The 286,081-nt window shown below is 44.3% G+C and overlaps 2 protein-coding genes across 3 annotated transcripts; one reads left to right on the top strand and one right to left on the bottom strand.

Moving 5' to 3' along the window:
* The first annotated feature begins 90,463 nt into the window (after positions 1-90,463).
* On the top strand, positions 90,464-185,288 carry TMEM266 (transmembrane protein 266). The gene is made up of 10 exons (XM_036769535.1): positions 90,464-90,480; positions 93,096-93,284; positions 111,945-112,099; positions 118,080-118,153; positions 139,327-139,383; positions 142,789-142,927; positions 145,760-145,875; positions 166,592-166,781; positions 179,575-179,637; positions 184,684-185,288. Exons 1-10 carry the CDS (start codon positions 90,467-90,469, stop codon positions 185,286-185,288), a joined length of 1,602 nt encoding a protein of 533 aa, XP_036625430.1. The 5' UTR covers positions 90,464-90,466.
* A 17,660-nt stretch (positions 185,289-202,948) lies between these two features.
* ETFA (electron transfer flavoprotein subunit alpha) lies at positions 202,949-280,237 on the bottom strand. 2 transcript variants are annotated; one of them, XM_036734629.1, is made up of 12 exons: positions 280,042-280,234; positions 251,835-251,981; positions 249,560-249,641; positions 249,345-249,427; positions 244,918-245,017; positions 242,863-242,973; positions 242,032-242,133; positions 240,859-240,927; positions 237,820-237,902; positions 213,873-213,938; positions 208,320-208,400; positions 202,949-203,224 (listed from the first exon to the last, which is right to left on the bottom strand). In XM_036734629.1, exons 1-12 carry the CDS (start codon positions 280,087-280,089, stop codon positions 203,186-203,188), a joined length of 1,011 nt encoding a protein of 336 aa, XP_036590524.1. In that variant the 5' UTR covers positions 280,090-280,234; the 3' UTR covers positions 202,949-203,185. The 2 variants fall into 2 exon arrangements, with proteins under 2 accessions (XP_036590524.1, XP_036590525.1); XM_036734630.1 differs by lacking the exon at positions 213,873-213,938 and having other exon boundaries at positions 280,042-280,237.
* Between the last annotated feature and the right edge of the window lie 5,844 nt (positions 280,238-286,081).

The raw sequence follows: 286,081 nt of genomic DNA, 5'->3' as shown, positions 1-286,081 counted from the left end.
GTTTTACAGACGAAGAAACTGAAGCCCGAAAGGTGACTTGCCCAGGGTCATACAGATAGTGTTTGAGGCAGAACTTAAACCCAGGTCTCCCCAACACCAACTCCAACAGTCAGTCAGTAAGCGTTTATTATGTGCCTGCTATGTGCCCAGGGCTAGAGAAACGGAGAAAGGCAAAAAATAGTCCCTGCTCTCAAGGAGCTCACAATTTAATGGGGAAGACAACGTGCAATTATATCTGTCACTGTCACTTTATAATTTTTTTTTTTTTACAAATTTTACAACTGAGACTCAGGAAAATTGACTTGCCTAATGAGGAATAACATAAAGTATGGTGTATCAGTGACTTACAGCGTCATTAAAAAGGACAAATGGGAATTAAACAAGCGTGTCTTAAGTATGTGTTCGACGCTCTGCTAGGTACCGGCGTGACGACACAAACGAAATAGTCTTTGCCCTCAGGAGGCTTACGTTCTATGGGGGAAACGACATCTACACCTATTGGATAGAAAACATAAAGAGAGTAACTACCGGGTCATTTGGGAAAGGGAGGGGGTGCAGGTAAGAAAAGTCCGACATCGGTGGTGGAGCTTTGAAAGAAGCGAGGCATTAGAAAGGGCCGAGGTGAGATGGAAGAGCATCACGGGACTGGGGGATAGACGGAGCTAAGGCAGAGACAGGAATACAAAGGGATACCAAAAGGTTCGGAGTGCAGCCAAGTGACACCAACAGCCTCGAAAGAATGACACACGTGTAGATGATGGCTTTCAAAGGAGAAAACTAAATAAAAAATATCAAGAAAGGCAACGATATTTGTAAAAACCCAAATGGATTTGGAAGGAGAAAATCTATTATTTATAGTCATTATAATGTGAAAATTGATATTATTTGACAGTTTAAATCAGAAAGTAAACTTTGAATTTTATGATTTTATTTGGAAATTTACTCTAGATTTTGCTGTCTTATATGTTTATTTATGTAAAGGGGCCCAGCCCCGAGAGTGCGTGGTCACTCCGCGATCTTGTTTCTGGGCATACACGACACTGGCCCCCACTTTACTGTGGAGCATGTGTGGTTATTCTAGCACTCAGCTGAACTCCTCCTTTCTGCAAGAGGACTGTGCCAATTGCCCTCACTGCTCCTCCCCTCCCTCTGAAATAATTTCCCATTTACATTGTAACTGTATCTTCCATGTACAAAATTGTCTCCCCCTTTAGAATTGAGTTCCTTGAGGTCAGGGGCTGAGTTTTCCCCCTTCTTTGTACTCCTAGTGTATGCTTAGGACATAATAACGGTTTCATAAATCTTTTTTGACTGACTGGATTCCCTGGTTCTCATCTTCTTGGGCTGAGTGTGCCCATGTTCCCTGGTGGTGATTGAGGCAGGGGCTTGTGTAAGCCTCTAGGTGGGAAGAGAGGCAGCAGTAGTGAGGGTAGCAGTCACCTGGGCTATGAGACTTCCAAAGGACTGAAGTCCATACCAGAGTTTGCTGCTGTTCCTTGGACCAATGCCCCAGTGAATTTCTGTGTTTCTGCAAATAAGGAAGTGACTTTGTCCATCAGCTACACCAATGTTCAGGAGTAACCTTGGTGGGGAGGAAAGGAATGCTATGTAGGAAACTCTTTTAAGTTTGAGCCTACCCAGGGCAGCTAGGTGGCACAGTGGATGTCCCTGGAGTTAGGAGGACCTGAATTCAAATCCTGCCTCAGACACTAGCTGTGTGACCCTGGGCAAGTCACTTAACCCTGGTTGCCTCAGTTTCTTCATCTGTAAAATGAGCTGGAGAAGGAAATGGCAAAACTAAGCCAGTATCTCTGCCAAGAAAACCCCAAATGGGGTCATGAAGAGTGGAATACAACTGAAATGACTGAACAACAAAAACTTCATGTTTGATTCCACTGGACTCTGCCTGTGCCTATGGACAGTGCTGGAGAATCAGCTTGTCGTGGCCTGGACATGAAAGGAGGCATCAGGGAAGGAATCCTGAACAACTTTTCACTTGAACTCTGGTTGGTCTGGCTGCAGGCAGGCAGAGGGGTTTTCCCTCACATAATGTCAGGTATGCAAAGCATCCCGATGGCTATCTCTTCTAAAACTAGGCAGAACAATTGGCTGCGGTAGGTAAGAGAGATAACCACCATATGCCTGGGGGAACTCCTAAAAGCTAATGTTAGACCCTGCTTAGCAGCCCCAGCCTTCAAAAATTTCAAGACTTTGTAAAACAACAAAAGATGCTCTTTCTCTTGTAAAAAAAAAAAACAACCTTCCAAACTGTGCATTAATGACAACAGCTTGGGAGTCAGTGTTATTTTAATGAGGTCATGTAGAGCAAATCAGAGAACCCCATAAGGGGCATCTGACAATAATACAGGGTGTCCCAAAAGTCTTGGTGCAGCTGTAAGCTATGAAAGTTTTCTAAATTATTAATGTTGGTGCTTATTGAAGCATTGACATCAAGGCTTTTGGGACACCTCATGTAGTTGGCTATTTAATTATCCATTTGCATAACTGAATGGGAAAGGAGTGCCGGACCTGGCATCCCGAGAGACTTGGGTTCAAATCCTCACTTTGCTATCTGCTACCTTAGACAAGTCACTTGACCTCTGAACTTTAACTCTTTCTCTATCAAATGAAGAGATTGGACTAAATAGCTTCTAAATCCTTTCCAGAAGTAGTTCTATGATAGGATCCTATTCACCATCTGTAAAATGGGAGCAATGCTGTCAATCACTTATTAAACATTTATTAAGCACCTACTATGTGCCAGGCACTGTCCACAGTACTATCTCACGGGATTGTTCTATGGATCGAAAGTGATAATGGAGAGCTTTGCAAACTTAAAAGTGCTATATAAATGTCTGCTATTTAATCCAATTAAACAATCATTTATTAAGTGCCAACTATGTGCCAGTTATGCTCTAGGGATTGGGCATATAAGGACAAGAAGACAAAAAAGAAAAGGTCCCTGCCTTCAAGGACAAGACATTCTATTGGAAAGGGAGGCTTGTGGTGGTGGCAACATTGACACAGAAAATTAAACATGAAATATATTTAAAAAGTCAGGCGAGGGCACCAGCCACTGAGGTAGGGATTCGCAGGGGCTTCCCAGAGGACACGCACCTGAGTTGAGCTTTAAAGAAAGCTCAGGATTGATTATGAGAGTGGAAGGTGATGAGGGAGTACATTCCCGGGGGGGGGGGGGACAGAGGAGCAGCAACGGCACACGAAACACCATGTACCCAGAAGAGTATGTGGGCCAGTTTGGCTCAAATGCAGAGTGCATGACAGAGAGTGACATGGAGGCAGGCTGTGGAGGGCTTCAAAGCCCAAACAAGAATCTGCAGGTAAACCTAGAGGCAAATGGGAGCCATTGGGGTTTCTTAGGCAGGGCAGAGATGAGGTCAGATTTGAACTTTAGGAAGGTGAATTTGTCAGGTGTGTGGAGGATAGAGAGACTGGAGGCAGAGAGGCCTTTGAAGGGAGGCTAGTCCAATGGCGCAGGAAAAGAAGAGGAAAGAGCCTCAACTCAGGTGGGAGTCATATGAGTGGAGAGAATAGACAGATGGGAGGGAAATGGTGGAGCTGCCAAGACAAGCATTGGCAACTTATTGGAGGTGATGGTGGAGGAAAAGGAGAGTCAAAGATGAATGAGTTTGAGAACCTGGGTGATTGGAAACATGATGGTGCCCTCAACAACAATAGAGAAGTTAAGAAGAGGGGATGAAGTTGGTCTGCACATGTTTCAGTTAAGGTGCCTATAGGAGATCCAGCTAGAGCCACTCAGGTGGCTGTTGGTGATGTGGGCTTGCAGATCAGTGGACAGATTGGATCTAGATGGTTGAACCCATTATGGCTAAAGAAACAAGAGACAGAGACAGATCCAGAGAGACAGACAGAGACACAGAGAAACAGAGAGACAAAGAGAGAGAGAAACAGAGAGAGACAGAGACATAGAGAAAGGAGAGAGTGACAGAGCAAGAGAGAGAAGGAGGAGGAGGAGAAAGAAAAGGGAGGGGAGGGGAGAGGAGGGGAGGGGAAGGGGGACAGGATGAGAAGACCCAGGAGAGCCTTCTGGCACACCCACTAACAGCGATAAGACAAAGACAACAATCCTATAAAGCAGACTTAGGAGGATAAGCGTGTAGTTTACTTAATCATAACTTATATTTCTGTAGGTTATGAGGGTTACACAGCATTTTTCTCACAATAAGCCTGTGATGTAGGTCCTGCAGTATAACTAGTCTCTTTTTACAAATGCAGATAAAGACACTCTGTGAAGTGATGTGCTCAGGGTGACACAGCTACCAAGTTTCACCGGGGACACCAGCCCAGGTCTTCTAATCCCAAATCCCCTTTGAATGACTCCAGGCTGCCTTTCCTTTCTAGCAACCATTTCAGGTGATATAAGAGAAAATAAGTGACACGTAGGAATTGTTTTCTATCTTACTTAGAAGGTATGAACATGGCAAGAATTTATTTAGATCAGCAGTTCTTGAAGTATGGTCTTCAGATGCCTGGGGGTCCCTGAGACCATTTCAAGGGGTCTATGAGGTCAAAACTGTTTTCATAATAATACTAAGGTATTCTAACATCTAATATGATAAGTACATATATATCCCACCTAAACAAAGCTTTTGGAGGAGTCCTCAATAATTTTTAAGACTGTAAAGGGGTCCCGAGACCAAAAAGTTTGAGAACTCCTGATTTAGGTAGATATAATCTATGATCAGCCCACTCTGTCTCTCAGAGAGACTACAGTTTCTACCTTTGTGAGGAGCAAGAAGAGGCCCAGGAATGAGTTTTCATTCCTTTACTCTCACTTATGAGAGAGTAATTGGGCCAAAATGATATCCATCCACTACACATGGGATCCTTGCAGTCTACTGGTATGATGCTCTTTTTGTGAGGTTCGGAATAAAATTCACTTTACCTTGTCCTCTGGGAGAGAAATCTTTCCACCCAAAATTGGAAGGATAACAGTTGGCTTATTCTCGGCCATCTTAGCCTCTCTCCCACCAGAGACTTACTGCACAAAAGACCATCACGGAGAGCAGACAAACATTGATCAGAGGAAATGGGTTAAGTTATATACAGTTTGGATCAGACAACAGGATACACAAGAGTCAGGGAACCCTGTGACTCAGGAACAAGATGAAATCCCAACTCAACCTAGGAGAGAATAATCTCACCCTCTTATCAGTTTCTAGGGGTGCAGGTACTGGGAACAGAGGCATACATTGGGGTGCCAGCTTTCCCCACATGCCAGTCTCCTTGAACTCAGCTTCTCTCTTTCTCAAATCTTTCCACCACTCTGAAGTCACATTTCCCTTACAGTATACAACTTCAGTGAACTGCCTAAGCCTACCTGGATGGCCTGTTATATCTAATGTATTGATATTCAAGATTTACTTAATAAAAGAACCATTATAATCATGAGCTTAGACACCTTATTTTTTCCAATAGGCAATCAACTTTGGCTGCCAGGTCAGGAAACCCTACTGCAAAATGACCACGATGATGATGATGATGACTATGACGACAATGATGGTGATAATGATGGTGATGACGATGGTGATGATGATGACAATGATAGTAGTTGACATTTAGATAATACTCTGCAAAGTGCCTTACAGGTTTTATCTCACTTAATCCTCACCACCACCCCATAAGGGAGGGACTATTATCATCCCCACTTTGGAGAGGAGTCTCCCAATGCATCCTGGGCCATCTCCAGTCATCTTGGTGAATATCTGGCCACTGGACCCAGACGGCCCTGGAGGAGAAAGTAAGGCTGGTGACCTTGCACAGCCCTCCCTCATTCAAATCAAAGTCAACTACAAATCATGTCATCATTTCCCTGATGTCGTGGTCCTCTTCAAGAATGAAGGACAAACACAACAACAAGAGAGGAGGAAATTGCGGTCAAAAAAGGTTAAGTGGCTCGTCCAAGATTACACAGTTAGTAAATGTCTGAGGCAGGATTGGAACTCAGGTCTTCCTGACTCCAAGTCCAATGTTTGGTCCCCTACTATGCTCCTCACTGCCTGGAATGATAAATACTTGTTGAATGAATAGCTTTTATCATGTGTTCAAAGGCAATAAGAACATAATTCCACAGGCCACGTGGCTCTCTTATTCTGTTGTGTTCGTGATAAGCACTTGAAAAAAAGATTACCATGGAGATAATTGCAGCTCGTGTACCAAAATCTGTTGCAAAAACTAGGGAGGTAGAAAATCCTATGAGGACCCAATAAGATCCTCTAAATTAAGTCAACATGCACTTATTTTAACAATCAGTGATTTTGTTGGAAAAGTAAGCATAGAGGAAGAGGAAGAAGATAGAAATCTATTTAAAAGGTGATGAGAATCTGCACTTGGATGGCGAGAGGTGGGGTGAGCAGGTAATAAGGCTGCTGAGGGAGGTTGGAGATTTTAGATGCCAAACAAAGGAATCTGTATTTGAGCCTACGTGTTAAGAAGTCGCTAGAACTTATTGAGTGGCCAAGTGACATGGACCTGAGATTTAAGAAAATTATGTGGCATCTGTGTAGTAGATGGCTTGGAGAAGGAAGACCATTTGGGAGACTCACAGTAGTTCAAGCAGGAGATGGCCAGGACCAGAATGAGGGTGGTGGGCGTATGAATAGGGAGGATGGATTTTTGAGAGATGTTGTAGAGGCAGAAACCCCAACAGCTGATTGGATGGGTGAGGTGAGGGGAAGTGAGGAGACAAAGGTGATGCCAAGGGTAAGGACCCACATGACTAGAAGCATGGCAGTGCCCTCAACAGAGGCGATATAAAGTTGTGGAGGAAAGATTGGGAGTTCTGTTCTGGACAGATTAAATTATGATGCAGGATGTCTTGCTGGAGATGTCCAAGTGGCAATTTTAATAGAGAATGGGAGCTCAGGAGACATGGTAGGGTTGGATAGTTGGTTTGGGAGTCACCTGCATAGAGGTCAGGATACCCCTGAAAGTTGATGAGATCACCTAAGAGAGTGGGTATAAAAAGAAAGCCTAGGACAGAGCCTTGGGCACAGGATACCATGATAATCCAACCACAGGGTCCAATTAGGAGATAACAGGCAGGTAAGAGGAAGACTCAAGAAAGAGAGGGAAACTACTAGGAGGGGTGGTCAGTAGTTTCAAATGCTGCAGAGAGGTTAATAAGGATGAGGACTAAGAAATTCTCTTCTTTTTCTTGAAGATAAAACATTTGTTCTTCTGCAGTCACACAAAACCTCTCCTATTGTCCAATCACCCATAAGAGCTCACCAACTCTTTCAGGCCTCTGGGATATCTACAATTCATGTAGCCTGGTCACTTCAACTCATCAAGGGTAGCTAAGTACTTTTTTGGTTATCAAGGGTAAAGGATCTACCTTGTCTGTGTTTTTTGTTATGGGCGCCCCATCCATGCTGGGCAATGGTCCCATCCCTTCTTTGATCCTCCTCTTTTCTTCAATATAGGTTTAAACCATCCCTCCCCCGTGCCTACACACACACACACACACACACACACACACACACACACAAAACCCAACAACAAAACATCATTTTTGGTGACTTTCACTTGTATCAGCTCAGGCTAGTTTCTCTTTGAGTCAAGTTGACTGTACTGGACCAGATGTTGATGACAGTGTTGCTTTTGTTCTTTATATACATATACTCCAGGTTCCATGGTTTTCTCCTGCATTCTTTCACACTTGTGTATCTTTTTTTTATGTATCTATGTATCTACACTACTCTGCCATACCATCCTCCCCAGTCTTGTTCCATTGAATTAGGTAGGTCATTCAGATCCCTACTCCAGTTCTGGGTCTCATCTTACCAAGTCTCAATGATACCTATGAGGTTTATTCTTTCTTGCTCCCTATTTATACATAAACATCTTAGGCCATGAGTTTTATTTTTAGCTCCATTCTCAGATTCCGTCTCCTTTAAATTTCTGGATGGATAGTTCTCCATAGCTATTCTTCCTACATTTTAGCCTCTCTCCATGGTATCTGCTTTGGAGGATATGCATATAGCAGGCAGTTTCCCCTCCCCCTCCCCAATTCCTTTTCCCATTTAAATCCCTTTTAATTAGATCTGCAAGATTCCAGGCAAATCCATTAAAAATTTTTACTGATATCTTTGGTTTTTATATGACCTTCATTTCCAGATATATCCCTCTCCTTTCTAACTCAGTGAACCATCCCTTAAAATAATGAGTAAAAAAATAGTCAGGGAGGAAGCTTTTCAGCAAAACTAACCAATACTTCAGCCTAGCGTGACAGTCTATGCAATGTTCCACACCTATGTTTCTCCACCTCTGGAAAAAAAAAGAACAGGTAGCTATATTTTCTTGGCATTTTTTTTTCTGGGGCTAAGCAAGGTCATTATAATTATACAGTATTCAGTTTCACTTTTTTATAGTTTCTATTTACATTGTTATAGTCATTATGCATGTTATTTTTTTGGTTCTTCCTTTTTCACTCTACATTGATTTGTATATATTCACCATACTTCTCTTAATTCTCCATTATTTCTTAAGGCACAGTAATGTTTCATTACATCAACAGATCACAATTTATTCAATTATTCCCCAATAAATGGAAAACTAATTGTTTCTAGTTCTGGCAACCCATCTTAGGAGTCACTCAATAAATATTTATTAAGCACCTACTATGTGCCAGACAATATGCTTTAAGTGCTAGGGATACAAAAAGAGGAAAAAGAGTCCTGACCCTCAAGGAGCTCACAATTGAATGGAGGAGACCACAGGCTTACAGATACGCACAAATTAGCTACATACAGGATAAATAGGAGATAATTAACAGTGAGACGGCACTAGAATTAAGAGAACTTGGGAAAGTCTTACTAGATCTTGCTGGGTACACCCCATCCCTGACCCGAAACTTATTGTTTCTATATTTTAGGTCATGGTGCAGAAATCTAAACTCTATTTTCAGATACTGTCTTCCTAATTAAGGGCTCACTTCCCAAACCTGCCTTTCTCTTCTGAAGCCCTTATGCATCTTTAGTTTTCTGGTCCAAGCAATGCTTCCTAAATTCCTTCTGGTCATATTATTGGTGCCCATGTTTATCGCCATCCAGTGTGACAAGTCTTTTAAAATTCTCTGTCTGGTCCTGACCATGTGCCTTGGGAAGACAGCAAGCACACCTCTTTATTATTGTTATCAGCTAACAAAGAGCTTCCTCAGTGTCCCTTAGCCAGAAGTCCCCACAATGCATCTCTTCTTCTTACTGGATGTTCTTTTACCTGATGGCAGCTGTTGATCATCAACAAACATCTATTAAACACCTAGTGTGTGCCAGGCATCATGCTAAGCATAGGTCATCCAAAGACAAAAATGCCAAAACAATCTCTACTCCTGAGAAGCTCATGCTCTATCATTGCTCCTTAGTATAACTGCCCCTGCTTCCTTCTTGGAGGGTCCAGGCCTCTTCTCTCCTTAAAGGCCCTTATATCTGTTACCTAGCACCAAGTGCTCAGGAAGGCATCCTTTTCGCCTTTCTCTTCTGGGTCACATTCTTCTACCCTCTAGTCTCGTGTCGCAGGTCAGGGACTTGCCTCTACCTCTTCAGATCCTATTTCTTTATTTTCACTTTAACAACCTCTTTTTTTTTTCAGCACTCCATTATCCCACTCGGATTGCCCCAATGTGACCTTGACATTGACAATGCTTAATCTATCTTGGGCTATTCCATGGGCTTCTCATCAATTGCTTTGGGGCTGGAAGCCTGCAGCATTGGTGTTAGCATAAGTAGCATGGTGCTCTTAGATGTTAAGGTTGCCCAATAAAAAGTCAACTGGATCCAAGAGCAAGGGCGTATTACTTGCTGACATGTTCCTTGGCTTAAAATGAAAGATGAAACGACTCATCATTTCAATTGCCGATCCAGTCGGTATACAACTGATTCAGTCGGATGTTTCAACATGCAACCACAATCAAATAATCACATCACATCCCTCAACCTGTTTCTTCCTCTATAAAACGGATAATAATACTTTCACAACTTTCCTCCCGGGTTTGTTGTGAGGAAATTACTTTGTAAACAATAAAGTGCTATTAAAATGGGAGCTTAATTATCTAATATTTTTAAAATGTTCAATTTTAATCATCCAGTTAAGTACCTCTGAGAGAGAAAGAGACTGAGACAGAGAGATTGAGATAAAGTAAGAGATATTGGGCAAGACAGAGAGAGAAAGAAAATAAGAGATTGAGAAAGCTAGGGAGATTTAGAGGACACAGAGAGAATAAGAGCAATTGAGAGTAAGAGAGAGAGAGAGAAAGAGAGAGAGAGAGAGAGAGAGAGAGAGAGAGAGAGAGAGAGACTGATTTAAAATGAATAATTATACAGTCTCAGTTTCAATAACATGGGTCATGAAAATTATCCCAACTTTTCTGTATGGAAGAGTTGAACATTCTCATTTTGTTTCTACATTTAATAATGAGTAAAGAATTAACATTTGATTTGAAAGCAGTTCCCGTACTACATATAGTGTGAGATGGGGAAAAGAGAATCCTAGAATCAGAAGTCCTGGGTTGAAATTCTGCCTTTCACACTTGCTTCTGTGGCCTTGGGCAAGTTGTTTGGTCTCCATGGGCCTCAGTTTCCTCTACTGTAGATAGACTATTTCATGGACTCTGAGGTCACTCCAATGCTAGGTCTACGGTCAGATTTGGAGCTAAAAGAGACTTTGGAGACCATCTTTGCAGGCGAGGAATCTGGGAGGGGACAAGAAGGGCACAGCAGCTCATGTGTGGTTCATGCTATTTTCTTGTTCTCCAATGTTATTATTTTATCCTTTCCCATTAAAGATAAAAGTAAAAATACACCACAAAACATGTAGTTAAATGGGCAGGAATTTTTCATTTCTAGGTATTTGAATGAGAAGCATTTTTACCTGGAAATATCCAATAGTACATGAGGATCTTATTCAGAAGGCTGCTACTTCAAAAAAAATAAAAAAAAATTTTTTTTGACTTGTTTTTGATTCTATTCCAGGGTATTTCCCAACATTTCTTCAGGAATTTGCTAAGGTGCCCCTCTACTCAGAAAGAGCTAAGATTTGGAATGCAGTTGTTAAGCCAGAAGAGAAAATGGAAATGCCTGATCATTGGACGGCAATTATGCCACATTGGTTTTCTCTGCTACATTGGTTCATCTGTATGAACCATTGGGGCAACTATGTGCAGTGTGAAATCTGGTCACTATGTAAGCCATAGTTGCCTATTTGGTTTTGAAATCATGTAGGTTAATTGAGCTGATAATCCACATGGAAGACCAGCACCATAAAAAATGAATGCCTTCACTTATCTAATATCTAACCCTCATCTCCAGGTTCCTTCTCTCCTACCTTCCTTCCTTCCTTCTCCTTTTCTTCTTCCTCTTCCTCCTCCTCTTCTTCCTCCTCCTTCTCCTTCCTTTCTCTCTCTGTCTATCTCTGTCTCTGTCTCTCTCTCTCTGTCTCTCTCTCTCTCTGTCTCTCTCTCTCTCTCTCTCTCTCTCTCCATTTAATCTCATTTCCATTCCTTTAATACTAAGCAAGGATGAGATATAAGCTGCCTACCTATCCCAATACCACCAAAAGAAATGACATGGTACAGTGGGAAAAGCATTTGGCTCTGGAGCCAGGGGACCTGGTCAAATCCCACCTCTGATATTCTCTATCCATGCAACTTTAGGTAAGTCATTTAATCTCTGTGGCTCTGTTTTCTCACCTATATAATGAGGGGTGATAGATTTGTGATCATGAGGCAACCTGAGAGAGGGAAGTCATGGGCTGTCCTAAGCAGCATAACATTTTCCAGATCTTCCCACCTTGCCAGTCCCAAGGCTAGTCAGTCCCACAGCCGGTCCTCAGGTGCACAGCCCAAGGATTCTGGAGGCATGGCAAAGGTTCCATGTATATGTTACCTACTTGACTATACCATAAGCTGCAGAGAATATTTCTTAGACTCTTTCTTATACGTGTCAACCTCAAGCACATAGTAGGTGCTCAGTAAGGACAGTCATAACTCTTTCTTGTACAGGACTTTTGGCTTTGAAAACCAGTTTCCTTACAACAGTCCTGAAGGGGGAGGGGGAGCATTGCCATCCCATGATGCAGCTAGTAGCCTAAGATCAGAGACTTGCCCCCCAGGACAGCTACAGAGCATTGGAGCAAGGACCCGAATCCAGCTCGGCTGCCTCTGAATCCGGTTCTGTTTTCAATACTGCTATCGTTGCCGGAATCTGTTGGATTTGTCCATTTCTGTATTTCACTATAAGCAAGAGCCCTTGCTTGACTGTGAAGGACGTTTTTCTTTTAAAAAAGAATTGCCAGTATTTCCATACATTTTCATTTCATTTGTGAATTAATCAAGGGCAAAGTGTAAGGATCATCGCCACACAGTTCTGTAAGTATAAATGACCCTTTTAAAAATACCAATAAGATAATGTTCTTTATTTAGCACAAGCTTTCCTAAGCATATGCTAAATTAAAAGGATGGTTTCATGCCTCACACAAACACTCAAAAATCTTGTATGGAATGAACAAAGAACCATGCCGAGAAAACGTCAGTCACTGACACTCCTACTGGCCTCCCTTGTACAGGTCCTACAGGTTCTTCTGGTTCATGCTGGCTGCTACCAGCCTTCTATCTTATGTCAAAAGGGTAAAGTTCAGCAAGAGAAACCTTTTTGAAGCCTCATATTACAAGGGAAAGCCATACCCTTGCCTTTTTCCGTATTTAGTATAGGGAACTACCAACAAGAAAGACTCTGGGAAAACTAATGTCGAATCTAAGAGAGATTGGCTGAGAAGGAGGTCAGCGCCACTTTCCATCCATTTCAGTCCTGGGAAGATGGAGGTCAATCTAGGCTTCCACACTGGTCCTTCAGTGTCCACTCATTCTTTCTACAATTCTCAGGGTTCTGGGATGTAGTCATGCCCTCCTGGCATTTAGCAGTGCCTGGGATATAGAAAGCACTTAATACTTATTAAATGAATGAATCAGAGACAAGCCCAGGAAGAGATTTTTTAAAACATCCTGCACCAAAGCTTGGAGATTATCTTCTCGCTGTTCCCCACTCCAAGTTTCCTGTTTTTATGAAGTCCCCTTCTTTTTTTCCCCAGCTCTGCGTGTATGTCACAACATGATAATGACAATGCTGAAAACACATTTTTCAATTATACAATTCAATCCTATACATATTCATTAGGCACTTGCTATGTGTTACAGACTGCACTAAACCCTAGGCAAAGACAAGGATAAATGAGATATAGCTATTGTCTTCAAATAGCTTATACTCTAGTAGGGAGTCATGGGATGGATAGATAGATAGATAGGCAGGCAGATAGATAGATCCTATGAATGGATGGATGGATGGATGTATAGATAGACAGACCGACAGATAGCTAGATGGATGGATGGATGGATGGATGGATGGATGGATGGATGGAGAGACAGACAGACAAATAGGTGGATGAATAGATAGATACAAAGACAGACAGATAGGCGGATAGACAGATAGATACAAAGAAACAAATTAGAATACAAAACCTAGGGGCAGCTAGGTGGCGCAGTGAGTAGAGCACTGGCCCTGGTGTCAGGAGGACTGAGTTCAAATGCAGCCTCAGACACTTGACACACTTACTAGCTGTGCGACCTTGGGCAAGTCACCTTCCCTCCTTCCCCCCTGCAAAACATACAAACAAACATAATATAAAACCTAAGACTGCAAGATGCTGTGAGATCTTTTGGCACTGTGGATCTGTTATTATTCAGATAATTGTTCCTTAATTAATCAATAACAACCAATAAGCAAACATTTACCAAGTAGCTGCTTTGTACAGAGCAATGAAGTATCTGTCAAAGCTGTATCAGTTGATGGAGTGTGGCTAGTTAGACCAATCACTTTGCACATTTGTACTCAGCGCAAAGATTTGATAAAATTGGTATCATATTACCTGGGAAGAGGAGTATTTAGAGAACCTCTCCATCACCCAGCAAGCCAACAAGATAAAAAACATTTATTAAGTGCTTACTATGTCCCCGGTATGGTGTTAAATGCTAGCGGTACAAATACCAGCCAAAACAAAAAAGGACAGCCTCTGCCCACCAGAAACTCACATTCTGATGAGGAAAGACAACATATAAAAGGGTGCTGAAAAGGGGAGGTTATCAAAAGTGTTCTAGTAAATGTTTAACAACGAGCTGTGGGGGGGAGGGTAATATACAAATCACTTTAATGTGCATTATTAACATTTTCTCCAATTCTTTCTTATATCGAGACAATCAACAACAAAAATGAATGAATGAATGAATGAATAGAGCACTGATGTATATGTAGTGTTTCTGGATTTCAAAGATGTAAAGGATCATACTGGAAATTTAACAACTAGCTTTCTCTAGCCAATGCAAGCTGACTGTAGCACAACTCTGAATCTCACCTCTGGAAGGAATCCACGTTGGGGTGTGGTATCGAAATCCAAAGAGTCCAAAGCAGAGCTGAAAGGAGAATGAACAGTAGCCAGCCTGGGCCCCAAAACAGAGAGAGCAAAAAGTATATAGTGTGTATATATATATATATATATATATATATATATATATATACACACACACACACACATATATACATATATATACACACACATATACATATATAAAAATATATAATATACATGTATATATGTGTATATATGTATGTATGTATATATATATATACATACATACATACACACACACACACACACACACACACACACTATATACTGCCATTGTACTTGGGTGTGGGGAAGTCTCCATTCACCATTTCCTACTGATGAAATCATAGGTTCTTTAAGTAATGTTTTTAAATGGTGATTTTCATGTAGAAATTTAAAATATCAATGAATATTGGGAGGGAACGACTCACCAATGGGAAAAAGAGGCTAGCATAGTGGAGGCATGTTCCAAGCTGAGATGGCAGCCAGAGCATGCAGGCAAAGTCCAGAGTGTCAGAAGGAAAACCTCATTTGTTTGGACTTTCTGCAGGGTTCTTTCCAAGCCAGTGGCAAATGTACATATCTTCCTGTTTAATATAGGAATCTGAGAAATTTCAACTTTCTGAAAACACTCAATCACCAGGACATCACTATAACATTATTTATTATAAAGCCAAATTTGATATCACATGATTCTATCTCAGATCACGTTCAAGAGAGTTTTGTCACTGACTACCAAAAAAACCTAAGTATAAGGTGGTCTGATTTACAAGATACTCCCCAGGAGAGAGCCTAAGATTCCTTAAAGTAGGCTTCAGCATAACCGAAGGGACCATATTTATTTAGCCCGGTGCCTAGAACATAGTAGGTGCTTAATAAGTGTTTATTGATTAATTGATGATATGCATCAGTGTTGAAAGGGTAAAATATGAGTCAGGCAAAGAGCGAGAGTCCCCGGGTATTTTATATTGCTTGTTATTTGTGTTAGAATATTATCTGAAATCGCAGTATGCTAATTTTAGCAACTCTTAAAATTTGTCTCATGAACACGGCAAAGAGATGTTTCCTATCTTAAATTTTTTTCTGCCTAGAAACAGGTAATGTGGATGGGATTTTTCCCTTCAATATTACACCCACCATGGCTGCTTAATAATTTTGATTTTATTAAGCTATTCTGCATGACCAACCATTAAGTCTAGAATTTTCTAGAATGTAAAGAATTTTCAGATCTGAGTCTCTTGATTTCTTATTTGAACATATTCAACACAATTCTGTTTTTAGGATTTGAAGAAGTTAATTTCTTCTTATTCCTGGCTGCCCTGAAGGGGCAAAGGGCAAACTAGCTGATAGAGTTCTATTTTTAAAAAAATATCAGATCATAGGCAGGGCTATTATTTTGATGGAGTATCACCCTTGACCGATGTTCAATTCTAACTTTTAGACTGTGGAATACTTCCTATGAAGGCATTTGTTTTGTTTGTGATCTGGACAAGATCTGGGACAAGACTTAGGAGTGATGGAGGGGACGCAAATTAAAACATGTCTATTATAGTCACTCTTATTTTTAAAGACCTTTAAAAGTACCTAATAGATTCCAGAATTCTAAATATTATTATTTTTACTCATTGATATTTTAAATTTCTACATGAAAATTACCATTTAAAATATTACTTAAAGAACCTATGATTTCATCGATAGGAAATGGTGAATAGGGACTTCCCCACACTCAAGTACAATAGTAGAATTAATGTATCATGGCTGGAACTGCAGGTAAAGACGGGGAGAAAAGGTTATCCAGTTGGAAACATGGCTGGGACTCTGCCTGAAATGGTGGTCTGGTAGAGGCAGTCACCAATCAAGACAGCACGAACCCCAGGGTGAAAGCTTTAGGATGGTAAGGCAGTCTGGAAGACGGAGAAGATCCTTCTTTCACTCACCCATCAACAGTACTTGTGAAACACTTGCTGTGGGTCAGATATTGAGCTGGGTTCTGGGGATACAGATACATTGAATGAACAGCCCCTACCTACAAGGGGTTTACATCCTAACTAGGGAGAGAATAAGGTCATGGATAAGTTTTTGTAGAATAAATATAAATAATACAAGGTCAGTAACTACAAAGCATGAGTATCTGGGGGGGCCGAAAAGGCCTTTGTACGTGTCTGTGGAGGGGTACTCAAGTGGTATCTCCAAGGAAGAAAGTGATTCTCTGAGGCGGAGATAGGGAGGGGGAGCATTCATGCTGTTTGTAGTCACTCTATAACTTGGCAAATGGTCTCAGAAAGCTGGCCTGGCCAACAAGTTCCTCTTATGAAGGCCAACTTTTAAAAATCTTAGCAAAGATCAAAAGCTCTTCTCTTTTGATGGTGCATTTCAGTTGAATGCTAATTTTTTTTCAGGTTACATGCCTCACTTCAACCTCTGCACATCCAGGATCTCATCAGTTGGGTGTTCTTTCCAACAGTACAAAATGCAACCCATCTAAGCCTTTTTCTCTTGTGTGATGTCTGTACTCCACAGAAGAAAGGAAGGAAGGAAACAAACATGTATTATGCATCTACTATGTGTTGGGCATTACACTAAGAGCTGCACAAATTTATCTCATTTGATTCTTACAACAACCCTGGGTGATAGGTGCTGTTATTATCCCCATCTTACAGATCAAGAAACTGAGGCCAATAGAGGTTAGAGGGATGGATGGAACAAGTATTATTTTTAAGTGCCTAGTGCTTTACAAACATCTCCTAGTGAAGTAACTTGCTCAGGGTTACACAGCTGATAAGTATCAGAGATCAAATTTGAACTCAGGTCTTCCTGACTCCAGACCTAGCACTCCGTCTCCTATAGAGGACCTACCCAAAGTGCCAGAAGATCCCTCAAGATTGTTTACCATTTCATGAAAACCGTGGCCAGTCTATCCTTTCTCCCTCATCTCCCTCTATGCTCAGCCCACTTCTTTGTGCAATCATACATTTCCTGGAAGATCATTTTTATGTCACTTTGGGTGAGCAATTATGTACTCTATATAGCTAAATATTAGGAATTTGAAAAGTCAAACAAAAGTCTATCATTTAAATTTCATAGTAAGTGATTTGCTGCAGCAGCACACAAATGAAGAGTAACTCAACCTTAGTGGCTAGACCCAGGTAATCATAGAATGTTAGTAGCTGGAGGAGACTTCAGGAATCGTCTGATGCAAATTCTTCATCTCACAGAAGGGGAAACTGATGCTCACAGCACTTAAGTGATTAATATCAGCAACCATGGCCATGAAATTAATTCCAAGTCCATTCCACACAATGAAGCAACTATAACATTATATAATAAATTCAAATACTCTACAATGTGCTAAGAATAAATTCAAAGCTTGTTCAATTTAATAGTAAGCTCATTATATCCAATGAAAAAAGAGTTTTTGGATGATAACACCTTATAGATAACTAACAGACAGACTAGTCATGGCCATGAAGGGCACATATTAATGGCAGTGTAAAATGATCTAAGGGGGGGCGGTCTGTCACTTGGGTAGATCTTCTATGGAGTTGATGACAATAAAGTAATCTCTGTGATGGGGCTAAATTTTAAAAAAAGGTTTTTTTTTCAGCTCTATGCAGGGGATTCATTCTCACTATTATTTTAATTTATCCCCATCATCAACTGGGTTGAATCTACAGTGCTCATCTTTTTTTAATTAAATAAATTTAAACCTGAATAAATTTCTGTTGGTATCTTTTGCATATTTCACATACTCACCCACAAAAAAAGAAAGCCCATCAAAATCAACCTACACATCAAAGAAGTCTGTTGTCTGGAGGGTCCCACACCCATTTTCTCCTGCCTCTTCAAAGAGGGTGGGAGATATCTTCTCACACCTCTTCTTTGGGTCCAACCTTGGTCAAAATAATTACATTGTTCAGTTTTGATTTTTTTTTAACATTGATCACTTTTCATAAAGTCTCAGCATGCAAAGGAAGCCAAGCGACCATCTAGTCTGCTCTCTACAGACAAGAGCCATACCATTGCGACATCACTGAAAATTACCCAGTTATCCCTCCTTCTGCTCGAGGATCTCCAGTGAGGGGGAACTGAGTTCATCTGCTCCACTGGCGGATAGCTTTAATTGTTGGGAAGAATTTCCAAAAATGAAGCCCAAATCTGCCCCTCTGATTGCAGAGACTGCTCCTAGTTTAGCCTAACTGTAAGTCTGCAGAGACCCATCACTGAGTTGTAGGAGGTCATGACACCGGAGACAGCTGATGCTCTGGAAAGTCGAGGTCATCACCATGGACAAGCAAGTCATCCAAGATGGTGACAGGGATTGGGGTAGACAGGGGTTGGGGAAGTTACTGAGGAAGAAGGAAGAGTGCCTGGAGGTCAGTAGACAAAAGCAGCCCAGAATCTGGACGAGGAGGTCTGGTCAGATGGTATGAACCTCCAAGGAAGAGCTGTTGCTGAGTGATAGAGGCAGAGGGAGGATCTGAATGAAGCAATGGGCAGCAAGAAGTAGGGGGAATTCTCTTTCTGATTTTATGCATAGTGACATGAAAGGAGTGACAAGTACCAGAGGAGAAGCCAAGAGATGTGTCTTTGGGAGAAAGAAAGTCAGGTTTTAATTAGGATGAACATAGAGTATAAGAGGTCAAGGAAGAAAATGAACTTGTCACCAATAGAACTGGGCATGAATGGATACAAAGGTCACCTCTAGAAAAACATTAAATACAATTTTCTCCAAAATTAATCCAGAGAAATGTATTGACTTTTTATGACTCCATACCATCCTTAGGTGGTGATCGAGAATGTATGTCTAGATGATATAAGGTGCTGGGTCTGCAGGCAGTTACTGCTGCCCCATGAAAACTTCCAAGAAGCAGAGAAATGGTTTTCTCTCCATTTTTAACCAATAATATTTAAGGAAGGATTTTTGATGAAAGGAACAAAAGCATTTAGAATGATAATCAGAGGACAAAGCAACGTGGTTCCAAGAAGGCAGCGCGCGGCACACAGAGTAAAACCATAACTCTGAGTCTAACACAAGTCTACTATCTCCCAATGAGTATGAGCTAAAAGATTATTCTGTACCAACGCTGAGACTGAGGATTGAATCGATTCCACTGGAGTCAGCAGATCTCAGCTGAAGCCCTTTTTATTTGGTGGCAACAAGTCTGAATATTGCCTCCTATAAAGCAGAACATGGGAAACCCATTTTAGAAGGTGTTGGGTGATTATATTAGAAATGTAATGCTGAGCCATGCTGATGATCTTTGCCAAAGAGTGAACAGGGCCAGGTCCTGAGGAAATGCCTGCCAACAGGAACCCCGTCAAGGACAGGACTGACTCCCTCTCCATCTCTCTCTGTCTCTCTCTGTCTCTATCTCTCTCTGTCTCTCTGTGTCTCTCCTCCCTCTCTCCCCTCACCCCTTCTCTCTCTCTGTCTCTCTCTCCCCCACCCCCACCACGGGCATCTGACTACAGTGAACAGATTCTTTTCATCTTTTCCTTACTGGACACAAGCATGACGTGCCAGCTGCTAGGTACGCTTTCACCTGATACCAAAGAAAAGTGTCCCTGACACTGCAAGATTCAAATGAGATGCAAATACCCCATGCAACACCAACAGCCAGCATTTATAGAGCGCTTTAGGGTTTGCAAAACACTTTACAGATATAGTCTTGTTTGATCTTCACCACAACCTTGGGAGGTAGACGCTATCACCATTGCCATTATTACAGAGTGAGGAGTTCAGAGGTTACGTGACTTTCCAGGGTCATACTCCTAGTAAGTATCTGAGGAAGGATTTGAACTCAGATCTTCCTTACTCCAAATTCAGCACTCTGTTCACCGTACCTCTTAGCTGCCCCATCAGAATCTGTGCTTGCTTCCCAACTCAAGCTGGGTGAAATTTATTTTATTCTAGCACAGGGGCTGGCATACAGTAGGCATTAATTCTGATTATTAGAACTAAAGTGCAAGATTTGGGGTCAGCTCCTCCCTCTCTGCCTGACTACACCGGCCAGAAGAAGAGCCAAGCTAGTCCACTTTCCCATGATGATGATAATGGTGATAAAGATAACTGACATTTAGACTATTTTTAATGGTTGCAAAGCATTTTTCACTATCACAGTGGATTCTCATAACATCCCAGAGAAGCTACAGGTATTATCTTCCCCACCTCACAGATGAAGAAACCGAGCTTCAGGTTAGGTGACCAGGCCAAGATCACACATCAATTAAGTGTTAGAGGAGAATTTGAACTCAGGCCTTACTGACTACTTTATCCACTATACCTCTCACTCCTGTCACCATGATGCTATCCCAGAGTACCCACCCCAAAGGGCTGAGCAGATACAATTGGGTAACAAGTCAAGTGGAGGAACAGAGTAGTGGGCATGCTGGATGCAGGGGATGGAGCCCATAAAAACAAGGAGCTGGGAGCGCCTGCGACAAGCCAGCAGCTGAAGAACAGGGGATGACGAGGATGGTAGCAAATGGTCGGGGGCCAAGAGAAAGAGGGCTCTCTCCGGGGCAAAGGGAGCCAGCGAGAAGGGGGCTAATATCCTTCTCATTCCATTCAGACTTTGCATCGAGTTCACACACCTTGATAGCCTGGTTCCCTGGAGGAAGAAAACTGAATTTCATCAGCTGAGAACCAACATGAGCCGGATTCTAATGTTCCCAGAGGGACTGCTAGGTCGGGGTAAACAAACTACAAACTCATTATGAGGTGCCTCCCCTATGAGGGGTCCGAAGTTTTGATTCCAGGGCCACAGATTATAGAATCACAAACTTTTTTAAAGCTCGCCTAAGCAATCCACAGCAGTAATAGCAACGGTGAAAGTTCTCGCAAAAAGCAAAGTTGCTAAGCTTGAAAATACCCCGGGAAGGCAGCAGCGGTGCCAGAATCGGGTAGCGTCTCTACAACTCGGTTCATCCCTCACTGGGGCCAAACAGCCTATAAACGCGCATCAAGTTGGCTTTTCGATGTGTGCAATCATGAGTGGGTCTGAGGAGTTTAGAGAACCCAAGCTGACATTTATCAAGAGAGCCCAAGCTGACATTTAGGTCACACTTTCTTTGCAAAGCACTTTACACACCTGACGGCGTGCATGAGCTTTGAAACAACCCTGAGAACCCGACAAGCAAGGCTGTGCTGGAGCCAGCCTCCAGGAACTCATTATTAAATTTTTAATGTGAGCATTTATACGGCGGAAGCTGGCAAAGGGCTCGGTTTATTGTTTTGTCGATGATCTAGACTCAAGAAAGGGATGGAGAGAATGTTATTAAGCAGCTTGAACTTATAAGTGTGTTGTACATCCTTTTTTTTTTCTGGAGAGATGGTTGTTGCCCATTCACTAGTGCGTCCTGCCCCGGGTTACAACAGCCCTCTGGGGTAGGTACCACAGGAACTATGTCGGCATTTAAAGATGGGAAGCGACCTCAGCCACGACATTGTTCAGCCCGTACTCAAGAAAGACCAGCCATGACTGCAGAACTACTAAAAGGTTGTTCAGCCTCTGTTTGACGAACCCCCCCCCCCAGAGGGAATCCCCTCTGTCCTGGGAACCGGTTCATCACACTTGTGGCCAGTTCTGTTAAAGGATTCCTACTGACAAGAAGTCTAAATTCGCCTCTTTGCAATGGAGCCTTGTTGTTCCCAGTTCTGCCCTCTTCGGTCAAACCAAACAAGTCATCCACATAGTAGCCATTCAAGAGCTAGACCACGGTTAGCTTTCCCCCCCTCAGATATTCTTCCAACCTAAAATAAATAAATAAACCCTCTAGTAAAGGGGTGAATGGACTGGCAACGCATATGAAGAAGGCATACCTGTTTGAGGAAATCTAGGAAGTTAGGTGGCACTGCAGTGGATAGAATGCCAAGCCTGGAGTCGGAAAGACTCATCTTCCTGAGTTCAAATTCAGCCTGTGACATTTACTAGCTGTATGACCCTGGGCAAGTCACTTAACCCTGTTTGCCTCAGTTTCCTCATCTGTAAAAATGAGCTAGAAAAGAAAATGGCAAACTACGCCAGTATCTTTGCCAAGAAAGCCCCAAATGGGGTCACGAAGAGTCAGACATGACTGAACAACAAGGAAGGAGATGCAAGGCAGGAAGGGAATAAACCTTTATTAAGCACCTACTATGTGCCAGGCACTGAACTAAGTGGTTTCCACATATCTCACTTGATCCTCCCAAAAATTCTGGGAGGTAGGTGCGATTATTATCCCCATTTTATAGCTGAAGAAACTGAGGCAGACAGAAATTTAATGACTTGCTTACAGTCACAAATTAGTAATTATCTGAGGCTGCATTTGAACTCAAGTCTTCCTAATCCCAGACCTAGCATTTGGGTGAAGAGTGATGGAGAAAGAAAAAAAAATTTGTCAACATTGCATTACAGACCAAGTTGACAATATTGATTAAATCAAGCATGTGTTAAGTACCTGCCAGGTGCCAGGCACTGTGCCTCACACTAAGGATAAAAGGAAAGGAGGGGGGCCCAGATAGAAAAAGGAAGCACATGAGACGTTTGGGAAACAAATGAAATGAAAATGTCCCATGTGACTTCAATTATAAAGATGTTTGTTGGTGGGCTCTTCTGGCCAAAAACAGAGCAGCTAAACTTTCTTGACTTGCTTTAACTTTGTCCCTCAAAAGGTGAAGAAATCATTAAGAGGAAATTCTATGCTGGATTATCACTGATGGGAAAGAACTGGGCACTGGGGTAGAAATGATGTGAACTTTTGGGGGAAGTGACCCTTAACTTCCTACAGCTTAAGACAGAGAAGAGGAAAGCCAGGCAGAATCTGACATAAAGCCTAAATTTTAGGAAGGCAGATTTCGAAAGTGTTCAGAGGGAAGATGATTAGAATGTGATGGACTAAAATTCTACAGGGGGAATCAGCCCCAAGAAAGAATTTCATTTGTAGGGTGGAAAAATGGGAGTTGGGTAAAGAGTCCGATGTGGGTACATAGCGAACTCTCCACCAACTTTGATTTTTAAAAGATAGAAGGGGATCCAATGGAGCAAGAGTAACAGAGAATGAATACAAGAGTATGTTAGGATTCTGTCAAAACAGTGTCAGGAATTCTAATGAGCAGAATGGCCCGAGGCTGGAAAAGGTAAATTGAGGACAATGAAAAGGGTTGGGTTTTTTTTAGACCTGATTTTGGGGAAAGAAGAGGTTCACCAAATGGATGGGACTGATGCTTGGGGAGGATGGGACGATTATAACTAACAAAAGAGAAGGTCCAGAGATGCCCAGTTAATGTTTTCTCTGCCAAGGAAAATGACCTTTGCATTGGAAATGGTAGCACAAAAATAGCTGACAGAGAAGTTAATACCCAACCTAAGGAGGGCAATAGAAAGAAAGCACCTAGTTGGCCTTAATGAATTAAAGCCTAGATTAACTACAGCCTTGAGTACTGAGAAAATTGGAGCACATGATTGTTGAGTCACCAAACTACCAATCAATGATACGTGAAAGAACATAGCTGAATTTGGCATAGGAATATAATGGATGCTATCATGCTGTGAGAAATGATGAAAGGGATGCTTTCGAGAAACCTCGGAAGACTTGGCATGAACTGATGCAGACACTAGGAGACCAAGTTCTATAATAACAATAGTATTGCAAAAAAAATCACCTTATAGGACTGATCAATGCAACGCCCAACCATGGTGCCCAAGGACCAATGATAGAGAGTGCTACCTATTTTCTGACAAGAAGAAGATGGACTCAGGATGAAGAGTGAGACATGCAAATTTTGCACAAAGCCAACATGGTAATTTTTTTTGCTTGATGACACGTATTTGTTACAAGGGTTTTGTAGGAGGCAGAAAAAATAAGTGCTTATTAACTGAAAACAAAATTAAGGTCATGGAAAATTGGAGAGGTGCTACAGAACCGGAGAAGGCATATGTCCTAATTTTTTTTAATGGAAGAGGTTAATGAAACAGGTTAAAGTCTGAAAATTATAGGCCAATGAGCTTCACTTTGGTTTCTAGAAAAGTTCTATGATGGATCATTAAAAAGATGATCAGGACAGGGCATGCAAGGTTATCCTTGTTTTCTTTTTTGGGGTGGTTATTAAAACCGGAAGATGAATGCAATGGATGTAATTTAGATTAATTTAGATTTTAACAAAGCATTTGAAAAAAGTATTTCATACTCTTCTTATTGACTGTTTCCCTTTCACAAAGTTGGCACTTAACAAATTGATTCATTGATAATAAAAAGACTGAGAGATGTGGTGTAGACAGCCATGCAATGAGATCGATTCAAAACTTGATGATTTGATATGAACTTGAACTTGGCAGGAGGTCTCCAGCGGAGTGCCCCAAGGATTGGTGGTTAGCCCTGAACTGTTTACCATGATCATTCTTAGCAATGGTTTCATTAAGGAAAGAGATGGCATGCTTACGAAATGTGGGGCTGACACAAATCAAGGAAGGCTAGCTAGCACAACAGATGGTAGAATCAGTACCCAAACACTGGGAAGAATCTAAATTCAATAGGAATTTTTAAAGTCTTATACTTGGGTTCCAAAACCAACTTTACGAACACAAGATGGGGGAGGCACGGATAGACAGCAGTTTCTTTGAGAAGCAATGGGGGGATGGGGCAGGTAGGTGGAACACTGAGTGGAGCATCAGCCCTGGAGTCAGAAGGACCTAAGTTCAAATCCGGCCTCAGACACTTGACACACTTACTAGCTGTGTGACCTTGGGCAAGTCACTTAACCCCAATTGCCCTGCCTCCCCCCCTCCAAAAAAAAGGATAAAAAAAGAAAAGAAAAGCAATCAGGGTTTTTTGGTGGACTGACAGTTCATTATGAGTGAAGAGTGTGATATGGCAACTAAGAATGCTAATGCAATTTTGGGCTGTACTAAGAAGGGCACAGATTTCAGGAATAAGGACATGGTTTTTCCTTCTGACCTAATCAAACCATATCTAGAATATCATGTTCAGCTCTGACTACCCCAGTTTAAGAGAGACATTGATAAGCTGAGGAGTAAGCATCAAGATGGCAACCAGACTTAATCAGAGATCTGCAAATAAGGCTGGATGGCCATTTCCTGGTATGTTAGAGCAGACCGTGGATTAGACGTGGTGGCCATTGAGGATCTTGCGAACACTAAAATCCTGTGATTATGAAATGGAGGGTTAGGAAACAACAATGGGGAGTGGGAGGATATGTGGAGCCTTGAAGAGATTATTCTTCCTGTTTCACAGACCCAGAAACCAAGGCTGGGGAAAGTTAAGTAACTTGCCAGAGGTCACATAGTTAAGATATATCAGAGGCAGGCACTGGATCCCACTGTTTCCTTTCCACGTTCAGAGTAGAAAGAGTTGTCTAAGCCCTGTTCCTTAGAGCAGATTCTGAGTTGGACACAGAGAGTGGAGTCACAGAGCCAGCGGAGGGGCAGGTGAAGTTAGAAAGATTACAGGCCCTGGGTCCCAGTGCTGACCACCAAGGTAGTCATCAGGACTTTGGAGGCTGTGATAACAAAGCAAATATAAATATTTCATTAGTGTAGATCTGAGCCCCCATGCACTTTCTACACTCAAGAGAAAGCCAACAATCTAAATGCGATCAGAGTTCATGGCAAATTTGGATGTGAATGTAACTTGTGGCCAATGGAAAGTGCTTGTGAATGTGCGTGTGCGTGTGCGTGTGCATGTGTGTGTGTGTGTGTGTGTCTGGATCACAGTTATGGGTTCCTTATCTTTACTCTTATTCTGCAGGACTCAGACCAGAAGAACAGAGTTGAGGCTTCCTGCCACCAGTTGACCAGAGAAGAAGGTCCGCCATTACCAATGGGACAATCTTGAAATGAACTCTGGTGTTCTACATTTTATTGCTCTTGGGATTCAAACTGTGTGAGCCTGGACAAATCATTTTATCTCTGCTTCCTCATTTGCAAAACAGGAGTGCAAATACACTACTTCCTTCACAGAGCTATTGTGAGGAAAGCCTTTTTAAGACTAAAACGACAATATGAGTTATTAATTATTATTACTCTGGAGGTAGAAATTCAAAGAAGGGATCCTAAAATAAATGCCTTTTGATTGATTTCTTCAATGCTTTGAAAGATCTGCAATTTTATTAGCCCTCCCTCCACCCATTCTCATAATTGCAAAACAACCTTATGGGCAAGAAAGCATGTATAGGCAATCCCCAACTTATGAACAGGTCGTGTTCCAAAAGTTTGTTGGCAAACTTGGAACTTGGAAGCATTTTTTTTTCCATAGAAACAATGATGTTTGGCATCCTAGGCTGGCCCACAAAAGTCTTTTTTAACCTTTAATGGAGCTGAATTATCATATCGATTGTACAAATCTCAGGTCACACTGTACAGAAGATTTTTTTTAAAGGGTAGTGAATTTCTTCCTCCTTTCCTGGAACAGGGCCCAGCCAGGACAAAATTTTTAAATAGGTTGTTTGTCTTTAGCTTTCTCCTACCCTCCTTTCTGCCCTGGCTTCTTGTATCTGGGACCTCAGGTACCCAATTCTGCTTAGGTCTTTACTGGACAAACTTACCTATACCCATAGCCTACCTCTCGAAATATTCCATGTGCCAAAATTACCTTTCATCCCCTCCTCCATAAAACTTACCATTCCCTCAGCACAAACATTTTCAGTTAGATGTCAGAAAGAGAACTCTCAATGGACTAATTTATACTACTATGTGAGTAGAAAGCTCTAAATTTTAGAGGCAAAAGCTTAGCAATCCAAAGCAAGCTCTAATTAGTGGAATTTCAAATAATCACAAAAATTCTGAAGTAGGGAAAAAAGTTCAGGCAGAAAGGTAATGTATTTGGCTAGGTCAACCCAGCCTCTGAGTTTCTACCCCGATAACCGAAACTTTAACCCAATTGGCTTCCCAGAGCTGTTCCTATTTTTCATAGTAAGACAGGTAGCAAGTTAGTCGAAAAATGTTTATTAAGCACTTTCTATGTGCGAGGTGCACAGAAAATACAGAAAAAGGCAAAAATACAGTCAGTGCCCCCATGGAGCTAAAAGTCTAATTGATGAGACAACATGCAAACAACTATGTACAGACAAGAAATATATAGATATAGATGTAGATGTATGTATATATGTGTATGTGTATATGTATATACATATACACATACACACATATACAAACACACGTATATTTATATACATATATCTATATCTATCTATCTAGTGTAAATGGGAGGTCATCTCAGAAGAAAGGCATTAGCTGATAGGGGGACCAAGAAAAACTTGTTGAAGGAGGTGGGATTCTTGCTGAGTTCCGAGGGAAGTTGAGGAATCCAGGAGGCAAGGACAAGGAGAGAGAACATTCCAGGCATGTGGAACAGCTAATGAACAGGCCCGGTATGTCTGGCCTAGGCCCATCCCCAAAATGGAGGTCCCCCCTCCCCAAGGAACTCACCAAAGGGAGAAGGCTGCTATGGTGGAGGGATATTCCAAGTGAGAGTATCCCAGGCCTAAAGGGCAGTTTCAGGGTGAGAGGCAGTTGAGTCATGGGGTAGAAGCCTGGAAAGTCAGAAGTACAGCAAGGAAGAGAATGGTTCTGAGGGTGGGAGGAGCTAATAATCTACATTATCAGCAGGAATTAGTGACAAAATATTGGAGGAAGTTCGGAAATCAATAATCTTGCCCTGAATATCCAGGAATATTCAATGAAGCGACAAACGAATTTGTCTTCCAGGGAGCTTCCCACCAAAGCCATTCTATAAGGATCATCTATAGAATCCATAGTCTCCTTTGTTATTATCATTCATCCTTCTCCTCAACAAACATCTGTGACCTACCGTGTACCCATTTAGGGGAGACACAATGAACAAGGAGCTCTCAGGATGCTTAGAGCAGTACTGTGAACTCTCAGTCCCATTTTAACTTAGATGGACTCTTTCTTTTTTTTCCAGCCACCATTTTAAACTTTTTTTTGGGCAGGGCAATTGGGGTTAAGTGACTTGCCCAAAGTCACACAGCTAGTACCCGTCTCAAGTGTCTGAGGCCGGATTTGAACTCAGGTCCTCCTGACTCCAGGGCCAGTGCTGCCCCCCTTTTAAACTTTTGATTGACATCTTTTGGGTTTGCATCATCTTTATATCCAAACATATCCCTTCCCTCTTCCCTACCAAGTAAACCATCCTTCATAACAAAAATTTTAAAAAGAAAATTTTCCCAATTATTATTGTGCCATGAGCTATAAAAAAAATCATAGCTTACGTTAGCAAAACAGCCAAATTTATTAAGCACCTACTGTTTGCCAGTCACTGCATACAAAGAAAAGCAAAAATATTCCCTGCCCTCAAGAAACTCACAATTTAATGGAAGAGATAATACAGCTATGACCAAACAAGACACATGCAGGATAAAGTGAAGAGAAACAGAGGGAAGCTAATAAGCTTTCTAATTATTCCTATTGCACACGTAAGCATCAACAACAGGTAATGAAAATGAGTCAGAAATAAATTTCACTTCTGCTTTTGCTCCTCTAGAAAATCCCTTCCCCAAAAGTGAAAGTATCAATCCTGAGCTTTTTAACTTTTGCTGAACATTTCCTTCTCTCTTCTTTACTCTCTTCAGTATTTCTAGATTCAGCCATCCTTCCTTGTGAGCTAGAGTCAGCTCCTAACTCAGAAAAAGCTGATTGTTAGATTTTCCGGAGTGAGCATTTACCTCTAGGAAATCAGCAAATCAGAGCTTGATGTGTTGTTTCATTGATTGTCTAAACTTAAGAAAGTGATAGACCAAATGGTAATAATGCAGGAAAGCTTAAAAGTGGGCCCTGAGTACACCCCCCACCGCCCGAAGAGCTGGTTGTTAAACATTTACCTGCCCACCCCTATATCTTGGCCAACCTTCATGTAAATATTACATTTCTAACTTTTTAAGTCTACATCATGATTCTTCTACATTTAAGTTTTTTTTTTTTTGGTAGTTCAGCCTTGACGATTACTTAACCATCTTCCTTCTACACTAAGGGGGGGAAAATTCAGTCATCTCTTTGAACCACTGAAAGTCACACAGGCCCCCTTTCTGACCTCTCTCTACACAGTACAAGAAAAAGGCGGGCCTATCTTTGCCCTAAAGGTGATCACAGCTTTCCACTCGTTAGTGCTTCATTTATAATGGCAGATTTTCTTGAACAGATCTGGCCATGGACATCATTTCCAACTCAAGGCTCCTGGAAGATACAGTCAAGCATTAACTCACACTTTGAGCTACATAAACCTTCTTACGTAAAGGTTTTTAGCTTAAGATGGTGGCACCAAGATAAATAGACTGACCTTCAGAGGGTGCCAGTAAGAAGGTTCATGGCCAGGTTGGCTGAAAGCTGATGAGTTTTCAGTCATCGTAGCTCTCAAAGACCAATCACTAAGGTAACTGGTGGGCTGCAATCTGCCTCAGTGGAGGAAACAACCACACCAGGGAAATGACTGATCCTTGGAGTTATCAATAAGCATTATATAAATCAACAGGACTAATACTATACAGAAAGCAAGACATCAGCAGTTGTCTGAAGGAGATGATAATGTAAATTTTAATGTAAAATATTAAAGAGGGGGACTTACGCAGGGGCACACCAGACTCGCAATTTCATTAGTATACAGAATATTTCTGCCAATAAAGGCTGGCTTGGCTCTGTGACTCGTAGAGGGTTCATATAATTCTAGAACCAGAGCCTCAAAGGGCATTGAGTCTGAGCCTCTTATCTTACAGATAGGGAAACTGAAGCCCAGGGAGGTCTAATGACCTTCCCAAGGTCACACAGGTAGTGTCAGAAGTGGCCTGGATCACCAGGCCCAGGGTCACCCAGCTACAATATGTCAGAGGCTGGTCTTGAACTTAGGTCCTTCTTCTCATCCATCATGTCACACTGCCCTTCTAATAAAATAACTAAGAAAATATTTGTGCTATTTTAATTTTTATGCTTTTCTGCTACACATTCATTCATGCATTCATTCAATCAATCAATAAAGATTTATTGAGCTCCTACTATGTGTGAGGCACTGTGCTAAGTGCTGGGGATACAAAAAGGGGCACAAGATAATGCTGCCCTCAAGAGCCTACAGTCTAATCCATCAAGCATTTATTGAACAACAGCTGTGAACAGAACACCGTGCTCGGTGCCAAGGCTAAAAACAAAATATGAGACTTAGTGTCTGCCCTGAAGAAATGATGCAAAGGAGTTGTGGGATCATGGAATGTGATCTGTATTTCATAAGGATCCTTTTTCCCCCTTTTCCTCTGAAAATCCAGGTGTCAGGTCATTGGTGCCCCCTTCAGGTTCCTGGCTACAACTGCTCCCTAATTGGAATTCCCTAACCTCCAGATTTCTTGCAAGGGTGATTCCCCACTTTTCTCCCCATTCCCAAATAATAACCCTCAAACCTTCTCAAAGGGGATTTGCTTGAAACACTATCAAGGAACATAGTAGGATCATAGTCTCAGAGATAGAAGGTCAGAGCTCAGAGGGCATCTACCCCAACAGTCTCATTTTACAGAGGAAAACAGATCCAGGGAAGAAACAGGACTTGCCCAAGGTCACACAGCTAGTATGCAGCAGACCCAGGCTTTGAACCCAAGTCTACAACAACAAATCCAGAAAAGCGTTTGGCTATTTAAAATCAATAGATTAAAAAGGTTAGCAAGATTGGAGTCACATCTCCTCACAAGTTAATCAATAGGTATTTATTAAGCACCTACTCCACATGCCAGCAGTAGAGAATACAAGTAAAAGAATGAAATTGTCTCCTTTGATTCTTGTGTAAGGGTATGGTGTGTGCCATGTTGTGGTTTTCGCCTGTGTAGATTATGTATGTCCAGATATGGTTTGCAGGGAGACAAGAGTAGACATTTCTAGCATTTCCTCCCTCACACTTCTCCAAGGGAGACTGATTCCTGCCAGGAGAAAAAGCAGGCGGTTGGAACTCGGGTTGGCTGCTCTGCTGCCCTCAGAGACAAGGGGCGTGAATACTGAATTCCATCTATCTGTTGCCTTATCCGTCTAGGAGAAGTCATTTTTAGGTTCAGGCTAAACTCCTGATCACTGTTGTTTAATAGGAAAGGGTGTCAAGGGGAGCTCTATATCCAAGAAAGGCTTGACTCACTTCCCATCAGATGCCACGATGAATACATGTAGCAAAGAGCAAATAAATTCATTTATCCAAGTTGATAGAAAAACAGAAATCAGAGAAAGTATCCATAAGAGAATATGTACTGGACAATATGGATCGAACGAGCTTTCCCTTTGGAAGTGAGATAATTAAGCTCAACTAAGATAGAGTGTCCCAGATTCTCCAAAGTCTGTAGTGCAGCAAGCTAAGGATGGGGATGTGATAGATGTTGCCCCTCTACATGCTGGCTTCTGGTCTTTCTCTCCCTTCAGGTTGAAGAGAGGTTGGAATGATGTATCTTCTCTCTTGAATCTGGAAGCCAAAAGAGCCAGGATTTCCCTTCTCTCCGACTCTCACCAACTCTACCTGCCCCGCCCCCCCCACTTGGGCCCAAGGCATGGAGTCATCAGTCTCCACCAATGAGGAAAGAGGCTCCTGGATTTGGCCCTTTGAACCAACCTTGAGAGGTAGGTGCTAGTATCATTCTCATTTTACTAAGAAAACAGGCTAAAAGAGGTGACTTGCTAAGGGTGATACAACTAAGTCTGAGGCCAGATTTGAACTCAGGCCTTCTTTCAAGTCCATTCCTCTATCCATTGTACCATCTTTTAAATGGGAGAAGCAATCGATGGTTTCACTCTCTTAGGGCCAGATCTGTTACATCACTACCATTCTCCCATCCCAGTGTTCAGTTTGGGATATCTTCTTTCTCTGTCATACGTTCAGGCTCCCACTAGCTATGTTTCCCATATTTTAGCAGCCAGTGACTAGGACCCCCATACCATTTAACCCTAAACTTACATACTTCAAAAAATATAGCAAGAACAAATGTATTAAGCTTTGCTTCTATTGTGATAGACAACATTCTCAGCCCACTGGAATCTCCTCTAGTCCTCAATGCAATTTGGCAGTGTAGGACTTGGGCAAGGACCTTCCTCCTACTGGGAGGATTCCCCCCATCATGGAAGACCTCACCTTCAACCTACTGGTTATGGTCGGAGAAAGCTTGTCTCCTCCATTCCAATTCCCCCCTCCCCTTCACTGTAGCAGCCACTCCAGGCGAGATTATTCCTTGCACTGATACAGACTGCAGTTCCTCAGACTCTCTGGCATAGCTTTCCAAATTTCAGGGTCACCTCCATGACACAATAGATCATCAGAGAAGGACTTTGGTGGAAGAAAAACTACTTCATTATTCATTCTGAATTCTTCAAAGGAAAGATGTTTTTTTGTTCATCATTCTTTGAAACTTATTTTGTTCCTTTAAGCTATGAAGGTTCAAAGTAGGGATCAATGAGATGACAGATTTCTGTTACTAGGATAACTTTTTTCTTTATTTGAATTTTCTTTTGTATTATTCCAAATCTGACAAACATCTACAACATGAATAATTCCTCCTATAAAGGACAGGAAAAAGAGTTTTGTATACTATGCTATGAAATTCTGTCAGCTGTTATTTCAAGTATATAAAAAATTTAACAGTATTTCCAATACCTCCCTGCTTGGTTTTGTCCCCTTCTAAACTTCTTTCTCTTCTCTTCTGTGTATTTTTAAATGTTTTGTTAATTCTTTTTTTTTAATTTCTTCTTTTTGTATCATTGCCAATATGCATATGGTGTGACATGTCGGTCTGAACCCAATTTCTGCCAGACGGCTTTCCAGTTTTCTCAGCAGTTTTTGTCTAATAGTAAGTCCTGACCACAGTAGTTGGAGATGTTGAGTTTATCAAACACAATGCTAATGTGTTCAATTGTTTTTGTGTTCTTAATCTGTCCTACTGATCAAATTTTTATTTTTTAAACCAAAATTTTTTTATCATTGCTGCCTTGTAATATAGTTAGAGATCTGGTACTACTATGCTTTTATCCCCATCTTACAACCGGCTCTCTGAAGCTGATGTTTGTTCTACTTGTTATTAATTATTCTTTCTCCAAATCTGCCCTCCCTCTTAAGCCCCTTTCTTTTCCCTGTCCCTACTTATTTCCTTTTTTAAATGTATTTTTACAACAAATTCTGTGTATGTGTGCATGAGTGTGTATACATATATATATATATATGTATATATATATGGGATAGTGTGTGTGGGTTCGACACTTTTCTGTCTGTTCAGGTAAGAAGATCATGAGGTGCCCCTTCCACACACCCTTTCCTTCCTATTTATAGCCTCTTTATTGCATACCCCAGTTATCCTAAATAAGTTCATTCCTGTTCTGAGCCAGGCATACTTTGAGTCATTGTTGTGATTCAGGATCCAGATTAGAATTCAATGGACGCTTGGAAGTCATAAAAATAAATTCACTCACAATAGTATTTTTAAAAGTACAATTTAATGAGTCATGTGGTACTCTACTCCATCTCCACATTTGCCAGGGTACCAATACAAGGTCAGAAGCATGCTCCATAGAGCCAACACTGTGTTGGAGCCAGTTTGTTCCAGTTCACAAGAGCTGATCGTTAAATGTTTAGTATTAACATTTATACCTCAAAAATTGGCAAACGCTAAAAATCGGGGCTTGATTTATTGCCTTGTTGATTGTGTAGACTTAAGAAAGCTGTGGAGAAAGTGTTAATAATGGAAATTAAACTTATGCAGATTAAATGGGCAAACATTGAGGGTAGAGGGAAAGCTGGGTGTTAAAAAACATTTATGAGCACATTCTTGTATAGGGAAGTAGAAACCTTAGGAACACCAATTCACCCTAGGCTGGGCTTCTTCTGCCCTTAAATGATCCAGACCAAAAAATACGATTCTGTAGGAGGAGATCTGGCTCACCTGCACTGGCAAAACTGCATGAAGCTTTCAACAATCCTGCCCAGCTCTGTGCTGGGAAAGCTCATCTCTTGAACACCAGTATTCTCCCAGTGATGTTAAATGGCTGTGAATCACAGAACATTACGAACTTGGAAGAATTAAATTATAAATAATCCAAAGGCAACACATAGGTACAAGGTGAGTATAACTTTTACGCAAGAAGCTGTATCAAGACCATTATCAAGGACATGGATGATCAGGGAAAGGAGACAGGTTGGTAATGCTCCAAGAATATGTAACTACAAGAAGAGGGACAGCCCAAGCGGTAAACTGATGCTCCTGAGATACTGAAAACACAAGAAAAAGGTCTCGTTCGGCATCGGCAGATCTTATGTGTAGGATTTATAAGAAAACATGCGCAAGAGTGGCACACTAGGGGAAGGCATGGGAAGAGAGCCCACATAGATCAATTATGGATTCACCTAAGTATCAAAGTCCTGTCTTTGTGATGAGCCTGTAAGGTAGGTGGGATAGGAAGTATTCTCCCTATTTTATAGAAGAGGAGATAGGACAAAATTAAATGACTTATCCAAGGTCATAAAGTTAGAGAATGTCAGAATCAAAGTGAATCCAGATCTCCTGCCTTCTAGCCCTCAACTTTTTCCATTAGACCCCACTGTATCTTGAACCACTTTTGTTGATTTAGGAGCATGTAAGTAGAAAGCAGATGGCTAGTAGTCTCAATATACCTAGGTTTATAATTAGGAAAACCAGAGGTAAGGCACTTTCTTTGGAGATGGAATTATTTAGAAGATCCTAGTGAATAAAATGGTATGGCTATTACTTTTGAAATTGGCTTCTGCATACTTTATTAATGAACATTGGGCTTTTGTGGCTAAGTACTCTTTTAGAGGGGCAGCTAGGGCTCAGTGGACAGAGCGCTAGGCTTGGAATCAAGAAGACTTACTTCCTGAGGTCGAATCTGGCCTTAGACACTTGCTAGCTGTGTGACCCTGGGGAAGTCACTTGGCCCTGTTTGCCTCAGTTTCCTCATCTGTCAAATGAGCTGGAGAAGGAAACGGCAAACCACTTCAGTATCTCTGTCAAGAAAACCCCAAATGGGATCACTAAGAGTCAGACACGACTCAACAACATCAACTCTTTTGGAAAAGCCTAATACACGCCTCTGTGAAAACACCTTTCCTCTGCCACCTCTCCCCACAATCTCCTCCCAATCCACTTTGTCTTATCAGTCCCATTCTTGATATTCCTTGGACCATCCCTTTTCCTTGGTTGGAATTTTTGTCCTATTATTAACAAATTCTGCTTCATGCAGCATTCCTTTTACCTTTCAACACCAGGTAGACAGAATTCCCTAAAGATATCACATCCCTTGATGGTCAATTCAATGCTGGCCCTTCCAGTTTCTTTATTCTGTCCTCCATTCTCCCCAGTATTTCATATCTGTCCTGGCTTCAACATCTTATCTTCACAATCAGCCATTTAAATACTGTTTCCATCTTTGAATTCCCATCCCCTTCTTATTCAGCTGTTCCTGCTCTGCTAACTCCCACCCTAGTAGGCCTCAGCCTTGACCTTTTTTGTTCCTATTTCTCAAGCCATACTAAGAAGATAGGAGAAGGTACAAAACCAAGTCCTTTGGGTCCACTACAAATCCACATTATCCAATCTCAGCTGGGTTCACACCCATGCACAGTACTCTTTTTATTCATCTCCAACTGATTCTCTGTCATGGTTCCCACAGCAGCTATCCCAAACTTCTTCTCTTCTCAGTCTGATCATCTCTCTAAGCAAATTAACTCTATTGCCAAGATGGAGGTCAAGATGAGCTCCTCCCATCCCTTCCTTTAAAAAATTATTTATTCGTTTTTAATTTTCAACATTCACTTTTAGAAGATTTTGAGTTCTAAATTTCCCCCCTCCCCAAGACGGCAAGCAATCTGATATAGGCTATACGTGTATTATCATATTAAACATATTATCACATTAGTCATGTTGTGAAAGAAGAATCAGAACAAAAGGGAAAAACCATGAGAAAAAAAAACAACCAAAAAAAAGAGAAAATAGTATGCTTCAATCTGCATTCAGACTCTGTAGCTCTTTCTCTGCCATCCTTTCCTTTATTCAAAACTCACTCATGAGCCCTCATCAATGAGTTTATTTTACCAGCCAACCAGAGCATACATTAGTTCAAAATAAAAGATATTTAATTAAACAACGTAGTAAATAATATAACAAAAAAAGAGCTTCCCATTCACATATGAAATGCACTCTCTCACAGGTTAGCAAACCATTGATAGGAAAAGTTACACACAGAAGATATTTGTGACCAGGTAACATAAATAATAAAAATGCACAAAGGGACAGACACCAGGAGCCTGTGAGGACAGGATGTATATATGGAGGGCACATGTCAGGAACCCTGTGGCACACACTTGGGTCACGTCTGGTAGCCAGGGCATCCAGGTGGCCGAGGAACTGGAGGAGTTGGGAATGTTTAGCCTGGAGAAGGGAAGAGCTGGAGTGCAGGGAACTCAATAGTACCTGAAGGGGTTTTGATATGTTGTCCTAGGTCCCAGTGGGCAGTACTAGGGTCAAAGGAGGAAAGTTGTAGCGATACAGATCTGGACTAGATAAGCTTCTTAACCCTTGGAGATGCCCAACAGTAAAATAAGCTGCTTCACTCGAAGTTCACAAGTGAAGGGTGGCTGTTGGAGAAAGAATTCCTATTCAAATATGGGTTGGGCTAAAAGGTCTGCACACAATGTCACTTCCACCTCTAGGATTCTATGATTCTCTGGTGCTTTTTGCAATTCCTATTTATCCTGTAAGAGTCTTGTCTGTATCTTTCCAAAGATTCTCCAAGGGGGATGGACTGAATTCAGAGGCTTTCCCTTGCTGGCCTCAAAGTCAGCTGAAATCCTGACTACTTCTACACCTTTTCCCCAGCAGCCTAATCCCACTGGCAAAGCTTCCACTTGAGCATTCTCCTCCAACAATCGGAGAGCTCTTCCCCAGAAAAGCTTCTTTTTGAGGAAGTGCTCAGGCCCACCATGTTCCTCACTTCTAGCCCAGCTCCACTCCCTTCTCTCACTAGAATTCCCCAGTACCCTCCCCACCAACTCCACTTTACATGTTGTATTTTCCCCTTTAGAAGGGGAGGGAGACTGTTTGGAACTTAAAATGTAACCAAAAAAGAATGTAAGTTCCTTGAGGGCAGGGACATCTTGTTTGTATTTGTACTCCCAGCCCTTAGCACTGTTTCTGGAGTATAGGAATGAATGTTTTATTTAATCTAATCTATGTGTATTTCGGTGTGATTTTCAACATTCTGTGAATGTTTTCATCTCTCTGGATCTACCAAACGGTCATCTCTTCTGAATCCATCCTTCCCTCTCTATTCACATCCTTGATGTTTTATACACAGTGGCATGGGGGCATGTCATTACTGGCAATAAGCTTCAGACTACTTTACCTGCCATGTGTCTTTCCATTATTCTTGGAGGTGTGTGTGTGTGTGTGTGTGTGTGTGTGTGCGCGCGCGTGTGTGTTCACATGCCATTATGATTTTTCTGAGTGGGACATTCCATGAAGACGACATCATAGCGCACCCCTGCGAGAATATTGGTTTTAAAACAAAGGGCTTTTGCAGCAGCAATCAAAAGTTCTGTGTAGCTTTCTAAATGTGAACCAGCCCAACCCTCTCCCCATATTGAAATCCTGTATATTGTGTATCTTCTGCTCTCTTCTGAACTTAATGGGCTGCTCATCTACCTTCATACCATACTTTGGATAATCATCATTAAACATCCAATTATATATTTTCTTATACTCTGCACTAATTGTTTCTCCATCCCCAACTATATTGTAAATTGGAGAAGAGGGACTGTGTTTTATATTTCTGTATTCTACATAGGAACACATTCATAAAGAAACAACAAATATTGACTGGTTAAACTTTCAATTCTTCAGCTGTAATATAATATGTAGCAAATGAGGAACTTCTAAGGAGAACAGTAATTAAGGATAGAGAAAGATGGGGTGGTCAGGCACATGGCCAGGGCAAGAGATGACAAGGGGATGGATAGCTGTGGTGTTCCGCTGGGACCGTTGAGATGCCAAGAGAATTTGGGAACCTCTTAGAAAAGAGTTTCTTCACTGCCCCTTGGGAAGTCTGGTTGGAAGCCTAGGAATCCCTTCTGAGGATGATGTCTTGAAATGCTTTCAAAGAAAATAGTGAGAATTACAAAGGAAACCACTCGAAAGGAAATAGTTATCAAAATATATTTTTAAAAAACACAAGTTATCTGTAAGGACTAACTTTGATAGACTTGATTCCTCTCATCAATATGAGGTTCAAAGACAGCTCCAAAAGACTCATGAAGGAAAAAGCTATGCACATCTAGAGAAAAAATTTTGGAGTCTGAATGCAGATTGAGGCAAACTTTTTGCTCTCTCTTTTTTTTCCTTTTTTGATTTCATTTCTCCTTTCTCATGATTCATTCCATTGGTTACAATTCTTCCTTATAACTGGACTATTATGTAAATAAGTTCAGCATGAAAGTATATGTAGAACCTACCTTGTATTACATGCCATCTTGGTGGGGGGAGAAGATGGAGGGAGAGAAAATTTAGAACCCCAAAACTTGTAGAATTGAGTGCTATAAACTAAAATAAAAATAAATTTATTATTTAAAAATTTAAAAAAAAAACACAAGTTCACAGACCCCAAAATTAGATGGAAAAAATGGAAAACTTAGGGGAGCGTATAGGCAAGAGTCAAAAACAATGAGCAGACATGGACATCTTGCAATCTTCATTGTTGGAGGGAACACTGAAATTAAAATCACAGATCTACTTTAAGCACATGAAACTGATGAAAAGACTTCCAAATTTATTTATTACATGTTCATCAACAAAGAAGATTATTTATTATTAAGTAATTATTCTTATTCAGTAATTCAGGAGCTTAATACATGAATTCATAAAATTATGAATAAAACATATGAATAACTCATCTATAAGACTTGGATTTCTCACTTTTGGATAAAACATTTAGAGTTATACTCTGTAAAAATTAACACATGCTATTAATAAAAAATTTCCCAGGAGATCTACTATTGTAAGACTAATGGTGTGCTAGTAAAATGTCTAATAATTGGCTCTCCAGGAAAAAAAATATACGCACAACACACTTTGATTTTTAATCTACATTATTAACATTTTCTCCATCACTTTCTTAAGTCTAGACAATCAATAAAATAATAAGTCAATCCCGGATTTGGAGTGTTTGCAGATTTCTGAGGCATAAATGCTGACACAGAAAATTTAATAATCAGCTTTCCTGAGGTGGTTAGAGCTGACTCCAGCATACCCCTGCTTAAGATGGAAATTTTTCAAATATGCTATTCCTTGAAAATATATTGTATGACTAATACGGAAATGTTTTACATGATTGCTCATGTATCAACTATATTGGATTGCTTATTGTCTCAGGGAAGGGAGGGAGGAAGGAATAGAATTTGGAACTCAAAACTTTTCAAATTTTTTTAAAATTGTTTTAATATAATTGGGGGAAAATAAAATATGACAAAAAAGAAAATACATTGTAGATCATGGTCTGGAAGAATCTTGAAAAGTTAATCTAGTTCTTACATGAACCATTCCAGGTAGTACTCTATTTTTTAAATCCTCTAATCAACCAACAAGCATTTATTAAGCACTTGCTATATACCAGGTATCGTGCTAAGTACTGAGATCACAACAAAATGAAGATTCCCCAACATCCCAAAAGTAATTCATTCCAGTGTTAAGAACTCTATGGTTGAGAAGATCTTTCAGCTACTTATCTGATAGAAATCTCTCACGTTGCCATTTAAATACATTTCTTCTTATTCAGTTCCCCATATGAATCTGGGAACAGAGATGGTGACCAGCTTCAGTATAATAACACCGAACTACTTGAAAGCCATTACTGTAACCCTTCAGCCTTCTTTTTTCCAGGCTGGGGAATCTTAGTTCCTTAATATTTCATCCTGGGTTTTATTGACCATTCCTACCTTTGTTAATCCTCCTCCAAATTCTTCCAAAATTCCCATATTACTTGATGTGGCTAAACCCAAAGTTCAACATATTCTTGTGAAACTGATTGGTTCCTGGTAATGTAAGTAGCACATTCTGTGGTTCTTGTATGTCATACAAATACCTGTGTTGTCCTTATTGTTGTTATAATAATCTAGGATGGTTCTGCTACTACAGCTTCAAGGACATTAGAATTTTGAAATGTTTGATATCTTTTATTTTTATATCTTCTTCACTTACAAATATACTTCTTTTCTCTGTCACATCCAGACACATCCCTTAGAACAGAGGGAAAAAAAGGCAGATCGGGAAGCTAATCGATACATCAGCTACATGGTTTTCTACCAGTAACCCCTCACCTCTGCAGAGAAAGGATGGGGCTGCATTCTCATACCTCTTCTTCCAAATCAGGTCCTCATGACTACATAGCATTCAAGTTTCTATTTTTGTTGCCATTCTCCCCTTTTGTTGTAGTCATTGCATAGTCATCCATCCACCCTGATATATTGGGACGTCTTGTCATTTGCGTTGGCACTGCCCTACTCCAGAACCCTGGCACTGCCCCATCTCAACCTGGAACAGCATCTTCTCTGTCTGGGTGAGTTAACCCAATCACTCAGCATTGGAAATCCGCCCTGAGGCTGAGCTCAACTGAAGAGTCAGTGATCAGCAAATGAATTGATGAGTAATCTCACCTAATACGCTCGCCCAGGTTGTGGGACTTCACCAGTCCCCCAGATATCTTAGACATCTTGCCATCTGCACCATCACCTTTTTCCATCTCTTGCTCTGGGACAACAATCAAGTCAACACATCCAATACTTCAATCAATCAATAAACATGTATTAAGCACCTGCTATATGCTAGGCACCAAGGACACAAAAAGTGGAAAAAGACAGAACCTGCCCTCGAGGAACTTACAATCTAATGGATGAGACAACAAAGGGGAGGGCTTAAAATGCTGGGGTGAAGATTATACAAGGAAGCTATATACGAGATAAATAGGAAATAATTAACAGAGAGAAGGCACTGGAATTAAGAGGGGCTAGGGAAGGCTTCCCGTAGAAAGTGGGATTTTAGTTTGGCCAAAGGAAGCCAGAGAGTCAGTAGTCAGAGCAGAGGAAGGAGAGTGTTCCAGGCATGGGGGACTGCCAGAGAGAATGCCTGGAGCTGAAAGAAAATCAACTTCCCTTTGGTTCCACTCACCATACCTCTGACTTTCCAGTCCAAAATTCCCATTCCTGGCTACCACTCCTCTCTAAATGTCAGATAGAATCTATTTAAAATGCCTTTTCATTCATTCATTGTTCATATTATTTGATGACATTAGAATTAAGCCCTGGGGCTGAGTAAAACGAAGACCCTACTGGTTATAGATCTTTTGTTAAACTAGACTAAGATTAATGGCAAGCAGGGTTACTCCTACGTCCCCCCAAATATTAAAGGAAAAAGCAAAGAATATTTATGTGCTTAACTTGTATTTTGGCAGATGAGAGTTCCTCTGCAGAGAGTAGAGCTCTCTCCATCTTTCTCTTACTTTTTTTTTTACTTTAATGGAAATCACTAGTCACATAAAGGGGAAATTAATAGAACATATTTTGCATAACAATTTTTGTGTTCCTGTAAGAGGAAGAGGATAAATGTTTCCAGTGATACCTGTTCGTAAATTCCAAATGAATGTTTATTTTGCCCAATGGATTAAGAATTTGTAATTCAGAAGAATTCCTGGGGGAAATTTTTTTAAAAATCCAGAAGCTGAAGCTGTATTTCTGAGCTTATTTTCCTTCCTTTCTTGAAAACCCAGTGCTGTTTTGTTAAGCTTAGAATGGCTCTATTTGGCTCACACCTTTAACTATAACCAGCCACTCAGTTGAGAAGTAACAGAATGCTACCAAAACATTACTGGGCTAAGAATAAGCCTTTTAGGGGAAGATACAACCATCATGCCCTCTGCAGATACAAATGAAAATCAAGTCACGTCTCATCCTACCCAGGGGTTAGGTTATAAAAACAGTGGAAAAGGGAAGATAAAAATTGCATAAAGTCAAAATTATCCTAGAAAATTCCTTAAATCCCTCATCCAATTTCCCATACAGAGGCCAGTTTCTTTCACCAGTTGTATCCAGAAAGGCAGTAGGGTAGCTTTAAAAGAAGGCAGACTGTATCAGAAAGAGGATGGATCTAAGATGGTTGTTATGGAAACAATTGAATGCAAATTTTATTTTTCATTACTCTTAGCTATTTGATCAGAGAGAGGCAGGAAGTAGGACATCCACCTCAATAGAAAACAAAAAAAAGTAAATAACAACTCAATGATGGAAAAAAAACTATAATTAGGGGAGAAATGCTTTTGAAAGGGCTTCATACAGAAGTCTGATTATATTAGAGGGTTGATCACACCACCTTATAAACATTTCTTGGCCAGGAAGCAAGAGACCTAAGGAGGTCAAAGGGAAGAGTGTTGTCTAGCCAGGTCTACCACCTAAGCAGAATGAATAGGCTGTAGGTATGATGAAGAGGGGACTTAGGGTCACAGTCAGCTGCTGTTTGCACTTTTAAGGGTTATTGAAAAAATGGAGATTGACCATGAGGAACAGGAGATTCACATCTGCCATCTCACATACGCTGAGCAGCAGGGAAACATTAACTCTAAAAAAAAATAAACAAAATCTTCACCCCAGCATTTAAAGCCCTCCCCAAACTAGTTCCCACCTACCACTCTGTTCTTACTTCATGTCACACTCCCTTTCACACCCTCTTGGTTCCCATCAACCCAGTCTACAAGTGATTGGCTGTATTTGATATTCCATTTTCCCACCTCCTTGTCTTTCCAGAGGCAGACCACTAACGTCTGCGATACACTTGCTCTTCACATCTACCTCTTAGAATCCTCAGCTTCCTTCTGAGGCAGGAGGGAGGGAATAAGCATTCCTATAGCACCTACCAAAAGCTAGACACTGTGCTAAATGCTTACATATCTCATTTGATCCTCTCAACAAACCTGGGAGGTAGATGCTGTTGTTATCTCCCTTTCACAGATGAGGAAACCGAGGCAAATTAGGTTTAAGTCACTTGCCCATGGTCATCATGGTCATACAGCTATAAGTGTCTGAGGGTGGATTTGCACTCAGGTCTTCCTGACTCCAGGCAGAGCACTGAGCCTGAGCCACCTGGCTGCCTCCAAGCATAGTCCATGTGCCCCCTGTCACAAGGAGCCTTGCCCTTTGGATATGACTGTAATAATTTGGTTCACAGGTTACACTGCCCCTGCCCCGTAGACTGCAAATTCCTAGAGGGCAGGGTCAGTTTCATTTTTGCCTTTGGATCCTGATGCCTAACCGTGCCACACACACACACACACACACACACACACACACACACACACACACAGTAAATACTTAATAAATGATTGCTGAATTTTATTGAATTGAGATCCCTCAAAATATGTAAGCCCATTGTGTAACGGTTTGAAAAGGAAATTAAACAGATTATAAAAAGTGATAAGCCTGATAAAGAGGATCCTGACAATAGCTCATGAGACTTCTAAGAGGTGTCCCAAAAGTCTCAGTGCAGGTTAAGCTTTTTGTGTGTGTGTGCTTTAATAAGCTTAAAGCTATACAGGATACCCTCTATAAAAGTACTGCCTATTGAAAAGTTGTTACGAATTTTTACATCTACCCAATTATTTTACTAAACAAATGAATTTCTCAAAAACTCCATGTCTTTTTATAGTCATATTGGCACAGTGGATAGAGTACCAGACCTGGAGTCAGGAAGACTCATCTTCCTGAGTTCAAATCTGGCCTCAGACACTTCTAACTGTGTGACCTTAGACAAGCCATTTAACTCATTTTGCCTCAGTTTCCTTATCTGTAAAATGAGCTGGAGAGGGAAACAGCAAATCACTCCAGTATCTTTCCCAAGAAAACTCCAGCATAGGGTCAGAAAGAGTCAGACATGACTGAAAAACGACTGAACCACAACAAAACAATTAACAGGTAACATTTACTTCTTCCTCATTTTGAAATGACAAAATATTCAAATGTATCAATCTTCATCCATACCATGCCTAAACATTCTTTAGTTTGTTTAAAAAAGTGGGGAGAAATCATGCTTTCTTCTTCTTGAATGAAATATATTTCCAAAGGCATACCTGAGTAAAACTAATATTTTACTAACCTCCTGGAGTTTAGCGGTGATGTAGTGACAGTTTGGATTCTAAAATCATCTGAAATCATGCTGATGATTTCACTTGATACATATTTCTCCTTCTTTTCCTTATGAACATGAGTGGGAGCCCAGTGGGATGGAAAGAGTGTTGGACTCTGTGTTAGGAAAGGGCTGGGTTTGAATCCTGCCTTGGACACCAGGGGCATGGCCTTCCTTTCCTTATCTATATTAGAGCTTGGTCAGGCATGGAAGACGTCAAGTGTATCCCCAGCCATTGAGAGTTGTCTTGACTTTTGTCTTGTACCACTTGACTTCGATGACTCAGGAAGAATGAGGCTAACGACTTTGCATCACTTAAATCCAACTCACACAGAAGTCAAGACATGACCCATGACGTTAAATACCAGATCATCATCTTCATCATCATCATCGTCATCGTCATCATATCATCAACAACCATCTCCCTAACGGGACTGAAGTGAGAGTCAAACAGGGCACCGTAGGGAAAGGCCTCTTGGAAATCATTCAGAATTTGTGATCATTTGACCCGAATGGACCGGAAATTTACATCTTTGTATGCCCTCCCCTTAGTGCCTAGTACTGAGGCCCTCAATAGGTGTTTGCTGAATGAATGTCAAAAGATTGTTCACTAGAGCTTAAATAAAGGCAGGAAGTACTTTCTCCTACTTCGGAGGATAAATTGGTCTTAAGGACTTTGGCCAGACAAATCAACAAATATTTATTCAGCCTAAGGTGCTGGGTTCACAACTTCCTTTTGTATGTCAGCTATAGTATGAAAATGAATTCTGCTATTTACAAATTCATTAAGACTAAAAAAGACTTGTACTTAGAAACATTTTAATCGACAGATTATTGTAAAGATATATATAACCTCACATAGCAAAACTGCATTTCTTTTTAAGACAGTCCCTATTTCAAATTTTTCATTAACTCAGATTGGCTTTCTCCTCGACTTGGTCCACAATGAAGTTTCATTTTAATTCACTGTTCTGAGCAATACGGATAAGGGCTGGAACTGAATTCACTGGCACAGGGAACACACCAGTGAGGAAACTCCCTGTACTAACATGGGTCCCACCCCTGGTCTGCAATTTATAGTCTTTGAGAATCACCCCTAGGGCACTGAGAGATTAAGTGATTTGTTCATATAGCCAGTCCAGTGTCAGAAGTTGTTATTCAGTTGTGAATAACTCTCCACGTCCCCTATTTGGGGTTTTCTTGGCAAAGATATCAGAGTGGTTCACCATTTCCTTCTCCAGCTCATTTGACAGCTGAGGAAACTGAGGCAAACAGAGTGAAGTGACTTGCCCAGGGTTACACAGCTAGTAAGTGTCTGAGGCCAGATTTGAACTCAGGAAGATGAATCTTCCTGACTCCAGGTCTGGCACTCTATCCACTGGCACCACCTACCTGCCCCTGAAAACTTGAGTTCAAATCTGGCCTCAGATACTATCTGTGTAAGTGACTAGCAAGTTACTTAACCTCTGTCAGCCTCATTTTCCTCATCTGTAAAATAGTGCCCGTATAATAGCACCAACCACCCAGGGCTGTTGTGAGGATGAGAGAATAATTATAAAGCACTTAGCAGTGTCTGGTACACAGTAGGTGCTACATAAATGTAAGTTGTTATTGTTATTGGTAGGACTTGAACCCATGGTCTCCTGGCTTCCAGGCCAGCTCTCTCTCCACTACAACTTACTGCCCCTCATAATTTGCTGTTTGGAGGGCCCTTAACCATGTAAACACATTATGGAAGAGTTAAAAATAGTTTATTTCAATCAGTTTCATGCAGGTTTTAAATGTTATTTTAGCTTTCGCCAGCCAGGTTTCACTGGGTTTATTTATTCTATTTACACCAATGGTTTGCCCCTAGAAAATGGGTATTCTTTAGCTTTGATGGTGTAATCTTCTCAAGACAGGATGCAGACAAACATAATCTCTCATCTGCCATCCCATAATCTTGCAGCTAGTGAAAAGTCAGTGCTTATAACAATTTAAGATGAAAACAGCCTCTCCAACAAAGGATGTTTCAGTCTGGGAGACTAGAGCCAGAGCGGCCACACTAGGATGCTGACCAGTGGAGGGACAGTGAGAGACACGGAGCCTGAATTCAGGCATTGTTGCATTCCCATTTTTACTTACATTACCTTGTGGCTTTATCTCCTTCACCCACCAGGACGTCTTGGAATCAGTCACCTGCTGCCTGTTGAGGCAGCACCTGGACTATTTATAGCCCTACACCAGGGCTAAAGAGGTGATTTTTTGCTCCTCTGGACCAGCTGCATTGCTTCCAAGGCTAAATTTGGAGCCAGGATGCAAAGTGATGGTGGTGGTTGTTGTGGGGGGGGTGGTGGTGGGCAGGGAGGGGACTGGGGTATCTGAGAGTGGGGCTGTGCACTGCTGATGCTCATCCCACTCCTCCCTCTAGTGTGGGGGCTCTTGGATACCATTCCACACCTTTTGGAAAGTGGTGGGGTGGGGAGGGTTTTAATGAGAGGGAGGAGTGGGGGAGGAATGTGTGCAGCCTGACATCACTAGGGGTCAGCACAAGGCTGCTCCACACTCTATACAAACATTATACACCTCTGAGGACTTTCTCAAGGGCATGTCTAGCATACAGTAAGTGTGTAATAAATGGTCTCTCTTCATCCTGTTGAATCTTTAAGACCACTACATATAATTTTTGTACCTAAGATCTCCATGATATTAAAAAGGTACCATGTTTAAAAAGGAAGGTGAAGGAAACCAATCGTTTAACTGAATGAACCATCCCAATTGTAATCCGCAGGAGCTATAGTCTCTGTGTTTTTGCAGTTTTCAATTTCATCTTTTCAAGGTGGTTCCTGGGGAAAACGAGACTTCGCTTTAGTCCAAACAGAAGACTACAGAGATATCAAAGTGAATGGGTCTGATCTTGATTTCCCTTCCTTAGCAGATCCCAGGACACCTTTACCCCACTCAGGTTAGCATCCAACTAAGATCAGAGATTCAGAACTGGAAGGGAAGCGAGAGGCCATCTAATCCAACCCTCTTATTTTAGAGATCAGTAGCTAAGGCCTAGAGAGGGGAAGGAATTTGTCCTACATCAAAAAGCTGCAATTTGAACCCAGGTCCCCTGATTCCAGAGCCCTGGAGCTTTCTTCTATCTTACACTGCTTCTCATGGCAACAAAAAGATTTGGGGTTTGTTTTAATCAAACTAGTATTTAGCTCCCTACTCACACCTTCCTCCCACCACACAAATCCTGGTAAAGCCCAGACCAAGGACCACCGGGAAAAAAGCAAAGTATTGACCAGAACACATTGCCTGGCACACAGGAGGCATTTAATAAATGTTTGTTGATTGAACATCAGAAACTGCTGGTTTTTCAATGAAAACATTTTAAAAGTTACATTATCGTCTGTTTTGGGCCTTTCCATCTGACTTGCAGAAGAAAACTTATTTTAGAATATGAGTGCCTTGAAATTAGGGATTGTCTTGCTTTTTGGTAGAATTTATCACAATGCTTTGTACATAGTAAATTTTTAATAAATAATAATCATTCATTGATTCAAAGTCGGTACATGTCACAAAGTGAGAGGCATTGTGGGACATTGAGGAACCCATTGGACCTGGAATAAAAAAAAATCAGGAATTAGATTCCATTCCTTCTTCTAAGGCTTCCTAGCTGTGTGGCCCTGGGCAAGTCCCCAACCTCTGGGGACCATATCTATGGTACTCATGGTACTACACAAATGTCACTTATTATTACTTGATATAGCTGCTCTTTTGTGCATTCGACATCCCTTGAGTTCAATGTTTATATTTAAGTATCAGACTCATACCGTGTACACCGATGAGCCTTTTGCCTCGTTCAAGATCAGCTCATATCCGACATTCTACAAGAAGTCTTTTCTGATTCCATGGGTGGGACTTGATAGTTCTCCCACCTGCCCCCTCGGCTCTGTTACTCAGTATATATTTTGTATTTCCTAATCTGTGGGAGCGTAGACTGTAAACTCCTTGAGGACAGGGACTGTTCTTTTGTTGTTTTCTCTTTGAATCTAGGAAACCTAAATCGTTGGCATTAAGAAGTATTTAATAAATGCTTGTTCAATTATCTGGTCAGTGCCTTGACAATTATGACTGCTAAGTAAGAAAACACCAGGCCAGGAGTCAGGAAGACTCCTCTTCCTGAGTTTGAATCTGGCCTCGGACACTTACTAAGTTGTGTGACCCTGGGCAAGTCACTTCACCCTTTTGCCTCAATTTCCTCTTTTGTCAAATGAGCTGGAGAAGGAAATGGCAAACCACTCCAGGATCTCTGCCAAGAAAACCCCAAATAGGGTCAGGGAAAGACTGAACAGCAACAAAACAGGGAAGAAGCCTGGCATATTAGGGAGACTAGAGTACAAATCCCCCCTTGTGATTATAGACTAGCTGAGAGATCTCTCAGTACCTCGGGCAGGAGCTGCTGATCTACATCAGAGGAAGGAGTTTTCATACTAGGACTTTCCAGCTTTCCTTTCCCCGCCCCCAACCTCAAAAAGAAAAAAAGAGGCTGGAAGTTTATAAAGAGCAGAGCTCAGACTCTGTTCAGGTAAGGTAATGGGGTGGGAAGTCTTGGGCAGTTGGGATGGGGGCAGTTCCCCACCTAAGATTAGGTCGTGAGGGGAAAGATGCAGAAAGGGAAGGTGAGAAAGCACCAAACGCCTACTTCGCAGACTGGCCCAGGGTTTCCGTCTACGTATTTCTGCTCTGCCGGGCAAACAGCCTTCCCTAGAGCACCAAAATGGAAGCTTAGATCTCCACGGGCTGTAGGAGGTGCACGACCACCGGCCAGTCTTGGCGGCTGTACAGGGCCGGTTCTGGGGAAAGCGCTCGGAAACCTGCAAGGGCTATAGAACTGTAAGTTACCATTGTCAGGTCAATTCACCTCTCTGGGCCTCAGTTTCCTCATTTGTAAAAAGTGGATCATACTCCATACTCTCTGCCTCATAGGGTGATGGGGGGAAGCGCTCTGGATCGCTTAACGAGATACAGAAAAAGCGAGCCGTTAGAAAGCCACACTTACCCCCTCCGAGCCTCAGTCTTGTCATCTGTGGAATAGGCGGGGGGCCTGCCCCGGGTCCCCGCTGCTCTTCTTCGTGTTATGCTCAGCGTCGTCCTACGTCAGAGGCCTCCCCAGCACGTGACGCGCCCTCCCCCCACCCACGCTCCGCGGTCCAGCCCGGCCGGGGCGCCCCCTCCCCCGCCGCCGCCGTGCCCGCGCCCACCCGCGCCCCTCCCCCCGCGCGCCCCCGAGCCCTCACCGGCGCGGCCCCGCGGAGGAGCTAGCTGGCGAGCGTGCCCGTGCCACGCGCGAAGTGGGCGGAGGGACGAGTGCCCCCGGGGGGAGGGGGGCGGGGGAGAGGGGAGCCCCGGTAGCCCGAGCCCGAGCCGCTGCTGGCTGGCTGTCATCGCCGCAGACCCGGGCGGGAGGAGCAGCACCCTAGCCAGCATCCCCAGCTTCAGCATCCCCAGCTTCAGCATCCCCAGCAGCAGCAGGTATGTCTGTGCCTTTAAACCCGGCCGCGAGCCCCCGGCATCCCGGGCTTCCCTGGCCGCCCGGCCCGGGCCCCTTGGCCGGGGGGAGGTGAAGGTGGGCAGGGCGCGTGCAGGGCAGCGGTGGGCTCTCAGCGCTGACCTTCACCTCTGCGGGCCCGGGGGGAGGGGGAGGCAATGCTCAGGGCAACCACCCGGGCAGCCAGCCTGCCGGCCGGGCACCTGCTCTTCCTTGCCTGCACCTTCCTTTCTTTGCATCGCCTGTGCTCGGGGTCCAGCTGCAGATGCCTTTCCTTCCATTATTTGCCACCCTGTGCCATCTTGCATTTATTAATAAAACATGCAAAGTAGAATGGGGAAGAAGAAGAGGGGGGCTTTGGGAAATCCCGTTGCGGTGCATCCTCCCAACAGCAGCAGCAACCCCGGCAGCAGATGGGCTCGCGTTCTCTATCCTCAAATGTGGTGGTGAAGTTTAAATCCCCCGTACTTGGGATTTGCGGTTTGGTTCTGAGATTGGGTCCGTCGTGACCACTTCCCCTTTTTGTTTGAGAAATGGAAAAGAGACAGAAATACTATGACCCGCTGCTGATGTGTGTGTGGGAGTGAAGGATGGAGGGCTTCCCCCTCATCAGGCCAGAGTCCAATTCAGCTGCCAGGTGTAGGCACAGACAAATGTTTCTCCCCATTCCCCTATTTGTCAAGGAACCTTCGACCTAGAAAAAAAAATTGCTTTCAATTTTGGCTTGAGAGGCCTTTGAACAAAATCATTGAGACTTTCTGTTAGGAAATAAATACTCAGAAACTCATTAGAGGGCTTTGCATCCTGGCGATGACTAAGATTCCACCTGTTGGAAGTCCAACCCCAGGAAGATTCTGTAACCCAGCTCATCCCTGCCCACCCTAGAGGGACTGAGGGGATTCCCAGGATCTGCCCCTGTTTACAGGGCTGGGCAGCCTCGTCCTGAATGAAATCCACCTCTTTGGGGATCCTCTGGGATCATGGCATTGAAGTTCTCTTTGCACCGGCTCCCAGTGTTATCAATGATGTCACATCGTACAGCCCTACAGTCTTCTTTATAAGGCCCTGGCTTCCTCATTTTCCTGATGCTACAAGCGACAGTTTGGAAGGTTTGGGAGGAGGAGGAGAGGAATGGCAGCAATGGCTTATCTTTTTCCCCTTAACACAGTTCTCTCTCTTCTCCCTAGTTTCGTGGTTGCAAATAGCCTGGAATGCTTATTGCACTCTCTCAGGGCATGCTCCTGTGGATTTTTATACCGTTTTCTTGTAAGATTTTCAGAGCACAGCTCACAGAACTGTCATTGAATGGGAAAGGAGCAGGGCTAAGGTGAGGCTAGTGTCAGAGACCTTGGGTTCAAATTCTGTTGCTTTCACTCCCTTTCTGACCTTGGGCAAAGCACTTAATTTCTCTAGGCTGCAGTTTCTCATCTGTCAAAAGAGGAGGTTGTACTAGATGGCCCCCAAAATCCCTTCCAGCTCAAAATCTCTCATCTTCTGCTCCCTTTTGCTCTCTCCATGACATAGAGGGAAGCCTGGGATCTCAAAGGCTGTGCCAGGGGAGTGAAATCTTTGGCAGGTCCTACTGAGATGTAAAGCTTTGTGTATGTTCTCATCAAAGGGCAGCCAGAGAGAGTCAGAGGAGTGACCGGAATAGTGAAAGGCCTAGAGACCCTGCCCCATGAGGATCTGTGTAAGAATATGGGGACATTTCAAACCCATCAATAGATTCCTTCCCTATTGACTTCAAACATGTCCAGGTCTCCCCAACCTTATAAAAATCCAAACAAAAAACCTACACTAGACCCTACCATCTCCTCAAGTGAGCATCCTTTATCTCTCTTCCCTTTCTCAGTCAGACACCTTGAAAAAACTGTCTACACTCACTGCCTCCCTTCCTTCCCTTTCATTTACTTCCTGACCACTTGCAGTCTGCCTTCCAAACTTATCAACTGAAACAATTATCTCCAAAGTTACCAATGGTGGCTTCATTGCCCAATCTGCTGGGCTCTTCTCAGTCCTCATCTTTTCCTACCTAGCTGCTACATTTGACGTTGACCACCCCTATTCAGGATAATCTGTCATCTCTGGCTTTTCATGGCACTGCTCTTTCCTGGTTTGCCTCCTACCTGTCCAACTGTTCTTTCTTTTTTGAGTTCCCTTTCTTAGCTCATCATCCTGATGGAGGCCCCTAACCATCTGGGAAAGGCTTGGTCCTCAGCCCTCTGTTCTTTCTTTACACCCTCTCTTGGTATCTTCCCATGGATTTGACCGTCATGTCTATGTAGATGACTGCCTCATCTATGCAGTAAGCCCCAATCTCTCTCCAAGCCTCAGCTTTACATCAATTGCCTATTGGACATTTTAAATTAGATGGCCAGAGACATCTTAAAATCAACACATCTAAAATGGAATAAATTCTCTCTCCCAACTCTCCCAAGCTTCCCTATTCTTATCAAAGGGACTACCATCCTTCTTGTCTCCCAGTTTTGTGGTTCCAGTATTGTCTTCGGCTCCTCCCTCTCCCTCACCCCACACATTTGATCTGTTGCCAAATCTTATTGTTTCTACCATAACAATGTGTTTAGCACCAAACTCCTCTCCACTCACACAGCTACCATCTTAGTTCAGGCCCTTCTGTCCTCTCACTTGGATTATTACAGTAATTGGTCTTCCTGACTCAAGCCTCTCCCCATTCCAGTCCACCCAACACACTGCTACCAAAATAATTTTCCTTAAACAAAGATCTGACCACGTGATTCCCCTGCTTAATCAATTCCTGTGGCTTTCTATAAAATATAGTATAAAATATAGACCCTTCTGTTTGGCTTTTAAAGCCCTACATGATCTTGCCCAAACCTACCTTTCAGCCTCACGGGGCATGATTTCCCTTCTTGTACTCAGTGGCCCGGCCAAACCGGTCTTTTCTCTGTTTCTGACACACAACATTTACCTCCCATCTCCACGTCTTTGTCCTTGCTGTCCCACATGCATGGACTGCCCTCCTTCCTCCCCTCTGCCTCATAGAATTCCCCTCTCTTCCTTCTAGATACAATTTGGGAACCACCTTCTTCATGAATCCTTTCCTATTATCCTCCCTCCCCCAAATGCTAGTGGCCTCCCTCTAAAAAGACTTTTTATTTCACTATTTGGTAAAGCCTTCACAAATTTTGTTTGTATCCAAAGCCATCCATAATGAATCTTAGCTAAGGTGAGCAGTGGTTGTAATCTGCCGTGATGAAAAGAGTGCTCACGCTGATATAATCAGATCCTTCAGGTCCCCATTTCATGGATTAAGAAACTGAGAATCAGTAAGGAGAACAAATGCAAAGTGGTGGAGCTGAGATACAAGATTTTAGGTCTAGAGCTAGAAAGGACCTTGGAGGCCAATCCAGTGTCCTCATTTTACAGATGTGGAAACTGAGGCTCAGGACGTTAAGTGACTGCCTATGGTTATACAGATTGTCACGTGAGGGCCTTTACTAGCTAGTCTAATATTTGCTTCAGTTTTCACTTAGCTTCACAACTTGCCACAAGTATCACTTCTACTACTACCCCCACTTTCGAGACAGAAAAACTTAGCACCCAAGAGGTCAGAGCCTTGCCCCAAGATACATAGGCTAAGTGTCAGAAAGTGTGAAACACCGAAGCCAGCCTTTACTGATTTCCAGCAAATAAAAATGGAGTTCTAAAATGGGGCAGCACAGGATCTGTGTTACCACTCTGTGTTTCCATCAAATGGGGCATAAGATATGCCCCATAAGATATCTACTCCCTCCAACAAGTAATTAAGTCTGCCTGTTTCAGAGGTAATTTGATTCCCCCGTTCGCAGTTAAGCGTCCCAGATATGGGTAAGAAAGTGAGAGATGGCGCCAAATGAATCATCTGCTGCTTTCCCTTGCCAGCCCCTCTTCACCTCCCAGACCTCTTCTCTCCCTGCCCAGTCCTCTGACTGCACATAAGTCCAGAGCTGCCTTTCATGGGCTGGTATGTGCTGAAAATATTATCAAAGGAGGAAAAAAAAACCCATATCACAGCCTTCAACCATAATGCAGTTTGTCCGAGGGCACGATGGCAAATCATTCATGTGCAACTTTATGTTTGACATATCCAGCCAAGAGGGGGGCATTTCCATCTTCTTCCAGATGTCTTGTAATTTAGGTGTTGAACTGTGCTCCTATATTCCAGGGCTTTTCTTCAGAGAATCACAGAATCTGAGCTGGAAAGGACCCAAGAGGTCAGTGACTCCAACCTATCCCAGAGCAGGAATCCTCTTGACACCATCCCTGTCCAAATGGTTACTCGGTATTTAAAGCCTTAGGACAATGAAGTGATACCATAGCACACAGAGCACTAGCAGACCCAAGTTCAAATCCAGCCTCAGACATTTATAAGCTGTGTGACCATGGGCAAGTCATTTCATCTCTGTTTGCTTCAGTTTCCCCAGTTGTAAAATTCAGATAATAAGAGTATCTACCTCACGGTGTCGTGAGGATCAAATGAGAAAATTTGCAAGGTGCTAAGCACAGTGCCTGGCACATAGTAGGTACTATATAAATGCTTCTTTCTTTCCTTTCTCCCCCTTCATAACCTAACCCTAAACTCTTTCCAGCCTAATTGCATGTCACTACCCAGCTGGTGTTACTGTTCCCTATTCATGCTATCCCACCTCCCATCTCCAAGCTTTCGTGTCCCCAATACCTGGAATATATGCCTTCCTCACCTTTGCCTTAGAACCTCTAGTTTTCTTGAAGGCTCAATCACGTGTTGCCTTTGCCCCAAAGCCTTTCCAGATACTCCCAGCTGCCAGCACCTTTTCCCCTCAAAATTACCTTGCACTTATTTTTTAAAACTCTATTTTGTGTATAACTCTATTTGTACATGTCTTCCTCGATAGAATGTAAGTTCCTGAAGGGCAGGGACTAGCTCACTTTTATCTTTGTATCTCCAGTACCTAATACAGTGAATGGCACACAGTGAATGCGTAATTAATTCTTATTGCTCTACTCAAACACATCCAGTGGTGGCAAACTCACTACTTTCTAAAGCAGCCCACTCGATTTTTGTAGTTCGGTCAAGTGAACAAACTTTTATTAAGCCCTTACTGTGTGCCAAGCCTCGGGCTAAATGCTGGGGATACAGATACAAGTGAAAAGAAAGACAGTTCCTGCCCTAGAGGAGCTTACATTCTTATGGAGGAAAATGACACAAAAAAGAGAGCTGAAAAGCTGGGGTGGGGGTGGGGAGGAGGTACCTGGACAACTCTGTTCAGGAAGATTTTCCTAACGGTAAGTGTTGAAATCTGCCTTTCTACCACCTTCAACTCCTGTACACTGGTTCAGTCCCGCTGGGCAAATCAAAACAACTCTAACCCTTCTCCTCCTCTATTGCTGCCTTCACCTCCCCTCTGAGTTTTCTCTTCTCTAGGCTGATAGGTCCAATTCCTTGATACCCATATGCCCAACATACTATAGATGTGATCCAGTACTTAATTTAGAACTTGGTGCTTAATAAATGCTAGTTGATTGACTGACTGAATCACCTGACAATGGCAAAATACTTATATTTGCATGCTAGTAAACATGCTAGTAGAGTGTAAGTTTCTTGAGGACAGGAGCTGTTTTCTGCTTTGTTTCTCTATTCTCAACACTTAGCACAATGCCTCGCACATAGTAAGTGCTTAATAAATGCTAGTTGGATTGGATTGGTATTATTAGCCCTCCCCTTTATTTTAAGTGCCATACTTCTGTTCGTGTAGTCTAAGATTGCATTGAGCTTCATGTGATACTACTGGCTCATTTTGAGCTTGGAGTCCACTTAAAACCCCAGGTCTTTTTCACGTTAACTATTGTCTAACCAAATGTGGATCTTTACATTTAATCAAGGTGAAGGTTAGGATTTCTATCTTTACCTTAATTAACATAATCACAACAGACCCCGTTACTTCAATGTATTCAATTAATCAATAGTTTAAAGAAAAGACATAAAGGATTTTCTTACAATCCTATCATAATGTGTAAATCATTCATTAATTAACTTGAAAGAATGGGAAGGTTTTGGCCATTGGATGGGTGCAAATGATGACACACCAGAAACATCAAATGTCATAATATGGGTCAAGTGCTTCGCAAGCTTTAAAGCGCTATATGAATGCTAGTTCTTCTTCTACTTCTTCTTCTTCTTCCCCTTCTTCTTCCCCTCCTCCTTTTTCTTCTTCTCCTCTTCCTCCTTCTCTTTCTTCTCCTTCTTCTTCTCCTTCTTCTTCTTCTTCTTCTCCTCCCTCTTCTTCTCCTTCTTCTTTTTCTTCTTCTCCTTCTTCTTCTCCTCCTCCTCCTCCTCCTCTTCCTCCTTCTTCTTTTTCTTCTTCTTCTTCTTCTCCTCCTCCTCCTCCTCCTCCTTCTCCTTCTCCTTCTTCTGCTTCTGCTTCTTCTTCGTCTCCCTGCTGCCGTTGCTATTGTTCTTGCTGGTTGAAATAATCAGATATACCTCTGGACCTATGTATTAAAATGGTAGTCAGTACAGGAGCAGACCAGTCTTCAGTATTCTGGAGTCTAAGATTCCAGAGGTGCAGCCAGGCCCCAGAGAAGGAAGCACTTTTAGAGGAAGGACAAAGTTTCTGTCTCTCATTTCTTCCTCGCTGCCCCCTACCTCCCTATCCACTCTTGACCATGTTGTTAGGGAGATTAGACGAGAAGCAGACAATGCATCCAGCTGGGATCAGAGACACTGGACTGACCGGGACACAATAAGGATAAACAGATATGAAAAGGCAGTCTCTTGAGGAGGGAGGCAGCTTTAAGGAGCGCAAGCCTGACTCACATCAGAGAAAACTGCCAGCTATGCCCTCAAGGGATTTACAGGATTTTAGAGTTACCCCTTTGCTATATGTGTATTCTACACATATGCCTTCTTATCAAAGGACTTCAAGTTTGAGACTGCTCTTCTCATGGCCCCACGTGTATTTGTGGGAGAGTGTGAGAATGTGCTCCAGGCTTTTGTTCTTACTATGCTGTCTTTATAATTACATTTGCTAATAGCCAATTGGCTAGTTAATGGGAACCATACCAGTGGGGGCTCAGGAGTATTGAATTAGGAACACAGACCCTCAAAGTCACCCCTAGAACCTAGAGTAAGGAGGAGTCAAGCAAGTCTGGGGGCCCCAAATCAGAAGTGCAAATCTGAATTTGAAGGGTGGCCCCAGAGGGGGTGCTAAATTTCATCTTAGGCGACTCGTCTCTTCCTTCCAGCCTCTTAGGATCTTTTGGGATCGTGACTTTGCCATCCAGGGTGTTAGTTATACCTCCCAGAATTGTGCCTCCACAAATTTGATTAATGTGCCTTAGTCCAAGTCAATGATAAAAATGGGGAACAGAATAACCCGAAGATCATATCAGTAGAAGACCACCCGCAAGTTGACACTGATGCATTAGTGGCCTTGGGTCTGGTTCATTCAAACTAGTTCCAAACCCATCCGAGCGTGCCATCGCCCAGCTCACATTTTACCCATCAGATATCTTGCTGCAGTCCACCTCTGCTTGCAAATAGCAACCCCTGACCTAGTTCTCTCTTTACCATGCAGCGAACAGGAATCAGGAAATATGTAGAAGATGGTGTTTGAGTCAAGCCTTGCAGGAAACTAGAGGGAGGGAGGACAGTCTAGGCACAGGAGGACAGTGACTACAAAGGTGTGGAGACAGGAATGTCCTGGAAGAGGCTCAGCAAGGTTGGGTTGGAGAGACCATAGTAGAGTGAATGAAGGAAAGGAATACATAACAAGATTGAAAAGGTACAGGGGAGGCAGATCATGAAGGGCTTCAACTGCCAATGGGAGAAATTTGTCTTGATTCTAGAGGTCCTAGGGAGAGAGTCATGTGTAAAACTCATGACTTTTACTTTGGCAGTTGAGTAGAGGATAGGCTGCAGTAGGTAAAGACTTGAGACAAGGACATCGATTAGCAGACTATTGCAATGGTCCAAGGGAGACTTTGAAGCTTTGGAGTATTAGGCATCACTTTCTGGTTCTGTCCTGGCTGGTCTTGTAGACAGAAAAGCTATTTGTACAGCAATTTTAAGTCACTTAAACCAATCCTGGGATGTCTGAAAAGAGTACATTCCCTAACCAGTCTGGACAGGCTGAGATGAACTCTTTTCTCCTCTGTGGCTTTTTTTTTTGGCTCTCATTCTGTTATCAGCTAAACTCTAGTTAGAAAATTTATACCATTGGGAATGGTGCAAGAACACCCTTAGTCCTAAAAACACCTCCTTCCACCCTCCTATTCCTCCCAGCCACAGCTTCCCCTTACCTCTTCCCCTTCCCAGCCAAACTCCTGAAAAAATTGTCTACATTTGCTCACTGTGCATTTTTTCTGGCATCCTGGGCATCTTGGTTTCTACCTCACCACTCCCCTGAAACTGCTGCCTTCAACTAATCCATCAACAAGCATTTATCAAGCATCCTCTATACGCTCGGCACTATGCTAAATGTGGGGACACAGACAGAAGTGAAATAGTCCCCACCCTCAAGGGACATCCATTACCCTAGAGGGATATTCCATGTTTTCCAAGACCACTAGTGGCATCCTCATCCCTAAACTGAAAGGAGTTTTTCCCCCTCGTTTTTATCTTCCTTGATTTTTCTGCAGTGTTGGTCACAGTTGATCTTTTGTATCAAGGCTTCCTGTGACTTGCTACAAACCATGTTATCTTGGTTTTCCTTCTGCTTTTTTGAATGATGTCTTCTCTGTCTCCCCATCTCATTTCTTGACTGGGGTCCCTTTCTAAATCAGAGATTATATTGTTATGTGATCCTTCTCAATCCCTTAAGATGGGTGTTCTTCAAGCTTCCATCCCCACCTCTGTCCCATCCTGGTTCTCCTCCCATCTGTGTGACTGGCCCTCACTCTCTTTTCTGGATCTTCATCTGGGTCATGCCCAATAACCATGAATGTATCCCAAAAATCTGTCATAGGTAGCATTCTTCTCTTCTCCCCGATACTACCACCTTAAACTTGGAGATTTCATTAGCTCATTGCAAATGATTCCCAGATCTCTTTATCTAACCCTAACCTCTCTCCTGAGCTCATCTCAAATCATCAGCTGCTCCAATTCATCCTCCATTCAGCTGCCGAAATGATTTTCCCAAAGTGCCCATATGATCGTGTCTTTCTCCTGTTGCTCATTGAATTCTTCTGGCTCCCTATTGCCTTCAGGACAAATATAAAACCCTCTGTTTGGCATTTTAAAACTTTCACAACCTTGCTCCTTTCAGCCTTCCCAGGCTTCTTACACTTTATTCCCCTTCGCATCCTCTAAGACACAGGCAGTGGTTAGCTACACTCCCAAGTGTGGCCCAAACCAGATTAAAATGTAATTGGGAAATATTAAACAAAATAAATAAAACATGGATAATATTAATTTATGGTTTTCTAAGTCAATATGTACCCAAAGGGTGCAGTTTATCACCCTGTTTCCATTTGAGTTTGACCCCACTGCTCATGACCTTGTTCTTCCTGACACACAGCACACCGTATCCCAGCTCCCCATTTCACTGGCAGCCCCCCATACTTCCTCCACTCGCTTCTACCTGCTGGTGTCCCCGGTTTCTTTCAATGCTCAGCCCAAATTCCACCTTCTTTGGGAGGCCTTTCTCAAGTGCCCCTGCTGCTATTGCCTTCCCTCTGAGGTTTTCTCCCATCCATACTACATATGTCTCACGTGTTCATGTTCCCCCATCAGACTGTGAGCCCCATCCAGCCACGTTTTGTCATTTAGCATAATGCTTGGTACACAGTAAGTACTAAATAAATGCCTGTTGACTGACTGACTGACCGACTATCCGCAGACTAGTAGTCAGAACTATGCCGTTACTATCACCGCTACAAAAATAACTGCCAGAATCATCTCTTCTCTTTTGGCCTCTCTCACAAGCGCCTGATGTGAGACACCAATAATAACAATGATGACGATAATGACTGTTGTGTCACACCTTAAGGCTGACAAAGGGCTTTGTAGCCATTATTTCATTTTATCCTCACAACGACCCTGGGATTCAGGCATGGCAGATAATCATCTTCATCTTCATCCTCATCCTCATCCCCCTCATCCTTTTCTTCATCTTTCTCATTCTCCTCCTCCTCTTCATCCTCACCCTCATCTTCATCCTCATCCTCTTTGTCATCTTTCGCATTCTCCTCCTCCTCTTCATCCTCACCCTCATCTTCATCCTCATCCTCTTCATCATCTTTCTCATTCTCCTCCTCCTCTTCATCCTCATCCTCATCTTCCTCCTCATTCTCCTCATCATCTTCATCTTCCTCTTCTTCATCCTTATTTTCATCCTCATCTTCCTCAACATCCTCACGATCATCCTGACTTTGCGGTTTGGGAAACAAAGTCAGACAGTTTAAGTAACCTGTCCATGGTCACTTGATGACTGGCAGAAGCAGGATTTGAACTCGTGTGTCTCCTGAGTCCAAGGCCAATATTTTTTCCAATTATACCTTGCAGCTTCAATCTCCAGCTACCTTGAGGGCATCTCCATGTTGATGTTCCAGCAGCACAGTAGCTCAAAAGAGAGTTTATTCTCTTTCCCCTTAAACCTTCTCCTTCTGACGTCACTCTCCCTGTCAGTGGCCATGCCATTCATCTTTCTCTCATGATTAAAACTATAGCATTATCACCTGAGACCGCTCTCTCTTTGCCCCTCTCCCGTCAGTCCACCTGAGCCAAGCCTTATTTATTCTCACCTCTCCACCCTCTCTCCAGACGGTCCGCTCCTCTTTATTCCCATTGCTACTCTGGATCTTCACCACCACCAGCCTGAGCTATTACAACAGGCTCCCAAATGTCTTCCCACTTCTGTCTCCCCTTTCATCCCCCATCTCTAATATGCCTTCCGTCCCTCTGGCAGACTCACATTACTCCCCTGACCCAGACTTTTCAGTGCCCCTTTATGGCCGACCAACCACAGGTCAAATGCCTTGTCATCATTCAGGACATCCCTCAATCTGACCCCCTCTGCCTTTCTGGCTTCTCATACCAGTCCCTTCAATAAGGTCATAGATCTATCCCTGGAAGGGACCTCGGAGACCCTGGGAACCATCAAAGTTAAAGCCATCATTTTACTGACAAGGAAAAGGAGACTGGGGGCAGGAAAGGGACTTGCCAAGGGTCACACAAGCATTATGTATCAGAAATGGAATATGAACCTGACTTCTGGCTCCAGAGCCAATGCTTTTTCCAATGGACCACATGCTACCTCCATGTACTCTTTGACCTAGTCAAACTTGACGTACCTTCTGCCTCTACACCTTTGTTTAAGCTGTTCCTTGTGCTTGGAATGGCCTATTCTCACCCACTTTTCTATTTGTCTGTTCTTTAAAACACAACCCAAATACCCCCTCTTCCATGAAGCCCTCCCTGATCCTCTATCTTGTGAGGAGCTTCCCCCTTCAGACCTGACAATGCACTCTGCTAGTGTCTCTCTTAGGAACTTGCTTGGCAGAATTTTGTGCTGTTATGAATATGTGCTCTTCTTCTCCACTGGATGCCTCCAGGGACCCTGGGCTCTGGGACACTATCCCTGGGAAGCATAAGCAATTGCACTGCCTCAGTCTGTCAGATGGAGACCAGTTTAGCCAAGTTCGGAGAGGGCTATCAGATCATATGTCAAGAGCTAGAAGGGACCTTTGAGTCCATGGGATTCATCCTATCCATTTTACAGATGAGGAAACTGAGGTTCAGGATGGGAAAGTAGAAGTGTGTGTAGAGGGGTGGGATTTGAGTCCAGGTCCTCGACTCTAGAACCTGTACCCTTTCTGCTGCACTAGCCATCCACAGGGTGGCAACAGGATAATGAATTTTTGGCCTCAGTTGATTCTTCTGTCTCTCTCTCCATCTCTGTCTGTCCATCTGTCTGTCTGTCTCTCTCTCTCTCTCTTTCTCTCTCTCTGTCTCTGTCGCTCTGTCTCTTTGTCTCTCTCTCTCCCTCTCTCTCTCTCTCTCTCTCTCTCTCTCTCTCTCTCACACACACACACACACACACACACACACACACACACACACACAATTTTCTGGTTTTATTATAAAGTTATCAAACGTTAATATACATCAACATTTCCATATATGAAAAACAGAAAGGATTGTATGTGAAACCACACATCTCTATTATGTGCAAAATTGTATTTTAAAAGTAGATACTGACTACTGAGTCATAAAGTCATTGCAGTTAGTGGAAGGTGTGCTTACAACAACAAAATCAGAGGTCTTTGAAGTTGAAATCTTTTTTGCCTCATAGACAGTAGGCTCTGGGAGGGCAGGGATTATGTAATACTTCAACTTTGTAGTTCCCCTAGTCCAGAGCTCTACAGACAGTGTTTTAAAAAAACAAAAACAAATGGTTGAATTTTAATTGATTTGAAGCAGAGAGGCTCTTTCTTCCTTTCTTTTTACAGAATGAATAGAGATTTGTATCAACACTACCACCTTCTTTAATTGGGAAAATCATGGCCTTGTATCAAATTTGAGAAATGGTCCAATCTATTCCCCTCTTTCTGCAGTAGATGGAGTGTCAGTCTTGAAGTCAGAAAAACCTCATTTCAAATCCAGCCTCAATAGCTATGTGACCCTGGGCCAGTCACTTAATGTCTGTTTGCCTCTGTTTCCTCATCTGTAAAATGGAGATAAAAATAACCCCACCTCTCAGGATTGTTGTGAGGATCAAGTGAGATCATTATTGTAAAGTACTTAGCATAGCAGGCACTATTTAAATGTTAGCCATTATTTCCAGTAGGATTTTATCCAACTCATCTCAGGCAGATGATAGCAGATGATCTGGCAGATGATCTCAGGTCATTGATAGCATACTCAAAAACCGCCATAAGAGAATCCAATAATTCCTGTCCATCATCTCACCAGGAAGGAAAATAGAGGAACACCTCTGGAAGTTCTCAACAGTGTCTGGCAGTTGGTCCAGGCTCCACACCACTGATCCCAACGTGTCACACCTCTTAGATGAGAACATTCCATGTTGGCGTCTTCGTTCCATGAGAGTTGGCATCAGAGTTCAATTCAGTGCTAAGTTCACTTATAAAGTAGCTTCCATAGAATCTGGCCATCCTTTACATTACTGTTTGAGAAGTGGTCAACATTAAACATTCACAGGCAGAGGTACAGTCCTGGAATGACTGAAATTAGCTCTTTCAATCAAAATGGCCCCAAACTCCCAAGCACATTCCATTCACTTGTTATTTTCAGGAAGCAGTTTTGGGTCAGGGCTAAACTAGGGGTAGAGAGTAGAGTGATTTGGATGATTCTTAATCCTGGGATACTAAGAGATACAGCCAGTATGTATCCAAGGCAGGACTTGAACCCAACTCTTCCTCACTCCAAGGCTAGCCCTTTAGCCATCAGGACATATCTCTATTAACTTGTCTGTTGCTCTTCAGAAGGGGAATGGCCCCTTTCTGAAACTGCCTTTGATTTTTATTGGAAATTGAGCAAAAAGTGGGGAAGAACTGGGGCAAACCCCAGCCCCCAGATCTCATTAAAGCAAAGTACTTCCAGAACTATTTTTGGTCTTGGAATAGCCTCTCCCTTCTGGCACAAGTTGGAGTTCTGAGATCTGACAGCTCGGAAGTGTATTTCCGATCTCCAAGCTCAGCCCTAACATAAACCTCCTGCAGGTGCCCCAACTTAGACAAAAGCTCTCATGTCTCTGCCCTCCTTTTCTTTATTCTCACTCTCTCTCTCTCTCTCTCTCTCTCTCTCTCTCTTGCTCTCTCTGTCTCTGTCTCTCTGTCTCTCTCTTTCTGTCTGTCTGTCTCTCTCTCTTTGTCTCTCTCTGAGAGACACAATTTTCTGGGCTTATTATGAAGTTATCAAATATTAAAATACATCAACATTTCCATATATGAAAAACAGAAAGGATTGCATTATAACCACACATCTCTATTATGTGCGAAATTGTATTTTAAAAGCAGATACTAAATTTAACACAAGTTAAATAAGTTTATGAATAGGTTCCTTCTGAACTTCTTTCTGCTGTATTCTGCCTGTTTTTGAATATGTTTCATTGGCGCTCTTATTTAGTCCTTCTTTTTCCATCACTGTGACTTTCCAAGGGGGCAGCTAGGTGGCTCAGTGGAGAGTGCCAGGCCTAAAGTCAGGAATACCTGGATTCAAATCCAACCTCAGATTCTTGCTAGCTGTGTGACCCTGGGAAAGTCACTTAACTCTGTTTACCTCAGTTTCCTCATCCACCAAATGAGCTGAAGGAAAAAATGGAAAACCACTCCAGGATCTTGGCCAAGAAAACTCCAAAAGGAGTTAAACATGAACAATTAGACACGGCTGAAAATGACTAAACAATAAATTACTCTCCACATGTAAAAGGCCTCCTTTCCAACATATAAATGGAGCAAAGAAGAAAAAACAATTCCCACATTGGCTTTATCTAAAAACGTATGTCTCACTCCGGATCCAAGTCCATCCCAGGCTTTATCAGGAGGAGGTGGCAGGCTTTATCATTAATCTTTGGAATCATGCTTGCTCATTGCGTTGAAAAGAATAATTTAATCAATCAAAGGTTGTTTTTCTTTTGTTATTCAGTTGTTTTAATTGTGTCCAAATCTGAGTCGAGATTTGAACTCAGGAAGATGAGTCTTCCTGATTCCCAGCCCAGCGCTCTACACGCTATAGTGCCACCTAGCTTCCCATTACAGTATGGTAGTCATATAAATTGGTCCCTCCATTCTGCTCACCTCATTCTGCCTTAATTTATACAAATCTTGCCCAGTTTTTCTGAGGCCATCTCCTTCATCATTTCTTATTGTAAAATAGGTCGAGACGAGTCGACAAGCATGTATGAACCACCTACTATGTATCAGGTAGTGTTACAAAGAATCGGATGCAACTGAAATGGCTGAACAGCAACAATGTATCAGGCACTAGGGGTGTAAAGAAAGGTGAAAGACAATCCCTGCCCTCAAGGAGCTCACCGTTTAAGGGGAATACGCATTTATATTGCACCTACTATGCTTCAGGCACTGTGCTAAGCACCTTACAAGTATCTCATTTGATCCTTACAACTACCCTGCAAGATAGCTGTTATTATTTTGCAATTAAGGAAACTGAGGCAAACAGAGGTTAAGTGACTTGCCCAGGGTCATACAGCAAGGAAGTTTCTTAGGCTGGATTTGAACTCAGGTCTTCCTAACTCCAAGTTCAGCACTCTCTCCACTCTGCCATCTTGTTGCCCCTTTCTACATATTAGAAACCTAATAAATAAATGTTTGAAAGGTTAGAGTTAAAATTTCCCCAATATGCCACCTATATTTTTGGCCTCAGGCTCCATCTAAAATCAACAAATAAAATTAATTATAGTCACCCTTCTCCTTCATGTTACTTTTTCATGGAAAATATAGATCTTTTAACCTTATGATACCCTAATTCGGTATGTTTAAACACTGAGCAATTTCTTTGGTAATTAAGTTGCTAAAACTCATTTGTCTTACTCGTGGGATCTGATGAAACTGACACCTGTCCCCCCTTCAAAAATATTTTGGGTGATTGATCTATATGACATTATGTGTATATATAGGAAAGCTAGGAAAGCTCTCTCCTTTTCCCTTCCCAGCTTCTCAAAGGAGCGGTCAATATCTAGGCTTCTATTTCTTTTCTTCCTCCTCCTTCCTTAAAGTTCTACAATCTGGCTTCAGTCCCTCCACACTACTGAAATTGTACCCTCGAAGGTCAACCATGACCTCCCTATTACCAAATTATTCAGTGGATTTATTCAATGGCTTTTCCCCATTTTCATTTCCTCTCATCTTGTTTCAATATTCGATTCTTGGACATCCTTCTTTCTTAAAGCAATGCTCTCCCTCGGTGTCCGTGCCTGGTATCCTGGCTGTCCTCCCACCTCCTGGGCTATCTCTTCTCATCTTTCACAGGTTCCATTTTCTGCTCCCTCCTCCCCAACATGGCCATTGGCCAAGTTCAGACCTTGTCCTTTTCTTTCTGCTCTTTTCTTCCTTGAAAATCTCATCCTCCGCTCATCTGAGATATGGGAAGGGAGTTGCAGAGTTTAGGTTCTTGCCTAAGGCATATAGTGAGTGAGGGGCCTTATCTAGGGGCTCTAGGCCAGGCTCTCATCAGCCCAAGATTGCACTGTTCTCTGGTCTGGTTTCCCCATCTCCAGTCTCTCCAGTCCCTCAATGCCACAGTAACCTTCTTCAAACAGCTGCCAAGTTCTGACACTTCCCAGGTCTGTGACTTAGATGAATTATTTAACCTTTAGGGGGGTTAGTTGCCTCATCTGCATTAGAGGGGGATAGGGCTTCCTTGAAACGTAAGCTAGAAGGTGCCTAATGCCTGAAGGCCTCCCTCTCCCAAATGATCACCTGTCCTTTAGAGCAGCAGCAGGGAAAGTGAACCAGCCCTCAGCAGCTAAACGCAGCAGGGTCACACACTGCCTGCCTTCCCTGGGGAGGACGTGCTTTGGTGACACATCTTATCTGACTCGTTTAAATGTCTTCAGGGAGAAAGAACACACGCAGCAGACCACGAGATATTTCGACACGAGCAGTCTGGCATTTGGGGACCAAGACAGAGCTCGAACCTCAGGACTCACCTCGTCCAAATACCACACAACTGAATTCATATTTATTAGGCTTCTGCCATGTGTAAGGCAGTATGTTAGAGAAGAAACAAAAATCATTCTCACCTTCAAGGGGATTATAAAACTTGAGATCATTAATCCAGATTTGGAAAGTCACCCATGATCATAGATGTAGAGTTGGCAGAGATTTTAAAGGTCATCTGCTTCAACCACCCATTTTATAGATGAGAAAACCAAGTCCAGTGAGATGAAGTGTCTAGCCCAAAGTCACCCAGTTAATAAGGGACAGAATCAGGATTCAAACTCAGATTCCGGGACACTGGATTCATCACTACAAGTTCAGTATTTTTTCCAGTGTGACACATTTGTATATAGCTGTGTACGTGTGTGTGTGTGTGTGTGTGTGTTGGGGACAAGTACAACATGTACACAGAGAAATATCAGGCAAAGTAATTTGAGGAGAGAAAAAGCATTAACAGTTGAGGGGTTTAGAGAAGGTTTCTTGGAAGAGAAGACCTCAGACCTGAGTCTTGAGGGAAGAGAAGGATACTGAGACATAGAGATAATCATGTTGTTGTTCAGTCATTTCAGTCGTGCCTGACTCTTCTTGACCCCTATTGGGGTTTTCTCGGCAAAGATACTGGAGTGGTTTGCCATTTCCTTCTCCAGCTCATTTTACAGTTGAGGAAACTGAAGCAAACAGGGTGAAGTGACTTGCCCAGGGTCACATAGTAAGAAGTGTCTGAGGCTGGGTTTGAACTCAGGTCTTCCTGACTCCAGGTCTGGTGCTCTATCCACTGCACCACCTGGCTGCCCCCAGAGATAATCATAGTAGCACACGATTGGTCACTGCTTTACGGGTTGTAAGGCTGTTTGTGTACCTTATCTTTTTGGATCTTCACAACAACCCTGAGAGGTAGGCGCTATTTTTAACCCATTTCACAAATGAGGAAAAAGAGGCTCAGAGAGGTTCCCTAATCTGCCTAGAGTCACACAGCTGGTTGATGTCAGAGGCAAGATTTGCACCCAGCACTCTATCCACTTTCCAATACCACCAATGCAGAGCATGGCTCTCAGTGCTTTGGGTATTTGTAAGATGGAAAATTTGTACCCCTGTCTTCAGGGAGTGTATAGTCTAGAGGAGAGCCTCAAACTCATAGAATGCCTGAGCTCAAAGGGGCTTAGAGATCGTCCTTGCCACTATCATCATTTTGTAGATAGCAGAAGCTGAGTTCCAGAGAGATTTGGTTTCTTGCTTGGATCTTACAGTTAGTTGGGGGTTGTCTTACGGATAGTTGAGTTGCTGCCATAGCTCCTGCCCTACAGCCTGTTGGCATTTCTAGTGAGAGGACCAAGATGTATCCAGAGGCCCCTTTCTGGTTCCCGTGCCCTTCATCTCCTGATCTGTCATCGACAGCCCTGCCTCCTGCCTGCCTGATTTCAAGCTTCAGGGAGATATGATCTATCTCTTCCTTAGGAGAGGGTTGAGGACCTCTGTCCCAGAAGTGACATTCTGAATGAGAACTAGGCTGGAATTCAAGGTGGTGTTGTCAAAAGAACCCTGACCTGGAGACAGGAAACCCAGGTTCTAATTGGGTTCTGCCACTAATTCCTTATATCACCATTGCATTTCTGGACCTCTGTTTCCCTGTCTCACAGGGACTAATGATAACTGACATTTACATAACATTTAAGTTTTGAAGCCCATTCCTCATTGATCTCTTAGTCTGCAACTCCATAAGGTAGGTCCTAAATTTATTCTCCTACAGATGAGGAAATCAAGGCTCAGACGAGTTGAATGATTTGAACCCAGGTCTTCCTGACCCCGAGGCCAGTGCTCTATCCTCTGCTCCACTCTGGAGGAGGGTAGAAAGACCATCAGTAAGGGTCCTTCTGATGCTAAAAGTCCAAGGTTCCATTCCACTTGAAGCCATCAGGAATATATTTTCCTGTTGTTCTAAACCACAAAGTATCTTCCTTAAAACAGCAGGACCAAATCATTCACATGCTAAACAGGCTTTGATTTACAAATCATACTTAAGTCAGGTTCCTTGGAAGAGTGAAGCCAGGATGAACAGCATTTGGCAGGAGGAAAACCTTGTACATCTGAAACCCTTAATTAGACCCTGTAGGCAGCTGTCTCGGTGTCAAAAGGCACCACGTTATCAAATGACACAGCCGAGAAACATGAAAGATGCTTCCAAAGGCACTATCGTTTGGTGAGTGATTCGGCTGCGTGTCACACAGGGAGCATCTGCATCAGTGACAGGGGCTGGGCGCATTGCTCCAGTTTAGATCGAGCCTTTCTTGTTGGCCGGGGGCCTGGGAAGGCTGGAGGGGGCTACATTTTGATGGGTTTGTTTGGAGCAAGGCAGAATGAGTCGTGTGTGGTGGATTTCCAGATGTTTGTACAAATATTAGCAACTCTCATATGTAGAGGGTGTGTGTATTTCTGTATAACATCTAGCAACAAATCTGACAGGGACCTCAGAACATGCAACACGGAACCCCAGACCCAGCAAGGAGTTTAGACATGGAACATAGAACCTCAAAGCCATCAGGGACCTCAGAACATAGAATATAAGAATCAGTAGGGACCATAGAACAGAGAATGCCAGAGCTGGCAGAGACCTGAGAACATAGAATATAAGAGTCAATAGGAACCTTAGAACAGAAAATGCCAGAGCCAGCAGGGACCTTAGAACATAGAATGTAAGGGTCAATACAGACCTTAGAACAGAGAATGCCAGAGCCAGCAGGGACTTGAGAACATAGCATGTCAGAGCCAGCAAGAACCCTAGAACAGAAAATGCCAGAGCTAGCAGGAACCTGAGAACATACAACCTAAGAGTCAATAGGAACCTTGAACAGAAAATGCCAGAGCCAGGAGGAACCTTAGAACAGAGAACATAGCATGTCAGAGCCAGCAGAGATCCTGGAACAGAGAATGTAAGAGTCAATAGGGACCTTAGAACAGAGAATGCCAGAGCCAGCAGAGACCTTAGAACATAGAATGTCAGGGTCAATACAGACCTTAGAACAGAGAATGCCAGAGCCAGTAAAGATCTGAGAACATAGCATGTCAGAGCCAGCAAGAACCCTAGAACAGAGAATGCCAGAGCCAGTAAAGATCTGAGAACATAGCATGTCAGAGCCAGCAGGGACCTGAGAACGCAGAATATGAGAGCTGGAGAAATCATAGATTCCAAGCTGAGAGGGACATTACCATAGATCTCTCTTCACACCTGCTTCTCCATCTGTTTTTTGAGTGATGGGCACCTGGCTCGCAGAAGATAGCTTGGGCTTTAGAAAAAGAGACCGGGGTTTGCTTTCTGACTCTGCTGCTGACTTAGATGGGTGGAATGACCTCTGACTACGGAGTCAGAGGACCATGGTTCATTCCTATCTGGGCTCTGACTCTTACTTCCTGAGAAACCTTGGGTAAAATCACTTGAATTCCTTGGGACTCAGTTTCCTCATCTGTAAAACAGGCATGATGATGCATGCATTAGGTACCTTACAGGGCTATTGAGGGCGAGTTCTTTGGAAACCTCAAGACCTATTACATAATGTGGCTTGTTATTCCCTAATCTAGGCTGCTCCCCACCTGCTGTGTCTGCAATTATGCACAAGCTTCCTTTGGAGTGATTGCATCAGCTCCCCATTCTCTGCCCCTCACTAATCCCAAGTAAAAGCTGCCCAGCCCCACAGGGGAGGGTGGAAGAACCCTGGGATGTAACAGAAAGGTCCATATGCCAAAGAGGTAATTCCCCAGTCCCTGGACTCTGGCCCAGGAGGCAGCATGTCCTCCTGCAGAGACCAGCTCTTTCAGGATGGAACACACAGACCCAGGGACAGGTCCAAGCATGGGAATGGTAACAGACCGCATTGCCCAACCTGGGGAGAGAATGATTCTCGCAGACAGGATCCAACAAGCTCCATCATAAGAATACCAACTGGTATTTCTCTAGGCCCCCAGGTTTGCAAAATGTTTTATATGTGTGGTCCCCACTGGTCCTTACAATGACCCTGGGAAGTCGTTTCTATTGATATAATTGTCCCCATTTTACAGATGTAAAAATGGAGGCCCAGAAAAGTAAAGTGACTCACTTATAGCATAGCTAGGAAGTGTCTGATGGGACTCAAACTCTGAATCAAAGTCTCCACTGACCCTTAGTGTAGCTTTTTCTGTGTGAGGCTGCCTTTAATCACCTGACCCATTCTCATACTAGCATCAGTAATAATGCAGGGCAGGTTTTCCCAGCACAATGTTTGAGAAGTGTCATCAAGCATACATGATCTTGTTTTATCCTCATAATTTGGGAGGCTTTATCACCCGATAGCCTTTCCTCAGTCTTTGTCCTTCTCAACCTCCAGGCAGCCTTTGACACTATCAATCATGCCCTCCTCTACGATCCTTTCTTCTCTGGGTTTTTGTGTCACCTCCCTTTCCTGGTCTGCCTCCTGTCTGCCTGACCGCTCCTTCTCTGGCTCCTGGGCTGGGTGTTCATCCCCAACTAACCTTGGATGGCCCTCAAGGCTCTATCCTGGTCCCTCTTCTCTTCTCCCTCTATATTGTTTTCCTTGGTGATCTCTTCAGTTCCCATGGATTCAATCAACATCTCTGTGCAAATGATTCTCAGATCTATTTATCCAGCCTTCACCTCTCCTGGAGCAATCCATTCTTGAATCTCCAAAAGCCAAGCCCATTCCTCCTCCTAATTTGGCCATTTCTGTTGAGGGCACCATCATCCTCCCAGTTTCCCTGGTTTGCCCCTTGGTGCCATCCGTAGCTCCTCACTCTTACTCTCCATTTCCAATCTATTGAATTTACAACATGTCTTATACATGCCCCCTTCTTTCCTCTGACACTGACACCACCATACAGGTCCTTATCTCTTCATGCCTGGGTTATTAAATAACCTGCTGGTTGACCTCCCCACCGCCCACTCCAGGCCACCCTCCTCTCAGCTATTAAAGTGACCTTTCTAAATCATAGGCTTGACCATATCACCACTTTCTTTAATAAATTTATGTGGCTCCCTATCACCTCCAGGATCAAATGTAAAAATCTTCTGCTAGGCTCTTAAAACCCTCCATAACTCACCCCTTCCTGCCTTTCCAGTCTTCTTATACTTTATACCCCCCAGCCTCTTTCCCCTCAATGTACTCTGCAATCCAATAACACTGGCCTCCATCTCCTGATGGCCAATTCTTCACTGACTGTCCCCGTGTCTGGAACACTCTGACTCTTCATCTCTGCCTCTTGGAGTTTTTTTTCAAAAGAGTTTGCTTTCTTTTATTTGTACTTGTACAGAACCAGGCTCTTGCTCCCAGTGAAAGGTCAAAGGAAGGCTTGGGGTGGGTCTGTCTGCTTCATGCCTGGAGTCCTCCTTGGAGAATCAGATATTCAGCTCAAGCTTGAAGAATAGCTCCTTTCAAGCTTCAGTTCAAATTCCATCCTCTGCAAGAAGCTGTTCCTAGCCCTCTCTGATCCCTGTGCCTTCCCCAAGAAGGTAACTCTCCCCCTCATATGTCCTGTCTATATATAGAAGGTGTGAGAGAGGAGGATCACAGGTCCTGGTAGGCCTTACCTGCCAAGAAAGGTGTCAAGCATCCAGTGACAAATGTGTCTGCTGTGCAGAACTCGATCGGTCAAGTGCACAGGGGCTCTCACCTAATCAACGAGTATTGCTAAGCATCTACCATGAGTGTGGGCACGCTATGATGATAGGCTCTGAAGACAGAAGACAAAGAATCTGATGCATTCCATGCCCTCATTGAGCTTACATCCAAATATATATATATATATATATATATATATATATATATATGTATGTATGTATATATATATGTGTGTGTGTATGTGTATATATATATGTATGTGTGTATGTATATATGTATATGTACATATGTATATATGTGTATATATGTATATGAAAGATTTTTAAATATACAAATAATGTATATATTAAAGTACATGGTAATTTAAATGGGGAAGACACTACCAGTTGGGCAGGTCAAGAAAAGTCTCATGGAGGAGAAGGTGCTGGAGCTCCTAAAAGGGGAGATAAGGATACAGTGAATACCAGGCATGGCGAACAGAAGGTAGAAGATGGAATTTGATGTATGAGAAACAGCAGGGAGGACAGTATGGCTAGATCATAGAAAGGGTGTGATGTGAAATTACCCTGAAAAGATAGGGTAAGGCCAAATATAAAGCCCTCTAGAAGGGTTTTGTATCTGTCAAGGAGAGGAGTTTATGTCTGTTTATAAAAGATAATGGGGAGCTATTTGAGATCCTTGAGTGAAGGAGTGACATGGCCACTAGTTTTTATCTTGTTTTCATCCAGAGCAACTCATGACACCATCTATTGGACAATGGAAGGGTTGCAATTTGCACTGGTAAAGGGAATGCTCTTATCTGTGAAATCACAGAATTTTGGATGCCAAATGTTGAAGTGCTTATCGTTACAGGTTACTTTGCATAATTATCAAAAGACGTTTACCCAGAGCTTAACATGTACCCAACCCTGTGCCAGGCACTGTGGGTAAAGAGATGGTGAGAGGCAAGGGAGTACATAACACCATGCCTGCCCTCAAATAGCTTGCAGTCTTGTTGGAAAGTCAAAATCACTACCTCTAGTATCTAACAGTCCTCTAGCAGGTTCATAGTGCCTACTGAGCATGGCAGAACCTTAGAAGACCTCTACACCAATCTCCTACCAGTGTCAGATTTCTCTTTACAGCATTTGTAATAGACAGACATCCAAGCTCTGTGTGAATACCTCCAGTGGCAGGGAACTCAATACCTCACAAGGCAGCTTATTTTCACAAAACTTCAATGGATACAGTATTCTTCCTCTTGCTGAGCCCAAAGCTACCTCCCTGTACCTTCCATTGATTGATTCTAATTTCCCTAAAGATTCAAGCAAAATAAATCTAGCACTTCTTCCATATGACAGACCTTTGGATATTTGACAACACCTAATCATGTGCCCTGTAGATTTTCTCTTCTCCAGGTTAAACATACTCAGTTCCTTCACCCATTTGTTACAAGACATGGTTCCTAAGTTTTTCACAATCCTAGTCATCCTCCTCTTGGTAAGTTCTAGCCATCAGTCTCCCTCTTATAATGTGGAGCCCAGCACTGGACTCAGTATTCCAGCTGTGTTCTGGCCAGGGCAGAGGGCATCAGGACTACCACCTTCATTAGTCCAGACACATTTATTATTGTCATTATTATTATTACTTTTATACATACATTAGAAGAGTTAGGAAGTGAGCTAGAAAGAACACTATACCTGGAGTCAGGAAGACCAATATCAAATCCAGCCTCAGATACTTACTAGCTATCTAGTATTACTAGCTTACTAGCTAGACACTACTCTGTTTCAGTTTTCTCATCTGGAAAATGAGAATAATTAAAAGCACTAACCTCACAGAGTTCTTGTAAGTAGAATAATATAATATCTATGAAGCACATTGCAAACCGTAAGGCACTACATGAATGCCAGCTATTAGTAGTAGTAATAGTAGCAGTAGAAGGAGAAGTAGTAGTAGTGGTGGTGGTGGTGGTGGTGGTAGTAGTGGTAGTAATTTAACACTTTAAGGTTTCCAAAATGCTTTATAGACACTTAAGCCTTAAAGCCTTTCACTTAAGCCTTAAAGCAACCCTATGAGATAGGTACCATTAATGCCATTTTACAAATGAGAAAATTTAGGAACAGAGAGGTTAAATCACTTGGCCAGGGGCGCATAGCTAGTAAGTGTCTGAGGTGGGATTTGAATCTAAATCTTTTTAACTCAAAGTCCAGTGCTCTCTCCACCATACCAGCCTATCTCTTAAAGCCCCCTAAATGTTCAGCCTCCACTAAAGTCCCATTTCAGCTTTAGTCATCCTAGCCCAAATGCCAAGAGATTCATGGAAACCTATCACTGAAGTTGGCCACTGTGGGATGATTTTTTTGCCACTGCAACCCATGAACACCATTTATTAAGATGCTCAAACAACCCATCCTTGAAATATTGAGTCATCACTAGAGCTGAGATTGCCTATCACAACGTACTTCAATTCTTTGATATTTATTGGGCAATTTCCTACGTGCAAGATACTGGCTGGGTTCTAAGCAGACAAAAACAGACCTATCCTTGTCCTCAACTAGCTTACATTCTTCATGGGGGCTGCAACATGTACACAAATAAATAAATAAAAGGTATATACATTCCATCTCCCCTTTATATGTTGTTTCTCCCCATTAGGATGTGAGTTTCTTGAGAGCAGAGACTATTTTGTTTACTCGAATTTGTAGTTCAAGCCTTGAGCATAGTGCCTGGAGCATAATAAGTGCTTAATGATTGCTCAATATCTCTATCTATCTATAAATGTGTAGAAGGAAAGAATTGGTCTTTGACCACTTGATTTGCCTCTCCCACCAGTGAAGATAATGAGGTTAATATCCAGAATGAAATTTGAAGATAATGAGGTGTTAATGTGTTAACATAATGTTAACACTTTAGAAAATGTGAAACCTTTAGTTGAATTACAAGGGCAACTTCCCATTGGCTGGCAGAAGATGGGCACATTCCTGGGTGGCCCTAAAAGTTAGTAGATTAGACAGTCAGCCCTTCAATATTTGGAGAGAGTAGAGACAATTTGAGAGATCATATGAGTTGAATAGAAAACCAGAAGTCAGGAAAAACCAGTTGTACCTTTAGGGGGAAAGAGAGAGGTGGGAATTTTCTCTCCTTGACTCTCTTGACCATGACTCAATCAATAGATGAGAAACTTCTTCTGTTATTTGGAGAGTTCCAGGCATAATTGAGGGAGCAGAGGTACACAGTCTAGATAGACATGAATACAGAGAGTTGGTTACTCCAGCCTGGAAGTAGCTTCAAGAAACATAATCCCTAGCAGCAGAGATGAAAACTAGCTATAGTCTCAAAAGAGCAAGTCCTCTGGAGAGTAGAACCTGGAAGCCCAACTATGCAACGCACTCAACAAGAGCTACTTCATAAGGACTCTGTTAAGAAAGAAAGGCCCAGTTCTTCCATAGTTGTAAACTTGGCCACATGTTTCATACACATGTTCCTCATTGCCATTGTATTTTAAGTTGATGTTCATTATTTCCATGGATGCTGCGTATATTTGTGCATTGCAGGTTTATAGGAAGAGTGTTTCATAGTTACTTTTTGCTGTGCCATCTCAGTAAGCGCCTTTGCTAAGAGTTAGCTATGTCTGTTGCCTGATTGATAATAAGGAACACACTAGTGGGGGCTTATGGACTATAGTGTTGGGAGCCCAGACCATTGCATCCTAGAAACTATGGGAACTGTTGGGGTCTCTAAGGACCTAACTCACAAGTATAAGTGTGATTTGAGGGAGTATCCCCAAGATAGTGCTACATACAAAGTAATTCAAAATAATTTCAAAAGGTAAAAATACTAATAACTGGAGTGGAGAGGTAAGGGGAAATTGGTAGGGAAAGAACAGGAAAACAGAGATTTTGCAGACTACCAGAGGAGGACATTAGGATTTTTGACTTCCACACTATACTGTTCTTCATCTTTATTACACAGATGATCAACCCCAGGAAGCCATGGAAACTATAGAATACATACATAAATACATTCATACGTACATACATACATACATGTGTGTGAAGTATTGCCCATTATATATACATATATATGTTACAGACAACACTTCACAGCATCAGAACTTTTGGTGATAGGCAGCTCAGTACCTCACATAGCAGCCCATTTTTAGACAGAGGCAATGTAGTGTTATGGAAAGAGCACTAGCTCTGGAGTCAGAGAACCTGAGTTTGAATCCCGCCTATAATGCTTATTACCTGGTGACTTTGGACAAGTCACTTAAATTCCCTTGACCTCAGTTTCCTCATCTGCAAAATGGGGCAGTCATAATCAGTGACCTCTGGGGCCCCTTCCAGTTCTAGACCCTTGGTCCTAAATGTAGAGCATGTATGTTCTTAGGCAGAGGTTAAATGACTTGCCTGACACTAGATTGGAAGTCGAGGCTTCCTGATTTGGTGTCTAGTACTCTAGTGCCCCACCCCCACCTGCTTCCAGCACAGAGAGCTGGATTTGAAGTTAGGATGACCAGGATTCAAATTCTTCTTCTGATACTAACCAGCTGTTTGACCTTAAGTAGATAATTTCTCCTGGTTTTGCCTCAGTTTTCTCTTCTGTAAACTGGGCCAATAACACTTGTAACAATTCTCATTGCTCTGACGCTCAAACGAGATCATTTAGGAAAAGAACTTTGCAAACTTTAAAGCACCATGTAAATATTCGTCATTATTGTCCAAGCTTTACATCTCCACCCCCCACCCTCCACCTTCAAACACATTGCTCTGCACACAGGAGGCATTTAATAAATATTTCGTGAATTGACTTTGCTGAACTTGACCCTGAGCAAGCCCCTGGACTGCCCTAGCTTCAGCCTCTCGAGCCGTGAAATGGGTTCAGTCAGAGCCACCTCCTTCCCTCGTAGGGTGGTCATAAGAGCGAATGAGATGATGTACTTGAAAGTCCTCTGTAAAGTACAAAGCTATGAAAATACTTGTATTACTCAGCCAGAAACACATCTCAAGAATGATCTACCAATCCGGGCTGCCCCTAAGAGATCCTCAGCATATCCCATGGGTCAGAGAATTCCCAAGTCTTCCCATTGTAGGACACACTTTCCTCTAAGTGCAGAAATGTAATCCTAGCCTCCAAGGAAAGACAAGTTGCTGACTAAGTGGTCCTGGGAATTCTCTCTTTGGAGCAGATGTGACCTTGCACATTCATCGTTAGGAGTGCTGCCAGTGGGAGGACAGCTCTGACCTCCTCGGGGACACCCTTTGGCTTTGGTGACAAAGTCAAGGCTAATTTCTCAATTGCAAGAGAAGCGTGAACTTGGCCCTTCTCTATCTCTTGGGCCCAGCTCACAAAAAGGCACTCCAGTCTGACAAGTGTGAGGCACTGGGACGTTTTCAGCTCGGGACATTGAGGTGTTATGAAAAGGTTGACTCTGTTCATTTATGAAAAACCCTAACCCTTCTCACGTACTTATACAGACTTTAGACTGAATGAAGCACTTTTCTGGCCATGACCTGATCTGGGACCCTGCCTCCTCTGGACTCTTTCTGCCCTCTGGCCGGCAAGTCCCAGAACCTCAGAATCTCAGAGGCAGAAGCGACCGAGAGGGGCCAACTTATACCTCGACACTTAGCCAAGTGTCCCCCAGATTCCAACTGAACTCCTTCAGGGAGATGGAAGTTTGGACTTCTCAAGGCAGGCTACTTTATCTTTGGATAGTTCTGATGGTTGGCAGGTTTTTCTTTACATCAAGCCTTAATATGGCTCCCTGAAAATTCCACCCATTTCTCCTAATTCTGGCCTCTGGGGTCCAGCAGAACCAGCCTAACTCTTGTTCTAGGTGAGAGCCCTTCAGATCCCTGGAGGGAATCGTGTCCCCCTTCCCCTTCCCCCACCACATCTTCTCTGGGCTAAACACACCGGTTCCTGCTGTCCTTCTTTTGCCATTCTGGTTGCCCTCCAGCTTATCAATGTTCTTCCTAAAATGTGGTGCTCCCAACAGAACACAATTCTCACTCCAAATGTCTTCTGACCAGATCAAGGACAGTGGTCTTCTCATCTCCCTAGTCTAGGATGCAGAGCCTTTCTTAATGCTACCTACGATTGTATTAGATGACTTATCCAACAGTTATCCCATACTGAGCTTGTAGCCCACTGAGACCTCCCAATTTTTTTTCAGGTAGGCTGCTGTCAAGCCATGCCTTGCCCATATTGTTTTTTATTTGAACCTAAATTCAGGTCAAATGAAGACTCTGAAACCCACTTCAAACACATATGACCCTAGGCAAATCATTTAATTTCTCTTGTTGGGGCAGCTGGGGGGCGCAGTGAGTAGAGCACCAGCCCTGGGGTCAGGAGGACCTCAGTTCAAATCCGGCCTCAGATACTTGACACACTTACTAGCTGTGTGACCTTGGGCAAGTCACTTAACCCCAATTGTCCTTCCTTCCCCCCTCCAAAAAAAATTCTCTTGTCCTCAGTTTCCTCATCTGTAAAATCAGGATAACAGCATTCACTTCACAGGGTTATTGTGAAGATCAGATGAGATGAGATTCACAAGACACTTAACATACATTAAAGTACCATAGAAATATTCAGAAAGGCCTTATTGTTAGGAAGACCTGTATTCAAATCCTGCCTCTGACACATACTGGCTGGGTGACCTTGAACTTAACCCCTCAGTACCATGGACAGCTCCCTAAAGTTATAAAGTGCTGCTCCCCCCACCTGCCTTGTACTTATTTGGAGTGTGTTTATTCAGTATATTCTTGTCTTTGTACTTGTGTTGCCCCAAAAAGAACATCAGCTCCTTGGAAGTTGGGATTGTTTTATTTCTTGTGTCTCTGTCCCCAGCGTCCAGGACTCTGTGCCTAGCATAGGATAGGTCTCTCCTAAATACTTGTTAGTTGATTGATTGAGTGCCACATGGATAGTATTCTCTCTGAAAGTTCCCTGCAGTGACCATCATCATTATTATTTAGTAGATGATCCCAAAGGCCTCATGTCTTATTTTAATCACTAATCATTTAAGCAGAAAACACAGTACCACATTATGATGTTACCTTGCCACATAAGGCAGTTAAGAACAGTCATGGGTCCCCCTCCCTGCCTCATTCTTGATTGTGAGACCTCTGAGAGTGGAGACCCAATTTTAGTGCAGTAGGTGCCCTGCCCCACTCTGCCCACCTTGGCACTTCCCTCTTTCACTATGGGCTCTCTTACCCCCAATTCCATTCATTCTGGCAGGTTGGAGTTTTCCAGAGGGGCTGGCTACTACAACTACTCCCAGAGTTCTAGGGACAATTCTCAGGGACAGAAGGGTTACACTCTTACTCCTGTCATTCATGAGCCCCCACTGGTGTGCTTCATATTAGGAAATCAGTCAGATGACTCAATTAACTCTTGACAAATGCATTTATTCAAAAGGCAGAAAAATGAATAATAATTTTATATCATTCAGGAGAGCTATTTGGAACTATGCCCAAAGGGCACCCAAAGTGTACATACCCTTTCATCCAGCAATATCACCACTAGGTTTGTTGCCCAAAGAGATCATAAAAAAGGGAAAAGGACCTACATGTGCAAAAATATTTATAGCAGCCCTTTCTGTGGCGGCAAAAATACTGGAAATTGAAGGGATGCTCATCAGTTAGGGAATGGCCGACCAAGCCTGTGGTATATAAATGTAATGGAATGCTATTGTGCAATAAGAAATGATGGATAGGCAGGCTTCAGAAAAACCTGGAAAGGCTTGTACAAAGTGATGCAAAATGAAATGAGCAGAACCAGGAAAACATTGTACGCAGTATCAGCAACATCATGAGATCGTCAACTATGAATGACTCAGCTCTTCTCAGCAATACAGTGATCCAAGACAAATACCAAGGACTAATGAAGGAAAACGCTATCCACACTCCAGATAAAGAACCGATGGACTCTGAATGCAGATCAAAGCACTTTTTTCACTTATTTTATGCTTTCTCCTGTTTTTTTTTTCTTTTTGGTCTGTTTCTTCTTCCACAACTGTGACTAATATGGAAATATTTTACATGATAGTATATGTATAAACTATATCAAACTACCTACCATTTTCAGAAGAGGGGAGAAGAGGAAGAAACGGAAGAAAAATTTGGAACTTAAAATCCTGTAAAAATGAATTCTAAAAATGTTCTTGATATGTAACTGGGGGAATAAAATACTGTTAAACTTTCAAAAATAAAATTATAAAACATTGCACTCATAAATCTAGGGCAGGCCTCCCTACCAAGGCAAATGATATCTGTGGGGGAGAGTGGGCGCAAGTTTAAAGTACCATAAGAAACACACACATGTGGATAGGACACCTCATAACTCTGGAATTGTAAATCTTTGATGTCCTTTCTCTTTCTTAGGGCCAGCCCTCACAAACTTTAATGATGGGCAAGGATCCTTTGCTAAGCTGACCTGCTGGCCTCTTTACTGCCAGGGGGTCTTATGTACAGATTAGTGGGCTCCATTTCTGCTTGGGTTTGATACAACTGTCTTATGGCACAATAGTATTTTATTTTATATACATGCACACATATATAAATATATATACATACAAATGTATATATGTATGCATGTATACACATATATAAGCATATATATAAGTATATAAATATAAATATATGTATGTGTCTATATATATATATACCATAATTTGTTTAGCTATTTCCTAATTGATAAGCATCACTTTATTTTCTTGTCACCACAAAAAGCTATAAATGCTGTTGTGCCTCTATTACTTTTTCCTCTTCCTTTGATCTCCTTGAGGTCTATGCCTAGTAGTGGTATTGTTGGGTCAAATGTATACACAATTTAGCAATTTTTTGAGGATAGTTCCAAATAGCTTTCCAGAATGGATGCGCCAATTCCAAAGTCTACCATCCATACATTAACATTCCTGTTTTCCTGTAGCTCCTACAATATTTTTTGTAAACTTTACTACTCACAGTGGTATGAGGTAGCACCTCAGAGTTGCTTCAATTTACATTTCTCTAATTATTAGTGATTCGGAATATTTTTTTCATGTGGTTGTCATGTGGTTTGAGTTTCTTCCCTTAAGAACTATCATACATTCATATCTTTGACCATTTATCAATTGGAAAGTGGCTCTTATAAATTTGAATCAGTTCCTCATGTATGTTGGAAATAAGATTTATATCAGAAAAACTTGCTGCAAAGATTTTTTCCCAGTTAACTATTTCCCTCCTAATCTTAGCTTCATTGGATTTCTTTGTACAAGAACTTTCTAGTTTTATGCAATCAAAATTGTCCATTTTGATTATATTGTGTGATCCTCTCTATCCCTTTTTTTGGCCATGAACTCTTCCTTTTTCTATAGATCTGAAAGGTAATTTCTTCCTCATTTCTCCCATTTGTTTATGGTATAACCTTTTTATGTCTAGGTCACATACCCATTTGGAGCATACCTTGGTAAATGACATGATGAGTTGGTCTAAACCTAATTTCTACCTTGATGCTGTGCAACTTTCTCATCAATTTTTTATAAAACAGTGAGAACTTACGCAGTATCTGGGGTCTTTGGGTTTGTCAAACACTAGGCTTTGGTACTAACGTAATCTTTTACTGCTCCAAGGGAGGAGAAAGAGTTTTCAGCATTAGGGAGGTGATAGTCCTACTGTCCTAGGCCTCAGCCAAAATTTATCTAGAGTGTTATGATCTGTTTTGGTGCCAAACTTTGGGAAGGACATAACAAGATGGAGGGTGATCAGGTTGAAAAGGGGAATAGAAATCATGCCCTGTGGGAATCGATTCAATGAACCTGGGGGATTAAGTCTGGAGAAGAAAAGACTCAAGAGGGACATGTTCGATTTTTTCATGCACCCGGAGGCCTGTCACCTGGGAGAGGGAATAGACTTGTCCAGCATGTTCCCGGAAAGGACAAGCTGCATGGGTGGAGACTGAAAAGAGGACGTTTCTGGCTCAATAGAAGGAAAAAAAAAACATTTCCTAACAATCAGAACTATCAGGCAGTGAAATGGGCTGCCCTAGTGGGTATTCAATGCTGTATCACCAGAGCCTTCAAGTGGCTGCTGGATTATCACACTTTGGGGACATTGAAGAAGGGATGAAATCACCTATGAAGTTCCCTTCCTGCTCTGAGATTCTATAAATAATGAGAGGTGAATTGTCAAGACTTTTGACTTGACTTCCTCTCCATTTTTCTCTTTTCTCATAGAATTACTGGCAACTGAGCTAGCTAGCATCCTTCCATCAAAAATGGGATGGATCCTTTGGCTCTTTCTTTGATTTCAACAGATGTAGGCAGAGTCACATGGGGACAGCACCATGTTGGGAGACCTTCAAGAACCCCTGGGTTCTGCAGAGCAAGGGTGGCTGAGTCAGCCTATGGCACTCATCCCTGACTCCTGACTGAGCCAGTGCCCCTCAGGGTGCCAGGGGGCACTGTGCCATAAGAAGTGCCAGTGTTTAGATGAGACACAAGGCCAGCATCTTGACTACTTGTAGCCATTGATCCTGTGGCTGTTTGGGAGAGACTAATTTCCAGGGAAATGGGGGAAATGAGAGGCCAGGTGGATGCTTGTACGTGAAAGAGACCCCTCTGAGGACCTTAATGCCCTGATATCCCACATTACCTCCCACCATAGCCTGCTTTCTCCACAGGTGGGAGCCATAATTCATCATCAGGTGGGAGATTTGGGACTGAAAGGGAACTCGGAGGTTCTGCTCATCTCCAGTCATTGGCACTTCCTTTGTGTTTAGCCCAGGCTGCTCCACCCTACCCCAGGTATCAAATGTAAGAGGCCCATTTAGACACCCTGAGGTTGGAGCCACAACCTCCCTTTCTGTCTCCATTTCCTTTTTTTCCCTCCTCATGTTAGCTACTCTTTAGTCAAATGGAGCCACTCCTCTTCCTTATCTCATCCTGCCGCCTCCTTGCCAGGGCTCCATGACCACTGATTGACTGCCCGGGTCTCAGTGTCTCTCACTTAGAGAATAGGGAAGAGCTTGAAGGAGCTGTCCTGGAGGACATCCTTGAGAACGCAGCTGCCACTGACCCTGTGACATAGCCATCCTGCGCAGAATTCTGGCAGACTCCGCTTGTAGCCTAATTTACAAATACCTCTCTGGAGACACATACAACACAAAAGAATACCCCACAGAGAGAGAGAGAGAGACCCAGGGGAAAAGCTGGCCAAATAATCAGGCTGCCCACAACAGTTCTCCCCTGCCACAAAGTGGCCTCTCCTGGTTCTCTCCCTCTCCCTTGCACAGCCAGCACATCTGTTTATAACAACCTAATATAATGGGGCCAGCCTCAGCCCCAGGCCAGAGGCCAAGGATACTGCTGCCTTTTATCTATTTTCTACAGGCTGGAGTGTGAGAGAGACTAGAGCCCTCATTATGGCTTTGGCAGCAGCTGCCCTCTCCATGCCCCACAAATCAACTGCCCTGCTGCTCTGACTGTGTCTCCTACCTGGGCACTTAACTTGTCACTGGACCTTACCCCACCCCCAACAGCTTGCTTCCAGGCCCAATTTCTGTGGCACTTTCCCCACAAAGCCTTCCCTGGAGCCTGTTCACCAGTGAAAATTATCTCAGCCCCTCCCCTCAATTTCTCATTGCTCCTTCTTTGGTGTGGCACATCTACCTTTGCGATATTTATTTTGTGACCATTCTTATACTCCCACTGGATTGTAAGTTCCTTGAGGGTAGGGTCTATCACATATCTTTAATATCCCTGGTGCCCATAATGGTAGGTTGAATGCAGTAGGCACTTAATACTTACTCAAATGAACTCAATTGATCAGATTTGGGGCCCAAAAGAAAAGTTTGGAGCTGGTATGAGTATGGTAGCAAATACAAGCTTATTACCAGGGCCAAATTCCCTGAGGTTCAGGGCACCCTCAGTTAGGACATATGTCCTAGTATGGAGCCAGCTGCTTATAATGAGGAACAGCTCCATCCTCTAGACAGTCAGATAGATAGATAGACAGACTGACAAACAGATAGGATTAGTGGATAGATAGATGGATAGATATAGATGCATATTGTGTGTGTATATATACACATATGTATATGTATAGAGATACAGATTTATATAACGTGTGTGTGTGTGTATTCACATGACATCATTCTAACTACAGTTACCTGTCAAATAAGCAAGGTCTTACTTTCTGATTTTTTTTAAGGAAAAATGCTGGCTTTGGAGTCAGAGGCAATTTGGTGTAGGGTGCTGGATGTGGAGTCAGGGGACCATGCCATGTACTAGCTGTGTGATCTTGGGCAAGTCACAGCCTTCCTGGGTCATGATTTCCTCATCTGCAAAATAAGGCTGTTGGGATCAGTGGCCTCTCAGGCTCCTTCCAGCTCTAAATCAATGATGCTCTGGTCTCAGATTCAGGGCCAGAGTGTCCTAAGACAATCGTTCACCTCACCTTGAAAGCACGGGATGGCACAAAGAGCTCTGGACTTGGAGTCAGGAGAAACTTGAATACAGATTGACTCTCTGAGACAGTTACACAATCATAGCTGTGTGACTATTGGCAGCTCACCTAACTTCTCTGCTTTGGTTTTCTCAGCAGCTAAATGGGGATAATTAACCATGTAGCACCTACCTTGTGGGATTGTTGCAAGGAATCACATAAGATAATGTATTTCAACTGTTGTATAATTCTAGCATTCAGCACGGTGCCTTATACATGTTGTTGTTCAGTTGTTTCAGTCATGCCCAACTTTCCGTGATCCCATTTGGGGTTTTCTTAGCAAAGATATTGCAGTGTCTTGCCATTTCCTTCTCCAGATCATTTTACAGATGAGGAAACTGAGGCAAACAGGGTTAAGTGACTTGCCCAGGGTCACACAGCTAGTAAGTATCTGAGGCCAGATTTGAATTCAGGAAGATGAATCTTCCTGATTCCAGGCCCAGCACTCTATGCACTGTACCACCTATTTGCCCCTTTGCAGGTATTTTAAGGTGGCCAGGGCGCCAGAGAATGGCATACCTCTTCCTGTCTCAGTTTTATTTGGCAGGCTCTAGGCTAGTAAACCACCCCTGCATCCACTTCCCCAACACCTCCCAAGACACTGAAGACATTTCTTGGTGGAGTGACCTCTCTCAATTCGGAGTCATGTACACTGCCTGCTGGGCTCCCAGATCTCATTTAATAACAGCTAGTTGACTGACGACGCCTGCCAATTGATCGGAGCTGATTCTCCCACCTCTGTGAATTGAGGCTGTCTTGAACAATCAATCCCTCCTTTCCATCCGTCATGAGCAGTGGCAGGTGAGGACCATGAGGGTTTGGCTTCAGAGTTCAGGTGAACCTGTCTGAACACTCCAAAGGTGGAGTGGGAGGGGATCCTGGATGGACTCTTTTTTAACCATTCCATCAGCCTAGTAAGTTCCTGGTGAAGAATCTCCCAACGCAGAGGGGATCTTTTCAGCAATTTACTCTCTCAGAGATTCCTTGGCTAGACAGAGGATGAGCCAGGTCCACAATATCCCTCCCATCCATCACGGCTTCCCCAGCCATCATCTTCACCCAGGCCCTTGCCACCTCTCTCCTGGACTGTTGCCCTAAGACCCTCCTCACTCCGGGGCATTCTCCACCCAGCTACCAAAGACTTAGTCTTGAGCACAGGGCTGACCTTCATTTTTCTACTCAGAAAACAGCTGTGGTTCCCCATGATCTTGAGAGTCCAATATAAACTCCTCTGCCCTTCCCAGCCTGGCTCCCACCTGTCTTTCCAGCCTCTTATCCCCACCCCCACTCTACAGACAGCCTAGCCACACTGGCCTCTTCGTCCAGAGTGCTCCATCTCCCCATGCTCTGAAGGCAATCACTCCTCACTTCCACTTTGTGAAATCCCTTAATTCCTTAAGGCTCGGTTCAAGCACCACCTTCCACAGGAAACCTCTCCCGATTTCCCCAACTATACTTGCTTCCCTGATCCAAACTGCCTCGGGTTGATTTGGTATTGGTTCTGTGCAGACTTACATACTTCCTTACACATTGTCTCCTCCAGTGGAGTACAAGTTTCTTGAGGGCAAGGACTGTTTCATTTCTGTGTTTGTACCTCCTATCCCTCCACAGTGGCAGGCACTGTGTTGGTTGACTGATTCAAGAAGCCTACAGTCCTTTTTGCTTCCAAAAAAGGTCTAAAGATACGTGGATTAAAGGGGACAGCCGGGCTTGGTCCCCCGTGTTCCAGGGCACCCTGGGGATGCAAAGGCCATCTGTCCCATTGGCCGACAGCTTTGGCTATTCATCAGGTACAGTCACTGCAAATCAGCCAGAGCAGCCTGTGACCCCTTGTCTTGTCTCCTCCTTGGCAGTGAAAGCTGCGGCAGAATAGAGTGAGCGTAGAAATAACATTAACAACTCATGTTTTTATGGGATTTAAAAATTTGCAAAGCCCATTTCTCGCAATGACCCTGCAAGCTAGGTCATGTTCTTATCCCCATTTTACTGACAAGAAACTGAGGTTCAAAGAAATTCCATGACCACCGTGGGGTGGTCAGGAGCAGATCTGAATTCAAACTCAGGCCTTAACTCCCTGCTTATACCATACTGCCTCCCACTGTTGCCTGCTGCTTCCACAGATGGGAACCACCTGCATTATAGGATCTTATGTTTAAAGCCCCAAGGGACCAACCCCTTTATTTTGTTGCATTTTTATTTTGACGTTGACAAACATGAATATTTCAATATACAAAGCTCAGAAAAGATTAATTGTATTTGAAACCACTAATCTCTATGACATTTTTAAAAGTACCTATTGAATTAAAAACGATAGTATCGATATTGTCCCATTTGTCTGTGTTGTCCCAAATTTCCTTCTGTGTATTTTTAAAAATGTTTCATTGATGCTTTTACCCTCCTTTCTTTTCTTTTCCTTTCTTCCTTCCTTTCTTTCTTCCTTCCTTCCTTTCTTTCTTCCTTCCTTCCTTTCTTTCTTTCTTCCTTCCTTCCTTCCTTTCTTTCTTCCTTCCTTTTTTCCTTCCTTCCTTAATTCCTTCCTTAATCCCTTTCTTTCTTTCTTTCTTTCTTTCTTTCTTTCTTTCTTCCTTTTTCTTTCTTTATCTTCACTATCCACCAATTTCCCTCACCTCTAGGTAAAGTGCTCCATTAGACAAAAAGTATGTAGTTAAGTCCTAAGACAAATCAATCCAGTGAGCACATCTGACAGTGTCTGCCTCATTCCAGACCTCTCTAACCCATCACCACTTTGCCAAGAAGCGGGAAGCACATGTCTTCACTGTCTTCTGAAGTCCTAACTGGTTACTGGTTGGATCAGAGTTCTGAAATCTCAGAGCTGTTTTCTGTTACATAATTGTGGTCATCTTGTACATTTTTCTGCTGGTTCTATTCCCTTCACTCTGTGTCAGCTGATGAAGTATCCGTACAACCCCCTCTTCTCACAGATGAGGAGATTTCCCTCAGGAACAGGCAGGTAGCTTTGGCCATGGCAGCAGGCCTGGCACAGGGGAAGAAGTGAAGTGAACCATCTTGCTGTGGTATCTTCCAACACCCTGATGGCCCTAAAGCCCTGGAATTGGAGCAAGTCTATGGGGGGATCTAATGTCACTCAATTACATCTGTCGTGCCACTTCAGGCCTTCCCTGTTTTTCCCAGTGGGTGATGAACCCTTGGGCCTCTATTCTTATCACATCATCTTGTCCTTTACAATGGTAAGAGGGTGGGCGGCAGCAGAGGAAGGACTTCCCAGATGAGCCACCATACCCGTATAAGCACGTTCTTGATCTATTTCTCTCACACACTGATCTGGGCCTATATCTTATCCCCTCACTAGACTGTAAGTGCCATGGGGGCAGGAACTGTGCCTTATCTAAATTTTGACTTGGCTCAGTAACTGTCTAATAAAGTTTCTGAGTAGCAAAAAGAGCTCATACCTGAAAGCCTGAAGACCATCCATTGTGTGAACCTAGTCAACTTATATTTCCTCTGGGGACTTCAGATTTCCTATCTGTACAAAAAGGTGGCTGTTGGCCTAGAGCTAAGACCCCTGAAGATCAGGTGTTCCAAGGCTGTATAGAAGACTTAACACAAGAAGTTTGAACCATTATTTGTGGGGTGAGGGCAGTCATTAGTTAACATAATGTTGGCCAGAAAATGCACTAGGTTCATAAGCAGCAGGCAACTTTTCACTGGAACTTAAAATAACAAACTTTTATCCCCAGAGAGTCAGAACCAATTACTCTAGAGCCACAAGCTAAATTCCCCTTCTCCCAGGATCACTAGACAGCAGGTTTGCACATTGGTGGTGCATTTAGAGAGTGCCAGACCAGCTGTCTCTCCCCTTTGGCTCTGTGCTTCACAGTACATTTTGTTTGGGGGCTATTATTTTTAAATAACAGCCTGATAAGCCATTTATGGGTCTCATCACAGCATCAGCTGCTCAGGAAACAAGAACCTGACATTTTCTTTGTCTGAATTCTTCGTATTCATCGTTTTTAACGGAGCGGTAATGTTCCATTACATTCATAGCTGCGACTTGCTTATCCATTCCCTGGTTAATCGACTTTGTATCCATTTCTGTGCTATCACCAAATGTGCTGCTAGGAATCATTTGGTACGTATGCGATCTCACTTTGTTTTTGACCTTCTTGGGGTAGGTGCTTGGGAGTGGGATCTCTGAGCTGAAGATACGGTATGGACACGAGTCATTTCTTAGCATATTTCCCAATTGCTTTCCGTAACGATCAGACCTAGTCACGGTGACATTCTAGAAGCTACAGTCTTATGGTCCCATTAACATGTCTTGTGCTCTCTACTACATATACTGTGAACTCTCTAGGGGCGATAGCCGTGTGTTGTAACTCTTTGTATACTCCACAGTTTAAGTTATTCAGAAGGTAAATAGCCCCCTACTCAGTGACCCTCTCCTCCAATTCCAGATGTTGGAAGCCTTGCCTCTGATCTCTGACCTGCTGTGTTCCTTGGATTGAGGGAGGGTGCTATTTTGGGGTCTCCCTATCCTGGAGCTTCGTTAGACTCAGGCTCTGAACATACCCTATTTATCCAGACTTATTTAATAAATACAGACACTCAAATGGAACTGTGAGCTCACATCAGAATAATGCAAATCCCGACCCATCCTGTATGACTTATCTGTGATCTCCCATAAGTCTACCACAGGGGTCAACCCAAAGTGCTAGAAAACTTCCTTTCCTTTGTCTGGCACGTAGTAAGTACATAATAAATACCTTATCTGTCAATCTATCTATCTGCCTATCTATCTTTCTTTCTGTCTGTTTCTGTCTATCTATATATCTCCCTGTCTATCTGCCTGTCTATCTATCTATGTGCCTATCTGCCTGCCTGCTTTCTTTCTGTCTCTGGCTATCTATCTATCTATCTATCTATCTATCTACCTATTTGGCAGTCTGCCTGTCTATTTATCTATCTTTCTATCTGTCTCTGTCTGTCAATCTATCTGTCTGCCTACCTACCTATCTGTCTATCTGCCTATCTGTCTGCCTATCTATCTGTTTTTCTTTCTGCCTATCTATCTCTATCAGCCTGTTTGCCTGCCTATCTCTCTATCTATCTACCTACCTATCTTTCTATCTGTCGGTCTGTCTATCCTTATATCACAAGGTACCAATGGAGCACTTTGGCTGTCTTTGAATCATTTCTTGCCCTTACCATGTGGTCAACCCATCTTTTCTTCCTATCCTTCCCTTCCTACTTACCAAAACAACAAGAAAATGCAGAGGCCACTGGGAATTCCAGGTTTTCACAAAATTGGCCACTTAGGCTGGGCTGGTAGAATAAACTTGCATGAAAACAACTCGGTCTTTAAAATGAAAAAAAAATGTTATTACTGAATAGAGTTGTATGGTTTTGTTTCATCCTCCTGGGAGTGCTAGGGATTCAGAACTTTCTGAAATTTGTGCATAAATTTTTGCTTTCACAAAACTGTCATTCCATTACTTGTTTGTCTTTTATAGAAACAATGCATGAAGGCTTCAGAGAGGAGGGTAGCTAAAGATCAGAAAAACCAGCTGCTTCGGATGTATCGTTCACCATGACCAGTCCCCAGTAAGTAACCCAAGATGAGGTAACCAAAAGCAAGCATGGAGCCACTCTACTCTCCTTGGGCAACAGCTGGTTGTCCATTTGGCAAGAATAGAAGTGTGTGAGGTGGGATAGGGTGTGATCAGGCTGGAAAGATGGGTTGAAGGCAAATTGTCAAGGGGAATGAATGAAAAATGCATTTATCCACTGCTTACTATGTACTAGGCACTGGAGGTGCAACTATAAAAAAGAGATATTCCCTGTCCTCAAGATGCTTTCGTTCTAATAAGTCAAAACAAGACATGTAAGGAGGTGATGGCCAAGGGAGGGAGTTTTGCTCTGGGGAATCCCAGAGATGATGAGTCGATGTACATGATACCCCTTGGTGTTATAGATGTTATTTGTTTACTGTGCTCATGGCAAGAGACAGAAAGGAGTGGAGGTGGGAATGAGGGGTGCACAGCAGTATCAGCTGACAGATAGTGAGATGGCTTGGGTGGATGACAAAATGGCTGGAAGGGATATAAAAGTCAAGCATGGTCGGGTGTCTGGAGTCAGCCAAAAGATCTAGCGGGCTACGTGAGCTAGTGTATACTCAGTCAGGGTAGGTGGCATTTGTGCTTTATTCACTAGGCAGTGGGAGACTAAAGGATTTTGAGCAGAAGAGTGACCTATGAAATTTTGGCAGATGTTTGAGGAATAAATAAGAGAGAAGAGAGAGGGGCTAGAGGCTGAATGAATGAATGGCACTTATTAAGTGTTTACTATGTAGGAGGGAAGGAAGGAGGGAGGGAAGGAGGGAGGAGGGACAGAAGGAAGGGAGGGAGGAAGGAAGGAAGGGAGGAAGGAAGGGAGGGAGGAAGGAAAGAAAGAAAGAGAAAGAAAGAAAGAAAGAAAGAAAGAAAGAAAGAAAGAAAGAAAGAAAGAAAGAAAGAAAGAAAGAAAGAAAGGAAGGAGGGAGGGAGGGAGGAAGGAAGGAAGGAAGAAAAGAAGGAAGGGAGGAAAGAAGGAAGGAAGGAATGAGGAAGGGAGGGAGGGAGGAAGAGAGGAAGGGAGAGAGGCAGGCAGGGAGGGAGGAAGGGATTATTATTATTCCATGCTGTCTCCTTTAATTCATTCCTCATCACTGGAGGTCTGCAAGCAGGGCTCTGTGAGCACACGTCTGGGGATTACTAGCTCAGATGTGGCTTGGGAGAGCTGCCCTCTGAGACTCTCTCCTCTCTGAGATTCTGTGAGTCTGTCACTTTGTGAGGGGGTGATTTGTGGAAGGTCACAAAGCTAGTTATTGGCAGAGCTGGAACTAGAACCCGTATCTTCTGGCTTCCAGGGACCTTTATGCCTGGATATTAACATTGAACCACTTACACTGAAACTAGGCACTTTCCCTCAAAGCTACATTTTCCTTCTGTTTGTTCAGTCCTTCTTATTTAATCTGTCTGTCCATAGGAGCTCTGGATGTGATGTCAGAGTCTCTGGGCTTGTGTCTTAGCCCCTCTACTTACTGTGACTTCAGCGTTCTGTGACTGAGTTTCCTGATCTGTAAAATGAGGGGGCTGGACTTCATGGTTCCTGGGATTTCTTGTGGTTCCAAAGCTACAATCCTTTAGAATCCTATGGCGGGGTGATATGAGGGAGGGGAAGAGTGAAAGAAGGGTAAGGGGGCATTCCTACCATCCCTTCTGGATGAAATGGGGAAAGGAATGGGACAGAGACCAGAGGATCATAAGTCAAGAGCTGGCATGGACCCTCAGGGGCCATCTGGTCCAATATCCTCATTTTACAGATCAGGAAACTGAGTCCCAAGGAAGTTACATGAGTTTCCCAAGGTCACACAGTAGTAAGCTTCAGATCAGTGAGGACCCTAAAAGATGAAATATAGAGACTTTGGCTGGTTGGCAGCTAAGTGACACAGTATACAGAGCTCTGGGCCTGGAGTCAGGAAGACCTGAGTTCAAATCTAGCCTCAGACACTTAGTAGCCATGTGATCATGGCCAAATCACGTAACATCTCAAAGCCTTAACTTCCTCACCTGTAAAATGGGAATAATCCTGCCTAAACTAAACACCTCACAGGGTTGTTATGTGACTTAAACGAGATTATTTGCAATCTTTAAAGGGCTATATAACTGCCAACTTTTACAACGATTATTATAGCACCTAATAAATGCTTATTAAATTGAATTGTTATCATTAACGCAATGCAGATATATTACTAATGATCAGTTGCTGGCATCTCTCCAGTTGGAAAGAGAAGGGAAGGGAATAAGCATTATTAAGCGCTTACTGTGTGCCAGGCACTGTGCTCAGCTCTTTATATTTATTTATATTTATTAGCTCACAACAACCCTGTGAAGGAGGTAACGCTATTATCCCCATTTTAAAGTTGAGAAAACTGATCCAAACGGAGGTTAATGACTCACCCAGCGTCACACAGCTCATAACTGTCAGAGGCAGGATTTGAACCCATGCCTTTCAGACTCCAAGACCTGAGCCCTATCCCCTAGGGGATTATTTTGATATTTGCTGATGCTGGCAAGTTTATTCCCTACTCCTAACTAAAAGGGTCAGGGCATTGAAGTTCTCAAGCACGGCCACCCAACTGCCTTGTTTTTCTCCCTCTTCTCCCCTCCACACCCCAGGCCCACCATAGAAGGAGGAGTTCCTGAGGTCGAGATCATCTCCCAACAAGTAGAAGAAGAAACCAAAAGCATGGCTCCGGTCCAGCTGGTGAACTTGGCTTATCGAGACTTGCCCCTGGCTGCCCTTGACCTCTCGGCTGCTGGCTCACAGCTCTTATCCAACCTGGATGAGGAATTCCAAAGGGAAGGGTAGGTGCTGGTCATCTCTGAGTTCCTCTTGGAGACTCTCTGAAAGGAAGGCACCCCTGGGGTTCTGGGGCCCTGGTCAGGCCCCATAGGGTACATGGGGTCCAGCTCTGAGGGCCACGTCATAGAAGGGCAGTGACAAGCTTGGAGGTAACCCCGAGGAGTGGAGCAAAGATAGTAAGGAAGTCTGGACAAGAGAAGCCTTTGTCAGGGTCATAGTCTCTGACTTCAAAAATCTCAAAAGGACTCTTGTGTGGAAAAGGGATCCGCCTTGTCCTGTTTGGGTCTACAAGGGCTAGTTGTGGTCTGGTTCTAGTGGGACAAAAAGCCCACTAATTAGACTGTAGGAGTGGGGAACCTACGGCCTCAGGGCCACATGTGGCCCTCAAGGTCCTCGAGTGCAGCCCCGAATCCCAGTCAAAGGGCTGCACTTGAGGACCTAGAGGGCCACATGTGACCTCAAGGCCGCAGGTTCCCCACCCCTGAATTAGGGCTGCAAGAGGCATTGGGGCATCTCCCTTCCTCCCTTCCCCACCCCATTTTACAAATGAAGCAGTTGTGGCCTTTCCCAAGATCCCAGAGATGGGAGCTGAACACCCATGCCCTGTGGCTCCCAGTCCAGCCCTCTTTCCACTTACTAGCTGTGTCACCCTGGGTACGTCACCTAATTTCTGCTTGCCTTAGTTTCCTCACCTAGAAAATGGGGATAAAAATGGCACTTACCTCTCAGAGTCTCTGTGCGGCTCCAATGAGCTAATCTCTGTAAAGTGTTCTGCTCCATAAATACTAGTTATTATCGTTATGACTAGTAATTACAGCTAACATGTAGCACTTAGGAAGGGCCAGGCATTGTGTTAACTGCTTTATAATTATTATCTTGTTTGATGAATGATAATTAGTGAAATGAGCTGCCTAGAGAGGTAGTGAGCTCCTCATCACTGGAGATCTAAGCAGAGGTTGAATGACCACTATCAAGAGATATCGGAGAAGAGACTCCTGCTCAGGCCCAGAAAGGGCATCTGATGTCCCTCCCACCCCAAAGAATCCCTGGCTCTTTAAATTCTCCCTATCAATCCGGAGACAGGGCATGAGAAGCTTTGCCCAAGCCTCAGATCACCAATACTAAAATATGCTTTAACCTACACTTAGAAATCAGCCCCCTAGAGACAGTCCACATCTACATGCCGCTGGAGTTCCACACTTCAGCCCAAAAGGGCGGAGGCAAAGGAGGGGGGGCCCCCACCACTAATTTTGTTTCCAAAATCAGGCTTCATGAGACATTTATCTCTAGCAAGCTCCAACTCCCAAGTAGGGGAAATATGATCCAATTAGGTTAGATAAATATCAGAGACCCTGAGTCTGAAGTGCTTGACGTGTCAAGAGAGACTCTTTGTCATTAATCTGAAGGCGCATGCCTGTGTCCCCTCGCCAGCACAGATTCAGCTGGGGCGTAAATAGGAAAGAGGTTAGTGGTGGAATGCCTCTCTTGCCGAGACGACAATCTTCCATCAGCTGATATGTCCCCTGCTCGCAGCTACAAGGGTTCCTGGCAGAAGGGAGATCGTGGCAAGGTCAACACGCAATCAGAGGCAGATGGGGAAAAATGCATTTTGAAAGGGGAAAGGCCTTGCTTTAAAAAAAATGTCGTATCGTTACACCAATTCCTTCCTACCTGTGTGACCTTGATTAAATCACTCCACATCTCTGGGTCTCCTCACTTGTAAAATGGGGCAGGGGGCGGGGGGGACAAGGAAGGAGAGTTAGACCAGAAGGCTTCTTTCTATTTGTATATTTATGATACTAAGCCAGAGAACATGCTCAAAGTTGGGAGATGGGGTGTTAGTGCAGAGAACAGTAAGGAGGCCAGTGTCACTGAATCACAGTGTGTATGGTATGGTGTGAGGTGTAAGAAGACTGGAAAGGAAGGAGGTATCTATAAAGGGCTTTGAATGCCAAACAGAGGATTTTAGATGTGAGGTGACAGGGAGCCATTGAGGTTTATTGAGTGATGTTCTGATTCATCCTTTAGGAAGATCACTTTGGATCTGGATAGAGAAGGCACTAGAGTGACTGGCAGACCAAGCTATTGTAATTGTCTGGGCATGAGGTGGGTGATAAGGGCCAGTGGTGGCACTGTCAGAGAAGAGCAGAGGGCAGATACAAGAAATGTTATAAAAGGCAAAGTTGATAGGCCTTGACAGGAAATCGGAAATGGCCAAGGGTGGGGGAGGGTAAGAGAATGAGAAGCCAAGGATGCCACTTAGGTTGTAAGCCTGGAGGCCTAGGAGTATACGGATGCCCTCCATCGTAATAGGGTAGTTCAAAGGGGTGGAGAGTTTGAGGGAAGGATAATGAGTGCAGTTTTGGACATGTTGAGTTTCTGATATTTACAGGACATCCAATCTGAGTTATCCAATAGGTAGCTGCAAATACGAGACTGGATAGAAACCTAAGTTTAGAACAGGAGTCAGCGAACTTCTACCTTCAGTCCTGTGGGTGATAGTTTGCTAACCCCTGCTATAGATGGCAATGCCCTCCAACATCCATTCCAGCCCCCTCTATGACAGACAAAGAAACTGAGTCCCAAGGAGGATCAATGATTTGTCTGGTCACATAGCTAATAAAAGTTTAAGCCAGGACTAGACCCCTATCTCCAAACTCCCAGTACCGAGCCCTTGCCTCTAAGACACAAAGACTGAGCAAGTCATATCTTGGCACCATATATTACTGTATTCCCAGGTCACAGTTTGGGGCCAGTTAAATGTCAGGAAACTGTCGTGGCATCCCATGAAGAGATGACATCAGCGTTCTCTGTCTCTTGCCTGACTGGACCATGTTTACACCTTATGAGCCCTGGTTCTCTCAGAGCCCTATTTCGGGCACCCATAGGGTTGACTTCTCTCTCAAAATGGACAGGCTAGAAGCTCATTTTGGCTTCTGGGAGGTTCTGTACCCAAAGTTATAGTATCATAGAATTTCAGGATTAAAAAGACAAAGGAGCCTGAGATCTACGGGCCAGAGAGGGGGTAGGTAGAAGCAGGCTTGGCCTGGTTGTTCCCTCTCCTACGGGAGCTTTACTCTAAAAACTTGGGAGGCCCTGGTCAAATGCTGTATTGCACCGAGGAACACCAGCCTGAGTGCCAAGAAATGCCATCTGTTTTCTCTTATTCACAGGTTCAGCCAGCCTTATGGAAGCATCCTTGGAAAGCTAGCCAAGCTCAGTCCTTTGAAATTGGGCAACACCTGCCCTCTGCTGGCCTTTCCAAAGATAGCATTCCCCTCCGGCAACTGACTCACGGCTGATTCTATTCATAGGACCACAGGCTCATCGATCTGTGTAGAAGGGGAAAGAGTTTAAAAGTCATCCAGGACAACCCCCTTCTTTTACAGATGAGAAACCAAAGCCCAGAGAGGGGAAGTTTGTCACCCACGAGTGGCTCCCCTGTGCCTGCAGGAACTGGGCTCAGAGAATACGAAGAGGAGTGGGAAATGGTCCCTCCCATCACAGAGTGCATGGTCTAATAGAGGGACAGACAGATAGGCACATAGATAGATAGATAGATAGATAGATAGATAGATAGATAGATAGATAGATAGATAGATAGATAGATAGATGGATGGAGAGAGAGACAGACAGACAGATAGATGGATGGATGGATGGATAGATAGATAGATAGATCGATCGATAGATAAGTAGATGGATAGGTAGATTGATAGAGACAGACAGACAGAAAGACAGATGGATAGAAAGATAGATGGATAGATTGATGGATGGATGGATAGATAGATAGATAGATAGATAGATTGATAGAGACAGACAGACAGATGGATGGAAAGATAGATGGATGGATGGATAGATAGATAGATAGATAGATAGATAGATAGATAGATGGATGGTTGGATAGGTAGATTGATGGAGAGAGACAGAGGCAAACACAGATTGATAGAGAGACAGACAGATTAGATAGACAGACAGAGAGGGTAGATATGTGTTCACGTATGTGTATATGTATGCACATGTACATGTATGTACATATAGACACACAGTTTTATAAATATGTGCATGTATATACACACATACACAGAGAAGAAAGAATAGGGGGGAGATTGGTAAAGGGTGGGGGAATGGACTAGTGGGCTAGGGGCTAGGTCCTGAAGTCCAAGAGAGACACAGAGAAACAGAGACGGCCCCTCATTTTAACCTGAGGACATAGCTAGGCAGCTAGAGCCGGACTAGAACCCAGGTCTCCCACCTCCTCCCAGATGACTCGGTCTCTTGGACTCTTAAAGCAGAGTCAACAACATTTTCAAAAAGAGTGATGCACCACATCCCTTTGGGACGGGACAGGGAATGGAAGGAGCTGTCTGGGTGGATCACTGATTCTTGTGAAATGGGGCTGGTCGGGGGCTGGGGAGATGCTGCTGCTAAATGTTCAGAATCCCATGAAGCCCGTGTCAACTTGGATCTGAGTCTCTAGGTTAAGCAGCTCTGTGACCTACTGAATGTTTGACCTTGAGCATGACAGTGAAACTCCCTTGTTAAAACGAAGTGCTTGGATTGCATGTCCCCTGAGGTCTCTTCCAGCTCTGGATCTAGGATTCCATTTCCACGGCAATTCCAACAACTTAGAACTGTTGCACTTTAGGGGGAAGAACATGGGCCTGGTGGTCCAAAGCCCTAAGCTTGAGTCCCTGCTAGGCTCATAAGTGGATGGGTGACTTTGGGCAAGCCCTGCCCTTCACCGCCATCTGGTCCAGGATGGGCATAGTCTGATTCCGTTGTTGGTCAGAAACTTTGACCTGCTGCATAGATGACCTAGTCCAGTTTGCCCCTTCTTGGGCCAGACTGCTGCTCCCTCAATCTTGGTGCTGGATTTAGCTCAACACCGAATCGGCTTTAACCTGACCACAGCTCAGAACTCCCAAACTCAAGAGAGCCACCCCCTCAGTCTTCCCAGCACCAGGGCCTACAGGCATGAGACACCCTGCCCCAGTTCAACAGTATTCCTAGCGCTGGGCCAGGGATCCAGGAATCCAAAGTCAAATGCAAAAAGTCCCTCCCCTCAGGGAGCTTATATTCTTCAGGAGAAGACAATATATGCATATATAAGTAAAAACAAAATATATTTACAAATTAACAGAAGGCAGCTGCCCCATGCGAGAACAAGGTTCTGTTCTGTTCACTGAACTTAGCAGCTCAGGAGTTTAGTGGAGAAAGGTCTGGACATGGAGTCAGAAAGCCCTGACTTTGAATCCTGTATTGGACACTTACTGGCTTTGTGATGGTTGCTATGGTAGTGACTTAACACCTTTCAGCCTCAGTTTTCCCATCTGTAAAATGGGAGTGATAGTGGCACCTACCTTCCTGAGTTGCCCTGAAGATAAAATAAGACAATGAATGTAGAGCACTTTGCCAACCTGAAAGGGCTACGTAAACACCAGCTACCACTATCATCATTATTTGTTGTCATTAAGTCTTTTTCAGTCATGTCTGACTCTTCGTGGCTCCATTTGGGATTTTCTTGGCAAGGACACTGGAGTAGTTTGCTATTTCCTTCTCCAGCTCATTTTACAGATGAGGAAACTGAGGCAAACAGGGTTAGGTGATTTGCCCAGGATCACGCAGCTAGTGAGTGTCTGAGGCAGGATTTGAATTCAGGTCTGCCTGACTCCAGGCTCAGAACTCTATCCACTGCACCCGCAGCTGCCTTCATTATTAGTTATTAGCTATTAATTGTCCAAGAGGAGAGAGAAACCTAAAGGTAAAGTAGTCAGAAGGGAGACTACCAGAAGAGACAAATTCCAATAGTTCCAGATGTTCTCAGCCCATCTGCTCCCTTTATTCAAGCATACCCAGGTCCTTCCCTTGGGTTTTGGGTGAGCAGAAGTCCCAAGGGGGAAAAAGGCAATTGAGCCAGTTATGCAAGGGCCTGAGTCATTGCAAAGGAAGTAACCTGACTCCTCCCTCTTCCATCTTTCTGACATCTTTACTTACCTCCCCATCCCATCCCAATGCACCTACTTGTCTTTCTTTATCTGCCTTCAGCCAGATCCCCTTTCTGGGATCGGCCCCTACTTGAGCAGGAAGAATAGAAAAGCTTCCAGAAGGGTATGTGAATGTGACATCATACCACTTCCATGCTTCTTCCTCCTTCCGTGTTTGTCCTGGTTCTGGTCCTTCTCCTTTTGTACTGGAAGGATCTCTTGATTACTGATCTGTTTTTTTGATGCTGGATTCTCTGAGCTCTGGGGTGCATTGCGTCCGATGACCTTTGATCCAAGCATATGTTAGAGAGGGGTCCAGAAAATGCTGTTAAGGATGAAGCTGTTCCTGATCTTGTGACACAGGGTCATCTCTCCCCATCCCTTTAGTGGATTCTTTGCCTGAGAGTTCAGGCAAATTATAACACACCCCAATGCATGAGACTTTCCCAGGAACACCCAGAGCAGAGGGGAACACCAACAGAGACCCGAAGGGAAGGCCTCTCAGCTGTCCACACTCTTCCTACCTCCATCGGCCTGGTACAAGGTCTCATCTGGCTTTCTCTCCCTTCCGTCATCAAATCATCTTCACAAAATAAGGGGCAATTCAAGAAATGCCAACCAAGAAACCTTAGGTATCTCACATTTTATAAGCTGATTCCAGGCAGCCTCCATGGGAGAGAGAGGTCATTGCCATAGGCAGGTCCACTGGCAGCAGATATTTCCATTTATAGATCCTAGGGGTACAGATTCAGAGCTGGAAGGAATGTTTGAGGCCATTGAGGTCCACCCACCCATGGACAAGCGTTCCCAGCAAATGGCCATCCGGACTTTGCTCAAAGTGAGGGGGAACAGAACAAGTATTTATTAAGCACCTACTATGTGCCAGGCACTGTGCTAAGCATTTTCCAAATGCCTCATTTGATCCTTAAGCAGCAAGGCAGACAGTAATGCATTTTCTTTAGTGGAGGAACTTGTTTGGGACCCGATGAAGCTGCCCACTGCACTTGTCTAGCTCTAATTGCCAGGAAGTTTTTCCTTCCATCCACCTGAAATCTGCCTCATTGTGACTTCTACCCGTGGCTCCACATTTTCCCCTTTGGGATGAACCAAAACAAATGAAATCCCTCATCCACAAGACAGCCTGTGAAATGCTTGATGGTCTATCCCGCCATGTCTCATCCCCATTTCCTTCAAGCAACCCTCATATAACATGATCTCAAGCAGGGGTGTGCTGGAGTCAGCTCATACCAAGACATGATTGTTAAATTTTTGGTGCAAGTATTTACACTTAGGACACATTCATTCATTCATTGTTCACTCACTTAATTTTTTATTGTTTTGTTGATTGTCGAAATTTAAGAAAGTGATTGAGAAAATGTTAATAATGCAGATTAAACTTCAAAACATGCTGTGGAAAGCTGATTGTTAAACATTTACCAGCACACCACTGATTCTCAAGGTGTGGTTTCCTCCTCTGGATGCTCTCTCAGCTTGTCAAGTTAACAGGCATTTATTAAGTACCTACTATGTGGCAGGCACTGTACATTATAAGCACTGGGCATACAAAGAAAGGCAAAAAACAGTCCCTGCCCTCAAGTCGCTTACAATCTAATGGGGAGGCAACATGCAAACAACTATGTACAAACAAGATATAGACAGGATAAATTAGACAAAATCTCAGAGGAAAAGCACTAGAATGAAGAAGGACTGTGAAAGGCTTCTTGACAAAGGTGGGATTTTATCTGAGATTTGAAGGAAGGCAGGAGGTGGAGAAGGGGAGGGAGAGTGTTCCAGGCATGGGGGAGGGGCAGCCAGAGCCCTGGATGGAGCATCTTGTACAAGGAACAGCCAGGAAGTCAGTATCACTGATCATAGAGTACACGGAGGGAAGGGAAGTAGAAGACCAGCAAGGTAAGACTGAGTCAACCAGTGCTGAATCCAACACTCCAGGTGTAGCCTTATGAGGACAGAGGACAGAGGAAGTATCCCTTCCATGGTCCTGGACACGAGGCCTCCATTAAAACAACCTAAAATTATGTTAACTTTTTGGGTGGCCATCTCACCCTCCAATGACAATATCACCATTGTCTCTGTCTCTAGTGATCTTCCGCCAGTGGTCCTGGATTCCCTTGCACCACATCCCTTTTCTTATCCCATTCCAGTTAAATTAGCAGCCCAATCCTGGATTCCATCCCAACAAGACTCAGAGACACCTTTCAGATTAAATTTGCCTCATTGTGTTAGGATTGCTGGTTCACCCTGTTTGATACTTATATTTTCTGCTTTCAGATATAGACATTTGAAGTCATGGACTTTAGGGCTGGCTAGTTTCTTGGCTTATGTCTCCTGTGAATTTCTGGGCCTCTTCATTCTGCTTTTCAGTTTTGAATGCCTTTTTGGACCAGATTTGTATGACTGAGCAAAGATTTCTTTTATTTTTCATTAATTTTTTTCAATCAGACAAAGTCCACCTTCTCCCCCCCTCACCCTACCCCCTCCAGTTGAGAACAAAGGAAAATGAAACCCTTGTTAAAAAATATTCATAGTCAAGCAAGACAAATTTTTCCATTGGCCAGAGCTAATATATTTTTCTTCTTGTTGTTCAATTGCTTTTCAGTCATGGCTGACTCTTCATGACCCCATTTGAGGTTTTCTTGGCAAAGATACTGGAGGGGTTTGCCATTTCCTTCTTTAGCTTATTTTACAGATGAGGAAACTAAGGCAACCAAAGTTAAGTGACTTGCCCAGGGTCACACAGCTAGGAAGTGTCTGAGGCTGGATTTGAACTAATGAAGATGAGTCTTCCTGATTCCAAGCCCTGTGCTCTATCCATTACAGTGCCACCTAGTTTTGCTAAATATGTTCTTACCAGCCTCTTTTAAAGGGCACATTATTCGTGGGCAGGAGCCCATCATTTCTTGTTTTTAAGTCATGGTCCAGAAAGCCAAATCCTGTCCTAAGGCACCTACCTTAACTGGCTGTTCATTTCCTTTTCATCTGAAGCCCTTACTTTCAGTTGGCAGCAGTGATAAAAACACCACCTGTACCCCTGCGGTCTTCAGTTTATTGCCCAACACTTTCTGCTGCTTGGCAATGCTTTCCTGACTTCTCATGGCATCCTTTGTGGCCACATGTCAGCAGAAGTGGGCAGTGGTCATCCGGTTTGACAAGTCTTGGAAGGCTCTCCATCCTGTCTTGGATATCTGCCCTGGGAAGATAGAAGATTCCAATAATTTTATTATCAGGTTGACAAATAGCTGCCTCTGCAGGAGATCGCCGATCAATCACAATTGCTCGTTTCTTCTTCCTCTGATTTTTGCTGATCTCTCACATAAAGGCACCTATGAGTCTACATCTTTTTTCCTTGGGGAACAAGCAGATGCCCCCTCCTTGCAAACAGCTTCCTATCCATCACCTCCAAGTGTTCCATGGTCCTCCTTCTTCCACCCTCCAACTTCCTGGCAATAAGTTATGATTTCCTTTTTGCATCTTCAGCTCACCTTTCTTTGTCTCCACACGAACCCTCTTTACTCTGGAATACAGAGAGGCATTCTCAGAGGTCCTGTACCTTTTTTAGGAGAGGCTAGCCTATGCTTTATGCATAGATAATGATTACTTGACTATGACAGAAAGACAAACATCACATATTCTACATGGGTCACAATCTCCCTGTTGGCTCCTTCTCTCTCTCTTTGCTGACTCAACATGGTCCATCTGGCTTTGGAAATCAGAGAACCTGCGTACAAATCCTAATTCTTCTCCTTTTTACCTATATAATATATTTACCTATATATTTGGCAAAGTCACTTCTGTAAAATTAGAGGGTTGGTCTGGATAACCTGTGAGGTCCCTTCCATTACTAAATCTATGACCTTATCATCCACATTTTCCTGTCACCCCTTAAAATTGGGTGTGCCCCCAAGTTCGAGCCTCAGATCTCTCTCTCCCTCTCTGCCTCTCTCTCTCTCTCTCTCTCTCTCTCTCTCTCTCTCTCTCTCTCTCTCTCTCTCCCTCTCCCTCTCTCCCGGTCACCTCATTCACTTTCATGACACTTCAATTGTCTCCTCTTTGCAGATGACTCCCAGATGCATGCCTCCTCCCCCACTTCCCAGAATTCCAGTCTCATATTTCCAGCTGCTTGCTGGGAATTTCCATCTGGATCCACTCATTGGCACCCCAGGGTCAAAATGTTCTAAACCTTCCCATCCATTCAACCTGGATTTTCCTATTAGAAAAGTCACCAATGCTTGATCTATCGCAAAAGTTCAGTGATGTGTCTGAAATGCCAGTTCACACTGGACAAGGAGGCTACCACTGCCTTTAGTGATTAGCCATGGTTGCAGTTAGGTGGCTCAGTGGATAGAGTGCTAGGCTTGGAGTCAGAAAAATTCATCTTCCTGAGTTCAAATCTGATCTAACTGTGTGATGCTAGGCAAGTCACGTTACCCTGTTTATCTCAGTTTCCTCATCTGTAAAATGAGCTAGAGAAGGAAATGGCAGACCATTCCAGTATCGTTTCCAAGATAACCCACTGGGGTCATGAAGAATTGAACATAACTAATTTTTTAAAAAAAGGACAAATTATATTGACAGCCTCTAGGACTGGTCCTGCTATCTCCCAATTATCCACTCAGCCATGTATGAGCACCACCAGGATCCCTAAGGATCCTGTGATGGGAAGAGAGGTTAGTCTCCATAATAAGCTAATGTTAGTTATCAAGGCCTCATGGCCCAGTCGCCTAAGTTCTCTGACTTTTGTCATAGGCCCATATAAGAGAATAGAAAAGGATTGAGAAGGTGTTATCCAACATAAATATGTCATTATTCTTGTAGAAGAGTCATTACCACCCAGCCTTTGGTATTCTCTGGGCCAAAAACCTTCATCAGCCTATAGTCCAATGCATGAGAACTTCCCCAGGGGAAAAGACTCAGGGAAAGCCAGTCAGGTCACCAGAGTCCCTAGGGTTTATGCTGCTCTTCCCCAAAGAGGTGCCCCCACATTCTCTGGCTCTACCACATGTCAACAAGTCAGCTTGCCAGCTTAGGAAACACTGTCCCAGAAGCCTGGGATTTTTTTCCTTTAATAAACTGGTTACAGGTAGCCCAAGAGGCTAAGGGCCTCATGAGGACTATTAGCAACAGTTTCTCCAAAGATCAGTTGCCTTGCCTCCCTGATGGTGGGAGCAAGTAGGTCCAATTGCTCCTAGACTGCCCATTGACTCTGCCCAGGACTGTGCCTATAAATGTTTAACTAGCTCTCTGGAGGCAGGATTGTACACAAGACACCCTTTCCAATTTAATTTGCCCTAGGAACATTTTCTCCACCATTTCATTAAGTCTAGGCAATCATAAGAACAACATATCACCCCCTTATTTGTAGCATTTGCTGATTTCTGAGGTATAAATGCTCACCCTGAAAAGATAACAGCATTCATGAGCCCATGCAAGCTGGCCCAGTCTACCCCTGGCTCTGACCTGTAGCTCATCCTCACCTCAACACCTGGGTATGTTTCATCTTAGACTGAGACATCATTTGTCTAACACCAGCCTAACTCTTATGATTAATATTTCCTTGTGACTCCAAGATGAGAAAATTAGCATATAGTATTATAGTTGCTGAAGTCTTCTTATGTAATGAGATCATTGGTGAACTTTTCCTAGAATTATAGACCTTGAAGAAGCCCAAGGGACCATCTAGCTGAACCTCCTCATTTTACAGATAAGGAAACAAGCCCTAGAAGTAAAGTGACTTACCCAAGGTCACATTAAATGACAGAGCCAGGCTTGAAATCATGTCCTGTGACTCTAAGCTCATCAATTCTTTCATGATTTTGGTGGGGAGGGGAAATCTTCCTTCTTTGAGTCACCTTCTCAATTGCGTCACCTCTGGCACATATTTCTTTTGGGGTCCAGCTGCTCCTTCTGGATCAATTTTCTTTAATCTATTTCTACTTCCTTATATCATCACATAATGATGTGTTATGAGCTCCAATGTGGTAGCCGCTTCACTATTATCCATGATGAAAACGGATTGGTAGAAATATGCTGGCAAATCTGTTCTTCAGGTCCATTTGTTGTCCTCATAAATTATGTGGGCATCACGTGGTATAGTTCACACTCCTAGAAAGTTTTCTATAGCCTCATTTTCCCTCTGTTGCTTTTCTCTTTTTTTCTTTTTAGTTATTTTGAACTTGACAAACACCAACATAGATGAACATACGAAGAATAGAAAAAGAGAATTCTACCTTTATTATATGAAGCTTGGAGTTTTCGGTTTTTGTTGTTTTTAAAAAAATATATGTAATAAATTCAACCTCTTGCTTTCAAGCTTTCCAGCTTCTCTGTGACTCTCCTCTAAACTTGCTTCTGCTTTTTTCTGGACATTAAAAAAAATCTTCCAGTTGCTCTTTTCTTTCTTTTCTTCTTTTTTTGACATCACTATCACCAACCTCTGCTCCACTCCCCCAATTCCTTTCCTCCAAGAAAAAAAAAAGACTTCACTTTAAATTAATAAATATAGTCAAGCAAAAGGAATCAAAATAATAGCCTTGTCCCAAAATGTCGGTCTCATTCGGCACCTCTAGTCCATGAACTCGGTATCAAGAGGTGAGCTTCATCATTAGCTGTCTCGAGTCAGAGTTGGTCATTGATCAGATCTTAAATCTTTCAAAGTAAATTATCTTTACAATGTTGCTGTTACTGTATAAACTGATTTCCTGGTTCTGCTCACTTCACTCTGCATTGGTTCATTCAAATCTTCTCAGGTTTCTCTAAATCCATCCCCTTCATCATTTCTTATAGAACAATAAGATTCCATTACGTTTGTATCCATAACTTGTTCAGTTATCCCCCTATTGGTGAGCATCCTCTTCCCTTTACTGCTTTTCCCAGCTTTGTGAAACAACACTACTCATGATCTTCTGTCCTAATCCTTCTCCATAGTGTTTTCCATATGTACTTATACTCTAATTTAGATTGTCATGTCTTTCTGCTTAAAGAGCAAAATATTTGCTCTCTGAGACCAAATATTTGCTGACTGAGGAAATTTCTGGGCTTTTTTGGTCTCCAACAGTAGAGACTATTTTTATATTGCTTAAACTTCTACATTGAAGGTGATCATCAGAGTCAATGTCTTCACTTTTATCCATTTTTCATTTTTCAGAATCAATTGTTGTTGTTGAGTCTCTTTCAGTTGTGTCCAACTCTTCGTGACCCCATGTGGGGTTTTCTTGGCAAAAATACTGGAGTGGTTTGCCATTTCCTTCTCCAGCTCATTTTACAGATGAGGAAACTGAGGCAAACACAGCTAGTAAGTGCTTGAGGCCAGATTTGAACTCAGGTCCTCCTGACTCCAGGGCTACTGTGCCACCTAGCACAGCATATTTAATAAGTTGGGTTGTTAGTATGATAATCATATGATAGGCCTTCTCATTGTTATCCTTTCTTCTAATTTGGTATTGATTCTGACTAACTTTTAAGGGGGAAATGAAAAACAAACAGACATGCACTTAAATACAGTTTTACAACTGAGGGTTAAAGTGATTTATGCATATGTATACATATGTTTCACCTTATATAAATTATGTACAAACTGGTAAGATTTCCTAAAGAGGACTTAACATCGAGTAATCCTGTTTTTCATAGGAAAAACATAAATGAGAAAGTAGAGCTAATTGATATCTATGGTCCTTCCCAGCTCTGCCATTCTCTGTTCTAAGGTCCCTCTCAGCTTCAATATCTTCTTTTCTAAGGTTCTTAGTGCTAACATTCTATGTTCTAATGTTCCTTCCAGCTCTGCCATTCTCTGTTCTAAGGTCCCTCTCAGCTCCAACATCTTCTGCTCTAAAGTCCCTCCCAGCTCTAACATTCTCTTTTCTAAGATCCCTCCCAGCTCTGCCATTCTCTGTTCTAAGGTCCCTCTCAGCTCCAACATCTTCTGTTTTAAGGTTCTTTTTAGCTCTAACGTTCTCTGTTCTAGGTTTCATCCCAGCTCTGACATCCTTTGCCTATGACTTTTCATTGTGTGAAGACTAAGGAGACTTTGGTAGGTGCTCCCCAGTCTGTTTAGATGCACAGAGTCCCAAGGAGAATGAGGCCCCAACTTCCACCCACTAAAAGTTGAGGCAAAAACCCAAAAACCCCTGTGCCTGCCAGTGAGTCAAGCATGATGGTGTTGAGGAAGGGGTGGCCTCTGCCTGCCGACTCCTCTTTATTTATCACCACCGGAGTGCACCTGGCTGGAGTTTCAGATGGCAGTCAGCTGCTGTCAGTTCCAGGGGGCACAGCCAATTCCACTTGGTTTGATGTAGGATGCAGGGAATGGGGCTTAGTAACGTAATAAAAGCTCCCTCCCAAGGGAGCCTTAAAACGGCCCTTCCAGGAATGAAGGATGTGTCAACAGACAGAGGGAAGGGCAGAGAAGAGGAAGAAATCTCCTAGAGAAACTGCTGAGACAGCCAGGAGGCCATGTGAGAAGGGGAGGCGTGATGTGCGAGAGATGAAAATGGGACCAAGCAGAACCTGGCCTGGAGGCAGGAAGTGTCACGTTGGGGAGGGAGGGTCCTCTCCAAAGTGTTAAAGAGACACACGTAGGTGAGACAACGAGGCATGAGTCAGGAGAGGGAAGGACAAAGGCGTCATCTTAGCCAAAGGTATTTTTAAATATCAGGAGATCTTGAAATACAAAACAATTCTGCAAAGCTTTCTCTGGATCAGTGGTCCACCTTTGGCTGTGTGGGCCAGCACTTCTTGGGGAAGCTGTCCTGTCCCACCTCCTCAGACCCCATGATGGTCCCACAGCCCTCTCACTTTTCCATTGGAATGAGCAGATTCCCATCAGTTTGTGTTCAAACCAAAGATTTGTCATTTTTGTGCCTGACCAGCCAGCCCAGAAGATCAAGAGGGCTGGGAAAGGCCTTAGAAATAGAATGTAAACTCCCCGAGGGCAGGGACTGTTTTATGTTGTATTCTCAATGCCTAACACGGCATAAGCACACAGTAGGCAGTTAATAAATGCTTGTTGACTGCTTGAGATCATGCAGGTAGTACAGCGTATGGAGTCAACTAGACCTGGAGTCAGAAAGACTTGAGTTTAAATCCTACATCAAATACTAGCTGTATGACCCTGGACAAAGCATTTGACCTTTCTGGGCCTCAGTTTCTTCATCTATAAAATGGGGAGAATATAGACTTGAAGACTTCTAAGGTCCTATCCAGCTCTAAATCTAAGACCATATGTATTCATGGGACTGGAGATTTAGAGCAAGGAGGGACCTCTCATTTGACAAATGAGAAAACTGAGGCCCAGAGCTGGGGAATGACTTGCTCAGAGTCCCATGGCAAGTCGGTGATGCAGCCTGGATTAGAACTCGAGTCTTCTGACTTTTTTTTCTTTACATCATGTTCCCCTCCTGTTGTCACTCCGTTTCTCTAACCCTGGAATGTGTGGGGTTCTCCATGCCGAGATCACTTAGAGCAGTTTCTTCATTTCACATCTGAGAAACTGAGGCCTAAGGCCCAGCGACTTGCCCAAGGCCACCCAGTGACAGACCTGAGACCAGAACACAGCTCCTGAGTCTTTGCCAGCATCCCCTCCTATACAGATCACAGCCTCCTTTGGGGGTCCCTCTAGAATCCTAGTGTTGAGAGGGACCTTAGGAGCCAGGGAGTCCACATGATACACCAACAGGAATTCCCTCAGCATCAAACCTGCCCCTCTGCTTGAATACTTCTAGTGATGAGGAGCTCACTATCTGTCAAGGTCTGCAGTATGACTTCTTTACCTCCTTCCTCTGATCCTTAGCCAAATGCTTCCAGCCTTCACTTCAGGGATTCCCACACCAGGGGGGTCTTTTGGCCACACACCCTGTTCCACTCCCCTTTTACTTGGTTGATTCCTGGTCTAAAGCATACCAGTGATGGGAGGCTCTGGATTCAGAAGCCCTGTATCCAAATTCTGTCTGTGATGCTTGTCTGACCGTGAGCAAGTCGCTGGACCCCCATGGCCTCAGTTTCCCCATCTGTGAAATGAGGAGGTTGGAACAAACAATCCCTCAGGTCCACATTTTAGGCCTTGGGGATTAGAGGCAGTTAATGTTCCCATGTGATATCACTCATTTCCTCTTTCCCACTATAGCAATAAGGCAAAATTCATGACCTCAAAGAAGGCCATGGACATGCCTGAGTGGTTCGGAATTGCAAAGTATAAGGAATTCTCTAGGTAGAAGGCAGAGGAAGTATAACACTTATTTAGACTCCAGAGGATCAAATCCAAGGACCAGTGCCCCCATTTGATACAGTAGCAATAATATTCCAAAACCTGTAAGCCCACCTCACTGTAGTAACAAGGAAATTATAACAAATATAACAAAATATCATAGCAAGGAAGCAAGCCATACTGTAGCCTCCCCCTACTGCTAAGGCCTTCCCATGAAAGATCACTCACAAATTCTAACTCTCCTCTTAGCACTCTCTCCTGCTGCTGATTCACAACTGTCTCTCAGCACTCTCCGCTCTGCAGTCTCAATGCTGGCTCTCCCTTTGTGTCTGCTGCCTCAATGTCTTCTTGATGTCTGCTTCTGAATCCTGCCTCTCTCAGCTATGCTACTCCCAGTTCTGGGCTATCTGATTGACTAGAACTCAGGGCACATACCATAGGCTCTGGTTTTAGCAACTCCCCTCAGGGCCCTGAGGGCTTCACATCTCTCAAAAACTAGCAAACTAGTTTGCTAACTAGCCTGGGGCCTCATACCTAGTTAGTGAAAGGGTGTGGGCCTGTCTCTAATCAGGCCTCCCTTTGTTGGTCCCACCAGAAGCCTGTTCAATGGTCGGGAAAGATCTTTCACTTGCTAATTGGCTTTATACCCACATTTCATCAGATCCCCAGTCTGTGTGTTGTATTGCAGTCACATACTCAGTGTCAGGACCCCCAGTATCCGGTGTTAGAACTCCTAGGGGCCTTAGAACACAAGTCAAGACAACAAGCATTTATTAAGCACCTACTGTGTGCCAGGTACTGTCCTAAGCACTGGGGATACAAAGACAAAAGATGGTCCCTGCCCTCCAGAGGCTCCCAGTCTAATAAGAGGAAACAAGATGTGCGGAGGATAGTGACAGGGCAAACTGGAGATGATCTCAGAGGGGAGGCACTGCCATCCAAGGGCTTGGGAAAAGCTTCCTGTACAAGGCGGGAGTTAGACCTTCTAGGAGAAGAGCCTCAGACCCTGGGGAGATCAGCACCTACCTCCTGTAAGGAAGCCAGGCAGGGAGCCCATGGAGCAGAGAGGAGGAAGGGTGCATCCTGGGTGTGGGAGACAGCCGAGGCAAAGGCCCTGATCCAAGGGATGGAATATCTTGGATGTTTTTATGTGTAAGTGTTGCCCATGTAGGTGATGTCTGTCCACACAAGTGTGTTTAGATACAGCTCATTTGTTGTTCAGTCATTTCAGTCATGTCCAACTCTTTGTGATCCCATTTGGGGTTTTCTTGGCAAAGATACTGGAAGGGTTTGCCATTTCCTTCTTCAGCTCATTTTACAGATAAGGAAACTGAGTCAAAAAGGATTAAGTGACTTACCCAGGGTCACACAGCTAGTAAGTATCTGAGGTCACATTTGAACTCAGGTCAGAAAGAGTCTTTCTGACTCCAGGCCTGGTGTTCTATCCACTGCAGCACCTAGCTACCCAGATAAAGCTCATAGAGAGGTATAAACATCTCCAGAATTTCTTCTACCCACACTTCTTCAAGGGAGACTTTGATTCCTTCCCAGAAGGAAAGCAGGAGATTGGTGTCAGAAGTTGGCTACTCAGCTCTTCCCAGACAAGGGGTTTGAGGCAGGGCCAGAATTATATCTATCTCCTCCCACCCCACCCCACCCCCATGCAAAAAAATATTATTAGTCAAGAGGAATAATGTTAGGTTCAAGCAGAGCTCTTAATCCCTATACCTTAAGAAGAAGAAATGAATATACATATGTGTGTAAGTGTACGTACATACACACATATGTATATGTATGTATATGTGTATATATGTGTGTGTGACATATATATGTGTATACATATACATCAAAGCTATATGTCCAAGGCTTGACTTTCTTCCCACTGCATTCTAGTTCCATAAAGAGCACAAGTAGCAAATAGCAAATAAACCTTCGTGAGAAAGCCATATACATTGGACCTAACACAAGATAAAGAAAAGATTACTTAGTCTGTCCCTTTTTATTTTTAATGTGTTTTATTGCTTCATGTTTTTATGCCATTTCTGTATATAAGCCTTTCCTACATCAGCACTGAGCCCCAACCTTGTAACATACAAAAACAGCTTATCAGAGATAACCAATATGGCATCTGTCTCTGACAATGTATGCAGCAATTGGCCCCCATATTCCCTTACCTCTCTGTGGGAAGGAGGAAGGTCTGTTTCCTTACCTGTTCTATGGGACCAAGATTGGTCATTTCTTAGTGTTCTTTCATATTTGTTATAGTCACCTCTTTACTTTGTCCTGCATCCATTCAGACCAGTTTTCCCATGTTTTTCTGCTACCCCCTATGCCCAGGGAGAACAGGAGATCTGCCCAAGGTCACACAGCGAGTCAGTGGCAGTACCCAGACTGGAACATTGACGGACCTTCTGTACGCTGCTCAGCTCCTTCTCTCCCCTCCCCCTGTTTTGTCCCTCTAGGTCCAACTGGCTGAAGCCATGCTGTGGAAGGCGGGCCTCGGTGTGGCAGGTGTTCTTACTCAGTGCGAGTCTCAACAGCTTCCTGGTAGCCTGCGTGGTCCTGGTGGTGATTCTCCTGACACTGGAACTGCTAATAGATATAAAGGCTCTCCAGTGTGAGTAGCAAGATAGAGACATGTATGTGTGTGCGGGTCCGTGTCTGCCTTTATTGATTTATTCTCTGTGCATCTGTGTGGCGCAGGTGTCCCCAGCCAGTGGGGCATCATCTGTGGGTGGAAATTGTACCTTTCTTTTTTTTTCAAACTTAATTTTTTCATTTATTTATTTTTAAATTTTCTCTCAGTCATATATAAAAACAATTTTTAACATTCCTTTTTAAAACCTTGAGTTCCAAACTCCCTCCCTTCCTCCCATTCCCTCTCATCGAGAAGGCAAGCAGTTTGATGTAGGTTACATGTGTATAGCCATGCAAAACATTTCCATAATAGTCATGTTGTGAAAGAAAACAGACCAAAAAAAAACCAACTTAAGAAAAATAAAGTTTAAGAAGGATATGCTTCAATCTGGATTCAGACACCATCAGTCCTTTCTCTGGGGATGGATAGAATTTTTCATCCTAAGTCCTTCAGAGTTGTCTTGGATCATTGTGTTGCTGGGAATAGTGAAGTCACTCACAGATGATCATCTTACAATTTTGCTGTCACTTTGTACCCAGTCCATTTCACTTTGCATCAGCCCATTCAAGTCCTTCCAGGTTTTTCTGAGACCATCCGGCTCATCATTTCTTATAGTACAATAATATTCCATCACAATTGTATATCACAACTCATTCAGCCATTCCCCAATTGATGGGCATCCCCTCAATTTTTAATTCTTTGACCCCAGAAAAGAGCTGCTATAAATATTTTGTACATATAGATCCTTTTACTTTTTTAATCTCTTTTGGGATATGGACCTAGCAGCGGTATTGCTGGGTCAGAGGGCATGCATGGTTTTATAGCCCTTTGAGCATGAACTTGTGCCTTTCTGGGGAGGGATCCAAGCCAGTCAATGCCAGTCAATCCTCTCCCGTGGCTTATGGAGATTGGAGAAGAATTTAACCAGCAGCCATTCTCTCCTCACCTGCAGTAGGATGGGGGAAAAGGAACCTGGATTTGGAGCTCGAGAGATCTGGGTTTGAATTCCAGGTCAGGCACTTACTACCTGGGGAACCCTGGCCAAGTGACTTGACTCCTCTGGGCCTCAGTTTCCTCATTTAAAAAATGAGGGTATTTAACTAGATTAGAGGCCCCTTCTAGCTCTAAATCTATGATTCTGTGATCCCATTAATAACTTATTTTCACACTCTCCTCTCTTGAATGTAAGAAGGAGATTTGGGGGAAATCTTCATCAGGAAAAGGTGGGGGACCCTGTGTATGGAATTTATTATTTAAATTGTTTCAGAGGAGTTTCCTTCCCTTCTCTTTCTCCCCCCCACCCCCACCTTGGTAGATAGGTAGGTACCTTTTAAAGTTTAATGAACTCACCTTTTTGAGAAAGTTATACACGGCTGAATCGGGTGAACCCGTTGCCAATATGGGCCCTCTGGAGAGAATACGGCAGGGGGCTTGGGGAACCGTTTGAAACTAACCCTTTTGTTCTTGCAGATGCCCTTAAAAGACATCAGAAAAGGTGTCCAGGCCCCCTGGGCCTCGAGAGTCAAAGACACACATCTGCCTTCTCTCGAAGGTCTAGGGGAACTGACTTTTTTACCTTATTAAATTCCCCGGTCTTTGAACCTCAGCCAGAGGTCCCCAGTCTCTGGGAGCTTCCTGGCCCCTCGGCCAGTCTGGAATTACAGAGTTCAAGGATCTGCTGTACAAAAGTCTCTGCTGTCCCTCTTCTTCTCTCCCTGACACTGCCACCAACGTCAGCAATAGTTGCTGTCATTTATATAACAAATGTGTTTATTCTTTTATTCCTCCCAATAAACCTGTGAGGACGGTACGATTATTATCTGTCTTATAGATGAGGAAACTGAGGCAGGCAGGAATTAAGTGACCTGCCCAAGTTTGCCTACACCATGCCAAAATTGAAATCTGAACTCAAGTCTTCCTGACTCCAGACCCAGCACTCCATCCACTAGCTGGCTCTTTGTGCCTCCCACCAACAAACAGCATAGGGCTGGGGGGAGAAACAAGGAACTACAAGCTGTTAAATCAAATCGTTGCCATCATCTCACAACCGGAGTAATTCAGTTCAATGCAAAGGTCACTCCCGGAGTTCACAAATGACCTTTCCCATTCAAGCAAAGACCTCCTCTGCTTTCTGCTTGGACAGCGGACCACAGAGGCCAGGTCTCTCTTGTCTGTGACCCAAGATATAGCCGGACATTGACCCTAGGTCCATATCTCACTTCTGCCTTTTACGTGTCACATCAGGCAACTTTCTAAACCTCCCGGGTCCTCAGTTTCCCAAGCTGTAAAACAAGGAAGTTGGGCCCCATGGCCTCTGTCCTCTTTAGCTCTAGATTTCTGATCTTTGGGCCCCTTGCAACATCCACTAGAGACACCCTTCCTAACAAAGGACGCTTGTAAGAACAAACTGACTTTCTCTACCGGACAGACCCATTTGGCTTTAATGTGCCTGGTGGCCCCTTGGTCCCAGTGAAAGTATTTCTGCGGCATGGAGTTGACAGACACTGGCTTTATACTCAGTCAACCTGTCTTGAATTAAAACACATTATATTTTCCTTCCCCCCTCCCCATACAAACTGTCCGATTTTTATGCGATTTAATCATAACAGAGACTTTGGTTCCATGCCGTGAATTCTCCATAGGTCCCTTGCTACTTCAGGTTGTAACCAAGCCATTGGATAGAACTAAGAACCTAGCAGACACTGACTGGAATTTTGCTTAAAATTAAGTATCCAGGAGATTGGTTTTGGTGGGAGATCCAATGGCAGCTCATAAAAGGCATCTTAAATTCCATAAAATGTACGGCCAGAGATTTATGGCTCTTCTCAAACAAGCCATAAAAAAAAATAAAAAAATAAAAAAAACAGCCCAGGAATTCATTTGAGAAACAACGGATGGAGAGAGTTTTATGTTCTCAGTCTTCCTTTGCTCCCTTCTGAATCACACAGATGCTGGGCTCCCTGGATCATTTTCCACTGACCCCCAGGGCAGTTTGAGGCCCAGAGGAATCAGGGGTAGTTTAAGGGGCAGAGCTCATAAGGCATCAGTGGCCTAAAAGGAATGTATCCACAAAGTCAAATCCTCTCCCTGTTCCCCACTGATCTGGTCCTTGCTTTCCCTGTGAGGTAGGTAGGCAGGCACAGTGGTTAGATCTCTGGGCCTAGAGTCAGGAAGACCTGAGTTCAAATCCCACCCCAGACACTTACTAGTTATGTGATCTTGGGCAAATCGCTCAACCTCTGTTTCCCCAACTGTAAAATGGGGATAATAACAGAACATGGTTGTTGTGAGGGTTAAATGAGATAAAAATTGTAAAGCACTTGGCACAGTTCCTGGCACATAGTAGGTGCCATATAAAACTGTTTATTCCCTTCCCCTTCCTCTTCCCCTTCCCCAGGGTGCTCACTCCCCAGGTCTTCTGGTGTTATTATAATTTGAATATAGCCTTGTCATGGAGCCAGTTTGGAGCCAGAGGACTCTGATGCTAGCTATGTCAAGTCATCAAGCATTTATTAAGCACCTACTATGTGCCAGGCATGCCACTAAGCTCTGGAGATACAAAGAAAGGCAAAAACAGCCCCTGCCCTGAAGGAGCTCCCATTCTAATGGTGGGGGAGGGAGGTGGTAACATATAAAAACTAAGTATGAGCCAGATCCAGCGAGAGAGCCTGGAGATGCTCACAGAGGGAGGGTACTAGCATTGACAGGGTCTGGGCAAGGCTTCCTGCAGAAGCTGGGGTTTGAGCTGAGATCAAAAGGAGGCCAGGAAGCTATGAGGCAGAGATGAGGACGGGGAGAACCCCAGCTGCCAGGGACAGTCAGTAAAGATGCCCAGAAGTAGGGGTGGAGGAGCACGTGTGAAGAATAGCAACAAGGCCAGTGAATCCTTCCAAAAATCCCTTCCCTTCCCCACCCCTGGACTCCTTCATCTGTAGGATGGACAATAAACCTCCTCACACCATCTACCTTGGAAAAGAGCCTTTTATAAACCTGAAAGGGCCATTGAAATGGGAGCTAGTGTTAGCACTAGAAAGAGGGTAGTGCAGTGGGGAAGAATACGATGGCTCTGACATATACTGTCCGTGTGCCCCCGGGCAACTCACTTAATCTCAGAGAGTCTCAGTTTCCTCTTCTTTAAAATGGGATTAATAATGGAGACAGAAGAGCCATCCTCAGAGCTAGGCGCACTCGGATTCAGGTCTAGCCTCTGATGCTTGCTGGCTGTGTGACCCTGGGCAAATCACTTAGTTTCTAAATGCTGTAGGTAAATTTTTTAGATTATAAACTGCAGAGAGCCAGCCTGTATTGGTAGAGGGTGCTTCCTCACCTGGAAGCTCCCTACATTGACGAAATCACAGGTTTAATTAAAACTCCCTGTGTGACCTTGAACAAGGCACTTCTCTCCAAGCCTCGGTTTCTCCTCTTGTAAAGTGAAGGGGTTGGATGAGATGGCTTCCAAGGTCCCTTCTGGCTCCAAATCCTATGATCATCCCTTTTGATGCCTTATTCCCCTAGCCCTCTTCCACCATCAGTCGCTCAGGTCCATTATGCTGCCCCCTGGTAGGCTAGGGTCTCCTACTGCAGGGTCCTGAACTCTGGGCTTTTCATTCCTTAGAGATGCTTATATATACTCAGCTGCTGATTTGATACAAGAATGAGGGGGCTAAATGGCCAAGCTCCCATCCTGTCCTAGCAAGGGTCACCCTCTGGGTGTACCAGAGCTGAACAACTCTTCCTAAGGTGATCATGGAGTCTCCCTGAGAGGTTGCTCCTGTGCCTCATCCTTCAGGGGACCTCTCTAGCTCTGACACTCAGAGTTTAGAAAAGAGAGACCCCAAAGGACCTGCTTTCCCAAATCCCACTTCCATGACTTTGGGCAAATCACATAACCTGCCTGAGTCTATGTTTCCTCATCTATAAAATGAAAGAGTTGGACAAGACGGAGATCCCTGTGATCCTATCACTGGCAGAGGTTCATGCAGGGTCCTTCCTGAGTCATTTAAACTAGCTGTCCCTCCAGACTTAGAGAGGGCTCCTTGGTAGGTCTTCCATGGCCAGCTTCCTTCCCCCAACATCCTTGCATGCAGTCAAGAAATCCACCAAGGCCAGCACCTTGGACAGCATAGCGGAGAGGATAGAGCTGGCTCTAGGCAGTGATGTCAGAGATAAAGGGTGTCACCAAATGTCAAGACCAGGAAGGTCCTTAGATTTCCTGAGGATGCCCCATCTCTTTTTTTTAACATGAGGAACTCGAGCCTCAGAGAGAGAAAGAGGCTGGTCAAAAGTCAACCCAGTGGCTGACAAGCACCTATGTTCCAGACATTGTGGCAGGTTCTATTAATACAAAAAAATGGTTCAGTCCTGCTCCTACATTTTACTTACATTAGCTTACATATTCTACTGGAAAATTTCATACAACATTGGCACTGAAAGAGCTTTCCTTAGGAAACTAAGATCTCAACAAATTAATTGATTTACTTAGGATCATACAGCCAGTAAGTCAGAGTTGGCATTCGAACCCAGCTCTTCTGCCCCCAAGTCTGGTGGTTATGATGGTTCCATTTGCTGGGGGCATCTTCACATAGTTAGCTTTTAAAGCCTCCCATTAGCATTGAGGCAAAAGGAACTGTTTGTCTTTTTTTCCCTGCCCTACACACACACACACACACACACACACACACACACACACACACCACACCACACCACACCACACTGCATGCATGTATTCACACACACACCCTCAGGTTGTCCTTCCATTTTTCTTCATGATCATCTTTGAGGTTTCCTATCAGTCAGTAACACTATATTTCTGGGATGATCCCACAGTGGGTTTTCCCCTGCATTCCCTAGAGCTGGCCCTGGTTCCAGGACACTTAGTTACTCTCTCAACACCCTCTCCCTACCCATACTCTTAACTCCTTGATCCTAAGTCTGGCTTTTCTTGTACTGTTCCTTGCAGTTTCAAATTCATCCCAGTTTGCTGGAGTCAGCCACTGGATCAGCCTGGTCATCCTGTCTGTGTTCTTCTCAGAGGTAGGTAAAAGACTACAGCCTTTCTCTTGAAAGAAAGCCGCTTCCTAGCTGTGTGACCCTGGGCAAGCCTCAGTTATACCATCTGTAACAGGAGGGGCTTGGACTTGATGGCCTCTGCAGTGCCTTCTAGCTGTAAGAATATCATTTGGTAAAGAGCCTGTCCTCTCTTTTATGGCCTCTGGGATGCTAGTCAGATTCTCTGCCTCTGTAATCCAAGATTCTTAAAACCATTTTTGTGCCCTGGGCCCCTTGGGCAGTCTGGTGGTGCTACAGACCCCTCCTTGGACTAATGTTTTTAAATGCATAAAGTCAAATATATAGGACTTCAAAGGAAGCCAATTACATTGAAATACACTTATCAAAGGATTAAGAAAAAAAAAGTTCACGGACAACCAGGTCTGTAGAGAACATGAATTGCATTTGACCAGGAAATACAGCAGGAGGTGAAGTTAGAAATGCCAAGACCCTCTGGGCAGAAAGACAGAGCTAATTATAAGGCATTATAAGTCCAGCCACCTTCAAGGTCCACCTGTAGGGTGCTATGGAGTGGCCCAGGGTTCCTGAAGGCCATACTGACAGAGTCCAATCTCTGGATGGTCCTATCAAGCCAACACGCTTTGACTTAGAGGCAATATGCTATTGTAGAAGTGCCCTGGCTTTGGCATAAGAGGACTTACCTCAGTCCCTTTCAACCTAAATGATGAGTCAAATGTCTCTTGACCTCATCTTCTGCATCCGTAAAATGGGGAGAAGATGTTGGAGTAGATGGCTTCCAAGGTCCCTTTCAGCTCTATATCTGTGATCTATGACTATGATCCTGACAATAATTGAATTCAACAAGCATTTATTAAGCACCTACTGTGTACTCAATACATAAACATACGTGCTGGGCACTGGGGCTACAAGTAAAAAAGATCAAACAATCTCTGGCCTCAAGGAACTTGTATTCTAATAGGAGAGTTAGTGGGACATCTAGATATAGATGGAGATAACCGAGGAAGCCAATTAGATGGTATCTAGATAGAGACAGAACAAATATAAAGTAAATAAATACAACTATATCCAAAGGACTACAATAAAGGGTATTTTGTAAGGGAAGGCACTAGCAGCTGGTGGGGAGGGGAACCAGGAAAGGCTTCATGCCAGGGGTGGTGTTTGAGGAGCATCTCAAAGAAAGACAGGGCCTGTGTGAGACAGAAGAGGGAGCGCCTTCCGGGCATATGGCGCAGGCTGCACAAAGGCACCAAGGAGGGACATGATGACTGTAAGTGAAGAATGGAGAAAAACCAGTTGACTTGGTTTGCGGAGCACAAAATGGGGAAGCAGTGTCCAGGGAGTTTGGAGCCAGGTCGGGAAGGTCTCTAAAAGCTTCAACAAAGGAATCTCCGTTTTATAGGCCCTGAGATGGGCACTGGGGAACCAAAAAATCTGTGCTTGCCCTTGAGGGGCTTATGTTTTAGCATAAGGATCCAACAGGTTCACAGATCAGTAAACATAATACAAAGTATGTGCCAACTAATGCAGAGTCATTTCAAGATGTAGGGAGCAGTAATGATGGGGAGATCCAGAAAAGCATCCCAGGGGACCAGGCCCCCATACTGTGCCTTGAAGGAAACCAGGGATTGGAGAATAACAGGCGATGTATTTGCTATCCAGAGACAAGCCTGGCACTATACAGAGAAGCTCATCACTGTAGGGTTGGCCTCCAAAGCATTCATTTCTGACCTGTAGAAGCTCATGAAATAGTTTTCTAAGGTGTGTGTGGGGGGGTTGGGGTGATCTGCTTCAGGGGAAGGCCATCCACACCACTGAAGTATACACCTTTTAGTCCAGATTCTGCACTTTCTAGAATTCCAGATTTAGAACAAATCACATTTTTATCGAGTGCCCTCTTTTTTCCTAAGATAGAGTCCTGCCACTCATTTATTCAAAAGATAAATTGTTGTTCACATAGCCTATCCATGTGCTATGATCTACTATGGATTTCTCTATTGCCCTTTGGATCAGAAACAACTTTAATCCTTTAGAGATTGAGATATTTTAAGATTGTCATTCTATAGAGCCTCCAGGAAAGCATTCATGTTGAAAAGTTAGATTTTTGTAGCAAGGGGACAACTTTGTCAATCTCTTCCTCCTATTCAGTTCTGGGCCTGACCTATTATTCTCCTGCCATACCTATCCCAGATTTATGTACTGATGGAATTGATCAATGGACTGGCCACACAACTACATGTGATATTCTAGATAATAGTCCTCTTCATCCATTTAGTTTTTCCTGTGTAGATTGTTGCCTAAACTTTTTCTGAATAATCATGGATCTCATTGAAGAGACCCTACAAACTTCAGGTGAAAGCTTGAGGCCATCAGTATAATATCACCTGCAAACTGGTACACCTAGAAAATCTCACCATCTATAGAGATTTCCTCTTCCATTTGGACCTTGCTCTCCATGACAGTGACAAATGCTGTTGACTACATCATATTTCTAATGATGACCTACATGAGAGAAGTAGCATAAGCATGGAGGAGATTTATGATCAGAAAAAGAGGTGGGGCAGTCATGGGATGGGAACAGAGAGTAACAGATGAACACTCCAAATGATGCTCTAGCACCACCAAACTATAAAGAGATACAAAGGAGAACATCCAACCTTTGTGGAGGGCCTCTGAGAAAACATGGGCAAGACTTGAATAGAATGAGAAAGTCTGGGTGAGTTTCTTTCTGCACCAATGGAGGAAATATCTGCATTGATGAGATAGCAGATCTATGAAAGTATGGAAGCACACCATAAGCCTAGTTTAGACAATGGGTCAAGGGGATATAGTCTAAGGTAGCTTCCCTTTCTCCAGCAAGATCAGTCTGGCTGGGGAGACCAAAGCAAAAGAAGAATATGACACGATGATGTGAGACAGAAAAAGAAGGAGCGTATGATCCCAGACCTAACATAGTAGGCACTTAATAAATGCTTGTTGAGTGATTCAGAACCAAATAAGGAGCATAGATGATGGGTACTGTAGACCTAAGAGGAGGCTGAGCTGACTGTGGTGGTGGGACATGAGCTGGGACAGAAGAGATCAGGGGAGCTAAGGAAGTGAGAACAATCTGAGGAGGAAGATGCCCCGGCATGACCAGAGACGCAGAGGAAAGAATGGCTGACCATTCATGTTGGAGTGAATTAAAAGAGATGAAGTGACCATCCTGAAAGGTAAGAGAGAAAACGTCCCGAGTTCCCGAGTCGCTGGCATTCTGTGCCTCAGCCAAATAAATATGGGATATGAAGAGGTCAGGGAAAACAAGATTCTGCCATATTAACAAATGCCGGCTTGTTACTATGATATTCCTCCCCCCCCCCATCTTAATTCTGAGATGGAATATTCCTCTGGCAGCTATGTAGAAGAGAGGGGAAGGGCGACGTGAGCTATAATGATAACAAACAACAGCAACGTGTGCAACACTTTGAGATTCTCAGAGTGCTTTTGGTTCTTTGATCAAGGCAATGTGTGGTAACCGTCAGAGTCAGTGTTAACAATCAAGAGGCAGGGAGGGGCAGGGAAAAGAGTGGTGAATTTGGAGTCAGAGGTGCTGGGTTCCAATTCTGGCTCTATCATTCCTATATGACCTTGGGCAAGTCACATAACCTTTGTGCCTCAGTTTCTTATCTGTAAAATGAGGGGCTTGGACTGGATGCTTCAGAGGGCTCTTCCAGCTCTACATCTAAGACTCCTAGCTAGGGAAGGCCTCATGGAGGAGGTGTGACTTAGAGGGACCTCAGAGGATGGATAAGATTCACACAGATGGAGAGGAGGGAGGAGGGCCTTCCAGGAAAGGGAAAATGGCTTTGGCAAAGTCTTGGAGCCGAGCCTAAATGTGTCATGTTTCCGTGAGGACATCTGTCTACTCCCATGCTTGCTTGCCACATTTGATGCTGCGTGGGCTTGGGGCAGGAACTGGGGAGGGAGGGTGTGGAATTTCACTCAGGACTCCATGGAACTCAACCTCGTCTGGTCTCATTCCAAGACCCCATTTCTCTGAACCAGGACCCAGACTCGTGTCCCTGGGGTGTATTTGTCCCCTGTCATTGGGTTACCTTGAGGATATTCAGAGCGCCGAATGTGTTTCACCTTGCTCTAGGGCAGAGGTGTATAGAACAAGACCCAGCAAATGGAGGAAGCTACACAGATCTGTGCCTTTCCTCAACAAACTGAGTGATTTAGGGGTGTTTTGGACACCTGCCCCTAATATTCTCCGCTGGCCATCCATTCTCCTTGCATTACCCGCCTAAGCCCCCATTCCCCTGCAGGGCTGGCCAGAGCCAGCTGTTGAGATTGCCTCAGACCCTAGCAAATGTGCCATGGAATGGTGAGTGCCAACACAAATGTTTGGCCAGTTGTCGAAGTGCTTTCCCTGGATCCCTCTGCCGGCAGGATGTTGGCTCTTGTAAAATTTATGACTCCATGTGAATTCTTGTTTCCTTCTCTGTCACTGCCAGATCAGAGATGTTCCGTCTGAAACTAACAGCCCCTCTCTGCGTGGGCATCATGACTACCTCACAGTGCCCAGGGCCACTTCCTTCTGCAGGCTGGCAGGGAGCCGATGGGGGTGGGGAGACTTCTTCCCACTGGCAGATTTTGGTCCCACCCCCAGTTGGATGCTGCTGGGCTGCCAAGGCCAAAGAGTATGAAGGGAGGTGTCAATCAAAAAGAACAAAAAGGTGGGAGTCCGGGCAAACTGTGCCTGTGCCTGGCATGGAGGGTGGAGCTTTTATCTGAGTGAACAGCCTCCAGTGAGTATGTGTGCTTCAGCCCTTTCCTGAGATGTTCCAAGTGTTCCTTCTGTGGGGTGGCACCATGCCCAGGCAGGGCTGTGACAGGGAGAGGCAGGGCAGTGGAGAGAGCTTTGGTCTGAAGATCTGGCATTGAGCCCCATTGTAAGGAAAGGGACCTGGCTCTGGAGTCAGATCTGCATCTTGGGGCGGGTCTTGCCTTAGATACTTCGCACTTAATATCCCTGGACTTCTGTTCCTTATCTGTCAAATGAGGGTCTTAGACTAGATGGTCTCTGGGGTCCCTTTCCAAATTCCAACAGTTTCTGAGTCTATGCATCAGCCATGGCAGGGGACCAGTTACTGAAAAAACCCAAAGACATCCTGACTCGCAGAAATGCCTCTGATCCCAGACCAGAGGTGGGCACTCTCTTGTTACCTAGTGAGTAATAAAGAGTCAATCGCTCCTTTGGGTAGGTTGTTTGGCAAAAGTTGGGCTAGAAGATGATGGAGTCAGCAGAGTCAGGCTATTGGAACCACTTGTGGCCCTTCCCACACTGGAACTGCTCTTGAGCTACAAGATGAGAAGGGTCTGTAGTATTAATGACTCCAATCCATTAGGCTTAATGATGCCTTACATGTGTGTAACATGTTGATACCTTCCAAAGACCTTTGGCCTCTCTTTTCTCATCACTCATTGCTCATGACAAGCAGTGAAGGAGGTGAGTTGGTATCCCCATTTTACAGATTGGCAGACTGAAAAGCACAGAGGTTAAATGACTTGTCAGAGGTCACACAGAAAGTGGCAAAGGCAGCAGGGCTAGAATCCAGGGATTGGGATCACTAGTTCAGGTTTTTATCCAATGACAGACACCACACCACCTCCACAAATTGTAGAAAGGATAGATTCCAGGAGTTGAAATGAGACCAAAGGCACAGAAAGGGGACAGGACAGGATAATAATGAAAAGTGAGCATACTCTGTAGCCCTGGGGAAGGAGAAGGAGCTGTGATAACCAAAATGATCTAAAAATGCTAAGCCCCACTTGGATGAAGCTGGCAACATCACCCATCCTGGCTCTTTTAGTCAGAGGGGAATAACTCAACTCCACATTCTGACAAGATGTAATCATGCCAAGACTATGTCAGTTTGGCTGGTGTGTGAAAAGAAGTAAATAGTGTGTAATGAAGCTGGAAAAGTAGTTTGGAGTCTGATGGTGAATGGCTTTGAATGCCAGGATTAGGAGTTTCTACTTTAGTCAGCAGATCACAGGGATCAATGAAAGCCTTTTGAGCAGAGTAGTACCCATCAGGGAAGATTACTCAAGCAGTCATGTAAAAGGTAGTCTAGGGAGGGGGGAAAGAAGGCAGTGAGACCAATTCAGAGACTATTTAAAAAGTCTAGGCAAGCAAAGATGAAATTCTAAGCTAAGGTTGTTGCAGGATCCATGGATAGGAGAGGCCAGATTTCAAAAAGATTATTGAATGGATGTAGGAAAAGTAAGAGAGATGGGAAATGACCCCAAGGTTTCAAGGTTAGGAGACCAGGAAGATGGCAGTGCTAGTGCCATCAATAGAAGTGGAACACAGAGATAGGAGAGGGGAACAGGTTTGAAGGAGAAAAGTGAGGAGTTCAGCTTTAGAAATCTCTAATTTCTGGCCCACAAACAGATTCCAGTTGTTGAAGGAATGGAGTTTTGAAGCTAATGGTTGGCAAGGATCAGGTGTACCCCTTGCCAGGTTAGGACTGTAGTAGCCTTCTGCCCCAAGGGCACTGCCATAAGTTAAACTTCAATTCCTTCTGAGGCTATGTAAGAACCTCATGGAAGCTAAAGGCACCACAAGGCAGCATGGCCCCTGGGAGGGTGGAAAATCATACTACATGGGACCTTTCCTTTCCCCAACCTTAATATCCAGGTATAAAAATAGAAAAGAAGTTACAAAAGGAAATATGCTATATGAGATGTATATGGGGAAATAGAGAAGGGTATCCCTCTCTCCACCCTCCATCTTGGAAATGGAAAAGAGCCTCAACCAACCAATCAATCAACAAACATTTATTAAGTACCTACTATGTTCCAGGTGCAATGCTGAGCACTGGTGATACAAAGACAAAGCAAAAACACAGTTCCAGTCATCAGGAAGCTTATATTCTAAGAGGAGAAATAATATATAAATAAATAGGTTTGTAAAAGCTACCTTCAGAGAAGATGGAAGACAACCCTGCAGGAGAAAACTATAGCAACTGGGGTGCGGGAGGAGGTGGGGAGCCCAGGAAAGGCCTCCTGTAGAAGATGGTGTTTAACTGAGACTTGAAGAAAGTCAGGGATCCTGAGAGGTGGAGTGAAGGAGAGTATTCCAGGCATGGGGTGGGGGACAGAATATGCAAAGGTGCAGATATGGGAGATGGAGTGTCGTGCAAAAGGAAGAATAAGTAAGCCACTATGGCTGGGTGGTCAAGCATGTGGGGAGAAGACTGGACAGGTAGGGAGGAGCTAGTTCATTGCCCCAGGGTAATTAGGCAAGAGGCCTAGGGGTAGTTGGCCCAATTCCCTGGTCTTGAAGTCAGAAAACTTGGGTTTGAATCCTGCCTCTGACATGTACTAACTGTGTGAGGCAAGGACAAGTCATTCTTTCTCTGAGCCTAGGTCTCTCCATTTGTAAACTGTGGAGGAAAAGCCTACATATTATCCTAGGTTTGGTTCTGCCAGTTATTACCTGTGAGGCCTTGAGTGATTCACCTCCTGGCCCTCCCTCTAGAATGATGGAGTTAGAGGAAATAGCCTCAAAGGCCCCCTCCAGTTCTGCATGTATGACCCTCCAATCCCTGCCCCTCCTCCTCCAAAGATGCCATGAAGTTTAAAGGAGATGACATAGGAGGAAATGCTTTGGAAAAATGGAAATGTTCAAATTAGAGATTCTCAGAATCTCTGAGTGAGAAAGACTCTCAGAAATGGTCCAGTCCAACCTCTGCCAAGCCAAGAATCCCCCTCCATTGTGTCTGAGAAGTGGTCACCCAAAGGTCACTTGAAGACTTCCAGAGAGGTGGAACCCACCACCTCCCAGCCCATTCCACTTGGGGATGGCACTCATTGTTATGACTTTTTTCCTGACCTCTGCCTCTTCTGTCCATTGCTTATAGCTCTGCCCTCTAGGGCCAAGCAGAATAAGTTTAAAACTTCTCTCTTGAAATATTTGAGAAAAACTAATATACTCCCCTCACCTCTTCTAAGACTTCTCCATGTTAAACATGTGTAGTTCCTTTGGCCCAGACTCATGTGGCATATTCCTGAGGCCCTTCACCATTCTCATTTCTCTCCTCTGGCTGCCCTTCATCTTGTCAATTCCTTCCCAATATGTACCACCCAGAACTGATCACAATAATCCAGAAACAGTTTTTTTTTAGGACAGAGTGTACAGGCTTTATCATTTCCATAATCCCAGATACTCTCCTTCTCTAAAGTTGGCCTAAGACTGAATTATTTCTCTTTGCTATCATAACACACTGTTGAGCTCTATTGAGTTTGTGACCCACTAACACCCTCAGATCTTTTGTGGGGGAACAAACTGCTTTCTAGCTTGGCCTTTGCAGTCTTGTGGATTTGACCTGACTGTAAGACTTTTTGGATTTTCCACCTATTAAATTTAATTTGATTAAATTCAGTCCAACCTTCCAGCCTGTCTAAATCTTTCTGGATCCTGATTCTGTCATCCAGCACAATCCCAACCTTATGTCACCTGCCAATTTGAAAAGTGTGCCATCTATCTATTTAGGTTATTGATTAAAAATTTTGAGCAGCAGTGGGTTAAAAAAAGACCATTGGGGCACTGCATTGGAGACTTTTCAAGTGAATATCAAATCGTTAGTGACTAGCCTTTGACTTCATCCATTTATTCAGTTCTGAACCAATTTAGTTGTACCTACACCCAGTCCACACTGCTCCATCTTTCCTTAAGATGGCATGAGACTTTGTTAACTGCTTCGATAAATCTCGGTCAACTATGTGGCATTCCCCTGATATTTAAGTCTAGTAAACCTTTGAAAAATGGAAAATAGGTTAGTATGGCATGACTTATCTTGGTAAGGTCATGCTGGCTGCCTCCTTTTCTGGGTATTCATTAACCATTCTTCTAATATTACATCCTAGATTTCTGCTAGAAATAAAATCTAGAGTTTACCAACTCCCTTCTCTTCCCTTTTATGGAATTGGAGCCGTTTCATTCCCTCTAATCTTGTGGTTCCTTTCCATTTCTCCAAGATCTTTGAATGGCTGGCTCAGCAATTACATCTCTCTCAATTCATTGAAATGAAAAAATAACTTCTTGGAGCAGAGAAAAAAAGAACAGTTTCAGCATTTGGAAGCTTTGCTTCTCTCTGTCATCACTTATCATGCCATCCTCCCTGGAGAAATGGTTCAGTCCCTTCTTTAATCTCCTTCTTTTCCTCAATATGGCCTTTTAAAAAGCCCAACCCATCTTTTATTACCCTTGGCTTTCCTCACCATGTGATTTTTCCCAGTCCTAACATTATTCTTATAAAATCATTCCATACTTTTTATATTCATTTTCTGTTACCTGTTGCCCTGGTGCCTATATATATATATATACAAAGATATACATGTATCCTTACATATATGTACATATATATATATAATTAAAGTCTAAATTGGTCAGTGAATTTCTTCTGTACCTATGGTAGCCTTTTTAGATGACATCACCTTTTTCTCCTCTCTGGAAATTATTTCCTTTCTGTCTTTGAGAATTCCATTCTCTTTTCACAAGTAAAATTTGCATTTTAATTTAAGTAGGCAATTTGGTGGCAAAGAGGACTTGGAGTCAAAGATACCCTCAATTCAAATTCTGCCACTTACTACCTGTGCGTGTCCTTGATCAAGTCACTTAACCACTCTCAGCCTGTTTCCTCAGCACCTTCCTCACAGGGTTGTTGTAGGGATCAGATGAGATCACATATAAAGTGCCATGCAAACCTTACATAAATGGTACCTACTATCATGGCTATTATTAAACATATCACTGTTTCTTTAACAGAAAAAAAATCCACAATTTATCTTATTTTTAGAGATACTTTCATTCTGACATCACCTTCATTTCCACAATATGACTTCCCCAGTGAGCCATTCCTTGAAAGAAAGATTTAAAAGAAAAGAGGAACAAAGGGCAGGACTTCATTTTTGAGAAGTCGCTATCCTTTCTGGACTGCCTTTCCCTCTAGTCCACAGAAACCCACCTATTCTTCTACTGTTTGGGTTAGCCTGATTATGGCTTCCCTCTCCTTCTGTATAAAAAAATTCTAAGATAAAGAGATCACACCCCATGCCACAAAATTCTTACCATTTATACCCCAGAAACCAGTTCTTTCTTTAGTGAGAATCAGATGCAGGATAGGATATCCCAGGCTTGGTTCTTCTACCTTTTGAAGGAGAAAATTATCATCCAAAGCCAACCAAGAAATCCTGAGCTGCTCTTCTACTGGCAAAGAGAAAGTAAAAGGTCCAGCAGATTTCTAGATCATTCAAGGGCTCTGCTCAGTGGTGTGCTAGAGAGCTGGTTGTTAAATTTTCAGTGTGAGCATTTGCACCTCAGAAATCCACAAACACTACAAATTAGGGTTTGATATATTGCTTTGTTGATTGTCTAGATTTAAGAAAATGCTGGAGTAATTATTAGTAATGTAAACTTCAAAGAGGGTCCTGCATATATTTCATGTCCTCCTAGAGATCCTGTTGTTAAACATTTACCACCACACCCCTGCCTTTCCCATTACTGTATCATGCCTTCATGCTAGGCCTGTGACCATTTCCCCAAATACTTCATCTTCTTCCTCCTTCTGTCCAGATGATCTGAAATATACTCTAATGACTATATCCCTTCTGGGTCTGCCTCCATTCATCTTAATCTGATTGCTCTCTGCCATATTTCCCTGCACTGAGTCCAAGATTTCTTGATCTGAATATGGCTTCTTAATATGTGCCTCCCCTTCTTTTTGAAACTTCCTGTAGCTTCTACATAAGATGGAGCTTTCCAGAGCATAGATCTCATCCCCGCAAGCCCCAGGGATACCGATGAGATTCAATTTGCCTCCTTGTATTAGGAGAGTGAGCTCACCTTGCTCATTACACATATTCTATGCATTTGTGCATCACAGACTTCTGAGACCATGGCTCTTTTTTCAGTTTGTCTCCTGTTGAAGCCCCATGGTCTCTCTTGTTGATCTTCTTTCTACATTAGTTGAATATATGATGTCTATCTTGGTGGATGGATTATGGACACATACAGTTTTCCTCCTTTTCCTTCCTTTTAACCAGATGTGAGAGACTCTGGGCCAATACAAAATTCAGGACTTATCGCTGTGCTAGCTCAGAAATGCCAAGGGATGACCCCAGGTGAGTTGATGTGCCTTCCTTAAGCCAAGAACAGGTTCCCTTTCATAAATAACCCCCTTCTCCTTTCATGTTTCCCTTTGAATTCAGTTGTTTTCAGGTGGGATCTGCGAGCAGAGCAGCCCAGTGTACCAACAAACAGTTTTCCCCTTGTTTTTCAGGTGCAATGAGAGGCTTTTTGCTCAGAAACTGTGATAGCAGATGAGAGCTAACATGTTGGACAAGAGACTTGGATCCAAAAATATCCTAGCAGGCTGGCATGATGGGCCAAACTGAATAAAATCAGACTTCATGGAGTCAAATGGGAAGTCCCACACTTGGGTTCAAATAATCAACCATACATGTGCAAGATAGAGGAGGCATAACAAGGCCACAGTTTGAGTGAAAAAGATATGCAAGGTCTTAGTGGACTGCAAGCTCAGTATCAGTCCAGTGTGACAGAGCAGACAAAAAAAGCAACTGTGGTCTCAGCTTGTATTAATAAAAACCTAACGTGCAGAAAGAGGAAGATGCTGGTCTCACTGTGCTTTGCCCCAGCCACGCTGCCTCTGAAGTGTCATGCCCAATTCTGGGAACCATATTTTAAAAAGGTCACTGACCAGCGGGCATGTGTACAAAGGAGGGCTCCATGCCTTCGAAGCAGTGCCCAGAGGATCCACTGAAGGATATAGAGATGCCCGGCCCGAAGAAAATCAGGCTTCGAGGGGACATGAACATTGCCTTCCAACGAAGAGCTGTCATGCAGAGATGGGGTTTGTCTGTTCTGTTGGGTCCCAGAGGACAGGACTAGGGGCTGTGAGGGGAAGTTGCAAAAAAAAAAAAACCTATTTAATATAAGGAGAAACATCCCAACTGTGAGATCTGTCCTCAAGAGGAATGGTCTCACTCACAGGTGGTGAGTTCCCCTTCCTGGTATCTAAGGGGAAGTTGAATGCCCACTCGTTGGATATGTTTTAGAAGAGATTCCCATTTTGGGATCTTCCAGACTGTGAAGTGTCCCAAGGTCCCTCCTCCGTGAGTCTGTGAAATGACCCCTGAGTCAAACTGAGTCAAGGCTTATTAAAGGATCCTTTAATCTTAGGAAATTGTGGTGGTTGTCCTTCATTTTCAAAAAGGACCAATGACTCCACAGGCTGATGTCTTGACTTCCATGTGAATTGATTTAAATGAGACAGATGTTCAGGCCAATACATTAAAACACCTTATTCATGGGTGGGTTGTCCACCAGCACCACCACATGGAAGGCCCTTTGCTCTCATCTCTACCTCCCTAAATCTTCCTCACTATTCTACCTCCTTTCTTCCATGAAGCCTGCCCTCTCCAGCCCAGCCCAGTCCACAGCGATCTCCCCCTATTCATAGAAGAGAACTCTGGCTCTTTGTGCTCCTCATTCCGGCTGTTTATCATCCAATACCCTGTATTGTTGCTTAACTGCTTCAAGTGTTCATGTCTTGTCACCCAATGAGATTCTACACTCCTTGAGGGCAAGCTTAGTGTCTTCTCCATCTTTTGTACCCATTTCTGTGGTACCCAGAATAGGCCCTGCACAGAAGTGTTCAGACTCTTTGTTGGATGAATGAATTAAAATAGGCTTCTTATGTTTGTCTAAATCCTTCCTTTTTCTCATCTTCCTGGATTAAACTAAGCATATGAAGTGACTTCAGTTAAGCTCCCTGAAGCCATTCCCACCTAATCCCGCATCCGCCAACACATGTTTCTTAACACTAGCCAGGTGGGTCCACTGAAGGGGAGGGGAGCGAAGCGTGAAATCTTTTTAGGAAGGGATTGCCTGATGAGCCTTCCAGGTGCCAGCCATGGGCCTCGGAATGTGCAAGCCAGTCAAGGCCCATTAGCCACCCTTCCCGTTCCGCTCCTGGCTACCAGAACACAGCATCCCTGTCAAAAGGAGGATTTGGAGAAGGTATTGAATTTTCCACGCGTCTCAGTAGAAGGAAAAGAAATCTCTTCACATTTGGGAAATTCACTAAAAGGTCAAGCATGGAGTCTAGAATTGCTCCCCTCCATCTAAAGAGGCCAGCATGGGTTATGTTGCCAACTTCCTCCATGCGGACCCCAAGGCTTCTGGAGAATTTGGTTGTTAGAGGCCCCTGCAGCCACACAGCACAGGGCATTTACATTAGGCCCCAAACAGAATCAAGGAGGGCACTTTCTGGACTCCTCTCCTCCCTTGAACACAGGTCTCACCAGACCTGCTTAATCCAAGGTCTGTATTCTGTGGGACTTCTGCTCCTCAAAAATCATATGGCCTGGAACAGTGGGAAGAATGCTAGACTTGGAATCACAGGACCCGAGTTTGAATCCTGGCTCTGCCACTTAGTCCCAAGGTGATCTCGGGCCAATGACTTTTCTCCTTGGGTCTCAGTTTCCTCTTCTGTAAAATGAGGGAGTTGGATTTGCGTTGGCTTCAAATCTCGGGATCCCCTGCCAGTAAACCATTGTGTTTGCTCCTGCCAGTCAGCCAGGGCTCATCATGAGTTCAGAGCAAAGGTACTTCATGAAATTGCCTAAGAAATGTACCAACAGCACAAAGCTCTCCATACAACTGTAAGACATCTTCCTACAAATCTGTCCCGTCAATGGGAGGAGGGGTACACTTTGGGAAGACCCATAAAGAAGCACACTCATTGGAGTTATGGCCAGGGCGTATTTGTGAAGGGACACATATGGAACCCAGGTGGCTGACGCATGCTCTTCGGAACACATACATGTAGGAAATGTGTGTTTGTCACAGCTCATACATCCCATACTGTAGGATGGCCAGTGTTTTCTGGCAAAGCCACCAAGCTACTCCCACTGGGCGGGACTCTTGTGCTGTGCGGTTTCTACTGGCCACGTGGCCACATGTCTATGCAAGGTACTGCTTCCTCTGAGTCTTTCGTGGTTGCTACTGGGCAGTATTCCACTGGTCAGTGGTCATGTGCCTCTTCTGCTTTTGTGCCTAAACTCCTTTCCCTATGAGCGTCTGAGCTTTATATGTCCAGGGTACCTGCTGGTCCTCTTGCCTCCTGCCTGCTTGGGTGAAGTGGCTAGAAAGCCTCTTCCCAAAAAGAATGGGACAACGGCTCATTGGTCATAGTCAAGACTATGAACCACCACAAATAGCTAAGACCTAAACCAGGCTAAAATTAAGTCTCTTTTATGAAATCTTTCCTCCTTTATCATGGCCTTGTCCTGAGCTTCTTTCTGTTTTAGGGTTAAAAAGTCTTTGTAACTCCCTCTTATTTTCTGATTGCCCAACTGTACTCCTTCAGAATCATTTCAGGGATTGCCCTTTCAACAAACCACTGAGGGCTGTTGTATTTGGCATTCCCTCCTCCAATTTTATTAATCTCAAGGTTTGTTGTTTTTTTTATTCCTCATGCAAATGAATAGGAAGGAAAAAAGCAAATATAGCTCCTTAGATGGAACCTCTTTGACCTTCCATCCTGATCTTTTGTTCCAAATGCCTACCTTTATTATGTATATGTCCACCAACAGTCCTCTCTGAGCTTTGAGCTTACCTGCACATGGAGAGGGTAGGACACACCAGAGAAGATCCCCAAGCTGCTTTCCAGTCCTTCATCCCCAAGCAAAATAGGCCGACCTGAAAGGCTTCTGTTTGTACTTTATTGTGGTGTGGTGGTGACCCTGCATTCTCCACGGCTAGCAGAAGGCTAGTTCTGGAAGATTCTACCAAACCAGGAAGGCTTTGAGTGTGAGCTCAGGAAAAGAACTTATTTCGTTCAAGGATGAGCCTAATCAAGTACAGAGAGATTCATTAGCAGAGGGCAGGCAAAAACATGGTGATTTCAGCAACCCATGAAGTCCCTCTACAAAGGCATAGTAGGATTTGTGACCTGCACTGATGGAGAGGTGTCTAAACCAGGAGAATCCCAGACCAAGTGTTAAAATACATGCATACATACATGCATGCATACACACACACATGTACATACACATATATAATGCATATGATAGATACATATATAAGCTATATTACATATGTATGTACCTATATTACCTCTGTACAAACCAGTTGTTAAAAATAGATATTGCATCATTTCTAAAGGTCACCCTATAAAGGACTCCCATGACTACCAGGATCCCATGACCTCAGGGACAGGCACACTTGAGAGGGTAAGGAAGGGCTCAGAAAGTCAAGGATATGGCTGCCACTGATACTGTGACAATGTCCTTTGCTGCCCAGACCTTTAGTGTTTTTGATGTTTAAGATGACAAGCAGCTTGTAGTGTGGTTCCATGCAAAAGATTTTGCCAAGGGGATACATATAACACAACGTTGTTATATCAGGAAATACCATCCGGGTAACCAGACTCTTCAGAGCTGTATCACTCTGCAATGAAATGTCCTCACCCAGTTCTGTTGTCCATCCTTCCATCATATACAGCTCTACCATGACAGTCTTAAACACTAACCCAGCCACTAGAAATCTCCCTGATTTCGTCTCCGGCCATTGGGCAGCCTCAGAAGAGACATCAGTGCCCTCAGCAGGAATCTTGACAGTAGCTGGCACCTTCCTACTCCATAAGTCAACTGTTCTGACTCTCTCTTGTCTTGTGTACGAAAGGTTTCTCACACTTTAAAATATCAGTTCTCGTTAATCTGAGGCTGGTGTCATCATTTCCTTTTTACAGCTAGGGAAACTGAGGCTGAGAGAGGTGAAACGACTTCCAGAGTCACACAAAACAAAGTCGGTTTTTGTTAATGTTGTTTCTCTGACTTATTCTATGTCCAGCTCACCTTGGCAGCCATTAGAAAGGACTGGCCCTGCTCTGTCTTTGGAGCCCTTGGTGCCGTTGGTACCAGAGCAAGGCTCTAGGGACCCGGAGCAGCCAGACTGGCACACGTCTGCTCATAACAGGTAAAGAAGCCATCATTTCAGCAGGTCCAGCTCCGATCCTGCCCGCTCCAGGAAGCCTTCTATGACCAGACCAGACCTCAGGGCTTTTACCCTCTCAATGTTTCCAAAGGCTTCTTGGGGGCACCATAGTTTAGGAAGGATGCACAATGACAGTGATGATTAATGACGATAACTATTATCATTCATTCATTTGCTCTTCTAGCTCTAGAGGTCAACCTGCATCGGTAGAGGAAGTTTCCTCACCTGGGAGCTCCCTATACCAATGAAATCATAGGTTCAGTTCCTCTCCCTAACAATAATAATCCACATTTACCTGGAGATTTAAGGTTTGCAAAGCACTTCATATACATGGTCTCATTTGATCTTTACAGGAACGCTGTGAGGTAGGTGCTGCTATTATACCCCATTTTACAGATGGGAAACAGAGGCAAAGAGAATTGGGTGGCTTGCCCAAGTTCATATGGTGAATCAAGTTTCTGAGGTAGGATGTGAACTCAGGTCTTCCTGCCTCTAAGTCAAGAGTTTTCTCCTCTACCTAATGCTGCCTCTCTGCTTAAAGCTGGAGTGAGGACATCTAGAGAAGGATGACCAGGATGAGAGGGAGAAGACTGGAGACCATGCCAAGTGAGAAGCAGGTCAAAAAACTAGGGATGGTTAATGTGGAGAAGAAAGCAATTAGGGAGGACATGATCGCCGTCTTCCCTCTCTGGATGTCTCCACCTCCTCGCCCTGGAGATGCCCCCACACTGCTGCCCTCTCCTCTGGCAAGGTCCTGCCTGGCTGGGACCATTTCTGGAAGCACCCAGGCTTCCCCGTTCCACTCCTCACTCTCTGAACTTCACCTCCTCACCATGATCCTTAGCAGGTGAAAAGCCTCTCCCTCACTTCCTCCCCTAAACTTGTCCACTTTTTCAAAAATCTCCTTTATTTCTTTATTTAATTTATTTGTTGCCTTTGTTTATTTATATTTTTATCTTTACTTTATCTCCTTGCCCCATTAGAATGCAGCTTCCGCGAGGGTAACAGGAACTTTTTTGCTTATATTTTTATCCCCAGGGCTTACCACAGACACTTAGTAACCCTTAATACATGCTGGATCTATTTAAGTCTATAAATCTGTCTGTTTCTATCTATCTACTCATTTTTCTATCTATTGATTGATCTATCATCTATCTTTGCCTATCTGTCTATCTATCTGCCAATCCATCTATCTACATCTGGAAGCTGATTGGCTTTTTGTTCAGCTTAGTCCCACCGGTCTGAATAAAGATTATGGGCGAAAGAGGATTTTAGGTCTCTGGAAGGACGAACTTCTTAGCGGTCCACATGTAGAATGGGCCACTTGCCTCATGAGGCACGGCTTCCCCCTCCCTAGAGTTCCTCTAGGAGGCTGTTGTTCACCAAATTCCCCCGCTTGGAGAACTCTTCCACCAGGACTGATGTCGCGGTTAGTACTGGGAAAGCAAAACCATGGGGGCGGGAAGGAAGCAGGAAGAACCATTGTCCTGGGAGCGATCACCAGCATTTCCATGCTGGAGGGACCTTGGCTCAGCTGAGCTATCTAAGAAGCAGCAGCCATCAGCTCCTAGCGCTGGTGTGGTTTCTGCATTTTTGTTTTATTCTGGATTTGACTGACATCAGCCGACAAGGACATTTCCCTATACAAAAAACAGAGAAGATTGTATATAAAATTGTGAGTGTCTGCCACGCACATCTGCTAATGTAAGGACGTAGGATCACAGATCTCAAGCTAGCAGAGTCCTTAGAAATCATTGGGTCCAATCCCCTCATTTTACAGATGAGGAAACCAAGACCCAGGGAAATGATGTGACTTGCCCAGGGTCACAGATGAAGCCGCAGGGGTTTGAACCCCTATCTGATGCCAAATCCAGTGACCCTATAATTCTCTCCTTGGGTTCCTGTGTTATTTTCACATCGTGGATGACAAGGATGATTTTAGATCCTGTGTTACTTGCCCTGGAGCATCCAGGGCCTGAGCTGAGCCTTGAAGGATCCTGGGGAGGCCGTTCCAGATGTTTCTAAGGGCTGGGTTCCAGCTGCCCCATTCCCTTGCTTTTTATCACTTAAACCCTGAAACCCTCATCATTTTACAGGCTCCGGAGGCTCCCTGGACGTTTAAAGCACCATCTGCCGACTCCCTGTCTCTGGGGACGGCTCAGAGCTTCTCAGAGAAGGTCTGTGGGGGAGAGGGAGGGCAGCAGTCCCAGCCTGTGCACCTCTTGTTGACAGCTTTCTTCATCTTGGGCTGAAAAACCATTTTGTCTAGACTCACTTCACCTCTTGGAGACCTTCAGAATCTTGGCTTTGGGAGGGACTTCAAAGCCTAATAGTCCAGCCTGTACCAGAACAAAAATTCCTTACATTGTACCCAATGGGGGGTGGGAGGGTGGTCATCGAACTTTTCCCAGAAGCCTTCTCCTAAAGAACACTATGAGTTCTGATCCCTTATACCTTTGATCTAGGGCATTGTTGGGGGGGAACCTGAAGTAATCAGTCAGTCAACAAACTTTTATTAAGCTCCTACTATGTGCCAGGCACTGAAGAGATGAAGTAAAAAATGAAGGAAGTTCTGCTCTCAATGAGTTCTAGAAGCCATGGCTTTGGATGCCATAACAACATTCCTGGTCGGGTCCTGCTCCCCTCTGTCCTGTGACCAGGGACCAAAAGCTCAGTCTACACAGGCTCTTTGGGGGCTCTAAGAAGCCAGAGTTTGGGGAACCCAGGGCTAAGTGCTGAGCTAGTGCTGCATTTCAGAGGCCAAAAGCCCCAAGCTCTGGGCACAGCATAGTTCTGAAGCTGGCTTCATATGAAGCAGCTGGTTACAACCAGAGCTGGCCACCAGTCAGTATAGGGAATTACTGTTGAGCGACTGACGTAACACGTCACTCATCGTCTTTGTTCTTGTTTATTAATAGAACCATAGAAGCTTGGAAGTAGAACGGAACTTCAAATGTGGGATATTAGACCATAGAATGTCCAAGATGGGAGGGGGCCTTAGAACACAGAACATCAGAGCTGAAGGGGCCTTAGAACATAGAGTATCTGAGACAAAAGGGACCTTAGAACACAGAACATTGTCTAAGAGAGGAATCTTAGAACACCAAATGTCAGACTGGGAGGGGCCTTAGGACACAGAGACGGGAGGGACCTTGGAATGCAGAATGTCAAATGTAGAAAGAACCTTGGAACTCAGAACATTGTAGGGGACAGGGGGAGGAACCTGAGACTATAGAATGTACAAGCTGGGAAGAATCTTATAATGTTGAGCAAGAGCTGGAAGGAGCCTTAGAATTTACAATGTTAGAACAAAGAACATAGAATGTTAACTAAAGAAAGAACTTGAAAGATCAAAAAGTCCAACCCGCAGAAGCAGAAACAAGTCCCAAAAGGAGCAGTTAAATTCTGAGTTTGTAGTCCTCTTCTAGCTGGTGTGGACCTCAGAGGCCAGCTAGTCCAACCGCCTCATTTTATAGATAAGAAGCCTGAGACCCAGAAGGGGCAAGTGATTTGACAAAGGACACACAGGTGGTGAGTAGCCAAGGCAAGAGTCTTGCCCAGGTCCTCTGGTTTGAACATGTGTAAGACAAGTTTGGGGTGACAGGTTGAAAGCTTCCAGTCAACCTCAAACTCAGTCAAAGTCATCAGCGTGACACAAATACCCTCAAAATAACTTGATCTCAAACTGCATGGAGAGAAGTAGGGGGTCCCAAATGAAGGAAGTGATGGTCCCACCACCCCCGTCCCGGTCAGACCACACATGGAGGATTGTGCCCAGTTCTCAGCAGCAGGTTATCTTGGATATCTGCATACTGTACATTTACGTGTGCCCAGAGGGCAGCAGCCAGGTTAATGGGGGTCGGGGGGGACCAGATGGGGGGATGCCAGCAGAAATACCTGGGCAGCGTGAGCCTGAAGAAAAAAAGACTTGGAGAATGTGATGGCTGCCAGCAAGTATTTGAAGGACTGTCATGGAGGGATTCACCTTGTTTTATTTGACTCCTGACAGCAGAACTGGGAGGGAGACGTAGGAGCTGCAAAAAGAAAAAATTAAACCTGATGTCAGGAAAACCTTCCTAACAATGAGAACTGTTCAAAAGGAGAATGGATGGCATGGAGAGAGGGTGGGGTCCCTTTTCCTGGGGAATAGGGATGATGATGATGATGACGACAATGACGATGATGACGACGACAATGACGATGATGACAACGACAACGATGATGATGATGACACTCTGTGACTGACCCGCCTTTGTCTGCTATCCCATAATGCTTCCAGGAACAAGATGAAAGTAAATAGGGCTGTTTGCCATGTTCTGAGCTCCCGGAGATAGCAACGAAAACCAGGGGGCCAAAGAAGAATGTTGGATTTCAATAAAATAGATCCCATTCATTCCCCAGTCCAAAGCAGAGGATCAAGATGGTTCTCAGGTTAAATAGTAGCTGAATCATAGATATCAGTGATCATGTCCACCAAATGTCATTACCGGAGCAAGACAAGCTCTTGGCTAGGAAGCATCTCTCTAGAGCAATGGGGCTGGGATATCTTTAGTAAGGAATCCTGGCCATTTCCTAGGGAACCTGCTTTGCCGTTGGCAGGACTAGGTGACCTCAGAGATCCATTCCACTTCCAAGCTTCTAGAATCTCTTGGAGTTGGAAAGGAAATTAAATTACTGGGTCCAACCCCTTCCTTTGAAAAAGAAAGAAACTGAGGCCCACTGAGGGGAAGCAGCTTGCCCATGGCCACAGAATAAATAGCAGAACTGGGATATAAGGTACAGGGAGACTAATTTCAGCTTAATGTTAGGAAGCAATTAGAGCTGTTTCCAAGAGAAATGGGCTGCTTCATGAGATGGTGTGCTCTCCATCACTTGAGGTATTTGAGTGGAATCCGGAGTGTGCACCTACAGGGATGGTGTGGAGGGCCTTCCTGCTCATGTCCAGTGTGGATAGACAGCTGCAAGGTCCCTGCTAACTCTGACCTTCTATGATTTTGTAATTTCATGAAAATTGAAGAGTCCCTGTTTGTTTTCTCCTGAAAGAAGTTATGAACAAGCAGTCTCCATAAAATGAAGCTAGTTCTTCTCTTTTTTTTATTTGTCTCCTCAGACAATTCTACGCATTGTGGTCCTTGGGATCTGGGATTATATCGAGAACAAAATAGAGGTAAGATTGTAGCTCTCACCCTTGGTAGCCTGATGTTTCCTGGTTCCTGTTCATGATGGGAGGAGGGAAGAGGAGGAAGGAGGAGGAGGGAAGAGACATTGGAAAAATAGAATTGGGGATATCTCTTCCCTTCTTCATTTGTGGTCCCACAAAGGGATAAAGGGATAAAGAACCATGGAATGCCAGAGGGGCTAGAAGTAGAGGGGCCTTAGAAGGTGGGACTTCAGAACTGGAAGACTCTTGGAACATAGAATAGAGAATGCCAGAGATGGAGGGCTCTTAGAACAGGAGAGTAGAATTTTGGAAGCTGAAACTCCTTAGTTTACAAAATGGCAGAGCTGGAAGTAACAGAACCTAGTAACAAAATCTAGAATACAGAACATCAAATGTTGAATGTGGAAGGTTCATTAGAACACAGAACTTCAGAGCTGAAAGGTCCTTAGAACATAGAACAAAGAATGCCAGAGATGGAAAGTTCTTAGGATGGAGAGTGTAGAATTTAGGAAGCCAAAAGACAAGAAGAATACAAAATGAAGAGTTGGAAATTACAGAACCTAGAATACAGGAAATCAAATATTGAACCTGAAAGAAGCATTAGAACAAAGAACATCAGAGCCTTAGAATATAGAACAGCAGAGATGGTGGGTATTAGAACAGTCAGTGTGGAATTTTGGAAGCTAGAAGACCTTAAAATACAAAATAGCATAGCTGGAAGTAACAGAACCTAGAATACAGGATGTCAAATGTTGAACCTGGAAGGGTCATTAAAACATGAGAAGTCAGAGATGGAAAGTCTTTAGAACAGAGAGTGCCAGAGATAGAGGACTCTTAGAATAGGCAGTGTAGAATGTTAGAAGCTTAGAATACAAAATGGCAGAGCTGGAAGAAGCAGAATCTAGAATACAGGGCATTGAATGTTGAACCTGGAACAGTTATTAGAATGTAGAACTATAGAACTAGAAGGAATCTGGAAGGCTAACATCTTCACTAAGGATACTGAGTCCCAGAGAAGGCTCACAGGCTCACAGATTTCAAGCTGAACAGGACATTAGATGCCATGTCTAACTGCTCATTTTACAAAGGCCCAAAGAGGAAAGTGACTTGCCCAAGGTCTGCTGCTACTAAAGATCCCAATGGCTAGTATAGTAGAACCTTAGTCTTAGAGAGAAGAACCTCAAAGGCCATCTCATCCAACTCCTGCCTAAGCAGGAATCCCCTTTCCAACATCCCTGACAAGTGTTCATCTAATTTCCATTTGAAGACCCTACAGTGATGGGCAACTCATTACCTTCATAGGTGGTCCATTGATGGACACTATTAGAGAATTCTAATTCTAATTCTTCTTTGTATTGAACCAAAATCTGCCTCACTGTTATCCCCCCCAACACACATGTGCACGCACACGCACACGCACATGCACACACGCATGCACACAACCACCCCCCAAAACCATACACATGATCCTCAATTTTGTGTCATGGATCTCTTGGGCGGTGAAGCCTATGGCTCCCTTCTCGGAATAACATTTTAAATGGACAAAATAAAATACCTAGGATTACAAAGGAATACCTGTATTTTCCCCCATCCAAGTTCATTAACATCCTGAAATCCATCCATGAATCCCTTGGTTAAGAATCCCTGCTCTGGATTATCACAAAGGTTTCTGGCAACTCCAAATACTAGAATCCCAGGATCCTAGATCCCACATCTCTTCTCTCCTTTACATGAAATCCCTTGAGATATTTGAAGATAATTGCCACATCCCCCCCCAAAGATGTCCCCCGCTCTCCAGTGCCCTCACATTCACTGAAATTCACTGATGAACAATTGTTCAACTGGTATCATGACTCTAGATCATCAGACCCCAGCCTTGGCAAAATGCCTCAGTCAATCCCAACCAATTTCAAGGAGTGTATCAAGTTAAATTTAATTTACTTTCATGGAAAGATGTACTAAAACATACGGGAGATCCAAAAGAGAGGACATTTGTCAGGTGAAGGAAAAGATCAAGTTAAGAATTTCCCCCCAATACTGGAAGTTGTTGCTCTAGCTGGAATAACAGGGTGTTGTGGAGTGGGTACAGATGGTGCTTCACACCAGGAGATTCCCTGGGGAAAACCCTAGTATGGGCAGGGTGGGGGAGAGGGAGGGATATGGGAAAGTGATCTGATTGGGAAGCTGATATCATCAGCCCGTCCAGCAGGGACTGCAGCAAGCTGGGATAGTCCACAGAGTCAGGCAGTTGATCCAAACAGCAAGTGGCTTATCCTAATGATAATAATAACAGCAACGCCTTCTGTCTGTCTGTTTGTTTAAAAAGCACCTTTAAAAAGCACATACCTTCTCACTGGATCATTTGCAAGATAGATTGGGGGGGGGGGGCAGCTAAGTGGCGCAGTGAGTAGAGCACGGGCCCTGGAGTCAGGAGGACCTGACACTTGACACACTTACTAGCTGTATGACCTTGGGCAAGTCACTTAGTCCCAATTGCCCTGCCTTCCCCCCTCAAAAAAAAAATCTAATCAGGGTCCGGATTTTGCATTCATGAACTTGGTTAGGAAAATATTTTGATGCTGGTGTTCAGTCTGATTGGTTTCCTTTGCAATCCCATGTATTTTATTGTATGCTTTTATAAGCATAATTTAGAGAGGGATTCTCAAGGCTTCCCCAGGCTGCCAGAGGGTCAACAAGGTTAAAGACACCCTAGGCCAGAGGAGGGGGATAGCTACGTGGCGCAGTGGGTAAAGTGCTGAGCCTGGAGTCAGAAAGACCTGAGTTCAAATCTAGCTTCAGACACTTCTTAGATATGTGACCCTGGGCAAGTCACCTCACGCTGTTTGCCTCAGTTTCCTCATCTGTAAAATGAGCCAGAGAAGGCAAAGGCAAACGCCTCCAGTATCTGTGCCAAGAAAATCCTAAATGGGGCCATAAAGGGTCAGACATGATTGAGATGACTGAACAACAACAGGATGTTGTTCCAAAGTCCCTTACAGGTCTATACTGCATGAGCCTGTGAGGGAGTGTAGGCAGGTGTTCAAAGAAAGGAAAGAGAAAGCTGAGGTGACCAGGGAAGGCTCCCTGGTAGAGGTGGTACCTGAGTGAGGCCTTGAAGGTAGGATTTAGAGAGGCCAAGGAAAGGAAGGGGAAGCATAAATTCCAGGCTGGGGAAAATTCCCATCACCTCTTGAAGATGTCTTTTCTAGATATTATAATGGGAATGATTTGTCCCCTTGCTGAACACTGATGGCTTCTGTCCCTTGCGCAAAGCATACCACCAGCCCACCCTGCCCCCAGCTGACCCGGACAGCTCCCAGTGACTGCCTGACATCCTCCTCCTCTTCCTCCTCCTCCTCCTCCTCCTCTTTCTCCTCCTCCTCCTCCTCCCCTTCCACCTCCTCCTCTCAGGTGTTTGACGGAGCTGTGATCATCTTATCCTTGGCCCCCATGGTGGCATCCACCGTCGCCAATGGCCCCAGCAGCCCATGGGATGCCATCAGCCTGATCATCACCCTGCGAATATGGAGAGTCAAGAGAATCATCGATGGTAAGCATGATTCAGGCAGCAGAGCAAGTGATTTGGCTGGGTGTGGGGGAATGTGCCCCATGGTGGACAATCCTCCGGCCTGCTGAAGACCTCAGCTTGTTCCTTAAATGTGTCCTCGGTCATTCATCTTTTTCTTTTTAAATTAATTTATTTATTTTTAGTTTACAACATTCAGTTCCACAAGCGTTTGAATTCCAAATTTTTCTCCCTCCCTTTCCTCCCCCCTCACCCCCTCCCCAAGATGGCCCGCAATCCAATATAGGCTCTATATATACATTCACATTAAACATATTTTCACATTAGTCATGTTGCAAAGAAAAATTATAACCAATGGAATGAACCACGAGAAGGAAGAAACAAAACAAAAAAAAGAGAGAGCAAATAGTTTGCTTCAATCTGCACTCAGACTCTGTAATTCTTTCTCTGTATGTGGACAGCATTTTCCATGAAGATTCTTTGGGAGTTACTTAGATCCTTGCATTGCTGAGAACAGTCAAGTCTATCAAAGTCAGCCACCGCACAATGTGGCTGCAACTGTGTACAATGTTCTCCTGATTCTGCTCCCCTCACTCAGCATCAGTTCATATAAGTCTTTCCAGGTTCTTCTGAAATCTCAGTCATTCCTTTCACAAGCATATGTGTAGATCACCCTGCCCGGGGCTGGGGGAGACTCGGCATTTAGATAAGAAGTGCCCCCCACCCCGCCACCCTTGGGAACTCGCAGGCTAGGAGGGGGAGGGGGAGAGAACATACAAATTGTCGCAGTTCAGGTATTATCACACAGTAGGCACTTTCGACGATGTACTTACTGTGTCCAGGCAGACAAAAGTGAATAAACGTCCTCGTTCTCCAAGAGCTTATGTTCAGTTTGGAGAGAATAAGTTCACGTAGATAAGACAGATGCAGGGTCACCTTGGCAGCAGCGGCAGCCAAGTGAAAGAAGGAGACAGACGGAAGCACATCCACACGTTGGAAAGATAACTCAACGTAGCATTTAAAGGACGAAGCCTTGTCCTCATATGTTCATTAGCTGCATGCCCATCACTGACTCTCTCTGGGCCTCAGTTTCTCATCTGTAAAATGCGGAGACTGGACTCCCAGACCTCTAAAGTCCCCTCAAATTTAAAATCTACATGTCTATGAGCCGATAACTGAAGGAGGGCAAGTTTCGTTATCCTCATTTTACCAACAAGGAAGTTGAGTCTTGGAAAGAGGCAGCTGGGTGGCTCAGGGGATAGAGCGCTAAGCCTGGAGTCGGGAAGACCTGAGTTCCAATCCAGCCTCAGATACTCACTAGCTGTGTGACCTTGGGCAAGTCACTTAACCCTGTGCACCTCTGTTTCCTTGATAATAAAATAGGGACAATAGCAGCACCTTCCTCGAAGAGTTGTTGTGAGGATCAAATGATCTAAGGTGTGTAAAGAGCTTAGCCAGTGCCAGGCGCACAGTAGGAGCCACATGCCCACAACTGGTAAATGCGAGCACTAAGGCTGACCATCAGGCCTCCTGAGGCTCGGTCTAGGACTCTGTCAGCTGCACTCCCCGGCCTCCCTGATGGCCCCTGACCTCTCTCAGGCAACCCATTAGAAAGGCAGCTCCTCCAGCTACCGGGCCTTTGCCTCCTGCATCTTCTATACCTGCCTGCCCAGATGGGCGCTTATACACCGATGGAAGATCGCAGCCCCCACCCCAAATGCTCTTCCCAGACATGCCTTTCCCTCTTCCTCCTGCCGTGCCTCCCCCTCTGGGAGATTCCTGGTAAAAAGATGAATCCAAGCTCACGAAGGGGCAGCCTCCCCGTGTCCTTCGCAGGAGACCCGCCTGCCTGGTCATGCCGATCAGTGAAGAATAAGAGAATGGGGCGGGGAGGGAGTATGCAGGCTCCCTCAAATTATTACTCAAATTATCATCCGCCACCCCGGCTAGAAGCCCTTCTTTAAAAAAAAAATTAAAATAATTAACAGCAACAATAAATCTAAATAAATTAGTTTAACAATGAATTTAAAAGAAGCAATAATCATAACTTAAAATAAAATAATACTCAAGTGTATTGGTAGTTGTGGTAGCGCCTGTAGTTTTACAACCTAAGGAGTCAGGCGGCACATGTGTTGTGATCCTCATTTTAAAGATGTGAAAGCTGAGTTCTACAAAGGCATAATGAGTTCCCCATGGTTGCACAGCTAACAACTACTATTACTCCTTACCACTACTACCACTGCTACTGCTACTACTACTAGCATCCATGTAGGCCTATAAAGAGCTTTTTTTACATTTGTTCACTCATTTGATCCTCACAACAACCCTATGAGGTAGGTGCTATTACTATCTCCATTTTACAGATAAAGAAACTGAGGCACAGAGAGATTTAAGTGGCTTGCCCAGAGTCACACAGCTAGTGAGTGTCAAGGGAAGGATTTGAACCCGTGACTCCTGAGTCTATGCACAGCCCCGGACAGTGTGTAAGTTACCATTGGAAGAGAGGGGTCTGACCATGGCAAACAACTCAGACATGGAACAGTTGAAGCTTTGAAACTGACCCAACAGACCTTCCAAGCCTGTGGGAGAGCTTCAGGTAAACGGTCCAGTGTTGCTAGACTAGGTCTAAGAATATGTGACCATTTACGCCAGGTTAAGTCTCCTGGGAGCCCTTGGGTAGCCAATAACTTTTCCCTCAGAGAAGCAGGACCATGGGATGTTAAGTAAGCTGTTTTGCCCTTTGGTATCTTCAAGCCGGATTTGACCAGAGTAGGACAAAGAGCCGAGCTCTGAGAAGGATCCAGCCTGAGCCAGGTCATCATTGTGTTTGTGAAATAGTCGTCTCTTTTCTTTCAGCCTATGTCCTGCCGGTGAAGGTGGAGCTGGAGATGGTCATTCAGCAGTACGAGAAAGCCAAGGTCATCCAAGATGAGCAACTGGAGAGGCTGACGCAGATTTGCCAGGAGCAAGGGGTAATGCGCCCAGGGTTTTTTACTCCAGCCGGGTCTTTGTTCAACAGCCCTGATTCTAGTGGGACTTAGAAGCCTAGAACATAGAACATAAACTGTCAGAACTGGGACCTTAGAAAATAAAATGTCACAGCTGGGAGGGACCTTAGAACCAAGAATGTCACAGCTTGGAGAGACCTTAGAACCAAGAATGCTACCTTAGAACATAAAATGTCAAACTGAGAGGGACCTTAGGACAAAGAATGTCACCTTAAAACATAAAATGTCAAACTGGGAGGGACCTTAGAACATAGAATGTCACCTTAGAACACAAAATGACACAGCTGGGAGGAATCTTACAACTTAGAACTTAGAACTTAGCCCTGAAGTCAGGAAGGCCCCTCTTCAAATGTTCTTCAGACACCTCATAGCTGTGTGACTCTGGACAAGTCACTTAACCTGTTTGCCTCAGTTTCTCATGTGAAAAATGAGGGCATTGGCCTTAACCCCCACCATTCCTCCTGGATCTAAAACTCTATGATCTGTGACCCTAAGGCCTAACATCATTGAATCTCACATTCTTTCATAGATAAATAAATAGACCTGAGGGGGGTGGCTTGCCAGAGGTCACATAGCCAGACAGTGGCGTACCTGAAGCTTGGAGAGCCCATTGTGTAACTCCCAGACCAGCCTTCTTTCTGTTACGCTGATCTCTTTGTGCAGGCCAACTGAGTTCTCTAAATCAAAGCTCCCCTTCCACCTGTCTGAGAGACATCTAGCCTTCTTTAAAACAAAGAATCCACCACCCAATCAAGAGTACCAAGTCCCTCATATTTGCCAGGCACTCAGTGGAGAACTAACTCAAAGACAGATCCTGCTCATGAAAGTCCTCTAGTCCAGTATGGGACACACAATATGAAGGAGCGGGCTGGGCTCGGTGGTCCCTGAGGTCCTGCTCCAAGCCCCTTCTATGAGTCTATGAGTGCCCTGCAGGAGCTCCGAGATAGGAGAGATCCCTGGGAAAGGCAGGATGGGCTTCAGGGATTGTGAACAAAGATTCAGGAAAGGGATGGGACTGGAGCTAGACCTTGAAGTGAATTTTCTAATCTATCCACTAAGCAGGAAACATTGTGTCAGAGGATGGCGGGGCTGCTATCAGGTAAGGAAGGCAGGGACCCCATCCCCGACTCCATATCCCTGGCACCCCACAGATGCTTTTGAATTCTTACTTATACCAGGGAAAGTTAGAAGCATCTCTATCTCTAGACTGAGGATAAGAAACTGAAGCTGCTTAGCGCATACATGCGCGCCTATACAGACATAGTAATAATATTAAGGATGATGATGATGGCGATGACAACAATGATGATGGTGGTGATGGTGATGATGGTCATGGTGATGATGGTAGTGGTGGTGGTGGTGATGGTAGTAGTGGTGGTGGTAGTCATGGTGGTCATGGCGATGATGGTGATGGTGATGATGATGGTGGTACTGGTGGTCATGGTGGTCATGGCGATGATGGTGATGGTGATGATGATGGTGGTGGTGATGACAATGTATTTGGAGCTTTACAAAGTCTGTGCCATGCACAATATTTGATCCTTACAACCATCCAGTAAAATAGGTGCTAGGATTATCCCCATCTTACAGATAAGGAAAGTGGAACTCGGAAAAGCCAGATGACTTGCCCAGGGTCACCTAGAGAATACTGGAGGCCTCTTTCAAACTGAGGTCTTCCTAGCTCCACAAGGTGAGCCAGCATAATGTAGGGGACATATGGGCGAATTCAAAGGACCAGGGTTCAAGTCTTGTCTCTTCTACATACTGTATAACCTTGGGAAAATCATTTTACTTCCCCTGTCCCAGTATTTTACACTCACTAGGTGCTCAATAAGTATTCACTGAATGAATGAATCTCTTAGATATTCAGATCAGGTCTGCCAGCTAAAGAGACTGAAAGAACACAGGAAGGACAGGAGACCATGTAGTCACTGCAAAGAAATCCCCTTCTTAAAACAAGCAGGTCACATCTTTGAAATCATTTCAGGAGACCAGATTTTTTTTGTTTGTTTAAACAAAACCCTAGTAATAAGTCTGCCTAGTCAAGTAAAAACAAACAAAACCAAAAAATACTTTCCCCACTGGCCACGTTCAAAATAAAAACATGCCTCCCAATCTGCACCCTGAGTCCATCCCTTAGATAACAGGAAGGCGTCATGAGTCCTCTGGAATCATGGTTGACCATTGTGTTGATTAAAGTGGCAACCATACCTTTTATGGGAGTTACTGGGACCCAGCAGAGGAAGAGTTAAAGTCATGGTGAAGAAAAAAAGAGCAGATGAATTTTAGGCACAGGGTCAGAAGACCTGAGTTCAATTCCTGGCATGATCCTAGAAGTTGCTTCCTCTCTCTGGGCCTCAATTCTTTCATCTATAAAAGGTAGAGGTTAGACTAGAGAAGACTCGGTCAGACCAAGACTTCTGACTCCAAAGTCTTATAAGCCTTAAAGGCTCCTCTCAGCATCAAAGTGACCTGGGGAGGTTTCCCAGGGTATTCAAGCAGGGCCTGTATACTGCATGAAGGGGGTTTCCCCCTGAGGTCTGGCCCCCAGAAGATGATGAGTGTTGTCAGCCCCTAGAGCTCTCAAAGACAGCAGAGGGAGCCCCACACCGATGGAACCACAGCCCTCCGAAGCAGCCAAGGACGGAGCGATGGACACAGTACGTCCCAGCAGCAAACAACGGCTCATAAATTTCCTCCGTCTTGATAGACCTTGAATTGGGGCCAAGCAGATGTCGGTCTGAGCTACCATTCGAGGGAAACGCCCTCTTTTGCTGCCGTGAGCAGCCAAGGAGACACTGCCACAAGTATCGCATCTTCCCTCCATAAATTAACAGCTTCATAATTCTGTAGGGAACAGCTTGTCAGCTTGAGTAAAGTCACATTAATGGCACAAATGTCCATACAGTCAAGATGGAAGAAAACCATCTCCCACCATGCTCAAAATAGTCCAGATCCAGATGCCTCCCTTATGGCCCTTGCTCTCAGTCCTCTTTTCTTTTGAAACAGTGTAGGGAAAAGGGCCCCAGACTTGAAGTCCTGACTCTTGGGTTCAAATTCCTGCTCTGCCGCTTATGGCCATCCTTATGGCTGAGATTTCTCACACGCCGAGCATCATAGGGTCACAGAGCTAGATCCAGAGGGGACCTCGGGGGTCATCTAATCCATATTTTACAAATGAGGAAACTGAGTCTCACCGAGGTAAAGTATCTTGTCCAAAGTCATACAGGTAAGTAGGAACCCACTCCACTAAGGTCCCTTCTGGCTCTGGCGTGCACTAATTCTATGGTTTTCAGCTGCGAGTGTATGTTTCAAGCAGAGGTTAAATTGTACAGATTCTACTCAGGAAAGAGCCAATAAAGAAAGACAGGTTTTCTCTGTAGAGCAACATCTGGAAAAGCTATGAAAGAAACAAACCATCCTGATTTAAAAAACACTCAGAGCCCAGCTCATCTCGGTGGAGACAGAGAAGAAGAAAATTGGCAAGGACAATATTATCCTGCCTCGTTGTGGGGGAGCCTCAGAAGAAGTGGTGGTGTGGTAGTAACAGTAACAATAATGGAAGAGGAGAAGGAGGAGGATTAGGAGGAGAAGGAGGAGGAGGAGAGGAAGGGGAAGAGGAAGGGAAAGGGGAAGGAAGAGGAGGAGGAGGAGGAGAAGGAGAAGGAAAGAAAGAGAAAAAAGAAAGAGAAAGAAAGAAAGAGAAAGAGAAAGAAGAAAGGAAGGAAGGAAGGAAGGAAAAGGAAGGGGATTAGAATGGATTAAGAACATTATGATTAGATGCCACCTTCCCAAATACTCGTAATCTCCCAACCACATGGAACAAAAAGCTTTCAAAGTAGAGAGAGGCCCCTATTCTCCCTGCCTGCTACTGGAGACGTCCCAAAGATGCTCTCAGGGAATGTAAAAGGGTAAGTTTGCATCCTAAGACTTTCATTCAACTAGGAAAAGTGGTTGTTATCTGCCTGCGCAGTAGTCTCTAGAACACTGAGTATAAAATGTGACCACTCGTGGGACACGTTATAATATAATGGAGACGTGTGTGTGTGTGTGTGTGTGTGTGTGTGTGTTGGACTAAAAGGCCGTTGAGGTACCTGCCAGCTATCAAACTCTATTAGCCTGTGATGCTCTGGGAGGAAGGTAGAGTTTTGTCCCAAGATCATTTTTATCTGAACTGCATAGAAAAAATAAGAACAAGAGAACAATCATTCTAAAACCAGCCCCCTCAAAGGGCCAGCCACCGCCCCTGCCTTCTGAGTGAGGGGACAGGGAAATGCCAGCCAGGATCACGCGGAGCCAGAGTCACGGCTGCAGTGTTTGAGAAGGCCAAGCAGGCAACCCTGAAATACTGTAGAATTGTGAGGAGAGGGTGGGGGAGGTAAGAACCTCAAAGAAAAAGAGGAAGAAGCCTGGGGTTACAGACCGGCCTTACTCAAAGCTGTGGTGACCAAGGCAGCCAGGTGGCACAGGGCTGGATCTGGGGTCAGGCAGACCTGAGTTCCAGTTCGTCCTCAGACACTTGTGTGATCCTGGGCAAATCACTTTGTCTGCCTCACTTTTTCTCATCTGTAAAATGGGGATGATAATAGCACCTATCTCCCAGGGTTGCTGTGAGGCTCGAACGAGATAATATTTTTTCTAATGCTTAACACAGTGCTTGGCATACAGTAGGTACTTAATTAATGCTTGTCACTCTCCCTGACTTCCAACCCCCACACCAATGAAATCATAGGCCTGGACCAACTAGTAATAATAATCCACTGGAAGTGATCCCAGGGTGATCCCGGTGGCCATGCCAGTACAGCAGAAGACCAAGGCTGGTGGGTCCTGCCAAGCCAGAAGGAGTTCAAGCCCCGGCCCAGGGAAGTACTGTGGGTCTGCCACAGGAGGTCTGGACTAGGCAACGGCTAAAAGGATTGGCCAACTGGGCATGAATCTCCTCCTACAAGGCGACCCCCAAAAACCGTCAACTTAGGCACGCAGGAAGGGTGATAACCTCCTTCACGCACCAAGTCCCCGCGGCCTCCTAAATGCTTTCTGCCCATTATCCTGCTTGTTTCTCAGGCCCGCCTGGGATGAAGATTTGGAAAACAGTATTGTCCCCATTTTAAAGAGGAGGAAACTGAAATCAAGGGCTCTCTCCATTACACTATCCTGCCTCGCACCTGGAGGATCTTATCACCATTTTTTATGCAAAATTAAGAAAAATGGTGCTTCTTTGTTCAATGCCGCCCACATCCCTGGCTGGCGAGGGAGTAGGTCTGGGGGGGAGGGAAAGGAGACTATTTTTCAAGACTAGATTTTGCCTGAAGTTGGTCTCCATTGAAATGCTTGACCTAGGGAGTCGCTTTCCTAATCACATCAGTCAATCAACAAGACTTTATTGAATGCCTGCTGTGCTAGAGCTTTGGGAAGTTCTAGGGATATAGACAAAAGTTGCCTTCTGCCGAGCAGTCGGGGAAGAGGATGACTGAAAACTAGACATTGGCAACTGGGAAGTTACTGGTGACCTTCAAGAGGAGAGATCTGATAGAGTGGGGGGCGAAAGAGAGTGTGGCTAAGGAGAGCACAGAGGTCGAGGGATAGACGTTGGGAGACTATTTCTTATGGCAAGAAATGTTAGCTAGATGGAGTGAAGGAAAAGGGAGTCCCCAGCATGCCCCACACAGCTCTCTAAGACTATAGAGGGTGGGTGCTGGTCAGCACCGGCCAATGAAGTTTCTCCCCAGGAACTCCCTACTCTGATGAAATCATAGGTCCAGTGAAATAATAATAAAAATGACAGTAGTATATACATACATAGTGCCTGGTATACAGTTAGTGCTTAATAAATGCTTTCTGGTTGATTGACTTTAAGATATACAAAGTCTTATGTATAGCATCTCCTTTGGGGCTTACTGTAATCCCATGAGGCAGGTGTTTTGAGTTTCCTAAGGAGGAAGGTTGTGGGTGTTTTCCTGGACAAATTTGACCAAGGGGAGTGAGTGGTGAAGCCAAGGCTGGAAAGAGATTGGTTGGTATGTGTTCATGTGAATGTTTATTGAAAACTGGCAATGAGAGGGACTGCTTTTGCCTTTCTTTGTGTCCCTAGAGCTTATCACAGCACCTGGCACGTAGTAGTCATTTTTAATAAATGCTTGCTGATTGACTAACTGTAAGACTCTGTGCTAGGAACTTTGGGGAATTCAAAGATGTCAAGGCTGTATTCCCCACCCTCTGGAAGTTTATAGTTTAGCTAGAGAAACAAGGCACATATCCCCAAGGAGATAGGTAACAGTACAAGGACATACATACGGGGCAGGTGAGTATTACACAGAAAGACTAATGCTCAGAGGAGGTTGGTAGTAGTGTGACCCGGAGTGGTCCTGGAGGACTTCCTGCAGGAGGTGACATTTGAGCCGAGCCTTGAAGGATGAGAAGGATTCGGATGGGGAGGAGAACAAGGAGAGGGCAAAGAGGGTAGGTCACAGGGTCAGAAAGGAGAAAGATGTGCGGAGGGACAAGGGTTATAGTGAGGGTTAGAAGGGTTCCAGAGAGCACATGTAAGTAAGTAGTGGGAGAGTGGATCAGAAATGTAGGATACTTGGGACAGCTAGATGGCACTGGCCTTGAGTTCAAATCCAGCTTCAGACATTTACTAGCTGTGTGACCTTGGGCAAGTCACTTAACCCCAATTGCCTCCAAAAAAAAGGGCAAGAAATGTAGGCTACTTTTTAGAATGGTTGAGGCAAATAGGCTGGTAGGTTAGTTTTGAAGTCAGAAACTTGGGTTCCAATTAGAGTGCTGGTACAGACCGTGTGACCCTGGGAAAGTGATTTGACCTCTCTGACTCTGTTTCCTCATCTATAAAATGGAGACAATCATTCCCAATTCACAAAGCTGCTTCTGAGACTCATCTGTAAAGGGCTTTCTTTGTAGACCTTTCAGTCTCTCTGAGGATGGGGAGCACAGATGGGAAGAATCAATGAGCAGTTGGTCCTGGGTGGGGGAGGTGGCCCCGTGCAGTAGGCAGCAGCCCCCTCGCAGCTGGGCCTTTGACCATAAAGAGCAGGACAATACCAGCAGAGACAGCAGCCTTCATTGATCGTGCTTTGGGAGAGGAAACACGATGTCGTAGTGGAAAGAGAGCCAGATCTTGAATCTGGAGGTCACACAACCTCTGCCGGCTTGGTTTGCTCCTCTGTAAAATAAAGAATTTGGACCCTTGGTGCCTTCCAAGGCTAAGCCGATGCTTCTTGGTGGTCCCCATGAATGGCATAAAACACCACGGCTGTGCCACAGACACCGAGTGGAGCCATCGACTGACCCAGTGGCCAATGTGGCTGAGGATAGATGTGCTCAACTAAGCCCCATGGGTCAACAAATACCCCTGGGATCTATCATATGGGTAAATGGTTCTGAAGTCTCTGGAATGGAGGAGGGTTGGCAAGAACAGGATTGAATGCAAAAAAATAGTAGATTCTCCCCCATGTGCCTAGCTTGTGCCAAGGACTGGGGAAATCTTGTGCCCAACAGTTTACATGAAACAGAACTAGAGATTCTAATGACATGAGTTAACATGAGCCAGAATTTGATAAGGCGGCCAACAGCACTAACATATCTCAGATCCAAGATGAGAGCTGCGATAATCTTATCCTCCACCGCAGAACATACTTGGAACAAGGGAAGACAGACAGAGGCAGAGGATCCGTGTTCAAATCCCACCTCCAAAGGTTTTAACTCTCTGTGTGACCTCAGGCTAGCTATTGAAATCCCCTGCATCTCTGATTCCTCATCTGTAAAGTAAGGGGAGGAACTAAATGGCCCCAGAGATCCCTTCCAGCTCAACCTCTGTGACCCTATGAATAGTCATGAGAACCGTAGACAGTTCTGGATGCCAGGTCTGGGGAAGGATGTGCATCAGCTTGGAACCCATCCAGATGGGGGTGACTCAGAAACCAGACCACTGGAAAGACTTGGGAAAGCAGAAGCCATGCTTGAGGACTGAGTACCCGAGGCAGTGGAGGACACGCCGCTCGCAAGTGACAGCTTTGGCCCATTTGTCAGGAAGGAATCCCAGGGCCAGGGTTGGTCGAGGAGACTAGAAAAGTAGCTTGGGTGTGGAGAAGAAAGGCAGGAAGATGGAGAGGTAGCTCCGTCCTTGTGATGACGACTTGGAACTCTGGGGACTAAATCCCCTGACTTCGTTTTTACCCCAGGCCAAAGGATGCCTTCCTACAGACCTTCTGGAAAGCTGGACAGAAGACAAGTCCCACTGGCAGCTGCTGATTAGATTTGGCCTCCTGTGGCTTCTCTGACCTGCTGGGGGCAGGAGGGCCCAGGGTGGCCCCAAGAACCGGCTGCTCCAGCATTCATCGGCTCCCAGAGCACAGCTGCTAGGGCTGGCTGTGGAGGGCGTGCTTGCCTGGCACAGGCCAACTTGGCTGTGCCCCCCAGGTCCTTTCTGAGCCTGAGAGTTGAGAATTCATGAACATCAGAGCCGGTGCTGTTTTAGTTAAACGATCAGGGTCTCCTGACTGCTATTTCACCTCAGCCATGTTCCCATTTCCCCACCCAGCATCTCTCCCCTCCAGACAAGCCTCTGATGGCCAACGTGGTGCCCACCCTCTGCTCTTTGAGTCTTAGAAAGGACTTAGATGGGGAGGGCCTCCTTGAGAGCAGGCAGCGATTTCTGTCTTGCTTTATTTCTGTCTTGTTTATCCCCGGGGTTTAGCACAGTGCCTGGCACATAGTAGGTGCTTTTAATAAATGCTTTTTTGACCTGACTTCATCATAACGGGTGGGCAGAGCACTAGATCTCAAGTGGGGAAACATTCTGAGCCCCACAGCCTAGGCTCCCTCCCCCTCTACTCCTGACAAAATAGCCTGGCATATAAAGCCAGGACTGATTGGGGGGAGGAGACAGAGACCCAGCCAGGTCTAGCTGTGTGACCGTAGACAAGTTTCAGTCTCTGCCTCAGTTTCCCCATTTGTGAAATGGATATAATTATAGCACCTACCTCCCGGGGTTGTTGTAAAGATAAAGGAGACCATGTTTATAAAGTGCTTTTCACTATTATTACAAAGTAATTTCATGAGGGAGAAATTGCTCATTCCTGGTGGGGACGGCGGTTGGGGGAGTGTGGAGAATCAGGAATGGATTCTGTTGTGTGGAACAGGACTCAAACTCACTCCCTTCCCATCTCTGCCTCTGGAATTCCTTCACGTCCCTACTCAGCCGCCATTTTGTCCTTGAAGCTTTGTGGATTCTTCCTCCCAGTTGAAAGAGATTTCTCCCTCTTCAGACTTTCCTGGGGCAATTTTTCTGGGTCTTCCCATTGCCCTTCAGACCCTGTGCATTTGTAATGGGGATCTGGTACATAGGCAGACCCCATTGGCTAGCTAAGATGGAGTCTCCGTTTGGAGCATCCAGTTCCAAGCCAACTGAAACTGGCTCCATTCATAATATTCTTGATCTAGAGTTAGGAGAGACCTCTAGGGCCTTCTAGGGGTCTTCTAGACCCCTCATTTTGCAAAGGAGGAAACCCAGGAATGTTAAATGACTTACCTAAAGTCACACAAGATGGTCATTGTCAGAGGGGGGATTTGAACTCAACCCCTCTCAGTCTAGAATTGGTGCTCCTTCCACTGCACCACGTTGTCTCAAAGATGGAGGATACTTCAGTCCAACCCTCTCGTTTCACATTACACTTATTTGTGAACATGCTCTAGTTCCCACCCCCCAGACTATGAATTCCATAAGGTCAGGGACCATGCCATCTTTCTTCTTTGCACCCTTCCCAACCAGCCTTGGGACTTGCACATAGTAGGCGCTTAATAAGTATTGGTGAAATTGACTTGAATTCATCAGCCCAATTATTAGAACTCTCAACCAGGGAAAGTCAAGTTTTTTTTAACTTGGGAAATGATTTGTAAAACAGCCGATAGCTTTAATGACATGCCTCTTTAGCTGATAAAATTAGCTATCAGAGGAATAACTTATGCTATCCTTTTGCAATAATTTAAATTTATATCCAACTCCCAGTCATCTTCCTAGTGCATGGAAAGTGGCCAAGGTCAGCCTCCACTTCACCCTGCTTGTAAATCATTAGTTTGCAACCATCCCTTGATTTTTTTATTGTTCCCAACAATGGCGAATCTAATGGAAATAAACATTGGACGGCGTCCCAATGGCAGATGAATTTTCAGGCTGGATCGTCTGTGTAGACGGCATTAAGGGGATGGAGCAGAACTGACGGCTCCTCCATTAGATGCGATGGAGCATCTTGCCAAAGCGTCCATCGATCTATCCAAGGCCACGTCAATTACTCTCCCCGGCCGGCCCATTAAGGAGAAGTGCATTTATCTCCTCCTCCCGGGGCTCCTCATATGCGTGTAGTCCAACTCGCGCCAGGACGGATGGCACCTCCATTCACTCTGGTAATGCACGAGGGGGGCCTCCCTGTGGATCCATAGTGGTCCCTGTCATTCTCTCTGTTTATAAATAATTGGCTAATGGATTGCATTAAGTGGAGCTATGGCTGCCCCTTTACTCTTCCCAAGTCTGATGTTTGGGGGTGGTTTCTTTGTTGTTTTCCAATAGCCCAGTTTGCCAACATCAGATTTGTTGCAATCCACTTCCAGCATGTCCACAGGTTTTTCCCTCCCCTGTTCCTCACCCAGCAGAACCCAGTGAAATCCTTTCTCTCTCAAAATTAGCACATTTGCATTACAATAATAACAATAACTAACATTTACGCAGTGATTACATGCACCAGGCACGATACTGAGTGCTTTAGAATCATTACCTCATTTGATTCTCACAACAACCCTGTGAGGTAGGGGCTAATATCATCCCCTTTTAACAGATGAGGAAACTGAGGCAAACAGGTTCAGTGACTTGTCCAGGCTCACACAGGTAGCACCAGCGATGAAGATCAGCGACTATTGTCCTACTTTCTGGACCCCAGAGAGTTGCCAAGGATATCTCTGCAAAGTTAAGTGATTCCCCCAGGGCCCCACACCAGCATGTAAGAGGCAGCACTTGAATCCAGATCATCCTGACTCCAAGGGCAGTTCTATGTCCTCCAGGCCGTTGTTCCTGTCCATGCCTGTTAACATCACTTGGCATTGCATGGTGCTGTGTGGTTACAAGATCCTTCCACATATGCTGGCCCATTTGAGCTTTATAAGACACCTGAGAGCTAGACAGAGCAAAGGATATAACCATTTTACAGATGGAGAAACTGAGGCTCAAAGTCGTGACATGACACGCCCAGATAAGGACTCCAACCCAGCTTTCCTGACTTTTGGTTCAGGCCTTTCCCCGCTCTATACAGCACTGCCTGTTTCAGTTGGTTTGGGGGAAAACCAGTCAGTCAACAAGCATTTATTAAGCACTTACTGTTTGCCAGGCACTCTGCTAGGACAGCACAACTTCACAGAATGGAGGGATACGCGGGGAATCTTATACATTTCCTCTCTGCATCCTATCTCCCATGATAATCCATGCCCTGTTAGGATCTCCACGGAAAGGCAGTGTGGCTTAGTAGATAGAGGATTGATCCCACAGTCAGGATAGACCTGGGTTCAAATCCCCCATCAGATCCTAGCTCTGCAACCTTGGGCAAGTCTCTTAACCTTTACGGGGCCTGTTTCCCCATTTGTAAAATGTAAGTGCTAATAGTAACAGCGCCAATCTCCCAGGGCAGATGGGAGCTCAAATGAGACAACATCCATAAAGGCCTTTACACATGGGAGCTACTATTGTCATGCCAGCTGGAAATAAGACAGGACAAAAGGAACCACTGAGGCACAGGACAGGAAGAGGAGGAGGAAGACATGAGCATAGGCCCAGTGCAGACAACCATGGAATGTTACAGCGGGAAAAGAAGCAAGGGACAGATGGTGGGAGAGACATGCCTACAGATGGATGAATAGGTAGACAGACAGAAAGACAGGCAGAGACATAGATACATAGACAGAAAGAGATAGATGGATGATAGATAGATAGATAGATAGATAGATAGATAGATAGATAGATAGATAGATGGATGATAAGAGAGAGAAAGGGAAAGGGGAGAGGAAAGAAAGAAGGAAGAGAGAGAGAGAGAAGAGAGAAAGGAAGAAAGAGAAAGAGGAGTGAGGAGAAAGAGAGAAAAGAGAAAAAAAGAGAGAGAAAACTTATTAATCCCTTACTATGTGCCAGACACCATGCTAAGCAAGCACTGCAGATGTACATGCACAGATATGTGTGTATGTATGCCTATAAAAGCCAGCCAGACACAGCCCCTGTCCTCAGGGGGCCTACATTCCCATGGAAGAAGACCACACACAAAGGGGAGATGGAAGGAGTGGGAAGGGATGGCTGGGATGGCTAGGAGGCTCAGGAAGTGCCACAGAGGCCCAGTCCTGGATGAGGCAGGAGGCTCAGGGAATGGGGAAAGGGAGTCAGGCTTTGGGGGGTGGGGGAGACGGGCAGAGGGCAGAGGTCTGGCCAGGTCTCCTGATTCTGAGCCTTAAGTTCTTTCCAGCCTGCACTGTGATCTCTGGCACTATACCAGGCCTCCTGGGGGATACAAGACAAGAAATCATAACAGTATTTGCCTAACTGCTTCGAAGATCCACAATTTCATCCCCCTTGGGATGACTGTTGATTCATAGGCTCCTGGCCCTAGAGCTGGAAAGCACCAGAGGCTCTGACTCTACCGCCTCTCGCATGTGAGGTCACACAGCCAACAACCATGTGAATTCACTGCCAACCCTGAGCCTCCGCCCTCACGCCTGGAATTCAACGTGTACTTTCACCCATCTCAGTTTGGAAAGAAGTGTCCCCACATCTGTCCTTCTTAAGCCTGGGGGGAGGGGAAGGTCTTACATTTTAAATGTCCTTTAGAGGACCCCACCCTGTGTGCTCTGCCCTGAGTAGAGGGCTCCTTTCCCTGCTCCCGAGTCCTGGTTCTAGGTCAGGCTCCGCCCTTAGCAATCCCAGAAGGTCTGTAGCTTACCTACTTAGTCATTTATACTCTTCATCTTTTTTGGTCTAGAACCCCTCTGTCACACCCTTTGTCGGGATTATGTTTTTAAACTCATAAAAAATACAGAGGATTACAAAGGAAACCAACTATGTTGAAACACAGTAATCAAAACATTTTTCTTAAAAACACAATCCTGATCTAATGAATGCTTTGAGGGGCAGGGTAGTTTAGTGGTTAGGGAAGCAGACTTCAATTAAAAAGACCTGGGTTCAGGTCCTGCCTCTGACACGTACTGACCATGTAGCCCTGGACAGGTGTCTGCCCTCTCTGGGCCCTGGACAAGTCTCTAAGGGCACAAATTACAAAGGAGTCACCTATGTGCATCAGTGGAGGGAGTTTCAACACCAGGATTTCCCAACATTGATGAAATGACGAGGGCAGAAATGCAATCCTCCTCTCCCACCACCCTTATCTTTCTGAAGAGGGAAAATTTTCCAAGATCTCCGTATTAGACACTCCTTATCGGGGCCTTAATGAAGGAAGGGACTGGCTTGTGGTCCACTCCCTGGGTCATGTTCCATTGGAATATTGGGCCGTCCCCTGAAATCCAAGTATGTTTCTCCGAGTCACAGAGCTGGATGGGATCTCTGTAGCCAACTGGTCCAGTCCTGGAGATGCACGGTTAGTGACTCACCCATCGGTCACAGTGGCAGCAGCAGGTTTTGAACCCAGACCCTCAGCCACCAAAGCCTGCCCTCTTTCTGACATTCTATGCTCCTGCTCCTGTTCGACATTAAGATAAACTCAGGGTCCATCTGTGAACATGCTCAGTAAGACAGAGAGCCTATTAGTCACTCAACACCTGCTTCCTGAAGGCTCACCCTGGAGCTGAGCCTGGAGGCCCAGGGAGTCCACTGACCTTTCCCTGGGAAGGATGCTGGATTTTAGAAATGGTGAAGGGCGTGGCAAGGAGCAGAATGCAGGAAGTCAGAGTCAGGAGAGGCCTGAGATCGAATCCCACCTCGGACACTTACCCTCTCTGAGACCAGTCTCACCTAGTAAATGGGAGGAATAATAGGTCTGGTCAGCGCATGGCACGGAGAGAGAACCGGGAACATCTGGGTCAGGTTCTGCTTCTGACATTCAGTGGCATCTTGTAACCCTGGGCAAATTTCAGGTCAATCAGCTAGCATTCATTAAATGCACATTAAGGAATAGAGGCTGTACCTGAGACTTCACTGACATAAGGAAATGCCCTCTATGAACAGAGGCCAGCTGCCTCTCTGTGATTTAGAGTCTTAGAGGATGGTCTGGAGCACAGGGGGCTTCCCTATATTCCCCTGGGGGGATCAGAGGCAGGGCTTGTGAGCTCAGGCATCCCAGGCTTGGAGGCCAGCTCTCTGGCCCCTGTCCTGAAAACACAATATACATTTGTTATTCTTCTGGTCAAGGACACTGGAGCTCAGCCATGGCTAAGGAAAAGAAATGGAGGGATTTTAAGTATACCTGTGAAGATCTGCGTGTGTGTGTGTGTGTGTGTGTGTGTGTGTGTGTGTGGTTTGTGTGGATGTGTGTGTAGGCCTTAAAGTCTTGTTAGCTATTTGCCTCCTGTAAGCTCACCCTTCTCATTAGGCCATAGCTTCTTAGATTATTTACTTCTTATAAATAACAAATGACATTGAGTGCCCAGGCAAGCCATTAGCTTGGTTTGGAATGGGAAGCCCACCCCCGCTCCAGTCCCACACATTTCTGTGATGGTGGGAATGGCATAGTTGGCTGGGAGTGCCCACGGGAAGTCTGGTCCAGTGTGACCCCTCTGCCCCAAGACTTCTGTGGTTTTGTCCACGGAAGAAGCAGGGACCAATCACTCACCCTGAGCTGGGCTAGAGGTGGGGGGCTCAGCTCACTCTTTCCTGGGCCCCAGTTCCTAGCCCACTGAAAAACAAGCCAAAAAAGTGCCCAAGATGGGCTGTTCCCCCTCCCCCTCGGTGTGTGCGTGTGTGTGTGTGTTTGGGTGTGGGGGGAGAGCCTCCAGCACAGCTGTGGAGATGACCAGCCTAAGCCGCCATCCCCACCTCCCACCCCCATGTCTCAGGAGTCTGCCCCTTCGACGTCTCATCTCCCCTCTGCGCCTCCACATTTGGTCTCAAGGCTCCAACCACCACTTCAAAGGCAAATGCCCATCCTTGTCCAGCCCTGACCCATCTTGGAACTCTATGAGCATCACTCAGTTAGCCACAAGTGACCCTGCCTTCGGCAAACCTCTCCTCAGACATTGTAAGTGTTCTCACACAAAGGAGTGCTCAGGCTTTCCCTACTGGGCTCCAAAGAACAGAATGAGGGGCAACAGATAGAAGCTGAAAAGAATTAACTTTTGGCTCAATGTAAGGCGGGAATGAACAAGGAGAGCTGCCCAAAGAATGGGCTGCTTTGGAAGGTAGTGAGTTGATTGTGACTGAAGGTATCCAAGTGCAGGTCTCATAATGCTTCATAGAGGGAATTATTGTTCCAGTCTGGGTTGGACCGGATGGTTCCTTTCAATGCCAAGACTTTATGACTCTGTGCTCTCCTTTTACGGAGAGGGGCCAAAGTAGGATGGTCATTGGCCCGGTGGAATATAAACTCCATGAGAGCTGGGGCTGTTTAGTTTTTGGATTTCTCTCCCCAGCACCTGGCACATAGTAGGTGCTTAATAAATGCCTGTTGAATTGAGATCAGTGACCTATTTGCTTTGGCATTTCCTCCGTGACCCAGAGGAAGATGTGGATGACCTGTGGATGATCCATTGTCAGATGACACAATGCCGGGAGACTCAGTCAGGATCCAAAAACTCTCCCCTAAGACAGATCATTAGGCAAAATCTGAGATAAAATTGAGTAGGTGTCAATGTAAGGCTCAATGCTTAGCTTCAAAAAGATATGCTGCACTTATGTGATTCAGGTGAAAAAGACCAGTTATTCCGGACCAACCCCAACTCCCCATCCGTAAGGGTTTCCTTCTTGCCACTGATTATGCTTCCATGCAGGCTAGGCGTCCCTTAGCTTCTCCCTAAACTCTCTCTTCTCATGCAGAAACTATCAGGGGCTACCAGTTTTTTGCCCCTTCCAGAGCTAAGTCATCACAACTCCTTAAATGCTGCTATTGATCCATGGGGATTGACCGGCACATGATACAAGGGCCACAGCTTCTCTGGTCTTCTCCCAGAATTGTCATCTGCCTCGGCCTGGCCCTAGAGCCATCTATTCATGCCCCTAAATGTGGAATCAGTTCATTTCCTCGTCTATAAAATGGACATAATACTTGCGCTCCTCCCCCTTGGCAAATGCCCAGCTGTCCTGCATTCCACGTGCTTTTTGAACCCTGTTCTCATTCCTTCATTCAATGACGCATTCATACTATAACACAAGCACACCCAAGGACTAAACCTTGCCGTCAGGGACAAACCAGTCACACACATCGGGAGACCGACCACCCGGATGGCTCCCTTTCAGCCCAGGGTGATGATTGTGGACGGGGACAGGAAGGTTGCAGTTAGTTATCTGCCTTCTCTAGGGAGTCTCAACCTTCATCCCTGGAAGCCTTCCTGGACTGCATGGTGCACTGAGTCGGCAGTGTGACATCGAAGCCAAAAACTAATGTGACCTTAGGCTGCCTTAATGGAAGCATCGGGGCCTTAATGAAGGAAGGGACTGGCTTGTGGTCCACTCTCTGGGTCATGTTCCATTGGAATATTGGGCTCGTTCTTGAACACCGCATTTTATGAATGAATAAATCAATCAGTGGACAAATGAATGAATGAATAAAGAGCCATTTATTAAGCACTTACTAGGTGCAAAGCTAAGGCTGGGAGTACAAATAGAAATGCCAGAGTCCCTGCTCTCAAGGAGCTTCCATTCTGATGGGAGAGCATTGGCAAATTAGAAAATCACAGAAAATCAACAAACCCACCAGCAAGTATTTGTGATGTGCCAAGCACCGTGCTAAATTCTGGGGTTATAACCTTTGCTCAAGAAGCTTACATTCCAGTAAGGGAGGGTGCCATGCCGATTCTGGAGAAAAGAACCACCATACTGTGGAAAGCGCCCTGAATTTGGAATCAGAGGGCATGGGTTCGAGTTCTAACTAGGACACTCACTGCGTGATGCTAGCTAGCAAAGTCTCATCCCCTCTGGGCTTCTGTTTGCTCTTTAGTCTAGTTTTCTCTAAAATCACTTTCTAGCTTTAAGTCTCTGACAGAGGAAGTTACTGTCTTGAAGTCTTTGAAGGACTGTTTTGTAGAACAAGATTAAACTTGTTCTATTTAGCCCCCAAGGGCAGAACTGGTAGAAATGGCGCAGAAATTATGTGCCTTTTGTCTCTGTATCCCCAGCACCTAGCACAGAGCCTGGCACACTGTCGGCACTTAATAAATGCTTGTTAATTGATTGAGAGTCAGTCTTTAGCTCAGTATAAGGAAAACTGTCTTAACCACGAGAGTGATTCAAAAGTGCGATGTGATGTCTCAGGAGAGCATGAGTTTCTTGTCCCTGAAAGTCTTGGGCAGAGTCTGGCAGGTAAATTCTTCTAAAAAGAATTCTTCCTCCATTACAGGTTGAACCAAGGGGTCCTGAATTTCACAACTTGGTATATACATCTGTGAGATGGATCCTCCATGGCTGAGGTTAGGAACCAGAAACCATGTCAAATGAGGGTAGGGAACTAGATGAAGACACCAAAAATTGTCCAGCCTGAAGAAGAGCGGATTTGGGAGAGAGGGAAAGAGGAGAGACGTGATAGCTTTCTTCAAGTAACCATCATCTGTCAAGAAATCTTCAAAGTGAGGGCTCAGTCTGAAGATGGGGTGAAGGTTCAAGTTTAGGTTAAGGGTTAGGACTCAAACCAGGGCTAGGATGAGGGGTCACTCTAAGCTAGGGTTAGAACTCAACCTGGGGCTGGGCTGGGGACTCAGTCTAAAGCTGGAGTTAGGGCTCCCTGTATATTCCCAGGAAGGAACAATTCTGAGGCCAGGATGAGGACTTATTTTGCATCCAAGGTTAGGGCTCAGGCTGAAGCTAGAATTAGGATTCAGTTTGAGGCCAGGCTTAAAGCTCTGTTCATATTCAGGGACTCGGCTCAGTCTGGAGCTCTGTCTGGAGACTGTATAAAGAATTAGCTTAAGTTCGAAGTCAAGGCGGGATGGCTGTGGCTCAGTCCTACCTCATTGTCGTGCAAAGTAAGCAGGTCCTATAGCAGTGAAGCCCATCCTCCGGGTCTCATTTGCTCTGTCCGTACTAACTGGTCACCATCGGCTTCACGAGCCCATTCATTTCTTCCCTTGCTGAGCCCCTGGGAGGTAACCTGAAGCCTGGAAGACACCTTTCCGCAGAGACCATCCATCCTTGGGGAGATGAGGTGGATGATAGTGGGACGAGGAGAATTTATTTCTCGTAGCATGAGGGAAAAATATTTCATGCCTGGGCAATTTTCACAGCTGCCTGGCAGTGAGACAAAGCTGGACCAAAACTAGTGTATATCTACATGTTGACCACTAGGTGGCACTGAAGGTACTCCTGCTTTCGACTCCCTAGGTCAGCTCAGTGGCCAACCTTCCCCCAGGTCCCTGAGCATCCTTCAGAGCTCAGGCCTCCCCTGAACTGGTGGCCCTAACTTTTCCTTCTGTGTCTAAATACCATCCCGACCAGAGACACAGCTAGGAAAAGCTTCCATTTGTCCCTGAAAACACAATGGCAAACCCAAATGCCACATGGAGGCTGTTCAAAGGGGGAAAGGAAGGGAATAAGCATTTATTAAGCACCTACTGTGTGCCAGACAATGTTGAGTACTTTACAAATATAACCTCATTTGATTCTCACAACCACCCTGGGAGGCAAGGTTATTACTCCCATTTTACAGTCAAGGAAACTGAGGCAGACAGCAGTAAAGTGACTGGCCCAGGATCACACAGCTAGGAAGTGTCGGAGGCTGGATTTGAACTCAGGTCTTCCTGACTCCAAGTCCAGTGCTCTCTCCACAGGGTTTATTTGTTTCTTCCTTATTACAAAAACAAAAATGAAATCAGAGAATAATCATCCTTATTATCTCTCTCACTCCTAATGTTCTTTAGTGTTTAAAGAGCCCTTTTCCCCACAACCACCTTGTGAGATAGCATAGACCTTGGAGTCAAATGTGCATTTTGGGTAATTTGGAGTAAGTCATTTAAACCTTTTAGGCTTCGGTTTCTTCATCTGTCAGATGAGGGTGTTATGGTCTTTCAAGCCTTATCCAGCTCTAAATCTAAGATCCTAAATAAGGCCTCCCCCGGATGAATAAAAACTGGAAGGAGAAGCCCAGTGACTAGCTTCCTTCCCCTGAACACAGGGCTTGTTACTCCGCCTCCCTCCCAGAGCGTCCTTTCCGCAGAGGGATGGACCATCCTAGGATGTTGGTCAGTAAGGCAGACACAACGGTGGACTTCAGCAAACAGGGTTTGTGCCTCTTGACCTCCCCAAAGACCATTCAGTGGAAAAAACAGACGGTGTTAAGATTTGGTCATGGGCTAGCCGGGGCCTCCCCTCCTTCAGCCCAACCATTTCTCCTGACCTTTTGCAAACGGAATTGTAATCAAATGACCACCACCATTGCCCCTACACAGGAGGCGACCATGGCTCCCCCACCATTTACCACCCATAAGGCCTCCCAAGATCCCTTTCTTGACCTCCACTCCATAAACACGCGTGCATGTATGTATACACACACCTAGGCACGTATGTATGAGTTATAACATCTACATCAGGTTCAGCATCATAGCTAATACAGATGCTCTATGCACGCACATATAAAATCATACATAACGTACAATCTAATTGTGCATTGCCGCTCTACATGCTGGTGTCTATGCACCTGTACTTATACATATGAATGTGCACGCGTGTACACACGCGTGTGTGTGTGTGCATAGCCGTGTTTGTGTGTCCACACATCGATCTAGCTGCAGGTGTCTATACAGTCATGAGAGCTAACGTTTATATAACCCTTACTCTGTGCTGCGCACCGTGCTAAGCGCTCTCTACCATCATCGTGTCCCTGGAGGGAGGGGCTGTTATGATCCCCATTATACAGATAGTGAGGCAAACAGAGGTCCGGTGACTCGCCCAGGGTCACACAGGCAGTGAGTGTCTGAGGTCACATTTGAACTCAGGTCCTCCACAGACAACATGTGCACAGAATAAATACAAGTTAGACAACATACACAACAATTACAGAAGAAATGCAAGGAAAATTGTCAAAGGAGGATGCTAACAGCATTATAATCATCATTTTACAAATGAGGTGGGAATTAAGTGACTTACCCAAGGTCACACAACTGGGAAGTCATAGGACTGAAACTCGAATCCTGGTCTTTGGACCCCGAGTAAATTCTATTCGATTTAACAAGCATTTATTAAGCACCTACTGTATACAATTTACTGTGATGGACACTGGGATGCAGATGCATTGCTTTATGGGCAATAAAACACGCTAAGTAAGTTCTGTTTATACAAAGCACTTGAGCCTGGGGGTATCAGGAATGGCTTCCTGTAGGATGTGTCCTTGAGGGCAGTTTCTGGAGGGACTGGTGAGAGAGCAGGACCCTCTCCGTGGTGTGGTAATGACTCTCAAACAGGAGACTCGCTTCCCAAAGAAAGCTGCCCCCTGTTCATGATCCACCAGGCAGGACCAGTGATCCATCTCCCTTGGTCTTCCAGTTTGAAATCCGGCAGCTGAGGGCCCACCTGGCCCAGCAGGACCTGGACCTGGCCGCCGAACGAGAGGCGGCCTTGCAGGCCCCTCATGTCCTCAACCCACAGGGCAGTGCCAGGTACAAGGTGGTGGACACGGGAGACTCGGACGATGACGAGACCACGGAGAACATCACAGAGTTGCGGCCCCCTCACGGTGAGTTCCTCCCGATCCGCTGGCCCGGGAGCCCTGGGAAGCTGATGGAGACCTGCCCGCACAGCGTCACCCGGCAGATAGCCTTAACCCTTCGCCCTAACCCCCACGGTCCTATGTGCAGACTATTTCCCAGCATTCCTATCAGGGGACGCCACTCTCCCATTTCTGCATGGGGACTTTGCTGTCAGAGCCTCCTCCTCCCTCCTCCTTGGGGAGCTCGAGAATGACACGGTAATTATAATGATGCTTGAAAGACACAGCATGTAGACAGCTGGCGTCAGAGCCACAAAGACACAAGCCTTTGTGATATTTCATGGTGTAAGGAGACGTAGACAGACAGCGTCATGGGCTCAGACTTCTCTCAGTCATTCAAAAGCCACGTGTCCTTACACAGACGTGGCGTCACAGGACATAGGACTTCATACAGACACAGCATCACGGGACATGTGTCCTCATGCAGACAGATTTCCAGAATTGGAAGGGCCAATCAGTAAGCATTTTTTTATTTTTAGTAAGCATTTATTAGGCACCTACTGTATATCAGGCACTGTGCTGAGTACTGGGTATACAAAGAAAAGCAAAAACACAGTCCCTGCCTCAAGGAGTCCACAGTCTAATGGGGAAATGATATATAAATACGAGAAATATACGGAGTAGATCGAAGGTCATCCTACAGCAAACCTCCAGCTGCTGGGGGGCTCGGGAAAAGCTTCCTCCCAAAGGTGGGATTGGAACAGAGACTTAAAGGAAGCCGGGGAAACAAAAGGGGGGGGTGGGTGTAGAAGAGTGTTCCAATACAGGGAACAGCCAGTGAAAAAGCATGGAGTCCGAAGACAGAGCGTCACATGTAAGGACAGCGAGGAAGCCAATGTCACTGGATCAGTGAGCGGGGGCACAGGGCTGCGGTGTAAGGCAGCTGCAGAGGGAAGAAGGGGCCAGTTTGTGAAGGGCTTTAAATACCAAACAGAGGGTTTTCTATTTGCTCTTTAGAGGTAATAGGGAGCCACAGGGTTTACTGAGGAGCTGGCAACATGCTCAGTCCTATGCTCTAGTGGCTACATGGAGGACCTCTCTCAATTCTGGGGCCATTCCTCTTTTACTGATTCCCTATTCATCCAGTAGACGGCTGATCTGAGCCTATTTCTTTGCTCATTGCCTCCCCCATTAGACGGTGAGTTCCTGGAAGGCAGGCACTGTCTCTTGTCTCTTTTTGTATCACCAGTGCCTAAAAGCACATAGCGAGGGATTACTTACTAAATGTTTGTTGACTGACCATTGACCGGAGGATGGATTGGAGTGGGGAGAAGCTCAAGGGTGGGAGACCAATTAGAAGGTGAGTATGGTGAGGGGAGGAATAGTGAGAATTAGCGATGAATCGGACGGGGGGAGGTGAAAGCGAGAGTTGAGAGGGAGGCTGAGGTTGCCAGCCTGGGGTTCTGGGAGGTGATGGTCCAAGAAGTCCGTGACAGTAGGATGGAATTCTGTAGGAACGTAGAAATAGCCCTTTGTCTCCATAAAGATGCCATCCATATACTCTGGTAAGCAGACCTGAATCCCTCCGTCTTCCCCCTTCCCTACAAAGCACCTCTAAATCTAATGCTCCTCCTGGCCCTGCTTCTCCCCTCTGTGGCTGGCCTACGTGCCATGGCCCAGCTCCAGCTGCCAAGCGAGCCACCCATCTTGCATTTCCTCATCCCCCAAACGTGCAGAAGGCAGATGTTTCCAGTTTTGAATTTATCTGTCAACTCTTTCACAACCAAGGGCCAGAGTCATTGAGAGCACACACAAAATACATGACTGGAGGAAGCATGCACAGGGGCTCTTAAAGACCCATGTCACGCTTTTGCTTTTCCCCAGTCTTCGGTCCATTGGGGGATTGAAGCAAGTCTTCCCCCACCCCGGGCATCCACTGGGGAGTCATGCATACTATTTGGTTGGTGCGCCTTCTCCTTTGGCACCTGGGAGGTGCCCGTGGAGAGAGAGCCCCACAAGACTTGGAATATTCACCTGGCAGTCAGGCTCTCCAGGCTGCTCTCGTCTAGAAGGAATGAAGGAGGCCCTGGCTGGTAATGCCAACCTCCAAGCCAACTGTGCTTTAAAAAGACCCCTTGACATGTGACATGAGCGTGTGAGCAAGGAGAAACCTGAGGCAAGACCCTAAGGAGTCCAGGAATCACCAGAAATATAACAGTACCACAGAGAGTCACAGCTGGGAGGGACCTTAGAACATCCAACATAGATGCCTAGAACCTAGAACGTGAAAGTTGGGAAATGACCTAGAACTTAGAACCTAGGACGTCAGAACTGGAGGGAATGTCAGAGCTACAAGGAACCTCTGAACATAGACAGACTATCAGAGACTGGCTGGACAAGAATAGAGAATGTTCAGAGCTCAGCAGGACCATAGAAGGGAGAGGAGGAAGGGAATAAGCATTTATAAAACACCTACTGTGTGCCAAGCACTGTGCTAAGCTCTTTTACCAACATCATCTCATTTGATCCTCACAACAACCCTAGGATATGGGTGCTATTATTATCCCAATTTTACAGTTGAGGAAACTGAGGCAAATAGGGTGAAGGGACTTGCCCAGGGTCACACAACTAGGAAGTGTCCAAGGCCAGATTTGAATTCTAGGCCTAACTTCCTTTCTGTTGTGCCACCCAGCTGCCTACAACACAGAACATGGTATGCTGTAGCTGAAAGAGACCTTAGGACATAGAATATCGGAGCTATTGGGCGCCCTATAACTAAGAACATAGAATATTAAAGCTGAAAGGAACCTTAGAATCTAGAATATTAGAATAGAAAGGAACCTTAGATGATAGAGCCAGACTATCAGAGATGGAGAACTAGGGGGGGACCTCAGAGCAGGAAACATAGAATGTCCTGACTTGGAGGGATCGTAGAGTATAGAATGGCAGAGCTGGGAGAGACCTTGGAATATACACAACATAAGATATCAGAGCTGGAAGGAGTCTTAGAAGATAAAGCCTAGAATGCCAGAACAAAAAAAAGATCTTAGAACATTAAACACAATGTCATAGCTTGGAGAGACATGAGCACATAGATGTAAGAAGGGGAGGAATCTTAGAATACAAAATGTCAACGCTAGAAGTGACCTTTGAGGTCACCTAATTCCACTCCCTCATTTTACAGATGGGTAAGCAGAGGCCCAGAAAGTTAATAATGGAGTCAGGAGGAGAGCCCGAGCCTCCTGACTCCCAGCACTGACTCCCATGCTACCCACGGCTGACTGCCTCTGCTCAGCTCAAAGGCTACTTCAAAGCTCTTTGAGATTTTGATTTTCTGTGCCGTTTCCAAATCACCATTAACTGTAGCGAACGAGGAAACTTGGTTTTGTGGGGAAGAGATAGTGAGGGGCTGGAGGTTGGATGGTAGTGGGTAGAATTTTTGTTTCCAAAGAAAGGTGAAGATTTTGATGGAGTCCATGGCAGCAGACATCTGTAGTAGGGTTGTGAGCCATGGTGATGGGCGGACATGTAACTAGCCCAGAGTCACCAGGTGCCCACATGAAGATATCAAGGTACGAAGACCACTTCCAGAGGAGGCCCCTCACCCTTTCCTCCCTATTATTTCTGTCTTGTCCCACCATTGCGCCCAGGCACCAGCATCCAACTGGAGTGGACTACCCGGACTAAAGAACCACCCCCAGGATCATTACTGGGATCAGTGGTGATGTGTACTCGCCTCAGGCTTTCCCACAGTTTCTGTGTCCATCCCCCACGCCCAGAACCCCAAAATTTGCCCAAAATGCTAGAATTTCCATTTCAGCTCTGGAGATAAGCCAAGGAGCAGGACACAACAGGGCAGTATGGTAGAGCCAGGAGACCTGGGTTCAAGACCTGGCCCTCCAACCAACTAGCTGCATGACCTTGGACAGCTTTCTGGCCTTCCATTTCCTCTGCTATGAAAATGAGAATTAAATGAGATACTTTAGTAATGTAGAGTTCTTACATGCCTCATAGCCCTATGTAAGTGTAAGCCAGGAGGAGCTTGGACCTGACAGTCAGTCCCTTCCAGCTCTGAAGTCCTCTCTCCTGAGGTCAGTCCAGTTGGAACCATGCTATGGTTCAAGCCAGCCACTGCTAGCTCAGCTCCTGCTGCTGTGCCTGATAGAGGATATGATGAGGCCGGGAAGCCTCTTTGTCATCTCGGGATGGTGAAGGCATAGCAGCCTCTCAGCATCCAAAGGGAGTGGAAGTGTCAGGCCCTGAACAGAAACTCTCCGGGCCATTGCCAAGCCTTCCCTGCAGAGAGAAGGGAAGCTCCCCCCACCCCCAGCTGCCGCCTGGGTCCCAAGCCGACAAACGCTGGCTGGTTTCTGTTCAGACTTGCTCCAGCCCAACTCCTTTAAATCATCTTTAAAACCCAGGGCTGCAAAGTCCCAGGCTTCGGGGACTGCCAAGTTCACAGTGCCCCTGTGTAGGCATTAATACTTCCCTCCCAAATTTATTAGTCTTGAAGCTCACCCATAATGAATGAATTACAGTCCCCAGCGGGCGTAGCCACGTCAGCCCGTATATCATCTCAGCCCAGGAGTCCCACTCCACCACACTGACGCTTCAGAGTTGCCAGAGTTACTCTGATGGGGGCCTTGTCCACCCGTCTCCCCTGCCACCACTCAGGCTCCCTGGGCTGCTAGTGATTTTGTTACCTCCTAGAGAGGAAAGGAAGGGTCCAGGTGAGGTACCAAAGGTCAGGGGATGAAAAGGAAGGCTTCCCCACAGTCACTAGCCCCTCTGCCAGGGCTGTGAAGCAGAGGATCAGACGGGATGGCAGAGAGCATGCAAACTAAGGGCTTCTTTCATTTTACAAAGGAAGAAACAGGCCCAGAGAGAAAAAACGATTCTGCCAAGAGGTTTTACAGCTAGAAACATAAGATCCCTGTGGGCAGAGACTGTCTCTCTTTTGTATTTGTATGCCCAGTACTTAGTGCAGTGTCTGGTGTATAGAAGGCATTTAATAAATGCGTTTTCATTCACTAAGTCAGTCAGTCAAATGCAAGAAGCAGGGAAGTGGGAAGCATGCTGAATTAGAAGTCAGAGAACATGGGTTCAAATCTTGATTCAGCCATGAACTTTTGGGCTTGAGACTGAACTCCTCTGAGCCTTCAATTTTCTGGTCTATAAATGAAAGGATTGGGTAAAATGAGCTGTAAGAACCCTTCCAGGTCTAAATCTGGTGATCCTAAGTAGCCAAGCTAGAATTTGAACCCAGCTCTTCAGACTCCAAATCCCATGCTCTTTACACCACAGTAGGCTACCTCTTGCTTAGAAATCCAATGACTCTGTATCCCTTTGAATCCTTTGGGCATTTTTTAAATTTTTTTATTTTTTTGCTGCTGAGCTGGGAGTCAGCATCCCTGGGTTTCCTCCCAGGTCTGCCACTGACTCATGCCACCTGCCCTCACCTGCCTCCCCTCCCTGATGCCGCAACCATGGGCAAGTCAGGCTGCCTTCCCCAGAGGGCAAAGCCTCAGTAATGAAGGCTGTCAGATCTCCACTTGACTGGGGCTTTGGGAGGATTAGTGAGGTCTTGGTTGCAAAGAGCTCTGGGTGCTGAGAAAGGAAAGTATCGAGAAGGTACAAAGGAACAGAGCCTCGGGCCTTCTCTGCAGCCATCCTGCCCAGGGCCAAAAGCCCCATTGGCCTGGAGGCTTAGGATTTCACTTTCCAAGCTGGTTACAAGGCAATAAGCATTTATTAAGCTCTCACTGTATGCCAGGGGCTGTGCTAAATGCTAGAGATACAAATACAAACAAAAAGAAACAATCCTTGCCCTCAAGGAGTTTACATGAAAGGGAGTTGGAGAAGGGGTGGGAAGAAATAAGAGGTCCTTCCATATGCATGGTAGCATTGTAGGCAGAAGCACTGCCAGAGGTGGAATAATGAATACAGACCTGGGCCCCTCCCCAAAATGGAGACCCCAAAAGAAACTCGCCAGTGGGGACAACCACTGCCTTTGGCTGCCTTGATATCTGTGTGAACCTGAGTGAGTCCATTTACCTCTGAGCCTCAGTTTCCACATCTAACAAACGAGGAGTAATTGAACTCAATGATGTCTAAGGTCTCTCACATCTCTCATTCCCAGCATGGTCAGGGAGGGAAGATCTGCCTTTTCTCAGAAGACCTAAGTTCAAACCTTAGCCCTGACTGTGTTTCCTATAATCGAGGGAATTGGATTAGATAATGTCAAAGATTCCTTCAAACTCTAAATCCTGGGATTCCATGACCCACAATTCCACATTGGGCATCTCTGTGGCATAGAGAAGAGAGCGCTGAACTTGGAATCAGGAAAACCTGAGTTCAAATCCTGCCTTAGACACTAGCTGTGTGACCTTGGAAGAGTCACTTAAACACTATTTGCCTTCGTTTCCCCACCTGTAAAATTGGGTTAACGATACTGTACCTTCCTCCCAAGGTTGTGAAGGTGACATGCAATCATTTAGGTAACAGCACGTTGTAATCCTCAAAGTGCTCTGTTATTATCATGATCAAAGCACATCCATTGAAAGGCTAGTTTGTATAGCGTGAAGAGTGCTGGTCATTGGGCTTGGGCTCTGGAGGCTGGCCTCAGACACTCATCTGCTGGGTGACCTTAGCCAAGTCTCAGAGCCTCTGTTTGAAGCTCTGTAAGAGGGGGATAATAGTGCCCACACTCCTTAACTATCAGTGGAATTGTGAGGGCTTAAAGCAGTACAAAAATATAAGCTCTTATTACCCATAAAATGAGGCAATGGGAGTGAACCAGCTGTTCTCCACCCTTGGGTGAGCCGAGGTTTGAAGGAAACTCTGAATTTTAAGAGGCAGAGGGGAGAAGGGAGTGCATTCCAGGCATGGGAAGAGCCTATGCGACATCGCGAATGCGGTGGAGCAACAGCAAGAAAGCCAATGTTTCTGGATTGTACCAATATGGAGGGGCAAAAAGGAGTAAGTCTGGAAAAATGGGAAGTAGCCAGTTTGGCTGGAAAGGGGGGTGGTCAGTTGGAACCAAGTTGTGAAGGACTTCAAATGCCAAACAGAAGAGAGTCAAGGCTTAGGGGGTCCCTCCTCATCCAAAAGGGGATGAAAAAGAACTTAAACTCCCAAGAAATGACTCTCCAAGAGTGAATGTTCAGTCCCCATGATAAGCCCTCAAGTCACAGTGCATCCTCTGCTGCCTATTCACTGAGCTTCCCTGTGAGTAGACCGAGCTTTGAGCTAATTCCCAGCCACCATCACCAGGTGATTCCAGGGCAGCCCATTCTTTGGGGCACAGTCCTTTTTAAAATAATCCCAGGGCACGTTTTCCCTTCTACTCAGGCAAGTTGGCCTGACCCTGCCAGAGACTCTTATAAGGAGAATAGTTCCTTTGTCTGGAAAAACCCAACTGAACAACAGAGAGGAGCTACTGAAGCTGGGAAGGACAGAGCAGAAATAAAAACAGTAAAGCTGGAGGCGCACAAGGATGCTTGGAACCACTTACAGCCCCTTCCTCCCTTTCCAAACACCGTCGTAAAAAATGTGCACAAATGCTATTCCAGGCTGGCCTGTTAGCAGCTGCAACACTAGAACCATTGAGATGCTCACAGCCCAACCTTGACGGAAGTTGGGACGGGGGAAGGCAAGCAAGAAGAGGAATCGATGTGCTCTGACTGGGCTGGCATTTATGGAAGCACCAAATTTACTGTTTTTTCCTTGGCCCAGAGATCAAAATTACGTGATGAGCTCACCGGAGGGAAGGGGTTTTTCTCTAAAAGGCTTTTTGTTCCTAAATTGGGGCAGCCTTCTCTTCCGTGCCCACATCCCACAGAGGGACCAGCAAGGAAGGTTAGGGACCAGGCTTTGAGGGCACTAGCCCCTTGGCCAGAATATAAGCCATTTGGCCATTTCGACTTCCGGGAGACTAGCCCAAATGAGTTTTCCAGTTTCCTACACGTCCCTCCTTTCCCCAGATGATCACATTTGAGGAGGCACATGGATCTATAATTTCATCATGGCAGAGTCCAATGAGCTAACAGTATTGTATTCCGAAGAATTCAAAATGGGCGTCTTGCAGAGGGCAGAGGTACACGGCAGGTGTGAGCAGACTGCAACGTAGAACCAATGAGAAACAACAAAGGTGAACTGAAGTCAAGAACAACAAAGGAATGTAACATTCACACAAGAGATGGTCTGGTGATTTGGCAAGATGGAAGAATGGCCAGTGGACAGTTCAAATGCTCTGCTGGGATACTTGTGATATCAAGAGAAATTAAGGAAGGCCACTCCAAGTGGACCCCCAACCCCACCCTTAACCCATTCGTGATAAACTTGCAGGAGGTCATAGACAGGAATCATACAAAATGGCCAGGGATAAATGGGGGGAACTCTGTACCACTGGAGGGAATGTCCCCCTCAGTGAGATCACAGATCCATTGGAATATTTACATAGTGAGAGAACTCCCCTTGTGGAAACTCCTTCCACCAATGGAGGTCAGCAACTTATCTCTATAATTGAGAGTTACCTGGGATGCTAAAGTCTTTGAGTGGCTCACCCATGGTCAGACAGCAAGTATACGGCAGTGGTATGACTTGACCTCTTACAGACTCCAAGGCCAGCCCTCTGACCACTACATAGACGACCTCAAAACATAATATTGACAACAAATCTCTTATTTGTAGAACATTTTGTTAAGTCCTGGGAAAGATAAAAAGGTCAGCTAAAATGTGGCTCTGTCCTCATGGAGCTTATAGTCTAGTAAGAGCATAAAACACCAACACACATAACTAGAATCGAGGAGTTTGACCAGATCCTTGAGAAGACGATGAGAAGACTGTTCACCATTTCGTACTAACAGAGACTGAAGGCATTTGGCCTGTTAAGGCCAGATTGGAGAAGACTGAGGGTTGATAGGATGAGGAAGAGAAACTAGATTCTTTCCGCTTAGCCTCAGAGGCAGAACTACTTCGGATGGGTGGAACTGGCAGATGGATTTTGACTTAATTAAGAGGAATATTTCTAAAATTTAAGAGCTGTCCTAAAGGGGAATAGGCTGCCTCCGGAGGTGGTGAGCTCACTGTCACCGGAGGTCTTCAAGCAAAGGTTGGATTAACACTCCTCGAGGATGTGACAAAATGATTCCTTTTCAGGTACAAGCCTATCTACCTCCTTTCCAGCTTTAATGTGCTGATGTGATTTTTAGAATGTATAATATTGTGGTGAGTGTATTAGAACTTTGCAAAAGTAAGATGTGAGAATTCAGTACAAATTAATTTCAGGGAAGGTTTCATAGAGGGAGAGGTATTTGAATTGGCTTTTCACAGCTAGGTAGGAAATCAGCAAGTCAAAATGGTTTGGGTAAACATTCCGGGTACAGGGAATCTGGGATCTGATCTTTAACCCTCAAGGCCTTTAGTCTGGGGCTCCTTAGCTCAGCAGGTTAAGGAACGAGGACTGTGGGTTAGGTTCGGTCCCGGCATCATTTGTTGTTGTTCAGCCGTTTTTCTATCATGTCCCACCCTTCGTGACCCCATCTGGGGTTTTCTTGTTAAAGATGTTGGGGTGGTTTGCCATTTCCTTCTCCAGCTCGTTTTACAGATGAGGAAACTGAGGGAAATAGGGTGAAGTGACAGGCCCAGGGTCACCCAGCTAGGAAGTGTCTGAGGCCAGATTTGAACTCACTCAAAGTAATTATCCTGTAGCCTAAATGCAAGGGGGCTCCATCTACCAGGCAAGCATTTTGTCTTCTATCATAGCAACTCATGACTTATAAACTCATACATATAACTCATTAACTTAAGTTGTAGAAAAGTTACCATCTGTACCTGTGGAAACAGCATCTACACCTCCCCAATCACTAACTCAGGCTCAGGTTGGGAGCTGAGAGAATGTCAGGGCAAAGCAAAGACTTCTTCACTCTATGTTCCTTTCATCAGACCTGTCCCTAGCAATGTTGGCACCAGGGGCAAACGCCTCAAATCAGAGAAGTTTTGCAAGGGGAGAGGAGCTTCCCATGTTATGTTATTACTAATGGTATGTTATTAGTAACATCTGTTGTTTCTACATTGCCAAAGGACTACAAGGGCTCTCTGTATGAGGCAACATGGGCCAACATCCCCACCACTTCACCCTGGTTACACCTGTGCTCGCTCCCCTGTAATGATGCCTTTCCTGAACTAGGAATGGATCCCCATTCCCATTTGCCAGAGAATGCTGAGACCTGAGGGGGATGCCTCTAGCTGACTTGCTCCAGACCACACATGTGAGCTGCCCAAGCTGTACTGAAGGGATCTGTACCATCCACCCTCCTGTCCGCCCCTGTGCTGCTGGCATCGCTTGGATTTCCTCTCCCTAATCCCAAGGGGGACCAGCTACACCTCCCTTCCCAATGTGCCCAGGCAGATAACCCCAGCCACGATGGGGAGAGGGCATTTAGAGCACGAATTGTGGATGGGCGCAAAGAAGTGTGTTTTGCCATCAGCTCCAGGCAAGAGTATTGTTGTGCTGGTCCAGGAGTACGCCCCGAGGCTACTCACCAGGCCTCCTCCTTTAAATTCAGACATTAGCGACAGACACACCTCTGACTGGAGGCATTTAAGGATCAACAAAGGCCAGAAAAGCTTTTTAAGAACCAATGGGATGAGGAAAACAGGCGTGTTGCCTGGGAGGGCTGGGGCCTTTGCTGCTTGGTGGTTTGGGTCTTGTCATGTGGGGAGAGCACTCCTTGGAAACATCTGTTCCTTTTACCTGCAAACCGCCGTGGGCCTCTAGAGTCAGGCCCTGGGCTGTGGGGGGGGGGGGGGGGGGGGAGGTCCTCCCGCTCCTGGGGATGAGCTCAGCCTTTCCAAAGCCTCCCCTCCCCCAGAGCACTTAGAGAGAGGAGGCTTTTAGAGCTTCAGCTAGATACCAGCCTGGGCAGAGGCTCCCTCTCAGAGGGGCTGACCACGTGCCCAGGCTTTCAGCCGGTCCACAAACTCCATGCCGCTGCCCCCACCCTCACTCCCCCTTCAAGGCCAAGGCCGCCATCCCCAGCCCATGCTACAAAGCCTTCTGAAGGGTTGAGGAGGAGCAGGCCCAGAGAAGGGGGTCGGGACCCTTTCCATTCAACTCCAAGAATTCAGCTCCTGGCTGGGCCATTACTTTACCACGAGTCACCCCTCTCAAGGAGCTGCTTTTCCCTTACCTGTAAAATGTGGGCAGGATACATAATCACTGACAGCACTGAAGTTCGTTTGCTTTCCAAGTCAGGGGTTGTTAACCCACTTGTTCCTTTAGGAATCTGGAAAAACTACAGATAATGCCTTTAAATGCCCAGAAGGGGGAAAAAAAAGGATTACAGAGAAAAACATTTTCAATGAAATGCAGCTATTTAAAATAAAATAAAGAAATGCATTTATTTTAAAAAAAAGTTTCTTTAACTTCGTAGGTCCTCGGTTAAGCAACCCCGCAGTCTTTGCTGAATGTCCCCCATGTCCTTCCCTGTCCTGGAAGTTGTGGGACAGACCAGTGGTGGAGCAAATAAAGTCCCTGCTCTTGGGCTGGGTAGTGGGATTAGAGAGGCAAGGTTCCCACCCTAGGCAGTGAGAGCGCAAGGAGACAAAGGCACAGTAAGTCACTGGATTGAATATGGCTGTGGATTGCACGGCATACTCCAGGGAGGCAGGAAGTGGAGAGAGCCGTGGGCTGGAGTTACCCAGGAAACTTTTTTGGCGGAGATGGGTCTAGAGCTAGAGGATGAGAGAAGAGGGGTATCGTCAGGGCTGTTCTGGAGCCAGCTAGTACTGATTTAGCCGGTTGTTAAATGTTCAAGGTGGCCATTTACAGCTCAGAAATCAAAAATGCTATAAATCAAGGCTCAATTTATTGGTTTGTTGATTATCTAGCCTTATGAAAGTGATGGAGAAAATGTTATTGCAGATTACATTTTAGAGTGTATCCTGCTACCGTTTTTTTTTTCCCTTCAGAGAGCCGGTTGTTAAATATTAATCAGCATACCGCTTCGTGTCAGGGTCTCATGATGCTGAGTGGGAAGGTCTCACATATGAGAGCTGACTCAGGCAAACATGAGAAAATCAAGAAGGGCACAAAAGGTAGATGGAGATATAGCTATAGGGATAGGGATATATGTGTGTATGTACGTGTTATGTGTGTATAGGAATATGTTGGGCTGTACAATGAGTCTTGGACCAGGCTAACTGCCTTTGAATGTCCTGTTTCTCCATGGCAGATGTTTTCATAGGTCTGGAAGAGCTCTTAATTCAGTGCCTTTATTATAGAGATAAGGAAGTGTATACTTATTTTATTTAATATATATACATATGTTATTTAGTCCTTTTCATTCATGTCTGACTCTTTATGACCCCATTTGGGGTTTTCTTGGCAAAAATACTGAAGTGATTGGCCATTTCCTTCTCCAGTTCATCTTACAGATGAGGAAACTGAGGCAAACAGGGTGAAGTGACCTGCCCAGGGTTGCACAGCTATCCGAAGACAGATTTGAACTCAGGTCTTCCTGACTCCAGGCTCAATGTTCTACCCACTGTGCCACCTTGCTGCCCATATATACATATACAGATGCATATGTTTTATATTTACTCATTGTTATGGGTGTTGTTTTCTCCAATATCATGTAAGCCTATTGAGGGCAGGGGCCAGTTTCATTTTTGTCTTTGTATCTCCAGCATCTAGCACATAGTAGGCCCTTAATAAATGCTTGTCAAATAAATAAATGAACGAATGCCCAGCATCCTGCGGATGCTCCATAAATATCAGGAAAGTTCAGCAGTCTCCCTCTCTGTCTCCCCCTCCCAGAAGCCACGGAGAAGGATAACATGAAAAGCTACATCAGCCAGTATCACAATGAGCCTAGCAGCGGTAAGTCTCCTTTTCTGAGCTCTGACCATCCAAAGATGCCCGAACATGTGGCTGCCATGAGGCGGGTGTCATTCTGTAGAGATCATTTCCAGCATTTCCATCCTTCTCCCCTTCTGTGCTGCCCAGAAGAATTGCCCCTAATCTGTTTTGAGAGGAAAGGCTCCACCTCCTCTACCTGGTGGTAGTGGACTTCGGTAGAAAACAAAAGTACCCAAGAGAAAAGAAGCAGCCCCTGGAGGGTCTGACCTCTGGAATGCTGTAGACACATGTTTCTCCATGGAAGACATTTTCATAGATCAAAGGGATTTGGATGTGGAAGATATTGTAGGGGCCATCTAATTCAGGGTGGGGAATCTGTGGCCTTCTAGGTCCTTGGGTGCGGCCTTTGGATCGAGTCTAAGTTTTACAGAACAAATCCTTGTATTAAGGGGTTTTGTTCTGTGAAGTCTAGATTCAAAGGGCTGCACTCAAGGACCTAGAGGGCCACGTGTGGCCAGGAGGCCTCAGGTTCCCCATCCCTGGTCTAATTCAATGCCTTTATTTTGGAGATGAGTAAATCATCATCCAAATAGGTCACCTAACTTGCCAAAGGTCACACAGAGTGTAAATGGCAGATCCAGGATTTTGAATTTGGCTTCAATCTTATGCTCCTCAAATTCTTATTGCAATCTCTCTTAAAGGATAACCTGTTATTTTTTTCCCTCCTGAACATCTAATTCATTCTTTAAAAAATCTGATCCATGAATACAGTCTCTGTGTGACTCATATATGAATTCCTAACTCTCCTGAGAGTCCCATGATAGGAATACAAACACAGCCCTTGAGTCTATGTGAAAACAAGCCCAGGAGTGATGGTGAGAACACAACCTCATAGTGAATACTACCTGAGGAGAAGGAAGAAGAGATCACTCCTGGCCAGAATGGGGAAGCTCCAGACCAGGAGCCAACACTAACCTTGACCTTACTAACCTTGACCTCTAGCCCTCAGAGTGACTTTATTCTGGATCCTGTTCCTGCAGCCCAGGACCATCTAGTCACACCTTTGTGGGTTGGTTATTTCAGCCAGCACAGAGCCTCTAGAGATAGAATGATTGGTAGAGCAAGTAAAGAGTTAGGAACAATGGTTAATCTGACTTTTAAAGGACAAATAGGTAACAGATAATAATACTCTGGAGGTAACCTTGAATAGCATGTCATCTCTGAGTAATAGTCACCAACAGGCAACCAAACCTCTCTTCCTCCCTCATGCTCTATCTCTCTCCTTTCCTCTCTGTCTTTCTTCATCTTGCTTTTCTCACTTTCTCCATTCCCACTTTCCTTGAACTCCCGACAATTTTTTAGAATATAGAACTGAAATTTTTAAAAAATATGTATTGTGCTTTTGGAATAAAGCTTTATTTCCTCAATTTTGTTCTCAATTTTAAAGGCAGGTGAGTTGAAGATCTGTTTCTATAGGAATTAAGCAGAAGATAGATAGACAGACAGATGGATAGATGGATAGATAGATAGATAGATAGATAGATAGATAGATAGATAGAGAGATAGGTAGATAGATAGATGGATAGATAGAGAAAGAGAGAGAGAGATAGGCAGGCAGATAGGCAGATAGACAGACGGGTAGACAGACAGAAAGATAGATAGGCAGGCAGGCAGACAGACAGATAGACAGACAGACAGACAGAGACAGACAGAAAGAAAGATAGATAGGCAGATAGGCAGACAGACAGACAGATAGATAGACAGACAGTAGACAGAAAGACAGGCAGATAGATAGATAGATAGATTTCTTTTTTATATTAACATGCTGCCCTTAGTTGCTTTTTTCTCATGGTTGGGGATCCCGGATAGAAAGAAGATACCTGACCCCAGAAGTAGTTAAGCCAACATCTCCTGTTGACTCAAGTACTTGGGAAAGCAAGGTTGCCTAATTGATGAAGTCACATCTCTATGACCCCAACAGCTGGCAATGATCAGACACATTCAGCTGAACAGGGATTTCTCTGTCCTGGGCTCTGAGCACCTAATTTTCAGTCCAGACTCTCTGAACTCCAAGGGCTCTCTGAGGCTCTCTAGTTAAGCCCATACCCAACCAAGAATACTCTATGACATTTGGGAAGATTGGAAACCAAATCCCCACTTGAAGATCCCCGCTAATATGGAGTTCCCTGCCACCCAAGGCCACCCATACCACTTTGGATCAGCTCTTATTGTCAGGAATTCTTTTCTTCCAGCCCAAATCTGCCTCTCTTATTCATTCTTTGAAGTTCTGGTACCTGGAAACAGGCAGAACAGTCCTGCTTGTCCATGACAGCCCTTCAAATCCTTAAAGACGGCTACTCTGTGTGTGTGTGTGTGTGTGTGTGTGTGTGTGTGTGTGTGTGTGTCCCCTACCCAACTATTCCAAAAGCCTTCTCTTCAGACGGGGCAGTACTAACACCTTCAACTGACCCCTCCATGTCAGGATTTCTTAGCCTTGTCACCTTCCTCTAGACATGCTCCCATTTTGTCAATGTCTTTTCTGAAAGATGGTGCCCAAGACTGAACTCTCTACTCCACGAGGTCTGACCAGAGCAAAGAAAGGTGATCAGTGTTAACGAGGTCAAAAGAAAGTTGGATTTGGAGCCAGAAGTCCAGTCCAAAATGTCTAATGGACAGCTGCTGACATGAAACAGTAGCTCAGGAGAGAGAATGAGAATGGAAATATATCATCTGAATCAATAAACCCCCAGGAGCTGACAAGGTCACCAAATGGAAGAAGGGAGAGAGAGAAAGAGAGACAGACACAGAGACAGAGAAAGACAGAGAGACAGAGACAGGGACAGAGACAGAGACAGAGAGAAAGACACAGGGACAGAGACAGAAAAAGAGAGACAGAGACAAGGACAGAGAGAAGAGACACACAGAGAGAGACAGCAAGACAGAGAGACAGAGAGAGAGAGAAAGACAGTCAGAGAGAGACAGAGAGACAGAGACAGAGAAGAGACACACAGAGAGAGAAGACAGAGAGACAGAGACAGGGACAGAGAGACAGAGAGAAAGACAGACAGACATAGAGACAGAGAAAGACAGAGAGACAGAGACAGGGACAGAGAAAAGAGACAGAGAGACAGATAGCAAGACAGAGAGAGAGAGACAGAGAGACAGATAGAGACAGGGACAGAGAGACAGAAAGACAGACAGACAGACAGAGAGCACCCAGGGCTGAACCTTGACATCTGACACCCTTTCTTAGGAATGATGAGCCAGTGTGGGAGACTGACAAAGGAACAGTCAGACAGGTAGAAAGAGAACCAGGAGAGCACCAGCCCTAGAGTCAGGAGGACCTCAGTTCAAATCTGTCCTCAGACACTTACTAGCTGTGTAACCTTGGGCAAGTCATTTAACTTTGGTTGACTCCCCCTGCCATTCCCCCCAAAAGAAAGAGAACCAGGAGAGAGCAGTGTTATGAAAACTCAGAGAAAGGAGCCATTCCAGGAGGAGAGGGCAGTCAGCCTTGGCAAGGGCTGCATAGCGGTCAAAGTGAATGAGAACTGAGAAAAGGCCATTAGATTTGGCCCTGAGGGGATCTTTGCTAACTTTGGAGAGAGTAGTTTCAGTGGAAAGATGAGGTGGAAGCCTCAAAAGCCTCCAGAGAGAGGGGAGGAAATTAAAGCAGCCGATAACTTTCTCAAGTAGTTTAGCCAAGAAGGGAAGGAGAGAGAGAAGATAATACCTTGAGGGGATCATGGGATCTAGTCAGGGTTTTTAAAGGCTAGAGGATGTGGGTGTGTTTACAGGCATTAGTAGACCAGGGAACGTTGAAGATTAGATTGCATCACTAAAAGTCCCTGGCCATCACAAATGCTCCATGGCCTGGATCATTCTTCGACCCCCATGCCCATTGCCCTTTCCCCAAACAGAACCAGAAAGAGATCAGAAAATGTCCAATTTAGGTAATCAGCCTAAACCTAATTAACAGCCTCTCTGCTCTTCTTTGCTGGGCCATGTGACATGAGGTGGGGAGCAGCTGTGCATTCTGGGGTTCCCCTCCTTGCCCCCCAGCCCAGCCAGACCAGGCCGACGTTTACCACCTCCACACTCCCCTCCCCCATCATTCACACCAAACTGACTCACATCTACATGACTGCTCCTTCCCACCCTCCTACCACTCTCAAACCACACTCAGACTCATAAACTTCCAAGCACTCAACACAAATGCTAACTCTCCATTAAGACTCACCCCTCTCTCCTCCACACCCAGACCTCTGTTCCACTCTCTGCTGTGACTCTTTGATGATGCCTAGCCTAGGCTAGGGGAATAAGCAGACAGCCATTCCCATGGTCTCAGGCACATGCACACAGCTTCTCTTCTCTGCCTCCCAACTTTTGACATGTAATGAGCTTAAAGTCCATTAAGAACCACTCCAAAAATATATTCTTTTCACAGAAACTGTTGTATCTTGGTCAGTCAGTCAACAAGCATTTATTAAGCACTTACACTATGCCAGGCATTTGTGTTAGGCACTGGGGATGTAATCTCAAAAGGCAATAACCCAATTCCTTTGCTCAAGGACTCACATTCTAATGGAGGAGAAAACACACAGATATCTGTACGTACAAGAAATACACAGTGTAAATGGAAGGGAGGTGAAGAGGGCAGGTCCTAGCAGTAAGGTGGGCAGAGGTAAGATGTAGGGAATCAAGAGAGGCTTCTTAAAGACAGTGAGATTTGAGCTGAGTCTTGAAGGTGGTCAGGGAAGCCAGGAGGCAAAGGTGAGGAGGAGGGAGAGTATTCAGCCAGGCCAGTCACAGAGAGATGGGATATCATGAGTGAATAACAGAGAGAAGACCAGTGTCCATGTATCCCAAAGTACATGGTGGGGAGGGAAGAATAAGAAGACTGGGAAGGTAGGAAGGGGCTAGGGGATGAAAGGCTTTAAAAGCCCAACAGAAGGTTTTAGATTTGATCCTGGAGGTGATAGGGAGCCACTGGAGTTTATTGAGTAGGGGCTTGGGGAGGTACATTGTCAGACCCTCTTAATTCCAACTTTTCTCATTTGCCTACAGACAGTGGGGTTCCTGAGCCGGCCATCTGTGTTATCACCACAGCCGCCATTGACATCCACCATCCTGACACCTCTTCTGACCGATTCACAGTGGACATGCCCCTGAAACTGGGTAGCAATGGCACGTGTCCCAGCATCACATCCGGGAGCATGTCCTGCTCTGTGGGCAGCTCAGTCACATGGGCCCAGAGTGACAGTAGTCAGACCTTGGGTTCCTCAACAGACTTCAGCACGACCCGGGATGAGTCATCAGAGCTCTGCCCTTTGGAACAAGTGGGGAACTTCCCCCCAGTGAAGCCCTCCCAGCCCCAAGTCAACAGCACTGTGGTCCAGGAACTACTGTCCTCCTTCTCAGAGGATTCCTGCTTAGCACAAAAAGGTTTGGACCTAGTAAATCTCAGAAGGCCTAGCCCAGCCAGTTCGGCCCTGACCAGCCCAGAGGTGGAACACAGGGTGAAGATGTATAATGAGAAGAATCAAGAAGGCTTCACCGTCTTTCAGATCAAGCCAGTCATCCATGTTCAGCCAAACCCCACCATGTTTGAAGATAAGTACAAGTCTTTGGAATCCAAAGATCAGAAGTTGAACCAGATCCCAGAGTCCTGACATGCTTTAAAATGGGGTTAGGGGAGGCAGGTGTGGGTAGTGGGGAGGGATTGGAGAAAAAAGGGAGGGGGGAGGATGGGAGACAATCATCTCACAGCTTTATGGGGACTATCACCAGCCAGAAGCAGGGCCTTGCTCCTCGTGTGGTCTGAGAACAAGCCCACTCTTCCTCCAGACACATGAGTCCTGAGAGCTGGCACAAATCCATTCTGCTCTGATTTCCGAAGGTCCATCCGCTAGCCCTTTGGCCAAGCCACTGCACTCTACAGTGACTTCCCAAGATGTTCAGGCTCTTCAGACTTCATTCTGAGCCTGGGAGTCAGGAAGGGGGGACTTTGGGGGGATGGGGCATGGCGAGGTGACAGTGGTTGTTTTTTTAAAAGTCATTTTTACAAAGACTGTTGGCCCTTATGCCAGGGTCCGGCTTTAGCCCGGGAGAGGACAGCTGAGGGCCAAATTCTCTTTCTCTGACTTCTTACATTTTCTTTGTACACAACAGCTCTAAACCCCTTTGTACCAATATTGTGGCTGCTTTTTATTTATTTTATTTCTGTGTATTTTTGACCCCAAAAGCCCTTTTCAGAGAATCTTCTGGAAGGTGAAGATGGGAAGAAATGGTGTCTGAGGCTTTCTCTGTTTCATTTGGCTTCCAATCTCATATTTCATATTTCTCATATTTCAATCTCATATGTCACATCTCTCATATTTCAGTCTCATATTTTTATCATCAGGATCGTTGAATATTCATAAAACAAATCTAATTTTTGTCTTGGGACAACTCAGTAAAGTCCAAGAGCATGGGAATGGGCAAGGGGCTTTAATTATATTAATTTTTTAAACCTAGCTAAATTTACAAAGATATGGGGGCAGGGTGCAGGAGAGAAGGGGGAAAGGTCTTCCAGCCTTGAGGCCCAGGCCAGGCTTACAGAAGTGGCCAGACTTTTATCACTAAGTTTCAGATACTGACAGGCTGTTCACTAGGGGGAGGTGATGGGAACTCTGGGCAGTCCTTCAGCATTGGAGAAATCATTGTAATTAGCACAGGTAATTTTAAAATAGTGTACCTGTGTCTGAACTCAAGGTGAGTTCCCCCACATTACCTTACTACCTAGGCTGCAGCAACCTGTCCAGTGCCACTGGTCGGAGATTTTCAGGTACAAAATTATCTATTTAAGGCTCTATGTGGTGAGGTTACTCTTTCCCACAGTGAAGTCCTTCAGGCAGTGATACTCAAGTAGGTCACACTGGGGTATCCAACTGGCGCACCCAGAGTTCCCAGTCTTATCAGCCGAAAAACCTGGTCTCCTGACCCTCTCTCCCCTCTGAAGGAAGATGATTGGCCAGATCATCTGTAGTAACTTCAAAAGGGCCAGAATTTTATTTATTAATGTGGGTGCTCCCTCCCCTCACTCAACCAACAAACATTAAGCCCTCAAAGTGAGACAGAGCCAGCCTTCCAGATTCATACAGTCTAGGCAGGGGAAAACAACATGGATAGGTATATGATCAGTCAATCAGCATTAAACACCTGCTATGTGCCAGCTAAGCTCAGTGCTAAGCTCTGGGAATTCAAAGAAAGGCAAAAACCCTGTCTCTGCCTTCAAGGAGATCACAGTCTGACAGGGGAGACCTGTAAACAACTGCATACAAACAAGACATATTTTTGTTGTTTGGTCATTTTTCAGTTGTGTCTGATAGAGAGGATAAACTGTGGATGGTCTCAGAAGAAAGACACTATAACTGAGGAGGACCAGGAAAGGCTTTTTGCAGGAAGGGAGTTGTAGCAGAGACCCGAAGAAAGCCAGGAGGCAGAGATGAGGAGGGCAAGTATTCCAGGCACAAGGGACAGCCAGGGAGAAAGGCTTGGTTGGGTATGCATAATCGATAAGAGGTAATCTTGCAGGGTGAGACACTGACTGTTGGTGAGTGGGAAATGCCTCCTGTAGCAGGTGATGTTCGTCCTGAGCCTGGAAGGTTTCTAAGACAAAAAGGCGAGGACAGAGCACCTCCCAAGCATGGAGGACGGCCTGGGCAAAGATGTGGAGATGGAGGAACAATAGAAAGGTGAGTCTGGCTGGACCGCAGCACTCATGAAGGGGAGTGATGTATAACTGAGGCCAGGCCACGGAAGACCTTCCCTGACAAATGGAGCGCCTCCAGGAGTGATGGCCTGACAGTTGCCTTCCCCAGCGGTCTGATGAACCCTACCCCACAGACCAGGCTTGGACAGGCCCATGGTACATCACCAGCCCATGGCCGGCAGAGCTTCCAAGAACCACGAGTCACTCCCTCTGGGATGAGGCACCCCTCAATTGGCGTGATCAGATAACACATCACTGACACCAGCCAATGACCATGTTACACAATAATTTGAATGATCACATTTGTAAATGTAGCAACACTTTGGACTTACTTTCCTACCTTGCGTAGCCAAGAAAGGCCACCACATCTCAGCCTTGGGGCTCCAGGGGTACTCTTGAGAGGCAATGGGAGGGGTTCTTTCAATGCTATTGGCTGAAGCCCCTATTCTGGTGTGTCCTCCCCAACGGCAATCACCAGTTAGAGTTAGTATCTTCCCTATATCATTGATAGTACTGTTATAGGTGTCTCAGTATCATTTGGCCAATTAACATAAATTAGAGATATTTACTGAAAAGATATAACCAGAAGCAAAGTACAAAACACTCCACGACCATCACAAAACACAAAAGCACAAAACATGCCCCCCAAATCAGGAGGCTCCTCTCTATATTTTGGCCCCCAGGGGACAAGGCTCAGAGGAGCAGCTACAAATCATTTGCCCCATCAAGTTTACATCTGAATGTGCCATAGTCTGTCAATAGACGAAGTTATTCTCTAGCTTGCAGAACATGGTACTGGCCGCCTTCAATCCACCCCTTAGGGCTATGCCCATCTCTGTTCTTCTGTTATAGACTCCCATTCTTGGACCTTTTGAGATCTGACAAGGTTCTGTACAAAGTAAAGAAGACACAAAGAGGGGTTGGCCCCTTCCCAGACACAGCTTTGCCCAGGGGTCACCAGCTGGTTTGATGGGGTAGAAAGGGCACCCTTCCCCTCCCCCCTGCCTTTTGTGGCCAAGCAGGAAAAAAAAAGGGACTTTTCATATATTCTCCCAGCTCTGGCTCAGCAGCCAAACCAAAAGGTCTTTCCTTTACCACACAGTAGGTAAACAGACAGGCAGAGGATTCCTGTGCAAGCTTAGAAGTTACAGGCTCACATCCAGTTTCTTCTGAATGGGCAACTGCACCAGGCAGGACTCAGTGCACACGAGCCTAAGAATGGGGTTCTTCGGCCACGCTCTCCATTGCATAAAAATCAATCAACAAGCAGTTATTACATGCCTACTGATATCCACACTTAGGAGGCAGTGTGGCTTAGTGGGCAGAGTATTGGGCTCAGTCAATGAACATTTATTAAGCACCTACTATGTGCTAGACACTGCACCAAGAAGTTCAGAGCCAATTTCTGTGTTCAGAGCCAAGAAGACCTAGATTCAAATCCTGCCTCTGATGCTAACTCTGTGACCCTGAACAAGTCATGAAATCTCAGTTGCCTCATCTGTAAGATGAGGATAATAGTTCTATAGTACTTGCCTCCTGGCATAGTTGTTGGGATCCACACAAATGTCAGTTGTTATTATTAGGAAAAAGAGGACTTGGAATGAGAAGATCTGGATTCAAATCCTGGTTCTGACACTCACCATCTGTGTGACTTTGGATAAGTCTTTTAACATCTCTTGGCCTTAGCTTCCCCTAAAATTTGGCTTGAGAGAGCTCTTCCAACTGGAAAATCCTGTGATCCCATAGCAAGCTTTAAGAATTACAAAGCACTTTCTTCCCAACATCTTTGTGAGGTGGGTAAGACATTTTAAAAGGCAGCGCATGGGGCAGGAGGGGCGACCCAGGGCTTGGGACTGGAAGGACAGGGAGTGGCAGCTTTGTAGCAATATGAATCAACAGTGTGATGTCACAGCCATAAAACATAATGGGCTTGGAGGCTACATTAGCCATTAACGTGAATGCCCAGAAGTAACAGGAGATGATGGGCCCTCTGTGTTCTGCCCTGGTCTGACCACACCTGGAGTGGCGCGTTCTGCATTCTAAGCAGGACATTGACAAGCTTGAAACTGATGAGCCACATGGCCTAGTAGGTGCCATGCCTGATGTAAGAGTCACAGGGACACTTACTGTCTGCGTGATCCTTAACCTCTTTGTTCCCCCTGCCCTCCCCAAGACCGTGAGCTGCAGAACGGTTCCTGGTGCTGATTGGTGGAAGGAGCTCCCTTTGCCAATTAGATCACAGGCTTAGACCAACATCAGTATCCTAGAAGGGGCCTAGAGGAAGAGAAACAGAAGGATGAGGGTCCGGATGGAGGAAATGGGGATTTCGGTGTAGAGCACGGAAGACTGGGTTGGAAAGAGGAGGAGGAGGAGGAGGAAGAGACTGTAACAGCTGTCTCAGGTGTTTGCCCTGTTATCAAGTAGAGGATGGATTCGCTGTGTTTTTCATGAGTCTAGAGGGTGGAATTATGGGTAGTGGTTGGAACTTGGGGCAAGGCAGATTGTGGCTGTAGAAGAAAACACCACAACAATGAGAACTCTAATAAAAGGAGAATGGGCTGCCCCAGCAGCTAAGTGAGTTACTCCTCACTGAAGAGAATATGGATGTCCGCTAGGGTCATAGGATCGTGAATCTAGATCTGAAAAGGGACTCAGTGATAGTCTAGTCCAATCTCCCTTCCCCCATTTTACAGATGAAGAAACTGAGGCCCAGAGAAGTTAAGGGTCTTCGTTAAGGCTACATAGATAATAAATCGCCAAAGTAGGATTAGAACTCAAGCCCTCAGATTCCAGAACTCAAAGTTCTCATTTAGGGAGAGGTCAGACTAGATGGCCTCTATGCTGAATTAAAATTCTGGGAACATTCTATTGAATTCTGCTCAGAAAAATGCAGGAATTTTGGGAACCTGGCCTGAGAGTCTCCCTGACATCTGGGTTGCCAAAGTCACGGAGGTTTCACAGTCTTATCTCTGTCATTTCCTGACTTCGGGTTAGTCTCTGTACCTCTCTCTGTGTCTTTCTCATGGAAGGCCATGAGCAATTCCCACTGGGAGAAGTAATGCTTTCCTGGAGACTGCAGCAGTCTCTGAAATTCAATGGCATGAGTTCAGATCCTGCCTCTGTTGATGATGGTGTGACCTTGAGCAAGCTACATCTGCCTACTTCAGTTTCCTCTTCTGTAAAATAAGGGAGATGGACTAGGTGGCCTTTTGGTGGAGCATCTTCTAGTTCTTGGGCTATGATCTTAAAGAGATCTTCAATGTTATTTTATTAACTGCTTCGTATGGCTTTTTAAGATTTGCAGAGTACCCTGCCTAGCTTATCACATTTTAACCTCACAACTACCAAGTAAGATGGGTCCCAGAAATGACAGATGAATAAATGGAGGCTCAAATACTCAAATGATTTCCCTGTGGTTATATGGCCAGTAAGTGTCAAAGGCAGGATTGAACTGAAGTCTCTTCCTGATTCCCAGCTCAGGGCTCTATAATAAGTCCCATTCCATGTTGCTGTTGCTTTCATGTGGGGACACGTTCAGTATCATCTCTGGAAACTGTCAAATGAGTAGGTAAAGGCACTAAAGAGGGACTGAGGCCTTCATTAGGCAATGACAGATCAATAAAGGAATGTAAAGCATTCAAAGGTGGGGTGGGGAGGGTGCTTTTAGTATGGCCCCTGCAATGCCTCTCCCCTCCTCTCTGGTCCCACCACCCCTTTGAGAATCTGATACAGAATCTCATTTCACCACCCTGGATGATTGCAATGGTCTCCCAACAGTTTTTCCCATCACCCCTCTCTTCCTCCCCCAAACCATCCTTCTCACTCCGCCAGACTAATTTTCCTGATGCATAGGTCTACCCGGCCATGTCCTTCTTCTGCTCAAACACCTTCAATGGCTCTGTCACCTATCAAGTCAAGTTCAGATTGGCATTCAAGGCCCTCTGTAATCTGCTACCACCTTACCTTTCAAGCCCTATTTCACAAAATTCTTATTCCCATTTGCCACACTCCATTCGAATTGGGTTATTCTCTGTTTTCCATGCTCATGCTGTGCTCTTTTGCCCACAGCAATAAGGAAATCTGGGTTCAAGTCTCAGGATACTTCCTAACACTGACTGCTGACAAACCATTTTCCCTCCTCTGAGACTCAGTTTCCCTATCTGTCAAATTTAGATAATAATCTTGCCATTATCTGCCTTACTATGTAAATCTTGAAGTGCCAGACAATGTCAGCATTAGCTGACATTTCTCACGGTGGATTTTGCTCACATTTTACCTATACCTGCACTGTTCCTTCTTCCCTTTTCATCTGTTGAATTCACACTCATCCTTAAAACCCAACTCCAATGCTACCTCCTCCAGGCGATCTTCTTTTCTAAACTTAGCACCTTCCCCCTTGTTCTACACATAGGAGTTATGTGGGATCATAGAGTTAGAGCTGGAAGGGACCTAAAGAGGTCATCAAGTCCAACCCCTTCTTTTTATGAATAAGAAAGGCAAAGCTGTGGCACAGGGATGTTAAGGTCACATAGGTAAAGAAAATAGCAGAGCTGGGATTTCAACCCCCTGTCCTAAGATTCCAAACCTAGTACTTTTTCTGCTATGCTATGCTAATTCTAATAAATGTGCAGACCTTGTGTCACACATGAAAGATGATGGTATATTTGGTGGTCCTTCTTACTCCTCTGGTTCATCACATCTGCCCAGAAAATTTGGGAATTTGAGTATCTAATAACATGCCCCTCCTACCCACTACAACTTCCACCTCAAGGGTAGAATCACCAGTTCCCCCTTACAAGCACAGGTGGCTCCTAAGGCTCAACATATGGACAGGTTTATTTGGAGTTTAATCAAAGATCAGAGAAAATACCCAGTAGTAAACTCAACCACCTCCTGTACTTCCTCAGGTAGGATTCCAGCAGGGAGTTGTTTCCCTACATAAGTTTTCCCCTGTTTAGCTCTACTAGCTGGTTGTATAGCATTGCTTCTCCACTAGCTCACACCTCTAGCAGTTTACTGTTCCACCTCTCCTCTCCTGCAATTCTTTTCAGCTTCCAGCAGATGGCTCCAGTACTATTTACAACCTTTTGTCCCATGAGTTAGCCTGCCAGCAGTCTTCCTGCAGTTCTCTTCAACTCCCAGTAGATGGCGGCTGTTCCCTTTCTTGGGGGATCAGTTTGTTTTCTGTCTCCAAAACCCTCTGGCTAAATTGTATCACAGCTCAAAAACACAGTTCCAAGGGATTCTATTTCTAGAGATTTCTCCTGCAGTCTCAAGTCTTATATGCAAGACATCTCCCAGGAACTCCAGGAGAAATCTTCCTGTGCATCCAACAAGAGGCTTTCTTTCTCCAATTCCATTTTGGCTTATGACTTTGGCTTACCTGACTTATCACAGTTGATATGTTTTCCCTACCAGCAACCAAGTGGGTACTCCCCCCACCCCCACCCCCACTCCCAGAGCTAGAGGCTCAGGTAATTACCTCTCTTTCAGAGACAAGCACCTGAGGGCACCAGGGACTGCCCTGGGGTGGATTATTCAAGCAAGGCAAGTCTGCTTCCCAAAATAAATAAGGAGGCATCCATATACTTTCCTTGTCTACTGCACATGGAGAAGGGAAAGATTTGCTACAAATGTTTGTAAAATATCCTGACTCAATCTCCAGTGAAATTTTAGGGTAATTGTAAGAATCAAATAACACGATGGCCTTATTTGCTGAAAATTCTCCTTTTTGAAAAAATGTGGTAAGATCTGTTTCATGGGTTGTTACTATCACTGTCAGTTAAGGGTCAACCTACTGAAGATGATTTTCTCCATACGTAGCTGGTTTGGTCCTCAAATAGCAGACACAGTTTGTCTCTAGGCCCACACTCAAGTCTTTCTATCTTGTTAGAACTGTCAGGACCTACATTCCCCTGGCATCATTCCTGAGAATTCAAAGTCAGACTGGACAAGCATTGTTCCAGTAACCATGAAATGTAAAAAGACCCAGAACAAATCTTACTGTGCCCTGGGATGCTCCATGGAGAAATGGGGAAGTATGAAAAAAGAACTTGTACAGCAGGGAGAATATTTGTATCAACGCAGATTCACTAAAACACAATGGAAAGAACCTTGGCTTAGGAATCTGAGGACCTGAGTTCAAATCCTACCTCACAGGAAGCTATAAGGATGTTGTTAGTACATGTATCTTAGACAGATCCTGTGAATGGACAATAACCTGGATCTAGAACTGAACTGGAGGAAGAAAACCAGCTGTATTACATGAAGGAAATAGGACCAGGCTTTTAAGGATCTCAGGCTGCTCCATGGAATGACGATCCATCAGTATTCTCCTGGTGACGCCATATGGCTAGTCTGTGGAGCAGAATGATGTGCAGAATCAAAAGTGCTTAGGAAGAAATTATGAATACCAAGTGGTCTTGGCCAGGCTTCACTCAGCTTACAGTTCCCTGATGTTTTAGGTTCAATATCAGAACAAAATGAGACACACATAAGTCATTCAACAGATTTAAAAAAGGAGATGTAGTTGGCCATGGCAGGGGAAGGATATCCAAACAAGGACACCAAGGGCTGATTTAGCTGAGTGAAGTTCTCCCGCTTCCGAGTTACCCATCCATCATGGTCAGTAAGCTAGGCTGAAGCGCTTGTACTTGTTTTAAATCAGATAAGCCAGAACCGATATCAACCACCCAAGCCTTTAGACTCCTGAACCAATCAATTTCCAGGGTGACCTCAATACTTTTTAAGGAAAAATCAGCTCAATCTGCATGAGGGGAAGAGAGTTAGAATGTTGTTCCAACCAGCTTAGAAAAAAAAAGGACAGGGAAGGAGAAGATATCTGTAGCGATAGAAACACAATGGCCACTGTGAGGCCAACAAAAAGCTTATTAAAAGGAAGCCAGACTGAGTAATTGTAATGACCAACCTTGGTGCAGGAGAACAGATAATGAAAGAGAAGTGGGGGGCTACAAATGCAGAATGCCATGTACATTGTCAGACATGACCACTTTTGGGGGCTGGTTTTGCTTACCTGTTTTTCCTTGTTACACAAGGGAGGATTTAAACCATGGGAGCAGGGAGGAGACAGACAGAAGGAAGGTGCTATGTCCAGAAAGCAGACACCATCAGTAAAACTTGTTAAAGAAAAATTACCTAATGAAAATGCCTAGAACATTTCAAAGATTCACCGCAGGCATAAATGGGGGCAGTATATTCATTTAGTAAGTATTTGCATTGGCTCTGATGTGCTGGGCACTCCAATACTGCCAAGGATGACTTGCACCCAAATGGTAGGAGAGACATCAGGACGCAGGAAGGGGAGCACTGAGGAAGATGAGACAGCCTTCACTGAGGCAGGCTGAGCCTCAGACAGGAGATTGCAGCTTGTCCCCCAGCCTGGCTGCACCTACAGTTTTTCCAGTCTGGTAGGATCTGGCACCGATGAAGCTGAGCTCACACTGGCCTGAAGGACTCAGAGTTCTGACAGGTCATAGAAAGCAACTTGGAATCATAGCCCCAAAGTCACCAAGCCTTAGACCCTTTAATCCAGTGATACCCCAACAAGGTACCAACCTCAAAAGATCAAAGGCAGAGGAAAAGGACCCATCTGCACAATCTTTACAGCAGCTCTTTCTATGCTAGTAAAGGACTGAGAACACCTGGAGGTGGCAGTGCAAATCGTGGTCAGTGAAAGGAGCAGGATATTACAACACCATAAGAAATGACCAACGTGAAGGGTTCAGAGAAACTTGGGAAGACTTGTCTGCACGGATGCGGTGAAATCCCTGAAACTAACCAGGTGGACAGTTTGCACATTCACCACCTACACTGAGTGTCTCAGAAGTTCTTAGTAGTTTGGAACTGCACTAAGACTTTTGGGATACCATTTGTACATACATGCACACACATATTTGTGTGTACACTTATACGCATGCCCATATGTGATATAAATATACACACATACATTTATGTATATACAAATATACATGTACAAATTCCCATGTACACATATACTTTTGTGTTACATACAAATATATTTAGTATAAATGGATACACACATATATGTGTGTATACAAATATATGGAGCTGTAGTATACAAACATGTATGTAAATATATACACATTTACATATACATATTTATCTAGGTGGTAAAGGACTGCTCTGTTTTTGCCATTTCCCCCCCACCCCAGTACCTCTCTTTCCTTCTCTCTATTAACTTCTAAAATGCTTTCCTGGTGGCCCTTAAAAAAAAAACTTTCCACCTCTCCCCAATCCTTCCCCCAAGAAGAAGCCCTCTTGCTTTGTTCTTTGTATTTCTGAGTGTTTGTTATAAAATTAAATTCATAATTTAAAATAATTCTTTTCAAAGGCATACCAAGTTCCCCCCAGATAATTGTACTCTCTCATCAGAGGATTAAGAAATACTGCTTTTTAAAAAAAAACAAAACTAGTTTTACCAACTCTTCAGCATGCCTGATGTCATTTTTTTTCTTCAAATAAACTATATTACTTTTGAAAACCTAAAGTTAAAGACTGCCATCAAGGAGGCATGTGACCAGAAGAGGAGGTAGGCAAGGTCCAGGACACAAGATAAAGGGGTCACCCACAGAGGGATAGCCCACATTTTGTCCTACTATCTACAAAATATTCAAAGACACCAAGACAAGTCTCTGATTCATTAGGAGGCTCCTCTTTGGATGGCTTATGGCAAGATAGGAAGACTCACGTAGAATCAGAGGGCAGAGATGGGCTGTGATCCCACCAGAGGAGAAAGCCCACAGAGACGAGATCATGGACCCACCAGATGTTTCTGAAGTTATAAACGGCATAATTCTCATGATCAAGATGGGAAGAGCCAGGAGAGGTGAATCAGGACACGGAGGTGCCTTGCTCCATTCTGGACTAAATGAGCTGAAGGGTCCTTCCAGCTCTAAATCTCATGATCCTTTTTTCTTGGCCTAAGTGATGGCTTCTTCACCTGTAATTCCTTCACTGAAAGCATGCAAAGCCTCCCAGCCTCCTCATCCACTGTGCAAAGTGGAAAAGGGGACAAATGTTCTTTCACCAGGTTTAGCCAGCCCTGCTTCTGGAGGCAAATGGAGGGGGCCCCACGTGTCTCCCTTGGCCGGCATAGGGGCCTGGCTGGGTGCTTAGTCTGAGCCTTGACAGCTTCCTGCTTTGGGAAGAGAGGAGAGAAGGCTCCAGAGCTCTAACTGGGGTCTGCAGGCTCTCTGGCTGTGCCCACCCTGCTCAGGGGCTGGCTCCCATGCTTGGGTAGGGAGAATGCTTCAGGTGGGGATGCCCAGACAGTCAGGCAGGGCTGGGCAGGGCAGGGCAGTCAGTCAACAAACATCCATTAAGAGCTTAGCACGTGGGGCTAGGGAAGGGCTGCTGGGGCAGCTTGCTTGGGGAGACAAGCTTTCCATTTCTGGAGTCATCCTCCGATCCATCCTGGAAAGGGTGTGGCAGCATACTCGCCCATGGCGCCACTCACCAGCCCTCTAATTTTCCAGGTCACAATAGGGTTTCCCTTCCCAGGTCACCATGTCCCTTTTTGTACTGTGTCCCTCCTGGAATGGAAGGACTCTCTCCATGACCCTTCTGTGTCACAAAAGGTTTCCATTCTCCCCCATTGTATGAGTCTAGGAATTAGGGCTGCAAAGTGCTTCAAAGATCATCCAGTCCTTCATATAACAGATGAGGATGCTGAGGCTGGGAGGGGGGAACAGCTGCTTGCCCAACGTCACACAGAAAGTAGAGTTGGGATTTGAATCCAAGTCTGGTGATTTCAAATTCCACGGTCCTCCACAGCCTCCTCCCCATGCTGAACAGCTTTAGACTTTTAAGGAGAATTCAGTTTGGTCTGATCCCATGTAGTACAATGAACGCACAAGTCAGATCAAGTCAATAAGCACTTATTAAGCACTTGTTGTGTGCCAAGCACTGGGGATACACAGAGAATAGCAAGACAGGCTGGGGCATCTGAGAGGACTTCCTAGAAGCCATGGCCCCTAAATGGGGCTTTGAAGGATGAGGAGGAATTCAGCCAAGGGATGGAGAGAGGCAGAAGGGAATGGGGGCTGAGTGTTCCAGAGATAGCCTGTGCCAAGGCACCAAGGTGGGAAGGCACAGGGCGGGTTTGGGTTTGCATAATGGAGCCGGGGAAAGGTGAATATGTCATGTTGTTTACCTGGAGCAGAGCAAGACCTTCAAGGATTATTAGTTCAGTTCAGATTCACCTCCTTTGGGAAAGCTGGGGACTCCAGCCTGACCCATGCCCCAGAACCCCCAAATTCTAAGTCGACACTGGGTTCCATCTGGAAGGGCTTTCCCCCCAAACCTATCCTTGGTTCATCTGCCCTCACCCAGAGTCTCCCTGGGAGCCTCAGATCCTGGCCTAATTCTGCTTTTGGCTTCTCTGAAGGAGCTGTCAGCTTCCACCCATGCATGCATGCACCCAGCTAACCCCGGATTTCAGACACACTGCAAATAGAAACAGAGAACAGAGTGTGGCCACTGGATTCTGCAATCATGCTTGTCTAGGTCAGATCCCCTTTCTCCACCTAGGCATAAAATCTATGGAGGCCCAAGTCCCGTCGTATTTCACAGACATTAAATGCTCAATATAACCCTAATGAAGTTAGCTTCTTAGGCTCCAATATTGAAAAAAGTTTGATATTGGCGTCTGGTGCATATTTAATTTAATTACCCAAAGAAAATGATGGAATGTCAGCTGCTGAAATTTATAGCCAGCTGCCAAAGAGATCGCTTTGGCGGGATTTTATGCAAAAATGCCGTCAGCGGTGTGGGGGAGCAAACTGTCTATTTATTCTGAAACAAGGAAATTAAATTGACGACCCCACCAATCAATCAGAACGTGAAAAGCCAGAATGAACAGCTTCAAAATTCTCCAATGACTCCGATTTATAGGCCACCTTTCACCAAAGGTCCCAGAGCCTTCCTAACATCAATTAAGCCTCTTAACTAGGTTGGGATTGTCTCCTCCACCTGCCAAATGAGGGAGCACAGGAGGCCCTGAGGGGAGGTGGGGGGAAGGGCGGCTCGCTTCATGCCACAAAGGAGTTCAATCGCCCTAGGCCTCAGTTTCTGCCTCTGTAAAATGAGGTCTTTTGATTAAATAATTTCTAATTTTGCTCACAATGGGGCAAGTCTAGGAATGGAATCCATTCTTGATTCTGAGCTTTGGGTGGGCTGGGGGGCAGCGGGAAGAGACAGACTTGTTTTTATTAATGTTAGCACGCATGTGGCAATCCATTGGGTCAAGGCTGCATATGAAACAACTGAGACCAGAATGGGATAGATGCACTAAGGCAATCGGGAGGAAGGACGACGGGACAGCAGATGACAATAAGCATAAAGACCAAGTTGAGTGTGAGAGCATGGGAGAGAGGAGGATAGGAGGCTGAGACCAGGGCGGTTTTCAAAAACCTAGTGCCTGAAAGAGGCATAAGGCCAAGAGAAAACCAGATGAAAGTGTGTGGCTGAAGTGAAACGGAGGTCATTGGAGCTGAAAAACTGGAGGAAGAGATCTGAGTCTTGAGTTCCTGAGGATGGTGGCTGGGGATGGGGTAGAGCCAAGGGAGCCAAGCGCTAAAGCCATAGAAAAAGTTGACCTGGAAGCCAATAAATGACATAAACCAAAGTGGGGAGGGCAGATTAGGTGGACCTCAAACGGAGAGAGGTCATGGAAGGATAATAATATAGGGAGGAAAGGTCTAGCAGCAGCTGAGTCCTGTGAGTCAGTGAAGGGGTCAGCCACCAGTGGACAGCTGGGAGGAATTTGGTATCTTCCGAAGAAGGCTGAGATGATGGTTGAAAAATCCGAGGAGGTGGCATTTTGTGGACAAGGAAGAGGTGGTTTTCGAGGGCCCAGTACAAAGGGTTAGATCATGAGTGAACTGGGTCAGGGTGGCCTGGAAAGAATGGAGATGTAAGGGGTTACAGGGATCAGCAGGAGGGTGTGGTCATGCAGTTTGCACCTTGGATGGTGGGACGGGGTGACCAGGACTGGGAAGGTGGGTTAACATGGCACCTACACTTGGCAGCACTTAATCAACAGAGGATTTGCTGAGTTAATCTGCCCTAATGTTCAAGATGGAGTTTGTTTTGATGTGGACGTCCACACATACAGCTCCTCCTCCAGGCACAGTTCCATCCTTGATGGAGAGCATGGCTTCCATAGGACCTCCAGCCTCCATAGCATTTTTCCTCCAGAAGTGCATCCGCCCCTCCCCAGCTCCCTCATGCTGCCCCTCAATCCAGTGAGGCCTTTCCTCTACCCACAGCCCCACAAGGGGATTAGCTGCATCTCTAACTGGAAACACATAAAAGCTTCCCAGCTAACATAGCCCTGCCTGCCTCAGTTAACCATGTCCTTCTCCATTACATTTCACGCCCATTCTCCCAGCCCTCTAGTTTTTGTACACCTCCTGATTCTCTGTGCCTTGACACTGGAACTCTTAATAGCTCACATCCCATGGCACTTTCGGGTTTATAAAGCACATTTGTCGTAACAAACCTGGTGGGTAGGCATTGTCTCCAGCTCACAGACGAGCAAAGTTATCACTCACCCCGATCTTCCAGTCCTGAGGGATACAGGATTCAAATGCAAGGCCCCCTTGCCTGTCCAGCCTCCTGCCCGCTCTTCCAGGCCCCCCACTCCATCCTCTGGCATTTGGACCCTCCTGCTTCTCATCTGTCAAGCCCTCCCCGCTCACCCTGACCTTCACTTTGGATGGATGGATGCTCTGACGTCCATCTTCCAACCTTGACTCCAGATATCTGCCTGCTCCCTTTATGACCCAATTCGTTTCTCCCACAAATGACTCCTCATTTTGCAAGCCCTTGCCCCAGGATAGATGAGAGTTTTGTTATTAGGCACCTATTGTGAGCAAGGCACTGTCCTATGCGCTGGGAACACAAAAGCGAAATCAAAACAGTCTCTGCTCTCAAAGAGCTTTACAATCTACCAGGGGATTACAACATTTATGCAAATACATTTAGGAGGCACTCAATGGGGGGGCTTCACAGAAGAGACGGCCCTTGAAGGAAGGGCATTTCAAGAGGTAGAGACGTAGAGGGAGGACGTCACAGGCATGAGGGACGGCTGATGCCATCGTGGGGTCGGGAGATAGAATTTTGTATTCGAGGCAAAGCTAGTACTCCCATTTGGCAGAAACACAGACTGCGAAAGCAGCACGGAATCAGGCTGGAAAGGTAGTCAGAACGAGACTGCAGAGGGTCTCAAATAATGTTAATGACAATTAGCATTTATAGAACATTCTGAGGCCTTGCAAAGAGCATCCCATTTGTTACTTCACTTGGCTCTCGTAACCACCTTGGAAAGTAAGTGTTGTTACCCCAGCCTAGAGGGAAACCTGAGGTGACTCACGTGGCTAGTATCTGAGGCTGGCCCCCAACACAGGGTGGTTCGGGATTTATCCTCTAGGTAAAGGGGAGCCACGGAAGGTTTCTGAACAACAGCGGCATGGTTAGACCTCTGCAGCAGGCGCGCCATGTTGGCAGCTACGGGCGACTCATCCATCGGACAAGGAGAAGCCAGCCGGGACCAACAACGAAGTTACAGCAATGGCGGGAATGAGGCAAATGGCCTAACCCTGTGCAATGGTGACCAAGGAGGTGACAGGGAGGTTCCAAAGGGTCAGCGGTGCTCGGTAAGTGGTAGGACCAAGGTGGTCAGGAAGGGACCAGAATGTTTAGAGCCGCAGAGGCCACTGAATCCAAGCCCCAGCATTTAACAGATGAGGTCACTGAGGCAGACAGAGGGTCAGTGGCTCAGCCAGGGTCACCCGGCCAGCGTCCAAAGCAAGGCTTGAATTCAGCCTTCCGTCCACTGCACCATTTACCTGACTCCTAACTTAAAGCTAGGGGGAAGAGTCAGTGCAACCCCATCATCGTACAGAACTTTAGAGAAGCATTTGCAGGATGGTAGGGTGAGCAGAGAGGCTCCTGACTGATTTTCTCATTCAAAGAGATGAGGGGGAGGAAGCCTTAGGAGCTTTGAGGCAATTGGGGAGAACATGAATTCGTCTAGCCCTGGTCCTCAGGATGGGGGGGGGGGGGTGTTCGGCAAGGCAGGAGCGCAGGGGTGGGATGCCCAAAGGTGGAGTGAGGCTTGATTGGGTGTAAACAGTGGCAACCCTCAAGGGCTGATGGAGGATGTATGCTAATAGAGGACAGGTGAGACCAGGACAAAGGTGAAGGCCTAGGAGAACAGGGAGGGATGAACAGGATTGGAGGAAATGAGGAGGAGAGCCAGAGAGGCTTGGAGAGCAAAGGACCCATCCATGGAGTGATGGTTTGAGCTCACACAGGCCTACCCTTGGAGGGAACTGAGGGGGAACTGGGGTCTGGGGGCTTGAGGGCCATAAATGTCATGTGGCCTGGCTGCCGAAATAACTGGAACAAAGGGCTCATTTTTCATGAGCTCGCTCCCCACTGGAGTTACAAAATAGATCTTCAGGGTGTTCTTTGAACAGCTTTTTAAACATTTATGATGCACCAAAAAGTCCAGCACAGCACAAGCAGCCCACGCTGGCTCCAGATGCTCCCTCCCCTGAGCAGACACAGAAGGATCTAAGCCGATGAGACACGAACGCAAGAGGCAAAGTCAACCAGCTTGACTTGGTCCGTTCAGGGTTAACCTGGGCCAGCTTAGTGGTGGAGCTTCCATGCTTTCTCCCTCAGGAGATGCCTGTGAGCAGAGCCCCTCAGGAAGGGACCCAGCGCAGTGTCATCAAGAGCACCTTGTTCTGCCACACACCTGCTGACTCAGACCAGTTCTGGGCCTCGGTTTCCCCACCTGTAGACTGGGAACAATAAAACCCACACCATGTGCGTCCTAAGGGCTGGGGGTCAAATTACAGAATGTAGGTCAAGTGTTTTGTGACAGAAAAGTGTTACCCAGACATGAGCACCTGGTCCTGGCACTTAACAGCTAAGGACCACTCTGAGCCTGTTTCCTCACCAATCCATCCTAGGTGCCTGAAGGCAGCTGCGAGGGAAGCGTCTGATACACTCATGTGCTGCCTTGTCCTGGCCCAGAAGTGACCCCAGTTTTAAAGCTCTGATGCCAGGGGAGCACAGTTCTTGGCAGGCACTCAAAGGAGCCCAGTGATGGGCAGTCTGCCTGCCGTCCATGGATCAGAGAGATTCATCAGAGGGTCAGAGGTAGGGTGGTTAATTTCACAATAACTCATGAAAACTCTTGACTAAGGCTGAGAGGCCGCAATCTTTATCACTGGAAGGTATGTGCACAGTTGAGGAACGTCATCTTTCAAGGCTTCAGTGTGGCACAGAGATGACCTCAGGGTCCTGAAGGCTATCCTGGGGTGTGCGTGAGTGCGTGTACAAGTGTGTGTGTGTGTTTGTGCGCGCACGCATGTGCATGCAAGCACCCTTGTGGGGAAGGGAGGGGGTGTACATCCAGCTCAAAGCATTAAGCAAAGTCATAAATAACCTTCCCCACCCATCTCCCCAAACTCTTAGGTTTGACTTCTCAAAAGCCAAAGCATGAAATGTGTCTCAGTGCCAGGCTTAAGGTTGTCAGTACTTTATTATTGGTTTTATTAGAGAATTAGAAAACATTCAAAAATGATGATGTCTGGAACCAAGAATTAACTTAAAAAGGAAAATGTGAATCTTCCCATAAAAGACATTCTGGCCCTTTTAGGATTTAAAAAAAAATTGTCTGAAATCAGCCTTCCAAGCTTTCCCCGGCATCTGTGATTCTGGGTGATTGTCTGTCTCAAACCATGACCTACGGCAGCTTTGTCATTTCTTCTTCAGTATCTCGGTCATCTCAGGAACTACCTGCAAATGAAAACCAAACAGGAAACTCAGACACTGAAGGAATCGTGCGGGCGGTGCACCCAGCACAGGGAATACTGCTGCCCTCACTGTGCCCAGCAAGGGATGTGCTCTGTTAGACAAAGGAATGGTTTTTCCACTGACAGACCCCGCAAGATAAATTCATGTTCCCTCTACCAGGAAGCCCCTACTTCCTGCTCACGCTACCCAGGACTCAAGGCAGAGCCTTCCATGATCCTTCCAGGCAGCACTGAGCACCCCACTTCTCAGAAGTAAAAATGATTCAATGCTGCAAACACTTGTTATTAAGCACCTGCTACATACAAAGCCCTCACTCACGGAGCTCAGTCTAGGAAAGAAGATAAACCATCAACACAGATCACTATATTCCAAACAACTACAATCAATGCAAAAGAAAGTACAGCATGAGGTCTAGCACTATCCTGACAGAGGGATGAGGGAAGGCTTCTGGGAGGAGGTGCCTTCTGAGCAGGGCAGCTGAAGGGAGAGAGAGGGGCTGGTGAGAAGAAAGGAAAGCCTGGGGTACCCTGCTTGGCTGAGGCCTTGAGCAGATAAGAGGGGAAGCCCAGGAGGAAAGGGCTGGAAAGATACCATTACATGGCATGTTACATCCATGGCCTCCCTGGAGCCTCAGCACCCCCTGGAAGTAGTGCCAGGATTCAGAATTAATAGAGGAGAATGCCTGGCTCAGGGCCACGCTAGGCTAGAATGCAGCAGGCCCAGGTGGCCAGGGAGCAGAGACAAACAAAGGGCCCCAGAGAGGGCCTGCATGGATGGGTTCACCTTCTACCATGCTCTTCCGGCTACCCCAAACTGCCAACCACTGAGCATTCAAGGCAAAAGACATGCATGGAGGTCGTGAGGCCATCCTGGCTGTCCATCCAGCCACGTATCCCCAGGGAGCAGGGAACTTCTCCCATCCTCCTGACACGGCGGAGAGGGTTACGGTGACAGGAGCTGCTCAATGAACACTCCTCACAGAAGGGCAGTGACTGGCAGTGATCACTCTGTGCAGGTGGGCATTGAGTAAGAAATCAGCTGCAACTGTAAACATTTTAAAGGGCTCCAAAGAGCACTGGGGCTGGCATCGCCTCCCGAGACCACTCCTTGGATGCATCAGGCCTCTCCTGCACACCCTGAAGTAACAAACTTGAAAGGAAGAATTCAATTCCAGGGCATCTTCTACAATGGAAACTCCTGGAACTAACTCCAGAGACTCAAAAATAAGTTCACAACAACCGACACCAACACTAGAATTTCTAAGAGTCTTCTATAACTTTGGGAACAAAAGTAATTCCAGATTATCCTGTGACCTCAGTCAGCACTTTGATTTCATTATTAATTTCTCATACTCTGCTTTGGGTACAGAAGGTGGAGCTGAGAGGGCCAGAGTCCAGTCCTCAGGAAGCTGCAGCCCAGAGGGGACACGTCTTGTCCAAGGTCACACAATCCAGCAAGTGGCAGAGCCTGAACTTGAAACCATACCTTCCAAGTGTCAAGCCCCAAGTTCATTCTAGCAGGCTGCCAAAGCCCAATGGTTTAAAAGAGATTTTTCCAACCCCTGCACCCTGTCCATGTACCAGCCCCTGGTCTGCTGTGGAGCCCTGCTGCCTGCCACCTGAGAGGCCTGTGTTTGGGTGCTCTGCAGGAGCACTGGCACAAGAAAGAGCCCGTGGGCCAGCAGGTCAACAGTGGATGCCTGTGATGTGCAATACGCCTGAAAACCTAGCCTGGTGGCTCCGGCAAACTATCAGTTACCCTGTCTTTCTGAAGGCTGTGGGTTGCCCCAGCTCACAAAGATCCCAGCTGAACTCACCACTGATGAAGATGCTTCTCAATTATTTAACAGAGCTACATTTCCATTAGGTGGAAATAATGTGTTCGTACAAAATTTATTAAGGAAATTGTCGACATGTTGTTTGTTCCGAATGTCGCTTTGTCTCCAGCCTGGGCCGGCAGGCGCTCACTCAGGGATGGCACTAAGTGCTGGCACACCTTCTCTGCCCACTCCTTGGGGCACAGACTATGAGCTCATTCATGCCACCCACACAGGCTACATGTGGGTCAATCTGCAGGTGGCAATGCCCAAGGCTGGCATAAAATTCATGATGAAGCCTCCTCTTCTACAAAAAAAAAAAACAACCTTTTTTTTTTTTTTACGCAGAAGCTATTTTTTTTTCTCTGCCTGTCCTTGCTGTCCATTCACAAGAGCTGTTCTCTCCATTTGGGAAAAAGAAAATGATACTTAAATTCATAATAAAAAAGGGCATTTAAAAAAAAAAACAAAGAAAAGCCGCTGCCTCTCTGGGTGCTAAGGGCCGCTCTGCACATCTGAAAGGGGCTAATGGATGGGTCCCTCTGCCTCTGTTAGCCCGTTTCCACATCTGAAAACTGGAATGCTACGTGTCATCCTCTCTCACGGGGTTGGTGTGAGGAAAGCACTTGGCAAATGTCGCTGTGCTAGAGAAACGACAGCTCATATGATCTATCGATACTGTTGCCATTTAAACGATCTCTGTAGAGGTCATGGGGGAGGTGGTCTTGACAACCAAGCAGGACGGTCAACGAGCCTTTTATGAAGCGCCAGGGGACTGGGGTTGGGGGTGGACAGAGGGGGTAAAAAAGCCCACAAGCCTAGCAAGATTTAAGTTGCTGACAGGATTCTCACTGGAGAGGTTTCATGCACTTGGCACATTTTTACTGAGTCCTGAGGACAGATTCAGTCTTAGCCTGCCAGGCATCAGACGGACTGGAGGCCCGAAGCCTCAGTTCCCCATCTACAAAATAAGAGAGCGAGACAATGAAGTTCCAAACCATAGGATCCTTTAAAAAAAAATACGAGATGGGGTTGCTCCTGTCCTCCAAGAGCTCACTAGAGCAAGTAGGGCCCTAGAGGTTCTTTTAAATAGAACCAAGCCCGCTTTAGTTGTGGAAAGCTGCTCAAGAGCCCTGGAGCCCGAGGTGGGGCCCCAAGAGTCAGGGCACACTTCCTGCAGGGCTGTCTGGAGGACGGAGGACATCCATCCGGCCAATGGGCAAGTGCAGAGGGATGAAGCGCAGAGAGTCCCTCGCAGTGCTCCTGTACTTTTCCCACAGTAATCAGTGTTCACTAGGAAGAGAATGATGATTTCCCATGGGGAACTCCTACTGGGGGAGTGGAGGAACTCTCCCCTGGACTAGATCAAACCAGTAGTCAATGACTCAGCAGACAAGAGGCCCAAAGAAGTGACTGACTTATGAGTCATCCATCTAGTCTGTGCCAGAGTACATTTGAACCCAGGTCTCACTAGCTCTTGGGGGCCAACATGCTACCCACTGTGCAACCCTGTCTCTTGACTTCCAGCACGTGAAGGACTGTCACATGGAAAATGGACTGGGCTTGTTTTGCTATGCCCCAGAAGACAGAGGGAGGAAGTGGCAAAGAGTTGGACTCAGAGAAAATTTCCTAAAAGTGGGCTATGCCCTTGTGGAACAGGCTGCCCTTCCTGGAGGTCTCTGAGCCAAGGCTAGATGCCCCTTTGTCAGGGTGGGTGCAGACGGGATCTGTCGGAGGCCAAGCAATGTAACTTTCATTGCTCCTACATGACAACAGATCTTGTCTAGTGTTGGCCAGACATGCCCAATCACCTGCCCTCACATCCTGATCTCTAGGTCTCTCTAGGAGACCTAGGTTACTCCGGGAATTTGCAGAAACAGATAAGGCAGGACCACCGAGGCCCTCACAATGCCACTACAGGAAAGTGTCTATCTCAGTCATCTTGCTGGTCCTTACCCTGCCAGCCCACATACTACAGAGAGAAGGCAGCAATGAATGTTTAACTTAATCTCATTTTTCAACGAATGACTCAAAATATCTCCTAATCCTCCACTCCCACAACTCCAGTTTACAAAGAAAAAAAAAAAGCCTGCCTTGCAAATAAGTATGAAAAACTCATAGGGTCCCACACTTTTTAAACAGCCTTCCTTTCCCACTAGGACATGACCAGGAACCAAAGAAAAGAGAACATTTTTCTCAACTAATAGAGCAAAACCAAAAAGCTCTGGGCCAATTCGCAGACAGTGAATCCCAACGCTAGACTAACTGAACTGCCTATTTTTTGGCAACATTTAGTTTTAAGCTAAATATGGCTGCCTTGGGTGATTTCCTAGGAAAATGTTGCAGTGTTTTTAACAACCCCAAAGCTTCTCCCTGAAACAAAGGCCCATCTTTTTAACTATCTTCTTCCACTGACACTGAAGGGTGAGTGATGGAAGGCAGCCATCCCATCTGGCCACAAGAGGTGGAAGCAGGGCAGAAATGGCATCCTTGGAGGTGGGCTGGCCAAGGGGCGCAAGAGGCCAGGTGATGCAGAGGCCACAGAGACCATGTGAGATTGAAGAATTGGAACTAAAGCAATGCTTAAACATCTACAAGGGGGGCACGTGCCAGTCCAGTGGGCAGTCCCCTTGTACAGGATGGATGGGGAGGGAGCTGCACAGAATGAAAAGGCACTCTCTGCCCAGAGGCCTGCATTCCCTGAACCATATTCCAGGAAGGATGCTTCCACTACAGCGGGTCTGTAGCAAGGCCACCAAGACAGAGAAGGAGGTCACTGTGGGACCTCAAAAAGGCCACTCCCCTTCCAGGGCTTTGGTTTTTTCATCTGTACAATGACTGATCTCTGAAGTACTCAGTTTCACATCACACACTGGCCTCAAAATACAGGAATGGGACAAGGGAAATATGAGGAGACTGGAGCTCTGCTGCTAGCTGGTGGGGCGCTCAGGATGATTCTGCTCTCTCTGGTCCGCCCCCAACATGGTCTGAATCAGATGACCTCTACGGCTGTATCTAGCTGCGATATTCTATAATCTTCTTGCAGAAATTTAGTAAAAAGAAGCTGGTATTTGCGTGCTATCCCAATGCTTAACTTACCATCCTTCTTCCAGGGAAAAATGAGAACATTCCAGAAAAAGCAATTCAGTTTCTCTTGAAAACTTCCTTGAGGTCCTGACAGCCTCAAAGTCCTGACCATGGATATGACCCTCTTCACAGCATGCTCATATGAAAGCTGACTCTCCCTCAAGTCACACTCACCTTAAATAAATCTGCAACGATTCCCACGTCTGCCACCTGGAAAATTGGGGCCTCTGGATCCTTGTTAATAGCCACGATCGTCTGTAAAACAAGAGAAGACAAATCCAGGTTTACCTCTTTATCCGTGAGGGCTGGGAAGGGGCAGCAGAGTAAAGTGCTCATGCCCTCTCATCCTGCGTGATTCTCACCACTGCACTCAGGATCTGTATGTGAAAGGCAGCACGGAGCAGTGGAGAGGGAGCTGGACTTCAGAGGGAGGAAGCCTTGGGTTCAAATCCCATCTCCCACACTTAACAGTTTGACCATGGGCAGATCTCTCCAGCTCCAGCAGAATCACGGAGATGACACCTCCCAAAGGTCTTGTGAAATGGGATCCATCCCTATTCCTACCTTTGGGATTCTCTAGCAGCTTGGTGAAAGAACGTGGGCAAAGTCTGCACTAGCTGGATCGGTCCTAAGAAGGGGAGAAGCCCTGGCCATCTGCTTCCCAAGGGCCCCTGGAGCCTCTTCCCACCTCAGGGGTACCCTGAAACATCTGAGGTCTCTGACACACTCCCAGCTTCTACACAACTGGGACTTGTCCCCTTCCAGGCACCTCTGTTCTTGGTGACATCTCCTTTGCCCCCTTTTCTGGACAAGTCATCACTCGGGACCCCTGCAACCTGCCTCCCTGCACCCACCACACGGCATCATTCTCTACTTTAGCTGCTTTTGCAGTTTTCTCTTTTCACAATTATCTCATCCTTAAAATATCCAATAACTAAGAATCTGGTGGCTCACAGGTAGTAATAAAATTTTTTTAGAATAAAACTATTATTCTTTGCCCCTCCACAACTGGCCCTAGTCATAGCTCTCACAATAAACGAGAGTTTTATCTGAAATAGAGCACACACTTTTGAAAGACTGTCTGCTCTGCTACACTTGCTAAGTGTCCTGGGCAGGACATGTCCCCCTCAGTCAATCCCCCAAACACATCATACCACCTATCGTTTGTTATCGAACAGCATCTGCCCGTGAGTGGACACAGACTTCATTCAATAGTAAAACAATCAGGGCGGGGGGGGGGGGCATCTCCTCCCCACCCCTACACTCACAGATATAATTACATAGCCCATCCTTTGCAAGAATAACAAAATGTAAACACTGTCTTCTAGGGAGGATTTCCCTAGAGCTTCACAGAATGAGGTGGCCTGGCCACCCACACCAGTGACATCACAGAGCCACAGATGCATCTGGGTGTCACATGTACTAGGTCTCCGGCAGAAAAGAATATTCCTCCATTAAATGATATACAATAATAAGTAAAGGCTCCTCCTCCTCTCTTCAAAGACTTACGTTTTAGTTGTGCAAATTCAAATAGAAGATGATTTGAGGATAAGAGACAAACATGAACAAGACAATTCCTAAGATGACAGATCTTTCTTTGGTTTCCCTTTTGCAATTCCAGGATTAAAATCTGGGTCACAACCACACATGGAAGGCAGAGTTGAGTGTCCGAGGGGGCAGCACATTTTTGATTCAGCAAAGGGGAAGGACCTGGTGCAGCCCCAAGAGGGGAGCTGCAGGGCCGCTGAGCCCCACAGCATGCTGGGAGAATCAGGGTCTTGGGGGTGGCTCCTCCACAAAAAGAACCCAAGAGAAGAGCAATGTGCCCACACTGTAGGGACCACTGAGCCATCAACATAAAGAATGTAAGCCAATCAGAAGCCACATCACAGAAATGGAACTGCCTAGATTGTCCCTTCACCTGGGAGAGAGGAGGGGTAACAGTGGGCTCCCTTTGGCTGACCACTCACAGGAATAGGTCTGCACTGCCCCTCTGCCCATATGTACCACATCAGAAACACTTCTTGGGATCTCTAAGCCTTGTTAGTACCTCCTTCCTTCCCAAGCTCATCCTCTTTCTTCTCTCAGATCTGGTAATCATGGGCACTCTATTTGGATTCTAAGTTTGCACAGAAAAGACTAGAAGCCAATTGGAGCCAACCATCCTAGCATGCTATTTTTAGCAGAAGGGACCTCTGAGGTTATCTAGCCCAGCCTGCACCAGATCTCCTAGAGGAACCCACTCAATACCCTGTCTAAGGGGTCAAACATGCAGCCTGGCCCCAGGGAAGCCTGTCATACCTACCTCTATGCAGCTTCCAACCAAGCGGCTCATTCTGCCCTCTACCATCAAGCAAGTGACAGTGCTTCCAGTGCTTACGAGGAAGGCACCCTGGCCTAGAATGTTCACTTAGAGTCAGAGGAGACCTCAAGTAAAACCTGACCCACCATAACTCATTTTGTGAGCATGGATAGATCGAACTTCACAAGGCCCCAGTTTTTACATTTGTAAAATGGAAATAGCTCCAGTATTACCTCAGGGAAGACTGGAGGGTGAAGGTAAGAAGCAGAGAGAGGGGAGAGAAAAGAAAAGGAAACTCATGATGGAGGAGGGGAGAGGGGCTGCTGCAGAGGTGATGCAGGGAGGAGCCATCTGCCCACAGTGGAGCTGCAGGGGAAAGGTACAGGGTGGCCAGCCCAGGGGATCGATCCAAGGAGGGCCGGGGGTCTGAGGGCTGGACTGGCTCATTACAGGGAAGGACAGGCAGCAGGTGAGAACCCTCAGGGACCACAGTGAGATTAAGGGTGGGATGAAGGAGGCCAACGGAGCCCAATGCAGGCAGTGAAACCTGCATGAAGAAGCTGAGAGGCGAGTCCTGGAGAAGGGCCCGAGGGGCATCGAAGAGCCTCCCTCCTCCTCTGGCTCAGGACGCAAGCTCTGCCTCAGCTGAGATGGAAGGTGCACGTACGCCAAACAACTAGGATGACGCCATCCAGCAGCCCAGGACTCTCTTTCTCTCCCCAGACTTGGTCCTCAGATAGGAAATCTGGACAGCATCTTCCTCTCATTCCCCACTGCACTAATTCTATCTCCCATGACTTCTTGTCTCTAGCCACAACCTCTGGCTGGGTCTCCCTGCCTCTTCTCTCTCCATTCCAGGCCACCCCCACCTCCCACCAAAGGTAAGAGCAGATTCTGTCACTGCCATCCCTAAGAGTGGCTCCCTATCACCTTCAGGACCCAAAAGAAACCCCTCTGTGGAGCTTGTAGAGACCTTCACAACCTGGCCCCATCTCCCCTTTCTGGCTCCCTGGACATCAGCCACTCTCCTGCCTTCAGTGATGCAGCCAAACTGACCTGAAGGGCCTGCCTTCCTCAGCCCCCTGAAGCAGCACTCCTCATAAAGCCTTCCTGCTGCACGTGCCCTTTGCCCTCCCCCAACCCCTCAGGCGTGGAGCCTTTTCTACTCCATCAACACTTCGATGTGTGCTCTCTGTCGCCCTCCTGGATAAGCAGCGATTATTTCATTTTTTGGATCTGTATTTCCAGTGCCACCAGCCATCCTTGGCACACGGTAGATCTTCATAAATGTTTACTGATTGATTGGTGTTGTCTTGACAAGAAGAGGTCTGGAGGCTTGGAGGCAAGATCCTGGAGGGGAGAGGCCTGTGGTGGGAGGTTCGGACCCTGAGGAGTTCTGATCCAGCACTACCCAGACCCTCCTTGTACCAGGTCAATAGGGATGGAAGTGCACTATCTAAGCCAGCAACAGGAGGATGGTGTGACCTCACCTCGGGGAGCCTTGAACTTGAAGCCCATTAAAATGTCTAGATCCTTCCAACTCCTAGGCCAAGCCTATGTGTGCAGCTCATTCCTTGAGCTGAAATTAAGGCTGCCAGTGGCCCTTGATCCCACTGGCTTCTCACTGGATGGACTGTGCAATTCCTCACTCCTGCCAGGCAGAGCTATTGGAATCTCACGCTCTCGTGCCTCCCTGATGCGTAGTAGTTACAAATCAATAAATTGGCTGTCTCTTGTACCTGCCAGCAGTTCTGGGTTCGATGGGTCAATGGAGAAAATGAGCCATATTTCACTGAGAGGATGAAAATTATTTAACGTGAGGGGAGACAAATCAAGGCCCATGTGAATTAGCTATCCCAGCACCGACGGCAAGAATACCGACAGGACTGGAGGCAGCTGGAGGCACAGTGGACAGAGCTCCGGGCCTGGCGTCAGGAAGACTTGAGTTCAAATCGGCCTCAGACACTCACTAGCTGTGTGACCCTGGACGAGTCCTCCGCCTGACTGTTTCCTCAGCTATACGGTGGAGATAGTGACAGCGTCGATCTCACAGAGCTGTTGTGGGGATCAAATGAGATAATGTGTAAAGCGCTTAGCACAGCACCAAGCACACAACGGGCCCTCTATAAACGTGGAGACCGAGGTCAAGGGCACCCTACACTGCGTCACCACTGAGCCGCTCAGAGCTAAGTCCTGAACCAGGCCTCCTCATACTCCCCTGACACCACGCTGGGCTCAAGTCTTTGACATGCAATACTTCTACTGTCGACACCATCCCTGAAGGTGGGCAGGGATTGGCACCAGGATCTGCCAGGTAGGAGAAGGCTCTTAGAAATCCCCAAATAAATCTTGAGAATAATATTTCACATTTTCCCCCTTTAATTCAACAGTTACACATTCCCTCGTGGCATCCATTTTTGTGGCTCAGTCTAGAAACCTGCCTGACTGGTCCGTGGGCTGATCCGTTTAGTGGTTTAAAAAGGGTCCTAGATGCACTTCTACAAGGCAGACGTTAAACATTTTAAAGTTTGATGATATTTTCTATCAAGCTTTCATGGGAGTAGATAAATGCACAAGTGTCAGGCATCACTGACTCTATGAAAGACTGAGTTCATAATTCAAATTATACCTTGTTATGCATGAATTAACATGTCACATTCTGAAGCATATGGCTTCCCTGGACTCAAGAGCCGACCAGGCCTCCACTAGCCCAAACACAATCGAAGCAGCAAATTAAAAACAAGTTTTTCCTCTCCAATCCCTTTTGGAGTTTACCTCAGAATTAGGTGTCACTTGATAATCAAGCTGACCATGACCTACAGGTTGCGCTCAAAATGGGCCTTTGTGGGTAGGTCTAAAGTAGTAAGAAGGAAGAGTCTGACTTGGGAGTCAGAAAGACCTTTTGCTAGCCACACACCCCTTACCATTGAGTCGCACCACCTACATCTTAAAATGAGGGTAATAATACCTCCCAAGACTACCTCACATCCCAGGGTTGTTGTAAATCTTAAGAATGCACAGAGAGTGCCATGCAAACTTTAAACAGCTGTGTACAAACCAGCTGTGATCATCAAAAGGCTGTGTTCACTCCTGAAGGTAGGCGCTCCTCTCTGCCCAGCCCAGAGATCATCACAATGGGCTCAAACCCCCTTCCACCATGCAGAAGGCACGAAGTAGGGTCCTAAAGTCACCGGGTGTTGCAGCTTCATTTTACAGTCATGGTCACATGGCAAGCTGACAGCCAATGAGGCCCCAAGCCTCCTGACTCCTGGTCAAGTCCAGGGCTCTCTCTACTGCTCCACGTTACATCTCAAGGTAACGAGCCTCAGACAGTAACTATTTAAGCAAGCCACAGAGGCATACACCATTAAAGACCCATTTCCCCTCCTGGCGATGGGCAGCAGCAGCGACACCCTGTGAGTTACCTTGCTGTCTTTCATTCCTGCTAAATGCTGGATGGCTCCAGATATCCCCACTGCGATATACAGTTCCTGTAACCAAAATGGTGACATCATTAATAGACGTTGACATGACGAGACCTCACCGTTAGCATCACACTTTGTGTGATACATCAAAAGATGTGCATTGCTGCCAGCGCAGTCAGGCTGTCCACAAGGATTGTTAGGCACCTACTATGTGCCGGGCACCATGCTACATGCTGTGGACACAAAAAGAGGCAAAAGAACAGTTTCTGCCCTCAAAGAGTTTGCAACCTAATGGAGAAACACCATGCGAGCAAATATGTGCAAACGAGCTATTTATAGGAAGGCATTCAGAGGGAAAAGGGCTGCAGAAGGCTTTCCTGCAGGTGGGATTTTAGAGGGACTTGAAGGAAGCCAGGAAGCCAGAGAGAATGGACAGAGCCAAGACATGGGATGACTTGTCTGTGCAACAGCCTGGATCAAAGAGTACCTGCTGCACAGGATGGTGTAAGAAGACTGAAAGGGCAGGAAGGGGCCAGGGTACGAAGGGCTTTGAGTGCCAGAGCATTCTGTGCTTGTTCCTGGAGACGACAGTGAGCCACTGGAGTTTACTGAGTAGGAGGGTGACAAGATAGGCCTGTGCTTTAGGAAAATCCCTCTGGTGGCTGAATGGAGGACAGACTGGAGTGAGGAGAAACCTGAGGCAGGCAGACCGCTGCCTCGCCCTACCTCATCCCACCCCAGCAGTTACTACAGCAGTCCAGGTGTGAGGTAATGAGAGCCAGGTGGTGTCTTCCATGGCTCAATAACTGGTTTTCAGGAAATGTTGGGAACCAAATAACCCTGTCACCTGTTCTCCAAACTCTCACACCAACAGGACCTTATGGCACTGGTGTTCACCCTGCTTGAGTCCCCCCGCGAACCATGAGAGGCACTGGAGGACTTCAGCGGGGTAAGGGTGACCACAGCTAGATGTTAAAATCATGTGTTACAACATGTTCCTTGGACAGAAAAAGACTGGGAAAACACTTCTTATATCAATGCCTTCCTCCCTCTGAGACTTTCCCCAGGAGTTCTAGCTCAGGGACTTACAGCCTATGTATCTGTGCTCCTCACTGAGACAAACAGCAGACTGTGACATCAGGAAGAACAGTCCTCAAAGCCAGGAAGACCTGGGTCCAAGTCTGGACTCTGATGAACACAGCTATGTGACTGTGCAAAGCTCCCGATGCTCTCAGAGACTAGCCAAGACTAGAAACGGCAGAGAAAGCCCCAACCTCCACTGATGGAAGATGTCTCCTTCGCCGGGAGTTCCCTATACCAGAGAAATCACAGGCCCGGGCTCAAATCCTCTCCCTATCCTTCCCTGGGCATTCAGTAAACAGTGCCTTGTATTATGAGTACATTTTCCATGCGTCCTGCCTGCTCTGTGTCCTCAGCACAAGGGCTTCTACAAATGTGTTACTAACGATAAGAAGGGGAAAAGTCAAGGCTGCCTGATGTCAAGGCTGATCCTTATTCTCTGTCTGAATTTTAAAAGCTGCTATATATAAAGACTAAAATAAAATGTAGTTTCACAGAAAACAAATTATTTCTTTTAATAAGTACTTAGATGAGAGAACTGTTTTTTCCCTTATGCCACATTTAAACTCCAAAGTTACAACCACATTTCAACAAGCTTTGACTTGGGTGTGGAGAGAAGAAGGTGCACTGAACACACGACCAAACCGTTTTAACTGACAAATAATTAAATTCTGTCACAGCAGACAGAGACATCTCTGCCTCAGAGGCGGCTCCAAAGTACATGGTTCTATTAGAAGTTAGAGACTGAGAGATTTCCATTCCCATGACAAACAGGTGAGCGGCCCTCTCCCAGCAACTGGCTTTGCACTTTGCCCATGACCTAATTAACAACTGTTTACTGAGACAGAAAGAGAGGCGAGAGAGGAGTCTGAAACCATGAAGCCTGAAAGATGGATGTGCTAGTGTTCCTTTTTCACAGCATCTCGTTATCTGGGGATTTGAGGGAAACCTCTCCTGTTCTATGGGCCTCCATTCTCATTCCTGAAGTGAGAGTCTAGAAGATGTCTCCTGATGATTCCTTCCAGCTCTGACATTTGGTAATTCTCTCCAATGCATTGTGGGCACCTCACTGGGTTTGATCTTTGGAAAGTCAATGATTCTAGGGAGCTCATGGTCTCCCCTACCCAAGCTCACCACTTTGTTACCAAAGGAAACGCACAATCCTGAAAAGAACGAATTATCTATGTTAGGTAATCACGCTAAGATCAATACAGCTGCTGCTGCCTGAAGGGATAGGAAGCCACCCTCAACAGAGAGACAGAGGCAGCATGCTGGGGGATGGGAAATGCCCTGGAGAAAATGGGAGAAGGTAGGCCAGGTCCTGTTCTTCAGGTGCACTCTTGAATATGTCAGTGCGTGACTTATAAGCCAAACCAAGGTGGATACATTGTGAACCACCAATTTGGACGGAGAGACCTCGAGTGCCCAAATGAGGGACAGAAGCATGCCTCGGCTTTCTTTGAAAATATACCCGTGTCATACTAACATATAATTGGTGGGACTGTCAATTAGGCCAACCATTCAGAAAAAATATCAAATCATGCTAAAAAAATGGTTTAAATGTCTACCTTCTATGACTCCTATATCTATCTCACTGTCACACATTGTACTCCCAAGGAGAGAGAAGACAAAGTTCTCATTTTCACCAAATAGCCACAGCAGCATTTTTTTATAGTAGCAAAGAACTAGAAACATTTGGCTAAAGGGGGCCTGGGTTCAAATCCAAATACCACTGGAGCAAGTTGATCTCTTTGGGCCTCAGTCTCCTCCTAAAATTGGGTGACCCAGAGGGACCTTCCCATTCTGGATCTACTAGAGTCTGACCTGTATTCTTAAATTGGAGCAACTGGGGTGTGTGTCAGCAACACCTCTGAAAGGAAGCTTCCCTGTTCCCCTCAATCATTAGCTCTCTCCCTGCCCTAACCAGCCAACTCATCTTTATTTTGTGGTTATTCTGCAAAGTGTCTACACTTGAGCCGGGGGTGGAGGGTGGGCTATTTTTGGTCATTCATCTCCAAGATCAATTATCAAAATTCTCTTGTTACAAACACACTTGACACGGAAATTCAGGTTATCAAGGGCAATTTATTATTACTGAGGAATCTAAAGGAATTGGTAAACATTCCTGGACCGGAGCAGACGCTGCCCTTCTTTAGGAAGGGGGAGTGCAAAAAACAGGAGTGAGACCAACTTTATTCTGTTAGACTGACACAGACTAATACACTCAGTACCTCCCTTCAGAGAACAGATTGGTCCCTACACGCCCCCCACGTACAACTCCTTGGTATGTCCCCACCCCCAGCAACATACATCCCATGTTCAAAAATGGCAGAAAACTCCTCCCTGTGAGTATGTAAGGTAATATTCAATTAGCCAATTAAGCACGCATGGTAGCCATCTCACTCAGTTTTCTCTTCAACCTTGACCATTATCTGGCCAGTTTAGACCAGTTTTCCCAACATCCTGAATCTGTGGTTTATTCTGATTGGCTGGGGACCCTCATCCTGGTTAATGTTTACTCCTTCTTTGTGCAGGTTGACACTTAATTATTCTGTGGAACTTAATTAACTCTTCTGGGGAAACCTAACTTTCCCTTTTACTAGTCTTTCACACTCTGGCCAGGGAGATGTTCCCAGCTCTGCCTCTTCCTACCTTTCCTGCCCACTCTCTCCCAGAGGTCCTTCTCACTGCCTGTCCCTCCCATCTCACCACGCTCCCCATCACCTCCAGCTTCAAGACTCAGCTAATCTCTCACCTTGTGCACTAGTGGGGCCTGGCCTCAGAGACCATGTCCCATTTACACTGTAGATATCTCATGTGTCCATAGTTGTCTGCATGTTGTCTCCCCCCTCCCCCCTTAGAGTGTGAACACCGTGAGGGCAGGAGCTTTTTTGTATCTCTAGTGCTTAACCAGACAGCTGGCTAACTGTCTCGGTATGTGTGCCAGGGCCTACCACTGTACAAGGAGGACAGTAAAAGTCCGGGGGTGGGGACGAATAGGTTACTCAGTCAATAAACATCTGCTAATGGGGGCTGTGAGCAGCACAAGCTACAGAGGGTCCTATGATGCTACAAGGATAGCCACAGACTGTGCTTTGGTCAAATCCTGATGATGCATTTTCTCTGGGATTCACAGCAATTATTAGAAACCATCTAGTAAGGTGTAGACAGAGAGTGGGTGATCTGCCTCAGGGAAGGCAGACCTCACAGAGTCAAGTCACCAAGCATTTATTAAGCACCGCCAGGCAGTGTGCTTGCTCTCCTGGACCTCAGTCTAATGGGGAGACAATATGCAGATAACTAGGTAAATACAAGACATGTGCAAACTAGAGAGGAGGTCATCTGAGAGGGGATCTGGGATGGGCCTGAGATGGGATTTCAGCTGAGTCTTAAGTCAGGGAAACTAAGGCGGAGATGAGAGGCAAGGACACGCCAGGTTTGAGGTGCATACACAGGCATGAAGATGGGAGGCATGTCGCTCACGTGTACAGGTACACACATGTGGAGTCTCACCAACTACTGTCAGAGTTCGTCTTTAAAAACAATTAAAAAAAAAAAACTGAAGCATGGCCTAAGAGAATCATTGTCATACATTTTTTACCCTCAAATTCAACATACCTTAAAAGTGTCTCTATACATTTTCTGCTAGCCAGAAATACTAATTCACTCTGACAGCAAACACCATAGAGGGAAAAATGGAAATTCTGGACAACATAAACAAATCAAGGTTAGGCGCTACACAAGGATCTGAGCCCTTTGCTTAAACAGGTCTGAAAGACTCAAAGAGCCAATTTCTAGTTTACTGTTTGAAAATAAGATAGTGCACACAAATGTTTAAGTCCCCCCCCAAAAGTGCTGAAACAGCAGATTCTGGGCTTTGTACTGAACCCCCACAGGCTTTCAAGGGAAAGGAAGAGAGTGGTCGGGTCTTTCAAACACATACGGGCAATTAGCTACCAAGCCAGGGATGATTTGCTTATGGTTCAAAAAGCATTTTTGTTATTCAATAATAATAATTAGCATTTACACAGCACTCCAAATGCTAATTTATGGAGCACTTTAGACATAGCTTCACAAACCTAACCAGACAATCCCTGCCCTGAGGAGCTTACATCCTAAATCAGTCAGACACAAAGTAAGACCATTTGGAGAAAATGAGAGACAATGCTGGAGTAGAGAACGGCAATTAAGGCTTCAAAAGGAGGTGGGATTAAAGGAAACCATCAGGAGGAAGAGGGGATCTGGGGGGTCTTAGTGGGGATAAACAAGAGGAGGGAAGGGTGTGGGGGAGGGGAGGAGGAGGACCAGAGCAGGGTAAGAAGGGCTTCCAGTCCCTCCTCGGCCTGGTCCACACTTGGGGAATCACGCAGGATCATCAGCTGACAGGAGAGTCTAGATTCTCTTTCCACAAGAGAGTTGTCAAAAGGACTAGAAAAATGCAGTCCCAGGGATCAGATTTCTTCTCTTAGAACCTATTGAGCAGGCACAGGGAGTGGGGCAAAGGCAAAGGCGAGTCTAGCCAGTATCTTTGCCTTCTCTTAAGAGTGAAGGTCCCAACCTGACTTCTCCTGTTCTTGCCCTGTAGACGATGATGTGCTTTTAGTAGCGTTTCTCTGGTTTTATTGCCGTTAGCATCCTCAGCAAAGAGAAAAGTCAACGGGACTTGGAAGGACTCTCAGCTAGTCTTCCGCAAACCAAACTCACCTGAAGAATGGGAGTGGGAGGGGACCCAAATGGAAAGCTGGGCTTTGGAAGCTTTCTTTGGGGAGGAACCAGAGAGTCACTCCTCCTGGGCTTCCTCTTAATCCTTAACAAAGGAAACCTGGAAGCTGCAACCCCATCAAGTCCTCTCACGTTCCAAGAATTTGAGGAGAGCAGCTTGGGAGAGACCCTGGCCACCCCCATCCTGGACGTGTTGTTTTTAGCCTAATGTGTTTGTCTTAGATCCAAGATACTCCGGTCACAGGCGCCACAGAGAGAGGCTTATTGTAAGCACACCCTGGTTAATTGTGACAGCACGGTCTGACAGCGGATCTAGAGATAGACTGATGTGAGTCCTGTGTGTCCAAAGCTTTTTGATAGTTGGCTCAAAAGAAGATCAATTATAGATTGTTTTAAGCTCAGTGGGGCAGGGAACCGAAAAGGAAAATCAGCAACATAAGTTTAGCAAGTCAGCTGAAGGCGCAGCCTAAGGGGAGAGATGGCCAGCAGATTCGCTATCTCTGGGAAGGCAAGCGGAGAGAAACAAAACAAATTACTGATCTTCCTGAGAGGCGCAGAAGGGCAAAAAGAATTCCCCTTTCAAACAAAATTCTCAAAAGACTGTGTCCCTTTTTTCCTCTCCCAAAAACATACGAAACTTGAAAAGAAGGCAAACAAGCCAATGACATCTTTTCCTTCTAATCCCTGTCCTCTCCTGAATCATTAGTGTCCTATTAGTCAAAAAGCAGAGCTCATCCTTACCAACTGGTCCAAGGTGAAGAGCAGACCTTGGGAGAAATGAATTTTAGACTGCCTGGAAGAGCACAGTGTGCCCACAAAGCCAGGTGGCTTCACATTCTGGCTCTGACCATCGCCCCATCTCTGCCTCCTGGGCTGTCCTGAAATTCCACCTTCCAGGAAGCCTCCTCTCCCTGGCCCTCCTCAAGGCCAGTGCCTTCACTCTGTGGAGTATTTCCTATTTACCCTGGATAAAGTTTGTACATAATTTTCTCCTCCATTAGACTCTGAGATCCTTGAGAGCAGGGACTGTCTTTGGCCTTTCTATGTCTAGCATTCAGCAAAGTGCCTGGCACACAGTAGGAGTTTAATAAATATTTGACTGACTGACTACTGACAAGTACTTCACCTCTCCTAAGTTTCATTTTGACAGAGCTCTAAATGAAGGTGACAATCCTTGCCACAGAAAAGGGGAGTTATTACTATTACTTCTTAAAAGTCATGTGGTAAAATGCTTGCTTTATAAAACTTCTGAAAAGAGGAACATGCAGGTAATCACAGGATTATTCTCTTTGCTGCTAGTCTGAAATGTACTGATGAATTTCTTTATAAATGAAAGTTTCTAAACATATATTCCTCCTTTCAGGACAAAGAATTAATGCCATGTAGGTTGTGATGCCATTACAGAGGTAACCATGGAAATAAGAAACATGAATGTGAAAGTAGCCTAAATTTACTGTACAAATTCAGTGCAGCAGTCATTTCTGGACTCAGAACCACATTCGGTCTGTAGCAACTCTAGGCCAGCTCACCGCACTGTCCTGCTTTTCAGTCTAAGAAAGTCATTAAAACTGAAGCAGTCAATGCACAAACCAAAGGTCGAATACTGCTATTGCATATGACAGTACCAAGGTGCTTTCCTCCAAACCCAGGTAGGGAAGTTGTGAAAGCATGATTACTAATGGCCACTTGACACAGGAAGCCATGGAGATGGAGAGAGGTGAAGGAGCTCGTCTAGTCACCTAGCACGGGCCTTCTGACTTCAAGCCCAATGTTCTTTCTACAGGATCACGCCCCTACTACTTGGCAGAAACAACTCACAAAGTAAGAATGATCACGGTTCAGGATCCTGGGCCACAGGCTCAGAAATAATGGGCAGAAGAGTATTACAGCCAGTACAGGATTTTAGCAGAACTTAAAATGAGTTCTCCTACTATTTTACAAAGAGGAATAAAATGGCACGACCTCAAACAGTAATTGTTACTGCTGAAACATGATATGTGTACCCAGGACAAATGCCAGGTTAGGAGCTAAATGCTGTAATTTATCACAACAAATAAATGAATGAGTCTCTCTGTGAAACAGATTAACCCAACTATATTTTCTAATTACTGCAAGCCTTCCATACCTTAATATTGTGAAAATATTTCATCTTACTGCTCAGGCCATACTAGTTTTCCTATTGGCCAAATGTGGCTTCTTTCAGGTTTCTTCTTTTGTGGAAGGAGCCCCAGTAACACAGAGTAACTCTCTGTAACTGCGTTCTCCTGTCCTCAAGCAGGATTCGGGTGACGGTGGGCATGGAAAGCAGAGGAGCTTTGGAATCACAGGACCAGAGTTTACATCCCAACTCTATCACTTACTATTCTGATCTTCAGTCAGCACCTTATCTCTCTGGACTCAGTTTCTTCCTAAGGTCCCTTCCAGCTCTCAATCTTGGAAACAATGACCTTTTCTAGGCCAGTCTAGAGAACCCTGGAGGATCAAAAGACTGGCCCATGTATGATTAATCAGGTGCCAAGACAATACAAAGAACATCCAAAGGAGATCATAAGAACCAGCATGAGGGGCTCCACACTGAGGCAAGGTGGTATGCCATGGTTACAACCCTAGTCAGAGCGAGACAATAGAAAAAGCACCAGAACTACAGCGAGACAGTCAGATCAAAATCAAAGTAGCCTCTGCCACCCACTACTTTAGGCAAATCATCTCTACTCTCTAGGCCTTAACCATTTTTTTTTCTATAAAAGGAGACTGGACTAGATTGAGAGTCTGGAAAGCCAAAGCCAGGAAGGTGCCTGTATCTGTACAGCCTACAAGATATGAATGGTTTTTGCACTTTAAAATATAACAAAACTTTATTTAAACAAGTAAAAAAATCCTTCTTAGCTGGCTGACCTCTGGACTACATGATCTCTAAATTGAGCTTTAAACTCTATGATCCTAATTGTTACAAGTGACCTTGGGCAAGTGGCTCAACTCATACGGGTGAGTTCTCATCCAGTTTCCATCTAGAAAGTGAAGGAGGGACTGAGCTAGTTCCCTTGCAGCCAGACCCCAGATCCTAGGACATTCCCTCTGTCTCCCAGGGCTGGCAGCATGTCTTACAGACAGCAACAAGGAGCTGCTTATAACAGTGCCAGTCAGTCTGCACACTGCTCTGGAACCCCCTCAAAGCCTGCCCACTCTTGTTCTAAGACAAAACAGAAAAGGCAAAAACCAGAAGATAGAGACTTGCACACAGGGCAAACTTAGTTAAGCTGAAATTGAGGTGAAATGAGGCCAGACAAGATGGATCTAAGGAACAAACCCAGGCATGCAACAGGGTCAGAACCAAAAGACACATAATGAGCCCGCTTAAATTAGGAACATGGATGCAACGTTAAGGATCAGAGTAAAAGGACATGAAGTCAACTAAACAAAAAATCCAAAGTCCATATCACAAGAGAGAATGTGGATGAAGTTGAGTAATGGGAGTGGGAAGCCCAAGTCAAAAGAGACAGGCAAATTAAAAGAGTTTAAAAAGGGGTATAGTGTAGCTGAAAGAGTACTAGGTTTAGAATCAGGAGAACGAGGTCTGAATCATGGGCTCCGAGACTTCCTACCCATCTGACCTTGAGCCTCCATCGGTGAAAACAGTCGTGATAATATCTGCTCTGCTTGCCTCACAGGGCTGGTGGATGGCCCCACTGGATCTCACTGAGACCAGTGTCATCCAGCAGGCGCAGTCTGAACACCATCCTAGAAACAGTACAGAGAACCTAAGGCTAATGTCTGATCTTCTCTGCAACCAATGGCAATTAATACTCTAGCTCTTAATAGCTGAGGCTGCATTGATGGAAGCACAGTGTCCAGAAAATCCTACTGTACTCAGCTCTGGTTGGCACCACATTTTACAAGCTGGAGCATGTCTGGAGGATGTCAACCACTATGAAAAGGGGACTCAACAAAAATGCCCTAGGATGACTGCGGGAAAGCAGCGAGATGTTTAGTCTGCAGAAAAGAAGACTCTGGGGAGACATGATGGCCAGTGTCAAGGACGTAAGAGCTGATCTCATAGGACAGGGCCTAAACTTGACCTGCTTGGCCCCCAGAACAGAAGAGCAATAGAAGATGCAAAGAGACACGTTTAAGTTTGATATCAAGAAAAGCATTCTAACAGGGAGAGCTGCCCCCAAATAGGATGAGTTGCCTCCAGAGGCAGTTTCTTAGAAGTGAAAGGCTTCCCGTGGAGGCTGGATGACCACTGATTGCTCAAGGAGGAGGAATTTTGTAGTGGGGATTCCTCTTTGGGCAAGAGATGAAATAAATGACCACAGAGGGGCCTTTTCCAACTTGGAGATGCTGGGACTTCATTCCATCACATTCAACTTTGTTAACAATCCTTAAAGCAAGATACTGTTAAGATTACGTGAAAAAACTCCATTTTTCTGGAACCATTTTTCTTTCCCAGGTCTATTGGAAATGTTTCATTGCATCAACATGTGTATACTCTGGGCTCCTCATTATGAAGATAGTATAAGGTCACACCCTGCAGATTTACTGCTGTGTTTACTCCCGGCACGTCAGTGAGGAATGCCACTAATGTAGGCTTCCCAAGCCTCACCTCCGTGAGAGATCCGCCATCAGGGACTGAGTGCTTGTACTCGAGCCTCTATCCCCAGGAATGACTTTTAAAGGGTCGCCTGTTGTTTTGTAAAAGGTAGATGCATTCTACTAAAACAAAACAAACAAACAAAAAAAAAACAACTGCCTGGAACTACCTGGCCAAAGCCCTGGCTTTCAAGGAAGGCAGTCTGTGACTTCCAACAAGAGTGCAAGGAGGAAGACTGATAATGAAAGGAGCCATCACTGGTTAGCCACCAACCTCTACAGCTTACTCCACCCAAATGGGTGCATGACACCAACTGCTGCTCAGACTGAGTCACTTCCATCACCAACAACCCAGGGCACCAAGGACTAGTCTTGGCTAATTCTATATGATACTAAAGATACTCCTCTGTAGAGAACCCTTCCTGTCTTCCTCTGGAAGTCCAGGAACAAATACTCTATGCCATTCGATTTGTGCCTGGGAACCCCAACTCATGGTCCTTTCCCCCCAAGATCAAATGACCTTACCTGTCTTGGACACCAAGCACCACCATCACCTGGCCCTTCCTATGTGACAAGCTGCCATCGCTCTTCAATCATTTTTCAATTGTGTCCAACTTCATGAATCATGTGGGGGTTTTCTTGGCAAAGATACTGGGGTGGTTTGCCATCTCCTTCTCCAGCTCATTTTACAGATGAGGAACTGAAGCAAACAAGTCTAAGTGACTTGCTCAGGGTCACATTGCTAGTAAGTGTCTGAGGCCACATTTGAACTCAAGATGAGTCTTCCTGCCTCTAGGCCCAGCACTCCATGCACTATGCCACTCAGAAAGCTCTCAAAAGACTGAATCACTTCTCCTTCTCTTCCAACCCTGAATGAGTCGTCGTCCCTCCCCATCCCCCAAATAGTACTATTTAAATCTACAAACATACAAAAACCAGGTACAAGAACATCCTTCTCCTGCTCCTGCTGCTTCTCCTGCTGCTGCTGCTACTACCATTACTACTACTACTACTACTACTATCTCAAATTTACACATTTACACAGGTTTAAGGTTTGCAAAGAACTATGTGACAACAACCCTGTAGGTATGTTAATCTCCTCCAGGGCTTGGCCAGTGGCCCTTACCCAGTATCTGCTCTCCTCCAACCCTCTAGTCACACCTTCTTCTTCTGATGCTAATTTTGTATTAGCCCATAGTTCCAGCCCCTTCCTATGAAAAGAATAAACGAAAGCCAGTCCATCCCTGACACGCTCTCCCCACCCAAGATTCATCAACAGTCCTTAAGTTCAAAGTCTTTAACCTGCCCATGTCTTTAAATTAAAACTGTATACTTTCTATTATCACTGGTTATGCTATTCCTCCACCAAAATTGTAAGACAAATGCCATTTCCATCAAAGGCTCAGAGTGGAAGAATGTAATGGCCCATTTCTTTTCATCAAAGATTGAATTATGTTCCTCCTTAACAAAGAGACAGATTAAACCAGAGCCTTTGGATAAATCCGTCTATGTACTCATTATTCAGCTCTCCTGCTAAATGGGATTTACAGGTAGGCATGAAAACCACTACATGGAACAAATAGAGATACCTGCTCACAGGAGATGGCAAACAAGCCTGTGTGATTTTGAACAAGTCTCTTCCTCTGGGTATACCTCAGTTTCTCCACACGTCTAGCTCATAATAAATATTTGTTGAATTCCATTTGTTGACTGCAGAATCAGCAAGCTGAACTAGACTTCTATAGTCTCTTCCAGTTATAAACCTGAAGGTCCTATAGGACAAGGTGGGAGGGAGGCTTTTGTTTTGCTTCACTTTTGTTTTTGTTGCAGGGAAGCAGGCAAAAGAGAAATGGCCAACTGAAACCATAAAATCTTGGCAGTAATTAGATAAGGATTTTTATTGTTTTAAAATGTAAAGACCTTACTAGGTGGGTCTCTGAGAAGAAGCTACCTAGACCTCATTTTTAACCTGTCCAGTATTCTCAGTTCTCCTTGGTGTTAGATGTTCAAAGATTTCAAAGAACTTTTGAAACATTCACTTTATCCTTGCCAATTTTTGTACACAAGCAACAAAACGAAAACAACGAGTTTTATTACAACTAATTTAGGGATAGACTGTCACCTACCATAGGCAAACTTCTTGTCATCCTCTGCACTGGATGGCTCAGTTGCTCCAGCACAAGGATTAAGATTAAACATACTTCTTGTCCCCTCCAATATCTTACAGTTGTTTCCTGACTGCTTGGGGGTTGCAAGTATGTGGAGATGATGAAAGACCACTCCACTCCTCAGTCTGGGGGCAGCAAAGCTGGGTTTCTAGTCCCAGCTCTGATATCAACTCCAGACAATCCACATCTTCTCTCTGAGCCCCAGGAGTCTCCTATATACAGCAACAACATCCCCATCTCATAGGGCTGTGACGCCAAAGGGACTCTGTAAACATAAAAGAACTATAAAAATGGGAGCTACCATTCATAATACCAAGATAGTAAACCAAAGGAAGAACAGGCAGATTTTAGCTGAACAACCTGAGAGTATTCGACTGCAAATCTCAGTTTTGTAGGGCTATTTACATTCTGAAATCTATTTATAAAGAAAGCATTTTTCAAATAACACACAACTTTAGTTAGTCCTTAAACTCTTTTCTGCATTTATCTACTTATTTAACTACTTATTTCAGTTTGGCTCATAGATTTTTCCACTTAGGAAAAAATGGTTTTTTAGATATCTTTTAAATGAAACTACAAGGGGAAAAAGGTATCTATAGAAATGCAAGTGTCTTATTAAAATGAATATTTATAAAACTGCTTTAGAGAGATTAGTTTAGAGATTAACTGCCCTGCAGGAAAATGAGTACCGTTCAGACTCTTCCAAGGCCTTACTTACATTTTAAGAAGGTCAGATAAAGTTTCAAAGCAAGAGACCTGGATGAACCGTGACTGACAGAGAAAGTTCCCATTTCTACAGCACTTTGGGATTTAACAGAGTACCTAGGAAAGCTACAAGTGGCTTCTGAAATCTATCCAAACCCTCATTTTACAGAGGATGCCACTTACAATCAGAGGAGAGTCACCCAGTCAAACAGCAGGAAAGCCAAGGCCCGAACCCAGGTTACCTACCTCCCAGATAAGTGTGCCCCCCTCTACCCCTTGCTGTTTCCCTTCCCCCAAACTCTGCAGAATGCACGCATTTCTGTCCAATAGCCTCTACATATTTAATCTAAAATTAATAGATAAATAAACCTCAGCCCAAAGGAGGCCCTGAGAGCCAAAAAGCCACCTGAGCCCTGAGGTTCAGCCCGAGCTCTTCAGAGTCTCCTTAAAAGCCCACTGAAACTGCTTAAGTTTAGGGTCAGACTGATCCTATCAGAGAATCTAACACTTGTAAGACATTCTCCCCCTCACTCTCAAACTAACTTGACTTTATTCTACTTAAGGCCAAATTCTGACAGTCTTCAAAGCAGTCCAGTCACCAGACAAAGGGGCAGACTCTCCCCAAAACCATTTTTCAGATTCCTTTTTCAAACCAGGGCCAATAGGCAGTTAAATGAAGTTCCTAAGATGTTCCCTACACCTTGGTATTGTTCTTGGTCCTGGGCTGAATGTTTCCAATTACACATACTAGGCTACCAATTATTCATTGACTAGACACTGGATCTTCTGAGAGTCTCAAGTTACTTAATAATATGCCTATGACAGATGCCTATTTAATACACCTGAAGCCATGCATGAGACAATAAATTATAGCTGCAAAAAAAAGAAGCCCCTCACAAAAAAGCTAGACATGGGCGGGGGGCGGGGAGGAGTTTGGGGCATTCTGTGTCCTTCACAAGTAACAAAGGGTTATCTATTATCTCAATTATTATTATCCCAATATGTTGTCTACTAATGATTTTCTATGCCAACTTTTAAATTGCATTGATAATCTACATGACATATCAATTTATCATCATATTAATGGCATGCTTTTAAACAGCTAGAATATTTATGTAGAAAGAGTTCAATAAGACTTCTTTCTCAGTGGCTAAAAATTCTAACTTTATGTAGTAAAATGTCAGTGAAAGAATCTTGTTCTTATTGAACAGGTCCTCTGAAATCAACTTTTAGTGAAAATTACCCCAAGAAAAACTGGCCAGCAATAGGCCCACTCTGGGAAAACTGCTTTAAAATTCTAATTCACTCAGTCAACAGCTGAACAGGACACATATGCCTAGGCAGCAGTATACACACTCCAGAGTTTTTACGTCCTTCTGATCCTTCTGAGCTCTAGGTTTCCCTGTGTGAGCTTTGATCATCCAGGCCATGTAATTACCCTCAAGAAGCATGCTCAGGGTGTCTGCCAGAGTGCAGGTCCATACAGCATTTCTCTTTGCTCCCTTGGGAAAGGGAACATCAATTGCTTTCAGCTAAATGCACTCACATATGAATATTTTAGTACAATTTAATGCTTCTGTACCAACCCCAGAGGAACAGAGCATCAATTTGTGAACACAGTTCTCCTGGAGTTAAAAGCCAAACTGGATAATGCAGTATGAAAGGGGTTGTCAATCTTCAGCTTTTTAGCAAGTCAGAAAAAGGTGGTCTGTAAATTCAGTCCCAGCTGCATACAAACAGCTTCACAAACTTTGCTCCTGTGGACACTTTTCAACCCAAGTGGATTTTCAAGAGATACCAGGAAAACAAATTTCCCTCGTTTGGTTGATTTCCCCAGTGCTGCTCCTCCATCTGGTCAACCAACTGCCATGTGGTTGCCTCTTCTCACAGTTACAGATGCACCTGCTGCTCTGTTACTAAAACACCCTCAATGTCAGGCAAGGTAACACAATACCCCACATGAATGGGCAGTAGGTGTGAGAATCCATTTTGCCAGGGGTTGATTACAAGACCTCCAATGAAGTCTTCCTCTAGCGCCTCATCATGGAAAGAGCACAATTCAGGAACATCCACGGTGATGCCAAAGGAGCACACACTCCAACAAGTACTGCCACCCAAGGGCCCAGCCAAGTTCAGAGAGGTTCATCAACAGAGGGCTGGGGAGGGGCGGGGAGTGAGGCCTGCAAATGATAAGTGTCTGGGGCTACTGCAATTCATTAAACTGTGTATGAAGGCAGAAAGAGATTGCAATCAGCACCCAAACTTAGGAAAGAAAGCCCAATAGTCTTGATATGGGCATGAATGTTTGGGAAATTAGAACAGGGAGGCAAGTTAACTAGCACCCAGAGAAAGGGAAAAATAAGGCAATGTAGATAAACACAGTCTGAAGAACCAGGCCAATGATAGCAGCAATTAGCTGCTAGTTTTGATGAGTCTAAAGTTAACAAGATTTGTGTATTGAGCAGGGGATAGGGCTAAAAGAATATAAGAAAACAGCCTAAGTATTTAAAAGACTTTAACAATGATTACTAAGTAGTAGGGAAGCTATAAAAACAAATAAGATAACTGAAAATGAGAATTAATAAAAAGCAGAACTAGAAGGAATACGCCAGAATAGTTCCCTTTCTGACGATTATAAAATTTTTAAATGGAGTAAAGGTATTTTAGTAATTTTATTTGACACCTTTAGTAGTTTTTCATCCATTCTTACTTGAAAAATCAATTCAAACTGGATTAGTCATGTGATTAGAAACATTTGGATAGAGGGGAACAAAAGAATAAATTACAGGTTAGAAGACAATGGGAAGCACCCCAGGAAGATGTCAGACAACTAGGTTATTATGCTCAGTTTTATTTAAGATCTTTATTAAGTGAAGGGATAAATACCAAATGAAATGGAGAACCTATGAACACCAAACCAACAAAGATCCAGATGTCCCAAGCTCACCTTATCTTTTTATCTGTCCCCTAAACTTGCCCCCCCTTCTGACCACGATTGCTGTCACTCATTTTTCCAAGATCCCGTATTCAAAACTTCGGTGTCTAAAACCCAAATGTTCTCTTTACTACATCCCACCTCCTTGTGACCTAAAAGGGTCTGTCTCCCTCACCACCATTTCCTGTAGACTCTGGCTATAGAAGGACATTGCTTTCATCCACCTCTTCCTTTCTTCTCCCATTTCCATCATCCTAAAGGCAACATGACGGAACTGAGACCCAGCTTTACCACTTAAAATCTGGAGAACCCTAAGCAAGCCACCTCTCCTACCAGAGCATCACTTTCCTCGTCTGAAAAATGGGGATAACATGTGCACTGTGCATTTCACAGGCTTACTGTGAGAAAAGCACTCTGTAACCCTCACAACGCTGTAGAAATTTGAGTTGGGTTGTTGCAGACAAGCCAACTTTGCCACCCATGATTCGTGCAAATATGCTCCTAAGAGGATTTCAAGCTGAGAGACAGTGAGAGGGGGGGGGGGGGAGGGGGGGAGGGGGAAAGAGGGGGGGGGGAGGGGGGGAGGGAGAGGGGGAGAGAGAGAGACGCTCAAAACTCTTTAATGGCCCCCCACTGCCTGTCCAATAAAGTTTAGATGTCTTGGTCTGGCATTCAAGGCCTTCTACAATTTGGCATAACTTCTACTGCTCTCTGGGCATGCCCTGTGCTCTCCTCCATGATTTGCTCATGTTATTTCCTGAAGTCCAACTCACTTTTTGCACCAAGACTCCTTCAATTCATCTTTTCCTCCCCATATCCCATGCTGATCACAGCCTCTCTATTCCATACTCAGGATATGATTCAATGAGATGCTGTGGTCAAAAGTTGTCCCCTGATGACCCTTTGCTGGTGCCCCTCTCTGGACTTAGACTAGTTCTTGGACAAGAGGAACACTGGCAACCTTCCAATACCCTAGAATCTCACAAAGTACTTGACTCAGTACCTTTCTAATGTACCTAGTTAACATTAATACTATGAATCTAAGACCTATCTTACCCACTTTTAAAACTAATTATACTACCATACTAAAATTTATCTCTAGTAATTCAATAATATTGTTGTGTTTACACCTACAATCACAGAATGTTAGACTTTATTTTAGAAATGAGGGAACTGGGGCTCAGGGAGGTACAGGAACTTCCCTAAGGTCATACATAAAATCCTGAACCCAGATCTCCATGATTCCTAATTCAGTGGGGGAAGGGGGCGGGCAGTAGGGGGGGGAGGGGAGGGACCTGTCTCCCTTTACACTAAAATTGTTAATTGAAGATCACAACTTAGAAAGGGAAAAGGGGAGATGGGAAGTGATCAGCTAGCACGGTAGAGAACCTTTAAGATAGTCTCTGCATCATGGCTCACAATACAGCATGACCAAAAAAGATAGAGAGGTTCAGAGGAGGTAATGTAGATAATTCTGATTATATAAAATTAAAATTTATTACACAAATGAAACCAATGCAGCTAAAGTTAAAAAAAAAACAAACAGGAAACTGGTGTGTGTATGTGGGGGGGAATCTTTGCAACAAGTTTCTCTGATAAAAGTTTTATTTCTAAGACATAGGGAACGGAATCAAATTTACAAGAATAAGAGTCACTCTCCAATTTATAAATGGTCAAAGGATATGAATGGACAGTTTTCAGAGGAAGAAATCCAAGTTATTAATAGCCATGTGCAAAAAATTCTCTACATCACTAATAATTAAAAAATGCAAATTAAAACAGCACTGAGGTACCATCTCACACCCATCAGATCGGTGAAGATGACAAAAAAAGGAAAACGACAAATCCCGGAGGGGATGTGGGAAATTGGGTACACTAAATGCTCTGTTGGTGGAGCTGTAAACTAACCTAAACATTCAGGAAAGCAATTTGGGATAAGGTCCAAAAAGCTAATGATCTGTGCATACCCTTTGGCCAAGTGACACCACTACTAAGTCTATACACCAAATAGACAAAGAAAGAGGAAAAGGACCCATATGTACAAAAATATTTATTGTAGCTCTTTTTGTGCTGATAAAGAAATGAAAACCGAGGAGATGTACACTAACTGGGAAATGGCTGAAACAAGTTATGGTAAATCAATACTACTGCTCTATAAGAAATGATAAAGGGGACAGTTTCAGAAAAAACCTGGAAAGACTTGTATGAAACTCATACTTCGTGAGGTGAGCAGAACCAAGAGAATAATTCATACAATAACATCACTGTAAAGATAATCAACTCTGAAAGACTTAGTAACTCTGATCAACACAAAGATCCATCACAATTCCAAAGGACTAATGATAAAGCATGCTAGCCATCTCCAGATAGAGAACAGATGGACTCAAGAGTACAGACTGAAGTATATTTCCTTCTCTTCCTTTTATTCTTTTTTGGACATGGCTAATATGGGAATTTGTTTTGTTCTGTTTAACTTGCCTTCTCAATAGGTGGGAGAGAAGAAGTGAGAAAGATTTTAATTGAAAATAAAATTGTATCTAAAAAATAAACTGGTGAAAAGTGAAATGAATAGAACCAGGAGAAAAATGTATACATGAAGAAAAACACCATCAAGTCAAACAACTGTGGAAGTTGTAAGAACTATATGTGCATCTATGATTCCAGATGATGAAACATGCTATAGACATTTCCTGATTTAGAGGTGACAGATTTAGGATGTAGAATGAGACACATATATTTTTGTATTCAGCCAAAGAAGGAATTTATTTTGCTTGACTGTACATATTTTATGAGGAATTTGTTTTTCTTTCTTTTTTCCAATGGTGTAGGAAGTAGGAGGGAAAGAAAATAGATTTCTGTTCATTTTTTTAATGAGGAATGTTGTGGATAGTTTCAGATGAGGTTGCTGTATCACTAGTTTTGCTTAACTTATTTTGTAATAAGAGCTATCTCAAGGGGTAAAAGTAATATGGAAGTTTTTCTAATGTAAAAACAAAATATGTCAATAAAAAAATTAAAAACAAGAAAAAACAATACTATAAGAATGGGCTCCTGGCTGAAAGAAGCAGCGTCACTTATGAAAATGGAAAGAATATGTTTGACAAAATCGAATGGCCTAATCAAGGGGGCTTTAAGATGAAAATGGAGAGAGACAGGAAAAATAGGTTCAGATAGCACAACAGATCAGGAAAGAAGGATGTGCCTTCTCTTCTTGTTCAAACAGCAAAGCAGTTTAGAAGCACGACTTATGGCCTCAGAGACCAACTTAGCAGTGTAGACAGCGTATGGGTAATAAAGTGAACTGGAAATCTTAATATAAGGTGCCATTAACCACAGGACCTTATTTATGATCATCATATCATAAACTCAGAGCTAGAAAGGAGCAGTCCAACCCTCTCATTGTAGAGATGAAGAAACAAAAGCCAAGTGTTCAGATCAATGAAGGTCAATAGTTCTACTGGAACTTTTTATCGGGGAGGCACCACTGGAACTGTTCTGTTCTGTTCTGGCCATTATGCTTTAGGAGGCGCTGGAAATCAGCTCAGAGGGTAGTGAAAGGAGACCTGGATTTAGAGCTGGGTTCAAATCCAAGTTCTTCCAATTGGCTGTGTGATTCTAAGTAGGTCAACTGAGTTCTCTGGGCCTCAGTTTCCTAGAGAAAACTAAAGAAAAAAGATGTATGTATGTATGGGTGAGGAGGGTAAACTATAGATAACTCTACAAATATCTGAAGAGCTGGAAAACGGAAGACGGATTAGTTTCCAAGAGAAGAAAAGATGCTGGGATTAGGAAGTATATAAGGAGATAAATATCTGAAGGGCTCTCCCTTGGGAAGGGGACCAGATGTAGAGCGATGTATAAAAGCTACAGGGATGCTGATTTAGCTTAACGTGAGGAAGAACTTCTCAAAAACAGAGCTGTCCTTAAACGTACTGGACTCTCTCACAAAGTCGTAAGCTCCTTGTCACTGGATACCTTCAAGCAGATGTTGAATGACCATGTGACAGAGATGCTGTAAGACATTAGACTACATAAACTCTAAGACTCTTCCAGATTTTAGGTCCCAGGATAAGTATTAAAATGTAAGTTTTCAAAGGTTTTAGTATTTTTAACTATTTGAGCAATTCCACCTCACTTAAAATCAGAGATTCAATTCTGAATTCAATTCTGAAATACCACCTCAGACTCATCAAATTGGGAAAAAATTAGAAGGACAAAACTCAAAGTTGGTGGGTTTGTAAAGAAACAGACATACTCATCCACTGGTGTGAGAACTGCAAATGTATATAAAGTCTTTTTGAAGAGTAATCTGCAATATACAGGAAAAAAATCCATAATGGATATTGGGTAGTAATTCCACTGCTGGAAATATACAAAGAAAGCATTTTGAAAAATTAAAAAATTAGCTGTATATAGATTTTCATAGGAAGATTACATGATTTACACACACAGACACAGACACACACACACACACACAACCGCAAAACACTAGAAGCAACCTAAATGCACAATAGTAATTTTTGTCCAACAAAATAAGGTGCAATATGACAATACAATGAAATACAACAGGTATAAAGCATACCAAAAAAATCAGGAAAGATCTACATGAAATCACACAAGTGAAAAAAACAGAATCGAAAGAATGGAACATATTCACTATAACCATAAGAGTCAAAGTGAACAAGAGTGAAGGGAATCCTAATGAATACACAGAGCAGTAATTCTTAACTTTCTTTGTGTCACAGACCCCTCTGGCAGTCTAGAGAAACCTATGGACCCCTTCTGGGAAAAGTTTTTAAGAGGTATTAAATATACAGGATTATAAAAGAAACCAATGATATTCAAATACAATTGCTAAAATATTTTTTAAAAAACAAGTTGATAGACATTACATTAAGAACTCCTGACTAAGAGGGACTGAAAAACTGCTGTAATCTTTTATGCATTAAAATTGATTAACCTAAATGTAAATCGTTACTCTAAGCAAATTTGAGTTGGTTGTATTGAAAAGTTAGTCTTTTACTAAAACATTAAAATCTTTGAGCATTTAAAATATTTCATAAGTCTGTAAAATTATGACATAGAACCTCTCCTAAAACCTCCCTGAGGCCACAGAATCTCGAAGGTGAGGCCAAAAGGAGCACTAACTTTTGATGGGTGTCACCAAGCAAGTACAGGTCTGGTGATTGCCCAACCCAAGCACAAGGGCCTTCAGCTCCTCTTCTACCAAGTGAAGCAGTCTCTAAAGTCCCCTCCAGCTCCAAACCTATTATCCTGGGGCCCTGCTAAGTCCAGAGAGGTTCATCAACCCAACAGATGAGAATTTGGACTGTGAAAACTCAAGAAACACATGAGGGCTGTGAAATACCCAAGTGACAACAGTGCCCACACAGACAAGATCACACATCTTTCAAAGTTATGAAGTATGGGGAAAAAAACCACATCTGCATTTGTAACAGTATGGAAATAAAGCTGAATTTAGGACATTTGCTTCTAATAAGACATGAGGAGAAAACATCACCCACGATTCCTCCCATTTTTCTCCATCCAGATTAAACAACCCAATCTCAACTTTTAAAAATGAAGTTTTGAACTGCTAACACAGGACTTTCACGTACATTTAATCTCGGTCCTTTGAATTTAGTTTCTACATCTACTGAGGAAACGAGGTCACCTCAGGCTATTTTCATAATTAGTCTTTTTCCAACACAATTTGGTTTGGGGCACTTTCCATTTGATTTCCACATCACCCCTCACCCCCACAGCTCTCCATCGCCTCCAGGATAAAACACAAAATCCCTTATTTGGTGTGAGAAGCACTTCACAACCTGCCCCTTCCTACCTTTCCAGGCCTCTTACCCCTTACTTCCCACCACACACTCTTCCATCCAGATCCAGTGATACTGACCTCCTGGCTGTTCCACAAACAAGACACTCCATCTCTTGGCTCTGGCATTCTCTCTGGCTGTTTCCCATGCCCTCCACTCTGACTACTGATCTCCCTGGCTTGCTGTAAGTCCCAACTGAAATCCCACCTTCTACAGGAAGCCTTTCCCAAACTCTTTTCATTTTAGTGCCTCCCCTCTGTTAATTATTTCCATTTATCCTGTGAACAGTTTGTATAGATTTGTTTGCTTGTTGCCTCCCTCTCCCCATCACAATTAGATTATGAGCTCCTAAGGGTAGGTGACCATCTTTCGTCTCTTTTTGTACCCCCAGACCTTAGCACAGTGCCTGGCACATAGTGGGCACTGAAATGTTTATTGACTAATACCAAAATTGTTCAGTGATTGCTGCCTAGTCTCTTCTCCCACCAACCCCTTCCAGGCAGAAGTCTATTCTATTCATGTCACTTTACCTATCCAGCATAGTCTGCTCTACATTCCAGCCATGCTCATGTGCCTTTACCCGTGCCATGCCCTCCTCATCTCTGACTCAGAAACCAGAGGGGCTCCCCCTCTGCCAAGCTTCCCTGGATCCTCCCAGATGTTGGTGCTCTCTCCCCTTACACAGATCTCCAGCAGAATATAAGCCCCATAAAGGGAGGGACTATTCTAGGCCTCTGTACCCCTGGGGCTAGCAGTGTTTGGCACAGAGTAGGCAGTTAACATTTGTGAAGGTGATCTCCTTGCCTGAATCCCTTGCTCTCAACAGGGCACATCCGACGCAAAACAGATACAAAGTGCGCACCTCAGGGCCATGTGCTTTCCCTGACACAGACCTCTTTGCAAAGACTCTCCTCTCCTCCATTCCAGCCTTCATCCTCATCACCCTCCTCCCCCTCCCACCACAGCCAGGGACTCTACCCTGGATGCTCTGACAGGTGGGCTTGCCCACAAACAGGCCTCCTCATCCCTTTCCATTACTTCAAATGATGTCCCAGAACAAGTACCCCCCTTCTCCCTCTAACTCCATTCACCTCTTATCTTCCATCACATGATGCGAGCTCCCAGAGGGCACGACTGTCTCATTTACATGTATTTGTATCCCCGGCACTGAGCAGAGGACCTGGCACCGAGGAAGCACTAAACACATCTCCAACCATCTATTCACCGCTTTACTCCCCCAGCTCCGCAGGGCAGTGTGTAGGAGCTAATGGGGCCAAAACCACACTGGCATCCGTTGGCCAATCTCTTCACCTCTACCTCAGGATGAGGCACAGAGTGAAGAAAGGGGGTGTGGGTGTGTGTGTGTGTGAGAGAGAGAGAGAGAGAGAGACGCACATTCTTCACAGCATATGATTAATACCATCTCCACATACTAGCTTTACCTCCGCAATGAGCACCCATCCCATGTTAGACTCACAAGGGCCCTTCAGAATCTCCCAGTCTAACCTTCTCATTCTGCAGATGGGGAACCTTTGTTGTTGTTCACTTGGTTTTCCAGTCATGTTCAACTCTGTGACTCCGTTTGGGGTTTTCTTGGCAGAGATACTGGATTGCTTTGCCATTTCCTTCTCCAGTTCATTTTACAGATGAGAAAACTGAGGCAAACGGGGTTAAGTGGCTTGCCCAAGGTCACACAGCTTCTAAGTGTCTGAGGATAGATCTGGACTCAGGAGGAGGTGTCTTCCTGACTCCAGGCACAATGGTACCACCTCCCTGCCCCCTGGGGAACGCTAAGCTCAGCTAAGTCATGTGCCCGGTTCTGAAACTTGAATCCAGTCAAGAAACGTGACTTTCTTTAGCCAATGCATACAACTAGATTCTTTGCAAAGCTGCACAACATGTTTTATTGCAGTACTCACTGGTGCTACGATTTTCCCCGTCTGTCCAACTTGTAGGTCATTGGGTACAAAGCCAGCATCAACAGCAGCACGGGAAGCACCAACTGTGGAAGGAAAAAAAACATGCTGTTTTTTTCAAATTCTGGTGCTCAGTCCCATCATTAATGAGGACTGAAAGGACTGGCCCATGTTTGGAAACTCCCTTTTAAACATCTAACTTTTAAAAGAATTTCACTCCACTGACAGACACCAGGATACTAAGCATTAAGGCATTTAAGGAACAGATCATTAGGAAACCCCTATGCTTTATGCCCAAAGGTTTTAGGCTTTATATGGGAGAGAGAAATCATGCTTAAATGGCTCTACTTGCTTTACCAAAAAGGAATTTGTAATAGGCACACTCTCCCTTCTGAGACACAGCTCCTGGGTGTTCTCACACAAGGCCCTTCTTGCCCCTTTTGGGATCCCTACCTCCAGCCAAATGAAACCATTTTGTGAAAAGGCTCTGGACTCCACTCCTATCCCCAGCCCTCATGTTTAATAATACAACTCTCTCCACCTGAAATGCCCTCTTCCCTCTCCTACAAAAACTTTACCTACAGTTCAAGGAACAGTAGAAATTAACTCCACAGACATCAGTTTACCTGCCACTGTGGGCACTGAAGGAGACACAGCATTTAGACACTCATCCTGCCCTCACGGGATGGATATCACATGGCAAGTGCATCAGAGAAGGCTGCCAGAAGCCTCCCTCTCCAGCCAGGCCCTTTAGGTGTTTCTCATACTCTGTTCTCTGCTACTATTTGGATCGATGCCTCACTCTCCCCAGTTGACAACAGACTCCTCAAAGGCAAGGACTGTGCCTTATTTGTCTGTGTCCCCCTACAACTTCGAGCACAGGGCTGTGCCGAGCAAGCCTTCAATAAATGTTTAATAAACTCAATGGAGAGAGTACAAAAATAGCATATTAATTTTGAATTCTGACCTCTTCGCACACCTATTTGCATCACTCCCCTGCTTAAGAAACTAGAGAAAAAACAAAAAATTTTGTAATCAAAATTAAGATGTTAAGCTGTTTTAAAATGACATGTTCTGATTCTATCAAGGCCAGGGACACCACAGAGCCTCTTCACTGAGATCTGCAGCCACTTAAAAGAAGCAGGTCTTGGGGGCAGCTAGATGGTACAGTAGATAGAGTACTGGCCCTGGAGTCAGTAAGACCTGAGTTTACAAATCCAGCCTCAGACACTTATTAGCTGTGTGACCCTAAGCAAGTCACACAATTGCCCAATTGCCCCCCCCACCCAAAAAAGAAGCAGGCCTAGACACCCACACAAGAACAACCAAGTGGATGAAGACTGCATATGGCCCAAATTATGACTTGCAGCTAGATGCTTACTGCATGAACCCAATACTACATCTAATTGGGACAGGTACCATAGAGCAGTGGGGTCAAACTCAAACAGAATTGAATCCCTGTAGGCTGCAAATTGACCTAAAAATACATATTACATTTTCTCTGCTTTATTGTATTTTTATTTATTTTATTAACTATTTCTCCACTACATTTTAATCAGGTTTGGGTACACATAGGAGTTTGACAGGCCACCTGTGGCCTGCAGCTTTGCTGTAGATGGATAGATGGTATTTAAGATGGGAAAAGAATTTCTGTTAAAAATGTAAAGCAAAGCTGGACAAAAAACAACAACCCACAGCTGGGCCTCAAACTGAATAGGAGAGCAGAGGGGATCTGGGGAGCTGAACAATCCCTTTGATGCTCCCCACTTACTCTTCAACACTCTCTGTGATGCTCTATGGCTATGACTTATGGTAACCCAAGGGAGAATCCCACAGTGAGTGTAAGCAGGCTATAGTATGTGGTCAACAGTGCTGGGAAAGGTCATTAAGACAGCAAAGGCATACCTAACCAGAAAAGCTGGTGGGCTGGTCCTGTGGCACAAGTTAGGAAGGGCAGCTGGACAGCCCACATTCTGCACTACTATCCACAGACTATTAGAAGACCTAGAAAAAGGCATCAGGAGCCTGGAGAGAGGCTCCATGAAGGACTAATTTAGGGAAGAACATGAACGAGAATCAGACAGGATGAGAAGGCAGAGATGGACCATGCTGGTTAGGGCAGAGGCCAGGCAGGGATCTAAGCACCCAAATAATACAATACCCCTTTTCAAGTTAACCACCACCTTTGTTAAAAGGTGTTATCTGACATTAAAAAAAAAGTGAGTCAGTAAAAAAGATCTGATTTTTAACTTACAGGATTTTTTCCTCAGACTTCCAACATACTTTTAACAGCAGCTCTCTCCCCATCTTCTTAAAAACACATCGATTTACATGAGAAACTTAAATCAGGACACTAGCAAGAGATAAGCTATTGATTCTAGAGCTTGAAGTGGTCAGTGAAGTTTTACCAAAATTAAAGAAACTAAGAAAAGTACTTTGCAAGTATAAAATTATCACATAAAGGCTGCAAAGAGGAAGCTCTTTCCTCCCCACTCAATACTGCACTCTTCAAGAGGGAAATAAGTGGATGATGACTTCAGAGAAAAGAGCTAAAAACCACAGAAAAGCCAAACAACTCTATAGACAGGACAATAAATATAAGGGTAACTGACACTTTATGGTTACAAAGCACTTGACAAACACTGGGTCTCACTTATTCATAGGATCATCGACTGAACCTATCTAATCCAACCTATTTGTTTTACATTTGAGCAAAGTCAGGTAGAGAAAGTTTAAGTGACTCACACGGGGAGAGAGGACTAGAACTGGGCCTCACAGCTGAGCCTTGAAAAAGGAGGTGTGGCGACGCACTGGGTAAATTGACCAGATTTCCATCTCCTTCCCTGTAAAATGACAAGGCTGGAGCAGTGGAATCTGCTTGGCCTTGGAATAGGCCAATCCTGTCACTAATTCTATGACGTGTGACACCAATGCCAGGGTGATTTTCACCATGAATATGTTAGAACTTGTTAGTCTCAATATAGAGAAAGGAAACCATCCCTCAAAAGGAAATGTTTCTCCAACCAAACAAAAGCACTTTACCTGCAGCATGTAGTTGATCTGCCAAGTCATACAACAGCTTAAAGTTCTCCCCACTCTTCAAACCACGTCCTTGTAAAAGAACAAAGCAGAATATAAGCCCAGTATACAAGCCTGTCTTAAACATTTCTCAATGAAGCAAACCGTTGTGCCAAGTTTACTATCTGATAAAGAGCCATGCATGGCACTTTAGGATCCCGAATTCTGGCTTCCCAATGTTCCTGATCATCTGCTATTGAACATTACCCTACCCAGGATGGCTTAGTCTTGTTTTTTCCCTGATGGACACACGTAATTTTTGGGTTGAATGGGCACCAATCTAGCAGAACACGGCCACCCACAGTCACAGGGATCCTCGGCTTTTTTACACATGACACTGGGTTTTCACAATAGTGAGTGTGACCTGCCTGCCAAGGGCCTCATCAGAACAGTATGGGCAGTTTGGGTGTGTAACATTTGTGAAAGGATGAGGAAGAACAAGACAGGCAACACAAATGACTCACGATGTGGAAGATATGAAGAAAGATTAAGAGGTAGGATGTTTTTTCTGGTCTAAGACAATGTTACAAGGAGTCTGACAAATGCCTTTCCATATACAAAGGCCCTCCCTGGTCAGTTGCATCTGTCAACCTCTACTGAGAAGCAAAAAAGAAAAAAAAGGAGGAGGAAATGGACTTAACATGCAGCAAGAGTTTCCATAAAGAAAGACCCAAAAGGGAAGAAAAACTTGAAGAGCGTAACGGATACAGATTGGAGATAATTTCAAAAGAGGACAGACGCCCCCTCTCTTAGATGGGATGGCCGTGCCTAGAGGCGGAGAGCGAGACAAAATGACCACATGAGGTCTCTTCCTACCACTACGGGCTTGGAAAGAAAACCCAACTTTCTTCTGCGACAAAAAAATGGAAATCTGTCAGTAAGACAAATACATCAAGTAAAGCTCCAGAAATGGAAGTTGTACCATGTTCCTCCTCATGAAGATTTGCAACAAATGGCACAAATTACATGTTAAATTAGTAACTTATCGCACTCATCTATGCCTCAATTTCTTCATCAGTAAAACAGGGTTCCCATCTATCACCCAGTTGCCTCAGTAGTTCTTAATAAGAAACACAGAATAAATTCAGAGGACAGCATATTGCTCTAAACACCGATTCCAAATAATCTTCTACTTACCACCGGACACCACCACTTTTGCACTGGTCAGCTCTGGCCGATCGCTTTTTGACAATTTCTGCTCAAGCCATTCCGACAGCCCCACCGGCGAGGTACTGGGTGCTGCCCACATCGATACGAACAACAAGTTACTTATTTGTGGATCTTTGTATGTGTATAAATGTCTCTAACAATCTTAGCATACGCCACCCTGCCATCATTGGTGGAATCCTCGATAATAGGAAAAACAATACCGCTTCTACTGAAACATTATGAAAGGGTGAATGGCATCCTGTCGCGGTTTCACAACTTCAGTGTGGAGTGGAGTCTAGTTACAGTGCATTGGCCATAGTTCTGCTCAGTGATACTGTTCAGTATGATCTTACCAGGGAGAGGCCTATGTGACTTTAATAAGGGAAACGGCTATATTCTGACGCAGCTAAAGATTAATGGGTCCTCAATAAGATTTTTGTTGAGTTTCAGATCACATTGTTCTAGCATAATGAATGTCCTAGCATGATGGAAATGATTAATAAATGGAGAGAGAAAGGCAACCTGATATCAATACAAAAGACTAGCCTTCGGGGCATTTCCTTCTCCCACTCCCTCTATCCACTCAAACTTGGATCTCATCCCACCTCCCCCAGGCCAAAACTATCTTGGGTAGTAGATAAGTAATGCTTATTATTCATACATATAACATTTATCTCAAAAAGGCCACTTGGATAAGCCTTCCAATGCATGAAGGAAGTGCCTGTAAGGATTGAATGGGAGGCCACCTCTGATCCCAATACACTCTTTCATTTGTGTCTGCCCTGGCTGAAGCCCATCAAGTGAAAACCCAATACCCACCATTCTCTGTACTGGCACTCCCCCCACTCGTGGCCGCTGCCTCAAACGCGGTCCCTCGAACGGAGAACACCTTGACTTTCTCCTCACACTTCACAGTACATATGGCATTCCCTAAAACAAGCAGAATTCACAGCTACAAATAAATGTTCTTAAAGGTAATGGTACAAGGGAATGTCAAATACTACTGGTAAGGCTCAGAAATTGTGTCTCGGGGACAAAACAGGAAAATATTCAGGGTGGGCTTTTTGCCAAAAGGATTACAAAGAGAGCTGGCTTTCTAAATGAATAGAGATCTTATAACCTACAACTTAATAACAAACTACGACAAATTTACAATGACCACACCACTACATTTGTGCTAAAAGAAGAAACATATCACATGATCATGGACACAAGGTGACATCTAAGAAATACTCAGGTGCTCCCTTTGGAAAGTACTCGAGAGACTTCCTATGGATTAGCTATGGCACATTAAGAAGGAACTAACCTGTAACTACGGTTTCCCCTGAGCATTACTGAAGATGAAACGTCTAAGTTTTGAGAACTGACCATTTGTAAAGAAACACATAATTTTAATCAGAAAGAACAAAGAGGTCAAAGCTTTCCCTGCACCACAAGAGACCAGACTATACTGAGGGACAGGTCAGTCAACACTGAGAATACTGAAACGAATTTCTTAATGGAAATGGGAGCTAGAGAAGCATGGATGACAAGGAGACTATGCCGTACTGGCCCAAATGGCATCTCCAAACCCTGTGCTCAGTTCTTCCCACCTGAAAGGGAGGTGGCCCAGATGAAGGGCAGAAGACGCGGCCATTGCTACGCTCCCCCAACAGGCTTTCCCTAGAATGAAGAGCTCAGTTATGCAGACTTGGGGACAGAGCTCTTGGGCTGCTAACAGCAGTAGTGGCTGCACTTTAGAATAAATGAAAAGCAGGCACAGGACAGGGTCCCCCCTCGCCCAAAAGGCTTATAACTTAAACAGGGAAGGGAAGAGAAAGGTCGTCTGCTCTTCCGCCACAAGGTCGGTGTCTTGGCAGGCAGGGGACACCTCTTCACAGCATGGAGATGGCCCTTGGCTCTCCAAAGCTACAACAGGGAGCCAAACTCTGGATGATGCTACTGAGCTAAAAGGCCAGGAAGGGTGTAAACCCTGGGACAGAATGTATCGACTGAGACCCAGACATGGAGAGGTTCATCATCTGAATCACCTGAGAGCTGGCCAGTGGGCAACGTATTTCAGAGCAGGGAAAGGGGGAATGACTCATCTAATAATTAAGCTCTCTGTTAAGATGGGGGGGGGGGGATACAGAAGAAGTACACAAAAGAAATTACAGATCAGGTGCAGAATTAAAATGGAAAGACTAGGAACTTAAACGTTTTCACAACAAGAGTAATAAGTAAACACATGACCATGTGTGATCCAGGCTTCAGCTGCTACTAAAATACAAAAAGGACTGAAATAAGGCTTCTAAAAGCAAAACCACAATATTATAATTCTCAGAGTTAAGAGAAAAACCTATTTTTTAAAAAATTTAAGTCACATTTCTGAATCAGAGAACTCTTTGCTGGGATTCTGAGTTTCTCTGCATTGTGCAGCTAACACCCAAACATGAGCAATTCAATCCATACACACCACCAGGAACCAACAGAAAAAGCAGCACCTGACTCTGTCTGCATATAGGGCACAGCCTCTTTCCAGGGAGAAGTCACTGAGACTTTACCATGAGCTGGTCCTTGCATGGCAAACATACAGTAAACATCCCCAGCTCTGTCCTTGAAGTCTCTCCAGCTAGGAGAACCCACCGCTGCTTATATTCCTGGGGCAGAGCCTTCAAGAGCCTGGACTCAGGCTGTGACTTTCCAATGCCCCAGCTCACTTTTTGCCTTTTGCAGATTCAGAAAGTATAATAATTCCCCAAAGAAACCTGCACAGTGGCCCACTTGAAAATATTCCTGTATTTGTTTTTTTATACACTTTTTAAGGTTAATTTCTGCTTTTGAAATTTAAAGAGAATTAAGATGTTGACCAAATACCTTTTCCTGAATGCTCACCTGCATAAATAGTTCTCACAAACGTATCTGGTGACTTGATTTCAATGATGTCAGAAATCGGGGCAACATCAAGTTTGGCTGCTACTCTGGGCAAAAGGTTCTAAAGATAAAACAAGATTCACAGATGGCTATTACTGACATAAAAATGACTTTTAAAAAGCATTCAGTTTGAGTTTTTACTATGTTTTGGTTTCATGCTCTTGTTGGACATTTGAGATCCTTAGAGCAACCCTACTCAAGGGGCTTCTGTGGTCAAACAAGTACTGGCCATTACTGAAACATTATGAATTTTATGGGTCTCAGTAAGCAAACCCTTTAATTCAATATATTGAATTATGATGTATGAAACATGCTTTGGTAGTCCAAAAATGCATCAAAATGCCTATTGTTCACCAAATGGACAGTTATAGATTGCTAAACTAAGGGAAGAAAGGTTTGAAAAACAAATTTCAGAGACTAGTTAAATTCTCAAATAGTGAAAGTTACTATTTGGGTGCATATGAACATAAAGTTGTTTGATGGCTTATTAGTTCAAAATTAATTTAAAACTCTCTTTTACCACCAGGTAAGGATGCAAAGAGCTGCCTCAAGATCTTTCTTTAAAGTTCTTGAATGTTTCTGACAATAAATTAAAGAATTATACAGAGATAAAAGGTAATACACAGTAGGGATTCTGATGTGACTTTCAATTTATCTGCAGGAGGCAACAACACTTTAAAGACAATCACATATAAATTATGCTGTGCCACTAGCTAGCTTTGTAACCTTGCTCAAGGCACTTAAACTCGGTGGGCCTCAGTTTCCTCATCTATAAAAAGGATGATACCACCTATTTGGCCTGCTTCACAGAGCTGTTGTAAAACTAAAATGAGACCCGCTGTGTAAAAGCACTTAGCATTCTATGAATCATTAGACAAAGTATGATTACTCAGAAAACAAGCCACCTTATGTGAGGTTGGTTGTTTGCTACATACAACTACAGTTTCTGTTCCTAGAGGGCCAGGGTCTCCACCTTAGGGCTAAACAGACCCTGCCTCCCTACAAGCTCTACCTTCTTCAGGAAGAGCTTCTCTGACTAACCTCGACCTATGACTGATTAGACCTGTGCTCTGCATCCTTTTCTTATTTTTTAATTAATTTGTTTTTAGCATTCAACATTCACTTTTATAAGATTCTGAGTTCTAGATATTTCCTCCTCTCTCCATTCCTCCCTCCCTAAGATGGCCTGCAATCTGATAAAGGCTATAAATGTACAATCATATTAAACATGTTTCCACATTTAGTCATGCTGTGAAAGAGGTATCAGAACAAAAAGGGAAAAACCACAAGAAAAAAAAAGGAGAAAATCATCTGCTTCTATCTGCATTCAGACTTCATAGTTCTTTCTCTGGATGTGGAAAGCATTTGCCATCATGAGCCTTTTGGAATTGTCTCAGACTGTTGCACTGCTCAGAAGAGCTAAGTCTATCAAAGTTGGTCATCACACGATGTGGCTGTTGCTGTGTACAATGGTCTCCTGATTCTGCTCCCCTCGCTCAGCATCAGTTCACATAAGTCTTTCCAGCTTTTTTGGCCATTCCTCAATTGCTGGGTATCCTCTCAATTTCAAATTTTTGTCCACCATAAAAGGAGCTTCTGCATCCCTTTCACATAAATAAACTATTTCTACTACTTAACTTTTCACCCATTTGAATGCTGCATTTTAATTCCATTTTAACATTCATACACACACACACACACACACACACACACACACATATACCATATACATATACATATACATACACACACACACACACACACACACACACATATACACACATATACATATACATATACATATATTATATAACCTAAACTAGGCTCTGAGGTCTTGATGGCAGGGACTGTTTGCCTTTCTTACGTAGATTAGACCTACAACTTCATCACAAGTGAAAAGCTCCATCTGAGGGAACATAGGCTGAGCTCATTTCCCATCCTGTCAAAACAGCAGTGGTTCTCAGTGCTTCCTTTCCCCTCCTCCTTTACCTCACCCTTATCTTTTCTTGTTCTTTCCCCCTCCTCCTTTCTCTCTCCCAATCCTCTTCTTAGTCTAACAAAGTCTCTTCATATCGAACGTGCCAGCTGCTACAAAGCAGACTCTCTTTGGGTACTAAGTGGCAACCAAACAGGAGCTATGACCCGAGGCTGCATTAAAAGAGTATCTAGGACTACAGAGGGCCAAGCCTACTGCCCTCAGCCTTCCCTCCTTATTATGAGGAGCCCTGAATTCAGATCTGGCTGCCACACTCATAAAGGAAAGAGCTGAGTTGGAGGAGGGCAGTCAGGACAGCAAGGAGCCTCCAGTGAAGCCGTAAGAGGAGAAATGAAAGGAAGTCAGAGGATATTTAGCCTAGGATAAGCTCGGGGACTTAAGGCCAAGTGTGTAGATGAGGACTGACTTGTTCCCATTGGTCCCTGATGACAAAAGCAGGAACCATGGGTAGAAGCTGACAAGTGGCCGTTGAGGCTTCACAGACAGATGATGTTCAACAAAAGAAGATGAAAAGCAGAAGGAACGGCCTTGAGAGGTCAGGACCTCCTCCTCACTGTAAATCTTCAGGCAAAGGGAATTTGTGTTCAGGTCCAGATTAGACCAGGTGGCCTTAGTGCCCTAGAAGCTCTCAAGCCTGGGATGTCTGTGTGTATGTGTGCACGTGCATGCCAGTGTGCATACACGCAGACACATCTTTTCAGAAAGGAGTCTTTTCCTTCCCAAGTAATGCCTGCCTCACTACCCCTGACAGTGGCACAAGGAGGACAGAGGACCTGGATGGGAATTCTGCCCTTGATCCTCACTATTTGGGTAACCTGCCAAAGCAAGTATAAGAAAAATAGTGTGTAAGAGGAGTAGAAAGGACAGAGCAATCGGTGCACAAGCTTTCAGATCCGAGCCTTAGGATCAGGCAGGGCACAGCCTACAGTCAGTGAGAGACCCTTTGTCCTCCAAGGAAGTAACCTAGAGAAAAGCCCAGCATTCCTGTGAAGTAGTTAATGGAAGTAATATTATCCCATTTCACAGATGAAGAAACAGGCTCAGGGACACTACTCATGTTTATAAAGCCACCTAACTGTAGAGCTGGGAATCAAACCCAAGTTTCCTAAGCCCCAATCTGGTGTGCGGCCCGCTACACTACACGGCATCTCTACGTCAGCCTAGCTAACAATTTCTAAAGACAGTCTTTATGTAATGAAACAAAGGAAAACAATTAGCAAAATTATGCAGGAATATGTAAGTTAGTAGCTCTAGTTAGCTGCCTTAGCACTACACTGTTTAAGGTAGATTGTGTTGCTTTTTACCTACAAACTGACTATAAATTATTTACAAACATTAAAATCACATAAAACAGGAAAGGTGCTCAAAGCGATGACTAAGCTCTTCCCTCTAATTAAACTCTCCAATTTGTCCAGTCTCTATCATCTCCTGTTTGGACATAGCTGTCTCCATGTTGTCTCCCCCACTGGCCTGTGAAATCCTGGAGGTCAGGGCCTGTCTTCAGCCTTCCTTTTCAGCCCCAGAACTTAGCATAGTGCCTGACCCATAGTACGTACTTAATAAATACTTACTGATTGACAACATAATTCACACAGGCAAAAAAATAAGCTCCTCTGCTGTGAGCTTATTCACCACAAGGCTTCTAAAGAAGAGAAACTAGCAGTGAGAAGTCCTCCATTTTTATCTCCCTACTAACGCACCCACAAGGAAGCCCCTGGTAGACGAAGCCCTAGCTTCAGATGACAGCATGAAGTTGTAGGTTTGGGAATTAGAGGTACAGGGTTCGAGTTCCTACTGTATCATTTAGGAGCCATGTGGCCGCTTGGAGACCCATCCAAGTGTAAATTGTCATCTGTGAAGTGGGAATGATAATACCTGCACTGCCGACTTTCCAAGATTGTGGGATGGATAAAAAAGGTAACATACAGGAAAGCATTTTGGAAAATGTCAAGTGTGTTATGAACAGAAGGTACAAATATCCACCAAATGGCAACTGCCTTCAATCACTACTGACTAGGGTAAAATATGAACATGACACTTGGAGGTGAAAGTGGCATATCCCATTGCCAATAATCAGAATCTTCTGGTCAGCCTAAATTCAAATAGGATCACCTTTAGCAGATTTTAACAAAAACAGTAACTTCCAAGGTTCAGCCTAGAAAGAGCTTTTCTTAGCAGACTTTAAAAGTCTGCAATGGGATTTTGAACAGGACACTGAGAATAGCTGAAGGAAACAATTCTTTGGCATGGTTATTGTAAGATGTCTGACAATATGGCTTGGTCACATAAAACAAAGCTTGGTTTAAGTGTCTGGCTGAATCAAATGCACATAATGGGGTTTAAACCTTCCAAGTAGCTATAGCAAAATCTCCATTTCCCATCTTCCCCTCACCTTCCCAAAGGCAGATGCTCCAGCACAGATGTGTGTGTAATTGAACTGCTTCTGAGTTGCCAAAATCAGTGATGTCAGTTCCTCTGAGAACAAAACATAAGTGACAAACTTCAGTACACTCATATTCATTCATACATCCCATTATAATTTAGATTTTCTGTTTCCCACTGAAAAGCAGCCTACAACAGGCTTGCTGGTCCACAGGGAAACCTCACCTGGAAGGAGTCCTTTGAACACGTCATTCTGAGCTACTAGGACCTTGCCTACACCAGCCACTTTGCACAGATCTTGGGCTAGCTGTGATTAAAAAAACAAAACAAAACAAAGAAATTCTCCATTTGCTTTAATAATTCATCCTGAAGTCAGAATCAACAATTATGCCAATAGGGGCACTACTACAAATACCAACACAGGAAGATAAAACCTTGAGAGGCATCTTTGAGCAATCTCTTGGATGAATACAATACCTTGTAGTACGTAGAACAAGGGCTTCCAACTTGTTGCCAATATGGCCTTGGGAAAATCACGTTAGCTCTTTGAGCCTCCTGTTCTTCATCTGCCATACTATTAGCATGTCCTGCCTCACAAGGTGGCTCTAGGACAAGCCCGAAGTAAATGCAGAGCTCTTCTTAGAAGAATGAACGCTTCAAGTAAAACGCATTTCTTTGTATCAGTTAAAATCACTTCACATTTGGTTTTAGAGACTAGAGAATAATTTCGGAAATGACCTTACTTTTTCAAAGAATAATATTTATTAACAAGTCAGTTAAATAGTTCTCTAAATAGCTGATTGTAAATTGTGTGCTTTACTATTGGGCCTCATGGAAAGAAATATTTAAGACTTAATCTCTTAAACGTTTGGTATTTTAGAAAGAAAACAGTATCTGTAGCTGGAGGGTGTAGGCCTGAGGTCCAACTCTGCCACCAGAAGTCACCTTAGGACTTTTCTAAGTCACTTACCCTCTCAATGCCTGATTTTCCTCATCTGTGAAATAAAAGGCTTGGACTGAATGATCTCCCAAGAGTCCTCCCAGCTCTAAGTCTATGATCCTACCCAGGTTTAAATAATTAGGAGACAATACAGCTGCCAGATAAAGCCAGTAATTCTATCTCCCCAAGCTGACAAAGCGGAAAATGTAGCTCATTATGGGATTGTCTATCACCGCTTATATTAACTATGTCTGTAAGAATCGAGTCAGCGGAGTCATGGAAAGGGCCCAACACGAGGAGGCCAAGCTCCAGCAGCTGCACTAGATTTCAGCCACTTGATGTGAAATCCTGGGCAAGACATCAATTCAACCAACCTTTATTAGTGCTACCACAAGCTCAAATAGTGCTCATTAAGCACCCACTATATAAGTACCATGTGGTGGTTTCCTTAGCCTTCAAAGAAGGGTTTCACGCTCACTAAAGCTCTTTTCATACGTCACAGTCTAGAAGTTCATAAACTCACAGATTTAGGGATAGAAAGGACCTGACAGGTCAATTTGTCCCATTTCCCATTTTACTGATGAGGAAACTAAGACCTAGTGAGTTTAAGTGATTTGCCCACAGTCACACAGGTAGCAAGTGGCAGAGCCAGGATTCAAACCCAGCTCCTCACTCCACAATCTATGCCCTTTCCATTGTCACTTTCTGCTTCTAAGACAAATCACAAGTCTAGTGTCCAGTAAAAACAATGCATATACATCAGGCAGCAGTCCTTCCTCTGAAGGACTTCCAATTCCACCAATACATGGCCACAAGTCTTGAAGGAATGTTTAAGACACACTTTACAAGAACATGGATTCAGTTCAGTGTGGGTTGAGCCATACCTGGTTTCCTCTCCCGTTTTTTTAACCTTCCAAAGAATAACATGACCTCTCTATACTCTGTGCTCACAGCTCTCAGCTGCTTATTCCGCTTTGCCCAGAGAATAGTGTTCAAGTCACCAAGTGCAAACCACCAGAGTGGGTGGCAGCCAGCAGTGAATGAGACTCATTCATGAGACTGTCTCATGCTCTGACACAGACCTGGAAGGCCACCTAAATGAGGCTCCAGTGGGCAAGCCTTCCAGAGGAGTCATTACAGCACATTTAAATGAATTAAACTGGAGATGACTATTCCTTGATAGCTCCAGCAAAAGAAGCACTCAAATCAATGGAATTTCTCTCTTTCTACTGATTAAAACTAACAAACACAGTTCTCTGTACAAAGAGACTGTTATGAGAAATACAAACCAATCAGCAAACACTTACCCACCAACCCTACAGGACATGACTCTAATTCTTCACCTAGAAAACCTGACAAACAGTAATGAGTACAACAAATCCATTCCACCTTCCTTTCAACGAGAGCATCCCCTGGTCTCTTCCTCATTTACACCAGCATCAACAGTGTTGGCACCGGCCATTTCGTCACGATCACTCTTGCCGGCCCTCCCTCCCCAGCACATGTTCTCCTTCTGAACGAAGAAGCCACTTACTCCGGCTGACTTTAAAGATTTCTCACCTTGTCACATTTGGTTCCAGCAACTAAACAGGACACTTCTCCACCAAGCTTCGTGGCTGCAGTAATGGCGTTTAACGTAATGGGTGCCAGAGTATCATTCGTATGCTCAGCTATTACTAGGGTACTCTGAAATCGTAGCAAGGGGGCCTAAAGTGAGAGAAGAATGGAAAAATAAGATGAGGGTACCTTAATGACTACCCCACTAAATACCAGCCCCTGAAGGAAATTTTTCCCCATATGCAACATACAAAAATTTATCATTACGCATTTATGTAGAAGTTGTGTATGTAGTATGTGCGTATGTGTATGTAGAGTGTGTGTAGGTATATGTATATAGATTGTGTGTACGTATGCATGTGCAGTACATATGTAGGGTGCATTATGTACAGTGTGTACATGTACGTATAATGTATGTATGTATGTATAAGGAGTGTGTATATTAGAGACAGTATGTACATGTGTGCATTAGTGTGTTTGGGGTACATGTATGCATGCACGTGTGCAGAAGGTATATCTGTTGAGCACATATGTGTTATGAATGCGGGGTATACACAGTGTATACTGGTGTGCCTGTGTGTACAATGCACATGTGTATGTGCATGCGTGCCTCTGTACGCTGCGGTTTTTAAACAGTAAAGCACTGTATAAGTTAAGTCATTACCTCTAGGCCAGCCTTGAGTGTAACACACACTTATGAAGTGTCTCTCATGCAGACCCAGATTACACTATTGACCAAGCTAAGCACTAATGACATAGGGCAGGGAAGTCCAGAACATTTTCCTATCTTGGATCCCTTTGCTAGTTGGTCTGGCGAAGCCTATGGATCCCTTTTTAGAATAATACCGTTCCTAGCATCCACAGCAAGCCTCAAATCATTCCAAGCTCTATGACCGGGGTCAAGTCACATTTCTCTGTGCCTATTCTCAGCTGTAAAGAGAGAGGAGGCTTCAAGGAAACTTCCACTTCTATATCCTATGAAACTGGAACCCTAGGAAAAGCAGACTGTTTAACTCTCCATTTTTATCTTTATTACCATTCTATCACCAAAACCTCTACATATCTGGTTTAAAATGCCATGATAGGGGACAGAGCCAAGATGGTGGCTGGAAAGCAGGGACTTGCATGAGCTCCCCCCAGGTCCCTCCAAAAACCTATAAAAAATGGCTCTGAACAAATTCTAGAATTGCAGAACCCACAAAATAGCAGAGGGAAGCAGGGCTCCAGGACAACCTGGATGGTTGCTAGGTGAGGTCTATCATGCACAGAGTTGGGAGGAAGGGGAGGGGAGTGGATACCCAGCGTGGGAGGCAGGACCAACCAGACCAAGAGCCCGCCAGAACAGGCCCTAGTGCCCTGAATCAGTGAGCTGTGGCAGTTACCAGACTTCTCAACCCACGAACACCAAAGACAACAGAGAAGGTTAGTGGGAAAAGCTGAGGGGGACAGAGTGACCACCCCAGGGCGGCAGAGGTGGTACAGCTATGGAACTACAGCTGCAGTTGCTTCCGGCCCCAGGCCCACCTGGTGGGAGGAATTAAATGGCAGATCAGAGCAGGAGTGCAGAGCCTGCTTAAGATCGGAGTCAGGTCCAAGCTGGTGATTCTCGGGGGAGGAGGAGTACTGGTGTGGCAGAGCTGGTTGTATAGAAATAGCTCTGAAAACAACAGTGCATCCCCTCAAGCTTGGAACAAAGTACTCTTTACTCTACAAGCAGTCATACCCTGACGAAAAACTCAAGGGTCAAGCAAGTTGGCTGGGAACATGTCCAGGCAGCGAAAACGTACTCAGATTCAGTCTCAGACTTTGGAATCTTTCTTTGGTGACAAAGAAGACCAAAACATACAGACAGAAGAAGTCAACAAAGTCAAAGAGCCTACATCAAAAGCCTCCAAGAAAAACAGGAACTGGTCTCAGGCCATGGAAGAGCTCAAAAAGGATTTGGAAAAGCAAGTTAGAGAAGTAGAGGAAAAATTGGGAAGAGAAATGAGAGTGATGCAACAAAATCATGACAAACAAGTCAATGACTTGCTAAAGGAGACCCCCTCCAAAAAAAATACCGAAGAAAACAACACCTTAAAAAATAGACTAACTCAAATGGCAAAAGAGCTCCAAAAAGCCAATGAGGAGAAGGATGCCCTGAAAGGCAGAATTAGCCAAATGGAAAAGAAGGTCCAAAAGACCACTGAAGAAAATACTACCTTAAAAATTAGACTGGAGCAAGTGGAAGCTAGTGACTTTATGAGAAATCAAGATATTATAAAACAGAACCAAAGGAATAAAAAAGTGGAAGACAATGTGAAATATCTCATTGGAAAAACCACAGACCTGGAAAATAGATCCAGGAGAGATAATTTAAAAATTATTGGACTACCTGAAAGCCATGATCAAAAAAAGAGCTAGATATCATCTTTCAAGAAATTATCAAGGAGAACTGCCCTGATATTCTAGAGCCACAGGGTAAAATGGAAATTGAAAGAATCCACAGATCGCCTCTTCAAAAAGATCCCAAAAAGAAAACTCCTAGGAATATTGTCACCAAATTCCAGAGCTCCCAGATCAAGGAGAAAATACTGCAAGCAGCCAGAAAGAAACAATTTGAGTATTGTGGAAACACAATCAGGGCAACACAAGATCTAGCAGCTTCTACATTAAGGGATCAAAGAGCTTGGAATACGATATTCTGCAGTTCAATGGAGCTAGGATTAAAACCAAGAATCACCTACCCAGCAAAACTGAGTATCATGCTCCAACGCAAAATATGGACTTCCAATAAAATAGAGGACTTTCAAGCTTTCTCAATGAAAAGACCAGAGCTGAATAGAAAATTAGACTTTCAAACATAAGAATCAAGAGAAGCATGAAAAGGTAAACAAGAAAGAGAAATCACAAGGGACTACTAAAGTTGAACTGTTTTGTTTACACTCCTACATGGAAAGATCATGTGTATGATTCATGAGACCTCAGTATTAGGGTGGCTGAAGGGAATATGCATATATATGTATATGTATTATATATATACGTGTATGTGTATGTATGTATATATGTATGTGTGTATATATAGACAGAGGGCACAGGGTGAGTTGAATATGAAGGGATGATATCTAAAAAAAATAAAATAAAATTAAGGGATGAGAGAGGAATATATTGAGAGAGCGAGATAGGGAGAGACAGAATGGGGTAAATTATCTCGCATAAAAGTGGCAAGAAAAAGCAGTTCTGTAGGAAGGGAAGAGGGGGCAGGTGAGGGGGAATGAGTGAATCTTGCTCTCATCAGATTTGACTTTAGGAGGAAATACCATACATACTCAATTGGGTATCTTACCCCACAGGAAAGGTGGAGGAAGAAGATAAAAAGTTGGGGGTGATAGAAGGGAGGGCAGATGGGGGAGGAGGTAATCAAAAACAAACTTTCGAAAAGGGACAGGGTCAAGGGAGAAAATTCAATAAAGGGGATAGGTTAGGAAGAAGCAAAATATAGTCAGTCTTTCACAACATGAGTATTGTGGAAGGGTTTTACATAATGATACACATGTGGCCCATGTTGAATTGCTAGCCTTCTTAGGGAGGGTGGGTAGGGAGGGAAGAGGGGAGAGAATTTGGAACTCAAAGTTTTAAAAACAGATGTTCAAAAACAAAAAAAAAGTTTTTGCATGCAACTAGGAAATAAGATACACAGGCAATGGGACATAGAAATTTATCTTGCCCTACAAGAGAAGAAGGGAAAAGGGGATGGGACGGAAGTGGGGTGACAGAAGGGAGGGCTGAGTGGGGAACGGGGCAACCAGAATATACGCCATCTTGGAGTGGGTGGGAGGATAGAAATGGGGAAAAAATTCGTAATTCAAACTCTTGTGAAAATCAAGGCTGAAAACTAAACATTAAATAAATAAATAAAATAAAAATATGAAATAAATCATATGAGAGTGTAAAAAAAAAGAAAGAAAACAGAGACTTGCTTAATCTCTTCCCCAAACTCCACCAAACACATGTAAAAAATGACTCTAAACAAATTCTAGAACGCATGAAATAACAGAGAGGATCAATCTCCAGCCCAAGTCAACCTGGATGGTCACAGGGAAGGGTCTATCACACCGTGCTGGAGCAGAGCAGAGCCCAGCCTGGGGTGGGCCTGAAGAGACAAGGCCGGGGGTGACCAGGCAAAGCAGGCCTCAGGGCCCTGAATCACTGAGCTGTGGCAGTTACGAGACTTCTCAGCCCATGAATGCCAAAGACAGTGGAGCAGGTCAGTGGGAAAACTGCTGGATCTGGGTGAGAGAAGTGCATGGTGGCAGCAGCAAGAAGCTCCGGTGGCTGCTTCCAGAGCTCCAGTGTAAGCTGCTTCTGGAACCCCTGGCCCACACGGTGGGAAGAATCAAGCAGCGGATCAGAGCAGGAGTGCAGGGATTGCTTTGCTGGCGCTGAAGCAAGGTTCTCTTGCTTTGCCCTTCTTGGACCTGGGTCGTGGTCCTGGTTGGCAGTTCTTGGGGGAGGAGGAGCGGCGGTGTGGCAGAGCTCTGTGGTAAGGGAGTCCTGCTGGTAGTTACAGGGCAGAAAGGAGTGCTTGCACTCACACACCAAAGCAAAGGCCAGGAGAGGAGCACCATACCACCTCAGAATAGAAGGAGCCCTGAAAATAGCAGCGCAGTAACCCTGAAACTTGGGACAAAGCACCTTTCACTCTGAAAGCAGTCATACCCTGACCAAAAGCTCAAAAGTCAAGTAACTGGCTAGGAAGATGAGCAAACAGCATAAAAGGACTCAGACTCACACTATAGAATCTTTTTTTGGTGACAAAGAAAATAAAAACATACACCCAGGAGAAATCAACAAAGTCAAAGAGCTACATCGAAAGCCTCCAAACAAAATATGAATTGGGCTTAGGCCATGGAAGAGCTCAAAAAGGATTTGGAAAAGCAAGTAAGAGAAGTAGAGGAAAAATTGGGAAGAGAAATGAGAGTGATGCAACAAAATCATGACAAACAAGTCAATGACTTGCTAAAGGAGGCCCAAAAAAATACTAAAGAAAATAATACTTAAAAAATAGACTAACCCAAATGGCAAAAGAGCTCCAAAAAGCCAATGAGGAAAAGAATGCCTTTAAAGGTAGAATTAGCGAAATGGAAAAGGAGGTCCAAAAGACCACTAAAGAAAATACTACCTTAAAAATTAGACTGGAGCAAGTGGAAGCTAGTGACTTTATCAGAAACCAAGATATTATAAAACAGAACCAAAGGAATGAAAAGATGGGAGACAATGTGAAATATCTCATAGGAAAAACCACTGACCTGGAAAATAGATCTAAATACCAAAATTCATCTGGAATTACAAGAGGTCCAGAATATCCAGGGAATTAATGAAAAGACATGCTACGGAAGGTGGCTTAGCCATACTAGATATTAAACTGTACTATAAAGCAGCAGTCATCAAAACTACTTGGTACTGGCTAAGAAACGGAGTGGTGGATCAGTGGAATAGGATAGGTACACAAGACACAGCAGTCAATGACTATAGCAATCTACTCTTTGATAAACCCAAAGAATCCAGCTTCTTAGCTAAGAATTTACTATTTCACAAAAACTGCTGGGAAAATTGGAAAATGGTAAGGCAGAAACTGGGCATAGACCAGTGTCTTATACCGTATACCAAAATAATTTCAAAATGGGTTCATGATTTAGGAATAAAGGCTGATACTATAAGCAATTTGGGAGAGCAAGGAATAGTTTACCTATCAGATTTATGGGAAAGGAAAGAATTCATGACACAACAAGAGATAGAGAGCATTACAAAATGCAAAACAGATAATTTTAATTATGTTAAATTGAAAAGATTTGTATAAAAAAAGCCAATGCAACGAAGATTAGGAGGGAAGCATAAAATTGGGAGAAAATCTTTACAACCAATGTCTCTAATAAAGGCCTCATCTCTAAAATACACAGGGAACTGAGCCAAATTTATAGGAATACAAATCATTCCCCAATAGAGAAATGGTCAAAGGATATGAGCAGGCAGTTTTCAGAGGAAGAAATTAAAGATATCTAAATCACTACTGATTACAGAAATGCAAATCGAAACAACTCTCAGGTACCACATCTCTCCTGTCAGATTGGCTAACATGACAAAACAGGAAAATGATAAATGTTGGAGAAGATGTAGGAAAATTGGAACACTGTTACATTATTGGTGGAGTTGTGAACTGATCCAGCCATTCTGGAGAGCAATTTGGTACTATGCCCAAAGGGCTATAAAAATGTTCATACCCTTTGACCCAACAATACCACTTTTGGGTATCCCAAAGATCGCACAAGTGGGAAAGGGACCCACACGCACAAAAATATTTATGGCGGCTCTTTTTGTGGTAGCAAAGAATTGGAAATCAAGGAGATGCCCATCAATTGGGGAATGGCTAAACAAGTCATGGTATATGGAGTAATGGAATACTATTGTGCTATAAGAAATGGGGACAATATGGACTTCATAATAACCTGGAAAGACCTATATGATATGATGTTGAGTGAGCGAAGCAGAACCAGGAGAACATTGTACACAACCAGAGATATATTGGTTCTGTGATGACTAATCTTGATAGACTTGGCTCCTCTCAGCAATACAAGGTGCAAAGACAGCTACAAAGGACTCATAATGGAGAGAGCTGGCTACATCCAGAGAAAGAACTATGGAGTCCAAGTGCAGAAACTATTTGCTCTCTTTTTTTCCCCCTCTTTTTTTTCGGTTTTGTTTCTTCTTTCTCATGATTCATTCCATTGGTCACAACTCTTCTTTACAACTTGACTATTGTGTAAATAAGTTTAATGCAAAGGTATATGTACATGATATAGCAGATACCAAGCTTTCTGGGGGGGAAGGGGGGAAAATAGGGAAGGGAAGAAAATCTGGAACTCAAAAACATGCAGAACTAAGTGTTGTAAACTAAAAATAAAAAATCTTAATTTAAAAAAAGTTCACGCGTTATTTTATAACTGTTTTTCCATTAATTTCTTCCTAATTGTGAGAATAGTGGACATGCTTTACCATTATAGTCTATATGGATGGGACGTAGCAGCTAAAGAGAGAATGGTCCAAATGCTGTAATATTTCCATTCTGCCACTCACAGAGCTATTTTAAAAAGTCTATTCAGAGAATCCAAGGGACTGGTTTTGGGTCTGTTTCATGAAATGAATCACACTCAATAAAATCAATAACAACTGTAGAACCTCACTGATCTTGACCATCTCTCTCCAAAGAGCTGACCTGGACAGTCTGTTCTAATGCAAAGGACAGCACTGAGTGTCCAATACGAAAATCCCTGAAACCAGGAATGAAGTTGCTGACAGTACTGCATAAGCAGGTGTCTAAATATTCCAAACAGCAGTCTTAGTCAAGGATGAATTTCTGTGCATTACTAATAACAAAGAGAGAAAACTGGTAATTCCTAAACGTCTTCTCTGTCATTTTATTCTCGTTGGGATTTGTATCCATTATCTTTTCTATTCTTTTGAAATTTTTATGGGGATTCATTGTAAACAGCTCACAGGTAGCAGTGGAGAAAACAACCAAAGAGCTATGCTACCAGAAAAGGAGAGGAGCAGCCCACCTAGTAAGAAGGAGCCAGAGCAGACAGACAGCCCCAGAGCTGCACCGGCACTCCTCTATGCTGAGAGAGAAAGAGACAAGGGTAGGCCTCAGGCAGAACATTTATGAGAAAACACTTCTAAGAGTTGCAAAGAATGAAAAGACATGGAGGACTTGTGATAGGAACTCACTGAAGAAGTCCCCATAACAAGGAAAGTATCCACCAGTACCAAACTCCCGAAACTGCTGAAACATTTTTTAAAAATTCACCTAAACCATCTTTTCAGACATTTATTTGTGTGAATGCACGCAAGGAAATATAGTCTGGAACAAGATTTCGAGTAAAGCCCTGGAAGCACCAACTGATGCTGAGTGAGAGAGACATTCCTGCACCTTGTGCTGCAATATCCTCTGCTCATATGGCCATGATGATCACATAGGATTTCCCAGAAAGTAAACAGTGATTGAAATGGTCTAAGTGAATGACCAAGCAGTGATGGGCCGATGTGCTTGTAAGTTTAAGTAGCAGCAAGGAATACATTTGCCAACATGTAAGAAGTTTGATACAATACAAAATGGGGGGTGTAGCCACAAATCCCAATTTACCATTTTGAAGATTTGAGTAAGGCACTGTGATCATGAATACAATTACATGGCATTATTGATATTGATCAGAACAGTACGGAATCTTGTAAAGCACTTGACATTCTATATATATATATATATAAAAGCCCCCGAGGTATGATTTAAAGATCAGTTCATCTGAATTGCCAGTAACAAACTATTTATTACTGATACATCAGACACTAGGCTTTTGATTATGTTTCATGCATAATTTGCCATAAAAGTTATGAGATTTTAGTCACCCTGTAAAGGATAAATCCATGATTTGGTGGCAACGGGTCCATTTTTGCCATAATATATTATCTTGTCATTGGATAAACTGGGTCTCACTCCTGAATAATTTGCAATTTTTAGAATTTTCAAAGAGACTTGAATACTGTTTAAGGGGCTGACACAAAAAACTAGCATGATTGTAAAAAAATATATACTTCTATCACTCCAAGTGTGACTACCTAATGGTTTTCCAACAAGTATGCCTTGTTGGTGTCTCTCCCTACATGCTAACATCATGTAAGACCCCCAATTGTGGCCAATGAAACATTAAAGAGAACTTTCCAAAGATCGACTGAGTACTGACATTAAGTATAAAACCAGGAGACAGAAATTCTCCTAAAGGGTTTACCAGTGTTATAGAAGAGGTTTCACATTAAGTCCAATCAAATAATTTCACATTAACAGCCATACTGTCCGAAGGCTGTGGAAAACACTGGACTAGCAGTATCAAGCCAAGGAACTTACGCTAAGTTCCTTCAGTAAAAACCATAGCAGTTCAAAAGAACATGGTCTCATCAGGCATATCAGAAATCAATACAGAGTGTGTCTTCTGCCAAGAAAACGAGTGTGTGGAGGACAAGAGAATCTGAGAGACAAGAGAATCTATACAAAAAGAAGTTGGAATTGGACACTTACCCCTAACTTAAAAATACAGGCAACCAGAATACATTCCTATACTTAAAAACTTTCTTGTAAATTTGTATCATGAAAATAGTGTAAAAGGTACCAAATCTAATCAAAGGATCCACAGTATGAGGTGAGGCCTACTTCAGGGATTAGTTTCATTGTAAACTGTTCTTCGCTACTTGGGGATTTTTTTGTTTTTGTTTTTTTGTCCTTTCACTGTTGGAATATCAGAACCCTCCAGAAAAACTCAACACTGACCCATTGGAAAAAAATCTTTATTTCCAGTCATCTTCTTTCATAGCCTATTGCACTGCATCTAAAAATGGGTGTGGCTTGGAGGCTTTCCCCTCAGCTCCCCCAAATGATAAAGGTCTACTCTCATATCTCTGCATTTTTCATTTGCTGTATTATTGCTAACATGTGGCAAAGCACCTTGCACTCATCAGGTGCTTCATAAATATTCAAGTTATTCTAGAATAATCACGCTTTTCTTTGTTTATTCCAATTTCCAGAGCTGAGGTTAGAACTACCATTTCTAAGTGCAAAGTTCCAACAAATAGGAAAACTGAGGCCTAGGAAAATTAAATATGTCCAAGATCCCATAGCAAGTTAGTGACAGAATTAAGAATTAGATTCCCAGTCAGAAGTCCAACATCTTTTGTCATACCAGTTTCTTCCATGCTATCTCAAACAAATAATCCTTTAGGCAATTCATTTTGTCGTTACATATTCACAGCTCCTTTGCCAATAACTCATTTGGCTTGTTTTTAGCTGAATTCTACAAAGAGCAACGCATCAGCAGATCCTGAATGGCAAACATGATGACAACTACAGAAAAGCAAGACCAAAATAAGAAAGCTCCAAACAGATGTGGAAGGAAATGAGAGACTTCTTGGGAGACCGCTTAGTTAAACCTACTCTGACAAAGCAGGCTCCATGATGCTTAGGGGTCGTGGCTATTTTATTCCTATACATTGCACTAGGCAGTATACCGGACAGAGTGCTAGATCTGGAGTCAGGACAGTCTGAGTCACACATTTACTAGCTGTGTGCCCCTGGGCACCTGACAGTCCCTTGGCTTTGCGCAGCCTGTTTACTCACCTATGAAATGGGCATTATACTAATGGCACCTACTTCCCATGGCTGTTGTGGGGATCAAGTGAGATAACACAAATGATGCAACAGACTTAGTAAACCTTTAACACACTGTTAGCTATTGTCATTTTTTTCAGTTGATGATTAATTTGAGAGGCAGCACGAGATAACGGATGGATCACCAGACTGGAGAGTCAGAAAGATGTGAATTCAAATCACATTCTGACACTCACTACCTATGAGACTGAGCAAATCAATTTAACCTGTCTTAATAATAACAGCTAGCATCTACATAGTGCTTACTATGTGCCAAGGCACTGTGCTAAGCAAGTTACAATTATTATTTCATTTGATCCTTACGACCCTAGGAGGTAGGTGCTATCATTATCTGCATTTTACAGCTAAGGAAACTGAGGCAGATGTTAGGTGACTTGCTCAGGGTCCCACAGGTAGAAGTGTCTGACGCCCAATTTGAACTTAGATCTTTCTGACTCGAGGCCTCTATCCACTGTGCCGCCAGCTGCCTGTTTCTCCATCTGTAAATTAAGGGTACTGGCTCAGCGATCCCAAAAAACCCTTCAAGCTCTATGATCTACGATACTGTGATTTTTGTCTTATGATCCATGCCTGTAATTTCACTGGTAAAAGGATATTCCGATAAAGAAACTTCCCTCAAAGCTGACTGGAAACTGCTCTGTAACTTAGTCATATAGAGCTGTTTGGGACAATAAGCAATTAAATACATCACCAAGGATTACACAGCCAATATGTGTCAAAGTAGGGTATTGAACTCAGGTCTTCCTGACTCCAAAGTTGGCTCTCTAACCACTATATATGTTAACAATGAATCATGTTAAGTTCATTATTTTTAAAATGTTAGAATCATAATTTAGTCTTTTAAAAAAAATTTCAGTTTCAAATTCTCTCCTTCCCTTCAGCCCCTCCCCTACCCATTGAGAAGGCAAGATATATTGTACCCATTACATACACAAAATCATACAAAACATAATTCCACATTATCTATGTTGTGGATGGCGAAAAAAGCAAGAAAAAGAAATAATGTGGAAAGAATTTGCTTTAATCTGACCTCAGAGTTCATCAGTTCTCTCTGGAGGATGACAGCATTTTTCATCATTACTGCTCTGGAACTGTCTTGGATTATTGTATTGATCAGAGTAGCCCAGTCTTTCACAGATGATCACCGTCACCATACTGCTATTACTGTGTACAACGTTGTCCTGGTTCTGCTCACTTCGCTTTGCACCATTTCATCTGAGTCTTCCCAGATTTTTCTGAAACCACCTTCTTCATCATTTCTTAAAGCACAACGGCACTCCTTCACAATCATACACCAACCACTTGTTCAGCCATTCCCCAACTGATGGGCAACCCTGAAGTTTCCAATTCTTTGCCATCATAAAAAGAGCTACTACAAATACCTTTACCCATTTGGGGCCTTTCCCTTTGAGCTCTGTGGGATACAGACCTAGTAGTAGTGCTGTTTGATCACAGAGCATACAGTTTTGTAGCCCTCTGGGCCCAGCTCCAAATTGCTCTCCTGAATGGTTAGATCAGTTCATTCCTCTACCAACAATGCGCTAGTGTCCCTATTTTTCTACCTCGTCTCCAGCGTTTATCATTTTCCTTTCTATCATGTTAGCCAATCTGATGAATAAAAAGTGGTACCTTGGAATTGTTTTAATTTATATTTCTCTAATTACTAGTAACTTAGAGAATTTTCCCATATGATAGTTTTGATGTCTTCTGAAAACTGCCTGTTTCTATCCTTTGACCATTTATCAATTGCGGAATGACTCATCTTTATATATTTGGCTCAGTTCCCCATACATTTTAGGAATGAGGCCTTTATTTGAGGAACTTGGTGTAAAATCTTCCCCCTAGTTTCTGGCTTTCCATCTAATTCGGCTGCATTGGTTTTGTTCGTGTAAAAGGCTTTTAATTTCATGTAGTTAAAATTATCCATTTTACTCCGCAAGACCCTCTCTATCTTGTTTGGTCATGAACTCTTCCCCTCTCCATAGGTCTCACATACATTTTTCCATGTTCTCCTAACCTGTTACCCTTTATGCCTAAATCATGAACCAATTTTGATCTTAACATATGGTGTGAGATATTGATCTATGCCTTGTTTCTGCAAGACTGCTTTCCAGCTTTCCCAGCAGTTTTTGCCAAGTAGTGAGTTCTTGCCTCAACAGCTAGAACATTTGGATTTATCAAATACTAATTTGCTGTGGTCACTTACTATTATATATTAGGTACCTAATTTATTCCATTGATCCACCGCTCCATTTCTTAGCCGGTACCAGATTGTTTTGATGATTACCCTTTTGAAATAGTTTGAAATCTGGTACTGTTAAGCTACCTTCCTTCACTTTTTTTTCATTGATCTCCTTAATATTCTTGACTTCTTCCAGATGAATTTTATAATTTTTTTCTAGCTCTGTAACATAATTCTTTCATAGTCTGGTATGGAACTGAATAATTAATTTAGATAGTATTGTCATTTTTATTATACTGGCTCAGCCTACCCATGAGCAATTAATATTTCTCCAATTCTTTAGATCTGTCTGTGTGAAAAGTATGTTTAAAGCATATTTATATAGTTGGTGTATGTCTTGGCAGGCAGACTCTCAAGTATTTTTACTTTCTGACTCCAGTTATTTCAGATGGACTCTCTATCTCTTCCTGCTGGATTTTGTTAATATATATAAATGCTGATGATTTATATGGGTTTATTTTATATCCTGCAACTTTGCTAAAGTTAATTTGTTTCTCCTAGTTTTTTAGTTGATTCTCTAGGGTTCTCTAAGTATACTATCACAGATCTGTGTCATTCTATTGATTAGTTGTGTCCAACTCTGTGACCCCATTTGGGATTTTCTTGGCAAAGATACTGGAGTGGTTTGCCATTTCCTTCTCCAACTGATTTTACAAATCAGGAAACTGAGGTAAACAGGGTTAAGTGACTTGCCCAGGGTCACACAGCTAGTGTGTTCAAGGTCACATTTGAACTCAGGTCCTGCTGACTCAAGGGCCAACACTCTAATATATATTATCTGCAAAAAGTAAACCGTTTCCTCACCACCTTTTCTTATTCCTTCAATCTTTTTTGTCTTATTGCTGTCATTAGCATTTCTAGTATAATACTGAATGATGATGATGAGCCTCCTTATTTCACTCTTGATCTTATCTGAAAGGCTTATAATTTGTCCCCATTAAAGACAATGCTTACACTCAGTTTTAGACAGATAATATTTAAGAAGTTTCATATACGAAAGGGTGTTGTATTTTGTCAAAAGCTTTCTGCATCTATTGATATAATCATTATATGATTTTGTGAGATTTATTACTGATTGTGATCAATTATGCTGATAGTTTTTCTAATACTGAACTAGCCTTGCATTCCAGGTATAAATCCAACCTGGTTAGAGTACAATTTTTGGGATATATTGTAATCTCCTTTCTAGTATTTTAAGTTTTTGCATCAATTTCAATAGGGAAATAGGCCCTAAAGTGTTCTTTCCCTGTTTTTGGCATAAAAACCATATTCGTATCATAGAAAAAAATTGGTAAGTCTCCTCTACCTATTTTTTCAATAGTTTATATGGTATTGGGGTTTTTCTTTAAATGTTCAGCACAAGCTGATTATAAATCCATCAGGTTCTAAAGAATTTTTCTTAGGGAGCTCATTTATGGTTTGACTTCTTTTTCTAAAACAGGGTTATTTAAATATTTTATTTCCTCTTCTGATAATCTAGGTAGTTCATGTTTTTGTAAATATCCATTTCATTTAGACTGTCAGTTTCACTGACATATAATTAGGCAAATTACCTCCCAAAAAACTGCCTAAATTTCATCTTCGTTGGCGGTGCATTCACCCTTTTCATTTTTGACATGTAATTTGGTGGGGTTTTTTAACTGAATTAACTAACAGTTTATTTTTTTCCAAAACACCAGCTCCTAATTTTATCAGTTAATGGTTTTTTGTTTTGTTTTTTACTTTCAGTTTTATTCATCTCTGCATTGATTTTCATGATTTCTATTCTGGTGTTTAATTGGGGGGGGGGTGTTCTTTTTCTAGTTTATTTAATAGCATGTCCAATTGATTTGCTCTCTTTTATTGATGTAAGCATTTAAAGATATAACATTTCCCCTAAGTACTCCTTTGGTTGCATCTCACAAAATTTTATATTTTGTCTCATTGCTGTCATTATTTTAATGAAATAGTTTCTATGATTTGTTATTTGACCCACTCATTCTTTTTTTCTACCTTGCAACATTTAAAAAAAAATTAACAGCTTTAGAATAATTCTAAATATAATTATCCCCCCAAAAAAGACCAAAAGGTACAATGTAAAGCACCTTCTCATTAAATACAAATTTTCTTTTCATGATACATTGCATCAATGTTTTGCATTGATCTTGATGCAAAAAGAATTTTATATTGGATCCTGGAACACAGAAATTGTATACAATAAAACAGGATGACTAATACCAATTAGCTAAACTCCAACAGAGGGACTTTTTTCCCCTTAACAAAACTGACCATTTTCTATGTTTATTAAAGTCAACATTCAAGAATTTCAACTTAGTTGTAACAAATGCAAATTTGTATTTTTAAAAAGAAAGCTTTAGGTCGAATAATGTTTTGAAAACATTAAGACAAAAAGCTTGAGAAACCAAAACTAACCCTGTTGCTCAATGAACTTACTGTCAATGTCTAATAAGGGACTTCAAAATAAAATTATCACCTATATTGGTTTTGTAGAATCCTTTCCAAGACTAATGCAATAGAAAAATAAAAATAATTTTTACTTTCTTTCAAACTTTTCCACAAAAGATTATGGCAGTGAACTTGTATTCAGGTTTTGGTTATTTTTTTTTTAAATCATCTCAACCTGGACCACCTCAGTTTAATACTCATTATTCTTGGATTGACTATAAGCATTGTGTCTATGAAAATGATTTGAAATGGGTCCCTGGTCTCTATTAGAAGCATAAAAGCCCTAAGAACAATTTTAATTTACTTTTAGATTTTTTGGGTGACTTTCTATAATTCATCAGTATAAAACAAAAGTTATATTGATCCAGCCTGACTTCTTTGGTAAATGCATACAAATGGCATTAATAGCTTTCTATCACTAGCTTTTTAAGAGCTAAAAGAAAAAACCCAGATGGGGCAGGAGATGGGGGGAGAATAACCTGAGGAGATGGGGAGGAAAAAAAATATTTTATAGGAAAATAGTCTTAATGTGATCTAAACTCCCTACCCATTTTACTTGTAATGACACAGCACATCAAAAAAGTCAGGTTTAGAAATGATAAGACCTGTAGATAAAACGTCCCTCTGTGTTTTGGCATTATACTACTCTGTACACAACTATATAAGGCTCCTTCAAACATGTTCTTGGCACAACAGATCCCCAAAAATCCAAATAAAATTACCATTTCTCTCTGTAAGTGTATGGACATCCCTCTATTAATATGAAGTTGGTCATAAGTATAAAACAAGTTTACAACTCACTCCCTATTTAGTATCTTCCCTTTTTTTCTATTTGACAAGTTCAAGTTTACAAAGCTGATCTTTTAAGGGGTCACTTCAGTGTTTTTTTCCAGTGTGTTTTATGATGCAAAATTTAACATCTCAGATGGGGGAGCTCAGTACTTTAAGGATGTTAACTTTACTGCTGAGATTTCTAACAAAATAGATTCAATTTATGCCAACTGTTTTAAACTATGATTTGAACACCCGGCCATGGGTGCAGGTCTCAGACCTGTTGTGAGTTTAGACGATACCTATGAACCCTAGATAAGAAGCTTCACGTCTCATCACCTAGCCCTTCTTCTTCAAGAAATCTTCAATTTCTTGAACTATTTTCCCATTTCATTTCCTTCATCTGATAAAAACTTAAAAACTGAGATTTTTACAGTCAATATTCTCCCCTAAGGTCATTACAGGTAATGATGCAAACATGAATTTACAACCTTTAAACACACTGAGACTAATGCCAAAAGTCAAATTTCTTGCTAGCTAAAAATAGTCACTACAGGCTTATTATTATAAAAAAGTAAAAGGGTTTACTGGGAAATTTGCCTTCTGTTTATGGTCCCATTGGCAAAAAAAAAAAAAAAAACAAAAACAAAAAACCAACCTTGACTGAGGAGGAAAATACTAAGTTTCAGGTACACACATGCAAACAATGAAATTCTGAATTTCTTGACGGAATTTTTTGTACCCCTGATAATGAAATTCATTCCATGTCAAATGCCAATCAGAAACGGACTGATACAGGCTCATGTCTCTTTCAAGAGATTTACAATGTACATGCCTAAGCAATCTGAACAGTTAATAAGATATCAAATATCGCTAATACACAAAAAAATTAACTTCCACAGGTCCGTTGCACTACATAAAGAGCCACAGAATGCTACCCCTTTATCATCCAAGTAAGTCTACGTAGAATTTTCTGTCAAATCAAAAAGGACTCCTTTAAGAATAGATCAAGATTTCCCTGGAGTTATCTTGGAGAATAACTTCATACATTATAAAAAAAAAATACTATTCCTAAGTAAAAGCAGTGAGAGTTATTTAGATTTCTGAATATTGAAACAAAGTTCCATTGAATTTCTAGGGCAGTTTCTTCTGTCAACTCAACTTTTCTTTTTTTTTTAATTTATTTTTATTTTTAGTTTACAACAGATGGTTCTACATAATTTTGAGTTCCAGATTTTCTACCCTCCCTCCCCAAGACGGCATGGAATCTCATATAACTACCACCAATGACTTCGCATTGAATTAATTTATACACTAGTCAAGTTGCGGAGAAGAGTTACGACCAATGGAATGAATAATGAGAAAGAAGAAACAGAACCAAAAAAAAACAAAAAACAAAAAAACAAAACAATCCAAAAACAAAAACAAAAGAGAAGAGAAAAAGGCGAGCATGAAGTGTGCCTCAATCTGCATTCAAACTTCATAGTTCTTTCTCTGGATGTAGATAGCATTCTCCATCGTGAGTCCTTTGGAGTTGTGCCTGCACCTTGTGTTGCTGAGAAGAGCGAAGTCTGTCAGGTCAACTCAACTTTTCAAACAAGTAGTTGTCAATGTCCCTTTGACAGGAGATATATCCCAGAGTCACAAAACAGCTTCCTTTGTTCTCAATGAAAGCAATTCTTTGTTCCTTCGGGATTCCAAAACGCTCAGCCATCCCAGTGTTTTCCAATACTGTTTATTATGTCAAATTGTGAGGAAATTTCTTTAGGAATCTTCTCTTTGGAGTGATCCCTTTGTAAGAAATGGGAGGAGGAGTTTTGTTTCCACAGAACTAAAGGTGTGCTTCCCTGCCCTCCCCCACCCCAGCTTTAGCAGAAACCAGGCCTCAAGGTCAGTCAGGTGAGAGGTCAGAGGCTTGTTCGCTTGTGTGTGCTTTTTGAGAAGACAGTCTGGGGAATTAGAGAGGCCAAACCCACTTGAACCAGTTCAAGCTTATCTAGGGTCTAGTCTTGGTCAAGAATCCAGGCCTACTGGTTTGCATAATTTGCATATGTTAAAGAGGGAAAGTAGGGGAAGTAAAAGAATGTAGTTTAATCCTAAACTAAGACAAGGAAAATCTAATTAACTTCACTTTTGCTTCTGTATCCTTATTATCCTACCTATGTAAACTGTATAACCTAGGAAAACTATGTAAAAAATAAAGATTGTTAACTAACCATAACTATAGCAGGAGTGGAGGGAATGGTTAGCTGTGCTCCTGCAGCTGTATCACAGTGAGTGTTCCAGTAAGCACTACACCCACTCTCTCTAGGAGTGTAATAAAATGCCTTCCTCTACGAGTCCTGTGGTCTGTATAGCCTTTCCTAGGGATTATCACAGGGTTCTTCCTCAGGACTTTGGCCCTGCCTAGGAAGTCCAGTGATCCCCAAAACCACATTTCTCACACGTTTATAAGTTAATCAGTGTCCCTGAGCTACTGAAGGATGATGAAGTGCTCCAGGATTATTGCTGGATACAATCAAAATTTCTATATTTGTGATAGGTCACCATTAACAAGTTCTCTTTGCCATTGGTTTGTCTAAGGGTTGTCTCGGGTGCACCTGGGCCTGAACCTTGAGGCCTCTAATAAAAGGAAAGCTTGCAGTGTGTGTCTTTTTGCTGATTTTAGTCCCACTCCTTGCAAAACTGATTGGAACATTCTTTCTGCTTTAACTGGTTAGGCCTACTGAACACTGGGACTGGTTTCCTCTGCGTTTCATTTTGCCCCTTAAGATCTATCTTCTTTTTAACATTAGATAATATTACTATATATTCTTCTCACTTAAAGGTGGTTAATAGGGCTGATTCCTTTATGAACCCCACTGGCTTCCTGAGCTATTAGGTCAGTGATAACTGCATAAAAATGTCTTTTTCCAGGGCCCATTCTTTGTCTAGGACTCAAACAAGTTTCTTTTTTACCAAAACCAGTCTGCCGTTATAGTCCCCAATAGGTTTCTCTCATCCTGAATTGCGAGGCACCAATAGATTTAAGTTTTCTATTCGATTTTAGAAAATTCTGCTTTCTTCCTTTTTATTCAACTTGACATCCAGAGACATACCAATCTAAGCAAGGTTTTCATGGCTGTTGGTCTTTCAGCTGCCAAACCAATGCCAACCCCATGCATCACTCGGAAGTACCTTCACTGCTACCTGCCACTAGGTCTTGACTTGACCATCATCCACTGACTAAAAGAAGTAAAGCAGAAAAGGGCAGTAATCCACTCACTCGCTAGTATTAAATTATTTAGTTTGCAATTAATTTTTAAGCTATTTCCAAGACTCTTTATTGAATGTAATTTTTATAGCACTATGGTTCAAAAAGTATGCATTTACTATTATACTATTTCCTCCTATGATTCAATTAACTTTTCCTTCAGGAATTTAGATGCTATTCCATTTGATGCATATACGTTCAATACTGATATTACTTGACTATCTGTGGTACCTTTTAACAAAATGTAGTTTCTTGGATCTCTTAATTTTGCTTTTGCTTTGTCTAAGATCATGATTGCTACCCCTGCCTTCTTTCCTTCAGCTTAAGCACAATAGATTCTGCTTCAGCTCCTTACTTTAAACTCAGCATGTCTGTTTCAAGTATATCTCTTATAAACATATTGTTGAATTGTGGTTTCTAATCCATTCTGCTACCCAATTCCATTTTATGGGTGAATTCACTTCAATCACATTCACAGTTAAAACAGCTAAATATTTATCTCCCTTCAACCTATTCACTTCCATTTGCATTCCCCACTCCCCCCCCACCCCCACCCCTTCCTTAAAAATCTGTTTAATTTTTAATCACTGCCTCCCTCAATCTACCCCACCTCTTACCATCTTCCCCTCCTATTTCCCTGTTGGCTAAGATAAATTTTAATGTGTGTGTACGTACATTTTTCCCTCTTAAAACCAATTCAGATGTGAGATTCAAGAACTGCCCACTCTCCCTGCCATATGCCCCTCCCTTATCAAAACTCTTCCTTATGTGCCCTTTAGGTGAGATGATTTTTTCCCTCTTCTCTGTTCTTCCGGTGCATCCCTCTTTCTCACCCTTCCATTATTTGAGATGCTCCAACATGCTCACATCTGTACCCTTTAACTAGACTTCTTCTAGCTGCCCTAATGATAAAGTTCTTAGGAGTTATATGTATCATCTTCCCATACAGGAATGTAAGCAGTTTAACCTTATTTAGTCTCTTATAATTTCTCCTTTCATGTTTGCTTTTTATGCTTTTCTTGAACCTTGTGCTTGAATGTCAAATATCCTATCCAGCTCAGGTCTTTCATCAGGAATGCTCTAAAGTCTACTATTAAATATCCATTTTTCCCATATAGGATTATACCACCTTTCTAGATTCCTGGTTGTACCTAACCCTAACTCCTTTATTTGCCAGAATATCATTCCAAGCCCTCTACTCCTTTATCATGGTGGCTGCTAAATCTTACATGATCCTGACGGGTTCATACGATTTAATTGTGTCTTTGTGGCTGTTTACAGTATTTTCTCCTTGAAAAGGAGAAGCTCTGGAATTTGGCCATAATATTCCTGGGAGTTTTCATTTTGGGGTTTCTTTCAAGAGATGATAGGTTGATTTATTCAATTTCTACTTTGCCCTCTTATTCTATGATAACTGGCCAGTTTTCATTTAAATGGTGGAAGTTTATGACTTTATTATACACTTTTTTGCCTCTTTGTCTGAAGGTCTGTATTTGTTGAAAGGCATTAAGTTTATAATCAAACATTTTTATCCAAAAAAACCCGTTATTTTTAAAATGTTATTAGCCTCTTAGAATGACAAAGCTGAGAGGAGCCATAAAGATAATAATGCCCAATATCATTCTTTTAAGATGAAAATATTCTCTCATCAGCAAATGGAAGAGCATGACTAGAACGCAGGTCTATTTCCCAACCCAGTGCTCTTTCTACTACATTAAGCTGTGTTCTTTGGTTTTGTTTCTTCCAATTACATACCAGCCTCATACACTTACAAAAATCAGGCAGCTTTACTGGATTTTGAGCCACTTGAAGGCAAGGACCCAAACTCAATCACTTTTGGGAGGCAGCCTGGTATAGCAAGTAAAGTGCTAGACTCAGAGTCAGAGACCTGGGTTCAAATTCCACCTAAGGCACTTACAAGTTTTGTGACTCCAGGCAAGTCTCTCAACAGCCTCAGTTACTTTTATCTGTAAAACGAGAACATCGAGTATCTATGCCACTTACTTTTCACAGTCTGTTGTAAGGATCAAAAAAAGATCACATAAAGTGTTTTGCAAACTTTAAAGTACTAAATAAATGTCAATTATTATCACTGTGGTTTACTAAATGCCTCTCATTTATCATCCATTTATTGAAGTATACAAAAACATCTTTTTAAATGTTTGCCATGTAAAATGAGTGAACAAGTTTCCATGAGCCATGGGGAACACACCAATCTTCTAAGTATTTAACAGATGATTGAGGAAATTTTGTTCTTGAGGAATCCGAGAATCCCAATACATTAGAGATGGAAGGGCCCCTAAGAACCTCAAGTATCAGAGCTGACAGGGCCTTTCAAATATAGAATGCCCTAGTGATCAGTCATTTCCACTTCCATCTCTTACACCTGTCCCAGCCACCAATCTGGTATGGGCCTTCACTGCCTCTAGCCTGCACTACTGGCTCCCTGACTCAAGGCTCTCCCCTCCAATCCATCGTCCACACAGCTAGAGCCACCAGGGCAGATTTTCCTTCAGCCCAAGTTTGACCAAATTCCTTGAGAGCAACTAGTGCAACTCCTACATTTTACAGAAAAGAACATTGTCACTTGCATATAGTCCCACTATTAGCAAGTTGTAGAACTAGAATGACCTCTAAAAATCACCTCCCATTTATGCCATATTTATCTGTACATAGTTTTATGCATTGCTGTCTCCCCACATTAGGCTATACGCTCCTTGAGAACAGAGACTTTTTTAGGTTTCTTTGCATCCCTAGCATTTAGCATAGTGCCTGGCACATAGCAAGCATTTAATGTTTGCTGACTTGGACTAAAATCAGAAGACCTCAGCTCTGTCCCTAATTAATTGACTTTGGGAAAGTCACGTAACCACTTGGTCTCAATTTCCTTCTCTATGAAATCAAAGGATTGGGCTCAATGGTTTCTAAGGTCACTTCCAACTCCACAGCATTGTGAAACAAGAAATACACAGAAGTAACCACATGGCAAAGTCAGACAAGGGAAAGAGACATGTCTCTAAGCAAGGGAAATGATGTGGGAAATGCTCAATTAAAAAAATTTTATTTTTAGTTTCCTATGGGGTGGTTTTTTCCCACTTAGTATTTTTTTTCCAATTCCATGTAAAGATAGTTTTCAATATTCATTTTTATAAGATTCTGAGGTCCATATTTTTCTCCCTCCCTTCCCCAAGACAGCAAGCAATCTGATACAGGTTATACATGTGCAATCATGTTAAACATCTTTCCACATTAGTCACGTTGTCAAAGAAGAATCAGAAAAAGGGAAAAACCACGAGAAAGAAAAAAACGAAAAAAGTGACAATGATATGTTTTGATCTGCATTCAGATGTCATAGTTCTCTCTCTGGATGTGGATAGCATTTTCCATCTTGAGTCTTCTGGAATTGTCCTGGATCACTGTATTGCTGAGAAGTCTATCATAGTTGATCAGGATGCTCAATTTCAAAGAGAACAATGACTACATATTTTGTCTCTCAGATTTCCAGAAATGACCAAAAAACTCCCCAGCAACTTTAGCTATAAATGGAACTTTGAGAGTCATGTAAGTGGCCACTGACTTTCCTTTTGGTCTCTTCAAATATCCTAGCTCCCATCATCTACAGCAGTAAGAAAACCTTCCAAGCCTTTTCTCAGTTGCTAATTTTGGAAGCTATACTTTGGGGGTCTGGCAAAGTTGCTAGATGAAAATGCACTTCTATCCTCTTTAAGGAAGTCCGAAAGGACCAAAGAGAGACACAAAGGAAAAGATAGACACACTGTCTCCTTTGTCTTTGCCCTTAACTTCAAGAGAAAAAAAGTCATCTGTAGGCATGCTAGTCACTTTCTTTCCCCTTAAGTTCTACCCAAAATGATTTTTAAGTGTCATTTTTTTCCTATTTTAATAACCTAACAAAATTTTCATTACAATAAGGCAACTGAATGCGGCATGAGGAACTAGAAAGGACTAGTCCAAACTCTGCTTAGCACTAACTAGCAATGGGACCTCTGGGCCTTCTATTTCTCATCCATAAAATGAAAGGGGCTGAAATAACTGTCGCTAAAGTTCTATAATTCATTCTACTGCATTTAAATTAAATAACTTAATCTTTTACCTTTTTAGCAATAAAATATGGCAGCTTTTCACTGTGATAAGAAATACAGATGAAAGTCTGCGTGACATTGATTCCAACATTATAAACATGCTCAATTTACTTCATTTCGAAAACAGCAAAGTCCCTAAATAGACACCTTGGCAGCCAGCATCATTTTACCAAATGCCCCTCATACAATCAATTTCCCCCTAGAAACCTCCCCCCTCCCAATTGGCTCTAATTCCCCTTTCCAAAGACATTAAAACAAAACTTGTGGATTACAGAGTTCAATGCTATCCCTCAATGCCTAGCTGCTGGCTCCAACCAATCTTCAGTTTTCTCCACAGTACTCCCACAGCTTCTGACAAAATGCCCCTTAATGTAAACCTCTGTCCTAGAGGAAGACTCTGACGACCCTGAGACCATGCTTCACGCCCTCAGCAGACACCATTCCTTGCTATCTTCCCTTCAGATCCAAAAGTTTCACATTCAGATTAGTGACACTGCAAAAGGAACAGTCAGCAAGCCCAGCCTCTTTGCTGTTTCCTTCAGTTTTGTTCTCTGGTTCTTCACTGGAGAGATAATTAACAGAACTCAAAGGTGCTCAGTGCCACATGCTGAGCCACAATGAGAACTCCACCTCTTTTGCCATCTTCTGAGCAATCTGCACATTTACTTCTTCCACTCCCCAGACTCTCTGGGTGGAAAAGGACCTTCAAGGTCATGCAGTTCAGTTTATAACTGAGGCAGAATCCCTTCTATAACCTCCGACAAGTTTGCCAATAAAGACCTAAATAAAGATCTGCAATGAGAGCCCCTTCACTGTTAGGAAGGTTTCTCTGCAACTTCCTGATTGCTCCTAGTTCTACAGTCCTGGGCCAAGCCAAGGGAACAAGCTTGACGCTGGTTCCACAAGTCACTCTTCAAATAACAGAGATAGCAATGAAGTCACTCCAAGTACTCTCTTCTCCAGGTTAAATATCCCCAGTTCCTTCAACTGACCCTAGTAGGACAATCACCATATCCAGGTCCCTTACTATCAGGGACACACTCCAACTTGTCAACGCTCCTCCTAAAAGAATATCCAATTAAGAATTCTAATAAGAACACTCTGATCAGAGCGAACACTAAAGATAAACTTTGAAACCAGTTTCTAATCTTAATCTTTCTGGAAAACAAAGTCAACTAAAGTTTCCCTGAAACCATTTAAAGGATAGGGGTTTGAGCTCAACTGTCCTCAGGCATTTCCTCAATCGTCAGAGTGTTATCGATGTTTTTCCAGAAAACCTTCACCAAAGAATGGCAAGGAGAGTATCTTGGGGATACCAAGGTCCAGCTTGGGTTAACTCTCACTATTTCTAAGTAGGACATTTCCCTCCCCATGTCTTTTACACACTTACAGACTGCTCGTAGTCAACATTCTGCAGCCTGCTCGTACCTACCATGCATCTTCCGATTGTCCTTAGGGAGAGACAGGATTTTTTTTTTTTTACTATAAGATGGTGGGGATGGGGGAATAGGTCCTGACTTCTCACCTGTTTTGTTTTCCCACTTTGGCAGAGTTATTCCTTTCCTCATACATTTGTAATTCAAATTTATTTCATCATGCACCAGCCCTGGATGACTAGAGGGGGACTCATTCTCCTTGTGTGACTTCCAAATTTAAAAATAAACCAAGGGCAAATTCCTCTGGAACCTTACCAAAGCCCATTTGAATTTTCCATCTTTAGATACTTGTCACCAAGTCAGTCTTTATGAGGATTACTTACAACACTCACTCAGACAATATGGAAAGAGCAGGAGACTTTGAACCTCAGGTCAAGTCCTGGCTTTACCACCAATTCCCAGCATAGGATTAAGCAATGAACATTTATTAAACACCTATCACATGCCAGGCACTACACTAGGCACTGGGGGATACAAAAGAGAGGCAAAAGACAGTCCCTGCAGTCATGGAGTTTACAATTTAGTGGAGATAATAAGCAAACAAATATACACAAAGCAAACCATAAATAGGAAGTAATTAAAAGAGGGAGGTGTTAGAATAAGGGGTAGGGGAAGGCTTCCAGTAAAGACAGGATTTTAGTCGGGACTTAAAGCCAAGGAGGTTGGTAGTTGGAGAGGAGAGGTGGAATGGCCAGAAAAATGCCCAGACTGAGAGGCAGACTGTCTAATCCATGAAAAAGCCAGGAGACCAGTGTCACTGGTTAGAAGTGTATGTGTTGGAGGGGGAAGCTAGGTGGCTCATTGGATAGATCGTAGACCCTGGAGTCAGGACCTTAGTGCGAATCCGGCCTCAGACGCTTGACACTTACTAGTTGTGTGACCCTGGGTGAGTCATTTAACCCCAACTGCCAGAAAGAAAGAGAGAGAGAAAAAGAAAGAAAGGTGTTAGGAAGTAAGGTATAAGGAGACTGGAAAGGTAGGAGGGAGCCTAGAGTACGAAGGGTTCTGAATGCCACACAGGGCATTTTGTATTTTCTCCTGGAGGTGATAGGGAGCCACTGCCATTTACTGAGGAGAGTAAGTGACAAAGCTGAAAAATCACTTTAGTGGCTCAACGGGAGAATGGACTAGAGTGAGAAGACACTTGCCTCAGGCCGTCGCCCCAACAGCTATTGCAATAATCCAGGTGTGAGGTGATGAGGGCCTGCCCCAAGGCGAGGACAGTGTCAGAGAAGAATGCATTTGAAAGATGTTGCAAGGGTGAAATTGGCAGGCTTTGGCAACAGCTTGGATGTGGGCGGCTCAGGGGAGAGACAGTGAGGAGTCCAGGATAACTCCTATGTTGTGAGCCTGAGAGACTCAGAGGATGGTGGTTCCCTCAACAGTAACAGGGAAGGTAGGAAAGAGGGAGGTTTAGGAGGAAAGATAATGGGTTCCATTTTGGACAGGTTGAGTTTAAGATGTCTGAAAGGCAGAGACTAGAGGTTAGAAGAGAAGTTAGAGCAGGATAGTTGGATTTGAGAGTCATTCAGTACAAAGATGATAATGAGATCACCAAGGGAAGTAGTACTATGGAAGAAGAGGGCATAGGACAGAATCCTGACAGACACCTATGGTTACTAAGCATGATCTGGAGGAGGAGCTAACAAGGAGGCAGAGGAGCAATCAGGTAGGCAGGAGAACCAGGACAGAGGGATGCCCCAAAAACCTAGGAAAGAAGAGGGTATGAAGGAAAAGAGAGGGATCACCCGTGCCAAGAGTTGTAGAGAGAGCAAGGAGAATGAAGACCAAGAAAAGGACACTGGATTTAGCAGCTAAGAGATCCCTGGTAACACTGGAGGGGACTGTCTGGTTGGAATGACAAGAGCTGGAAGCCAGATTTTAAGGGGATCTTCTAACATAGAAAGTAAAAGGCCAGAACTAAAGGATCCTTTCACTCACACATCACAGCAGACATGACAAAAAATTTACCCTCCTCCACACCAAGATTTCTGGATACTTTGAACTCACTTTTCTTGGATGTTTCCTGAAACTAGACCTCTCAGGGGTCTCATATGGACCCTCAGAAGAAAAAAAACACTTCTATAAGGATAAGTGACTGAGTGAAGGGACAAGGGCTTGGAGGGTTTTTTAGTGTTGCTTTGGGGTCTTGCTGAGTAAGCAAAAAGCCCTCTGCCCCCAGTCAGCTATAATACATGTGATACCTACTGCACTGCTGAGACTGTTCTTGAAGTCAAAAGACTTGGATTCAAAATCTAACTCGGACACTTACTAATTTATGACATTAGGCAAGTGACTGACTTAATTTCTTTGAGTCCCGATTTTCTCAGCTGTAGAACAAATGGGTTCAACTCAGGACTTCTAGGCTTTTTCGCTCTGGACCTACAGTGTAAGAAGGGCTAGGTGACTGAGGTCCTTTCCAGCTCTAAATCCGTGATGTGTCTGAATTTCCTTACAGACGTAAAATGGGGGTGACATCCCTTTCCTCCATGTCCTTTCTCACCAGGGTATTAGAAAAACCATAAACGTCTATGTCAACGAGGAGTTAATGTAAAGATTACAGGGAGACTCCCTTGTATTAAGAAAGGAAAAGACCTTCAAAGGGCTGAGGAAGAGCTGAAAGGCTCATAGAGACATGGTGGAAGAAGATCTGGCAGACAAGAGCAGCCGACCTGTTCTTTTCCTCTTAACCTCAAGAGAAGATGGAAACCACTCTGTGCCTGGAGCGGCCCGGTATAGCAGAAAGGGCCCTGAAAAGGGATTTGAGCCGCAGGTCAAACTCCAACCCTTGCACGCCGTGTGACCGGATCACCCATCCTCCGTGAGTCTCCGTTTTCCCACGTGGAAAATGGGTACAAGGCCTGCAGTACTTAACCTGACAAGGGTCCAGGGTGCTCCTTAACCCTAACCCCCCCCCTCCCCTCGGTTCTGGTCAAACCTGCTCTTCCGCCGCCCTCCGACGCGTCTTCTCCCAGACACCATCTGAGGCTTTGCAGATTAAAAGGTCACGTGCCACGACCTAAGCGGGCATTTCCCAACCCGCAAAGCTGCCCCCCGCAAGACCCGCGGGGGCCCCTCACCCACCCCGCCCGGCCGGAATCCGTAAGCCTCTCTGCTCCAAATCCACGGCAGACACGCGAGTTCCCCCGCGGGCCCCTCTCGCTCGGGGGCATTTCTAGACACAAGAACTGCAGGTTCCACAGCCCTGGCGGAGGACGGTAGAGATGATGTCACGCAAGGAGTCCCCGGGCCGTCGGGGCGGGGGGTCCCGGATAGGGCCTGGGGGTTGGAGCACGCACAGAGGGAACTTTGGGGAAGAGCCCGCCCCCACGTCGTCATTCTGCGAGTGTGCAAACTAGGTCCGGGGAAGGGCTAGGGTTACTGGGGAGGCGGAGGCGGGGTCAAAGTTCAGGGTCGGACCCCCGCAGAGCCTCTAACTGGGGCAGCGAAGCCCGTGAGATAGAAACCGGTGGCCGGCCTCCCACTTCCCAGGGCCGGGTTCGAGTCCAGGCTCTGCGAACTCCCCCGCCCCTCTCCGAGACGCAGGGGCCTGGATCCCCCTCCCCGGGGGGTCTCGGGACGCACCGGGCTGAGCACACAGCAGGCGCCTCATCGGGGCCCTCACGTTGGGGGGGTCCCCCGCTCTCAGGCTGGGTCGGGGGCGCCAGCGTCAGGCCCTGGTCCGACCCCTGCCCCTGCCCCGGCCGCCCTCACCGTGGCCCGCCTCAGGCGCGCGGGAGCCGCCGCCGCCGCCCGGAGCATGGCCGTTCTTCGCCGCCGCCTCCGCCGCTGCTGCCGCTCCTCCTCCTCCTGAGCCTGCTCCGGCTCCTTCCCTGCCCCGGCCCGGCCTCCCCGGCTCCGGCCCCACACACCTCAGCCCCTCTCGGGCTCGCGTGCCGGCCCAGCTCTCGAGAGACTCGGCGCTAGCCCCCGAGAGGAGGCCGCGAACGAGAATTCGGCCTCCCGAGCAGCCCATTGGCTGCCGCGCAGCCAATCGCGAGCCACGGAAGCGGAGGCGGGGCCCGAGAAAGTGGGAGGAGCTCGGAAGTAGGGCAAAGGCCACGGCGGCGCCGACGGAGGGGCACCGCAGACCAGTGTGGGCGCTGTGACCTTGGGCGGGCCGCGCCTGCTCCGTCGGCCCCGCGGCGCGCGCGGGCTCGGGCCCAGGAAGCGGAAGAGGTGGGAGCGTGCGGCTTTGGTCTCGTTGGCCTGCTGTGAGTAGGGTGGGCTCCGCCCCGCCCCTCCCCTGCGCGTCCTTGGCGCGCCCTCGGAAAGGACCGCCCCGGCCGGACCCTGGGCCGGATGCGACGCCCCGGGCTTTCTTACTAGCTGTTCGCTAGGAGGGACCAGCCCGAGCCCGGTAGGCGCTTAAGCAGTGCGGGTTCCCCTCTCCCGTGCATTGTGTGGATATGCCGCTGGTTTCCTTCTTAATCTTTATCGATAACTTGACCTTACTTCACCTTCTTTTCCCAATATACTCTCTCCCGTCAGAAGCATCTAGTTTATTTAGCAAAGAATAAAAAACTACGTTAATTCTGAAGGCTACATACGCCCTGGAAAAACGTAAAATAATAAGATTTCCATAAAAAATTTTAAAAACAAAAGCCGTTCAAAACTAACCAGCAAATCGACAATCTGACCACACGTGAACCGTTCCACATCCGCAGCCTCCCACCTCTTCGAAGACCCAGCCAGGCACTGTCCTAAACGGTGGCACGTTACTCCTACACATCCTTAAGCCATTGCCGTCACCGAGCCTTCTATTTCACGTTGGCGTTCTCTCCAGTTCCATCGTTTTAGGTTTTTTTTTTTTTTTAGTATTTCGTTTTTGTTTAGTATTGTTTTCCTTGTTCTTCTAATTGTTTTACTTCGCTCTCAAGTTCTTACAGACTTTCTTTGCCTCTTGGTCTAGTAATATTCCATTAGCTAGTCATTCACCAGTAGATATGGGCATCTACTTTTCCCTCCCTTCCTTGGCTTCTACAAAAAAAAAAAAAAAAAGACTTCCCTGAGGTATGTATGTAGCAGTGAGGTCTCTGACTTGAAGGATCTGATCATTGTAATAGTCACTTTCTTAGCATAATTATAAATTGCATTCCAAAGTGGTTGGATCACTTAGAGCATATCTTGTTATTTTTTTTAATTACATTGGGCTTTCAGTAAATGTAGGTTCGAGACCCAAATTGACTTTTCTTAGAAGATTCAACATGTTCAAAATATAACTCGTTATCTTCCCCCTCCCCCCAAAACCCTCTCTTTCCTCTTCCCTATTACTGTCAAGGAAACACCATGTCTCCTGTTCCCCAGGCTCACAACCTAGGTGTTATCCTCAGCTCAGACTCTCACTCACCCTATATCCAAGCAATTCCTGCCATTTCTATTTTCGAAACATCTCTACTATAAATCTCTACTGTCCTGCACATGCAATTGTTCATTCTTCGTTATCAGAGAGGACCAATGATATCACTGGTGATGTCTTGATTCGTGCATAAATTGTATTTAAGTGAAATTGCCAGCCTCACTCTCTCTTCCAGAGTCATCCGCGTCCAGGGGCAGGACCAAAGTCAGGATGACCTTGGCATCTTTGGTGTCTGACCAAGCTCTAAGCTCTCCACGGTCTGCTTTGGCTGCCTGTTCATTAGAACGAATCGTTCTCATCTGCTCATTCCACTGGGGAAGTCTCCGGCGTGTTTGGGTAGACACCCCCCTAACTTACCATTGGGTTGGAGGCCTATCAGTTACCCTCAGCCTGGTTTAGCCCATCTGCTGAAATGGTTCTATTAGGGTGTGACCATTGCATGCTACAGCTTCGTGGAGGCCACGGGTGAGAGAACTGGGTGAATCAGATAGCCCCAAAGGTGGATGAGCAGTCCTGAAGAGGACTCAGCAGCCCTCACACCAGAGATGCTAGTCCCCCTGAACACCCCATACACCCCTCCACATACTCTAGGATCCAGGGATACAGGCCTTCTTACACTCAAATCTGAACCTTTTCTCTGCCTGTACCCAATGCCTGGAATGCTCTCCCTCCTTATCGCCACTTCTTAGACTCCCTGGCTTCCTTTAAGACTGAGTTCAAACCCTACCTTCTACAAGAAGCCCCTCAGGTCTCCCACCCACCCCTCTTCTGATGGTGCCCACCCTCTGCAATTACCTCCCATTTGTCTTGTATGCAGATCACTGGTTGCAAGTTGTCTCCCCCAAGACTGGGAGCTCCCTGAGACCAGGCACTGGTTTTGCCTTTCTTTGTATCCCCAGCACTTGGCAGTACCTGGCACATAGTAAGGTGCAATAGATAAATGCTTGTTGATTCAACTTGATTTAACCCAGCTTAGCCTTGGGGACTTGAAGTCAAGGAAAGCCTGGGTTCAAACTAGGTCACTGAGACTAGCTGAGTGACCGTGGGCATTATATCCCCCACTCTAGAGCCTCAGACAAATTGCTTAAGGCTTATGGGTTGGTTCAAACTAGGGTCTCCCGAAAGGGAGAAGAAAAAGGTATTCCATGTGCCATATGGATGAGGTATGGGACAGGTATTTATTTCTTACCCATAAAAGAAATGCTAAGCACAAAATAAACACATTAACAGAAAGACTTAAAAACTATTGTTATATTCTGACAAGAAGGTGAGACTTAAAACCATTTAAATATGAGGCAGTTTTCAGGATTGTTCATTAGGCATTTACTCGGTCCTGCACTGCTTTCCTCAAAGTTCATGTCTTTGGAAGCCAGGCCAGAGATTGGGCTCACCCCCTGCCTAGTGGTCCTTTTCTCCAAAAGTACCAGAGTAGTTGCTGGAACTCATTGCCTGTTGGGATTCAGCTCTGATCAAGAGACCCAGGACCTCCTGACCTTTGGGATTCACCAGCTAGCCTACCAGCCTGGACAGGTTCATCTTGGGACTGATGTCCATTCACCTGAGACTGGAACACACACATAAGAAGTAGCCCCAAACTCAGGCTCAGACTTGCCTAGGTTAGTGCTGGCTTTAGCTGCCATGTAGTTGAAGTTTGCTATGTATTCCAGAGTGGGGAAAAAAGACCACTTTCTCCCCACCCCCAACCTCTCCAGTCAGATATCCCAGACACAGGAAAAGAAGAGAGCACCGAAGGCAGAGTCACCCCCTTTTAAAGATCTGGCTCTTATGGCTCAGCAGCCAATGAGGAGATTGCTTAGTCATTCTCAAAGGGCCCATGTGGTCAGTCAGAAGCAGGTAGGGCAACTCAGTGCATGATCCCAGAGCTGGCCCTATCAGCTCATTTTCAATTCAAGCCCCATTATACTCCTATTTAATTTTTCAGAGGCTAGCATTCTATGACTCAAATCCATCCAACAACACTCATAGATTATTGGCATTTAAAAAGTCGTTAAGGGAACTTTGCAATTTCCAAAGGCAATCTAACCCACTTTCTTTCTCTAGTTTAATTCTGGGCCTGTCTCTAAACGTTGTACACAGCAGGAGCTTAATCGATGCTTATGGAATTGGAAGTGCATCCTTGACTGAGAGAAATCCTCCCTTGTCATTTGATCTTATAAGAGAGGTGTTAGTGAAAGAAATACTGGACTTGGAGGCAAAAGACCTTCGAGTCAAGCTCTCTCATACAAGAGGACTAAACTCTGTTCTCCAAGACCTCTTCCAGCTCTAAATTTGCAATATTGTGATACCCGAACGTTTCAATAGATGCTGTTCTTTCCACCTGCCCTCTGATCTCAGAGTAGAGGTCCTTGTCCTTGCTGAAGCTTACCTCCACCTTTGCCCTCAGTCTGATACTCTCCTCTCAGTTTCCTCATTGACCTTGCTCCATCATGAAAAGCCTCTCCATGTAGCATTTGTCAGCATCCTTGATTCTCTTCTCTCAGAGTATGACATGTTTACTTGTTTTCTAGCTGGAAATTAAGAACAGCAAACATGCTACCTTTTCCTTCCCCTTCCGAAGCAATCGTCCTACATCTCTCCTTCCCTTCAGCAGCAATCTCTTAGAGCTGCATTCACAGCCTCCGCTGTCTATCTCACCACCCAGACACCCTTACAATGTGCCAGGCACTGTGCTAAGTGCTGGGGATACAAAGAATACAGAAAGCTTTGCAGTCTGGCTTCTCTCCCCACCACTCTACTCAAACGGCTCCGAGTGTTAAATACAGTGGACTCTTCTTTAAATCCATGCTCCTTTGACCTCTCTATACTGTTGGACAGTGTGAATGACTCTTGTCTTCCCTTAGATTCTGTGACAATTTTCCCACTCTTCTGCAGACAGACTCACTAACAACTCCTTCTCTGTCTCCTAACTCACGCACTTCCCATGCCTTCTAGGTTGATGCTCCCCAAAAGTCTGTTGTCTCCTCTTGAAAGAATCTCATCCATTTTTATTGATATTGAAGACACCTCATGGGGCCAACTGGCCAACACCCTCATTTTACAGGTAGGGAAATTGAGGGTCAGGCAGACTAAGTGATTTGCCCAAAGTCAGATGGAGAATAAAGAATCAGAAGCAAGATGTGAAGTGGGGTCCTCGAACTCTGGACCCAGGACTCTTTCTCCTGCTCAACTGTAGTGACCCCCAATTTGCCTCAAGGATAAAATACAAATTCCTTTCTTCTACACATAAAGTCCTTCACCACCTGGCCCTTTCCAGACTTACTGTATAGAACTGCTCCACACTGTGATCCAACCAAACTGACTTTGCCGTTCTTTACATTGATTGTTGAAGGCTTGCAGGAAAACACTGTACAGACATTATCTCCTTCTAAGACTCATAATGGGTTGTATTAGCAGCCTCATTTTATGGATAAGAACACTGAGGCTCACCAAGGTTGAATTCATGACTAGCCCATGATCACACAGGTAGGAACCAAAATAAGACACCTCTCCTGAATCAAGGAGAATCCGCTCTTATCACACTTCCTCTAAGTGGATGTCTCAGCTAATTACCCTGTGGCTCTAATTCCACCCACACCCCACTTCCTACCTCTCCCATGCCCCACCTCCACCACCAATCCACCAGTTCCCCTTCCTTACCAAGGATCTTTGCTTTCAGATGGTTTGTTGAAGATTTATTATGCTAACCAAGAGCTCACACTAGTGTTGTCCAGAAAGAGTTTCTGAAACCTTGAAGCATTAATTAGATGTGAATTATAATTAGGAATATTTAGGCAGAACCAAGAGAATGTTGTACATAGTAACAGCAATGTTGTTCAAAGAACGACTGTGAAAAACCAAGTTATTCTGAGTATTATAAATAGTCAAATTAACCACAAAGGACCTATGAAGGAAGATGCTATCTACCTCCAGAGAAAGAACTGATAAATAGAAGTATATATAGGAGGGTTTTACATATATAGACATATGGGGCAGCTAGATGGCACAGGGAGTAGAGCACCGGCCCTGGAGTCAGGAGGACCTGAGGCAAATCCGGCCTCAGACGCTTGACACACTAGCTGTGTGACCTTGGGCAAGTCATTTAACCCCAATTACCCTGCCTCCTCCCCAAAAATATCAAAAAACATATATAGACATATATGTAAAACTATACTGTATACATAATATACACATACGTGTGTGTGTGAATGTATGTATCTGTGTCAAATGGTGGCCTTTTCTAGTGTGGGACAGGAGACAGTTCAGAATTTAAAATGTAACAAAAAAAAAAAAAGAAAAATTTTTAAAAGAAAGAATACATTTTGGTACAGTGCAAGACCAATTAAAGTTTTAGTTTGATAAACTTGTATTAAAGGAATTCCTCTAAATCAAAAGGTT

The sequence above is a fragment of the Trichosurus vulpecula genome, chromosome 8 (genome assembly GCF_011100635.1).
Source record: "Trichosurus vulpecula isolate mTriVul1 chromosome 8, mTriVul1.pri, whole genome shotgun sequence".
In the NCBI taxonomy this organism is placed as follows: domain Eukaryota; kingdom Metazoa; phylum Chordata; class Mammalia; order Diprotodontia; family Phalangeridae; genus Trichosurus; species Trichosurus vulpecula.
This window is presented reverse-complemented; position numbering and strand designations above follow the sequence as displayed.

Excerpts from the sequence above, each read along its gene's own strand:
- TMEM266 (XM_036769535.1), top strand. Across the intron at positions 142,928-145,759 it reads AGTCAAGAGAATCATCGATG|CCTATGTCCTGCCGGTGAAG; the intron begins GTAAGCATGATT and ends CTTTTCTTTCAG. Across the intron at positions 145,876-166,591 it reads AGATTTGCCAGGAGCAAGGG|TTTGAAATCCGGCAGCTGAG; the intron begins GTAATGCGCCCA and ends TTGGTCTTCCAG.
- ETFA (XM_036734629.1), bottom strand. The coding sequence starts at position 280,089 with ATGCTCCGGGCGGCGGCGGCGGCTCCCGCGCGCCTGAGGCGGGCCACG. Across the intron at positions 249,642-251,834 it reads CTGGAACCAAATGTGACAAG|CTAGCCCAAGATCTGTGCAA; the intron begins GTGAGAAATCTT and ends TTTTAATCACAG. Across the intron at positions 208,401-213,872 it reads CAGGAATGAAAGACAGCAAG|ACGATCGTGGCTATTAACAA; the intron begins GTAACTCACAGG and ends CTTGTTTTACAG.